The sequence below is a fragment of the Pinus tabuliformis genome, chromosome 7, assembly GCF_031772625.1.
Source record: "Pinus tabuliformis cultivar Carrire ecotype Pingquan chromosome 7, CPIR1, whole genome shotgun sequence".
NCBI classification, from domain to species: domain Eukaryota; kingdom Viridiplantae; phylum Streptophyta; class Pinopsida; order Pinales; family Pinaceae; genus Pinus; species Pinus tabuliformis.
In genome coordinates this window covers 473,100,024-473,388,381 of record NC_142293.1, presented here as the reverse complement: position 1 = coordinate 473,388,381, position 288,358 = coordinate 473,100,024, and the positions used below count along the sequence as shown (strand labels likewise).

The 288,358-nt window shown below is 39.2% G+C and overlaps 1 protein-coding gene across 2 annotated transcripts; it reads left to right on the top strand.

The window, feature by feature from the left end:
- Nucleotides 1-125,812: 125,812 nt before the first annotated feature.
- Nucleotides 125,813-266,119, top strand: LOC149248002 (protein LEAD-SENSITIVE 1-like). Of its 2 annotated transcripts, XM_089458329.1 has the most exons (3): nt 125,813-126,238; nt 126,433-126,543; nt 265,213-266,119. In XM_089458329.1, exon 3 carries the CDS (start codon nt 265,269-265,271, stop codon nt 265,896-265,898), a length of 630 nt encoding a protein of 209 aa, XP_089314455.1. In that variant the 5' UTR covers nt 125,813-126,238; nt 126,433-126,543; nt 265,213-265,268; the 3' UTR covers nt 265,899-266,119. The 2 variants fall into 2 exon arrangements, with proteins under 2 accessions (XP_089314455.1, XP_089314454.1); XM_089458328.1 differs by lacking the exon at nt 126,433-126,543 and having other exon boundaries at nt 125,817-126,238.
- Nucleotides 266,120-288,358: the final 22,239 nt, after the last annotated feature.

Below are 288,358 nucleotides of genomic sequence, written 5' to 3'. Positions count from 1 at the left end.
GAACCAATGGTGGGAGCTCTTGTGTTGGCGAGGAGCATTCATTAACGGCCACTAAGTCAACAACTTCTTGCTATGTTCGACACCGACACAATTATTCACATAGTAAGATTTGTGCCATCGAGCATTGAAGACTTGAAGGCCCATATTTTATAATAGATGAAGCAGACTTCCTTTCATTGTTTTTCCATTTGTCATGACTTCATGACAAGTCAATAAATAAGGCTGGGGGGATGTAACTTCTATGTTTTGTATACCTTCCAAGCCTTATATATTTTCAGCCATATTCAATAGACTCATCAGATTCACCAGAATATCCAGCCAGAAGATCCAACAGCAGATACAACAATACAGATCCATCTTTCATCCACAACTTGCAGAAGAAGCTTCAGACCAGAATTGCAACAGCTGAACATGCATGATTCATCCACTTCTTTAGGTAATTAAGGTATGATGTTTTCTAACCTTTAACCTTGAAATTCTTTTTAGATGCTAAAATGATGATATTTGGAAAATATTCCACTATTTCACTATTCCCTTCTCATTAAAAATTGCCAGAAACCATCAGTTGGGGGGGAATTGCACACTTCATTTCTTTCCCTCATTCATATTACATCTTAACCCACATAGTCTTCCCACAATAAAAACTACTACAAAATGATGAGCATATTAAATGACTTCTTAAAAATGATTGATCTCAACAAAGGAAATAATGATTGTAACACAAGAACCAATCATTAAAAAGAGATCTCAACGAAGGAAATAATGATTGTAACACAAGAACTAATCAAAGATGCAAATGCTTTCCAAAAATAAAAGTTATCAAAATATGTGCAAAGTTAAAATGAAGTCCATGATTGAAAGATGGTTGTTACACGAGAACCAAACATCTTCTAAAAGGAAGCTCATCTAAAATCAAATCAAATAAGTCATTGTAATAGCTTGCATGAGGACATGCAAGAGCTTCAGTTGGGAGGTATGTTGGGATTCAAAATGCCATAAAAATGTCACTCATTACTGTTAGCTACCTATACCAATAGGTTTCATATTTCATGATTGGCAAATAAAAGTTCCAAATATGCTCTGCTTTGGTGATTCAGAGATCCCATATTTCCATGAGAAGACAAGGTCTGTACATAAGCTTGATGTTGACTCAATTTTGGATGGATGGTCCAACAGCCTAATCTGGATCGTGCCATGTTTCAATTTTCTGTTGTAGAATAGAGAAAGAAGTCTGTCCAAACTGTTTAATCTTGGCAGACCACTAGTTAGGTAGAGAATTCAGGTTCCCAACTGCTTAATCTGGGACCTTGGAAGCAATAAGGGTAGTTCTAGATAGAAAATCAAAAGAAAAGAAAAAGGCACATAAGGGTCTGCAAGTCTAAGTGCACCCTCCATGAAGAAACAAAAAATGCTAGGCAAGTAGATGGGTAGGTAGATGGGGTTGCAGAAATGTCATTCATTTCAACTGAATCTTGCTGGTCTAACATGAAAGAAACATCAAGGCATAGAGAAGCTTCTCTTCTCCATCATGTTGCAGAAAAGCAAAGGAGCATGTCTAACTTCCTGTTTCCCCCCCTTCACATTCATTACTAACATCCCTTCACCAGTTGTGTTCATGAAAGAATTCAAGGTATTATGTTGGTTCTTATTCCTTTAAAAGCCACATTTCTTGTCTAAAATTCTTTTCATTTTGATCTACTCCCTAAGCTAAGTTGTTTTCATATAAACTTAGTGATATCACTCCTCATTCACCTTTTTCCACTCATATTAACCCCTAACTTCTTATTATCTAAATCCCCTATGTTCCCCCTTTCCCTACTATTATAAACACTATGGTGTATAAACCCCAAGCATTCCATAAATATCCCTTCCCCTTTGGCATTATAGCCATATGTGCACAGTCAGGGATTAAAATGACATCTGGTCAGTTTAAATAACCTAAACCCTGCCCCTCTGTCCCTTCAGAAATCATCTAAAACATTAACCCCTTCATTTGCAAAAAACCCTTGTAAAAACCCCATTATTACCCATAACCCGCTTTATTTGTAAAATACACCAAAATAACCCACTTCTCCGTTTTACCCAAAGTATTGGCGCAATACATATTTTCATAAAAATACATTGAAAAACCATACAAATTCGCCAAATTCAAAAGTCCCTGCCGGGTGCGTATTCCAAAGAAAATATTATTTTATTCCCCGCCCCCTTCCGTATTGTCCTGGCACCTTAGTGATCCGTCGACCGTCAAATCTGGCTCTTTTCATCGGACGGCCCACATGCATATCGGGTCGGGCCCGAAGTCTGTAGGTTAGCTTCCGAAATTTGTCAGAGGGTGACGTCAGGCCTCTGCCACGCGTCACCCCCAAATTGTATCGGGCTGCCCTCTGACAATCCCGCTTCCGTATAAAGAGCGGTGCGATATCATACCGCTTACCACTTCCAGTTTTCCGCTGACCGGTTATGCCAGTATCACGCCACCTCACCGCCGCGTCAGCACCCCCGTCCACTATCACTCTGACATGTCCGCCACCTATGCAGTCCCCGTGGACCACTCACAGGCCGCCACGTTAACCAATGACGTCATGCTGACGTCACCCGACCTTGACCCCACTTGATGACGTCATGCTGACGTCATCCAAAAAAGCGCTAAATAACCCAAAAGTCCATATTTTTGCCGAAAACGTCGTTTTTGTTACTTTTGCAAAAAAACGACTGTTGTTCTGCTCTGCATGCAATCACGACCATCCGGTGCCAACCTGCTGAAATCAACCAGGAGACCGTTGGCACCTTCAACCCACCTGCATTTCGAATCTTTGCCAAGCAAATTCACCAGGTATTTATCAAATTTACCTCCCCTGCGCTCGGTTGTGTCCATAATTGTCTGAAACAAAGTTAAAAGAGTGAGCAAGCTAATATTCACCAGCAAATCCCCGGTGGCCAGCGTTCATTTCCAAGGGTTGAATCGAAATTCACCTGCAGAGCCTTGTATACCCAAGTCTTCATCAAAACATACACTCTGTCCGCGCATTCGTGGAATTAAAACCCAAGTTGCTATAATTCACCGTGAAGAGAGTTTTTAAGGCCAAGCATTTGCTCTAGCAGTACTTTGTGCACTATTTCAATTGCTGCCACTGCCAATATACCCTCTGTTCTTTACAATTCACTTCTTTGTTGCAAAGATACCCCTCCGAGTTTGTCCTGCCTGCTGTAACCATTTCTAATACAAATTATAGTACTCCTTAACCATGGACGCACCAGTAGCACCTGTGGCCCTGAATATTGCTCCATTAAATGCCCCTCAGAGAGAGTTGGAGTGGAAAGCATTAGCAGACCTAGATTATCAAATATCAGAGGAAATGCTAATGCATAGCAAGTACCACATTCACTTGCTAAATGAATTGAAGATTAAGCATGAGAGTGGAATGGATGTATTGGGCATTTGGGACTCTTTCCTCCCTATCTTCAAGCTCCCTCAGGTCAACCAGTTTCCTGACCTAATCCACCGATGTGCTGACTGCTATGACCCCACTCAGAGGGCTGTGCTTGACCCTTCCGGTTCAGTTGTCTTTTATATCACCCCTGAAGCCATCAGAGAAATGCTGCACTTCAATACTGATAAGAAACTAGTTCCTTTATCACTGGTAGATCTGATAAAGCAAGGAGCTAAACTGACAGATGCTCAGGTCACCAAGTTGAATCAGTTGTAAATTGACTCTGACACCATGAAGTATCCTCCCATTTCTCATGTATACCTCAACCAATTGGGTAGAGACCTTGTAGACATGATTAGTCCCATATTGGGCTATAATTCAATTGAGTTTGTTGATGAAACTGTGCTGGTGATGATGCTCATGTTTTCCCCTAGCAAGTCCCCAATCTGTTATGACTATGCCACTTACATATCCGATAAAATACATGAGCAGTTGATGAACTTGTCAAGAGAAAGGGTGTTCAGATACACCTCCTATATCTACCACTTAATCTTATATTATCAACATGAGAAATTTCCTTTTGCTGTGAAAAGAGTGGATGCACAAGGCAATCCAAGGTCAGTAGTCTATTGGTCCTCTGCGTTCCACTGCAGATCTTGTTCTCCATACACTTATTGTGAGTTTATAGACCTTTTCATCCACCCAGCCATGTCTCTGCTTCTGAGCTCACCTCCTCCTAGACTAACTGATGAGATGCAGAGGATTCTTCAGCTGTCTAAGGTATACAGCATTGGGGATTGGTACTATTACCAAAACCACACAGTTATCAGAATATATGGGTGTGAGTTGCCCCCATACAAATTACCCAAATATGTGCCTATGAGATTGTTTGCCCTTGAATACTTCAGGCAATTTGGGAATGCTGATGTACTCCATTTTTCAGGCAAAGGCAAGAAAGAACAGCTCAAAGTCAGAAACCAATTAGGCCACTTCATTTACAATAAAAGGGAGGAAGGTTGGCAAGAGGCAGATAGCATGCTAGAAGCCCTTGGCTTACAGACTAGCTTCCTTTGGAAACCATACGACCCCAATCATTTCATAAGTTTAAGAAGGGTCAGATATAGGCTGGCCAGTTATGACCACATAAGGTTGCCTCACATAGAAAAATATGCAAATCAAATAAAGTGGAGGAAAGGCACCTTAGAGGAGGCTGCCACACAAGAAGAACTAAGTCAAAGAGCAGTAAAAAATCTCCAAAAGTTGGCTGACTTAGAGCTTTGTTCACAGGTATTTGCTCTTCCAGGCATTCAAGTGGGAGCAGCTGCCTCATCCTCTACAGCACAGCAGCAAGCAGCCAAAACTACTGATCAAGCTTCTGGCAAAGGCAAAGAGAAAGAGATGGAGCCAGAGCAGCCACCTCATGAGGAGGTACAGCAGCAGGAAGTGCAGCAACAGCAACAGGTACAACAGCAACAAGGGGGGCAGCAAGGAAAAGAGCAGCCAGTGCAACAAGAGCATACATCAGAGGCCCCAAAATCCACCAGGCAGCAGGCTCAGGACACTCTGCCTCCTAGGCAGGAGACAACAGTGGAGGCCTCAGTCCTCCAAACCCCACAAAAAGAAGACATAAATAGAAAGAGGGACAGAGAGCTGGAGACTCCCCTCACTACCTCCACAACTCAAGGGGAGAAAAGACAAAGGTTAAATCCCCTCTCAGAAGAAGAAATGCCTATAGGGCAATCTTTGGGCATGGGCCCACCAAGCATGGAAGCCTCGGCAAGTTCCTTCCAGCAGGAACAAGAAAGGACAGTGGGAGGAGAAGTCAGCTCCTCAAGCCAGCAAAGGGGAGGCGAAATAGGCATCAAACAACAGTTTATTGATATAAAGAAGAGGAATGAGCCAATAAGAATACAGATGTACAATCATTTGTTAAAGATGGCTCCCACTAACTAGCAGAGATTAATGTCTGCATATGATGTCCAGGAGGGCAAAATGATCATGAGCCACTTTATGCCAACCGCGTTGCAGCCACAGTCACCTGCAGACTACTTAAGGACCAATCTTGAGGTCCTTGCCAAGGACATCCACCCGATGGATCAGATTGAATTGCATAAGCAAACGGGTGAGATGGTGTATGCCTCCTTGGCAGATAAAACATTAGTGAACTACAGGCTGGAAAATAGCCTAAACAACACAACTGCCCAACTTGAGTTGGAGAGAGCATCCTCTCAAGCAAAGGACAACCGAATCAAAGCTTTAGAGGATATAATCATAGAACTTGGGCATGATCCCAAGGACATCAAGGTTGTACAAGCACTGTTGAAATTGAGGGATGCAGATATGGCAGCATTGAAGAACATGATTAAGATCCCAGCAACCATTCACCCACAAACTGAAGAAGTTGCCCAGCTGAGACATGACCAAGATGCAGCAGCTATGCTGGTAGCATTATACAAACAGCTGATCCAGACACAAGAAAAATTGGGAGAATCAGAGGCAGCATTGCAAGCAGCCCTACAACAGAAGGAAAGGGGCCAAACATCTCAGCCTCCTCCAGAGATAATTAACCTTGAGGAGCCTCCTCAAACTACTGCTCCTCCCACTGAACAGACAGAACAGGCAACACCATCTACATCAGCACCAGCACCAACAACAGAGCAGGCTCCAAGCCTGGATATGCAGAAACTCAAGAATGAAATTCAGGCCTTAGAGGCCCAAATGGCAGAGCTAAATGAGGCCAGGGAGAGTCTAGCTAAGCTCAATGAAAGATATGACAAATCCAAGCAGACTATAGCAGAAAAAGGAAGGGAAATAAAGGCCCTTAAGGAGAAGATAAAGGAGTTGGAACAGGAGCTCAGACTTGACAAAGTGATAGCTGAGCTTAAGACAGTTTTATGGGCCAAAATTGGCCAATCAATCACTGATCAATGGCAATACATTGAGACCATTCATGAGCAGATGGAGCTCATAGGGAAAGCACATAGGGAAATTCAGAGAGCAAGGGCATCTCTAGGCAATATGCCTGAGGTTGCCAATAGAATGATTAATGTGCTTAATAATAGAACAAGTGCTCAGCTGGCAAAAATGGGAATTCCAAACAGAACTGAAACCATCCAGCTTATAAAGAGGGTCCTTACACTAAGAAACCTGGTATAAACACTGGAAAGAAGAAGCCAGGACATGCAGACAGACGTAAATAAGTTCATGGACAAGTTTACAGTACTACAGGGCAAAGGTCTTCCTAGCTTACTGAACAGCGCAGGGAGACTACTTTCACATGAGAATTATGCCAAAAGGGTCAACACATTTGTTGCTAATCAGATCTCTGAAAGACCCAGTACTTCAGAAGAAACAGGGCCAGCATCTGGACAAAGTCTCTATAACAGGGTAGAGAACTTATTTTTCATTATGAATGAAATTAAACATTTGTTTGAAGTGCCTCCAAACTTCTACAAATACACAGAGGCAGATGAGACCTTAGAGGCAATTCTGAGACATCAATTGCCCACACAGGAATTTTGGACTAAAATGATACAGTTAATACTGTAAAAAAGAGCCTGTAATCAAGTTTTTTCATTAAAATACATAAGTTATCATACACAGGAAAATTTGATGAATTCAGCATCTATGGAGAAAAATGGGCTGAGCCAACTCAGCAAATCTACTCGGCCACTAAATCAGCACGGACAGTCACAGGTGACAGGGCCGAGAAGTCTACAGGATGACAGGGACATAAAGACACATCATTCAGCATTTATAACAGAACGTTCAACCAACTCAGTGGCCTCCAAAGGTCAAAAAGTCTTCTGACAGAATTAAAGAGCATTTATTTTGTATTCAAAGCTGTAATAACTTTCTTATCTGTTGTTCTGTAGTAGTCGGTGAACGTATTTATTTCTGAGATGACTCAACAGTTCAGATATTTTGTATGACCAATTGTATATATTCCCCCTCGCATAAGCTTGCGGGGGGGTTGATTTCTCTTCTAGAATTTCTTATGCTGTAAATTTCCAGAGTATTATATAAAATATGATGGAATTTCCAAAGCTCTGAGTTATCTGAGGCATTGTGGTGTGTTGCTGAATATTACAGGATTCCTGCGTACTTCATGGCACAATAAGTTATCCTAAAAAACTCTTCGTAATGTGTTTTCTTTATCTTTCATAGTTGATTCATGTTTCTGTGTTTCATAGTCAATGGCAAAGAAAAAGAATAGTTCCAGGATTTATTCACAGAATACCCTGAACTCAATCTATGATGTTATGAATGTTTTTCTTCAGTTATAGTCATAAGGTGTAATTCTTAACTGCTGCACCTCCAAACTATATCTTTCACAGTGATTGTTGTTTCAGGAATTCAAGTTTGCTCCTATGCAATATATCTCTTTCCTACACCCCAGCTTAGTGGAAAATTCTTAATTGCTTTTCACGGGTTAAACACACTTCATATTCACAATCTCAATTTTGTTTCATGATGTATTTAAATGGCCCTGCAGTTTCAGCAACTCAACTCAATATTCCAAACAACCTGTAGCCACAGACTCCATTGCCCAATGAACTAATACTGCCAGAAGACTTCCACCATAGGTACAGAGAGACATCCCTCAACCAAAACATAAAACCAAAACCCTGAACTCATAACTAGCCTAAAATCTTCACAAAACAGAGACAAACCTTAAAGAGAGAGCCCTCTCTGATTACAGTTTGGCTAGAAGCTGTAATCCAAAGCTTGGTTAGTGGTTACCCCGGCCGTATTCCCTTGGGAGTCAAAGGGAACAACCTGGGTGTTAACATAATTGGCGACTCCGCTGGGGACTTCCTCAGGATTTTCTAATTTCTGTATATTTATTAAAGCTGCTTCAGTCAATTTCATGCTAGCTTTAAGATATACACATTCACTCCAAAATCTTGTCTGGCCCTTGTAGACACAAAAATATTCCAAAAACATATTCAAAAAACAAGTTCAGAAGCTGGCTCCCAAGAAGAATCCGCGATATACAAGGTCAAATCCTGACCCCAATCCACCAACTGTTTTTGAAAATCCTAATACAATCCCTAAAATCATTAGGAAGCAGCAAGGACAGGAAACTCTTGCTGATTTAAGTCCTGAGACAGCTTATCCAAACCCTGTTCCAACTCCAATCAAGGTTCTATTTCGGTCTACCCTTGATTCCCCCAGTTCACCATCCACCTCTCAAAGCCCTCCTTTCACACCTCCATCCACTGCACATATTCCCTTGACCAACACTCTAGTTTCTACCGTTCCCACTACCCCTGTTGTACCAATCTTTCATGCTATCCCAGTTATCCCTGTCAATCCTATAAATCCTGCAAATATGGCTAATAGATATGCACCCCTGCAGTTGCCTGCTAATGCTGCAGCTCTACCTCAAGACTACCAATCCAAGATCTCATATTTTGACTCCACTGGCCCTTTCACAGCAATTCAGCATGCCAGAAGGATGCAAGACCATTTTGAGAACTATGAAATAGATGATGACAGTGTGAGAATGAGGATCTTTGTTCAGAGCCTGACAGGGGATGTAAGAACTTGGTTTAGATCACTGGCCGTAAATACCATCACAACTCCTGATGAGCTTTATCAAGCCTTTACTAACAGATGGGAGAAAAAGAAAGATCCCCTGCACATACTTGGTGAATATGATACAATCAAACGAAGTCCTCAAGAGACCGTTTTGGAGTATTGTGCAAGATTCAACAACGTATATAACGCAATACCACAGAATTTAAGACCTCCTCCTGATTTAGCCTTGTACAAATTTCCTGATGGTTTTGACCCTGATAAGGCATATCAGTTGAAGGAAAGAGCCCCTAAAACCCTTGAAGATGCCCAAAAGGTTGTTGTCACAGTAGAGGCTAACCTGATTACCAAAAGAAACAGGGCAAGATTGGAAAAGAGAACCACCTTCAAAGAAGAACCCTCAGCCTTTGATCAAAAACTGGATGCAATACTCACTGGTATGAAGAGATTGGGTGATAGAGTAGAATCAGTTGAGAGAAAGTCATCATGGGAAGCACCACAAAATAACCCTATCAGGAATCCCAATTTTAGGAGAAATCAAAACCCAAACGTTGGCAAGGCCGGTTCTGATCCAGACATAAGACCTCCTTTCCAGGAAAACTATACTGAGGCATCCACTTCGAATGAGCAAACAGATGACACCCACATTAACCTGATGGGCCTGAATGATGAGCAGCAAGTTTTTCTGAGTCAAGAAGATCATAAGGATGATGACATTCAGCAATTCCAAACCAGGTCAGGTGAGTCATTTGACTTTAAACAAGGATATGACACAGCTGTTTATGAAGTTCATAAGCAATACAAGCTAAGAAGCAGAACTATAAATGTAACACAGCCTGAAAAAACAAAGGATAGCCAGCAACCCAAAAGAGCCATAGTCACAGAGCCAAATGACACAACTGATTCAGTTACAAATGAAGTAACCGTTCAAGAAATCACTGAACCATTGCCCTCAAAACAACAGCCTATGGCTACATCACCCTTGCACCCTAATCCAAGTAACACTCCTCAAGAGATGAGTAAGAAGGACAAGCCTCAAGATCAAGAAAAGAATCAAGAAGAAGACTTAGTGAACAAGGAAAAGGCTGTCACCCACAACACCAAGATCCCATCTGAAAGACCCTTTGACTTAGAAGCTGAAATTGGCAAATTGAAGGTAGCTATTCCTCTTTCAGAACTAGCCAAGCATGGCATTTATAGACAACAAATCAAGAAGTCCCTTCAACTTACTCGTAATAAAGATAATGTCAATGTGTTGGATGACACCCCAGAATTTCTTTTTGGTCCAGAGGTTGATGGAAAGACAGCAGTTACAAGGATCTTACCTTTCTATGTCAGCCTGCATGTTCATGATAAGATACTACACAATGCAATGTTTGACTCAGGTGCCTCTCACAACTTGATGCCTAAATCAGTCATGGAAAGATTGAATCTAGATATTACAAGACCATATAAGGACCTATTCTCATTTGACTCCAGCCAAGTTAAGTGTTTAGGCTTAATAAAAGACTTATGTGTGTCCCTTGTTCAGTACCCAAACAAAACAATTCTAATGGATGTTGTAGTTGCTGATATCCCACCCAAGTATGGGATGCTGTTATCAAGATCATGGGGGGCTAAACTCCAAGGTTCCCTACAATTAGACATGTCATATGCCACCATCTCAGTCTTTGGTCAACCCAAGAGGCTATATAGAGAGTCACTTATGAAATACATGGTCAGCAGTGAAGAAAAACCGCAAAACTTTCCCATATATGTTGTCCATTCTGACATAGACTCATATATTCTCTTCAATGACAATACAGGTCTTACAAATAATGATGAAACCAAGACACTCAAACAAGATCAGGACATTAATGAACAAGCTGCTGCTCTAGAAATCAAGCTGATCCAATCAAGTGATGAGACTGTCCTAGAAGATAAACTTAGTGAAAAACCAGAACTTCAGCTTACAATTCCAGATTACAGAGAAGTTATTAAACCTCCCCTAAAACAAGAGGTCCTCTGGTTTCTTGAATTCGATGGGTCAGTCAACAAATTAGGGGCAGGAGCAGGGGTTTGGATACATAATAAACAAAACAGTCATGCAGAAGGCCGAGCCTATAGGTTAAACTTCAGGTGCACCAACAATATGGCAGAATACGAAGCTCTCTTACTAGGCCTCAAACTAGTAAAATCCTTACAAGCCATAAAAGTTTCAATACTGGGAGACTCAGACCTAGTTGTCCAACAAGTAAAGGGTAATTTTGTCACCAATGACAAAAGACTAAGATCTTATAGATCTGCTACTGCTGAACTACTAAAGTCCTTCACTGAATTTCAAATTACCAAAATTTCGAGAACCCATAACCTGCATGCTCATAGTTTGGCCACATTTGCAAGCACCTGTAAACTACCCTTTGAACCTAGCCATTGCTTCACAGCTGAGATAAAATACAAACCCTCTGTCCCAAACAATGTTAAAGACTGGCAAGTGTTTGAAGATGATACACAAATAAATAATTTCTTGACCTTGCAACAAGAATTTGCAGGACTAAACATTGACACTGAGGGAGCAAGTCAATCACAAATACTTAGTGAATAGAACCACAGGGCAATATCACCCAAAACAGCTAACCAAATGCTACATCCAACAATTTTAAACAAAGACAACATCCAAGAAATTCAACAACTCAGTTGTGAAGAAATAGCTGATACAGAGGTTGAAATCATAGAGCTGAAAGACAATTTTCTTCCAACAGGCCTAACTCCATTAGAGGACATTTTTGATTCAAATGATATCCCTAGAAAACCAAAAATGCAGCCCCTTAATGCTGCCATTGAAGAATGCAACATTGGAACTGTTGAAAGGCCCAAGATAATAAAATTATCTGCATCCTTACCTCCTGATCAAAAACCTAAATACATTGACCTCTTCAAAGAGTTTCAAGATGTCTTTGCGTGGGGTTATGAGGATTTAAAATCCTATGACACCTCTGTTATCCAACATATTATCCCTCTCAAGCCTAATCAAAAGCCATTTAAGCAGAAATTGAGAAGGATCAATCCCATGCTTCTCCCTTCAATCGAAAAAGAGCTGCAAAAAATGTTTAAAGCGGGTATCATAGCACCTATCAGGTTTTCAGATTGGATTTCAAATTTGGTGCCCACAAGAAAGAAAACTGGTGAGATAAGACTTTGCGTTGATCTAAGGAACTTGAATCAAGTGTCCTTGAAAGATAATTACCCCTTACCCAAGATGGATCACATCTTGCAAAGAGTAGTGGGGGCCTCAAGAATTTCTTTACTTGATGGATTCTCAGGTTTCAACTAGATCCTAGTTCACCCTGATGATCAGGACAAAACAGCATTTACAACCCCATGGGGAACCTTCAAATATGTCAAAATTCCTTTTGGGTTAAAAAATGCAGGGGTTACATTTCAAAGAGCAATGGATATTGCTTTTGCCAAAGAGATTCATGACTTCCTTGTCATTTATTTAGATGACCTCACACCATTCTCAAAATCTGACCAAGAACACTTGAGGCATTTGAGACAAATATTCATAACCTGTAGGAAATATGGCATTTCCTTAAATCCCAAAAAGTCTCTATTTGGCTTGGAAGAAGGTAAGCTGTTAGGTCACATCATTTCAAAGGATGGCATTAGAATTGACCCAGACAGGATACAAGCTATCTTACAAATGTCCCACCCTAGAAACATCAAATAATTGCAAGCCTTCTTAGGTAAGATTAACTTTTTAAGGAGGTTTATCCCAAACTTAGCAGAATTGATCAAATTACTAAATAACATGCTAAAGAAGGATTCAAAAGTGAAATGGACAGTAGAAGCAAATCAAGCTTTTGAAGGCATAAAGTTGGCCCTTACCCAAACACCAGTCTTAACAAATCCTCAATTTGACAGAGAATTTATCATTTTCTCCTTTGCCTCCCAGCATACCATTGCTGCTGTCTTACTACAGAAAGATGACCAAGGAAATGAAAAACCCATTGCTTTCTTTAGTAGAGCTCTTAGAGATGCACCTCTGAAATATCAAATCATGGAGAAACAAGCTTACGCTTTGGTCAAGGCCATTAAAGACTTTAGGATTTACATCCTGTACTCCCATGTTATAGCTTATGTGCCAAGTCCCATTGTGAAAGACATACTCACCCAAGAAAACCTAGAGGGCAGAAGAGGCAAATGGATTGCCAACATCTTGGAATTTGATATTGAAATAAAACCTACAAAACTGATAAAAGGGCAAGGTTTGGCCAAATTAATGACAGAGGCAAACTTTCAAGCTTTAGACATCAACCAACTAGACAGTGAACCGGAGCTGGCGACTCCAAAGATCAATGTAGCCTTTGAACAATCTCCCTGGTATTCCGACATCTGTTATATATTGCAAAACATGTGTGCTCCCCCAGGATTGTCCAGAACTAAATGTAGGTTCTTAAAAATGAAAGCTTCAAGATTTTGTGTCATGGATGGCAATTTACTTTGGAAAAACCATGAGGGAATATTGTTAAACTGCTTGATTGAGAATGAGACTAACAATGTTATGAAGGAATTTCATGCAGGTGACTGTGGTGGACACTTGTATTGGAAGTCCACGGTGGATAAGATACTGAGGGTTGGTTACTATTGGCCCACTGTTTTCTCTGATGTCAAGAAATTTACTACCTCATGTCATAAATGCCAAGTGTTTGAAGGAAAGAGAAAGTTACTGCCACTTCCTCTGAGGCCTATTGCTACAGAGAGACCTTTTCAACAATGGGGCTTGGATTTCATTGGGGAAATTCATCCCTCATCTTCAGGCCAACATAGATGGATCCTCACAGCCACAGACTACTTCACCAAATGGATTGAGGCCATCCCATGTAGACAAGCAAATGATTCCACTATCATTCAATTCCTTGAGACCAATATCCTTTCTAGATTTGGTTGTCCTGATAAGATAATAACAGACAATGCTGTTGCTTTCAGATCTAAGAAGATGGTGAATTTCTGCCACAAATTTCACATTACCTTGGGCCATTCTACTGCATACTATCCCCAAGGAAATGGCCTAGCTGAATCATCAAATAAAATCCTTGTGAACATTATAAAGAAGGTGTTGGAAGAAAATAAGAAGAATTGGCATAAGAAGCTTGTCAATGCCCTATGGGCAGATAGACTAACAACCAAGAGATCAATTGGGGTTAGCCCATATGAGTTAGTTTATGGATTAGAAGCCAAATTTCCTTCATCACTAGGGATCCCTGTCATGAAACTTCTTCAAGAAAGCCAGGCTGAACCAAATGATGTGCAAAGAAGGGTAAATCAAATTATATGTTTGCAACAAACTAGAGATCAAGTTTATCACAGAGTTCAAGTTTTACAAGAAAAGTTAAAGAAAGCTTTTGATAGAAGGACTAAGGCTGAAGATTTCAACATTGGTGATAAAGTCCTCAAGTGGGATTCAAGAAGGGAAGATAAAGGAAAACATGGAAAATTTGATTCCCTTTGGAGAGGACCATTTGTTGTTCAAGCAATGCAAGGAAATAATACTTACTTCCTTAGGAATCTTGATGAAACTGATTTGGATGAAGGTCCTGTGAATGGCAGGATGTTGAAGCACTATTTTGACTACTATCCATGAGTGTAGCCTAATTCTCTCTTGTACATACTCAGATGTATATATTACTTTCTTTCAGGTGTATATATTACTTTCTGTTAACATGTAAAAGAATGCAGTTTTTCGAGTTTTGTGAATTATTAGCAAAAGGCAAATAAGTTCAGAGATGCACCAAGAGGGGAAGAGCACAATTTTGAGATTTCAAAGAGAAGTACTCCAAGTTTGGTAAGAGAACTCGTGGACCAAGGCATTCTGACCTGCTGTTCTTGGTCTTTCAAATGGAAAAACCATCCCCATGTGGAGCCACTGTTAGCTACCTATACCAATAGGTTTCATATTTCATGATTGGCAAATAAAAGTTCCAAATATGCTCTGCTTTGGTGATTCAAAGATCCCATATTTCCATGAGAAGACAAGGTCTGTACATAAGCTTGATGTTGACTCAATTTTGGATGGATGGTCCAACAGCCTAATCTGGATCATGCCATGTTTCAATTTTCTGTTGTAGAATAGAGAAAGAAGTTTGTCCAAACTGTTTAATCTTGGCAGACCACTAGTTAGGTAGAGAATTAAGGTTCCCAACTGCTTAATCTGGGACCTTGGAAGCAATAAGGGTAGTTCTAGATAGAAAATCAAAAGAAAAAGCCAAAAGAAAAGAAAAAGGCACATAAGGGTCTGCAAGTCTAAGTGCACCCTCCATGAAGAAACAAAAAATGCTAGGAAAGTAGATGGGTAGGTAGATGGGGTTGCAGAAATGTCATTCATTTCAACTGAATCTTGCTGGTCTAACATGAAAGAAACATCAAGGCATAGAGAAGCTTCTCTTCTCCATCATGTTGCAGCAAAGCAAAGGAGCATGTCTAACTTCCTGTTTCCCCCCCTTCACATTCATTACTAACATCCCTTCACCAGTTGTGTTCATGAAAGAATTCAAGGTATTATGTTGGTTCTTATTCCTTTAAAAGCCACATTTCTTGTCTAAAATTCTTTTCATTTTGATCTACTCCCTAAGCTAAGTTGTTTTCATATAAACTTAGTGATATCACTCCTCATTCACCTTTTTCCACTCATATTAACCCCTAACTTCTTATTATCTAAATCCCCTATGTTCCCCTTTTCCCTACTATTATAAACACTATGGTGTATAAACCCCAAGCATTCTATAAATATCCCTTCCCCTTTGGCATTATAGCCATATGTGCACAGTCAGGGATTAAAGTGACATCTGGTCAGTTTAAATAACCTAAACCCTGCCCCTCTGTCCCTTCAGAAATCATCTAAACCATTAACCCCTTCATTTGCAAAAAACCCTTGTAAAAACCCCATTATTACCCATAACCCGCTTTATTTGTAAAATACACCAAAATAACCCACTTCTCCGTTTTACCCAAAGTATTGGCGCAATACATATTTTCATAAAAATACATTGAAAAACCATACAAATTCGCCAAATTCAAAAGTCCCCGCCGGGCGCGTATTCCAAAGAAAATATTATTTTATTCCCCGCCCCCTTCCGTATTGTCCTGGCACCTTGGCGATCCGTCGACCGTCAGATCTGGCTCTTTTCATCGGACGGCCCACATGCATATCGGGTCGGGCCCGACGTCCGTAGGTTAGCTTCCGAAATTTGTCAGAGGGTGACGTCAGGCCTCTGCCACGCGTCACCCCCAAATTGTATCGGGCCGCCCTCTGACAATCCCGCTTCCGTATAAAGAGCGGTGCGATATCATACCGCTTACCACTTCCGGTTTTCCGCTGACCGGTTATGCCAGCGTCACGCCACCTCACCGCCGCGTCAGCACCCCCGTCCGCTATCGCTCTGACATGTCCGCCACCTATGCAGTCCCCGTGGACCACTCACAGGCCGCCACGTTAACCAATGACGTCATGCTGACGTCACCCGACCTTGACCCCACCTGATGACGTCATGCTGACGTCATCCAAAAAAGCGCCAAATAACCCAAAAGTCCATATTTTTGCCGAAAACGTCGTTTTTGTTACTTTTGCAAAAAAACGACTGTTGTTCTGCTCTGCATGCAATCACGACCATCCGGCGCCAACCTACTGAAATCAACCAGGAGACCGTTGGCACCTTCAACCCACCTGCATTTCGAATCTTTGCCAAGCAAATTCACCAGGTATTTATCAAATTTACCTCCCCTGCGCTCGGTTGTGTCCATAATTGTCTGAAACAAAGTTAAAAGAGTGAGCAAGCTAATATTCACCAGCAAATCCCCGGTGGCCAGCCTTCATTTCCAAGGGTTGAATCGAAATTCACCTGCAGAGCCTTGTATACCCAAGTCTTCATCAAAACATACACTCTGTCCGCGCATTCGTGGACTTAAAACCCAAGTTGCTATAATTCACCGTGAAGAGAGTTTTTAAGGCCAAGCATTTGCTCTAGCAGTACTTTGTGCACTATTTCAATTGCTGCCACTGCCAATATACCCTCTGTTCTTTACAATTCACTTCTTTGTTGCAAAGATACCCCTCTGAGTTTGTCCTGCCCACTGTAACCATTTCTAATACAAATTATAGTACTCCTTAACCATGGACGCACCAGTAGCACCTGTGGCCCTGAATATTGCTCCATTAAATGCCCCTCAGAGAGAGTTGGAGTGGAAAGCATTAGCAGACCTAGATTATCAAATATCAGAGGAAATGCTAATGCATAGCAAGTACCACATTCACTTGCTAAATGAATTGAAGATTAAGCATGAGAGTGGAATGGATGTATTGGGCATTTGGGACTCTTTCCTCCCTATCTTCAAGCTCCCTCAGGTCAACCAGTTTCCTGACCTAATACACCGATGTGCTGACTGCTATGACCCCACTCAGAGGGCTCTGCTTGACCCTTCCGGTTCAGTTGTCTTTTATATCACCCCTGAAGCCATCAGAGAAATGTTGCACTTCAATACTGATAAGAAACTAGTTCCTTTATCACTGGTAGATCTGATAAAGCAAGGAGCTAAACTGACAGATGCTCAGGTCACCAAGTTGAATCAGTTGTACATTGACTCTGACACCGTGAAGTATCCTCCCATTTCTCATGTATACCTCAACCAATTGGGCAGAGACCTTGTAGACATGATTAGTCCCATATTGGTCTATAATTCAATTGAGTTTGTTAATGAAACTGTGCTGGTGATGATGCTCATGTTTTCCCCTAGCAAGTCCCCAATCTGTTATGACTATGCCACTTACATATCTAATAAAATACATGAGCAGTTGATGAACTTGTCAAGAGAAAGGGTGTTCAGATACACCTCCTATATCTACCACTTAATCTTATATTATCAACATGAGAAATTTCCTTTTGCTGTGAAAAGAGTGGATGCACAAGGCAATCAAAGGTCAGTAGTCTATTGGTCCTCTGCGTTCCACTGCAGATCTTGTTCTCCATACACTTATTGTGAGTTTATAGACCTTTTCATCCACCCAGCCATGTCTCTGCTTCTGAGCTTACCTCCTCCTAGACTAACTGATGAGATGCAGAGGATTCTTCAGCTGTCTAAGGTATACAGCATTGGGGATTGGTACTATTACCAAAACCACACAGTTATCAGAATATATGGGTGTGAGTTGCCCCCATACAGATTACCCAAATATGTGCCTATGAGATTGTTTGCCCTTGAATACTTCAGGCAATTTGGGAATGCTGATGTACTCCATTTTTTAGGCAAAGGCAAGAAAGCACAGCTCAAAGTCAGAAACCAATTAGGCCACTTCATTTACAATAAAAGGGAGGAAGGTTGGCAAGAGGCAGATAGCATGCTAGAAGCCCTTGGCTTACAGACCAGCTTCCTTTGGAAACCATACGACCCCAATCATTTCATAAGTTTAAGAAGGGTTAGATACAGGTTGGCCAGTTATGACCACATAAGGTTGCCTCACATAGAAAAATATGCAAATCAAATAAAGTGGAGGAAAGGCACCTTAGAGGAGGCTACCACACAAGAAGAACTAAGTCAAAGAGCAGTAAAAAATCTCCAAAAGTTGGCTGACTTAGAGCTTTGTTCACAGGTATTTGCTCTTCTAGGCATTCAAGTGGGAGCAGCTGCCTCATCCTCTACAGCACAGCAGCAAGCAGCCAAAACTACTGATCAAGCTTCCGGCAAAGGCAAAGAGAAAGAGATGGAGCCAGAGCAGCCACCTCATGAGGAGGTACAGCAGCAGGAAGTGCAGCAACAGCAACAGGTACAACAGCAACAAGGGGGGCAGCAAGGAAAAGAGCAGCCAGTGCAACAAGGGCATACATCAGAGGCCCCAAAATCCACCGGGCAGCAGGCTCAGGACACTCTGCCTCCTAGGCAGGAGACAACAGTGGAGGCCTCAGTCCTCCAAACCCCACAAAAAGAAGACGTAAATAGAAAGAGGGACAGAGAGCTGGAGACTCCCCTCACTACCTCCACAACTCAAGGGGAGAAAAGACAAAGGTTAAATCCCCTCTCAGAAGAAGAAATTCCTATAGGGCAATCTTTGGGCATGGGCCCACCAAGCATGGAAGCCTCGGCAAGTTCCTTCCAGTAGGAACAAGAAAGGACAGTGGGAGGAGAAGTCAGCTCCTCAAGCCAGCAAAGGGGAGGCGAAATAGGCATCAAACAACAGTTTATTGATATAAAGAAGAGGAATGAGCCAATAAGAATACAGCTGTACAATCATTTGTTAAAGATGGCTCCCACTAACCAGAAGAGATTAATGTCTGCATATGATGTCCAGGAGGGCAAAATGATCATGAGCCACTTTATGCCAACCCCGTTGCAGCCACAGTCACCTGCAGACTACTTAAGGACCAATCTTGAGGTCCTTGCCAAGGACATCCACCCGATGGATCAGATTGAATTGCATAAGCAAACGGGTGAGATGGTGTATGCCTCCTTGGCAGACAAAACATTAGTGAACTACAGGCTGGAAAATAGCCTAAACAACACAACTGCCCAACTTGAGTTGGAGAGAGCATCCTCTCAAGCAAAGGACAATCGAATCAAAGCTTTAGAGGATATAATCATAGAACTTGGGCATGATCCCAAGGACATCAAGGCTGTACAAGCACTGTTGAAATTGAGGGATGCAGATATGGCAGCATTGAAGAAGATGATTAAGATCCCAGCAACCATTCACCCACAAACTGAAGAAGTTGCCCAGCTGAGACATGACCAAGATGCAGCAGCTATGCTGGTAGCATTATACAAACAGCTGATCCAGACACAAGAAAAATTGGGAGAATCAGAGGCAGCATTGCAAGCAGCCCTACAATAGAAGGAAGGGGGCCAAACATCTCAGCCTCCTCCAGAGATAATTAACCTTGAGGAGCCTCCTCAAACTACTACTCCTCCCACTGAACAAACAGAATAGGCAGCACCATCTACATCAGCACCAGCACCAACAACAGAGCAGGCTCCAAGCCTGGATATGCAGAAGCTCAAGAATGAAATTCAGGCCTTAGAGGCCCAAATGGCAGAGCTAAATGAGGCCAGGGAGAGTCTAGCTAAGCTCAATGAAAGATATGACAAATCCAAGCAGACTGTAGCAGAAAAAGGAAGGGAAATAAAGGCCCTTAAGGAGAAGATAAAGGAGTTGGAGCAGGAGCTCAGACTTGACAAAGTGATAGCTGAGCTTAAGACAGTTTTATGGGCCAACATTGGCCAATCAATCACTGATCAATGGCAATACATTGAGACCATTCATGAGCAGATGGAGCTCATAGGGAAAGCACATAGGGAAATTCAGAGAGCAAGGGCATCTCTAGGCAATATGCCTGAGGTTGCCAATAGAATGATTAATGTGCTTAATAACAGAACAAGTGCTCAGCTGGCAGAAATGGGAATTCCAAACAGAACTGAAACCATCCAGCTTATAAAGAGGGTCCTTACACTAAGAAACCTGGTATAAACACTGGAAAGAAGAAGCCAGGACATGCAGACAGAGGTAAATAAGTTCATGGACAAGTTTACAGTACTACAGGGCAAAGGTCTTCCTAGCTTACTGAACAGCGCAGGGAGACTACTTTCACATGAGAATTATGCCAAAAGGGTCAACACATTTGTTGCTAATCAGATCTCTGAAAGACCCAGTACTTCAGAAGAAACAGGGCCAGCATCTAGACAAAGTCTCTATAACAGGGTAGAGAACTTATTTTTCATTATGAATGAAATTAAACATTTGTTTGAAGTGCCTCCAAACTTCTACAAATACACAGAGGCAGATGAGACCTTAGAGGCAATTCTGAGACATCAATTTCCCACACAGGAATTTTGGACTAAAATGATACAGTTAATACTGTAAACAAGAGCCTGTAATCAAGTTTTTTCATTAAAATACATAAGTTATCATACACAGGAAAATTTGATGAATTCAGTATCTATGGAGAAAAATGGGCTGAGCCAACTCAACAAATCTACTCGGCCACTAAAGCAGCACGGACAGTCACAGGTGACAGGGCCGAGAAGTCTACAGGATGACAGGGACATAAAGACACATCATTCAACATTTATAACAGAACGTTCAACCGACTCAGTGGCCTCCAAAGGTCAAAAAGTCTTCTGACAGAATTAAAGAGCATTTATTTTGTATTCAAAGCTGTAATAACTTTCTTATCTGTTGTTCTGTAGTAGTTGGTGAACGTATTTATTTCTGAGATGACTCAACAGTTCAGATATTTTGTATGACCAATTGTATATATTCCCCCTCGCATAAGCTTGCGGGGGGGGGTTGATTTCTCTTCTAGAATTTCTTATGTTGTAAATTTCCAGAGTATTAATATAAAAGATGATGTTATTTCCAAAGCTCTGAGTTATCTGAGGCATTGTGGTGTGTTGCTGAATATTACAGGATTCCTGCGTACTTCATGGCACAATAAGTTATCCTAAAAAACTCTTCGTAATGTGTTTTCTTTATCTTTCATAGCTGATTCATGTTTCTGTGTTTCATAGTCAATGGCAAAGAAAAAGAATAGTTCCAGGATTTATTCAAAGAATACCCTGAACTCAATCTATGATGTTATGAATGTTTTTCTTCAGTTATAGTCATAAGGTGTAATTCTTAACTGCTGCACCTCCAAACTATATCTTTCACAGTGATTGTTGTTTCAGGAATTCAAGTTTGCTCCTGTGCAATATATCTCTTTCCTACACCCCAGCTTAGTGGAAAATTTTTAATTGCTTTTCACGGGTTAAACACACTTCATATTCACAATCTCAATTTTGTTTCATGATGTATTTAAATGGCCCTGCAGTTTCAGCAACTCAACTCAATATTCCAGACAACCTGTAGCCATAGACTCCATTGCCCAATGAACTAATACTGCCAGAAGATTTCCACCATAGGTACAGAGAGACATCCCTCAACCAAAACATAAAACCAAAACCCTGAACTCATAACTAGCCTAAAATCTTCACAAAACAGAGACAAACCTTAAAGAGAGAGCCCTCTCTGATTACAGTTTGGCTAGAAGCTGTAATCCAAAGCTTGGTTAGTGGTTACCCCGGCCGTATTCCCTTGGGAGTCAAAGGGAACAACCTGGGTGTTAACAATTACCATACATTTTTCACCTATGCTTCCATTCTATCACTCATTATTCACTACCATGTCACTTCATTTTTCCTATTATTCATCATTAATGGGTCTCATTTATATCTTCCAAATATTATTTATTTTCAAGCATTTTTAAGAGAAATTCTTGATTAAATATTAGAAAATAATATATTTTACTTCATATATGGAAAGTGGATTGTTTTTGTGACATGTGTAGGTACAAAGGAAGCTTCCAAGACACCTTTATGTGGCCTTGAATGATCAAACTCGAATTTGATAAGATAAGCCTCATGGAGAAGATCATGATCTCATGGAGAAGATCAAGGACAAAAGTGGGTTATGTGTCTAGATGGTTGAGAGATGTATGGAACTAAAGGGAGATTAGTGGATCATCATTATGAGTTTGGTATCTCATCCCATTGTATAAATAGGAGTACAATCTCCTTCATTTGTAATCTTAGAATCTTCATTTGTAATCTTAGAGTTCCATTTGCAATCTTAAAGTTGGTTTGTACGTCATGATGGAGATTTTGAAATAAAGAATCATACTTTGATTTTGTTGCTTCTACATTTGAGTCTCCTTTTAAGTGGTGTGCTTGTGGAGTTATGGAGGGCCTCCATGGCCTCATTTGCATGCTTATTTTAGGTATAATTTAATTTATGTTTTTATTTCATTTTAGCTTTTAAGTTTTTGTTAGATGTTCTAATATAGGAGGAGATCCTAAAATTCATGTGTTTTTGTAAGAGAACCATACGATCTTGACGGATGTTAGATCTAGGTTTGTTTATTTGTTGGAAGAGATCTTGACGAATGTGTTCTTGTAAGAGAACCAATAGATCCCGAACAAATTAGGAATCTCTCTAGTTTTTTTAGTTGTTGGAAGAGATCTTGACGAAAGTATTCTTGTAAGAGAACCAATAGATTTCGGACAAATTAGAAATCTTTCTAGACCTATAGGTGGCACTTCTAAGTTTACCTTCCCGGGTTGACATTAATTAAACTCTAATTTGCATCCGCGTTTTAGACCAAATAGTAGTATACACACACAAAAATTCATTTAGGGGATCAAAGCAGCTCTGGAAGTTTAGGACCCGAAAAACTGCTAAAAATAGTAAAAGCTGTTATAATCAAGGAAACAAATGAAATCGACTGGAAGTATATGTGGAATAGGAGGGTGGACACCAATATCCACTTGGACCAAATCTAGTCAAATAAGGAACGTATTCAGCCTCCAGATTCACTATATATATGCTACACGACTTCCGCCTCTTGGGAAATTCATATTATCACATAATCAAGTATTTATTTGTTCATCTAGCGAAGGAGACAAGGAAGAAATAAGGTTTAATTTGACTAGAAGAAGATTGATCTCTATCTCTCTCTCCAATTCCCTTCGCATGTGTGGATCTGATCAGATTCTATGACCTTGTACGTGTGACATAAAAGATTCAATTTCTAAGCCATAACATAGGTGTAGTATTGAGATTTTTGGTGTAGAAGAAGGCTAAAATTTGGCCCTAGTAGAGTAGACTAGACCAAGTCTCTTGGGAAGATGTTTGACTTAGCTAGGAGGGAGTTGGGATGGGTTTTACCAAGTCTACTTTGTTGGTTAGTTTGACATTGTGATTTACTATAAGATATAGGTGTGTCTCTTATTGAACTGAATGATTTCTCTAAGGAAAAGGTAGTTGGAATTTTCCCCCGTGTGGGCTTTCCCTGGGTAAATGTTTGTTTTCTTATTTGGCTATCTCTTTATGATCCTACTGACATTTAGTTTCTATTGTTGAAATATTTTGTGTAATTTATTTATGATGAATATGAATGCAATAAAATAATAACTAAATAAATCATAAGAAGTAACTATCAGTTTAGAAGATCATATGAAAAATCAACAAGATGTTGGTTTAAAGAAGTACATACCTAAAATGGGATGAGACTGCCCATAATGAATGTGCCTTGGGAATCCAAAATGAATATGTGAATTAAATCCTAACACATGAAATGAAAAACCCCAAATCAAAGAATTTATGTAAACATTGACAACAAAGAAACACATTAATGATTAGAGCAGTGACTTGATGCACCTTTGAGGTTGAGAGACTCGAGGGAAGGGGTCCTAAGGTAGATTGAGGTGTGAGACCACCCTAAAGTGTAAGGAATGACATGTTGATTTTGATGGCGTAAATGGTTTGAAAAACAAAGCTACTAGGATTCTATATGGGCTCTAAGAAGGTTCAGAAGGGATGATATATATGGTATGGGCTCTACGATAACACCTCAGTTTTACTTGTGTTGAAGTGTCACTGGATTGACAAGGAGAAAATAAGAGATTTGAGTTATGTAAGCATGTTCATGAAACCTGAGTTCAATGTGATGAGAGTTAGGTGAGTGATCATGAATATTCCTATTTCATTTCTTTCTTTAGGGTAGGCTATATAGACCACAAGTGATCGTACAACCCATTTTTTGATGGGTCCACCAATTTCATGCAGAAGACATGGTAGAAGTCACATTGATCCACATGAGATAAATTGGACTAGCCACACAAATATTTGTGTGACTAAAAAGAGACTATTCATGTGGACACCCATGCAACTGAGTTGAGAACAACTATGTGGACATTTGTGCATTTGAATTATGATAGTCACATGGACATCTAGGTCACATGAATGTGAATAGTCACATGAGAATACATGTGAATGGAATGTGCATGAATAGACTAGGGACAATGGCGCAGACATATTGAGGTTGTGTTGACAGTGCTAGAATTTTCAACATTCAAGGGGGTCTCCCCGATATGCGGTTCCAATTAACCTACACCATTTGGAGTAGGGGCCTCATCCAGAACACAGCCCAACTACTGTCTACTTCAATATCTACCTCGGCTTTAGCTGTCAACAAGAGAGATAATCGCATATGTGACTTCGAAAAGCAAGCAAGTGTGCTTAGTGAATGTTCAGTTGCAGGTGCATCAAGATTATTCTACTATAGGGGGGGGAAGTGAGCCTCTAAGAGAGCGGTAATAGTACCACCCTAATAAAGACACACATAAATAGGAATGTTTTGTCTAACATCCAGCAGAATAGTCCACAAATACGTGATGATCGTTACAACCATTACAATATGTTCTCAATCGAATAACCACTAAAATAACAGAAATAGTTCAACTACCTTAGTACTAGTGAAAGAAAACATGAATCATAAACATTCACAGAATAGTCTTATAAACATTCATAATCCATGTATGAAAATTGTGTTGGCCATCAGGCTTCAATTATTAAGTACAACTCCCAAGATACATGAATACAACGAACATCACTTGCTCCAATAGTGGAGCGTTGGAACCACTAATTAGTCCCCAAAAGTAAAAACTTATCTCTCTTATGCCTTATGGGAGAAGCCAAGGTTAAAAGTCATTTACATGAGGAATGAGGATCTATTTATAACTTGAGGAGTGACCTTTCATATCCTCATGACTCTTAACTTTCTAACTTCTAGTGACCTTTGGACTTCTACAACCTTTGAAGTTCCAAATGACTTTTGGAATTACATATGACTTTTGGTATTACATGTCCTTTGGAATTCCATGACTCTTAAGTTCACACATGATTCTTGGACTTCTACTTGTTTGTATTTTACAATGATTACAATATTACATCTTGACTTCCACATCATCATATGATGAAACTAGACATGTCACTATCTTGGATGACTGGGATTGACAGTGACTGATGACATGGATCTACTCTAGTGGTGACATAGTTGCCACTGTGTCTATTCTTTGTTCATATTTTGATCATAGCGCTTACACCCTCCAAAGGGTCTTCAGTGTTGGAGCCTTTAGGGTGATTCAATCATCAACTTTCAGTTGTATTCTTGGTTCTTTTCGCGCTTCCTTTGTTTATCCTCTTTCCCCGATCTTCCTTATGTGTGCTTTCCATGAGGTCCCTAGAATAATTGTTTGTGCATCACTCATGAGGAGCAACTATCAGTCTAAAAATCTCCTACTCTATCATGTTTTATGTATATTTTCCTCTTAGTTCCTTTTTGGTGCACTTAAAATGGTTAAAGAAGCTTCAGGGAACATGGGCACACTGTGAAAGGTTTAAGGACTGGGATGAGGAGCTTTGAGGCTTCGGCATGCACTCATGTGCCCTAAGGAATAAAGCAATAAAGGTAGGGTGCATGTCGCATGTTTGAAGGATGAAGGGGAAGGCTTTAAATTTCCCGAGTGCATTATGCGCTCAAGGGAGAGAGGGAGGGCATAGGACACACTCCCAAAGGCTGAAGGTTGAGGATTCGTGCATTCGGGGTGCACTCATGCTCTCAATTGGCCTCAAGAAGGGAGCAAGGCACACCCTTGAAGGCTGAAGATGGGGACTTCGTGCCTTCATGGTGTGCCAGTGCGCTCAAGTATTCAGGAGGGCATAGGGTGCATAGAAGAAAGTTGAAGGATTGAGCTTTGAGTCTTCAGGGTGTGTCAGTGTTCTCAAGCAGTTTAGGAGGGCGCAGGGCACATAGGGGTGAAATATTGAGATTCAGGTATTCGGGGTGTGTTAGTGCGCTCAAGGATGGCACACTTCTTCAAGTCAAAGGAGTGTGCTCAAGGACATCACACTTCTTCAAGTTGAAGGAGTGCACTCAAGGAAGAGTTAATTAATTTGGAGGACATAGTTCAGAACAGGGAAGGGGATTCGTACTTTTGGAGTGCACCTAGCTCTCCAGTAGGGAATGGGTTGCACTTTTGAACAATGAAGGGTCTCCCATCAAGGATTCGAAGTGTGCTCATGCGCTCTTAGCCTTAATGGGCTCACTTTACAACTGAATTTTGTCTAACCCTAGATGATTAGTAAGTCAATGGTAACGAGGTGAGAAAGATGAGTTTTAGACATAAAACCATGGGAAACACATACTAAATCATTGAGAAAATTTACACAGGCTTGATCAACAATGAATATACATCAAAATGCAACTTTATACACATGCCCCAAGTACAAATAATGAAGTGTGTGCGATGACTGTCCTAAGATTCAAGCAATGAATATGATAACGTGAATGCATTGTCTTAATCTTTGATTTTACACCCATACTAGTTAATCGACATATGTACTATACAATTGCTTCATCAAATATATTCGGTTTGTCAAAGATTATGTCATGTAAATTCTGTCAATTCTACTCCATAAGCATGTTGTTGTTTCCTCTCCAAAAATGTTGAAAAGAACATCATTTTCCAAACACAACTAAATGGTTCTAAGAGATCTTGCATCTGGATCTTCACAATCCTCGTCAATCATATCCACAAGTTTATTTTTCTTGCCTCTCAATGCCTTGTGAAATCCTTGTTGCACCAAGAAATCATACATATTGGAGCTTCCATGGCACAACTTTATTCTTCTCGTTGAAATTCTCCACCTTGAACTTTGCATTTTTGAAAGTATTCACCATTGGAACAAATATCAAACTATAACATAGTCATCTTATTTTTTAGCTAAAAAATCATTGCACAACTCAAGGATCTACACATGACCTCACCAAATCATACATGTGTGTGTGTGTGTGTGTGTCATTTTTTCTCAACTTTCAATGATAAAAACAACACACACATATATAGAGAGAGAGGGACATAACCAACAATTTTGTATTAATATAACTCTGTGTTTGGGGCACAACAAGGAATCATGTCTACATCAAATTTTTCCTTTTGGATGAGTTCTTTTGATAGGGATAGAGGCTTATTTTTTATACAATATATCAGCGAAATTACTTCATAAGACTTGTTCTTGATTGTAAATACTATACAAAAAATACACAAAATTTGACAAGTTTTAACTTGCATAAGACTACTAGTAATGAGGATTGTTAACTTGAACTAGAGAAAAGGCAAATTAATCTTCTACATTTAAATAAAATAGAGCATATGGAGAGGAACTAATAGAGTGCATTGAAGAGGAGGATCACTAAGGCTCTTGAAGCATTAAGAACTTCAAATCTTCAATTTGGGTCTTGACAAAAATTATTTTCTCTTCCATTCTATGAAGTTGCTACCTTTAGTTAATGAGAATGTCCATTGCGCTGCCAATTGTGCATATTGTAATTAGATATGATTTATATTTTGTTTCAAATTAGATATTTCTTTTGAGTGACTTTGAGGGGTATCCTTTATTTCTATTTGGGAATGCTCTACCATTTTCCCTTGGTTATCCTCATGGTTCCTTTCCCACCAAGACAATCCCTAATCCTTGTGTTATTTTGGTCATGTCCACATTGAGGTAGAATGGAGGGGCAAGCTCAGAATCAAGGGCCAACAAAAGTTTAGACTGACTTCCTCCTTATTTACAGAGTGGTTTAGTAATACCGTTGAGCACAAAGTTGAGATATAGGACAAAACATATGAAATTTATGTCAATTGTGAAGGGAAACTATCTAATTTGTTCCCAATCCATGTTAAGAATATGCGTAGAAGAGTGACAATGCAAGGCAGAATTTATTCCTTAAAATGGGTTGATTTCTTGATGTCATAATGAAATGTTGTGACATGATCACCTAGATTGGAGAGAACCATTCTTGTGAGAGGTGGAGAAGTGTGCAAAGTGGATACAAAACTATGTACAAATTATTATGTAGATTAGTTTTGATCCATGCTTATATTGATGCTACCACAAATCATTTTAAACATGCCATCCAATACCAAGGTTAAGGAATTGGGGAGTATAGGTTCCTTTCATTTATTCTAAGGTTTCGCTCGCCACACTTTATGGAATTATTTTCTAGTTCATCTACCCTTCTATTGTTTTGTCTCAACACATGAAAGGAATGAAATTCCTATACGTGATTCAAAGTTAGAAAAAAAAAATTGAAGATTTTTTTGAGTATGAAATTTGAGGGAAGAGAGTTAAATAGAGATTCTGCGTTATAATAGTCAAGTCTCCAACAGCGATGAATTTTTTTATGCTTAGCACATAAGATTATTTGATTCCTTGGCATATTGCATAGGCCTTCACTTGGTTATTCGAGGATTTACCAAGACTCCATGAAAAAACTATTTATTCTTATATTTTGGGTTGCATTAGCACCCCCTGGCCCCGCACTTGCCACCCCTTTGATAAATTGAAGGAGATGGGAATGGGCTTTGATATACTTATATGTGCACGAACCACAAGATCATTTAATATAATCTCTCCAAGTGGATAAAAAAATAATATTAAAGCAAGTTAACTAACTCCTTTTTAGTTTTTGTTCTTTTTTTGAAAGATGGGATAGTAAAATTTTGAATTACAATCATCATCCAATACATTTATATGATATTATTTTTATAACTATTTTAAGTATATGATAAAAAAATTCCTCTCAACCATTCAAACTACACCCAATTAACACACACACACATTTGTGTGAATCAAGTATAATACATATAGTAAATTGAGTATATTGCTTTGTAAGCATTCAAATTGTACTTTTTGGTATGTTGTTTTTGTAGTTCCATTATTCATTGTGGCCTTGAATTAATAAATGAATAATATAATATTTATTTTAATATAGAGATAAATTTGATATTAAAATAAGATTTAAAACCCTACTTTCAATATTCTACACTGAACTTTGGATTATTCATCTAAGAGGCTTCCCAACAAACTGACATCAAGTCCCACCCATGACAGGTGGTTGGGATATTAACCTATATATAGATGTTTTCACATTGATATGACATGGGGATAATGATGGATCTTTACAAATATGCACCCAACCCTATTATTAGATTAATAAAGGATAATAAGTGATAACTATTAGAGTAATCAAGGGTGATCATAGATCAATACATGCGATTATTAAGACTCAAGCATCTTAAGTGAACTAAGGATGGAAATGCATAATGAAAATGGATGGATATTCATTCATAGACATATTATGGATAGATACTTTAAAGAGAATTGTGATATGCAAGTTTCACTAATTCATATAGAATATGGATGGCATAGTAAAAAGCTAATGAGTAGTTGACCATGTATTTTTGTTAATTGAGAAGGGATATTTAGAAATGTGAAGATGGGCACGTTTCTTATGCAACCATCTCTCAAAACAGAAGAAAAGATAGATCAACGACTTAAAAATTATCCTCTTCAAGGAGGAAACCTCCTTTACATCACATAATGAACAATTATTGGATGATTCAAATGATAAGACCTCCCTGGTATATATAGGAGTCTAAGGGGTCACAATATAATTAGAGCCTACATAACAATAATAATGTAAGGGAACAACAATAACAATAGTGGGCTTCTATAAGGCACAACAATAACAATAGGGGGCTACATTAACAATAAAAATAAGGGGGATACACTAGTATTATAGGGACCTAACATGCCCCTCTCCTTCAAAAAAGTGTTGTCCTCAACACTTAAGTAGTTTTGGATGTTTCTATATAAAATTATCATCCTCCCATGTGGAATATTCAACAGGTAAGTTCTTCCACTTAATGAGATACTCTGAAATTAACTGATTCCTAAGTTGTCGAGTTCTTGTTTCCTTGACTGCTTTAGGATCAAATATGATTTTTCCTTCTTCATCAAGTTCTGGTAACATTGTTTGAACTGGGAGCTTGTCACTGATAACCTTCTTTAATAATGAAACATGGAAAATTGGGTGTACTCAAGAAGATGCAAGCAGCTCCAATTTGTATGCCATAGTACCAATCTTTTGAAACACCTTGCAAGGACCATAGTACTTCGATGATAATTTATTATCCTTCTTAGCTTGCTTGAGGGACATTTGTTTGTATGGTTGTAGTTGTAAAAATACCCAGTTGCCTACATCAAAACTTCTTTCACTGTGATGTTAATATGCCTATTGTTTCATTCGATTCTGCGCCAGAGTGAGGTTATCCTTTAAGAGTTGGAGAACTTGTTGTTGATGCTCGATGTGATCTTCCACTACTTGAACCTTAGAATTTTCTCTTAAATATGATGTGATAGATGGTGGATGATATCCATAAAGTGCTATAAATGGGGTTATTTTTGTTGCAGTATGGAAGGAAATGTTATACCACCATTCAGCTAGAGGTAACCACTTGACCCATTGTGTTTGTTTATCAGATACAAAGCAACGAATATATCCTTCCAAACATTTGTTCACTATCTCAGTTTACCCATCAGATTGAGGATGACAAGATGAGTTATGAGCTAATTGAGTACGAAGATAAGAAAACAATTCCGCCCAAAAATTTCCATTGAAAATGGAATCTCTGTCACTTACAATAATCTTTGGGTTTCCATATAGCTTTTGAATTTTTTCCATAAATGTAGTAGCAACTATATTGGATTTAAAAGGATGAGATAATGCACAAAAGTGTGCATACTTAGTAAATCTATCAACTACCACCATGATGACACTCTTTCCTTCAGACTTGGGTAAACCTGTGATAAAATCCATTGAAGCCTCCTCCCAACGCTGGCTTGGAATGGCTAAAGGTTGTAACAGAGTTGGGGTCTTAATTGTCTCAACTTTATTTTTTTGGAAAACCAAACATTTTGCCACAAACTTCCGAATATCAGATTTAAGGCCGCCCCCAAAAAATTCCTTCTTTACCCTGTGGTAAGTTTTTAAAAATCCTGAGTGCCCTCTTAAGGGGAGGTGTGCAATTCCAAAAGAATATTTTGCTTGAGTTGGGAATTCTTACAAAGATATAAGTTATCTTTGTACCATAATGAATCATTTTTCCAACTAAATGTATCAAATGTACTGGGATCTTGCTGTAAATTTTGAATGACTGTCCACACCTATTTATCAATTTTCCATTCATCCCTTGCTTCAATTATCCAACCAAGTTGGATAATATAAATGGCACACAACAATGCTTCCACATCCTCATCCTTTCTTGATCGTGCATCTGCAACAACATTTTTCTTCCCTTTTTTGTAGATGATTTCAAAGTCATAACCCAACATCTTTGTGACCCATTTTTGTTGCTCTTCTGAAGATAATCTTTGTTCCAAAAATTATTTAAGACTATCATGATTTGTTTTTACCTTGAAGTGTCTTCCCATTAGGTAAGGTCGCCATTGCTTTAGTGCATGTAGTATTGCCATCATTTCCTTCTCATAAATAGCTTTGTGTAAATACTTTCCCTTGATTGGACTGCTTTCAAAAGCAATGGGTCTTCCTTCTTGCATTAAAACAACACCAATTCCATTTCCTAAGGCAACACATTCCATAATAAAGGTTTTTGTGAAGTCTGTCGTAGCTAAGACCAGTGCTTAGCACATTGCCTCTTTAAGATGTTCAAAGGCCTTAGTTGCTTCTGGAGTCCAAGAAAAGGAATATTTCTTTAGTAATATTGTTCGAGCTACTATTATTCTCCCATAATTCTATAACAAACTTGCAATAATACCTTATTAACCCAAGAAATCATCCAAGATGCTTTATGGATGTGGGGATTTTCCATTCCTTAATGGCTTTAATTTTGTTAGGGACTACCTTAACACCTTCATGAGATATAATATCACCTAAATATCCAAAGAAAAATTTGTAGATTTTTCATATAATTGTTTCTCCTCCAATAGTTTAAGCAACTTGTTAACATGTTGAACATGATCCTTCCAAGAATTTTTGTAGATTAATATATCATCAAAAAATACTAACACAAATTTTCTAAGGAAGGGTTTGAAAATGGAATTCATCAAACCTTGAAATGTGGAAGGTGCATTAGTAAGGCCAAAAGGCATGACCAAAAATTCATAATGACCCTCATGGGTTCTAAATGTTGTTTTCAGAATTTCTTCAGTCTTCATTCTAATTTGATGGTGTCCTGAACAAAGATCCATCTTGGTGAAGTAAATTGCTCCATGTAATTCATCCAAAAATTCATCAATGATAGGAATGGGAAATTTATCTTTAATAGTGATCTTGTTGAGCTCCCTATAATATGGACACATACACCATGATCCATCCTTCTTGTGCACCAATACTACTGGAGCAGAGAAAGAACTTTGACTAGGTTGAATTATACCGGCCTCTAGCATTTCTGACCTCATACGTTCAATTTCACTCTTTTGGGCATATGGATATCTGTAAGGTATGATGTTTGGAGGAACACTTCCTAAAATCAAATTAATAACATGATCATGATCACTAATAGGTGGGAAGCCTTTGGGAGTCTCAAATACCTTGGAATGGTTGTCCAACAATTTTTGGAGACCTGGAGAATTAGATGATTTCGATGTTTGAACTCTAGTAAGCATAATTATGAAATTACGCCCCATTGTTCTTTCTTCAAAAGCTTTTCATGCCATTAGAGTTGATTATATTTCTCAGTTTCCCTATGACACCCCTTAATTCAACTTCCTTTTCTTCCCACAAAAAATTCAAGAAAAGTTCTTGAAAATTAAAAGCTATCGTCCCCAAAGATTGTAACCATTGACTCTTAGTACAACATCAGCACCACCCATTGGAATATAAAGCATTGGACTATTCAATACATATTCCCCCATGGTTAGCTTGATATTATGGCACTTTCCTAAGAAATTTATAGTTCCTTTATTTGCAACCATCACTTGACACTCTAGTGTTGGATATAGGAAGAAATTCAATTCTTTGGCGATCTTACAATGAATAAAATTATGGGTACTACCTGAATCAATCAGCATTATTACCTTTTTATTCTTGATATATCCTTCTATCTTGAGAGTTTGAGGAGTGGTAATTCCTACCAATGCATTATAAGATATGGTCGGATTCATTTCTTCTTTCTCTTAGGTTGGTTCCTGTTGTATATCCTCCTGTTTTGATGTTTCTTGTTCCTTTTCTTCCTCCTCTTCACAATCTATGTAGAATAATTTCTTCTCAACACACTTATGACCTTTAGTGTACTTTCTATCACAACTGTAATAAAGCCCTTTTGCTCTTTTTTCCTCCAATTTTTGTGGTGTCAACCTTGTAAGTTGTGGAATTCTAGGAGTAGCAACAATTCCATCTTTATAGTTGTGAGCGGTAGACTTCCTTGTTCCCATAATTTTGCTTTCAACTTTTCTTGCCACCCTGAATGCCTTCTCTAATGAATTAGGTTCCTAAAAACGAAACTCATGTTGGATGTTATCCTTTAAATTCCCTATGAATACATCAACCCTATGCTCCTTTGGAATATCAGTTACCCTGATATTCAATTTTTGGAATTCCTCAATATGTTCTCTCATTAAACCCCTTTGTTTAAGATGTATCAATTGGCTAAAGAAGGTGTTGCTCTTTGTATCCTCATAACATGCTATCATTTCCTCTATAAAAAATGACCAAGTGACAAGTGGTTTACCAGAATAAAGACATTGATACCATAAAAAAAGATTAGGTTCTAAATATAAATATGCAATGTGTAACTTTTGTGTGTGTTGCACATCATGGAGCTAAAAAAAATTGTTCCATCTATAGTATCCATGTTACTAGATCCTTGCCATCAAACTTCCTCATACCAATCTTTGGAATGTGGTGGTTCTTAAACCCAACATATAGAGTATCTAAAATCATAATTCATATTCCTTTTGTCCTCGTCATTATTTTCATGGAATACCTTGTCACCACTGGGAATCCTTTCTTCTAACAACTTTGCCAAACCTTCCTTCAACCCTTCCATCTTGACATTCATCATTGTGTCCACATCTGCTTTTAAACCATTCTTCAAACTATTCATGTCCTTTTTTATTTCTACTTCTAAACCATCCATCTTAGCATTCATCGCTTCCAATTCATTTTTGGTTATTCTTTGCGAGAGCGAAATTTGTTGCACTTGGTCTCGTAATTTAGATATATCATGTTGCATTTCTTCCTCTTCTTCATGTGTCATAATAGAGATTTCTGGTTTCTTACTAAGTGTGTCCATTTTTTTGTTTCGAGGCATTTTGGAATCAAACAATGATATATATGCTTCACTGTGCCCTTTGAATCACTTCAAACAAATTTTTCAAACAAAAGTTATGCAAAATTTAAAAAAAAGTTCCACACATTTTTCTTCCTTTTTAGGAGCTCGGTTTTGAAACTCTTGTAATTTTGTAATTTTAGATCTCCAAGGTCTGAATTTCATTATGTGATATCCCTTTGATTCTTCTTTTCAACCCCAAAATTATGACCGAGATTGGATTCTTCAAGAAAGAGTTATGCCCAATTTCCCATGATGACCTGATTATGAGCGAAGTTGTACGGAGTGCCGTTTGTCACGTTTTCAACCTTCAATCCTAAAGATGATAAAATAAAAACTACAGTCTATTTTCTTTCAGTTAATTTTTACAAAATTCAAATTTGATGCTTTGAGAAAAAGTTATGACATTTTTCCCTAGGTCACATGTTGGAGATGGAATTTTGGAGCCTGCGAAAACCCTAACTTCATCAGATAATATGTACAAAAATATAGTGAACCAATATCTGAAATTTGTACACAAAGTTCAACAATATTTATGCTCCACGTGACTGCAATTTCAGCTTCAGAAGCCTCGTAGAAAAGTTATAGCGAAGATACCAAGATGGCCCGTTTAAAAAAGTGAAACCTGTTGTGGCCAGCAACAACCCCCCCTAATTCAGCCTAATATCAGTCATAATGATAGATTGAATAGGGGACCCTTAGTTAATTTCTGAAAAAAGAAAACAAAGACTTCTTTTGAAATTACAAGCATAAAACGTAGAAAAGGGTCCTTAGACGACTTAAGCCTAGACCTGTGATCATAAAAGCAAATCCTAAGATTGCTTCACAAAAAGAATCAAAGAAAGGCCTTCGTTTCACCTCTAAAAACCAATATGCACATTGCCTCGGTATTAATGAACAACATCGCATCGTAATACACTAGCATCCATAAAGAAGAGCTTCAAAGTCCGTCGCTCTGCGATGTTGCGATTGCGCGATCGCATATCGCAGAAATAAGGTTGGGCACGTTGGCAAATATTTGAATCATTGCGATCTGCGATATGGCGATCTGCGATGTTGCGATCACTGACCTTTTCGATTGCGCGACATGCGAGGATGCGTTGGCAAGTCATAAAAGCACCTTAGTACGACTCCTTCGCGCACGCCTCCCAAAGAAAATCCACTTACCATAAACTGACTTAGAAATTATGCGCTTTTAATGTTAGTAATGAATTAGTTGTCAGTTATTAAGTGGCATAAAGACGCGTGCCTTAATGCGGATTTGTTTCACATAAGGTGGCGTATCTAATCTATCTCTTGCATTTAAAACTCTCCCATCACCTTTTTGATCAATCTTTCCATTTTCGCTCGTAACCTGCAGGAGCAAAGTGCTAAGGCAAAACCGAACAGAAACGCTAAGCGAAGATGGGAAAGAAGAACAAAGCTCAGAGCTCAGAGACGAGGGAAAAGACCAAAGAGATGGCGCCCCTCTACATAGATACTGCATGCAATAAAGATGCAGGCATCTCAACTTGGGAAGGCATGTATAAGATATTGGAGGAAGAAAATCCGAGAATAATCAAGGTAACTGCTGCTGTCGCGGGTGCATCACGTTCTTCAGAGGCATCCCTGGAAGATCTAGCATGTTCTTTCCTCCATAGGATAGCAGCGAGGCCAAAGATCCTGCCATACACAGACATGATCAAATGGATACTAGATGATGCGGAGTTGCACCATAGACAGTTCAAGGTCCAGGGACATGGGCCCGTGGGATCGTTTGCAGCTCAAGACCTGAAACTCATGTATCATCTACCTGAGCCGCAAGCGACCTACAACGCAGAGTTTGTTGAGAAGTTCGCAGCAGAAAATCCGGACCTATCAGACACAACTAAGGAGTGGTCAAGAAGAGATGAGCCGTTAAAGAAAGATAAGAACGGTATGTATAGCACTGGTTCTCTTACTTCTCCATATTGCTTTGCTGCAGCCATGCTCTGTAGAATATTCGGCAAGCCAGATATCAATAAGTTTTCACCTGAATGGCTACCGCTGATTGATGTCGCGACTAGCTCTGAGATAGTCGATTGGGCCAAAATCCTTTCTGACACTCTGTACATGGCAGTCCTCCACTACCGTTCTAAGAGATCCTACTCCCAAAGGGTCTATCCGCCTTTTTATTTATCTGCCTATATAATGGATTCTGTTTGTCTTGTGTCGAAATTCCCTACTATGGGTTGGCAATGGACTACCCAGGACCCATTTCCTATTCACGTCTATCATAAAATCTTGTGGGATTCCCAATTCGCCCCCCATTTTTACCAGATTTGTCATGGACTTATGTTGCCCATACATAAGATAATATACGATAAAGACCCCCCAAGGTGCTCTCCCGAGGCACAGATTGATATCACCCACATCGCAAGATGGTTTGGGGAAGAGTGGTTTACATACATCCGAGTTTTTGGAAGCACAGTACCCCCACATGTCCTACCCTTGTACATCCCAGATAAATTGTTAGCCCGAGAGATCGCATATCAGACTTGTTCTGAAGGCGGTTTAACTAAGGACCTGAAGAACAAAAAGAAGGCCATTTGGCCTCAATTCCCAGTCACATGTGGGGCCTTCTCTTTATTTAATGTAGGACACGCTTTTGGCAAGGTGGAGAATGTGACGTGTCTCCAACTATTTAAATTCTCACCAAGGCCATTTGACCCAAATAAGGTGGCCCAGGAATTCACAACTAACGTCAGGATAAGTGTGTTCTCTGGGCAAAAAGATCCGTTTGACGATCTCTTTCAGGGCAAGAACTCGCTCGAAGAAGTTTTGCAGGAAGCTCAGTCGAGGCTGTCCCCGGACGACCTCCGAAAATTCAGGTTATATAGAGAAAGAAGGCTGGCTAATATTCCACTGGAAACACTGCGGATAGCTGCCAGAGAACCGACTCCAAGCGTCAGCCTCAGTGAACACTCCAGTGCCTCCAAATCTGATTCCAGCGCCGTGCAAGAAATATCTCCAGATCTTGAAGAGTCTGTCCGAAAAGAAGAAATAAACAAAGAAACAATCAAGGACACAGCTCAGTCAAGCTCGATGGCTCAGCAGCAAGTTACCGCCTCGCCACTAAAAGAAGTTCCTCCCCCCGTCACCGAAGCACCTCTTGTTACAGTAGAATTAGATAAAGAATGGGAGACCTTCAATGAACTGATTAATCTTGAAGGTCAGGTCCCGAAAACACCCGTGGACAACACGCAGGTAGCGCAAGAGGTCTTCTCAACCATAGTCAGTAGTACCACAGAGATGGAGCATCTTCCTATCGCTCCATCCTCAGAACTTCTACTTAGCGTAGAAGAGATCCCTCCACTGGACGTATTCTACAGCACAAGCCAGTTGTAAGGAGACAAAGAAACAAAAGAAAGCTTGCGGATGCGCTAGCTCAAGATGCTGAACACCTAGATGTCTTGTGGAAAGATCCGAATAGCAATCCAACCGAAAACCTCACCAAGTTGTCTCAGATTGCAGGAGCATATGCTTCTGCGACCATCGACAAGGCTTCCGAAGTTCAGAAACTTCTAAAAGAGCGCGAAAGTCAAATACAATTGCTGCAACAACAGTTGCAACAAGCCAATGAGAACGCTGAAGCCTCCAAGCAGCTTGAAGAGTTACAAGAAAGCTTTCGCCAGATGCAGGTGAGCCACCAAAGAAGCATTGAAGAAAAAGAAAAACAGCTGCAGACGGTGCAAGAAATGCACAAGGATGAACCCAAGCTAACAGAATTTATTTCAGAATCCATCAGCTTGAACGACCAACTGTCACAGCAACAGGAAGACATGGCACGTAGAATATCACAGTGGAGGCATTTTTGTGAGCTGAGCGACAAGATCACCAGCCAGGTAGTGGAACTACGGAATGATTATGACCAGGCCAACAAAAGAGTAACAGAATATCTGGCTTGGCAAAATGACGAGGAAGGGAAGAAAGCAGGGGCGCCTAAGATTAATGAAAATCACAAAGACTTGCTCTTCAACAAATGGGATGAGCAAATAACACAGGCGGAGCAGGCAGCAGAGTCAGCGGCAACACAGGCGACCATACTTATCGATTGTGTAAATGAAAATTTGCACAGAGCTAATTTGATTTCAGAGTCCACCCCGGGATACTTACCAAATGCGTTACAGTTGGGAGCAGAATGGAAGCAGAAAGCACAGGCAAACGGGAAGACAATTCAGGCATTGGCTAGGTTAAACTGGGAAAGTTACTGGACTTACTTAGTTAAGCCTCACAGCCAATGCATGACGGTAAGGTGCATCATGAACGCGGCCGAAAAAGTAGCGCCAACTCTTATGGACGTTGTTTTCGCAGCCCAACTAAGCACGGAAGTCGGTCAACCGACTCTTCTCAAGCCCATGCTTGATAACTGCAATTTCAGGGACCAAATTAGGAAGTAATTTCAATTTAGAAAGTTGTTTTTCTTTTTGTTTTACTGAATTAGAAAAAGGGCGGTCATTTGAGAGCCGTATCCTAAATTTTGTAATAATACTATTATTAGGATTAGATAGTAGTATTTCAACCCTTCTCATTGCATTGGAGAAGGGTCCAGAAATTTGTCAAAAACTTGTCCTCAGAACATGCACTTCTGCACCCTCAGAGGAGGTTTTGATGAATGGAAGGATCGTGATTTATTTATGTTTGCATTTTTATGTCTGCTACTGATGTTGCACTTCTGTACTCTTGGTAGACGTTAGAAGCAAGTAGAGGTAGATCGTTATTGTTTGAAGTCTATGAGTAAGGATTAGTCATTAATGGTACTTTTATCTCTTGATTAACTTTTGCTTGTATTCTTAAAGCGATATACAGCTGATATTGTTTGCATGCTAATGTATGAATATATAAGTTATCATTTGGCACTTTTGTACGATGGATTTATCTATTTATGCTTAATATGCGAATGATTTGATTATGCGATGTGTTGTTCACAACCGCTCTGCCTAACTTCTTATGCAGAATGGTTTATCTTTATTGATTTATATTCTGATATCAGTTGAATGATCTTTATTACCAGCTGATGTTAGAAATCTTTCTAGATCGCATAACAAAAGAAACATCCCGGGTTAATGTAAATTCTATGTGTTGTTTTTCATTTGATTATAGTAATTTAGATTCAAGTTTGCAAGATAGATTTACAGTAGTTTTAGAACGTTTCTTAGAAATAACCTAACCAAAATTCCACATACACACACATACACATCCCATGCATCGGGAAGCTGGTCCCGTCATCCCCAGTCGGACCCGCTACTCCAAACGGGCAAGGAGCCGCCAACCAGGTTCCGGACCGGGTGGGTATCCCCCTTGTTGTTGACCCGACTTCGGGGCCCTCAACATTTTTGGCGCTAGAAGGAGGGCCTGAGCCTATTGTCTGTTGGAATATTTTTAAAACTAAAAGAGGATGTCTACTCACAGAATTCCCATTTGGAGTTGCATCCATGTTCCTACATCTTCCAACACTCCACCGGATGTGGTAAGACTATTATCTCAGGTAAAATTTAATGGTGAGAATAATTCTTCTGCATTTCATCACGCCTTACAGTTCATCCATAGAGTCTCTAGTGCTGATATTCAGAAAATTGACGAAGGCGTTTTATGCAGGATTTTCACTCTCACATTCACAGCAGAAGCTAGGAAATGGTGCAAAAAACTCCCCGCTGCATCAGTCCACAGCTGGGACCAACTCGTTAGAGCTTTCATCTTGGAATTTGATTGCTATGAATACGACCAGGTATACGATGAAATCGACCATCTGCGGAAACAAGACGAGCCCGTAAGGGATTTCAATATACGATTTCATCTTAAATGTCTACAATATGATCTTGAAGATGAACTCACAGATGAAGAATCTTCGGATTATGATGAGTGTTTCCTACCTCCTGTACCTGATCAGACAGAATTTAGCCTAGGAGTTTTGCATGCTCTAACATCAGAAAACGCAGGCGAGAGTACTGAAAGGGAAGGTGCCCTGACATCAGAAAACGACTTTAATATAAAGTCAAACAACATCATTTCAAATCAACAACTCCTGGTGCCAAGGTTAGATCCACCTACTGTTTCTCTTTCGAAAAGTATCGACGCAAAAAGGTATGATCTAAAGCCCGATGCTTATTGTGAATCTGATGAACGAGATTTATTTGATGATTTTAAATACATTGTTCCAGATCCACATTTTTCTCTTTACCCCGATGTTTTTAGTAATGACGATCTTCTCCCTCATAGTATCAAGTCTATTCCAACAGAGGGCTACTCAAACGAGACATCACCGGGTTTCCAAAATAAAGAGACCACTATATCATAGTCTACGATTCATATCAAGCAAGAGCTGCCTCATCTCCCTTGTCTAAAAACATATAATGAAAAAGAGGAACCTAGGGAAAATTGTAAAATCTTTCATGATAGTTGCTTTGATATTTATGATGATATTGAATTGTCGCAAGTAACTCAACTAGGGTCTGGTTATAAGAAACATCTTAGATCAGAAACTGTTCTGTCTGACCCTCATCTCAAAGCAAAATCTCATTTGAATAATTTTACTGTCCGAGACGATGCTCCTATCTACGACTCATATCCAGAGGAGATCTCTATCCCTGATCGCAATCATGATTTAATTCATGATTCGGAGAACCCGGCCAGTTCTTGTGAAAAACACAGAGTTTCAAGTAACTCCCAGATGTGCGACACCACTGTATATATAGATACCCAATCATTTCTTTTTCACTCACTTTCATTTTGTACAAAATCGGACTTATTTTTAAATTTTCAAAACTTTGATAGATTAGATTCTGGCGATTTATATATAAAAACTCTCATTTCAAACGAAATCGCTAAAAACTCAAAGTTAACAATCAACGGGTTACAAGCCATCGGGATTAAACAACCTATTTCACAATTCGGCTTGTTATCCTTTCTATTGAAAGATCACCGATTTACAAAAGAGATTCATCCCAATTTTTGTGATCCAATAGTTACTCAGTTGGAAAAGACCTATCATGAGAAAACGAAATCAGAAAAGATGCCAACTAAGTTTATGGGTTCCTATTTCCTAGCCGACAATTTCTATCCAAGGGGAATTCAATTCTTTTTACTGATGCTTGGGAAACCCATACGGCTAGGAATAATAATGAATCGTTGGTTCCACTGGAAATACCATTTTTCTTAGATATTTCCTGTACATAATTAGAGTAGGAGTAGTGGTAATTTAGATAGGGTATTAGTTTGCTTCCAATAAAGATAGGCAAAGTCAGTTGTATTCTCTACATGACCCTAGATAACAATTGCCTATCCAAAATAAAGTTTGTTCTGGCTAAACAGTATTTGACAGTTACTGAAGAAACCTTGTCTCTGTTCAAGATTTTGGAATTTCGGCTCTTATGAACAGCTAATCCTGTGGGAATCTGACCTTTATTATCAATAGATCTTTAACCCAGAGATGATGTTAAAGTTCAAACCCAGAAAATTTTTAAAGAAAGTTATCTCGGTGAGGAATTTGTTTTTAGATCAGCACAATGAAAGGTATCAGTATTAGAATAAATATTCTCTGTAAAAGCAACCATTATCAAAAGCAACCCTATCATTGTCGTCCAGAACTTTCTTAAGGAAAGAGAATTTGACTTCCTCCCTGCTAAAGGAAAATGCAACGTTCAGAGAAATGACCCAGAAAGATGCTATATCTCGAAGAATAAGAGGTCTCATCACGAGCCGACTTATCATGATCACAGATGTTATAACTTGCTGACTTTGCCAAAACTGTCTACCAAAACAGGGCAACGACTCAAGATTATTGCGATCAAAAGACAAGGGGTCTCATCACGAGCCAGCTTGTTCAGCAAAAGTATAAATCGAGTGAATGACTATGTCATAATTTGGCCACCAAACCAAGACATTGTTCTTTAGAGAATAAAAAAAGGAAAAAGCATCAGCGAAGGTATATTTCTTTTGAAAAAGTTGTTAAAAAAGCCCGAAGCTGGATAAAGGATCATTCCTGGATAATAGGTAACCCTGTCGAGGCTATGGACGCCTGCTGGCAGCAGTGGCTCTACCTGCGACAAAAGGGCATTCTTAAAAAGGGGTTGATACATAAGAGAACTCTTTATTTCTATGTCTTAACAAGGCCAAGTAATAACTGATCTAAACTCGGAAAACAACCTGGGAATGCAAGTAATTGAAATAAGATGGGGATAAAACAAAACATCATTGATGCTTTGAAGTATTGTTTGTTGTTATCTTTTCATAATAAAGTTCGGATTCCCTAAAAAAAAAAAAAAAAAAAAAAAAAAAAAATCCGAAAGCATCAATAGAAAAAGAGCAGAGATAACTGGTTCTCCCAAGTGAATCGCCAATTGTTGTGGCCAGCAACAACCCCCCCTAATTCAGCCTAATATCAGTCATAATGATAGATTGAATAGGGGACCCTTAGTTAATTTCCGAAAAAAGAAAACAAAGACTTCTTTTGAAATTACAAGCATAAAACGTAGAAAAAGGTCCTTAGACGACTTAAGCCTAGACCTGTGATCATAAAAGCAAATCCTAAGATTGCTTCACAAAAAGAATCAAAGAGATGCCTTCGTTTCACCTCTAAAAACCAATATGCACATCGCCTCGGTATTAATGAACAACATCGCATCGCAATACACTAGCATCCATAAAGAAGAGCTTCAAAGTCCGCCGATCTGCGATGTTGCGATCGCGCGATCGCATATCGCAGAAATAAGGCTGGGCACGTTGGCAAATATTTGAATCATTGCGATCTGCGATATGGCGATCTGCGATGTTGCGATCACTGACCTTTGCGATCGCGCGACATGCGAGGATGCGTTGGCAAGTCATAAAAGCACCTTAGTACGACTCCTTCGCGCACGCCTCCCAAAGAAAATCCACTTACCATAAACTGACTTGGAAATTATGCGCTTTTAATGTTAGTAATGAATTAGTTGTCAGTTATTAAGTGGCATAAAGACGCGTGCCTTAATGCGGATTTGTTTCACGTAAGGTGGCGTATCTAATCTATCTCTTGCATTTAAAACTCTCCCATCACCTTTCTGATCAATCTTTCCATTTTCGCTCGTAACCTGCAGGAGCAAAGTGCGAAGGCAAAACCGAACAGAAACGCTAAGCGAAGATGGGAAAGAAGAACAAAGCTCAGAGCTCAGAGACGAGGGAAAAGACCAAAGAGATGGCGCCCCTCTACATAGATACTGCATGCAATAAAGATGCAGGCATCTCAACTTGGGAAGGCATGTATAAGATATTGGAGGAAGAAAATCCGAGAATAATCAAGGTAACTGCTGCTGTCGCGGGTGCATCACGTTCTTCAGAGGCATCCCTGGAAGATCTAGCATGTTCTTTCCTCCATAGGATAGCAGCGAGGCCAAAGATCCTGCCATACACAGACATGATCAAATGGATACTAGATGATGCGGAGTTGCACCATAGACAGTTCAAGGTCCAGGGACATGGGCCCGTGGGATCGTTTGCAGCTCAAGACCTGAAACTCATGTATCATCTACCTGAGCCGCAAGCGACCTACAACGCAGAGTTTGTTGAGAAGTTCGCAGCAAAAAATCCGGACCTATCAGACACAACTAAGGAGTGGTCAAGAAGAGATGAGCCATTAAAGAAAGATAAGAACGGTATGTATAGCACTGGTTCTCTTACTTCTCCATATTGCTTTGCTGCATCCATGCTCTGTAGAATATTCGGCAAGCCAGATATCAATAAGTTTTCACCTGAATGGCTACCGCTGATTGATGCCGCGACTAGCTCTGAGATAGTCGATTGGGCCAAAATCCTTTCTGACACTCTGTACATGGCAGTCCTCCACTACCGTTCTAAGAGATCCTACTCCCAAAGGGTCTATCCGCCTTTTTATTTATCTGCCTATATAATGGATTCTGTTTGTCTTGTGTCGAAATTCCCTACTATGGGTTGGCAATGGACTACCCAGGACCCATTGCCTATTCACGTCTATCATAAAATCTTGTGGGATTCCCAATTCGCCCCCCATTTTTACCAGATTTGTCATGGACTTATGTTGCCCATACATAAGATAATATACGATAAAGACCCCCAAGGTGCTCTCCCGAGGCACAGATTGATATCACCCACATCGCAAGATGGTTTGGGGAAGAGTGGTTTACATACATCCGAGTTTTTGGAAGCACAGTACCCCCACATGTCCTACCCTTGTACATCCCAGATAAATTGTTAGCCCGAGAGATCGCATATCAGACTTGTTCTGAAGGCGGTTTAACTAAGGACCTGAAGAACAAAAAGAAGGCCATTTGGCCTCAATTCCCAGTCACATGTGGGGCCTTCTCTTTATTTGATGTAGGACACGCTTTTGGCGAGGTGGAGAACGTGACGTGTCTCCAACTATTTAAATTCTCACCAAGGCCATTTGACCCAAATAAGGTGGCCCAGGAATTCACAACTAACGTCAGGATAAGTGTGTTCTCTGGGCAAAAAGATCCGTTTGACGATCTCTTTCAGGGCAAGAACTCGCTCGAAGAAGTTTTGCAGGAAGCTCAATCGAGGCTGTCCCCGGACGACCTCCAAAAATTCAGGTTATATAGAGAAAGAAGGCTGGCTAATATTCCACTGGAAACACTGCGGATAGCTGCCAGAGAACCGACTCCAAGCGTCAGCCTCAGTGAACACTCCAGTGCCTCCAAATCTGATTCCAGCGCCGTGCAAGAAATATCTCCAGATCTTGAAGAGTCTGTCCGCAAAGAAGAAATAAACGAAGAAACAATCAAGGACACAGCTCAGTCAAGCTCGATGGCTCAGCAGCAAGTTACCGCCTCGCCACTAAAAGAAGTTCCTCCCCCCGTCACCGAAGCACCTCTTGTTACAGTAGAATTAGATAAAGAATGGGAGACCTTCAATGAACTGATTAATCTTGAAGGTAAGGTCCCGAAAACACCCGTGGACAACACGCAAGTAGCGCAAGAGGTCTTCTCAACCATAGTCAGTAGTACCACAGAGATGGAGCATCTTCCTATCGCTCCATCCTCAGAACTTCTACTTAGCGTAGAAGAGATCCCTCCACTGGACGTATTCTACAGCCCACAGCACAAGGCAGTTGTAAGGAGACAAAGAAAGAAAAGAAATCTTGCGGATGCGCTAGCTCAAGATGCTGAACACCTAGATGTCTTGTGGAAAGATCCGAATAGCAATCCAACCGAAAACCTCACCAAGTTGTCTCAAATTGCAGGAGCATATGCTTCTGCGACCATCGACAAGGCTTCCGAAGTTCAGCAACTTCTAAAAGAGCGCGAAAGTCAAATACAATTGTTGCAACAACAGTTGCAACAAGCCAATGAGAACGCTGAAGCCTCCAAGCAGCTTGAAGAGTTACAAGAAAGCTTTCGCCAGATGCAGGTGAGCCACCAAAGAAGCATTGAAGAAAAAGAAAAACAGCTGCAGACGGTGCAAGAAATGCACAAGGATGAACCCAAGCTAACAGAATTTATTTCAGAATCCATCAGCTTGAACGACCAACTGTCACAGCAACAGGAAGACATGGCACGTAGAATATCACAGTGGAGGCATTTTTGTGAGCTGAGCGACAAGATCACCAGCCAGGTAGTGGAACTACGGAATGATTATGACCAGGCCAACAAAAGAGTAACAGAATATCTGGCTTGGCAAAATGACGAGGAAGGGAAGAAAGCAGGGGCGCCTAAGATTAATGAAAATCACAAAGACTTGCTCTTCAACAAATGGGATGAGCAAATAACACAGGCGGAGCAGGCAGCAGAGTCAGCGGCAACACAGGCGACCATACTTCTCGATTGTGTAAATGAAAATTTGCACAGAGCTAATTTGATTTCAGAGTACACCCCGGGATACTTACCAAATGCGTTACAGCTGGGAGCAGAATGGAAGCAGAAAGCACAGGCAAACGGGAAGACAATTCAGGCATTGGCTAGGTTAAACTGGGAAAGTTACTGGACTTACTTAGTTAAGCCTCACAGCCAATGCATGACGGTAAGGTGCATCATGAACGCGGCCGAAAAAGTAGCGCCAGCTCTTATGGACGCTGTTTTCGCAGCCCAACTAAGCACGGAAGTCGGTCAACCGACTCTTCTCAAGCCCATGCTTGATAACTGCAATTTCAGGGACCAAATTAGGAAGTAATTTCAATTTAGAAAGTTGTTTTTCTTTTTGTTTTACTGAATTAGAAAAAGGGCGGTCATTTGAGAGCCGTATCCTAAATTTTGTAATAATACTATTATAAGGATTAGATAGTAGTATTTCAACCCTTCTCATTACATTGGAGAAGGGTCCAGAAATTTGTCAAAAACTTGTCCTCAGAACATGCACTTCTGCACCCTTAGAGGAGGTTTTGATGAATGGAAGGATCGTGATTTATTTATGTTTGCATTTTTATGTCTGCTACTGATGTTGCACTTCTGTACTCTTGGTAGACGTTATAAGCAAGTAGAGGTAGATCATTATTGTTTGAAGTCTATGAGTAAGGATTAGTCATTAATGGTACTTTTATCTCTTGATTAACTTCTGCTTGTATTCTTAAAGCGATATACAGCTGATATTGTTTGCATGCTAATGTATGAATATATAAGTTATCATTTGGCACTTTTGTACGATGGATTTATCTATTTATGCTTAATATGCGAATGATTTGATTATGCGATGTGCTGTTCACAACCGCTCTACCTAACTTCTTATGCAGAATGGTTTATCTTTATTGATTTATATTCTGATATCAGTTGAATGATCTTTATTACCAGCTGATGTTAGAAATCTTTCTAGATCGCATAACAAAAGAAACATCCCGGGTTAATGTAAATTCTGTGTGTTGTTTTTCATTTGATTATAGTAATTTAGATTCAAGTTTGCAAGATAGATTTACAGTAGTTTTAGAACGTTTCTTAGAAATAACCTAACCAAAATTCCACATACACATCCCATGCATCGGGAAGCTGGTCCCGTCATCCCCAGTCGGACCCGCTACTCCAAACGGGCAAGGAGCCGCCAACCAGGTTCCGGACCGGGTGGGTATCCCCCTTGTTGTTGACCCGACTTCGGGGCCCTCAACAAAACCCTAGAATCCAAAGCTCTAATACCAAATGTTATGTAACAAGCTCCCAAAACAGAAGAAAATATAGACCAACGAATTTAAAATTATCCTCTTCGAGGGGGGAAACTCCTTTAAATCGCATTAATGAATAGTTATTGGATGATTAAATTGATAAGACCTCTTTGGTATCTATAGGAGTCTAAGGGGTCATAATATAATCAGAACCTACATAATAATAATAATGTAAGGGCACAAAAACAATAATAGTGGGCTTCTATGGGGAACAATAATAACCACATGGGGAATACATGGGCACAAGAACAACAATAGGGGGCTACACTAACAATAAAAATAAGGGGGATACTCTACTATTATAGGGACCTAACAATGTTTACCTATATTGAACAGCAACAATAAATACTTTTATAAAGAACATCAATCTTCCTAAGAAATTCCTAATGCATACATTTGATCCTTCAAAAAAAATAACTCCACAATGTCATCAAACATAACAAGTATGGCAGAGATAGGAAAATGTTGAGAAATCAATAGGGAAGCTAATTAGGGTTGATTTCTCTTACTTGATAATTGCTTGTGAATATATGTTGGCTTCTTATTACTTTTGTTATGTTTTCTTCATTAAACAATTACCAAAACATAAACCATGAAGATCACAAAAGACAATGAAGAAAAGATATAGGCCCCAAGCTAAGGCAAAATCCCACAAGGGGGAAAACCCAACCAATCTTCTCTTCTTATAGAATCACATCAAAGTGAGAAATCAAAGACCCAAAAACTAAGACGAAGACGTCCCACAAGACCCAAGTCAGTGCTCCTTCAAACCTTCCTCAACTAAGTCAAAACCAACCAAGTCAACAATGGTCAAAGATATACAAAGCTTGGTCAAACTCTGATTTTTGGACCTGCAACATTTCTGTAATTTTTCGGCCCCTGCAATAGATTTGAGCCTTCACACATGTGACAAAACTTAGGATAGAATCTTCGCACGTGTGGAAGAATTCTCTCGACCTTCACTCTCTCTACCTTGACTTTCACTCTTCTTCCTTGACTTTCTCATTGATTTCTCTCTATTCTTGGCACAAAAATTGAAGTTGATGATGATGATCCAAATGAGGTCTAGTTGCATTGTATTTATACACATCGAGGAGGTCAAATTGTCCCTTCCATGGCCGACTTGTCCAGGCAAAGCCGACTTGTTCTTATGGGTGATCAAATGACTCTTTTGACTTAAATAAAATTATTTTCTTCTTTATTTGAAAATTCCAAATGGGACTTGACTCAAGTACAATAAATTGACTCATGAGAAATATTCTTTTGACTCAATAAACCCTAGAAGCATGAAGAACATGCTTGACTAATGAAATAATAATAATAATAACAATAATAATTTATTTTTCTTCTTTTGCTTTTACATGGAATATACAATGATACAAGTACAATGATAATTATGAAGACCAAGCCTAGTTACATTTCCAACACTTCCTCTTAACTAGGGAGGTATTCATAATTACACAACTAGATACAAGGATACTCTCAAATTGAAATATTCTCATAAGAAGAGTTTAGATTGATAAGCATTTTCAAGCATCAACATCATAACCAACATTATCAATTTGAAAAAAAGCAAGGCCTTGACTAACAAGCTCTAACTCTCCAATAGATTAGAGCATAATGTTATGAGGCATACATTTGGACACCGCCACCACTGCCTCTCAAGGCATATACCCCATTTGGATGTTCACCAAGAATGTCCTTACAAGACCATTCTTATCTTAGATTCCCAGTCCTTAAAGAATATTGGTCCTCTTTGACTACTCTTATCTTGGATACGCTACCATATTCTCAAAGAGTATTGGTCCTCGAAACTGCTCCTATCTTGGATTCCAAATCCTCAATAAGTATCGGCCCCAGCTGCTTATCCAATCCTCCATTCTCCCTACTAGTGCCTTCGCTAGACTTATGGTTGTTAGTCCTGGCGTAGTGCATGACACATGGACAATATGATGTCCCTCATCACTCCCTTCTCAACTAGGGAGGTGATCCTTACTCCATCTCAACTAGGGAGACATAACCATAAGTTGTATCTTGTCTCAATTATTAGATACCTATTCTTCCATGGAGATCTAGTTGTAGCTGCAAGGATCCTATTCTGCATCATCATATCATACTGAGCTTCAACCTTCCTAGATGTCAATCATTTTATGGAGCCAAACTCTTTTCACAATCTATCTTCATGACATGCTTCTTTCCATCATCCTTTTATATCACTTTTCACTAGACATCAGTAGTATTATTTTCTTCAAAAGTATCTGTCAAACCAATCAATGTAGAGCCAAAAATAGCTCCCTCTATCCATCTGGGAAAAGTGAACTTCTTCTAGACAAATATCGAATCCTTAATACCATAAATGATCAACAAATTATCTCATGACTTCCTATATCAAATTGTTTCCTTTCCTTCCTTTATAATGTACACACTTCTACCATGTATTCTTCCTTGAAGTTATATCACATCCCAAACATATTTTCTCATCATCATAATTGCCAAAACAAATGTAGCTACTTCAAATTTTTAGACTGTAGGTTCCTTGAAGCCACTTCGTGCTTCTAGCTCCCTTTGAAGTTGTCATCACTATATTTCTTACATTCTTTAAGAAACCATATCAGATGTTGAGCAATATTACCATGTGTTTTTCCCATCTGCCATGCTACTGTATATTGAATAACCATATGGAAGAGTCTTGACTTTCCAGTTTAACCGAGACATACCATGCTTATGTTTCAAAGTACATTTTTTCATCCAGCTCTTCCTTCAGTAATCTTTGAAGACATGAATCTACTTTCTAATGAAGAGCCCTTTTCTAAAGATATGTATACCTCTTCCTTTCATATGGTCATCTAGTTAACTTTTTTTAACGAACTAATTTTTAACTTTCTTTGAAGATGATGTATAAGATGAGATTCCTTTCCTTAAGATGAGAAATGCTCCATTTATGCCTTCATGTTGCTTCTTGACTATTTTCATTCCTTCATTCTTATAGACTGCTTTTTGATGTTGTTTCCATAATCTTCTTGTGGAGTATACTCTTGCCATGTTACTATGATTCTTTCATACACCGAGGAACCTTCTTATAATAATGGTTATGTTACTGTAAAGAATCCTTTTGATCCTTTTCTTCTAGATAAACATGAAACAATGTAGTTGTTGCATGAACTATGAAGTGTTAGATGGTACAGATCCTTCTATCCTTTCCTTGCTAGATGTTCAGATGACTGCTTCCAATAAAAGGAAATTGATTATGAGGACTCCAATTCTTTCAATTGTTATATGCTTCTTTCCATCATGCCATATTTTGCAAAATCCAAGACTTCTTCTACAAATGTAACTGCATATGCTACTATAACTACCATCTCCTAATGAAGATAAAACAAATTGCTAATAGACCTAGTAGTGGTGGAGTTCTTCAATAAGAGAGATCCTTATGATCTTTAGTCTTTTATTTATTTTCATGTTATTCATTTTTTTCAGCAACGTGAGCTCCACTTCTTTCCTTCCTCTTATTGTTCTTCCTATTTTAAGGATCCTTGGGACAATCCCTTTTAAAGTGTCCATATTCATTGCATCCAAAGCATTGTACTTTGGACATGTCTTATCTCCCACGTGGCTTATTGTTATTATTGTTTTTGTATTTTCGGCGAGGTTCAAATCTTCCAAAATTTCCAAACTTCTCCTTTGATCTAACAGCAAAAGCAACAAAGGGGATAATATGATATTTTATGGACTCAATGAGAATTATTTAAGACCTCACTTCTCCTTTACTGTACTTGGCCAATTCTTGAGTATTATTCTTGTCTAGTTCTGTAGATTTTCCTAAAACATGATCCATGACTTCATTTGCAGTGAGAACCAAATCAATTCTCCTCTTCCATGCTTGGAAATTTGATGACCCACCGAGTTTGGTGCCTTCCTTACAAAATGATGCCATTTGATTTGAAGAATGAGAAATGGAAATTAAAATAATACTTACTTGTCAAAGGAGTGAAATGCTTGATGATGATGTCCTCAAGTATCTTGATGCTTCCAAGAAGTTTGATGATTCCAAGAGTCTTCAAATATGTCCTTGAAATATCACTTCTAGGATGGTTGGTACTATAGTATCTTCAATTTGACTAAATGATGAATGATGATACTTCAAAAAATGTAGATGATGTTCCTAAGAATCCTGATGATTCTTGAGTGATGACTTCTATAAAGATGTCTTCCAATATGAGTGATGATCAAATAGATTTCAAAAGAGAGATATTGTTGAGATGATGATCTTCTTCAATATCATTATGAGTAACCAAGAGCCTTCAATGATAGGGAGAGAGATGGATAGCTGATGTAGTAATATTTATTCAAGATGAATGATGGTCTTTGAGTCTTCCTCCTTGTGCACTTTGCAAATGATTTCTTCCAAAGTAGCTCGGATAATTGTTGTATAAATGTCTTCCACTTATTCCAACAAAAGTGATATTCAAGTTGCCTTCTCCTCACCTTAGTTCTTGTACCATGTTCATAAATCAATAGGGGAACTAATTAGGGTTGATTTCTCTTACTTGATAATTACTTGTGAATATATGTTGGCTTATTATTACTTTTATTATGTTCTCTTCATAAAAAAATTACCAAAACATAAACCACAAAGATCACAAAAGACAATGAACATAAGATATAGGCTCCAAGCCAGGGAAAAACCCCATAAGGGGGAAAACTCAACCAATCTTCTCTTCTTATAAAATCGGATCAAAGTGAGATATCCAAGACCTAGAAACCAAGACCAAGACCTCCCACAAGACCCAAGTCATCCCTCCTACAAACCCTCCTCAACCAACTCAAATCCAAACAAGTAAATAATGGTCAAAGCTCCTAAAATCTCAGTCAAACTCTGATTTTCAAACTTGCAACACTTCTGAAAATTTTTGGCCCTTGCAAAAGATTTGAACCTTCACAAATGCGACATAAATTAGGGTAGAATCTTCAGACATGTGGCTGAATTATCTCTCATTTGACCTCTGCTCTCTCTCCCCATACTTTCACTCTTCTTGCTTGACTTTCTTGTTGACTCCTCTCTCTTCTTAGCACATAAATCGAAGTTGATGATGATGATCCAAATGGGGTTGAGTTGCACTATATTTGTACACATCCATGAGATTTAATTATCCCTTCTAGGGACGACTTGTTGATCTAAAAATGTAAATTGGTTGTCTTCTGACACTTTGCAAGATAGATTTGGGTCTTTAAATGTTAACATAGATTGTGACTTTTCAAACTGTGAATAGTTAAATTTTCAATGAACTTAAATATGAAACAAAATAATATACAATCCAACATGGTAAAAATTAACAACCATGTGATAACGGCATTCACCCCTCTTGGGCTACATCTTCGGGCCCTTCGCCATGTTGAGATTTTCAACAAGAAATGCTAAAAATAGCACTGTTATAAATAGCCGGTCTATAAATAGCAGTTCAGCCATTGGAGATCTTAGCAACAATGGGTGAAAAGTGAAAGTGCTAAAAATAGATTTTCTAAAAATAGCATTTTAGGATCCCTTCTTATTTTAGTCAGTCCCTGGACTAAACATAGGAAGTAAAATTCGAATTTGATATTAACAGCAGTTTGGAAATTAATTAATTAATTCATCTTGAGTTAATTAGTTAAGGAAAATCAAACTTGAAGTCTATGTGAGGACATGCAACAGTTTCTCCTTTGATTGAGGAATTTAACGTTCAGTTAAAGAGATAAGGATGAGCTGTAATTAGTTGACTTAGTTTAACTTAGTCAAGTCCAGTTAGATTAATTTAACAGTTTGTTAAATTAATGAGAGTTCAGTTAGTTAATGCTTGCATGCATGTAACTACTGTAATTCAGATAACTAAAGATTCACTCATGGATAACTCATGCATGTCAGTTCAGTCAGAGACCCAGTTGAGATCAGATGGAGGGACAGTGTACTATCAGTTGCTAGGATATTCCTTGGTGAATATTCCTTGCATGCAGAAGGAATATTATTCCTTATGGATTGCGCAGTTGGACCTGAGGTTACAGTGAGTGTGATGAGGCCAATTCACACATGTGATATCATTGGACCCCAATCAAAATTGCGCAAGGAAATAGGATGCTTGGAGGGCTTGAGGAAGATATATTCTATGTCTATTGAGTCTGTGAGCTGGATTGTTTGATTGCAGAGAGAGCAAGGTAGCTTGAGAGCTGATTCTTTTTGTAACTTGAACAAGATTTCTACTTGTATGATAATACAGAGTTGGGGTTTTAGGCTAGTGCTTTCCCCAGTGATATATCTTCTGTGTTATGGTTGATTACTTTTCATTCTTAGTTATATCTGTTCATGCTTGATGTTGCTCACGTTTGATTAAGCTTCCGCTAAATTGTTTATAGAAGTAGATCAAGTGTTTTGCTTTAGTACATTGTGTTGAGGGACAAAGTCCCCTAGGGTCTTGGGTCAATACCCTAGCAAAGCGGGGGTTATCTACAATGAAAAACAAGCATTCCACATAGCCATGATACTAATATAAGCAAATTACGCGAAGAGAGGTGCACCTGGGGGTCCTTCGTTCAGGTAGATCCAGCTAGGGTCCAAACCCTCTTGGAGTTCCTTTCGATCCTTAAACCTACAAAACAATCAATTCAAAGAAGCATAGCAGTATATGGACCAAGCATCATAAATAAATAAACTTCATAGCATATTGAAAGTTAGTTAGTTACACAATTGAGACTACTATTCATATGCAAATCATAACATTAACATCATAAGCATGAAGAAGATTAATTTCGGGAACAAGACAAGTGTTTCTTTATTGCAGATAACTAAAATACAGTAAGGAATGATTTCACCCGAGTCTTCCTCTCGCTAGCTCCAAGCGGAACCGTCCTCCGGGTCCATCCAATCTCAAGCCTTCAACAAACTCCTTCCATGACTCATACCAAAGTATCTCAACTAGTGAAATAACATCAAAGCTCAAGGAAAAAAGGGTTTCCTATAATGGGGGAAGTGTTGGAAGCACAAGGATCTTTAGACCTGATCAGGGATAATCTCAGCAGAGTGATTTTTCTCTCTATTCTCTCCTCCATAGGCCTTCCCATTGAAGCCTTTTTATACTTCTCCCAAAGTAGTTTTTTAGTTGGGAATTCGTTGGGAACAGTTGGGCCACGGGCACTAATAGGTAATCAACAGGTAAAACCCGTGATCTCCGCCCGAAATTAAGGAGATTTAATTTTTTTAAGTGTTTTAAGACATATACGCGGGTTGGGTATACACAGACCCGCGTACACACACGTTTAGCTCATGGCAATGTCGTGTATAGGGAGTAAAATGTTGTTTTTTAAGTATTTGGACCAGGTCTGGAAGGAGGGGTTGCCCTAGGCCATGAGTGCAGCATCACAAACATCAAGAGTGATATTTGGAGATATAATATATGCCCCCTAATATATGAGGTCAGAAGGGGTACATGATGGCCGAAATGTATTAAGTAGGTGCATGGAAAGGAAACCTGTCAAAACTGAGAAGGACTTCACCAGAGTTCAGCCTGCCAGCCACAAAAGGAGATCAGAAAGAAACAATGACTGAGGCGGGCATACCCATGCTCAGAGAAAGTAAAGCATGTCCACATATCAAGTACAAGCGGATCCACTAAGTATACAAGTATAGAAGGCTGGAAAATACATCATGGATCATCTGATCACGATCGAACAAGTACATGTCTGAATATCACTTATAAGAATGTCAATGATGCTGAAGGATGAAGCTAATCACTGATATCAAAGATTGATCCCAAAAGTACCAAATGAACATGATGAGTAAGATGATACTAAACTGCAAAATCAGGTGCCAGCATATAAAATGTTGCCATAAATGACTGCAACATATAAGGTGGAGTGGTATCAACTAGCAGCAACAGGAGCAACTGTCAAGTGAACCAATGAATGTTGTTGCAACTCGAGGTCTTCATCGACCACCGTGGTACATTTCTACACCATGGGAATAAATGATCTGAAGTCAACCATGTGAGAAATCGTTTGATTATCGGTCATTGATGTATACCGTTAACAAATGCAAGACTACTCACCGATAATGATAATGAGCGTCAAGGTACCCAGTACAATCTAACAAGTGTGAATAGATGAGCTAGAGTCGAACACCTGTAAGAATCTATCAATCAGGAGACAATGATGGTTTCCCACTGTCGATAGCGAAGGATCTGCCACTAATGACTGCAAACCCCAAGGTACTGCCAAATGGACTCTAGACCTTTGCCCCAGAGCAATGAGTCATAGTCGATAGGAAAGATCTGCTAGTAGGAAGGCATTAAGGCATCCTTCATCAATCTAGCACGAGTGTAACCCGTAGGCCAATAATGTGGAAGGAATCGGACAAAAAAGATGTAGTAACCCGGCCGAAGCACGTTTCCGGCGTACACAAGATGTGGCTAGCACACGACAGAAACCCTTTGAACTAACCAATAATGAAAGTTGACACAAAGGCGAGGTATCCACCAATAGGGTCAAATGGAAACCGAGGTACTGCACGAATCCCAATGTGTGATAGTGTAAGCTAATGTCGAACACAAGGGAAACCACTCAGTCAAAGACCCATGATACTGATCAATGTTGAGCACAAGGTGACCTATCAATAATGAAAATAGGGCCAGGGTGCGGCTCTAGGCCTGTCCTCAGAGCAAGATGTCATCGTCGATAAGGAGAAGACCTGCCAGCAAGAAGTCAATGAAGACCTTCTCAAACCGGCACGAGTAAAGGACCAATATAACTGATGTGATGATAGACAAGACACTAATAACCAGGGATGGCCGATTGAAAAATGAGTCAAGAGACACCGCAGAGAGGCCGACTCAAGCTAACTTCCCTTGAACAAAAGCACGACTCAATGATGACTATGTGGCAACATATGATGACTATGTATAAGCTCGTCATGCAGGAGGCACGAACGAACCCTCCATATGATTGGAAGAGATAACCAATTGGGGGAGAACTGACTCAATAACAAGGTTAAGGCATACCTAAGTCAAACTAAATCCCACCCAAATGGAGGAGACTTTGTTTTGAGTGCTAAATCACACATGACTGACTCTAGCTGCCAACAATAAGTGGAAATATTGTCCCGTTCCCGCTCTTTTTTTGGAAGATATAATTTTTTTGTATTTTTCTTTAAGCTAGAAAAAGAATAAAAGAATGCTATAGTACAGTGGAAAGAAGGAGTGTCGGTGAAACAGATGATCTAGTTCCTGGGATTGGAACAATCCCATGCTCAATGCAGGGAGGCAAAAACTGGTCAAAGACACTCAAAGGTGTGTTCCTTCCGCGGGTCAGGGTGTGTCAAGTTGCAGAAGCTAAGGGATTGCAAATTTTGATTTTGCAGATGACATGGTCGAAAAGTGGCTTAAACACGAATCCAAGTGAAGCCGGCTCAAGGCCAAAAGGTGCAAACAATCAAAATGCAATGCAGTAGTACAACTCAACACGAAGGAGCCTCTAGGGTATAAGGCCAGAACGAAGTGAAGAAGCAAAGAGGAATGAGTCTTCAACGCATAAGTCATGGCGGGACTAAAGAGGACTCCCAAGCCTAGGAACAAAAAATCAACATGGGTGCCAAGTGATAACAAGGTACTATCTAGGGCACCCATGATAAGGTAGGCTCTACCACACAAGTCATGATACTTCTAAGAAATGAGAAGGTTCCGCACCATAACTTGGTGGGGTCGATCCTAAGGCCAAAATGGGAAAGGAAACTGATAAATGCACAATGCAGGTGAAAACCTAACCTATATGCCAGTTTCGAGAACCAATACCTGTCCGAACGGATCAACCATAACAAATTCCAAAGGAGAAATCTTCCAAGTTCTGTAAACATAAATAGGAACACTAGACAAGAAGTTAATACATCCCACATATAAACTTCCTATAAAATCTTGTGTTATAGAATGCAAAACTTGAAAATGCGTACCTTATATATACAATATGGTACAGGGAACCATGCAACCTTACGGCTTACACATAATAGTTCTTCTGGACAAACCCCTTGCAGGGCTCAAGCCAAGGACTCCTTTGGTAGTCAAAACTCATGGCTTCAAAGAGTTCCTCCTGTGAAGGCAAATCAAGTTCTGAGAAATCATGAGAACTACAAGGATCAAAAGAGGGAATTAAGGGGTCCCATGTCCCTATAGGAAGAATCTCTCGGTCAACTGTCGGGACCAAGTCCCAAGAAGGAAAATAATAGGTCAAAGGATCCTTCTCAGATGCGATTAAACATTGAGGATTCAACGCCACATAATTCACCCGTGGCGGGGTAAATTCTACTTGAACACTTGGAACAAACCAAGGGGTATTCTGCAGTAAAGTCGAATTAGGGTGGTGATTATCAGATGCAAGCTTATCAATAGTGACAATATTCCCTTTATGAGGAAAGCACATCACTCGAAAGAGTGAAGACACCACAACATTCATAGCATAGACATAATCACGCCCAAGTAGCATATTAAAGTCTAAAGGGCTATCAACCACCATCATCTCGATTAAGACAGTCTTCCCACCTAAAGTGATAGGCAACTAAGGAAGAACACCCATAGATTCACTAGGTCTTTTATCGTATGCTAACCACTGACTCTGAGCTGTCAACAAATTTGGGGAACCCAAAGCTTTCCAAGTCAAAGAGGATATAATACTTGCAGAGGATCCTTTATCCACCATACATCGATAAATGTTTGTGGAATTAACTCTGACCTTTATTTGGAAAGGTGCAGCGGAAGGAAGACGAGGCTCAACAAGACTATCCCAATCAAAGGAAACACTCCTAGAACTTGGAGGGGGAACATTCAAAGAAACTGGAATGCCCCCTATACTAGAAGACTTTGTACTAGAAATCAAACAAACTCTTTTGTTAGGCACTTCACCCCCCAAAAGAGGAGTGTAATCAACCAGCAATTACACTGGCTCAACCACATTATCAACCAATGGTTGATGGGATTGATGAGAAACCATATCAGATCTAGGAGTAAAAGTACTTTCAGACTCGGACCATATTCTTTGTACCTCTGGAATACCAGGTCATAAATGAGTAAGATGGTTTCCCTTACATATCTTACAAGGGAACTTAGGTTTAAAACTTCTACATCCAGGTTTCTTATCAACCTCCATTCCGCCAACATGACTAGCAGTGGTTTGCGGAGAGTCCTGAACATGACTTGCAGAGGTCGGTGACTCTTTGCTAGTATGACTCGCAGTGACTAGACTCGTGCCCCCAGCATGACTGGCAGCAGCTAAAGGCTCATCTTCAACATGACTAGTAGAGGTTGATGATGAATTGCTAGTATGACTCACAGTGACTAGACTTGTGCCCCCAGCATGACTTGCAGTGGCTAAAGGCTCATCTCCAACATGACTAGCAGAGGTTGAAGATGAAGGGATAGAATTATTCTTCTTCTTCGACTTCCTCTTTCTCCTCTTTTTAGATTTCTTATTACAAGAAGGAGGAGAAAAAGGAATCCTAGATTTCTCTTTGAAAGAAGATGAACAATTAGCACCCATGTGATGCCCCTGAAATAAAGCATTCATCTGAGAAGCTTCAAGAACATCAGGAATATTCGGAGTGGACCACAGCCAAACGGGTAGTCCCACATTCAATCCAGGAATATTCAAAGTGGCCATCAAGGGAGTACCAACATTTGCAAAGAAAGGAAAAGCACAAGAATCCCCTTTTGGGAGAGTACCTTGGTTGGTTTCCACAGAAATATGGGCCATATCTAACTGATTCGCATACCCTTCCCTTACAGGAATGTAAAAATGACTTTTCAAGGAAGATAAACACACAAGCAAGACCTTTGCCCTTGAAGAGGCAACTCCATAACTTCTGAAAGAACGACTAAAAGCCTTTCAAGATCGGTGGAGTGGTAAGTCAGTCACTTAGAATATAAAGTCCAAAAATGACTAGACAAAAATACCTAAAGCCAACTATATACAAGGAGCAAAGAGCACTCAACTATAAAGTCCCTAAAGATACAACCAATCAAGCAACTTCCAAGTATTTCCGCTCCGGGTGATTAGGACCGAACACCAAAATACAAGAAAGTGAAGTAAGGGACCTTCCGAAGATAGTCTGGGATAATGACGACCCAGGTTTACCAGCGAAGGTATCAAAGGAAGTTACGCTGACCTCCAAACAACAGCCTGTGCCGGTGCAAGCCCCCGAGCTTCGCAAGGGTGCCCTTCAAAAGTACTGCTAAGAGTGATGTAACATCAACCTCAAGTGCCATGGGATTCCCCTCTGCAACCACCTGTGTAGATCCCCAGGATAAGCAACTAAAGGTACCAACTCGTGTCAAAAGCCAAGCAGAACAGCCTTGAGGTAAGATCCGACAAGTAGGAGAGGGGGTATCTCTATTCCTTATCTTCAAAAACCCTCGTGCTTAACTCCTAGATCTGGAGCTTTCCTGGTCTCCCTAACACTATTGGATTTCACTCATTATTCAGACTTCTATGTTTGACAGTTTAGAGTGACCTTGGAGAGTTTACTTTCCTCTCGCCTAATCCAAGGCCCTTAATATCCTAAAACTTGTTGGTGTGTCTAAATCGACAATATAAAAATGTTCTAGTATATTTTATTTAGTGCTTGTTTTTAAATCGACTATTCTTAAGTCAAGGGATAAGCAGAAATGAAACTAATGATGTGTGTATGACTCAACCAAAATCAAAGAAAAAGTAACTACATGAATGCAATCATTTTTCTTTCGATGAAAAGCAACTTCTACTTGGGTTCTACGAAACTTTGATAGAGCAAAAACTTTTCTTTTTCTTTTACTCAAACTTCACACTCACAAAAATTAAGAAAACTATGGATGCCCTAAAAGATGCACAAATTTATCCTAATGCAATGAGTATATGCTGATGCGACACTTAAGACTACTTTAAATCAAAGAATGAAAGTAACTTGCTTATCAATTCTAATTAGCCACTTAAGATGTTTAGATAGAATATAAGTTGCTAATGCTCATTTTCGTCCAAACACTAAAAGCAAATCACAAGACAAACAAAAATGCACTTTCACTCGCAAAAAAGAAACTAAATCAAAACAAGGCCAAAGAAAGCAAAAACCAAGTTTTCAAGAAGTTTTCTTCAAAAGAAAACACAAAAATGACTTTTCAAAAGTGCTTCAAATACTATTGAAAACTTTGAGACCGAAGAATAAGCAACCAAAACACTTTGCAAGTTATCAAACCAAAATGGGTGAAAACTCAACAAAATAGGTGTTTCAAGATGCTCTCAACAACCAAAAAGCAACAAAAAGAGCTTGGTGACAATGATCAAAAGATCAAGAAAGACAACTCTCAAAATCGTCACTCAACAACTTTCAAAAAGAAAGAAAAGTAAATGGCCACAAGGTGCAGTTTTGACACAAAGCAAGAAGATCACAAAGATAAAGTTTGTCACAAAGATTGAAAACAATCTTTCTGCTCTGGAAGACTAGAACAACCAAGATTCTCAGAGAGAAATCTTGTGTGCTCAAACACAAATGATGACACTTGCAACAAAACAAAACAAGACCAAAACTTTCCACAAACTGGGAGAATTCGAAACTAGAAACTTGCTGTAAAAACAGAGACTGACAAACAAACTTGACTGCTCAGGTTGCACTCAAACCAGCAAACAAATTTACTGAACAAGAAAGATTTGCAAAAATCTTGGAAAATTAGGGTATACGCAACTGTGTCAATGCACAGCTGCGTGTATATGCTATTCAGCCCAAGGAAACCTGCGTATACGCGGGTTCATATGAGGAAACTTGCGTACATACGCCTCTGTAACCTGGCAAAACTACGTATATAACAGTTCACAAGAAAAAGAAAAAAAGGGGTCTGAAGAAAATGTTCAGAATTAAAGTCTGAGTTCTTATAGGAACAGACAACTCAGTCACACAAGAAAATCAAAGTTTGAGCGCTGATTGGCTTAAATTAACCTAAACTAGGAACAACAATACAGTTGTCCCCAGTGAAGTCGCCAATTCTGTTGAGGGACAAAGTCCCCTAGGGTCTTGGGTCAATACCCTAGCAGAGCAGGGGTTATCTACAATGAAAAACAAGCATTCCACACAGCCATGATACTAATATAAGCAAACTACGCGAAGAGAGGTGCACCTGGGGGTCCTTCGTTCGGGTAGATCTAGCCAGGGTCCAAACCCTCTTGGAGTTCCTTTCAATCCTTAAACCTACAAAACAATCAATTCAAAGAAGCATAGCAGTATATGGACCAAGCATCATAAAGAAATCAACTTCATAGCATATTGAAAGGTAGTTAGTTACACAATTGAAACAACTATTCATATGAAAATCATAACATTAACATCATAAGCATGAAGAAGATTAATTTCAGGAACAAGACAAGTGTTTCTTTATTGCAGATAACTAAAATACAGTAAGGAATGATTTCACCTGAGTCTTCCTCTCGCTGGCTCCAAGCGAAACCGTCCTCCGGGTCCGTCCAATCTCAAGCCTTCAACAAACTCCTTCCATGACTCATACCAAAGTATCTCAACTAGTGAAATAACATCAAAGCTCAAGGAAACAAGGGTTTCCTATAATGGGGGAAGTGTTGGAAGCACAAGGATCTTCAGACCTGATCAGGGATAATCTCAACAGAGTGATTTTTCTCTCTATTCTCTCCTCCATAAGCCTTCCCATTGAAGCCTTTTTATACTTCTCCCAAAGTAGTTTTTTAGTTGGGAATTTGTTGCAAACAGTTGAGCCACGAGCACTAATAGGTAATCAACAGGTAAAACTTGTGATCTCCGCCCGAAATTAAGGAGATTTAATTTTTTTAAGTGTTTTAAGACATATACGCGGGTTGGGTATACACAGACCCACGTACACACGCATTTAGCTCAAGGAAATTTCGCGTATAGGGAGTAAAATGTTGTTTTTTAAGTATTTGGACTAGGTCTGGAAGGAGGGGTTGCCCTAGGCCATGAGTGCAACATCACAAACATCAAGAGTGAGATTTGGAGTTATAACACATTGGATTACCAGGTGATCTACAGTGGGAATTTCTACATGGTATCTGAGCGAAGGTGATCAAAGAAGAACAGTATACAAGCAGGAGAAGTTCGAAGTTTGGTTTCTGAATATTGAATTGAGTTCTTATCACATCTATTTCATCAATGGCGTTTAGTGGTTTAAGACTCGAATATGCCCTTGATGGCAATTCGAATTATATAGCCTGGAAGGATCGCATGCAGGCAATATTAGAAGATAACGGCCTCAAGGACTTCATTGATCAAGAAGTCCAAAAGCTGATTGATGCTACTAAACTGGCAAAATGGAAAAGTGTGTGGCTAGAGCAAGGAGAATCCTCCTAGAGGGAGTTCGAGATCACATTGTCTCAAGCCTCCATGGGAAGGAGACTCTATTTTCGATGTGGAAAACATTGAAAGATATTTATCAAAATAGCAACGATCAGAGGAAGCTGGCGCTGAAAGATAAACTTCGAAAGATCAAGTGTGAAAAGGGCGACACAATCTCTACATTCCTAAACAAGCTCACCACCTGTAGGGATGAGCTTGTATTCGTAGGGGTCGTGACTACTGATGACGACATGGTGAGTCTAGCACCCCTCGGTCTTCCTAAGGGCTGGCATAGCTACTAGGACTCGGTTAATGGAAGAGGGAAACTGCCAGATTGGGAATGAATTTGGTCAGACCTAATGCAGGAGGAGATAAGGCGGAGCACCAGGGATGGATCTTCATCAAAACAAGATGATGAAGAAAATCTAGCTTTAGCGAGTAAAGCTAAGAAAGGGAAAGGGAAAGTGTCCCAATCCAAATCTTCTCATGGTGGGAATAAGGTTGACAAGTGGAAGGTGCAATGCTTTCATTGTCATGAAGTGGGCCATTATGCTATGAATTATCCACAGAAGAAATCCAAGAAGGGTTCCTCAAAGGGATCTAATGGTGATGCACTAGCTTCACAATTTGAGCTGGATTTCTTGCTTATCGCATGCATGGTTTCATCCATGGTGGGATTTTTTTGGTACCTGGACAGTGGAGCCTCTTTCCACATGTCAGGTGACAAGAATCTTTTCAGTACCTTGGAGGAGAAGGATCTCTAGATGCGGATCGAGGTGGGCGATGATGGAAAATATTGTGTCTCAGGTGAAGGTATAGTTGTGTTTTAGAGGGAGCGTGGTGCTCCTCTCACCCTATCTGCTGTTAAGTATGTACTAGGTTTGAAAAATAACTTTGTGTCTGTTGCTATGCTAGAAGATAAAGGCTATGATGTAGTCTTTAGTAAAGGAAAATTTTTCTTGAGGCATATCGGTACCGGACAGACCAAGCGAATTAGGATTCGAGTAAAGAATCTCTACAAGTTGGAGGTAGATGACTGTGCTGCATTGAGTTCCAAAGCAGAGGTGGTGAAAAGCTAATATGTTGGCTAGCTATGGCATAGAAGACTGGGCCACTTGCATCACGGGGCCTTGAATATCATGCAGCAAATTTCTACTGGCTTACCCAAGGGAAAATTGGAGCAAACAGACACATGCAAAGGATGCGCCCTGGGTAAGTATGCGAAATCTTCCTTTCAGGATCAGGATAGTAGAGCTGGAGAAATCTTGGAGCGAGTTCACTCAGATGTATGTGGACCATTCTCTATAGCCTCCACCGCTAAACAAAGGTACTATGTTATTTTTATTGATGATTTTTCTCGTAGATGCTGGATCTACTTTATGCAAAAGAAGGATCAAACCTTCTTGAGTTTTTGTGAGTTTAAAGCCTTAGCAGAGAAATAATTTGGGAAGAAAATAAAATCCTTGCATAGCGACAATGGTGGAGAGTACATTTTCCAGCAGTTTAAAGACTTCTGTGCAGCAGAAGGAATTAAACGGGAACTGACGACACCCATAACCCACGACAGAATGGGGTGGCCGAAAGGAAGAATAGATCTATTGTGGGAGCAGCTCGAGTGATGTTGCATGACCAAGGCCTACCACTTCATCTGTGGGCTGAGGCATGCAATACAGCAGTGTACATTGAGAACAAAAGTCCTCATCGTATTTTGGGGATGAAGACACCTATGGAGGCTTTTTCGGGGAAGCAACCAGATGTGAGTCACTTCCGCATCTTTGGGTCACCAGGTTTTTTTCATGTGACCAAAGATGCTCGGAAGAAGCTAGACCCAACAGCTGAGTTGGGGATACTTGTGGGGTACACAGATACACCCCACAACTATCATCTGTTTCTGCCTACTATTCAAAGGACCGTAGTGTGCAAGGATCTGAATTTCAACGAGCAGAGAGCCATGTGAGTGTCACTTGAGAGGGAGCTCAAGTTGCATGGTGATGAGGAACTTTTAGTTCCAAAGGAGGAGGAGCCTCCTGATGATGTGGATCAGCCACATGCAGAGGATCTAGTAGTGGAGACCACCACTCCTGGAGAGTCTTCCAGAGACGGGTGGAAACGCTCGCGGGAAGCTGACAGATTGATGCAGGATGCGAGAGAGAATGTGGGGCAACCATCCTCTCAGTGCAGACAGAGGAGATCTCCCAAGAGATACACTGGCTACATGGCCCTGGTTGGGGAGTGTGTAGCGACCGAACCTTCTTCTTTTCAGGAGGCAGTGCAGCAACCAATCTGGGTTGATGCAATGGTAGAAGAGTACGATTCTATCATGCGGAATAGTGTGTGGGATTTTGTCCCTAGACCTGCAGACAAGTCAGTGGTTAGTTCCTGATGACTTTACAAGGTAAAGTAGGCATCTGATGGCAGTGTTGAGAAACAAAAGGCAAGGTTTGTTTCCCGAGGTTTCTCACAGGTTGAGGGGATCGACTACGATGATACCTTTGCTCTCGTAGCAAGGTACTCATCTATCGGATCGATGCTAGCTCTATCAGCTCAGATGGGTTAGAAGATCCATCAAATGGATGTGAAGACAGCGTTCCTAATGGGAAGATTGAGGAAGAGGTATACATTGAGCAACCCGAAGGATTTGAGACCTTCGATCACGAGTCGCATGTTTGCCAACTCAAGCGAGCACTGTATGGGCTGACGCAAGCACCCCGTGCTTGGTATACCAGGATCAACAACTATTTCATCGGATTGGGCTTCACCAAGAGTGAAGCAGATGCAAACCTATACCACATCATGGTAGATGGTAAGCCATTGATTATTGTACTTTATGTCGATGATCTGATTTTGACAGGTGATGACCAGCTGATACAGTCTTGCAAGGAGGACCTTGCAAGAGAGTTCGAGATGAAGGACATGGGCCTCATGCACTACTTTCTAGGAATGGAAGTGTGGCAAAAAGATGGGGAAGTATTTGTGTCTCAAGGCAAGTATGCTAATGAGATACTCAGGCGCTTTCACATGGAGAAGTGCAAGCCCATGCAGACTCCTCTAGCTGGGAACTGGAGGAAGGAGGATGCTACTTCAGGTGAGGTAGTAGCTGCTACTATTTATCGGCAACTGGTGGGTTCACTTATGTATCTGGTGAACACACGACCCGACTTATGCTTTGCAGTGAACCAGCTGAGTCAAGCTATGGTTCAACCTACCAAGCTGTTTTGGAAGGCAGCGAAGCATGTACTGAGATATCTCAGAGGCACTACACAGTACAAATTATGGTATAGACGGATAGAGGGAGTGAAGCTACAAGGCTTCACAGATGCGGATTGGGCAGGTAGTCCATCAACCGAAAGAGCACTTCTAGAGGAATCTTCAACCTTGGTTCAACTGCAGTTTCTTGGTATAGAAGGAAACAGAGATCAGTTGCACTTAGCTCAGCAGAGGCTGAATACATGGCTGCCAGTCAAGCAGCATGCGAGGCCATTTAGATGCAGAAGATTCTAGTGGGAATGTTTGGTCAGATGATGGATCCTACGGTGATATATTGTGATAATCAGAGTTGCATAAAACTCTCTCAGAATCCAGTGTTTCATGATAGGTCCAAGCATATAGATATCTGTTACCATCATCTACGGGACTGTGTGGTCAAGAGGATCATGATGTTGCAGTATGTTTCGACCGAGGAGCAGGATGCAGATATTTTGACTAAGGCATTGTCAAAATGCAAGTTCGAGTTCCACAGAGACAAGATCAAGGTTAGTGATAATCCCTTTCTTGTTGAGAGGGAGTGTGTTTGCAACAAGAAATGCTAAAAATAGCACTGCTATAAATAGCAGTTCAACCATTGGAGATCTTAGCAACAATGGGTGAAAAGTGAAAGTGCTAAAAATAGCTTTTCTAAAAATAGCATTTCGGGATCCCTTCTTATTTTAGTCAATCCCTGGACTAAACATAGGAAGTAAAATTCGAATTTGATATTAATATTAGTTTGGAAATTAATTAATTAATTCATCTTGAGTTAATTAGTTAAGGAAAATCAAACTTGAAGTTTGTGAGGACATGCAACAGTTTCTCCTTTGATTGAGGAATTTAACCTTCAGTTAAAGAGATAAGGATGAGTTGTAATTAGTTGACTTAGTTTAACTTAGTCAAGTCCAGTTAGATTAATTTAACAGTTTGTTAAATTAATGAGAGTTCAGTTAGTTAATGCTTGCATGCATGTAACTACTGTAATTCAGATAACTGAATATTCACTCATGGATAACTCATGCATGTCAGTTCAGTCAGAGACCCAGTTGAGATCAAATGGAGGGACAGTGTACTATCAGTTGCTAGGATATTCCTTGGTGAATATTCCTTGCATGCAGAAGGAATATTATTCCTTATAGATTGGGCAGTTGGACCTGAGGTTACAGTGAGTGTGATGAGGTCAATTCACACATGTGATATCATTGGACCCCAATCAAAACTGCACAAGGAAATAGGAGGCTTGGAGGGCTTGAGGAAGATATGTTCTATTTCTATTGAGTCTGTGAGCTGGATTGTTTGATTGTAGAGAGAGCAGGATAGCTTGAGAGTTGATTCTTTTTGTAACTTGAACAAGATTTCTACTTGTATGATAATACAGAGTTAGGGTTTTAGGCTGGTGCTTTCCCCAGTGATATATCTTTTGTGTTGTGGTTGATTACTTCTCATTCTCAGTTATATTTTTTCATGCTTGATGTTGCTCATGTTCGATTAAGCTTCCACTAAATTGTTTGTAGAAGTAGATCAAGTGTTTTGCTTTAGTACATTGCATTACCAGGTGATCTACAGTGGGAATTTCTACACTCCAATGGCTAGGTCGCTTTATTGATCTCAACAACAAAAAGAGTACAATACAAATCTTTGAATCATAGAGTAAACCTCCTTATAGAGTGGCACTTGTTTCTCCTAAAAAGAAACATTCCCCTTCAGATAACTTTCCCTCAAAATTTGACTTCCTTTAGCAAATAAATGATAGAAACAAAATAAAAAGGACTCTCACACTGAATGTGGCAACAAGTCCTTGTACTCATTCTGAGATAAAAAAATAAAAATAAAAAAAAAAAAATAAAAAAGAAGAAGAATAAGAAGAACAAACAACTGTGTCATAATGAAGTGTTGAAATCATCTTTTCTCAACAACATACTGAGAATACATTGAAAATGGTTTCTCTAGTGAAGAAATAGCTACTACAGATTCGTCTGGAAGGTTGGAAAACCCTTGTTTAAGCTCCTTCCATGCTAAAAAAGGTCTCCATATGGCCTCAAAACAATCTCTATCTGCAACACAAAAAGACTTGGCTCTGCAAAAAGTCCAACATATAGTGATCAAATCACAAAAATGATGTTTCCAATGTGTTCTGAACACACATAATCCCCTATGTAGGCTCTTCTTGGGCTCAAAAACACTGAAAAATGACCAAGTTAGGCCTTGTGGAACATTTCTCTGCTATTTGTCTTGCAAAATGGAATAACTTGCTAATTGAGCAATGAATCGTGCCTTTTGGCTGACTGTCAAGTGATAAATTCGCTCGAGATCGATGTTTCTTCCATCGAAAATGGTGTAATTTTTTTCCTCTTTAAAATGACCACTTGCACCCAAAAAACCGCCCTCCAAAGATGGCCATATGGGGGGTCATGTGGCCAGGGCTAGGCACCATGGATCGACCCCCCAGCTCCTATCCCTCTGCTCAATTAGCCAGTGGTTACGAGCAGTTGTATGTGACAGATAGCAGGGCTTAACCACCTGCCCCTTTCGTCATAACTCTTGGGTGTGGTCATATCCATTGCCGAGAGGACCAGTGGTCAAGGCCCATCCGCCCACCCACTTCGTCATACCTTGCATTGTGGTCACATATGGAACCATGGAACCGAGGGTCGAGGCCTAATACCCAACCACTCCACTTTCTCCTCCCACCATTCTGCTATGGGTTATGTGGTAATGTATACAACCAGAGGCCACGGCCAATCGGGTGGGTATGTCGGCTTGTTCCCTCCCTCCAACATGCCAATGAGTTGTATTCAAATATAAATGGTGTACACCATATATTAAGAACCAAAGGCATGACATAACGGTAAAACATTGGACCTTTTTGCGGGAGGTCAAGGGGTCAAACCCTATCAAGGATTTCTTTCCCTTATAAATTTTTGGCACGAAAACTGAGGGCCATGTGGTGCCCTCCCGTTGGGCCATGTGGCGCCTCATCATTGGCCCACATCAAACCAAAAAACCAATAAAATTTCGACACTTCAACCTGTATGGTCCTACCACTTGTCGAGTCCAGATTGGTTCACATGTCTATTGTACATCCCATTCAGGATGACGTCACTATACGGCATGCCCAGTCAGCAGCCCAGTCAACCTTGCAAGTTGACTTTTTAGTTGTTTGCCAAAAACATCAAAACATGATAACTTTCGCATAGGGTGTCGGATTAAGGCGATTCAAACGTCATTGAAATTAAAATGATGAGATCTACTATTTAGAACCAGTTTCGAGTGATTCTGAGCACTTTTGATTTTTGAGCATATTTTGATCCCTAATCATACCTCCCCATTGGGAAGCTTTTGGACATCCAAAAGCTTGTTTTTACTCAGCAAATAAGTGAGAATACAACTTCCTCACTTTCCTGATCTCAATCCATCTTTCTTTACTTAGATTGGTGCCTTTGAGCCCCACTCGAAGATAATCCACATTACCTCTACATGAAGTCTTGATTTTCCTATCAAGAATTGAGTCTTCCTGCAACTCATCTAAAGATCCAAGAGAAAAATCTTGAATAGATGGAATCTGAACATTCTCTTCATGATCAACAATCATTGGAGACTCATGCAATCTTCACCTTGAAGTATTTCCTTGTTGATATATAACCTAACTTGACCATCCACTTGGAAATCATGATCAACTCGATGCTTGCCATGCCTTACTTTGTACTTGGCTTTGCTTTCCTCAATCTTCTCTTGTACTCCTTGATGCATTAACTACATTTAATCAATGAACTGCTTGGTTTTTTCCACATCACCATGACCATCTACTACAAAATGTTTACCAAAGACAAAATACAAAGGAGACTTTGGAAAAATAACCCAAACAAGCTTCAAATGGAAATACTTGTGTAGATGAATACTTGACACGATTGTGGCATGCTGAATGTAATGCAAATTCTCATCCCAAAGTTGAGGATGCTTACCACAATATCCCCGAATGAGATGCATCTTTTTACAGTATGTAATAAGTCTGATGCTCAAATTCCCATACAAATGACTCATCAACAAGCCAAAATAACATCAAATGCCAAAGAAAATATTGTTGCATATAAGTGATTTATTCACAACATCACTTTTACAAGATACCCAACTGTGGGGTTATGCAACATGTGAAATACAAAAGAAATGCAGTATTTAACTAGAAAAATAGTCCAACCATTTCTTACCCAACTAGGCTAGGGAGTTTTCTTCCTACATTTCGCTTTCTTTTGGATATGCTTTAGGGATGGTTATGGTGTGCCTCGCACGTTCTTTTGCCTTCTCTTTCTGGGGTGATTTCAAGACCTGTTTGTCCTTCTTTGGATGTATATGTGGATGTAACTTCCAACATTTCTCGATCCAATGCCCACTTATATTACAATGGGTACAAAATTTTTGGTGAGAATTTCTTGGTAAAAATGTCTTTGAATTTGGAAGAGGATTTTCCTTCTTGGTCTCACCTCCAATCGACATATTCATTTTCTTGACTAATGATTCCTTTTTTGGAACTTGGCTACACGATGGTTAGATGCATGACAAAAAGTTCAAGGAAACACATTCCACAAAATTTTATTCAAATCATCATGTTTTTTATAGTAATAGAAAGCCTTTGAATAATCAGGATGTTTATACCTTTCATGTTTTTCCTTTGGATTATGATTCTGGCAAGGAGAACTTGATTGATGAGGAGGACTTGACTTAGTTCTTCCTTTAAAGTGCTCATATCTCTTTGGAGCTATTTTTCCATCAACATCATCATCATGACATGACTCTCTTTCAACCTGCAAGGGTTCTTGCTTCACAGCTTTCACACTTGAATAATTCCTTGATTTTGTAATTTTGGAGCATTCTCCAACTTCTTCTTGAACATAGTCTAATACTTCATGCTGAGGTTTTGTTCTCACCTCAATAGGATTACCAATTCCATGACTATGAATTCCAAGACCCTTACCATTGTACCCCATTTTGGTTAACCATTTTATACCAATACCCTTGGTATGTTTCTTCAATGATGCAAAAGAAGCATGATCATTGTTAAGAGAATGAATTGAACAAGAAGTATCTTTTACCTCCTTTTTTGCTTAAGACTCTTAGTCCTCTTCCTGCATCTTAGCCATCTCCTCTTCCTTCTCTTTCGTAGACAAAGTGGTAGATGAGGATTCAAGAAAACCACTCTTGTGATTTAACATATAAGCAATGTTCTTCATTTGAAAAAGGGTAAAAACATCAGTCATCCCATGACCACAAACTTGTTGAGCCTTGGGGAAAGCTTCGGTAGCTTAACATTCCCCAGTTTTCTCTTTAATGACATTCTACAACATCATGCGCAACATCTTCTTTTCATCCTTTCTTGCTTCGAGCAATCTTCTCATTTCCATGTTCTCCACTTGGAGAGAGGAATTTATCTCTTCTAGTTCTAGGAGTCTTGCATAGTGCAAAATTTCACCCATACTTGCAATCTGGTTAGAACTTGCTCTAATACCACGTGATCTGAAAATGAAAATCGATCGTCCTCTGACACTTTTCAAGATAGATTTAGGTCTTTAAACGTTAACTTAGATTGTGACTTTTCCAAATGTGAATAGTTAAGTTTTCAATGGACTTAAAGATGAAACAAAATCATATGCAATCCAACATGGTAAAAATGAACAACCTTGTGATAACAGAGTTCATCCCTCTTGGGCTATGTCTCTGGGCCCTGCTCCAATGGCTAGGCCGCTTTATTGATTTCAACAACAAAAAGAGTACAATACAAATCTTTGAATCATAGAGTAAACCTCCTTTTAGAGTGGAACTTGTTTCTCCTACAAAGAAACATTCTCCTTCAGAGAACTCTCACTCACAATTTAACTCCCTTTAGCAAAGAAATGATAACAAAAAAATAAAAAGGACTCTCACACTTAATGTGGAAACAAGTCCTTGTACTCATTATGAGACCAAAAAGCACAAAAGTAATTGCTTCGTAGTTAAGTGTTTAAATGGTCTATTCTCACCAACACACTAAGACTAGACTGAAAATGGCTACTCTAATGAAGAAACAGCTACCGCAAACGTGTCTGGAAGGTTGGAAATCCCCTGTCTAGGATCTTTCCATGCTAGAAAAGGTCTCCATATGGCCTCAAAACAATCTCTATCTGCAACACAAAAGGACTTGGCTCTGCAAAAATTCTAGCGTAAAATGCTCAAATCACAAAATTGATGCTTCCATTATGTTCATAACACTCAAAAACCCCTATGTAGGCTCTTCTTGGGCTCAATAAGACTGAAAAATGGACCAAGTTAGACCTCTTTGGAACATTTCTCAGCTATTTGTCCTGCAAAATGGAAAAAATTTCTAACTAAGCAACGAATCACTCCTTTTGGCAAACCGCTGAGCAATAAATTTTCTTAGGATCAGCGCTGATTCCATTGAAAATAGTGCAACTTGTCTCCTCTTTAAAATGACCACTCGTGCCCAAAAAATTGACCTACAAACACGGTTGTATGGGGGGTCATGTGGCCAAGGCCAGGCACCACGCGCTGACCCCCCATCTCCTAGCCCTCCGCTCCACTAGTCAGCAGTTATGGGTAGTTATACATGACTGAGGGTGAGGATTAAGCTACCTCCCCTCTCATTGTAACTCATGGGGGTGGTCATAGCGATTGCCGAGAGGACCATGGGTCGGGGCCTATCCACCTGCCCCCTTGGCCATACCCTGTCCTGTGGCCACATATGGAACCATGAAACTTGGGGTCGGGGCCTAATCCCCTCCCCCTTTGCTTTTTCCACTGACCATTCCGTCGTGGGTCATGTGGTAATGTATACAACCAGGGGCCATGGCCGGTCGGGCGGGCTCATCGGCCCGACCCCTCCACCTAATGTTCCAACAAGTTGTATTTAAATATAAATGGATTGCACCATATATTAAGAACCAAAGGCATGGTGTAACAGTTAAATGTTGGATTGCTTTGCAATAGGTCGAGGGGTTGAACCCCACCGAGGCTTGTCAACCCTTATAAATTTTTGGTATGAAAACTGAGGGCCACGTGGCGCCTCATCATTGGCCCACATCAAACCAAATAACCAATAAAATTCCGACACCTCAACCTGTACGGTCCTGCGAATTATAGAGATTGGTTTGGTCCCCCTATCCACCGTACATCCTAGTCAACATGATGTCACTATACAACCTACCTAGTTAGCAGCCAAGTCAACCCTATAAGTTGACTTTTTAGATGTTTGCCAAAAACTTCAGAACGTGATAACTTTCGCATGCGGTGTCTGATTGAGGTGATTCAAGCGTCATTGGAATCATAACAATGAGATCTACAATTTAGCACTAGTTGTGAATGATTCCCAGTAATTTTTATTTGAGCATATTTTTATCCTTGATCACTTGTCCAAGTAGGGCCAACTTGGTCTTAGGATGACATAATGACTCTTTTAACTTAAATAAAATTATTTTTCTTATTTCTTTCAAAATTCCAAATGGGACTTGACTCATGTACAATATATTGAATCATGAAAAATATTCTTTTGACTCAATAAACCCTAGAAGCATGATGAACATGCTTGACTAATGAAATAATAATAATAAATTATTTTTCTTCTTTTGCTTTTACATGGAATAGACAAAGATACAAGTACAATGATAATTATGAAGATCGAACCTAGTTACATTTGCCAACAGAAAAGACATTTTTGTTGTAAAAAGCATAAACAACTAGGAAATTTTTTTTTCTTCCATCCATTAATGCTAAACTCCAATGACATCGAATGCACCTCAAGCAAAAGATACACAACAAAATATGGGAATCTTATGCACATGGCTCCCTGTCGATTGCAACTCCAATACCTTTTATGTTTTTCTAAGAAGAATTGGATTCTAATACTGGGAGTGATGTTGTCCTCTTGGTATTTCCTTCCTACTTGGTAGGTGAGAATCATTTCTTAGTTATATTTATAATTGGAAAAGCATATGCCTTCTATTAGTTGGGAGACTAATTAGGGGGTAGTTTAGCTATAAATTGGTGGTAGTTTACTTGAACTATTTCATTATTAACATGTATCATTGTATATGAGATTTGAGACCCCAAATTTATCTCAAGTTCGCTTGGTATGGCTTTACTTGAAATCATCTAATGGATAAAGATAGGTTTTGAAAGATTTACTCTACTTTTTAAATGAAGTTTTTGAAAGAAAATTATATCTTCTTAAAAAAATGAATTTTAAGAAATATAAAGAACCTTCCATCCACAAACGGGTAATCATTGCATGCACTCACTTTCCTCCTCACTATCACGGGGACACCTGCTTTTCAAGACATAATGATATATATATATATATATATATATATTTACAACAAATAAATCATGTAATGCCAATTTTCTCAAGCATGTCTCAAATAACATATCACTAACACAACCCATAATCACATCACAAAATTGGTCATTGTTGAGCATTCTTTCAAAACAAAACATCTCATTTGTTTTGACCAAATGAAAATTTTAGCCTCAACCCCAACTACTCTTCTCACGTGATTTACAAATCATTTGAAATTTGGAAGCACAAAAACAACTTAAATCATGAGATGGCTATAAACTAAGCTAATCTTCAAAGCCCCTCAGTTATAACCTTAACCATCCGATCCTCCCATGATCCTTTTATTTTCTCTTTTAGTCTCGTGATCTCCTTTAATTTATGTAACAACCCTTTTTATTACACCCCATGCAAATGTCACTATGTGAAATTATTAAGCAATTTATGTGAAAATTCAATTAATGACTGAATTGGAGGAGACAATATGGATTCAGAGATATGAGGAGGAGAGGTTGCTTATGATGTGTTAAAACTAGGCCACACCCAACTCGTTGACTTCCATTTACATATAACCCTGATGAATTTAATGTCATACACAAATAGGAAGTAAAGTTTTGGTGTGGGAAGCTTGAGAGGAGGATAGTGCCCATACTATCCCCTTCTCGGTGGGACATGATGGAGAGATGACGATTGTCTAGATGAAGAGGAATTCAACACGAAGGGGAGAAAAGAAAGTGAAACATGCAGAACATGGGGAAAATGTAATTCAAAGGGGATGTCGAGAGAACGAAATGCAACTGAAATAGAAGCACAGAAGGGGAAATGCTTGAGCAATTGCAGAGGAAAAAGAAACATCCTTGAGCCAGTCCTTTGTGCTTAGGGAAAGTGTTCCTTGTGATTATGTTGAGGCCTCTATCATGTGTTTGTGTTTGGTTGGCCAGTGGGAGATTCAGTGGAGAGTTGAATCACTTAGTGCTTGTTGAGTAAGTTGATAAAGCACTAAGTGCTTGCTCGATAAGCTGATAAACCACTTAGTGCTTGCTAAATGGGATAATAACCACTTGGGTGCTTGTTGGAAGGTTGATAAACCATTAGGAAGGTGTGATAGGACACTGGGGTGCTTGTTAAAAAGATTTTCTAAACCAATAAGTTCTTTTTGAGGAAGTTGATAAACCACTTAGCTCTTGCTAAGTAAGATGATAAACCACCAGGACAATAGGATATAGGCTCCTGCAATGCTTACCTAGAAAATCATGTTTATAAAGCACCTATGTAGTGTATTCAATCTCCTGGAATAAGCACAATTTCAATTGAGCCTCAGGTGAATCCCTGTGATTGATCTCAAAGAGGTAGAGAGTCACGATGGTGCTTACTGCCATAGAGAAATTGATAAACCACCTCGACAATGGACTCTTTCTCTTGTTTTTTTTACTGAATCTTGATGTGGAAATTCCCTTGAGAAAGTAACTCCGTAGACTCTAGATTCAAATCGAGGGTGGTCAGTTGCAAGAAATATTATAGTGTAGTTGTGTTATGGTTGGGTGGAGAGTTGAAGTCTCTCCTTCAGTTTCCAACCATTTCAAGTTAAAAAGATAAGTATAATTACTTGTATCAATTTGAACTATGGATGATGAAATTGTCTGAAATGTGATTTAGAAATTATGGTTTAGCACTACCCATGGAAGGTTGTTGATATTATTGCATGTTCATGGTGAATGAATTTCCTTATATGCCTTTATGGTTATGTTGAACTTCTGGATCTATGTGATTGTTATTATCTTCATGAATTGCAGAGTTATTTACATGAGTATGACTAGTTGTTTGAATTCTCTCAGTTAATTAGTTATTGCAACTGTTTTCATGAATTCCCTCAATTAATCAGTTATTGCAAGTATTTTATTTTATTTGATATGTTTATGGATCTGATGGCTCACTGCCTTGTTTAAGACTGTAGACTACCTCACATGATAAGGAGGTAATCCATGTGTTGTATGTTGAATAAAGATTCAGTTAGAGCTGATAGTCAGTTATTTTAAGAATAACATGAGGATTTTGAGGTTATGCACACTTGTATATTATAATGATGTATTGAGCTTCATAGAGTAACCATGGTCTGTGGTTTTCTTCTGACATCTAGCCTTTGGAGTCATTTCTCTCTTTTGCTTAAGATCTGATGTGAATCAGGCTCATTGGTGCCATTAAATCTCTTATGGTCATGGCATAATACTTTTGAAGGTTGATTCTCAAGACTTGGTTCTAGTCCTTAGAAATTGGTGTTCTGGGAAAATGTTATGCCTTAAGTAATTTTGATAAAATTCTTTGAATTTTCCTCCTTGCAAGGTTTGGTAGATATTTAAACTTTGTATTGGGGACCAAATGGTCTCTTGGTGGGCTTGGATCTAGGACCAAATGGTCACTTGGCGGACTTTATATTTGGCTTGGACACCTTTTTCATCTCCCAGGATATGGTTGCATTCGAATATGCGAACGGGTGGATATGAAATTGACTCACGGATGCATCCAGTAATCTGGGCATCCAACTGGTTAGGGCATGTACACATTAGAAAGGAACAAAATTTAGTTTGAGTCAAATTTCCATGAAAAACATAGTTTATGATCAGAGATTTGGGGTGGGCCCTGCTTGGGTGGAGTACCTGCACAATGCCATATTTTCCTGGAAGAAGATGATGCAACTAGAATCCAGATCATTCGATGGTGGTTGAGATGCATGCACACGAAAGGCCTTCAATTGGACTGGTGTGGAGTACTGAAGAAGGTATGTTTTTATTGATTATTTTGTCATCTTTTCTTTAGAACTCGTAACCTCTTTGCATCATGAACTAGGTAGATAATAAGAAATAATGACAAAATCTATAGGATTTATACGCAACGGGAAAACACTAATAATTGCTATTTCTTATGCAGGAAAAGGGAAAAACGAAAGATTGTCGTTCCAAAGAAAAAGACAGGGCCAAGTTAACTGTTGTCCCTTTGGCGGGGAACCATATGCAAACAAGGCGATCTAAATTAAAACATATCAGCCAAGGAAGGGAAAAGGAGATATCGACTCGGCGCAAAAAAACAAACGAATAACTGGGAATTAACAGTTTGGCGAATCCCTCAGGATCCTTTGATCCTAAGGGATCGCTGCCTTAACTATTTTTGCATCCTTGATATCTCCGCTTTAGCTGTTATAAAAAGGGGCATCACTATTAGCCCGGGCGACGATCTGCTGTTATTTTTTCTCTATATTTGAAACTTTGATCATCGACTCTCGTTGAAAAGTGATTCGCTGTAACTCTGTTTTAATGCTTTAATATAAATCTGGTTGTTGTTCCGTCTTTGATCCTGGAGTAATTTCAAGCGGTGTGTCCCTAGAGGCTAAGGGCCCGGCCCTGGTGGAACACTTGCTCCGATATCATTATCTTTAGTTCATGCGTGGTTTTCATTATTAGCTTTGTTCAGTAATCGGATGTGTTTTGTTATTTTACATCACGACTCTGTTATATTTGATTCATGTTCAACTAAGTAATATCGTTCTCTGTGACAAGAATGTTGGATTGTTCATTCTGACTCTCTAACGCATTGATGTTCCTTTAATCATTAATATAACATTGCCGGTCTTTACAGAATGTTATTGTTGTTCAATTACAGAGTACCCGTGTTGTAACAGTCATAAATTGGTATTACTGTATTCATCTATAAATTACATTTAATTGCAATTGCTGATTCAACTGATATTGTTGTTCCATTACGAATTACAATCGTTATTCTTTATAACTAAGATTGATATTTGTAGTACCGAAATCAGATTACTATTTTTCTCAATACTAAGGTGTGCCGTGTGTGTTATTTATCTTAGTTTATTGTGCATTTACATTTGGTTCCAAGTGTTGTTCTATATTTCATTACTAATCAGTTGTCGTTCTATTTCCGTGTGCTGTCCGATTTATTCCTAGAGTAAAGATTGCTATCTGATTTCTGTAGGATATGATTGTTGCACTTATTCCTGTAGATTAAAGTGTTGTTGTTTATAAGAATCAGTTGCTGTTACATTTTCTAGTTGTTGTTCCATTTCTTGTTATTTGCGTTCTCATTGCTTTGGTGTGCAGAATGATCTGAAACTGTAGTGGGCGTTGACATTTGTTGTCTAGTTCCCAGATTGATGATCTGTTCCTTGATTATCTTTAATTACATCAGTTTACAGAGGGATGAGTTACTGTTACTGGACCCTTGACTGATAAACCGCTTAGTTTTCCGAATGCATGATTTAGGCTTTAAAGTGCTTTGTTGTAAGTAGATCTTGTTTTAAGCATCCGTTTACTCTTGTATTCTGAGCACTATACTACTAGCATTACTCTGGCAAATGACAGCCTCAAACTGAGTACACTCTTTGAAATAACAAATCGTTCCTGGATTGACAAGTTAATGTGAGGTAATTAGAGGTGAAAAAGACCCTTTTTATGGCTCGACATTTTGGCGCCGTTGCTGGGGAAGAGTGTAGCCATTTGTCTCTTTTCAGAGTAGTGTAAGATCCTGTTAGGAAAGGATTGGGTTTTAAAAACGGAAGGTAAGAACCTACGTGTGGAGTATGTAATAGCCCTGCTCCCCTGCCCGCTTTCCTGCAGATTTGTTGCTATTTTGTTTGGGTAGAACCTAACAGTTGATTTGTGTGCATGACTAAGCAGAAAAAGCCTGAAAAGAACCCTAAACCTCTACCCAAGCCTGATAAAGCTAAGGGGTCAGTGACCCTTGGCCGATCGACCTTTATAGACGAAATCCTTAAGAAAGCAGAATCTCAGCCTTCAGTAGGACCTAGAAAAGTTACTTCTAGACAGCCTACTAGTTCCCTTCAGGCCACAGGATCACCATCTGTAGCCTTTGCTGAGGTGCATAGTCAAACCAAAGAGCAAGATTTTCAAGAAATTGAAAATTCTAGCCCAAAATCATTACAAGAAGGGAACCTTAGCAACCTCTGTGAAGGAAGAGGAGAAACCAGAGAGACTGAAGAACCAAGATCTCCCCTTGGGGTAATTCAGCCATTAAGCAGTCCAGATAAGGGAAGTGCTGCAAAAATCATTTATAATGAAATTCAAGAACCTGAATCCCCCCAGACGTTAGGCACTCTCATTATCCCAGATAAAGGAAGTGTTGTCAAGACCATTCCCGTTAGAGCCATTCCCCCTCGACAACCTAGGAATACCCTCCTAGATATCCCAGAAGGTTATTGGCATATATTTGACCAAATGGCCCAAAACCAGCCAAACACCCAAACCTCTACACTGCAATACCCCATTGTGGATACTGCAGCTAATGCACCTATGAAAACAATTCCTCTTCAGCACATCCCTACATTCCATGGCCTTACATCAGAAGATCGGATGCATTCCTGTTTGAATTTGATGTGCTGTGTAGAGGATATGACTATACCACTGATCCCCAGAAACTGAAATTATTTCACTCTACATTAAAAGGGGCTGCTTTAAGATGGTTTATGGGATTGGGTGGTGGTGTTATAAATAACTGGGATCAAATGAAAGAATCTTTTCTAAAAAAATATCAGGACTATTGCAGGTCTAGAGAGTTAAAAGATGAAATATTTCAGATGGTAGCTAGACCAAATGAAACATTAGAAGAGTATGTTGAACATTTCGAGTATAATCTTCAAAGATCTCCTTATGCATCATTACCCTTACCTGATAATGTGTTAAAAACAGTATTAATTAGGGGAATGAAGGAACAATGGATTAAAACACTGAATATTATGGGAAAAGGAGATATTTATCAGGAAAATTTTGCTGACATTATTAATCTATGTATCAGGAGCTCGAGAGGCAGCACAAGACTAAAACCAGCAGAACATGATCGGTTTGTAAGAGATAATAGAATTTTGGCAGAAGGAGTAACTCGTGCAGAAATTGGAAATTTATTAGAAAATTTTAAAACTGACATATTGGGGACACTGACAACACAACTTGATATTATGCAGGCCAAACAAAAGCAAGCAGAGGCAGAACAAAATTTGGCAATCTTCTGTCCCCAATGCAGAAAGAAACATAGCCATAAGGAGTGTCCATTAGATGCAGTCCAAGTTTGCGCCATCTGTACAAAAGACCATTCTACAGAGAGCTGCCCCTCACTTCCTGGATTGGAAGTAGTATACAAGGAAGCAGAAGAAGAACCAGAACCAGTGTATCTACTCAATCAGCGCCATCAATGGCAGCCACGACAATTAGGTATGTTTTCAGACCCAACTTCTTCTTTTCAGCCTCCACAATATCATGCTCAACAATATAATACAATGTGGCAAAATCAACCTCCCTTCCCGAATTGGTCACAGCAATCATTTCCTTCATCATCTCCATGGCCAAATCAAGCAAACCAACCCAATTGGCCAAATTTTCCCTATACCCCACCATATTGGCAAAACAACGTATATCCAGCACAATGGACCCCTCCTACCTCACAGAGTCAAGCCTGGCAGACAAACTGGCAAAGACCGATGAATCAGCTAGTAGGAACCATCCCGCTCCCTCAACCTACACTGCCAGCCTTACAACAAAACCCCCAATCTAATTTAAGACCACAACTCCCAGCCCAACCCAACCCTAATCCGAATAACAGACCGGTCCAATCTATTCAAATAGTGGAAACACCAGAAATAGGAACCGATCTAAGGGAGTGTAATGACCTTCAATTAAGATCTGGGCGTATCATCGAAACAAAGGGAGATAAAACAACTCAAGTTGAAAATCAGTTACCTACAGAACAACCGCTACAAGAAGAGGATGTGACCAGACAACAAATTCATGACCCAACAACCACATCCTCTCCCCCATTCCCAAAGCGATTAATTATACCTCGACCTATACAACACCCTAATTTTGATATTCTGGGAGAACTAAAAAATCTGTACATAAAAATCCCATTCCTCCAAGCCATTCAAGACATCCCCATATATGCAAGGACTATCAAAGAATTATGTATAAAGAAACCAAGGAGGAAAATAACAAATAACCCAAAATTCCAAGTAGTTGGCACTCTATTCGACTTATTATCAGGAAAAGAAACACCCGTTAAATACGAAGACCCAGGAAATCCAATAGTAACCGTACAAATCTATGGTCAAACCTTCTCAAATGCCTTAGTTGATCTAGGAGATGCAATTAATATCTTAACAACCACCACTTGCCAAAAACTGGGCATTACATCAGTAGAACCGACCTCTACTTTACTAGAATTGGCTGACCGATCTGTGGTTAGGCCAGAAGGCACACTACATGATGTCATGGTATCCGTTGACTCCTGGGAGTATCCGGTCGATTTTCTGATAATAAACCCCAAAAACCGACTTGATGGACATCCATTGATTTTAGGCAGACCTTGGCTTGCAACTGCCGATGCTTATATTGGCTGCCGACAAGGCAATATGACCATAACTAGAGGGGCAGATATCAAGAACCTAGCTTTATATCCTCCAGCGCAGCCAAGTGTCACAATAATAAAAACTAACAAGCATCCTGTATCATACCTCACCGAAAATATTAGATCTCCATTAACCATAGAAGAGGCCCTTGATTTCAAAGACCAAACAGAAGATGATGCCATTAATAATTTTATTAGCCAAGTTGAACCCAGATCCCACATACAATGTCACATGATAGAAGTAGCATTTGATAATGAATTAGAAGAAGATCCTCTTAAAGATACACACGATCAAACAATACCTACTACCTCTGTTTCAAATAGTAAAATTGTAGAAATTGAGCCAGGAAAGACTTTAAACATTAATGCCAACCTAACTTCCGAGCAAGAAAAGAAGCTCATCCAACTATTGAGGAAATATAAAGGAGCATTTGCATGGGACTACCCTGATATGAAAGGAATTGATCCCCAGTTATGTACACACCACATTTACATAGAAAGGGATGCAAGACCTGTTCGCCAACCACAAAGGAGACTTAATCCTCATCTAAAAGATGTTGTAAAAGCTGAACTTCAAAAACTTTTAGATGTCAACTTCATCTACCCTATCTCCGATAGTAAATGGGTCTCTCCACTTGTTGTGGTACCAAAGAAGAATGGAAAGTGGAGGATTTGTGTAGATTATAGAGAGCTAAATAAAGCAACACAAAAAGACAACTTTCCCATTCCAATCATTGACCAAGTATTAGACACTTTGGCAGGGAAGAAATTCTTTTCTTTCTTAGACAGCTTCAGTGGATACAATCAGATTCAGATTGCCCCTGAAGACCAAGACAAAACCACTTTTACTTGTCCTTGGGGAACATTTGCCTATAGAGTTCTACCTTTTGGCTTATGCAATGCTCCTGCCACATTTCAAAGGGCTATCCTCAACATCTTTTCAGACTTAATAAATGAAGGGCTCGAAGTATACATGGATGACTTTACACCATACGGAGATGATTTTGACCCAGCATTGGACACACTGGAAAAAGTCCTGCAGCGCTGCATTGCCACCAGGCTTTGTTTGAGCCATGAAAAATGCTATATGATGATGACTGAAGGACTTATTCTAGGCCATTATATCTCAGCAGCTGGCATACAGGTAGACCCAGCCAAAATTCAAATAATTTTGCTAATTCCCACTCCTACCACTCAAACAAAGGTACGCAGTTTTCTTGGATTTTTTGGTTATTATAGAAGGTCTATAGAACATTTTTCGCATATTGCTGCACCTATATATGCACTGACAGGTAATGTTGACTTTCCTTGGACAGAAAAATGTGACCGTGCTTTTCAGGATCTGAAGAAGCTTGTGCCCACAGCCCCAGTCCTTCGAGGACCAAATTGGGACTTGCCATTCCAAATTTCATCAGATGCCTCAGATACAGCTATTGGAGCAGTCCTTGGGCAGGAAGAAGATAAAAAACCATATGCAATTTATTATATTAGAAAGAATTTATCCCCTGCTGAATTGAATTATACTATTACTGAAAAGGAATTTCTAGCTTTAATACATGTTGTCAATAAGTTCAGGCGTTACATTACTAGATATCATGTTATATTGTATACAGATCACTCTGCCATAAAATATTTAGCAAATAAACCAATCACAAATGGTAGAATAACAAGATGGCTGATTTTATTGCAGGAATTTGATATTACAATCAAGGACAGAGCTGGAAAAGAAAATCTTGTAGCTGACTTTCTCTCGCGAATGCCAAAACCAGTGGATGCAGCAGCAATTGAAGATCAATTTCTGGATGAGCCTTTGTTTGTTGTCACTGTTAAAACACCCTGGTATGTTGATGTTGCGAATTACTTAGCAGTAGGTAAATTACCAAAACATCTGACCCCCAATGAACGAAAACAGATTGTCCAGCAAAGTGCTCAATTTTCTTGGATTGGGGGCTACCTGTTCCATACAGGGGTAGATATGCACATCAGGAGATGCGTCCGCGAGGATGAAATTTTTGACATTTTGAAAGCTTGTCATGACGGACCATGTGGCGGACATTTCGTCGATCGCAGAACTGGACATAAGGTCCTGCAAACAGGGTATTATTGGCCCACGATCTTCAAAGATGCAAAAAAGTTCGTTCAAGCCTGTGACAGTTGCCAGAGAGCAGGACGCCCTGGTCAGTCCGACGAAATGCCCCTGAACCCACAACTAGTTATTGAACCATTCGAGCAATGGGCCCTCGATTTCGTTGGATCAATTAACCCATCCTCAAACTAGAAAACATATATTTTAGTAGCAACAGAATATGTCACCAAATGGGTTGAAGCAGAGGCATTACCGAGAGCTACAGAGGATTCTGTCATACAGTTCCTATTCCATATATTCGTGCGATATGGGCTTCCAAGAGATATAATTACAGACGGTGGACCACATTTTGCTGGTAACAAGATTGCTGCAACACTCAAAAACTATTATATCCAGCACAAAATCACCACTCCATACCACCCACAGGAAAATGGTCAGTAGAAAGTAGCAATAAAATAATGGAAGCAATCTTAACAAAAACCATTGCGTCACATAGACGCAATTGGGCTGCAAGACTACCAGAAGCCTTGTGGGCTTACAGAACAACATGGAGAAGCACTACCAGCTATTCACCTTACCAATTGGTGTTTGGAAAGCAACCCATCTTTCCCATAGAATTCAAAATCCAAACACTTCGAACAACACAAGAAGTCGACTTAGATCTAAACGAGGCATAGATTAATAGATTACAGCATATCAATGAGCTGGATGAAATCAGGCTCTCTGCCCTCCAACACACTGCATTGATCCAACAGCAGCGAGCTAAATGGCATGACGCTCTCATTAAAAATAAAGTCTTTCGCGAGGGAGATTGGGCGCTCTTATACGATTCCAGGTTTCAAGATTTTCCCGGGAAGCTTCAGACTCGTTGGCTGGGGCCATATGAAATCCATAAGGTACATGATAATGGCACCCTTACTCTAGTCACTATTGATGGATCTGGACATACCTTTAAAGTAAATGGCCACCGAGTTCGATTATACCGCAAACCACTTACTCGGGAATCCTTCTACTAGCAACTCCGCGAAGATTCCGATATGCAAATTTTACAGGAGGAAGAGAAATCTTCCTCACTTGTGATTCATTAAGTGATTCACCTGTTTTTACACTTTGTACATAATTTCTTTGTTTTGTTAAATCATTCTCTGTACATATTTTTGTATTTGCACTTTGTTGTTCCTTTTCGAAGCAGCAGCAATTCCATCATTTTTGTTGTTCCTTTTTTTTTCAAAAGAACAACACTTGCATTTTTTTCTGTTGTTCCTTTTTCAGAGGAAACAACACTGTCATTTTTTCCTGTTCCTTTTCTGAAGGGACAGCATTTGTGTGCACTTTTGTTGTTTCTGTTGTTCCTTTTCCAAAGGGACAACATTTTTGTTTTGTTGTTCCTTTTTCAAAGGAACAACACCTTTTGTTTCAGCCGTTCCTTTTTCACTTTCATTTTGTTGTTCCTTTTCCAAAGGAACGGCACTTTTGATTTTTGTTGTTCCTTTTCCAAAGGAACGGCACTTTTGATTTTTTTTGTTCCTTTTCCAAAGGAACGACATTTGAGTTTTCTGTTGTTCCTTTTCCAAAGGAACAACACTTTTCATTTTTGTTGTTCCTTTTCCAAAGGAACGGAATTTGCGTTTTTGTTGTTCCTTTTCCAAAGGAACGACACTTTTAGCATTTGCGTTTTTGCTGTTCCTTTTCCAAAAAAACGGCATTTGCATTTTCTGTTGTTCCTTTCTCAAAGGAACAACACTTGTATTTTTTTTTCTCTTCCTTTTTCAAACGACAACATTCTCGTATTCCTGTTACTTATGCTTGTTCTCCTTGCTGTTCCAATTTAAAGATACCTGCCATTCCTCCTGTTTCAAGTCTTTTGGAGCACAGCTATACGCTTATGCAATGGATACAAAGCTAGAGCATACTGAAATCAGCAAATTATATAAAATCGCTATTTTTACAAGAAATTGCTATGAATTGATGGGAGGAAAGAGGAAAGGACACAATTATCCATCACTTTTGCTGTCATTATCCTACTAATACTGATATGATTGGTTATCTTTATCATGCTGGTTCTTTTTAAATTCCCATAATCTTCTTTGATCATTATTAAGGAATAAGAACAAAGGGTCTATATTTTTCTATTGGGATGTTAAGACTTCTTCCACCATTCCTACTCTTAAGGAGTGTTGAACCACCCTTTGTGTATAAATAGGAAAGTACTTTAGAAAAAAAAAAGGAGAAAAAATGTTTATATGAGTTGTCAAATGCAGGATAGGGGGTCTCATCAAGAGCCAGCCTACCATGATCATAAGGAAGAAGTGAAGTGGCATTCCCACTATGGCCACCACACCAGGGATATGATCCAAGAGGCACATCAGAAAAACAAAGAGCCCTTGGAACAGGAGGTCTCATTACGAGTCGGCCTGCCCACCTTTCACTCCTTCCTGGTGAATGGCATTATGGTTTAACTAGTTACCAAGCCAGCATAATGACCTCCATTTTGACATGGCACAGCACTTCCTAAGCATACACAAAGGATCATGGTTCCGTGGGTGAAACAAACAACTCTATCAAGGTTATGGACACCTGTCGGCAGCAACGCTCTGTTAATGGTATTGAAGTCACATTCTTTATACACCAATAGCAATCATTAACACCCTTCTCTGTCTTATACCTTTGTAATCTGTCAAATAAGATTATGTATATCACTTCCCCGAACCATTAAACACATGAAAAATCTATCATAACCAATCATGACGGAAAAGTCGATAATGACCGCATTAGACTGGTTGTGCATGTCAGCTGTCCTATCCTCCCAGCCTCGCATCATATCACAACATTCTCTTATTTGTTAAGCGATCCTATTATACACCTCAATTTCGGCAACCTGCTCCTTTTGTAAACATGGCATGTTCACATACGTTGTTCCTTTATGACTCTGTACCATGGCAGATCGGCACGCCGCTCCCTCATTTGACGGCCGAGGACGGCCTATCACATTGCGGGGAGAGGCTGACCTCATAATTTGTTGGCATACGTGTCAGACTATTATTCGGTAAACTTTTACTTTGGAATAGCAAGGCTTAACAGTATCTCATTTTTCAATTTGCATGCCTTGCTGTTCCTAAGCTATTTCCGTATTATACTCTGCAGCAATTAGTAAGATTTGAACGAGCCTTGTTGTTTCGTTATTTTCTCTGTGTTTCTAACAGTTTGAACAACGTTGTTCCATTGCCGTCTTTGTGTTTTTACAGTGAGCTAAAGCATGGGAGGAAGGTCAATTCGAAGAGAACCACAGGTATTGATAGTCTCTGATGCTGCACGAGAAATCCTGGCAAGGGCAGGATGGTTAGTCTATCTTAATCGTTTACAGGAATCCAACGAGACCGTAGCAATAGAATTCTTGCAGAACTTGCAAGAATATCACTCCACGGTAAGGGGAAGACACATAGCAATCACCGATGACATAATTGCAGAAGTCTCGGGACTGCCAGCCACTAGACCTGTGTGGACTCTAAAGAAGGAGAGACTGCGAAAGATTAATAAAATCTTCCGAGATGAAGGCCAGAACCTGACAGTCAAAAGAAAGGGAATTCTACCAGCAGCATTAGGAGAGCCGTGGGCAGAATTGGCGAAAGTCATCCAGAGCTACATCACCTGTGAAGGTAGGAAAGACGTGGTAAGACCACGACACCTTAAACTCTTAGCCGTATTAAAACAGAAATGCTCTGTGAACTTACCTGCATTTTTAAATTCATTATTTCATGATGTTGCCCGAAGCATGAAAAAGTCACAACATGTAGAATTGGTAGTAAGTCACCATGGGCTGATACGGCTGATAGTTAGCCACATTCTTGCTCAGCAACAGAGCAGCTAGGAAGAGCTAATTGCCATAATAGATGGGGGACTGACTCTGCCAGCCCCAAAACGCAAACATGCTACCAGTACACCAGATAGACCATCGAAATAGAGAAAATTAGTTAGATTGGCACGGATTAGAGGGAGGTTGGAAAATCTCCAAAGGAATACCAGCCAACTTGTGGATATAGATGATTTCGGGGATGAGCAACCCCCGCAATAGGAAGGAGGCGAGAATGAGAAAGAATTGGAAGGAAATGAGGAAGAAGAAACAGAGGAAGAGACCGAGCAGCCTGGGCAGGCGGAGGCGGAGATAGAACAACGCGAAGAAAGCCCATTGCAAAATCCATTGCAAGAGGACAAATTGGCCCAAATTCTGGCCAATATGGGCGAATATGCCCAACCTCTCAGCCCGCTAGGCCTCCATATTGAAGAAGAATCAAAGGAGCATTCTGCTCAGGACAAAAATGCACCCGAAGAATTGCGCGACGAGGAAGAAAACGAAGAGAATCATTCTGTTCATGATGTAAGTATGACAAGAGAGAAAAGTGATGAAGATACAGAAGAGGAACAATCTGTTCCCAGCCAGAGTGCACCAGAAGAATTTCATGGAGAAGGAGTGGAAAAAGAAGTTACCCAGGAAATAACAGAGCCAGCTAGGGTTTCTACTCCTGAGCAACCCGAACAGAACAACGAAGGAGCACCCCAAGAAGAAAACCAAGGAATTGGCCAAGATAACAGTCTAGGCCCGAGTAAACAGACAACTGTTCCTTCTAAGAAAACAGAAGAAATTAGAAGATTACGAAAAGAACAACAAAGATTACTGAATGTGATAGCTCGACTTCGACAACAAATTAGGGTTTTGAAAATGAGAAAGAGAGTAAAAAGGACTTTGGGGTAAGACATGCAACCACTCCGACAAGACCCCTCAAGAAAAAGGTAAGGAGGACTCAAGTCCAGCCTGCCGTTCAAAACCAAAAGGAACAGCATTCAATTGTTACCCATGTTGAAGTACAAATAGATGATATGTCAGCCTGTGACAAAGAAGTTCAGACAGAGGCACAACCCTCTGAAGAATTACGAACCATGAACACAAGACAATGCAATAAGAAGATTCAAGTGAATCTTCCGCTTACCACTACCATGTGGGACAGTGATCCGAGGACAGTAACCCTACGAGAGGGTTTGGTACAAGCTCAGCAAGCAGTAGAAAAACTCACAGAACAAACAGTTTCTCGAGAAAAGTATGAAGAATTACAACAACAACTAAGGAATGTCAATTTATCCGAAAGCCAGGCCTTTGAAGGATGGCGAAAGGAAGAAGAAAAAGTCACAAAGGTAACTCATAGGTTAGATGTAGTTATCAAGCAGATGGATACCTTATGCTCTTTGTACACTGACATCCTAGCATGTAGAGCCCCTGCTAAGAATTATGCCTTGTTTTTAATGGAACGATATTTGCAATTGAAAATTAAGGTTGTCAAAGCAGGAGCCCCTATACAAATTAATACTATTGATGATTTTATAAATTGTTGTAAGCACTATGGAGTAAAGGTTCAAAGATTATTGTGTGAATTCTATCTGCATAACCTTGTGTTAGATCAAGAGACAGAGCAGAACCCTGGCCCTTTCGTTGGGGATATCCAACTGCAGGAATTTATTTCGTTTGGGGTTAATCAAATTAAATGGCTTAAAGCCTATAATGCCTTCCAAAGACAAGAAAACGGATTAGATTTATGGGTAAGAGCTGAGCCTAGAAATCCAGTGCAGTTATGGAGGAAACATAGGAATCTCATGAGGACTCCAGGCGTGATTGAAGCATTAGGACCCATTCATACAGCAATCAATCAGCAAGGAATAGAATACTTTTTCACTATTAAAGACCTTGCCATTGATGCTGCTAAATTTCGATATCAGATTTCTAATCCGAATATTCAACTCAGGGAACCATTTAATTATGAGAACTTTAAATTAGCTGTCGATCGCTTGAACCTCTATGGTGAAATTATCTTGAGGGCAGGGCCATCTTGGTTAGGATATAGGTTTCGGAGTCCGATTATTTGGCACCCTGCACCTAGATACCAAGCCCTGTATGAGATGCCTGAGGGTCAGACAGGCCATCTTTTTGAACACCTAGTTAGGCATCATGGCTGTAGACCACCACATGAGATCCCATCTCCAGCCTACTCTCTCACTGCCTTACATGTCAACTACAATGTTTTCATGAGGGCATGAAAAAGGGTAAGCAGGGGGGTGTGTGGAGTACTGAAGAAGGTATGTTTTTATTGATTATTTTGTCATCTTTTCTTTAGAACTCGTAACCTCTTTGCATCATGAACTAGGTAGATAATAAGAAATCATGACAAAATCTATAGGATTTATACGCAACACGAAAATACTAATAATTGATATTTCTTATGCAGGAAAAGGGAAAAACGAAAGATTGTCGTTCCAAAGAAAAAGACAGGGCCAAGTTAACTGTTGTCCCTTTGGCGGGGAACCATATGCAAACAAGGCGATCTAAATTAAAACATATCAGCCAAGGAAAGGAAAAGGAGATATCGACTCGGCGCAAGAAAACAAACGGATAACTGGGAATTAACAGTTTGGCGAATCCCTCAGGATCCTTTGATCCTGAGGGATCGCTGCCTTAACTATTTTTGCATCCTTGATATCTCCGCTTTAGTTGTTATAAAAAGGGGCAACACTGCTAGCCCGGGCGACGATCTGCTGTTATTTTTTCTATGTAACTTTTCTCTGTATTTGAAACTTTGATCATCGACTCTCGTTGAGAAGTGATTCACTGTAACTCTATTTTAATGCTTTAATATAAATCTGGTTGTTGTTCCGTCTTTGATCCTGGAGTAATTTCAAGCGGTGTGTCCCTGGAGGCTAAGGGCCCGGCCCTGGTGGAACACTTGCTCCTGTATCATTATCTTTAGTTCGTGCGTGGTTTTCATTATCAGCTTTGTTCGGTAATATGATGTGTTTTGTTATTTTACATCACGACTCTGTTATATTTGATTCATGTTCGACTGAGTAATATCGTTCTCTGTGACAGGAATGTCGGATTGTTCATTCTGACTCTCTAACGCATTGTTGTTCCTTTAATCATTAATATAACATTGTCGGTCTTTACAGAATGCTATTGCTGTTCAATTACAGAGTACCCGTGTTGTAACAGTCATAAATTGGTATTACTGTATTCATCTATAGATTACATTTAATTGCGATTGTTGATTCAACTGATATTGTTGTTCCATTACGAATTACAATCGTTATTCTTTATAACTAAGATTGATATTTGTAGTACCGAAATCAGATTACTATTTTTCTCAATACTAAGGTGTGTCGTGTGTGTTATTTATCTTAGTTTATTGTGCATTTACATTTGGTTCCAAGTGTTGTTCTATATTTCATTACTAATCAGTTGTCGTTCTATTTCCGTGTGCTGTCCGATTTATTCCTAGAGTAAAGATTGATATCTGATTTCTGTAGGATACAATTGTTGCACTTATTCCTGTAGATTAAAGTGTTGTTGTTTATAAGAATCAGTTGTTGTTACATTTTCTAGTTGTTGTTCCATTTCTTAGTTGTTGTTCCATTTCCTAGTTGTTGTTCCATTTCCTGTTATTTGCGTTCTCATTGTTTGGGTGTGCAAAACTATCTGAAACTGTAGTGGGCGTTGACATTTGTTGTCTAGTTCCCATATTGATGATCTGTTACTTGATTATCTTTAATTACATCAGTTTACAGAGGGATGAGTTACTGTTACTGGACCCTTGACTGATAAACCGCTTAGTTTTCCGAATGCATGATTTAGGCTTTAAAGTGCTTTGTTGTAAGTAGATCTTGTTTTAAGCATCCGTTTACTCTTGTATTCTGAGCACTATACTACTAGCATTACTCTGGAAAATGACAACCTCAAACTGAGTACACTCTTTGAAATAACAAATCATTCCTGGATTGACAAGTTAATGTGAGGTAATTAGAGGTGAAAAAGACCCTTTTTACGGCTCGACAACTGGGACCAGATTTTCCATAAAACTTGCATATGATCTGGGGGAATTCAAGATCCAGGGTGTAAAGTGGTGCACACCCTGGTGAAGATTCAAATGTCCATTGAGCCAAATTTTCCATGACACAACTAAGTAATCTGGAGGTCTGAGGGTGTGTCAATAATGAATAATGCTTGACAACCCACTTTTACATGGAACTGGATATAACAAGAAATGGTCTGCACAACATGAAGGGCTCATGCCTAGTGGGACTCATGAGTTTGGGTTGAGGTGGCAAGCACCATGGAGACCTGGTAACGACCATGTGGATGCCATGTAGGGACCATGAGTAATGTGGGATTGTTTGGGGTGATGTGGTAGAGTCACATGGGTCACATGTGGAGGTTCCTTGTTGATGCGATGCAACATAATTGGTCAAACTTTGATTGGACATAACTTTTAATCTGGAAGTTGGATTGAGATAAAACTTAGTATTGTTTTTGAGTTTTGACGAAGTTAGAAAAGAGGAATTTAGTAACCTTGTCTTCATAATAGACCTTGGAGGTCAAGTTAAAGCAATAACTAACACTTCCCATAACTCAAAGCACTTGAAATGGGTGGGAGGGAGCGTTACATAGTTGTATTAGAGCCCAGTTTCAGCACTTAGACTGAATGGGCCTTAAATAAGATAAGATAGAAGCTTTGTTAAGAGTTACATAGTGGTATTTAATTTGATGGTTAATTAATATATACACATGCATATTGATTTTAGAATTATTACTGATATGATTGTTGGCATGACAAATTACTCATGTGATATTTTGTTTTCTAGCCTGCATAATAACTTGAGAATTAATTTTTTAGCCATTTTCACATTAGCATGCTTGTTGCAAACATACCAAGGTGATGAGTAAATATGTCTATTTGTGTTAGATTTAATTAATAGTCATGTGTGTGTAACAACACATAAGAAGACACCATGGTACACCAAGGAAACAAAGGAATGAGAAATAGAATGGTACATTGCAACACTGATAGATTCCAACATAATCCGGAGGAGGACTCAGTTGGGAAGAGGAAAGAGAAATACTCCCCTAATTGGATGGACACCCTTAAGAACTTAAGAGCTTAGTTGAGAAGTTGTAAGGTAGATAATGAAAGGATTGTCAGAGCTCAAGAGAAGCAATCTGAAGTAAATGTAGTGATTTTACAGAGCTTATCAGATCTACAAAGATAGAAGCAACATGAGCTGGGTGCCAACTATCTGGGCAAGCACAAATCCAAGAAAATCCCATCTGAGATAGGGAAGCATGGTTTGGAGACTAATTGGGAAGAAAGTAGCAAATCTAAGAAGAGACATAGGCAAGAAAGTGAAGACACAATGAGACGAGGAACTCCACTCAACACTCCAGAGAGAAGAACTAACAATCATGAACAATTATCAAGTGTTTCAACTAGGATACACCACCAACAAAGAAGGAATGAGAAAAACCTAATGCCAGAGGAATTCAAGAAAGAAAATCCCCCTACATTTCATGGATAATTTAAGAAGGCTAAAGAGGAAAAATCTCAGATATTAGGAATGAAGAATACTTTAGAGTGTGTGAAAACTGTGAAAACATGAAGGCTAGAGTGGCCACTTTAGCTTGAAGGGAATGGATAGTTGGAATACTTGAGAAATGTCAAGGGCATTAGAGAGAAATAGTTGTCTTGGAGAAGATTTGAGAGATATTTCCAAGATAAATACCTATCTGAGAGGTACTATGACAACAAAGTTAAAGAATTTTCATGAGCATAAATTGGGGCAACTTATTGTTGATGAGTACACTAATATATTTTTGGATCTGTGGAGGCACATGTCATATATCATAAATGAGAAAATGAAGATTCAAAGGTACCTCAATGGGATACTGAAAAATTACTGAGACAAGATTGGGTTTGATGAGCCAAGAACATTAGATGACACCATAAAAGGCTAATTACTACTATGAACAGTCCAAGCATAAAGCTAAGTTTTGAATTGATTGGAAAGCAAGAGGTAGGACTGACTTTAAGGGAAAAGGGAAAAATCCTCAAGACATCAGCCATGGGAAAGGAATGTGAAGTTCACCACTCCTACAAAGGGTGATTTAAAAAAAAATCTACTACTAACAGTAGAGATCGGTCTTCTAATCCGACAAGAGAAAAAGTCAAGGGATTTGGGAAAGGGCACATACAATGTTGGACATGTGGATAAAACCACTTACAGAAATATTGTTTTCAATAAATAGCAGAATGGCCAAAGGTTGTATAATATGCAAGAAGAAACAATGGTTAATGATGTGGCTCAGAACATGCCACGAATCTATGTTGCACTGGACGACAGGCAGGCCAACCATCAAGCTTCAATAATCAAGTTGAAAGGTATGGTCGTTAACCAACTTGTTTTCATTTTTATCGACCCATGTTCTAATTTCAACTATGTTAGCCTGAAGATCACAAATAAATGTGCTCTACATAAGATAACCTAGAGAAGTTATGGTTGGTTCAATTAGCCTTGGGAACCAAAAGGTGAGTGGAAAATGTGTTGAAATCGTGCCCAGTGATGCTAAGCAACATGTCCACGTCAAATGATCTCAACCTATCATCGTTGGGCTTGTATAATGTACTAGTTGGCATGGACTGGCTAGCAGCCCATAAGACCTAAATCAATTTCCGCAACAAATCACTGAAGTGTCTCTTTTATGAGGGAGAGAGTGATGCTACAGGGAAGAAAGAAGTCTATCAACGTCCGATAAATATCAGTGTTGCGAGTGTAAATATGCAACAAGAAAGGGTATGCCTTGTATGCGGTTATGGTGACCAGTGAATCAAAAGCTAATGGGGAATAATTGGAAGAAAACCCAGTGCTACGATAGTTCAATGATGTGTTTCTGAAGTAAATAATGGGATTACAACCTAGGAGAGAGATTGATGTTTCTATCAAATTATTACGAGAATACATGCCAGTCTCGAAAGCCCCTTATCACATGAGCACACAAGAGCTAATAGAAGTAAAGTTAAAACTGAAAGAAATTTTGGACAATGGGTATATCAGACGCAATGTGTCACCCTGGGGAGCCCCAACACTATTTGTCAAGAAGAAGGATGTCACATTGTGAATGTACATTGATTACTAGTAGCTAAATAAAGCCATAGTGAAGAACAAGTACCCACTGCCTAAAATTAATGACTTGTTTGATCAGTCAAGAGGGGTTGTGGTATTCTTGAAAATAAGTATGAGATCTAGTTACCATCAAGTTTGGATTAAGGATGAAGACAACCACAAGACATCCTTTAGAACCAGATATGAACACTATGAGTTTGTGGTGGTGCTATTTGGGCTCACAAATGTTCCAACCACATTTATGTGTCTGATGAACAATGTCCTTAGTCCATATTTGGATAAGTTTGTATTGGTCTTTGTATATGGCATCTTGGTCTACTCGAAAACAAGAGAAGAGCATGAAGAGAGTTGTAAAGTGCTATTGTAATTGTTGAGAGAGCACAAGCTCTATGCTAAGCTCAAAAAATGTGATTTCTTCCAATCACAAGTTCAGTACTTGGGACATATTGTTTCCAAGGAAGGAGTGGCAGTGGATCCTGAGAAGGTTTAGGCCATCATGGAGTGGCCTACTCCTCGAAATGTTAAAGCAGTAGATCTTTCATGGGGTTAGCCAGATATTACCAGAGGTTCATTCGAGGTTTTTTCAAAGATTGGACACCCATTCACAACCCTACAGAAGAAAGGAGTTAAATTCCTATGGACATTAGAGTGCACAAATAGCTTTGAACAACTCAAACACCTTCTCACACATGAGCCTATATTGAGAATAGATGATCCGAAGAAGGATTTTGTGGTTTGCACAAATTCTTAAAAGGAAGGGATAGGTGGATTCCTAATGCAAGAAGGACATGTGATTTGTTATGAATTGAGAAAATTAAATGAGCATGAGAGGAATTATGTCACTCGTGACTTGGAGCTTGCAGCAATAGTGCATGCATTAAAAATGTGGAGACATTACTTGCTTGGAAGAAAGTTTGTTTTAATGTCAGGTAATGGAGGGTTGAGATACTTGTTTGATCAGTCCAAGTTAAATGCAATACAAGATAGGTGGCTAGCCTTAATTAGTGAGTTTTACTTTGAAATAAAGTACATTGAGGGCGTAATGAGCAAAGTAGCAGATGCACTTTGTATAAGCATGCAAGTGGCTCATTTGGCAGCCATAAGTGCCTGTGACACTGATGTCAAAGAAAGGATCAAAGAGGTAATACTTCATGATGAGCATCTCTAGCATGCGAAGGAATACTTGTAGTAGGATCCAGAAGGCTAATTGAGCAAGAATTACTCACTCACTATGTTGAAGTTCAAGGATAGATGGTATGTTCCTTACATGGACCACTTGAGGAAGCTTATCATGGATGAGTTCCACAAAAGACCTTGCTCAAGTCACCCTAGTTATCAGAAAATGATAATGACAATGAAGAAAATGTGTTATTGGTCAGACATGAAAAAGGAAGTTCTTGATTACATTGACAGGTGCCTGGAATGTTAGCAAGTTAAAATGGAATGTAGACACATACCACGATTGTTGCATCCAATTCCAATCCCTGAGTGGAAGTGGGAAGTAATATCTATGAACTTCATCATAGGATTTCCAAAGACATTTAGGCAACATGATGCTATAATGGTGGTAGCAGACAAATTGGGTACGACAACTCACCTGTTAGTTGTCAATTCCACCCATAAGGCAATTGACATGGCCCAGATCTTCATGAAGGAGATATTTAGATTACATGGCATACACAAGATCATTTTGGATCGGGATGCCAGGTTCTATTCGAAATTTTGGAAGGCATTGTTTACTAGTTTTGGAACTTAGCTAGCATTTAACACAATGTGTCATTCCCAAACGAACGAAAAAACTGAGAGAGTAAATAGAGTTATAAAACACATGCTGAGGATGTATGTCATGCATTAGCCAAAGAAGTGGAAATAGCTCCTACCCTTAGTTGAATTTTCCTACAACAATGGGTATCATGAGTCACTAAAGATGAGTCCTTTTGAGGCTTTATATGGAAAAAAAAATGTAGCACTCCCATCAATTGGATAATCCAATGAATAGGGTGGTTCTTGTACCTAATATGTTGAAGGAAATGGAATAGGAAGTCATTAATATTATGCAGAAATTGAAGGCAGTCCAAGATATATAAAAGAGTTACGAGGATCAACAAAGAATGCACAAGGAATTCCATGTGGGAGAGCATGTATATCTCCACATCAGGCCAAGGAAGACTTCACTGAGAATAGGGTCTTGTGCTAAGTTGACACCAATATTTAGTAGACCATTTCAGATTTGGGAAAGAGTGGGGCTGATGGCTTACAGATTGGCCTTACCACCCACAGTGAAATCACATGATGTTTTTTCACATTTTTTACTTGAGAAGTATGTATGTGACACTAATAATGTTTTGGTATGGTCTGTGATATAGGTGGAAATCGAGGGATAATTTCAACCATAACCACAATGCATTCTAAACCAGAGGTAGGTTACTCTAGAATTCAATAATAGAGCAACTCAAGGTGCAATGGAAGCACTTTTGACCAAATGCAGCCACTTGGGAAATGGGAGATCAGATGAGGGTACTTTACTCATTTTTGTTCACTGTATAAATGAATGTAAGAGTTGTAAATATAAATCTCAATGCTATATTTTTGTGTTTAATCTGTAGAAAACCAAGGACGTTATTCCTTTAAGGGGGCAGGGTCTATGACAACCCTTTTTTCTACACCCCATGTAAATTTCACTATGTGAAATTGTTATGTAATTTATGTGAAAATTCAATTAATGACAAATTTGAAGGAGAGGACATAGATTCAAAGATCTGAGGAGGAGAGGTTGCTAGTGATGTGTTAAAACCGAGCCACACCTAGCTTGTTTACTTCCAATTACCTGTCACCCTGAAAAATTTAATGGCTTGTACAAATAGGGAATAAAGTTTTGGTGTGGGCATCTTGAGAGGAGGAAAGTGCCCATATTTCCCCCTTCCCCATGGAACGTGATGGAGAGAGGATGATTGTCTAGATGGAGAGGAAGTCAACACAAAAGGGAGAAAAGAAAGTGGAACATGCAGAACATGGAGAAAAGAGAATGCAAAGGGGATGCAAAGAGAACAAGGCACAACTGAAAGAGAACTGTGGAAGAGGAAACACTTGAGAAATTGCAAAGGAAGAAGAAACATCCTTGAGCTAGTGCTTTGTGATTGGGGAAAGTGTTACCTTTGATTGTGTCCAGGCCTAGATCATGTGCATGTGTTTAATTGGCTAATGGGAGGCTCAGTGGAGAGTTGAATGACTTAGTGCTTGTTGATTAAGCTAATAAACCACTAAGTGTTTGATGGATAACCTGATAAACTACTTAGTGCTTGTTGAATGGGTTGATAAACCACTTGGGTGCTTGTTGGAAGCCTAATAAAAGTCTAGGTAGGTGACTTGATTCATTGTGGTGTTTGTTGAAAAGAGCTAATAAACCAGGTAGTGCTTGCTAAGGAAGCTGATAAACCACTTAGTGCTTGCTAAGTAAGTTAATAAACCACTGGAAAATGTGTTATATAGTCTTGCGGTGCCTGCCTTGAAAATCTAGTTGATAAACCACCTATGTAGTGTATTCCATCTCCTGGAGTTGGGAAAAAGTTTAGCTGAGCCTTGGGTGAATGACTATGATTGATCTTAGAGAGGTAGAGATTCACTATGGTGCTTACCGCCAGAGAGCAGTTGATAAACCACTTGGACGATGGACTCATTCTCTTTATTGTTTAATTGAATCTTAGTGTGAAGATTCCCTTGGGCAATTAACTCCTTAGAATCTAAATTTGGCTTGGTTGTGGTCATCTACAAGAAAGATTGCAGTGTAGATAGCCTATGGTTGGGTGGAGAGTTGAAGTCCCTCCTTTAGTTTCCGACCATTTCAAGTTAAACAGATAAGTATAATGACTAGTATCCATTTGAACTATGAATTATCAAATTGTCTGATATGTACAATTTGTGAAATTATGGTTCAACAATACCCATGGAAGGTTGCTAATATTACTACATGTTCATGGTGAATGGATTTCCTTATATGCCTTGATGGTTATGTTGAACTTCTAGATCTATGTGATTGTTATTGTCTTCATGAACTAAAGATTTATTTACATGAAAATGACTAATTTCCTGAAGTCCCTCAGTTAATTGGTTATTGCAAGTGTTTTCATTTATTTTCTATGTTCATGGACCTGGTAAAGAGATAATCCATGTGCTATATGCTAAATAAGGATACAATTAGAGTTGATAGTCACTTATTTAAGAGAAATATGATGATTTTAATGTGGTGATATTATTGTGACGTCTTGAACTTCATAGAGTAAGCATGGTCTGTGGTTTTCTTATTAAATTTGACCTTTAGAACCTTCTCTCTTTTGCCTGGGATTTGATGTAAGTTAGGCTTGTTGGTGCCACTAAATCTCTTATGGTCATGGCATAATACTTTTGAAGGTAGATTCTCAGGACTTGGTTTTTTTCCTTAAAATTTGGTGTTATGGGAAAATGCTCTGCCTTAAGGAATTCTAATAAAATTCCCTAAATTTTCCTCCTTGTAAGTTTTGAAAAATATTCAAACTTTGTATCCAGGATCAGATGGTCTCTTTGTGGAATTGTATCCGGGACCGGATGGTCTCTTGTCATACTTTAAATCTGGGCCGAATACCTTTTTCATATCCCAAGAGTTGGTTGCATCTAAATACACAAGGGGACATAATATCTAGTTGATTCACAACTTCATCCAGTAATTCGAGCAACCTATTGGTCGATGCATGCACACATTATAAAGGGATCATATTTAGATCGGGTCGAATTTCTGTAAAAATCATAGTTTATGATCAAAACTCCAGGGTAGGCCTTGCTAAGGTGGAATACCTGCATGAGGCTATATTTTCGTGCAAGTGGATGATGTATCTGGAATCTGGTGCATCCGATGGTGTTTGAGATGTGAACACATGAAAGGTCTCAGATTGGACGAAGACCATATTTTCCACAGAACTTGCATATGATCCGAGGGAATCCGAGATCCAGGGTGGCAAGTGGTGCACACCCTAGTGGAGCCCCGAATGTCCATTAAGTCGGATTTTCCATTACACAACTAAGTAATCTGAAGGTTCGGCGGTGTGTCAACAATTGATAAATTTTAACACCTTAGATTGCCTTGGCACTGATATAATTAGAAATGGATGCACAACACGAAGGGTTCGGGCTTGATGGGACTAGTGAGTTTGGGTTCAGGTGGAAAGCACCACAAAGACGTGGTAATGGCCATGTGGATTCTATGTAGGGTCCATGAGTAATGTGGGATTGTTCAGGTTGACATTGCAGGGCCATGTGCGTCACACGTGAGTCCCACATGGAGGTCCCTTGTTGATTTGGTGTAAACTTTGAATGGGCATAAATTTTAATTTGGGAGTTGGATTGAGATAAAACTCGTATTGCCGAAAATCTCTTGATGAGTTGAACGTGATGGTACTATTGGTTTTGAGTTTCAACAAAGTTGGAAAGAGAGGAGTTTTGTAACCTCGTCTTCATAATAGACCTTGGAGGTTAGGTTACAGAAATAAGTAACACATCCCGCAGCTCAGAGCACTTGAAAGGGGTGGGAAAGAGCATTATAATTTCCCTGCTTCTTTTTTTTCCCTTGATTCCATTATTTATCTCACCCTTCTCCCTTTTTCACTTTTTTCATGTTAATTCAACCCCCTTCTTTTTATAATTTATTGATTTTCAATAATCTTATTAATTTGGTATATCAATCTTTCTTTGTATTCTCTCTAACCTCTTTATTATTCCTTCTCACCATTTTTATTAATGGTTTGATTTTTATATCAATTTCTCATTTTATTCTCTATAAACTTATTATTACTCCCTTTCTGCAATACCCTTTTTTATTAAGACTAATAATAACATTAACACTATTTTCAAATCCTTTTATGAATCTCTATTTCTAACATTTCATTATATATATTTCTCCAACGTCTATTTTTAATTTATTATCCTTTTTAATTATTTTATATCTTTTAATCTTTCTCATTTCAAAAAACTTTTGGTTTTATATATTTTCCCTTAATTTAAGGTGTTAGAAATTAATTAATGGAGCAATGAAATACCTTAAATATTGCAGAAACACAAATACAAAAACGCATAAAACAAGAGAGACACATATATTTGGGCTACATCCACGGAGAAACAACCAGTCCTTCCTTTTCTATTATCCATCAAAATGAAGAGATATAACCTACAACAGATCCGTTGTAATATCCTCTTCGCTCTCACACAACCTCCTCCTCTCTCTCTCTCTCTCTCTCTCTCCCTCTCGCTCTCGCTCTCTCTTAGAATAATAATACAAAGCCGCAATACAATTCCTTCATATAAACTGAGGGTTGAATTCTAAGGTAAAAAACCCTAAATTAACATAGCTTCTACCGTCAGATCACCCGCCTAATGAACGACTCAAATTGACTATGAAATTACAATATTTTAAAAGGCAACTTTTCATCTATTTTTAGCTTCGAGGGTGTTGCCCCCAAACTCCTGCCAAGGGGGGCTCATAAAATTCATCGTCGCCCCCCTTGACCACCTTGACGGCAATTAAACGAGCAGCGTTGCCGCCCCATTAGAAACATGGATCCAATGCAGATAAAAAAAAAAAAAAAAAAAAAAAAAAAAAAAAAAAAAAAAAAAAAAAAAAAAAAAACTCTGAACAATCATGAAGATAATCAGGCTCCACACCCAAAAATCTCCCACTTAGGACTGATTATATAAACTCCATCATTGTTTCGCTTGTTGGAAGTTGACTCCACTTGGACCTGGTTATTTCTCATCTTCACCATCATACTTGAAGACCAATTGAAACTGAGCAGAATCTCAGTTTCTCCCTGGTTACAACTTTCGTTAACATATCTACAGGATTCTAGCTAATGTGTATATTTTTCAGCTTCAACTATCCATCTTCCAACATTGACCATATGAAATGGTACTTGAGTTGTATATGTTTAGTCTTGGAATGAAATGTTGAGTTCTTTGCAAGATGAATGGCACTTTGGCTATCATTGTATAACCTTCCCATCTCTTGCTTCTTGCCCAATTCATTCATAAACCTTTGTAACCAAATCATTTCTTTACTAGCCTCTGTAGCAGCAACATACTCTACTTCTATTGTTGAAAGTGCAACAATGTTTTGCAATTTTGAAACCCAACTGAAAGTTGTTCCACCTGTAGTAAACACATACCATGTGGTGCTCCTTTTGTTATCTCTATTACCTGCCATATCTGCATCAACATATCCCTGTAGAGTAATGTTTGAACCACAAAATCATAATGCTTGATTTATGGTACCTCTCAAACACATGAGAATCCACTTTACTTCCATTCAATGTTCTTTTCCAAGATTGTTCATATACCTGCTTACAAATCCCACTGCATATGCAATATCAGGCCTTATGCAGACCATTGCATACATTAAGCTTCCAACTGCTCATGCATATGGAAATTTACACAAATAATCCATCTCTTCCTGAGTCTTGGGACACATCTCCTTACTTAGTTTGAAATGGCTAGCCAAAGGTGTACTAACTAGTTTTGCATTCTACATATTAAATCTTTCCAACACCTTTTCTATGTACTCACTCTAAGACAATGTTAATTTGTGATTTTTCCTATATCTAGTTATTCTCATATCAAGAATTTGTTTTGCAAAACCCAAAAGCTTCATTGCAAATAAAATTGCCAATTTTCCTTTGAGCACATTTATTTCTTGCATGTTATACCCTACAACACGCATGCCATCTACATACAATAACAATATAATATAGTTGCCATCATTTTGCTTTTTAAGATAAACACAATGGTCAGAGTGACATCAAGTATAACCTTGTTCATACATAAACCTATCAAATTTTAGATGTCAGTGCCTTGGATACCATTTTAAACCATACAAGATCTTATTCAATTTGCACACTAACTTTTCCTTCCCTTTGACCTCATACCCTTGTGGCTGCTACATATATATTTCTTCCTCCAAATCCCCATGTAGAAGGTTGTCTTTAAATCTCACTACTCGAGATGCAAATCTTCTGCTACCACTAGACTTAAAATAGTTCTGATTGAAGTCATTTTAACTACAGGAGAAAAAAATCATCAAAGTCTATACCTTTCTTTTGTGTAAACCCCTTTCCCACAAGTCTATCCTTATACCTTTGTTTACCTCCATCTTCTTCCTTCAACCTATAAACCCATTTATTTTGCAATGTTGTTTTACCTACAGGTAACTTGACTAAGTCCCAAGTCTATTTATGCATCAAGGATTCCATTTATTCTTCCATGGCTTGCTGCCACTTCTTCCTGGTTTCTATCTACATTTCTTCTTCATATATTTATGGTTCACCGAAATCAGTCAACAATACATAATATAATGAAGGAGGATATCGTTGAGGGAGTCTACTTATCCTAGTGGATCTTCTAACACCACTTTCAAGTGTTTGAGGTGCCTATTGCTATTATGGTTGTTGTTGTTGTGGCAGCTAACCATTATGATTTTTAGGTACCTTTACGTTTTATGTGATCTCATCAAGCATTGTGTATTCTTTGTTTTCTTTTTCCTGTTTCTTTCCTTGCATTTGATCCTTATACACAACCTTTTCATTGAATATGACATCTATGCTCCTAATATAAGCGATAACCAAATTCATTAACACCATGTCCAATAAAGGTACATGTCTTTGATTTTTCCTCAAGATTTGTTTTATTTTCTTTATTAATGCGAACAAAGGTTTGACAACCAAACATCTTTAAAAATGAGTAGTTTACCTTTTTACCTATCCATGTCTCCTCTGGAATACCACCATCCAAGGAACTTGAAGGTCCTTTGTTTATTAGATAAACATAAGTATCTACAACATCTTCCCAAAATTGTAAGGGCAATCTTACTTGCAATCTCAGGCACCTTGCACACTCAATGATTTTCTTGTTCATCCTTTCTGACATGCCATTTTCCTGTGGTGTTCCTGGAACTGTCTTCTCTCTAAGAATCCCATGCTTTGAACAGTAGTTATCAAACTCTTTGCTACAATATTCACCTCCATTTTCTGATCTAAGACACTTCAACTTCTTTCATGTCTCATTCTCAACCAAAGCTTTCCATTTCTTGAAAGTATCAAATACATCAGATTTATTTTGAATACAATAAATCCAAGTTTTCCTAGTTGCGTCATCAATAAAAGTAACATAATAACGAGATTCACTAAGAGATGATACCTGAGCAGGTCCCCATATATTTGTATGCACAAGCTCTAATTTTTTTATCTTCTTTTCCTTCCCAACTCCGATAAATCTGACTCTCTTTTGTTTTCCATAAACACAATTTTCACATAAATCCAAATCAACAGGCTTTAAACATGGCATTAAATTTCTCGAGTGAAGGATCTGCATCCCTTTCTCACTCATGTGCCTGAGCCTATGATGTCATGACGTCGTATCTTCTCCTTTGGAGGTCAAAACATTAACAGAATAAGAAATACCATTTCATAAATACAATGTACCAACCTTATCTCCTTTTGTTATTACTAGGGCTCCTTTAGTGACATTCCAGGTTTTGTCTGTGAATGTAGTTACACAACCTTCACCACTTACCTATTGAACTTAATTTTTTCTTCACAACTGGAACATGCCTTACCTCCTTCAATAGCCATTGGTTTCCATTTTGCTGCTTTATAAAAAACTCACCCATTTCAATGATTTTACAGGGTTTATCATCACCCCAAACGAACATGTCCAAAATCTTCTTGAACATAGTCATGAAAATGTTTCCTATTAGGTGTAGCATGGAATGAAGCCCCTGAATCAACCACCTAGGCGTCAATAATATATTCTAATGAAAGAATCAAAGCATCTTTCAACACATCACCTGTCACATTCGCTTCATGATTGTTCTCTTATTGTCCATCTCCTCCTTTTCCTTTCTGACATTTGCAATCTTTCTTCAGATATCCTTTATTCCCACATTTCCAGCACACTATCCCTGATCTTGATTTGGATCTTCCTTTTCTTAACTTACTGTGATTTCCTAGGCTCCTTTGTCTTTCCATTTTTATTCCCCTAGTCTCTGCAGTCAAAGCATTACCTAATGTCTCACCGGAGATTTTCAATCACATTTCATCACTAAGCATGGCACTAAAAACATCATCAAACTTTAAAGTACTAGATCCAGAGACAGAGTTACTAATAGCCATAACTAATTCATTCCAACTTTCTAGCAATGAGCATAGAAATAACAAAGCCCTAACTTAACCATCAAAATTTACCCCTACAGAACTTAACTTACTGGTAACCATGTTAAATTCATTTAAATGATCAGCAACAAATTCGCCTTATGACATCTTCATATTAAATAGATGCTTCATAAGAAATACCTTATTTGAGGTTGAGGTTTTTTCATATAGTTTGGCCAATGCCATCATTAAACCTTCTGTTGTCGTTTCCTTTGAAATTTTAAATGCCACCAACGTTGCCAGACATAGTTCTATTGTTCCTAGTGCCATTATGTCGAGAATCTCCCATTCCATGTCTGTCATACTCATCGACTTCTTTGATTTCATGCTCAATGGTAAGTACAGATCTTTCTGATACAAATAATCTTCCATCTGCATTTTCCACAACTAGTAGTTTTTGCCATTAAATTTCTCGACCCCAAACCTACCATCCTCTGCCATTGCTCCCACTCAAACCAGGAACCCTTCACTCCTGTGAGTTTGTCAGCCAAATAGACCTTTGACTCTGATACCAGTTGTTAGAAATTAATTAACGGAGCAATAGAATACATAAAATATTGCATAAACACAAATACAAAAACACATGAAATAAGAGAGACAAAAATATACGTGGTTCACCCAATTTGGGTTATGTGCACGGAGAAACAATCAACCCTTCCTTTTATATTATCCAACGAAATGAAGAGATACAACCTACAATAGATCCATTTTAATTTCCTCTTCACTCTAACACATCCTCCTCTCTCTCTCTCTCTCTCAGAATAATAATACACAACCACAATACAATTCCCTTATAAGAAACCAAAGGTTGCCTTATAGGGGAAAAACCCTAAATTAACATAACTTCTACTGTCAGATTATCTGCCTAATGAACGGCTTAGATTGACTATGAAAATATAATATTTTACAAGGAATTTTTTCATTTATTTTGAGCTTTAGGGGTGCCGCCCCTGAACCCTCGAGAGGGGTGGGGTTCATAAAATTCATCATCACCCCCCTCACGAAAATTAAATGGGCAACGTTTCCATCCCGTTAGGAACAGGGATCCAACGCGGTTGAAAATAAAAAAAATAAATAAAATAAATAAATAAATAAATAAAATAAAAAACAACAAAACAAAAACAAAACAAAACAAAAACTCCACTTGGACCTAGTTGTTTCTCATCTTCACCATCATACTTGAAGACCAATTGAAACTGAGCATAATCTCAGTTTCTCCCTGGTTACAAATTTCGTAAACATATCTGCAGGATTTTGGCTAATGTGTATCTTTTCCAGCTTCAACTATCCATCTTCCAACATTGACTGTATCAATTGGTACTTGAGTTTTATATGTTTATTCTTCGAATGAAATGTTAAGTTCTTTGCAAGATGAATGGCACTCTACCTGTCACTGTATAACATTCCCATCTTCTGCCTCTTGCCTAATTCATCCATAAATCTTTGTAAACAAATCATTTCTTTACTAGCCTCTGTAACATCAACATACTCTACTTCCATTGTTCAAAGTGCAACAATGTTTTTCAATTTTGAAAACCAACTGACAGATGTTCCACCTCCAATAAACACATACCTTGTGGTGCTCCTCATGTTTTCTCTATCACCTATCATATCTGCATCAACATATCCCCGTAGATCAATGTTTGAACCACCAAAGCATAATGCTTTATTTGTGGTACCTTTCAAATACCTAAGAATCCACTTTACTACCATCCAATGCTCTTTTCCTGGATTTTTCATATACATGATTACAACTCTCACTGCATTTGCAATATCAGGCCTTGTGCATACCATTGCATACATTAAGCTTCCAACTGTTGATTCATATGGAACTTTACGCATATAATCCATCTCTTCCTGAGTCTTGGGACACGTCTCCTTATTTAGTTTGAAATGGCTATCCAAAGGTGTACTAAATGTTTTTGCATTATGTATAGTAAATATTTACAACACCTTTTCTATGTACTCACTCTAAGACAATGTTAATTTGTGATTTTTCCTCTCTAGTTATTCTCATTTCAAGGATTTGTTTTGCGGCACCCAAATCCTTTATTGTAAATGAATTTTCCAATTTCCTTTGAGCACATTTATTTCCTGCATGTTAGACCCTGCAACAAGCATGTCATCCACATAAAATAACAATATAATATAGTTTCCATCATTTTGCTTTTTAAGATTAACACAATGGTCAGAGTGACATCCAGTATAACCTGGTCGGATTTTCACACTAAATCCTCCTTCCCTTTAACCTCATACCCTTGTGGCTATTGCATGTATATTTCTTCCTCCAAATCCCCATGGAGAAAGGTTGTCTTTACATCTAACTACTCAAGATGCAAATCTCTTGCTGCCAATAGGCTTAAAATAGTTTGGATTGAAGTCATTTTAACAACAAGAGATTTTTTTATCATCAAAGTCTATACCTTTATTTTGTGCAAACCCCTTCACCACAAGTCTAGCCTTATACCTTTGTTTACCTGCATCTTCTTCCTTCAACCTGTAAACCCATTTATTCTGCAATGTTTTTTTACTTGCAGGCAACTTGACTAAGTCCCAAGTCTAGTTATGCATCAAGGAGTCCATCTCCCTTCCACAGCTTGCTCCCACTTTTTACTGGTTTCTATCTGCATTGCTTCTTCATATCTTTCCAATTCACCAGAATCAGTCAACAATACATAATATATTGAAGGAGAGTATCGTTCTGGGGGTCTACTTGTCCTAGTAGATCTTTTAACACCACTTTCAGGTGTTTGAGGTGCCTGTTGTTGTTGTGGCTGTTGATCATTATGATTTTCAGGCACCTTTACTTTTTTTATGATCTCATCACGCACTATGTATTCTTTGTTTTCTTTTTCCTATTTCTTTCCCTGCATTTGATCCTTATATAAGGCCTTTTCATTGAATATGACATCTTTTAAGTTATGGTATGTTTTATGCTTATAACATTTTACTTATCTTTCTTATTATTGCCCACAGATTAGCAATCACATGTACATAAAGTAAAGTGCAGATAGAACATTAAATGATCGACAGAAAACAAGCCAAGACAAGAGACACAAGATCTGGTGGCTAGACAAGGACAAACCCCAATGTGGGGAAACCCTTTGATCAAATCTTCCTTTAATTCTGCAGAGAGAAATAGTACATAAATCTGATTTACATCAGCAGCAACAAACCCCAGATCAGCCAAACTAGGGCAAACAATATCTTGCAAACCGACCGTCGGATCGGATTGATTCCTTCACCAGAAAATGCGGCCTTCATAGGAGATCTAGATTCACCTACAGCGCAGTTCTGAGAGGCAGACTGATGGTCAACGTTGGTCAAACTTTGGTTCTGCAGTTGCAACCGTAAATTCTGCACATTCCTTCCACACGTGTGAGAGAATAGTCTCTTTCTGCGCAGTAGGAGAAGAGCCTCTTTTCTGCGCAGGAGAGAGATAAAGAGATGTAATGAGTTGAGTGAGTCCAAATGAGGAAAAGACCTCCTGTATTTATACACAACTGTTGATGATTGAATAGATGCGACTGTTCGGCTTTTGAGCCTACATGAGTTGTAGGTCGGCTTGATAATTATTCCATAATGAAAATAAATTCATATCTCCATAAATACTTATCGGAATCAGATGATCTTTAGATCAATCCTACACCTCTCAACGAGAGGAATCTAATAAAAATATTATCAGCCATGAATAAGATGAGCCACAAGGAGTTTGGACCTAGTTGCCAATTTTAACACTTCCTCTCAACTAGGGAGAACTCCATCTGCAATCTGTCTGTCGGTCGCTACTATTCATCCATCAAATGCACTGCCCTATACAGCTTGACCCCTGCTTTGCTCTACTCTATCTTGCCTGCTCTACTCTATTCTGTTCTGCCCTGTTCTTATATGCTCTGCTAAGCTCTGTTCTGCTCTGCTCTGCTTTGTTTGAATTATGAAGAGGAAGAAATGATCGAGGATGTATCATACTGACAAAGTCAGTCTCAGAGTGTGTACCACTGGTCCTAGACCAGTCTCAGCCGACCCGAAGTCAGTGTCATAGTGGGTACAACTCCTACCACTGGTCCTAGACCAGTATCATCCTCCACTGACTCAAAGTCAGTCTCAGAGTGTGTACCACTAGTTCCAGACCAGTCTCAACCAACCCGAAGTCAACGTCATAGTGGGTACAACTCCTACCACTGGTCCCAGACCAGTATCATCCTCCACTGACTCAAAGTCAGTCTCAGAGTGTGTACCACTGGTCCCAGACCAGTCTCAACCGACCCGAAGTCAACGTCATAGTGGGTACAACTCCTACCACTGGTCCCAGATCAATGAAGGTCAGCCTAGCATAGGGAGTATGGTAGATACAATGATGCATCCGTCGGTACTACTATGGTCCCTATCCTCATTTCCCTACTCATTGATCAGATTAGAGGTACTTCCCATGAGTCCCAGACTGCATGGGTAGGAATCCTTGATAGGAGAACTTAATCAATCTTGTCCTCACAAGAGAATTAATCATCTTGCTACATAAACGCCATGGAGAACACATCATCCAGGCCTCACAGGAGAACTAATCATCCTGCTACATAGTCGTCATGGAGAACACATCATCCAGACCTCACAGGAGAACCAATCATCCTGCTACATAGTCGCCACGAGGTGTACATGTATACCACCAGGGGATGGTGAATCACCCTGTGGTCATATGTCGCTCCAAGAAGTACCCCGCACCCCCTCGGAGCTCCCAGAGCTTAATGCATCATACAGGACCCTCATCAGAGGGTCTTTGAACAACACCAAGTTGTTCTCAGAAAGTCAGGAATTTGACTTTCCTTAGGGGCTTTGTCAGAATGTTGGCGACATGTTCATCTGTACCAATATGTTGGAGCCTTACTACTCCTCGCTGCACCATATCTCAAATATAGTGGTACTTGATATCGATATGCTTGGAGCGATCATGAAATAAGGGATTCTCTGACAAACGAATCCCACTCTGGTTGTCACATAAGATCGCGGTGGTATCCAATGTAAATCCAAACAGCTCACTGGAGATCTTTCATAACCAGACTGCCTCACAGGAGGCCATGCTAGCAGCAATATACTCTGCTTCGGTGGTGCTCAAAGCCACCGACTTTTGCTTCCTGCTCATCCAGGATATCGAAGCAGATCCCAAGGTGAAACAGCACCTAGAAGTGCTCTTACGGTCCACCACACTACCTGCCCAATTAGCATCAGTATATCCAAGTAGTCTCACATCTCTGGCAGTGTATCTTAACCCATAAGTGATTGTGCCACGAAGATATCTCAACAGATTCTTGGCACCAATCTAATGTATGTGGTGAGGTTCAACCATATGTTGACTCAATGTGTTGACTGCAAAGCATATGTCTGGACGGGAGTTCACTAAGAACATTAATGCTCCGACGAGTTGACGATACTCGGTGGCATTTCGCAAAACAGGTCCAGCAGCACTACCACTTAACTTTTTGAAGTCAAGCTCCATCGGGGTAGTTACGGGCTTGCAGTCCACCATACCGAATCTTTCCAGAATCTTCACCACATATTTTCCTTGAGATAGGAAAATTTCCCCTGGCTTCTACCAAACTTCGAGTCCTAGGAAATAGTGCATCAGTCCTAGGTCCTTCATTTCAAATTCAGAAGCCAACTCCCTCTTACATTTGTGAATGAGAAGGTCTGTGCCTGTTAGGAAGAAGTCATCCACATACAGCACTAGTATGAGAGGTTTGTCATCTTCAACCTTAAAGTAAAGGTTAGGATCGACTTCACTCCTGGTGAATCCTAGCTTCATCAAGTAGTTATCCATCCTCTCATACCATGCTCAGGGTGCTTGCTTCAGCCCATAGAGAGCTTTCTTTAACCTGCATACATGAGATTTTCGATCATAAATCTCAAATCCTTTAGGTTGCTCCACGTAGACCTCTTCTTTGATTGAACCATGCAAGAACACGGTCTTGACATCCATCTGATGTAGGTTCCATCCTTGTGAAGCCGCAAGGGCTATGATCGAGTGGATGGTGGTATATCTGGAAACAGGTGCAAATATCTCGTCATAGTCTATACCTTCCTTCTGGGAGAAACCACGAGAAACAAAATGAGCCTTAAACTTTTCCGTACTTCCATCTGCTGCATGCTTTATCTTGTAAAGCCATTTAGAAGTGACAATTGTCTTGTCCTAGGATGTAGGAAATACTTCCCATACATCATTCTTCATAATAGACTCATATTCTTTGGTCATAGCATCCTTCCATACTTGATGCTTGACGGCATCTGAGAATGATGAAGGCTCATTTTTTATGATCGTGCTCATGATGGTTAGGTATCCCTGATACCTGTTAGGTTTCTTACTTTCACGGAATGTTCCTCGGGGTGCAGCATGTCCTTCAGCATCATCAAGTAGCCCCCCAAGCCATGAAGGCCTCTTCCTAGAAGAGGAAGGCTCATGTGGAGGAGGATCAATCGAATCCATGGGTTCTTTCACATCAGGCATTGTTTCATCATCCTTTTCTTTTGGTTCCCTGGTGTCGACTTCTTGAGAGCTCCTCAAAGTTGGAAGATTGTCCACCTTGCTAAGAGCCATATCTTCGTCAAAGGTGAAATCATGACTAATCACGAATTCCCTTTGACCGACTACATAGATTCTATAGCCCTTAGTATTTTCACTATAGCCCAGGAAGATTCCTTTCTTTCCAGATGCACCCAATTTATTTCTTTTCTCTTTTGGCACATGAAAATATACATGGATTCCAAAAATTCTAAAATGAGATACGTCAGGTTTCTTACCGGTGAACATTTCTTCAGGAGTCATGGAACCCAATGCTTGATGACGGCATCAGTTTTGTACATATACGGTGGTGTTTACAGCTTCGGCTCATAGAAACTTCGGAAGTCTTTGATCATGAAGCATGGCACTGACAGCTTCCACAATCGTATGGTTCTTCCTTTCCGCCACACCATTCTGTTCAGGAGTATTTGGTGTAGTAGTCTCCCTCTTGATGCAAGCCTCTTTACAAAAGTCATGAAACTCATTAGATTCATATTCAGTCCCATTATGAGTCCTTAAGATTTTGATCTTCTTTTCGGTTTGATTCTCGATCAAGGCTTTGAAGTGTCGAAACCAAGAGAACACTTCATCCTTCTTTTTCAAGAAGTATATCCAAGTCTTTCGAGAATAGTCATCTGTAAAAGTAAGGTAATATGAATATCCTCCCAAGGAGTTCACAGGCATCATACCAGATATGTGTAAGTGAACCAGTTGTAATATATCGGAGGTCTTGCTTTGGCTTGAGGGGAATGGTCCCCTTTTGAGCTTTCCTTCGGCACATCCCGGACATACACCTTCTTTCTCTACTCGGAATTCGGGCATCCCTGTTACCATTTGTCTTACATCGGGTAGAGCTTTATAATGAAGGTGGGAAAACCTCTAATGCCAAAGTTCGGACTGAAGAGATGTGTCACAAGACATGACACCTAGCGGACTTCCACCAACCTGATATAATGAATCAACTCGAAACTTAAGAGTGAAGGCATCTTTAACATTATTTTTCCATATACGTACCTTGCCATTGCTTAAGGTTACCTTGTAGCCTTTGTCTTCCATTGCCGAGATGGACACCAGGTTCTTTTTGAGGTCAGGTACATATAATACATCCTGTAAGTGGATCGTATTACCTTGATTCAATTTAAGAGAGACATTGCCTACACCTTTCACGGGATATTTCATATTATCTCCAAGGAAAATTTCCAGGTTAGTTTCCTTCTCTATCAGATTATGGAGAACTTATTTGTAACTAGTGAAGTGCCTTGAGGCATCACTATCAATGAGCCAAATTCCCATTGAGTCCGAAGTAGCAGAGGTAGATAGAGAAGTTGGTAGATAATATTCATCCTGCTTATTTTCAACAATGTTGGATTCATACCTGGAATTTCTAGCCTTCTTGAATGGTTGTCCTCTTCCTTGATTTCCAGTACTCCTTTTACCTTTGCTATTGAATTTTCGATTCCTTTGATTGCCATGAGAGGGATTTTGATCATCGTCCTAGTGTGAGTCCTTTCTATCAGGGCACTCCCTTGCATAGTGACTTGCTTTATCACAAATGTAACATCATCATTTTCTTCCACCCTTAGGTCCGACCTTTATTTTTTATTTAGTCCCGAAATTATTTCTTTTCTTAGCATGAGAAGAAAAGGCAGCAGGAGGACCTTTAGGCATGGGCATTTCTTGCTCTTCTACCCTTGTTTCTTCTTGAATGCATCTAGCCATTAATTCCTTGAAACCAGGAATTACATTATTGTTTAGAAGAGTAGTCCTGAACATGTACCATTCAGATGGTAATCCTCCAAGAGTCATCAGTGCCATTTCCCTATCAGTAATAGTCTCCCCAATAGATAGGAGATCGTTCCTGATCTCGGTGATTCTTAAGAAGTATGCTTGCATACTCTCATCTTTTCCCTTCTTAATTTCCTTCAGCGTATTTCTAAGAAACAAGACTTGATTTGCATCATTAAATTTAAATAAACTCACCAGTCTATCGTAGATTTCCTTGGAGGTGTTCAGGTTGGAGATGTAGGCCACCAAGCACTTGTCAATAGAGTCCCGAATGATCTTCTTTGTTTTGACTTCGTCGGTTTTCCATTTGTTCCTAGCAGCAGCGGGTGCATTCGATGGAGGCTCAACAACATTGCCTCTCACATGGTCCAACACTCCTTGATCTTCTAAGGTTAGATCGATAAAAATCTTCCATCCATGATAGTCAGCTTTCTCACGGAGCTTGTCTTCGACAGGGAAGAGTGTTGAGGACCCCATAGTTCTTTTAGGATAGCCTTGCCAATCTTCTCTTCAGTGATTGCTCTTGCTCTTGCTCAGGCTTTGTCTTCACCTCAACTCTAATACCATGTTAAGTTATGGTATGTTCTATGCTTATAACAATTTTCTTATCTTTATTATTATTATCCACAAATTAGCAATCACATGTACATAAAGTAAAGTGCAGATATAACATTAAACGATCGACAGAAAACAAGCCAAGACAAGAGACACAAGATGTGGCAACTAGCCAGGGAAAAACCCCAATGTGGGGAAACCCTTTGATCAAATCTTCCTTTTCTTCAATAATTCAGCAGAGAGAAATAGTACATAAATCGGATTTACATCAGCAACAACAAACCTTAGATCAGCCAAACTAGGGAAAACAATATCTTGCAAATCGATCGTCAGATTGGCTTGATTCTTTCACCAAAAAATGCGGCCTTCAAAGGACATCCAAATTCACCTACAACGCAGTTCTGAGAGGCAGACTGATGGCCAACGATGGTCAAACTTTGGTTCTGCAGTTGCAGCCCTAAATTCTACACCTTCCTTCCACACGTGTGAGAGAAGAGTCTCTTTCTGCGCAGTAGGAGAAGAGCCTCTTTTCTGCGTAGGAGAGAGAGAGAGATGTGATGAGTTGAGTGATTCCAAATGAGGAAAAGACCTCCTGTATTTATACGCAACTGTTGATGATTGAATAGATGCGACTGTTGGGCTTTTGAGCCTACATGAGTTGTAGGTCGGTTTGATAATTATTCCATAATCAAAATAAATTCATATCTCCATAAATACTTATCAAATCGAATAATATTTAGATCAATCCTGCACCTCTCAACGAGAGGAATCTAATAAAAATATTATCATCCATGAATAAGATGACCCACATGGAGTTTGGCCCTAGTTGCCAATTTTAACAACATCTCTGCTCATGATTTTTTTATTTTCATAATCATATAAGCAATAACCAAAATTATTAATACCATATCCAATAAATGTACATTTCTTTGATTTTGCCTCAAGCTTTGTTATATTTTCTTTATTAATGTGAACAAAGGCTTCACAACCGAAAGTCTTTAGAAATTAGTAGTTTACCTTTTTACCTGTCTATGTCTCCTCTGTAATACCACCATCCAAGGAACTTGAAGGCCCTTTTTCTATTAGATAAACATTAGTATCTACAACCTCCGCCCAAAATTGTAAGGAGAATCCTGCATGCAATCTCATGCACCTTGTACACTCCACAATTGTCTTGTTCATCCTTTTTGATACACCATTTTCTCGTAGTGTTTCTAGAACTGCCTTCTCTCTATGAATCCCATGCTCTGAACATTAGTTATCAAACTCTGCCCCAGTATTCACCTCCATTGTCCTATCTAAGACACTTCAACTTCTTTCTTGTCTCATTCTCAACCAAAGTTTTCCATTTCTTGAAAGTATCAAATACATTAGATTTATTATGAAGACAATAAATCCAGGTTTTTTTAGTTGCATCATCAATAAAAGTAACATAATAACAAGAACCACCGAGAGATGATACATGAGCAGGGCCCCATACATATGTAGGCACAAGCTCTAATTTTTCGCTCTTATTTTCTTTCCCAACTCTGATAAATCTGACTCTCTTCTATTTTACGTAAATACAAATTTCACAAAAATCTAAATCAACATGCTTTAAACCTGGCAACAAATTTATTGAGTGAAGAATTTGCATCCCTTTCTCACTCATGTGCCCAAGCCTATGATGCCACAATGTCGTATCTGCTCCGGTGGAGGTCAAAGCATTAACATAATAAGAAACACCAATTCATAAATACAATGTACCAACCTTTTCTCCTTTTGTTATTATCAAGGCTCCTTTAGTGACCCTCTAGGTTTTGTCTGTGAATGTAGTTACATAAGCTTCACCACCTAACTGCCTTGTTGAAATTAGTTTTTTCTTCAGATCTAGAACATGCCTTACCTCCTTCAATAACCATTGGTTTCCATTTTGTTACTTTATAAAAACCTTACCCATTCCAATGATTTTATAGGCTTTATCACCACCCAAATGAACATGTCCATAATCTCCTTAAACATAGTCATGAAAATGTTTCCTATCAGGTTTAGCATGGAATGGAACCCCTAAATCAACCACCTAGGCATCAATAATATTTTCTAATGAAAGAATCAAAGCATCTTGCAACACATCACCTGTCACATTCGCTTCATGATTGTTCTCTTGTTGTTGATCTCCTTCTTTTCCTTTCTGAGATTTGCGGTCTTTCTTCAAGTGTCCTTTCTTCCCACATTTCTAGCACACTATCCATGATATAGATTTGGATCTACCTTTTCTTGACTTACTGTGATTTCTTGGGCTCCATCCTCTTTCTATTTTTCTTCCCCTGGTCTCTGCAGTTAAAGCATTACCTGATGTCTCACCAAGCTTTTTCCATTGCATTTCCTCGCTAAGGATGGCACCAACAACATCATCAAGCTTTAAAGTACCAAATCTAGAGACAAAGTTACTAATAGCCATAACTAAGCCATTCCAACTTTCTAGCAATGAGCATCGAAATAACAGAGCCCTAACTTCATCATCAAAATGTACCCCTACAGAACTTAACTGGTTGTTAATTGTGTTAAATTCATTTAAATGATCAACAACAAATCCGCCTTTTGACATCTTCACATTAAATAGACGCTTCATAATAAATACCTTATTTGAGGCCAAGGGTTTTTCATATAATTTGGCCAATGTTGTCATTAAACCTTTTGTTTTCGTTTCCTTTGAAATGTTAAATGCCACTTACGCTACCAGACACAACTGTATTGTTCCTAGTGCCTTTCTGTCGAGAATCTTCCATTCCGCGTCCATCATACTCATCAACTTCTTTGATTTTATGCTCAATGGTGGGTACATATCTTTCTAATACATATAATCTTCCATCTACATTTTCCAGAACTTGTAGTTTTGGCCATTCAATTTCTCGACCCTAAACCTACCATCTTCCACCATTGCTCCCACTCGAACCAAAAACCCTTCTCTCATGCGAGTTTATTAGTCAAATAGACCTTCAACTTTGATACTAGTTGTTATAGATTAATTAACGGAGCAATGAAATACATAAAATATTGCATAAACACAAATACAGAAATGCATAAAACAAGAAAGATACAAATATACATGGTTCACCCAATTTGGGCTATGTCAACAGAGAAACAACCAACCCTTTCTTTATATTATCCAACAAAATTAAGTGATACAACCTACAACAAATCTGTTGTAATTTCCTCTTCGCTCTCACACAACCTCCTCTCGCTCTCTCTCTCCCTCCCTCTCAGAATAATAATACACAATTGCAATAAAATTCCCTCATATAAAATGAGGTTTCCTTCTAGGTAAAAAAAACCCTAAATTAACATAACTTCTACCGTCAGATCATCCGCCCAATGAACGACTCATATTGATTATGAAATTACAATATTTTACAAGGCAACTTTTCATCTATTTTTAGCTTCGTGGACACTAGCCTCGAACCCCCGCTGGGGGGGGGCTCATAAAATTCGTCGCCCCCCCCCCCAAGACCCCCCTGACAAAAATTAAATGAGTGGTGTTTCCGCCCTATTAGGAACATAGATCCAACACAGTTGAAACAAAAAAAACCTTTGAACAATCATGAAGATAGTCAGGCTCCACACCCAACAATCTCCCACTTGGAGATTGATATATCAATTCCATCATTGCTTCACTTGCTGGACAATGACTCCACTTGGAACTACCTATTTCTCATCTTCACCATCATACTTGAAGACCAATTGAAACTAAGAAAAATCTCAGTTTCTCCCTGGTTACAACTTTCGTTAACATATTTGTAGGATTCTAGCTAGTGTGTATCTTTTCCAGCTTCAACTGTCCACCTTCCAGCATTGACCGTATCATAAATGGTACTTGAGTTGTATATGTTTAGCCTTGGAATGAAGTGTTGAGTTCTTTGGAGGATGAATGGCACTCTGGCTCTCACTGTATAACCTTCCCATCTCCTGCTTCTTGCCCAGTTCATCCATAAACCTTTGTAACCAGATCATTTCTTTACTAGGCTTTGTAGCAACAACATACTCTACTTTCGTTGTTGAAAGTGCAATAATGTTTTGCAATTTTGTAACCCAACTGATAGTTGTTCCACCTACAGTAAACACATACCTTATCGTGCTCCTCCTATTATCTCTATCATCTGCCATATCTGCATCAACATATCCCTATAGAGAAATGTTTGAACCACCAAAGCATAATGTTTGATTTGTGGTACCTCTCAAATACCTAAGAATCCACTTTATTGCTATCCAATGCTCTTTTCCTAGATTTTTCATATACCTGCTTACAAATCCCACTGCATGTGCAATATTAGGCCTTGTGCAAACCATCGCATACATTAAGCTTCCAATTGCCGACGCATATAAAACTTTACACATATAATCCATCACTTCCTGAGACTTGGGAGACATCTCCTTGCTTAGCTTGAAATGGTTAGCCAAAGGTGTATTAACTCAGTTTGCATTCTCCATATTAAATCTTCCCAACACCTTTTCTACATACTCACTCTGAGACAATGTTAATTTGCAATTTTTACTGTCTCTAGTTATTCTCGTATCAAGGATTTGTTTTGCAACACCCAAATCCTTCATTGCAAATGTATTTGCCAATTTTCCTTCGAGCACATGTATTTTCTACATGTTAGACCCTACAACAAGCTTGCCATCTACATACAATAACAATATAATATACCTGCCATCATTTTTCTTTTTAAGATAAACACAATGGTCAAAGTGACATCTACTATAACCTTGTTCAGACATAAACCTTTCAAAATTTAGATAACAATGCCTTGGAGCCTGTTTTAACCCATACAAGCTCTTCTTTAGTTTGCACACTAACTTCTCCTTCCCTTCGACCTCATACCCTTATAGCTGAATATATATTTCTTCCTCCAAATCCCCACGAAGAAAGGTTGTCTTTACATCTAACAACTCAGATTGACTACGAAATTACAATATTTTACAAGGCAACTTTTCATCTATTTTTAGCTTCGGGGGCACTGCCCCTGAACCCTCACCCGGGGGGGGGGCTCATAAAATTCGTCGTCACCCCCCCTTGATGACGATTAAATGAGCAACGTTGCCACCCTGTTAAGTACATAGATCCAACGCGACAAAAAAATAAAAAATAAAAAATAAATAAATTATATATATATATATATATATATATATATATATATATATATATATATATATATATATATATATATATATATATATATAATATCAGGGTCCACACCCCGGATGCGGGTGTATTTAACGAATGAACGGCAGGTGGCTTGTCACATGGGCAGCTGGCAGCCCGGACAAGCCACCATAAATCAACACGCCGAGGTAATAACTGCGAAGGAGGGTGAAGCCATAGGGAGGCTCAGTTTGGCTCAAGCGACATTCATTGCGGAGAGGATTTTTCTTGGGATGTCCATTCCGGTTCAGGCGCCAAAGGTTGAAGCCATGGGGAGGCTCAGTTCGGCTCAAGCGACATTCATTGCAGAGGGGATTTTTCTTGGGATGCCCATTCCGGTTCAGGAACCATTCAATGTGCAGCCACGGACAAGGCACATGGCGATCCATAAATTCGGAACCCATGCTGTATTCCTGCATTCTTCCAAGCGGCTTCAGCAACTTCTGGAAGCAACGGAACATACTCTGGCAGGGTGTAAGCTTTCCTCGAGGAATTTGGTTAAGGAAGGCCATTGCAGGATGCCAATTGAGAGACTTAGGATGGGAAGTCGACGCGGTGGAACAAGGGGTCGCCCTGCTACTCAGAGGCCCGCTACTTCTCCCTCCGCCTCTGTGGACAATCCTTCTGGGCAGAACAGAGGCCTGAGAGGCACCGTTAGCCATAGCATTGAACGAGATAGGGGTGAAATCTTGGACTGCGGTCACAGGGAGCATCCGACAGTCAGATATCGTATCCCCTGCACGCTGGAAAATAACACACTCATTGTTTCAGTCACTGTGGAGCACTGCAGCAACCTCCGGAGGCCTGGGGACAACCTGACAGTGCCAAGGGTGGATATGCAGGTTCCCAGAGTGGACATGAGGCGACCCACGCAAGCAGAAGAGGCTGGACCCAGTGAGCCAGCTCCGAAAATGTCGCACCAAGATGCAGAGGATGACAAGAAGCTCAAGGGCTTGGCAACGGATGAGCCTTACCTCACTGATGAGGATTAGTTCAGAAGCCTCTGTCTTCATGGCCAGAAATGCTACTCTCAGTCCATCTCCTTCTGTTTTCTTGGTATGTTTGTTTGTCATAGAGTCAATGTCCGCCGCGAAGGTTTGCGTGTCCACTGTGTTAGACTACGTGTCAACTGTGTCCAGTTATGGGTCCATCGTGTCAAGTCATATGTCCGCTGTGTTGGCTCAAAAGCCTGTTGTGTCGATTATATACTGGTTATGTTGGAGGAAAGATACAGGTCCCTTTTTGCCTGTTGCTTAGAATGGATAATCATGGGAAATTCTCTTCGGAGATGCGAGGCTTCGGCCTTTTGTAAATTTTGCTGTATTTTTGATTTTTGTAATATAAATTAGTGCAGTTTTACGGAGAAAAAAAAAATATCAGGGTCCACACCCAACATAAGGCATCTTATTCAACACTTATCTTTTTTTATCTCCTTTTACAATTATATTTCTACACTCAACTTTAAGTTTTTGTCCCTGATGATGGGTAGAGTGTCCACTATAACCATTGTGCATTTCAAAAACTTTGGACATTGTTATTTTCCAAATGATTATTCTTCAAATTTCTCTTACCAAGTGCACAAGTTGAATATCAATCTTTGTGATGTATGCACCTCTGCGTGGAGTCATGATCAACAATGCATGCACCTCTATGTAGAGTAACAATCTAATCACATTTAAACCAAAATAATTTAAGAAATTGATTGGTAAAGTAGATTTAAAGAACGATTTCCATATATCACATATGATGAATGTTGATATATTAACATATTGCTTGCTACATGTATGCACATCACTAAGAGAATAAGGTATTAGACATATCCTTTACAACATCGTGTGATTGTGTTTCAAAACAGTGCTAGTCCAACTTGTTTGTTAGCACGACGATTTGCATGATAAGAACTTATACATTCATGGGATTAATGATTGAGTCTAGTACATGTATACCTAAATTAGAACAACCAATAAGGGTCTGATTCCCATGTATGTACCTAAATTAGAACAACCAATAAGGGTCTGATTCCCATGTATGTAATATAGATTTCTAATTTTTTTATTCTCCATTTCTTTATTTTTCAAAAGGGTTATTAGATATTTCTAATCTAAGAAACTTAGATATTCAATAATTTCAAGTTTATGAGTATGCCTATTGTAATATCGAATAACATTAGGTTGCTTCATTTTTTTCTCATTGATTGTAACATGAAAGTAGAATCCCTAAGTTGTTGTACATAATGTTAGATTATCGTAATAGGATAAACTTATTGAACAACAACCTTAGGGGCATCACACCACCATGGTCGTGCGCTGGGTAAGAGTTTCCAACATTAATCCTTATATTCACTTTGATTATTGCTTCTCTTAAATATGTTTTACCTTTTTTATTTTCTATGAAGTTTCATTTCTTTTATGTGTATACGAGTGTTAATTTTTTTCTTCCACCATCTAATGAACAAGGTTTAAGAATAAATAAAAGTTTTACCTAAAATATATGGAGATTTATTTCTATGGATTATAACAACTAGAAAGGCGGGTTTTTTGATAGATATAAAGAAACAATAATAAAACTAGGCAGGTTTCCCATGAAATCCTTATAGGTATGTGAACTGTATTACATATGTAGGTTATGAATATCCCATTTATTCCACTCAATTAAGCTTTATCAAACCTTAAGTATTACTATGTTTTCTATGATGAGTTTTGTAAGTATGCCAATCTTGTTACACATATGCAAGTCATAGATTTCCATTAATTCAAACTCATTGTTGGGCTTTATCAAATCTTAAGCACCCAAGTTTCTTCACTACTTTTCTTTCTTGTTCAAAACAATTACTTTGATATTTTGTTTTAAGCAAACTCAAAATTACCATATTTTATCTTCTTGACTATTTTGTTGATATATTAAAAGCCTAACATAACGATAGTGATGGTTCATAACTTGGTAAAGCAAGGTAACTTACTTTGCTTTCCTTCTTTCTAACTAATGTACATTAGGTAAAAGCTTTAGTATGCAACCTTCACTTTGCACTTAAGAAACATTACAAAATCAATTATTTTACCTAGCATGGAAGCCTTTTCCCTTTAGAAAATGAAGAACAATGAGTTTTATTAATGCTACAATCACCATTGGACATCTAAAATGAATGTGCAACAAATAATAAGTTGAAAAGAAGAAATCCTTATTCTTTAGTACGCGATCCTTTATTTTATTTGTGATCCTCTCCCTATGTAACTACAACCTGAACCAACAAATTGCCACATGAAACATAACATCTACAATCTTCTTAAGATCCATGAAAGCTTGATCGTATCCTATGAAAAAATGAAAGTGAAACATACTCATTTTGCAACATTATGCCGTTCTTGTTGGGAATGTGTTATATTCTTTGCATGATTAGCCTCACACATTGTGTTGTGTTGGGGGTTTAGGGGTAAAGCCCTCAAGAAAAAAATGTGGCATATTTTTGGTCCATATTTGGCCCATTTTTTGGTGTTTTTAGTCCCATGGCAATATAATTATAGTTAGGGAATATAATCTAGGTTAACAAATTAGTGTTTTGGATGCCACATAATCATATATAATGTATTGTAAATAGCAAATTTAATACAATGAGAGTTGAAGGAGTGACTCTAAACATTTGTGGTTTTCTTGGTTGGAAATTTGTAGGGTAAATCTTTGAGTACTATGTGTGAATGCTATTGTTTCATTTCTATTTTTAACAAGAATATATACACATTATTATATTGTAAAGGGTTAAAGCTTACAAATGTGTGTCTTATCCATGGCATGGATTGTAAAGTTAGGTTGTATGGATTTGTAGCCTATCCATGTCGTGGATTCTAATGTCGAGGTTGGGGAATTCCACCATAACCTTGCATTATCACTTGTCTAGAATGATGTAAACTTTGTTCTTCTTTTTATTTATCTGTTCTTCTAATAATAAGAATATTGACATGGCCATTAATGAGATAATAATAAAATGAACTTGGACATTTTCAAGCAAATAATAGAAAAGAAATTTGAGCACAATGAATAGATGTAGTCCAAACATTTAAGAAATCATGTTGAATAAATTAAGAGAATCTACTTTAATAAGTGTACTAATATAAATTAGTTGCAAAGATTGTCTCTTTTATTTGAACATTCCCTTTATCGTTTGAAAAGAACATAATTTTATACTTGTAAAAGTATGCATTGATCAATTAAACATTATTACAATCTAAATATTCATTAAAACAAAAACTTTATCCTAAACAACTAAAATAACCACTGATTCTGTCCACGGGGTCTTGGATTGATGACGATTGGGTGCTCTGTTAAGGCATTGTTTGATGTGAAGTCACCGGCTCAATTCCCTGTCTTGATCGAGGTGATATTATTGACATGATGAAGATGCAGTCTTGCCAAGCTTACAAAAAAAATAACCACTAATTCTAAATTCTAAAACTTTTTTTCTAGTTATTTACAATAAACACAAATCTTTATAATATAATTTCACAATGTGTTTTATAGACAAGTCTCATTCATGAATTTTTCACATCTTTCATTCATAAATCATATAACATATCATAGTTTTTATAAATCATATAGCATATCATAGTTTTTAAATGATTTGGTTTTTAAATTATTATGATTTATCTGGGAAAAAATGATTATTAAAAAATAATTAAATATTTCTTAAAAAATTAAATGTGAACATTGGAAAATAATTAAATACCCCTTTAAAAAATTAATGTGACTCTAAGGATGTAATTGTAAAAAATGTTAAAAAAGAAGAAGAAGAAGAAATGATGTAATTGTAGATTATATTTAGAAAATTTTGTGTCATACTATTATCATGAACAAGTTCAAAATAAAAAGTTCGGTACCTTATGAGATAATGTTGAGTTAAACATGAACAACTACCATCAAAGCAATTGCTTTGGTGTGGCTCATAAGATATCTAAAAAGAATTGAGCAAATGAGAGTAGGTAGATGGCCTAATGTTATCTTCAATCAAGGCATGAGTGAAAGAAATAAAACATGGATGAGACAAAACTACACATGGATGCAAAAATGGAATATCTACCTCAATGCCCATCCCACAAATAGCAAAAAGCTAAAGAATTTTATTATGGAAAGTTTCGTACACAGATATGGGGAAAATATTTGGGTAGAAAGAAGAAGTACTATATTGAGGAATTCAACCCTACTTGTGATCTACAACAAAAAGAGTTCATTGGAGCTAGCATATTATGGAGGACAAAGGTTCTTATTGCTCAATTAAGAACCAACTCGCATCAACTTTAGTGTGAAACAGGACGGTGGAAAAGGCCTAGAGAAGCAGTTGGGTAGAAAGAAGAAGTACTACATTGAGGAATTCAACCCTACTTGTGATCTATAACAAAAAGAGTTCATTGGAGCTAGCATATTATGGAGGACAAAGGTTCTTATTGCTCAATTAAGAACCAACTCGCATCAACTTTTGTGTGAAACAGGACGGTGGAAAAGGCCTAAAGAAACTTGGGAAGAACGGTTTACAATAAAAAGAGTTCATTGGAGCTAGCATTCCATGGAAGACAAAGGTTCTTATTGTTCAATTAAGAACCAACTCGCATCAACTTCGGTGTGAAACAGAACGGTGGAAAAGGCCTAAAGAAGTTTGGGAAGAACAAACATGTACATTTTGCACGTCTGAGGTTGTGGAATCAGAAAAACATTTCATTTTGGAATGTGATGCATTCAAAGACATCACATAAAGTTATGGGAATATGTTAGCATCAGTTTATTGCCATTGTTTTTTAAGTGAGTAGATTGTTGAAAATTAAACTATCACATCACCAATTTAAATAAAAAAAATGAAACTAATAATCCGACTATTTTTAATTTCGTAAACATTAAAATATAATATCATATCATTTCATTTTATTAGAAATAAATTGACAGCAAAGTGATCGCTCTATGCCGTCTATGCGGGGACAACACTTTGGGAAAGCATGGCGATAGTGGCGAGGTTGGTAAAGCTAAAACAGGGCCACCATTTTCTTTATCACGAATCGCCGCCATTCCTTCGTCGGGAAGGGATGCATTTAAAACCAGTTTTCGTGGCCCACATGGAATGAAAAGTTGCTGTCACATTACTTGCAGTCATGGAATATAGTTAACACCAAAGCAATGGAAATGGGCAAAGCGGCATTTGTGATTTCTCTGCTCTCTATACTTTTCTGTGGCATTCCTAACAGTTTTGAGTAACAGACTTCACTGAATTCAGATTGTGTGAATATCATCTCATTCGTTCCTGATCATCAGCAGTCATGGGATTGCTCTCCAACAGGATTAGCAGAGAAGACCTTCGTCCCGGCGATCACATATATTCATGGAGGACAGCCTACACCTATGCTCATCACGGTGCTTCTCTCTTTTTCATTTGCATTTCTCTCCCTCTTCTTATTTATGTCTGCTATTGTTCCACTTTCACGAAGTGCCGTTTGTCTTTCTATTGGGGGTTGATCCCAAAGACCATAACTAGACAGACATTAAATTTTTGGTAGATAATTGGCTTGCACGTATCTTATCAAAATGGAAATGTGGAATTGGTTCAGCGATAAGGTCAATGGAGAGCTAAGCTATTCACGGAGGTTCGATTCTTGCTATGGTCAACCCCAGCCATATAAACTGAGTTTCAAATAGCTGAGGTCAGGTGTAAATCCCAGGTAATTTTGGCAGAATCCTTTCCAACCTGGCACATATGGAAACTATGGGCACATTTTTACATAAAATATAATTACGGTGACTCAAAGCCCCCAAACAATTTAATTAGCAAGGATTTAGCTAGTCTTTCCCTGGAAGTTCAAATGCGAGCAAGATAGTAGAAAATACAGATCCCAGGTTTTCCAATGGAGAAGTTCATGATCACTAAGAATGGTGATACTTGTCAGAGAAAAAGAAATTGAATGTAATGCCTAGTACAGAAGCATCTCCAAGGTAAATATAGGAAAGTCCGTAGGCATCATTGACCTTAAGCCTAGAAGCAATACCTACTGAAACGGTCATCCAGTGAAGTAGGCTTTTTAATAGTTGGGAGGGAGTCAAGTACAGATCATCTCAACTAGCTAGAACCTTTCCTTTGTAAACAGATTGGTTTCAATACTAAAATCTATCTTGAAGGGGGGAATCCCTCCAATAGTGAAAGTAATAGTAGGTCCATGGCCCGTCAACAGGGATCATTAACAGGGATCCTTTGCTGAAATAAAATTTGTTATAGCCTCTTCAATCGCCAATAGGCCGATTTCAACAATAGGCTGATTTCAAGCTTTAGTCCAACACCAGCTCTTCCACAATGATATAGTAGAGCTGTATGTTTAACATTCTAGCGAATATACAAGCATAACATCGATGAAATGACATGTACCAATCATCCAGCCAACCAAACAAATTGAGTGCTGTAGGAAACAGAACATAAGCTTGGGGTAGGCATATAAAGCATGGCCAGCATTATCGGTCAATGCCCAAGGCTCAACCAGTTGAATTGGAGGATTGTACTGCTGTAGCTTGCCTTTGCACAGCATTTAAAACATCATGGTTTAACAGTAAACCAGGAATTTAACAATTAATGTGCCAGTTAATTAACCATCAAACAGAGCACAATGACATTAACATCGATGAAATGACATGCACCAATCATCCAGCCAACCAAACAAATTGAGTGCTGTAGGAAACAGAACATAAGCTTGGGGTAGGCATATAAAGCATGGCCAGCATTGTGGGTCAATGCCCAAGGCTCAACCAGTTGAATTGGAGGATTGTACTGCTGTAGCTTGCCTTTGCACAGCATTTAAAACATCATGGTTTAACAGTAAACCAGGAATTTAACAATTAATGTGCCAGTTAATTAACCATCAAACAGAGCACAATGACATTGCTGTTATTAACTTATTAGTAGCTGTAACACTTCACCCACACAGTATTCATTCAAAGAGGATCGAACAAAAAAGTGGGAAAGGAAACGAAGTGTAGCTACTCAAGCAACGATTCCAGCATTTAATTAACATAACCAGAACAGCAAATAAAACATCCACAGTAGAGTGCTTAATCACACATCATAAACAGCATATTTTTTACCCTGGAAACCCAAATGGAAAAACCAGCATTCGGTAGGAATTTTGTTGGGCTGAGGAAATTGTTACAAAGTGGTGAGTTCTCCATCAGATTTCTAATGCAATTTTACTCACAGGCAACATTGCAGATGGTAAGGGCTTTGAGACAACCTTCGGTCTTTGAACAAACTTCTTCTTTTGAGTCCTTCATTTTCTGCTACTGTCCTTGTTCTTCATTTCCTCTCAAGCCCTCTTGCTCTCCTCTTCATCCAATGTCCTCCTTTTTCACAGCCTTGATATTTAATGGGCTTCTTTGGAAGACCAACTGTGACAATGGCTCGTTTCATCTCGCAAGTCAAAAGCATTTTTGGACTATTCAATCAAATTTGCCAAAGCTATTAAAACGCTAATAAGAAAGTTTACAGAAGAGATTTACTTAGGATCCAATTCAGATCACACCTCCCCATTTCTAAGCTTTGGTCTCGAAATGTTTCAACTCCCTTCGATCTTTTTTTTCTCTGCATTTATGTACCTACCTCCTCTAGTACCATCAAGCAATCTCCAGCAGATCTACATGTTGAAACTTGTGGTAGCTTCGGAAGGTCTTCTGCATAGGCTTGGTGTCTTAGCATGTAGAAGATGATTTATTGCCTCTTTAGGTGCTTGCTTGATGGAGTAAGTGATTTATGTCTTCTTTCCTAAGTCTAACTTAGGAAAAGTACAATAATTAAAGTGAATTAATTATTGTGGACTATTAAGTCAATTTCTAAGGATAAATAATGAAATTATTTAAGTGACTTAGAAATGATCTCAACTGTTTCTCTCCTAGATTGTCTAGAAGGGAGATTAGGGTTAGGGATTTGGGCTTGATGAATATTATAAATGAAAGCAGAAGGGAGAGGTGAAGACACAATAACAACAAGAGAGAGAGAGAGAGAACTACTGCATTTTTGGGAAAGTGATTTTCTCAAAGAGGGAGGGTGATTTCTCCAGAGCGAGAGGCTCATCTAGACTGAGGAGAAAGGGGATGATTGTAGGTTGATTCGGGAGCATTTCCAGGAGGCCAAATTGCTAGAGATTGTATGGCCGAATCACTGAAGTGAGGAGGTTGAATTGTTGGAGAGGTTGATTTGCTGGGGCCGAATTTCTTGAGGCGCAAACGCTGTTCAAGGGGAAGGCATAGGGTTGAGTTGCTGGTGAGAAGTGGGCTGAAATTCTCCAAGCCAAATTTCTTTAGAGGCTAATTTCTAGTGCGCCGAAATTCCTAGAGCTGAATTCTTCTTGTGGGGCCAAGTTGCAGGTTCTGGGCAATTCATATTTCCTTGTAATTTATTTATGGGTCGAAACCCTGATTTTCCTAAGATTAATTAATGAAGGAGAATTGTTTTGGGTGTTTATTGGTTGTAATTTGTGATTGATCTCTCTCTATTTTTGATTTCCGCAACATATACATTTCTGGAAGTTAAAATACCAATGATTTTATTTTTCAACAATTTAGAATTTATTTGGTTAATAAAATAAATTGTTGGGAATAAATAATTGTTGCGAGAAAATAAATCTAGGTTGGTATTAAGAGATTTAATATGGTATCAGAGCTCTAGAAAACTCTAAAAGAGAGATTCAAGATCACTAGCATTTGTAGCAGCAAATTTCTTCTTTTTACGACAACAATATTATTTTTTAATTTTGTAGGTATGGTTTTCTGGCCAAGTTAGTAGGTCAATTTGTGAGATGGAATCACTGAGTAGTTTGATATATGAAGACAGGTTGGATGGGGCCACTAACTCTAGTCCCTGGAGGGAACAAATCACCATAGTTTTAAAAATGAATGGTTTGTGAACACAGAGTTCCGGGTTCCTTTAGATTTAAACCAAGTAGCTAAGCACAACCAAAAGGATGTGAAAGCGATGGGTATAATTTCGGATGGTGTGATGGATCATATAATTTCTCACATAACAGGTAAGGATACAACACAACAGATGTGGGTAGTCCTAAGAAATCTTTATCAGAGCACAAACGAAAGTAGGAGGATGGTGCTGTAATGAAAATCAAACAATATGACGATGAACAAATCAGAGATTGTAATATCTTACCTCACAAGGATCTAGCAGGCTTGTGATGAGCTTTCAATTGTGGGAGAAGCTGTGAACAATTTGGAGCTAGTAAAAGTGGCTTTGAAAAGATGCACCAAGCATTGGACCACCTTTGTGGATGGGATCCTGGCTAGGCAACAACTTTATAATTGGAGCCAGTTGTGGGATGTTTTCATCCATAAGGAGATCTGGGAGAATTCATCAATTGAAGGACAACAAAGGAGATGTGAGGAGAAAGAGGAGCTTCCTCTTGCTGCACAAGCAAAAAAGAGCAAAGGGAAGGCCAAGCAAAACCAAATTGGAGGTGGATCTTCACAGGGTAAAAAGGAGAAAGACATGAGAAAAGTCAAGTGCTTTGCATGTCACAAGTTCAAACATTTTACTCGTCAATGTCCAAAGAGGAAGAAGGACAAGGAAAAATAGCCACGACAGTCATTGCACAAATGTACGAATTGGCTGAAAAGTTCAAGAAGAACTTTGCTTTGTTATCATGCCTTTCTAGAACTGTCACTATAGGTGTTTGGTTTGTGGATAGTGGAGCATCTTGTCACATGACGGGTTCTTGAGACATTTTCACCAACATGACCAAGGAACCTAAAGAAGTACATGTAGAGCTTGGCGATAATGCCAAGTATGCTGTAGAGGGCATTGGTAGCATTGAGTTTTAGATGGTCTCAAGAGGTATGATGGAGGTGAATGAAATGTTGTTTGTATTGGGTTTGGAGAAGAATCTCTTACAATTTCAGCCATGGAGGACAGAGGAGGTGAATGAAATGTTGTTTGTATCGGGTTTGGAGAAGAATCTCTTATCAATTTCAACCATGGAGGACAGAGGACTAGGGGTCAACTTCATGGGAGGTGAAGTGGCTATTGGGTTGAAAGGAACTAATCCTGGCAAGAGGCAAGTAATTGGGAGAAGGGAGAAGAATCTCTATTTTTTGAGAGGACAGTCGGTGAAGGCTCTCGTACATGAGAGTGATAGCCAGAGCAAGCTTTGCCACAGGAGGATGGGACACCTACACTACAGGGTTCTTCTTATGTTACGGAGAACGGTCACAAGTTTTCCAAAGATCAAGTTGGAGCAAGAGAGAGTGTGCAAGGGGGTGTGCACTTGGCAAGTAGGCCAAGGCTGCATTTCCTCATAGTGGGACCAGGTCCAAGGGTGTGTTGGACTTGGTGCATTTAGACATTTGTGGTCCTATGTCAGTGGAATCAATCACTTTGCGACATTCATAGATGATTTTTCCAAGAAGACTTGGATCTAATCCCTGAAGAACAAGGGTGAGGTCTTCGGTCGGTTTCAAGAGTTTAAAGCTCTTGTGGAGAACCAAATAGGGAAGAGGACTAAGGTGCCGAGATCAGATAATGGGGGTGTGTATACCTCCAATGAGTTCCAAGATTTTTGTTGGGTAGTGGGGATCAAGAAGGAGCTCACGATACCTTACAACCCTTAGCAGAATGGGTTGCTGAGAGGAAAAACAGGACCATAATGAAGGCAACGAGGGAAATGATTTATGACTAGGCATTGCCTATGTTTTTGTGGGTGAAGGCCTGTAATATAGTTGCGTATCTACATAATAGTAGTCCTCACAGAGTGTTGGATGATATGATTCCTGAGGAGATGTTCATAGGAGTGAAGCCAAAGGTAAGTCATTTGTGTATCTTTGGTAGTCCAATTTATGTTCACATTCCCACGGAGAAAAGGGGTAAGCTAGGGCCCTTGTCAAAAAGGGGGATGTTTATTGGCTACAACGATGTCTCAAAGGCTTATTGAGTCTACATTCCTAGATAGAGGAGAGTGATTGTCTGTTGGGATGTCAGATTTGAGGAGGGTAGGACCTTTAGGAGGTCTCATGATACAGAGTCAATATGGGTAGGGGATCAAGAGCGAGAGACGTTTAATGTTGAGCATGGACCAACAACACCAACAACACGAACAACAGGGACATAGCTTGTATATCTAGAGGAGGAGCGAGATGTTCCTTCGAGATCTATCAAGAGCAGGTTGAGATGGGCCGAGCAGAGCTTGAGGGATGTTGAAGAGCATGTGGAGGCTCATAGCAACACCTTTAGGCAGGGCAGGCGACCAACGAGATTTTCTAGTTACATGGCCTTGTCGAGCAACATTAGTGAGTTCGAGCCTCCTACTGTTGAGGAGGTTGTAGATGTGCAGGTCTGGAGGGATGCCATGGTGGAGGAGTATAGCTCCATCATGAAGAATGATGTGTGGAACATAGTGCTAAGGTTAGAGGGAAAATCAATGGCCACTTTTCGATGGATCTACAGGATTAAACATGCAGTTGATGGCAGTGCTGAAAAGTACAAAGTGAGGTTCGTTGTGAGAGGGTTCTCCCAACAAGGGGGAGTAGACTACGAGGAGACATTCACACCTGTCATCAGATATGCATCAATTAGAGTAGTCATGTCCATTGCTTCAAAGATGGGGTGGAGGATGCATCAGATGGATGTGAAAATTGCTTTCCTCAATGAGGTGATTGAGGAAGAGGTGTATATTGAGTAGCCTGAGGGCTTTGAGGTGCACGTGAGAGAGTCTCATGTATGCAGGTTGGAGAAGACCATTTATGGGTTGAAGCAGGTTCCACGTGCATGGTACATCGGGATCAATGGATATCTTCTTGGTTTGGGTTTCACAAAGAGTGAAGTGAACTCTAACTTGTACCATGTACTTGTTGAGGGTGAACTGCTTGTCTTGGTTCTTTATGTTGACAATCTTTTGTTAATAGGATCAGAGAAGCTCATAGGGATGTGCAAGGGGGATCTTGCTTCAGAGTTCGAGATGAAGGACATTGACCTAATGCATTACTTTTTGGGATTGGAGGTGTGGCAACAACTAGGAGAAATTTTCCTTGGGTAGGGTAGGTATGTAGTTGAGATCTTGCAATGATTCAAGATGGAGGATTGCAAGCAATTTCTACATCGATGATCACTAACTTGAAGAAGCTCAGTGCTTCTGAGGGCAAGTTGGTGGATCCAACACTATATGGGACGCTGATAGGTTCCTTGATGTATCTGGTCAACACTAGGCCAAATATCTATTTTGTGAACACACTCCGCTAGTTCATGGTGGAGTTGAGACAAGTTCATTGGGTGGCGGCAAAGCATTTGTTGAGATACCAATGAGGTACAATGGACTTTGGGTTAAGATATGTTGGAGTTGGTGGAGTAGAGTTACAAGGGTACACAAACTTTGATTGGGCTGAGAACACTATGGATAGAAAATCCACATCTAGATGTTGTTTAAGCTTGGGATCAATCGTGATCTCGTGGTACAACAAGAAGTAGCAGCCGGTGGCACTTAGTTCAGCATGGCAGCGCGTATGGTGAGTTGTGAGGCAGTATGGCTTTGCAAGATGCTTGCAGAATTATTTGGTTTAGAGATGGGGCCAACAATGATTCACTATGACAATCAGAGTTGCATTAAATTCTCTAAGAATCTTGTGTTTCATGATCAGTCCAAGCATATCGAGATCTTATATCACTTCATCAGAGATAGAGTCTAGAGAGGTGTTATGCGATTGTAGTATATTTCCATAAAGGACTAGAGGTCAAATATTCTCACTAAGCCTCTAGTGAAAGGGAAGTTTGTTAAGTTCAGAGACAAGCTGAGGGTAGTGGAGAATCCCTTCCTTGCTAGGAGTGAGTGTTGAATCTTGTGGTATCTTCAGAAGGTCTTTTGCATAGGCTTGGTGTCTTAGCATGTAGAAGATGATTATTCCTTCTTTAGGTGCTTGCTTGGTGGAGTAAGTGATTTATGTCTTTTTTCCTAGATCTAACTTAGAAAAATACAATAATTAAAGTGAATTAATTATTGTGGACTATTAAGTCAATTTCTAAGGATAAATAATGAAATTATTTAAGTGACTTAGAAATGATCTCAACCGTTGATCTCCTAGATCTTCTAGAAGGGAGATTAGGGTTAGGGATTTGGGCTTGATGAAGATTATAAATGAAAGCCTAAGGGAGAGGTGAAGGTGACAACCACAACAAGAGAGAGAGCTAGCAACAACATTTTTGGGAAAGCGATTTTCTGAAAGACGGAGAGTGTTTCTCTAGAGCGAGAGGCTCATTTAGATTGAGGAGAAAGAGGAAGATTACAACTTGATTCGAGAGCATTTTCAGGAGGCCGAATTGTTGGAGATTGCAGGGCGAATTACTGAAGCAAGGAGGTTGAATTGTTAGAGAGGTCGATTTTGCAAGGTCAAATTTACCAAGGCATAGAGGCTGTTTGCGGAGAAGGTGCAAGGTCGAGTTGCTGGTGAGGAGTGGACCAAAATTCTCCTGGCCGAATTTCTTCAGAGGCTAATTTCCAGTGGGCCGAAAATTCTAGGGTTGAATTCTTCCAGTGGGGCCAAGTTGCAGGTTCCAGTCAATGCATATTTTCTTGTAATTTCTTTATGGGTCAAAACCCAAATTTTCTTGAGAATAGTTAATGAAGGGGAACTGTTGTGGGTGTTTATCTGTTGTAATGTGTGATTGATCTCTCTGTTTTTTTATTTTCGCTGCATATAAATTTCTGGAAGTTAAAATACCAGTGATTTTATTTTTCAACAATTCAAAATTTATTTGGTTAATAAAATAAATTGTTGGGAATAAATAATTGTTGCGAGAAAATAAATATGGGCTGATATTAGGAGATTTAACATGGTATCAGAGCTCTATAAAACTCTAAAAGAGAGATTCGAGATCATTAGGGTTTGCAACAAGTTTCTTCTTTTTACGGTGGTAGAATTATTTTTTAATTTTGCAATTGGGTTGTTGTCACCAAGTTACTAGGTTGATTTGTGAGATATCATCACTGATTAGTTTGAGATATGAAGACAAGTTGGATGGGGCTGCTAACTTATTCCCTAGGAGCAGATCACCATAGTTTTAAAAATGAATGGTTTCTGGATTTTTGTGAACACAAAGATCCAGGTTCTTTCAGATCCAAACCAAGCAGCTGAGCACTATTAGAAGTATGTGAAAGTGATGGGTATAATTATGGATGGTGAGAGGGATCATATAATTCCTCACATAACAGGGAAGGATACAACACGACAAGTGTGGGTGGCCCTAAGCGGTCTTTATTAGAGCACAAATTAAAATAGGAAGATGGTGTTGTGGGAAAAATTAAAAAAGCATTAGGATGAATAAATCATAGACCATAACATCTTACCTCACAAGGATCCAACAGGGTCGTGATGAGCTTTCAGTTGTGGGAGACGTTGTGAATGATTTAGAGCTAGTAAAAGTGGCTTTGAAAGGATGCACCAAGCATTGGACCACCTTTGTGGATGGGATCCTGGCTAGGCAACAAATTCTTGATTGGATCCAATTGTGGGATGATTTCATTTAGAAGGAGATTTGGGAGAATTCATCAATCAGAGGAGAATGAAGGAGTGGTGAGGAGAAAGAGGAGCTTGCTCTTGTTGCATAAGTGAAAAAGAGCAAAGGGAAGGCCAAGCACAGCTAGAGTGGAGGTGGATGCTAGAGAAGGACATGGGGAAAGTCAAGTGCTTTGCATGTCACAAGTTCAGACATCTTGCCAGTCAGTGTCCAAATAGGAAGAAGGGCAAGGGAAAGGCAAGCATTGCATAGATGGACAAATTGGTTGAAAAGTTTGAGAAGAACTTTGCCTTGGCGTCATGCCTTTCTGGGATCGTCTCAAGAGGTGTTTGGTTTATGGACAGTGGAGCATCTTGTCACATGATGGGATCTTGAGACATTTTCGCCAACATGAACAAGGAGCCTAGAGATATACATGTAGAAATGCCAACATGGCCAAGGAGCTTAGAGATATATATATAGAGCTTGTTGATAATGTCAAGTATGTAGTAGAGGGCATTGGTAGCACTGAGTTTCAGATGGACTCTGGAGGTATCGTGGAGGTGAATGAAGTTTTTTCTGTACTGAATTTGGAGAGGTATCTCCTATTAGTTTTGACTATGGAGGACAAAGGACTAGAGGTCAGCGTCATGGGAGGTGAAGCGATTGTTGGGCCGAAAGGAACTGATCCTAGCAAGAGGTGAGTAATTGGGAGAAGGGAGAAGAATCTCTATCTGTTGAGAGGACAACTGGTGAAGGCTCTCATACATGAGAGTGATAGCCAGAGCAAGCTTTGGCACTGGAGGATGGGACACCTACTCTACAGGGCTCTTCTTATGTTACAGAGAATGGTCACATGTTTTTCAGAGATCACAGTGGAGCATGAGGGAGTGTTCAAGGGGTGAGCGCTTGGTAAACAAGCCAAGGCTGTGTTTCCTCATATTGGGACTAGGTCCAAGGATGTGTTGGACTTGGTGCATTCAAACGTTTGTGGTCCTATGTCAGTGGGATCAATCACATGGTCATTGTACTTTGCGACATTCATAAATAATTTTTTCAAGAAGATTTGGATCTACTTTTTGAAGACCAAGGGTGGGTTCTTCGGTTGGTTTTAGGAGTTTAAAGCTCTTGTGGAGAACTAGACCAAGAAGAGGATTAAGGTGCTAAGATCAGATAATGGGGGTGAGTATACCTCCAATGGTTTCTAGGATTTTTGAATGGCAATAGGGATCAAGAAGGAGCTCATGGTACCTGTTACCCACCACCAATGGGTGACCCCTATAGGAGAAATTTTCTCTTAGATTTGTCTTCAACTGACAGCCAACAGTGCCTTGCAGCCACTAGATAGCATGATGTGCCACCATTCTCTGCCCCCTAAGCTAGCCATTATGTGCCCTCGCCCATCTGTTATGATCGTATGTTTGAAGGTGGCCCTTCCAACCCCAAAGGTATGGCTTTTCTTGCCAAAGACTGGATACAGGAGAGTCAGGACATTCTCAAGGTACTCAAGGAAAACATATAGGTTGCTCAAAATCGGAAAAAGTTGTACACAAACCAGCATAGAACAGAGCACAATTTTGAGATAGGAGATCTTGTTTTCTTGCGATTGCAGCCCTATAGACAGTCTACTCTCAAGAAGAGTGGAGCGGAAAAATTGAAGCCGAGGTTTTATGGGCCTTACAAAGTTATCCATAGAGTGGGCGAGGTGGCATATGAGTTGGAGCTACCAAGTGACAACAGAATCCACAATGTATTCCATGTATCATGCCTCAAGAAGGTTGTGGGTCAACAGGTCACAACCTCTATCGAATTGTCGCCATTAGATGAAGAGGGTCAACTGGAACTAATTCCGGAAACGATCATGGTCGTGTGGGAAAAGAAGTTAAGGGGAAGAGTAATTATGGAATACGTCGTCAAATGGAAGAATTTATCAAAGGGAGATGGAAGGAGAACGGATTTTGCAGCACTTGAACTTGCAATTGCTTGAGGGCAAGCAATTTCGGGCAGGGGGGACTATAATGTCCTCAACGAAATGAGGACAAAATAGGACTCATTAACCTATCCTAATTCCTTCCCCATAGGCTATAGTCCACCTAAAACGGAAAAACAGCCAAAAATACCCATTGTTGGGTAAGTTCTGGGGCAGTTGGGGAAAAAACCCAGAATTGGGGTTTTGAGTAAGATTTACTCAACCATTTATGAATATGAAACCCCTTAAGGAAGCCTATAAATAAAGGAGGATTGGATTCATTTTGGATCATCAGGTGTGGATCATTTCATTCTATTTTTGAGCATTAGCTCTGAGGTTTTAAGACCCATGGGCCATTTCTCTTTATCAATTTCGGTGGTGAGAGATTCCACCCTAGTTGATACATTTTCCTTTTTTCTTCTCTTGTTCTGGCACAGGAAAAATCCCTAGAAGGCAGCTAGTTCTATGATAACCAATCTCTATTCTAGGAAACAAATTATGAAGTGACAGCCTCTGTTTTCTTTGGATAGTGAATTCTATAATGCCTTGATATTTCATTATGGCACAGAGGCACCATCGGTGAGGCAGCTAAATTCTTTATTTTTTTGGAGAGGAACGAATTCTCTATTGGATGACTCTTTTTTTCTAAGACAAGTCGAAATCCTTGTGATAGCGAACTCCTGAAGGCAATGTCTTTGGCTAAGATCAAACCCTTATTTGCCAATCGACGAGTTTGAATTGACGGCGTGATCAGTTCAGGCCCCAATTTTCGAAAGCAGAGTCATTTGAATTCTCAGCAAGGGAGGGATTTAGTTGCAATGGAAAATCAACCAAGTTTTGGGTAAGCGAAAGGTTCTAGAAGCATATTCATAACATTACGATCTTTTGTGCACATCGTAAAGACGACCGCAAACCCTGAATCGTGACATTTGGCGCCGAAGATTCCATAAGTCTAGTAATTCGAGACAGAACGTAAACTTGGGAAGCACTCGTGGCCGAGCAATGTGCGAGTACTGTGTTGTGGTCCTGAGGAAACAACAAAGATCCTAAATCACAATGGGCCCCAAAATTAGTGACGTGGTCAAAACAGTTCATATAACTGTGTGTAGTGTTTCAAAGAAATTATTTATGGTATTGTTGTTTAGGATATAAATCTAACATATTAAGTACTTGCAAATTAGATCACTGTGGTATTATTGTTACTTTTCTGGGATTAATATTAGTTATATTGGAGTTGAGGAACTTTGCTACATGGTTTATTTCATTGAGGACCAGTATTATCTATCGAAGGTTGTATTATTGTAATTGAGTTGAATTGTGGTACAAAAAGAAAATTGTTGAAAACCCTAGTATAAAAAAAACTAGGGAAAAATTATACTAGCGCATTACACCAAATGTGTCTAAGAAAAGCAAGCATCAACACCCAATTACAGGTGCTTTGCTGTCTCCAAAAATTTTGTTGATGAAGGATGGTGCATCATATCCATATAGAGCTTTGAAGGGACTCATCCCAATGGATAAGTGGTAGATGGTGTTGTAGCAGTGCTCCCCAAGGTACATCCACTTAATCCATGCCTTCTGTAGACTGGTCACATAGTTGCTTATGTACCTTCCAATCTACTTATTCACAATTTCTGTCTGACCATCAGTTTGAGGGTGATAGCTAGTGCCAGGGTTCAATTCATTTCCCACTAGCCTGAAAAGCTCCTGCCAAAATGCGGCCATGAATCTACTGTCTCGATTGCTGACTATATTCTTTGGTAGCCCATGTAGTCTAAAGACTTATTTGAAAAACAATTCTGCCACTTGTTTGGCCAAATAATCAACTGATATGGCAAAGAAGTGTGCGAATTTAGTCAGCCTATCTACCACCGTGTAGATGCAGTCCTTCCCTTGTGTTTTGGGTAACCTTGTGATGAAATCCATCGAGATGCTCTCCATATTTTTTTTCTGGGATTGGTAGGGGTTGGAGAAGACCTACAGGGTGTGTATGCTCAACGTTATTCTGTTGGCATGTCATGCATTCCCTGATATATTTCATCACATCTTCCTTGAGCCCTTTCCATAAGAATTGTTCTCGAATCTGTCGATGTCTTGAAAAATCCTTGATGCCCAGTCGAGGGAATATCATGTGTTGCCTTCAAAATCTTTTCCCTGGGTGTATATTTGGGAACCAAGTATATCCTGTCTTTATGATAAATGACTCCATCAATTATTTTGTACTTGTCATCTTGGATGGTCTTGTCGATTAGTGTGCATGCAAACTGGTTCTTGGCATATTCTGCTGTGAGGTGTGCCTTCGAATCTTCTGTCAGTTCCATGAGGGCACATGTTGTTGGTTTTCTGGAAAGTGCATTAGCCACAACATTCTTCTTTCCCTTTACATACTCAATATCAAAGTCATAAGCTTGTAGAAATCTCTGTTTTCCCACCCCGGTTTTCAGTTTCTCCTTATTTCTCCCATGTAGTTAAATGGCCATTCCCATAACCATACATTTAACAGACTGAAAAAATAAATATTGCTGAAAACACAAATTCTGGAAATTTTTCAGAATGCTGGAAATTGCAGAATTAAAAATCAGCAATCAAAAACAGCCATTAAAACACTGATATTTTTGGTCAACTTGACCCTGGAAAAACCCCCTACAACTTTTTGGGGAAAACCAGTTTGAGAGCTCTTCTTTATTTCTGAAAATTGCCTTTTTACAGTGAGAATTATTCAGCAAAAAATCAGCAAACAAATTTACAACTTATCTCCTTTCCCGTGCCTCACAGCAATCTGGAAATTACAGCAAACAGGACAGCAATAAATGCTGTACGGCCTCCGTTTTGTGTGCAGAAAAATCAGCAAACTGCTCCTCGATTTTTGTGCAAAAATCTGCCTTTCACTATGTGCTGAATCAGCGGTACAAATCTGCTCAACTGCTGCCTTGGAATGTGTGCCAAGCTGCTGTCTCCTTCTCCTCCCTGCTCAGAAATCTCTCTTGCTCTCTTGCTCTCCTTCTCCCAATCTGCTCATGAAAGAATGAATGACCTTTTCCTCCTTTTCCTCCTTTAATATAACTCCAAGTGACTTTTGGTGATCCAAGTGACTTTTGGGTGATCTCTAAATCCAATGGCTGAAATAGATTTAGATCAATGGTTGAGATTAAATGCTCATTTAAATCTCACTTTCTATTTTTTAATTCACCCCACTTTAATAAAGACCCACTTAGTCATTTATTTCCAAAGTCACTTTTCCTTTCTAATTTTTCATTTACTTTAAAATTAGACTTAGTAACTTTATCACTTAAAGTCACTTTTAAATTAGATTTAACTTTATAAAATTATAAAGTCACTTTAGGAGAAAAATTAAATTCTTTTGGACACTTTTCCCTAGGCCAAAGATCAAAACCTAAGGGAACCACCTGTCCTCCGGTACCAAATTTCAACACTCCCTCTTACCGAGGAAGGTGTTCCTCACCACACCCATCTTGTCTCTGAAGTAGACATGCTTGCCGCGTGGTAAGGCTTTGGTAAGAATATCTGCAACCTGCTCATCAGTGGAAATATACTCAAGTTTCACAACTCCCTTCTGAACATAGTCTCTGATGAAATGATATCTGATCCCGATATGCTTTGACCTGTCATGAAATACTGGATTCTCCGTGAGTTTAATGCAACTCTGATTATCACAGTAAATCACTGAAGGTCTCAACGGCTGACCAAATAAGCCAAACAACATCTTGCGAAGCCAGATGGCCTCACAACTAGCTAGACTGGCTGCCATATACTCTGCTTCCGCTGAACTCAGTGCTACTGACTGCTGCTTCCGGCTGAACCATGACACTACTGCTGAACCCAACCCAAAACAGCACCCTGAAGTGCTCTTCCTATCAGAAGCACAACCTGCCCAATCAGAATCAGTGTATCCTGCCAATCTCACTCCATCTCCCTGCCTGTAGTCCAGACCATAATCCACTGTCCCCTGCAAGTACCGCAAAATGTGTTTTGCAGCCACCCAGTGAACCTTCCTAGGCTCACACATAAACTGACTCATCGTGTTGACTGCAAAACAAATATCTGGTCTAGTGTTGACCAAATACATCAAGGAACCAATCAGCTGCCTGTACAATGTGGGATCCACCAACTCGGAATCCGAAGCATGAAGCTTCTTCCAATTGGTGATCATCGGTGTCGACATGGGTCTACAATCCTCCATGTGGAATCTGCTAAGGATGTCCACAATATACTTCCCCTGCCCCAGGAAGAAATGCCCCTCCTCCTGCCACACCTCCAAACCCAAAAAGTAATGCATCAAGCCGATGTCCTTCATCTCAAACTCCGCCGCAAGATCTCTCTTGCAGTGCTCTATGAGTCTCTCTGCACCTGTAATGATCAAGTCATCCACATACAGCACCAGAATGAGAGGCTCCTCACCAATCACAATAAGGTAAAGTTTCGGATCTGCCTCACTCTTTGTGAAACCCATCCCCTGCAAGTATGCATCTATCCTGGAGTACCAAGCTCTGGGAGCTTGCTTCAGGCCATAAAGGGCCTTCTTCAATCTGCACACATGGGACTCCTTCCCATGCACCTCAAAGCCCTGTGGCTGCTCAATGTACACCTCCTCCTGTATGAAGCCATTGAGAAATGCGGTCTTCACATCCATCTGGTGGATCTTCCAACCCATCTCTGCTGCTATCGATATAATGGAGCGGATCGAAGTATATCGAGCCACGGGAGCGAAGGTCTCCTCATAATCAACTCCCTCTACCTGGGAGAACCCTCTAGCCACAAACCTCGCTTTGAATTTCTCAATGCTGCCATCTGCAGCATGTTTTACCTTGTAAAGCCATGTGGAAGTAACCACGGATTTGCCCTCAGGCCTCGGCACCACCTCCCAAACATCATTCTTCATGATAGAAGAATACTCCTCCTGCATGGCCTCTCTCCAGACCTGCTGGCTAGCTGCCTACTCATAGCTAGAAGGCTCAGAGTCAAGGATGCTGGTAACCATCGCCATATAACTACAAAACCTCTCAGGTGGTCTACTCTCTCTGACCGGCCTCTTCGGCTCAGCAACAGATGTGGCATCTCTCAAGGTGTCCTGAAGCCACTTGGGCTTCCTCTTCCCTGAGCATGCTTCTCCCATAGGAGAATGAAACTCCTCCTCCTCATCACCATCAGTAGCCTGAACTCCTGACTGTCTGTCTGCTGTCCTCCTGCCTGCACCTGAACCTGTAGAAGCTGAGGTACCGTGTGAACTGTCCATCAGTGGACTCCCTAGTGAACTGCTCTGTGAACTGCTCTGCATGCTGCCCGGAGCACCACCCCTCTGGCTCGATGAGCCACTGCTCACTGACGGACCTGACATCCTCATAGATGTACCTTCTGATCCTCCTGATCCCTGCCCACTGGATCCCTGCGACTGACTCAACTGCTGCTGAGGGTCTGGCTGATCTAGATACTCTAACTCCCGTGACCTCCTAAAGGCCCTGTCCTCCTCGAACTTCACATCCCGTCTGACAACAACTCTCCTCTGTGCAGGAATGTAAATCCGAAAGGCCTTTGAGGTCTCACTGTAGCCCACAAAGATACCCTTCTCTGCGGTGGGCTCTAGTTTGGTCCTCTTCTCCTTGGGTATATAGGAGTATGTTATGCATCCAAAGATATGAAGATGACCAATATCAGGCTTCTTCCCAGAGAAAGCATCCTCCGGAGTCATGTGCCCCAAGGCACGATGCAGACTCCTGTTCTGCAAGTAAACAGCTGTGTTGCAGGCTTCTGCCCATAAGAACAATGGCAACCCCTGATCATGTAACATGGCTTTGGCAGCCCCTATGATGGATCTGTTCTTCCTCTCTGCAACTTCGTTTTGCTGGGGGTTGTAAGGAACAGTGAACTCCCTCCTAATGTCTGCCTCCGCACAATAGTCAACAAACTCTCCAAGGGTGTACTCTCCTCCATTGTCCGACCTCAAGGACTTGATCTTTCGACCTGTCTGAGTCTCCACAAGAGCTCTGAACTCCTGAAACCGCTTGAAGACCTCACTCTTGGTCTTCAAAAAATAAATCCAGGTCCTCCTGGAGTGATCATCAATGAATAACACATAGTACTCATATCCATTCAAGGAAACATGAGACATCCGACCGCTCACATCGGAATGAATCAAATCAAGTATCCCCGTCGCTCTGCTGTCACTGCTGGGAAAAGGGGATTTGGCAAACTTGCCCATCGCACAACCTCTGCAAGTATCAAAGTGATCAGTACTGAAATCTGGCACACCTGTAGTGATCTCCCGCAATGTCCTCAAGGCTCCATGATACATATGTCCCATCCTGCGGTGCCAAATCTCACACAGCTCAGAACTGCTAGCTCTGCTGTCGGTACTACTGCTCAATGCCAAAAGGGGCTGAAATGCAAACTTGTACACCTTTGCATGGCGTACACCTATCACTCTAGCTGAATCAGCTGGAGTGCCCCTGGGATACATCAACACCTGTCCTCTTCTGAACAGTACCTCATATCTTCTGTCCTCCAAAGCTGAGACGAATATGAGGTTCTTCCTCATCCCTGGCACATAAAGAACATCTGACACTTTCAAGGGAGGTCTGGACTCCCTCTGAAATGTTAGTGTACCCACCCCGACTGCTCTAACAACTCTGTCATCATCGAGTACTACCTCAATATCATTGCCACTCTCTGAAAGCTCTGAGAAGTACTCCTGGACTCCTGTCATGTGACGTGAAGCCCCACTGTCCACATACCAGATACTTGTAGATGCTCCGCTAATCGAGGGAAAAGCATGCTCCCTCTGAACCTGTGTAGCAGGTGATCCTGCACTAGAGGACTCACACGTAGTGAACGCAAACTCTCGGTCAAAACGACCAGCAAAGTCCTCAATCTCTGCTGAAACTGCCACGTCCTGGTTCTTTCCCTTCTTCTTCTTCTTCTCCGGACACACAACTGCATAGTGTCCCATCTTTTGACAATTCCAACACTTCACCTTGGAATAGTCCTTCTGTGTGTTCCCCTGTTTACCTTTACCTTTGCCTTTGCCCCCACCACTGCTTGTGGAAGTCTGCTTCTTCCCTTTGCCTTTCTTGCCTCCTGCCACCAGTGCTACGTCCTCATCCTGCTCAACTGGCTTGGCTGCCCCAAGCTGTCCTTTCCTGATCTCTGTCTGAATACAATCATCCCAAAACCTCTCCCATGTGGGAAGGGTCTCACGTGCACAAACCCCATCAGCAAAGTTCAACCATGAACGGGGGAGGCCATTCACTACAATACGCATCAACTCAGTGGATGGAATGGCCTCTCCAATCGCTGCCAACTCATCTCTCACATTGGTAATCTTTGTGAGATATCCAGCTGCACTATCATTCCCCATCTTAATGTTCTTCAGCTTCTCCTTCAGGACCATCTTCCGGTTCTCATTGGTACTCTGGTAGAGATTGGAAAATGCTGTCCATATCTCATGGGCATTGCTCTTTCCTCTCACATGAGGAATGCAATGGTCTTTGATTTCGTCTAGAATCAGCCTCTTACCCTTATTGTTCTTCTTTTTATACTCAGCCAACTGAGTAACATCAGTGGGCACAACAACAGGGTTCTGTGCGGTATGCACCATGATATCCCAGACTTCTGCCTCCTCAAAGATACTCTGCATTCTCTCCTTCCAAACACTGTAATTTGTATGCCCATCCAACATATCCTCCACCCTCAATCCCAATGACATCCTGCTGTCCTAAAACTGAAAAATAGCACTGCTGTAGTAAAGATAAAACTGCTGTTTATGAAAAATCAGCTTGCTGGAATTCTCTGAGTGAAAAATCAGCAACTGTAATTTTTCCTTTTGCTGTCCCAAACTGCCCTTCAGCACTCAAGCTCTGATACCATGTAGAAATTTCTGTTTTCCCACCCCGGTTTTCAGTTTCTCCTTATTTCTCCCATGTAGTTAAATGCCCATTCCCATAACCATACATTTAACAGACTGAAAAAATAAATATTGCTGAAAACACAAATTCTGGAAATTTTTCAGAATGCTGGAAATTGCAGAATTAAAAATCAGCAATCAAAACAGCCATTAAAATACTGATATTTTTGGTCAATTTGACCCTGGAAAAACCCCCTACAACTCTTGGGGAAAACCAGTTTGAGAGCTCTTCTTTATTTATGAAAATTGCCTTTTTACAGTGAGAATTATTCAGCAAAAAATCAACAAGCAAATTTACAACTTATCTCCTTTCCCGTGCCTCATAGCAATCTGGAAATTACAGCAAACAGGACAGCAATAAATGCTGTACGGCCTCCGTTTCGTGTGCAGAAAAATCAGCAAACTGCTCCTCGATTTTTGTGCAAAAATCTGCCTTTCACTATGTGCTGAATCAGCTATACAAATCTGCTCAACTGCTGCCTTGGAATGTGTGCCAAGCTGCTGTCTCCTTCTCCTCCCTGCTCAGAAATCTCTCTTGCTCTCCTTCTCCCAATCTGCTCATGAAAGAATGAATGACCTTTTCCTCCTTTTCCTCCTTTAATATAACTCCAAGTGACTTTTGGGTGATCCAAGTGACTTTTGGGTGATCTCTAAATCCAATGGCTGAAATAGATTTGGATCAATGGTTGAGATTAAATGCTCATTTAAATCTCACTTTCTATTTTTTAATTCACCCCACTTTAATAAAGACCCACTTAGTCATTTATTTCCAAAGTCACTTTTCCTTTCTAATTTTTCATTTACTTTAAAATTAGACTTAGTAACTTTATCACTTAAAGTCACTTTTAAATTAGATTTAACTTTATAAAATTATAAAGTCACTTTAGGAGAAAAATTAAATTCTTTTGGACACTTTTCCCTAGGCCAAAGATCAAAGCCTAAGGGAACCACCTGTCCTCCGGTACCAAATTTCAACAAAGCTGCGATCTTGCTTACCCACTTTTGTTGCCGCTTGTTAAGGTCCTTTTGCCCCAGGAAATGATGCAGGCTGTTGTGGTCTGTCCTGACTATGAACCTGTTTCCAACCAAATATTGTCTGAACTTTGCCAAAGCATGCATGATAGCCAACATCTCCTTGTCATATATGGAGTAAAGCTTCTCTGTGTCCTGAAGCTTCTGACTTTCAAATGCGATAGGGTGACCCTTTTGCATTAAGACAACCCCTATTCCTTCCCTCGACGCATCACATTCCAATATGAATGGTTGACCAAAGTCGGGAAGAGCCAAGACTAGACATGAGCTCATTATTTCTTTGAACTTGTTAAACGTCTTGTCAGATTCTTTTGTCCACCTGAATGCTCCCTTTTTGGTTAATATTGTCAAGGGTGCACTTAACTGAGAAAAACGCTTAACGAACTATTGGTAGTAATTGCAGATTCCAAGGAATCCATGTAATTCTGTTAGGGTTTTGGGTGTGGGCTAGTCCAATATTGCCTGAATTTTCTCTTGATGAACCTGTACTCCCTTTGTGCTGATTATGTGTCCTAAATAAAGAATCTTCGTCAACCCAAACTCGCATTTTGACACTTTGGCATAGAGAGACTACTGCATAATGCTCAAAATTGTATCCAAATGCTTCAGATGATCATCCCATGTTTTGCTGTAAATGAGAAGGTCGTCAAAGAACACTAATAAAAACTTCCTTAGCTGCTTGCTGAAGATATTGTTCATACAGGATTGGAAAGTAGCGGGGGCGTTGGGTAGCCCAAATAGCATGACCAAAAATTTGAAATGTCCATAATGACATTGAAATGCCGTTTTCGGCACGCCCTTCTCTCGAACTCGGATTTGATGGTACCTTGATCATAAATCAATTTTTGAAAAGTAAGTTGCCTCGTGAAGTTCGTCCAGTAATTCATCGATCCCGGGTACAGGGTACCTGTTTTTGATATTTTTTTATTGAGTGCTCGGTAATCAATGCACATTCTCCACGTGCCATCCTTCTTCTTTACCAAGACCACAAAGGAGGCAAATGGACTCGAGGTAGGTTTGATGTGGCTCATTTCTAACAGCTCTTGGATGGTCTTTTCTATTTCATCCTTGAATTTCTTTGGGTATTAGTAAGGGGTGGACTTAGCTCCCTCTTCCAGTTCTATAGTGTGCTCGAATCCTCTCTTAGGAGGCAATCTTGGAGGAATATCACTAAACAATGAAGCATGCTTGTCAATTATTTGTTGAATATTTGTGTTGTACTGCGGTTTATTGTTGCTGGCTACCTTTTGGCTCATGATTTTGCAGTTTGCAGCGTACGCGACATCACCATGCCTGAAGATAGTTCCATTCTTTTGGCTAAAACAACCTGTGGCCCATCAGTTGCCATACCTCTCAAAATTACCCTACTGCCATTTGGTGCTTTAAATTCCATCTCCAGTGCTTGGTAGCCCATTATGTGCTTGCCCAACGAATACAACCATTGAACCCCTAGTACCATATTGAGATCTGCAAAATCTATTACATAGAAATCACTAGCAAAAGTATAGTTACCGAGAGTTACGCTCAAACCTAAGATTATTCGGGTGCAATCCAAGTTGTATCCATCTGCAACTTTTACATCCAAGCTTTAGTGCCCAAACTTTTTACAATTAATCATATAAATTTTTTTAACCTAATTTTATCAAATTCAATGCCTAATTTTACAATTAATTGAAAATTTAACTAATACGAAAATTTAAATGCAGATACTTACTTGGAAATTCCGTTTGGGGTCAACTTCGGCTGTTACTGCTCCCATTTTGCTACCAGACCGACCGTTTCCTCCCAGCCTATCTGGGTTCCACCTGTCGGGTGCCTAGATCCATAAGACTTTGAATTAGAGGTCTTCTGACCCCCGTGCCCAAAGTTCTAAGAACAATTACTCGAGTCTCTCAAATTATAGTTCTGTTAGTATTCCCTTTCTCTTTGCTTCTCCTGAAAACCAAAAATGAATAAAATTTTTCTCCCCCTCATGCCTTCTGCATTCTCCTTATATTCCAAAACACCACCTTCTCCCAATCCTCCACTGCCTTGGAATTATGGTATGGTTTCTTGCCTTTGGTCAGTCACGTGGCATCTCACAGTGTCTAAAGAGGCAATCACACATTTTTTATGCGTTAAGAGTTGAAAGTCATCACTGAATATTTCGTTCAAGTGGCAACTAATCAAGTAATTCATTTCCCTTTTTTTCTTTATTAAAGAGATATTTAATACTATTTATTAAATTATACTTTTTTTTTAAAGTTTATTAATTTAGTTTAGAACTTATAAATTTATATAGTTAGTTCCTTTTCATTTGATTATATATATTATATTTTTTTTTCTTTTTTGTTAATATATAATATATATATATATTTTAGTAAGTAAAATCCTTTGTATTTATATATATATTTTAAATGTACTAGTTATATATTATGATGGCGGTCTATATAACAAGTACTCCACAATATATACTCATTAGATTCTGGTGTGTTAGGTATTTACTTATCACTTCAATAATTAATTCATTACCCTATATTTGGACATTTTCCATAATTAGTTAGTGCACATATTAGTGCAGTGCATGTGATGCATGCATATGTAGCTATCATATGTATGCCTCGTATGCATGCTAATATTCCTATGCTCCCTTTAATTAAAAATGGGTCACTACACACACCCCTCCTTCAAGGAACTTCGTCCCAAAGTTAGGGTTTATATAGTATATTAGTTATTATTTTAGCGATTAGTATAATTACGTAAGGATTGTGTCTTGTGACGGAATTTTCGTTTATGGTGAGGACATTTTAAAATTTGTGTTTTGAATATTTATAGGTTTATAACTTTAATAGTCATGTCCTGCCCCAGCCAGGCTCCCAAGCTATTCTAGAATTAACCTATCCTTGTTAATCTCTTCCACTCCCATCCTATCCATCATCTATTGGAATATGCCATGGCATCAACTATACTGACCTAACCATTCGTAAATCATAAGGGTGACTGCGTCGGCTACATTGACCCACTTTTCTAGTAGGCATCCGATAGTCATCATCACACATCTAGGGGAGCATGACGCGCACAATCCTTCCATGACTCCAGGTTTTGAGGGAAAAATGGTGGGCAACACCTCCACCCCTCCTAGTACTGACCTAACCATTCGTAAATCATAAGGGTGACTGCGTCGACTACATTGACCCACTTTTCTAGTAGACATCTGATAGTCATCATCACACATCTAGGGGAGCATGACACGCACAATCCTCCCATGACTCCAGGTTTTGAGGGATAAATGGTGGGCAACACCTCCACCCCTCCTAGTAGGACCAGGGTCAACACCCTATCATGGAGTCTCATTGAGCCTTAACTGTTTTTGGAGCTTTGTCATCACGTGGGTCAGTTTGGTAACGATATTATCGGCATTGTAAACACTTGTCCACACATTATAATATATGCATCAATATATTCAAAGCCAATTGTATTCAGATAATGGTTTTCGTGCATTCCTAATATGTTGCCATCTACGATATTGATCTTTGAGTTCATATAACGTATTTGGCTATGTCCAACCTATATATCTGTAAGTTAACTTTCATATTAAGTAGTCAAATGTAGTCATTCTTTTATTTCCATCTCATCATTCATGTTGATATGTAAAATAAAAATTATAGATATCACATCCATATTATATTCATAATTCATATTAGTATCATGTACCAACAATGTTAAGCAAATAATATACTTCATATTGGTATCCATGTACTAACAATGTTAAGCAAATAACATATTTCATATTGGTATCCATGTACCAACAATGTTAAGCAAATAATTTAAAATCATTCTTACATGTAACAATTCAAAATGATAGTCTTAAGTATCTAGCCAAAATAAAGTAAAGATATACAAAATAAGGTTTTAAGTGCTTCAAAATCAAAACAAGTTGGGGTATTTCTAGCATATGGCCTCCTTGTCTTCTCAGGTAGCAGATCCAGCACTATACTTGTCCCACGGGACCTTAACTTGGCCTACCAGGCGGTTCCTGAGTTGTCGAACCCTACATTCCAGTATACGTAATGGTTCGACCGAAATGTTTCTCTCATCTGATCCCTGCAATTCTTTCCATTGAAGGTTATGCAATTTGTCAGCTATATAATGCCTTAGTACAAATACATGAAAAACATTATGAATTTTATGCAAGTGGGGTGGCAGTGCAAGTCAATAGGCGACGGGTCCAACTTTTTCCAGAACTTTGAATGGCCCAATAAACCGGGGTGACAACTTTGGTCATTTTCCAAATTGGATGGTGCTTTTGTTTGGTCTGATGTAGATGAAAACTTGATCCCCTACTTCATAATTCCTATCTGTCCTGTGAGCATCAGCATAACTTTTCTGTCTATCTTGTGCCTCCTTTAACCGTTGTCTAATTTGTTTTACTTGTTCTTCCATCTCTTGAATTAATTCTAGCCCCACTATCACTTGGTCCTCTAACCTGTCCCAACTTAATGGTGTTCTACAAGGTCTGCCGTATAATGCTTCAAATGGAGGCATTCTAATTGAGCTGTGGTAGCTGTTATTGTATGCAAATTCAACTAAGGGCAAGTACTTTTCCCATTGTGTCTGCTGATCCATAACATACATCCTCAACATATCTTCTATTACTTGGTTCACCCTTTCTGTTTGTCTATCAGTCTCAGGATGATATGTTGTACTTAAATTTAGTTGAGTTCCCAAGGTTGACTACATACAAGTCTAGAATCTTGAAGTAAATTGTGAATCTCTATCTGATATGATCTTTTTAGGTACTCCATGAAACTTGATAATTTCATTTATAAATACCCAAGCTACATCAACCACTTCATAAGTGTCTTTTACGGGAATAAAGTGAGCACTTTTCGTTAGTTTATCCACTACTACCAGAATGGCATTGTGCCTTTGCGGAGTTTGAGGTATCTCGACGATAAAGTCCATAGATATCACCTCCCATTAAGTCAAAGGAATGTCGTGAGGTTGTAGGAGACTCGTTGGTTGTCGATGGTCAACTTTCACTTGTTGACATTCAAAACATTTTGCAACGAATTGGACAATATTGCGCTTCATGCCTGCCCAAAACAAGAGTTTCCTTGTGTCAGCATAAATTTTCTTTACACTAGGATGCGCACAATACAGTGCTCGGTGAGCTTCCTTAAGGATAGTGTTTCAGATATCCCCACTATTAGGGATATACATCCTTCCATGGAATCATAAGAACCCATCATCCTCTAGTTCATATCAATGTTACCAGACTCGGAATCGACAATAAATCGGCGAGGCAAAAGAGTGAAGAGTTTTAATCGGATCGGGAAAAAATCGGCAAAAAATCGTTGAATTCATTAAATAAAAATATACACATATATTGAATTAAAAAAACCGTTTTTCATTAATATTGGGTAAAGGCATGTCCACCAGGATTCGTTACGTTTTTCATTACGTTTACCTAAGTTACCAGGATTCAGATCCGGATATGGATACGGATTCGGATTCGGATACGGATTCACCAGTTTTTTGAAAAGCGAGGATCCGGATACGGCAAATACAAACAATGTAAAATATTTTATAATTTTTTAAAATTAAATTTATATGAAAATAAAAAATAAAATAAAAACGTATATTACTTTTTAAATATATAGTTTTTATATATAATATTTATAGAAATATTTGTTAGATAAATAATAGCATAATTAATATATTATTGATAAATATTAATTAAATTTATATAAAATAAAAAATTATATTTAAAATTTAAAATATAGAACTTTTATATGATACTTTTAAAATAATTATTAATTTAATAATATTAAAATTAATGTATCATAATATTCAAACATTAAGTACTATTATTATATTTGAAATAAATTACTATTATTTTATTTAAAATAAATGACCATTAAAGTTACTTTATATTTAAATTAAATGACCATTAACCATTATTATATTTAAATTAAATAATCATTAAAATTACTTTATATTTAAATTAAATGACCATTAAAGTTACTTTATGGAACTTACTTTTTGAATCTCACTTTTTTACACTTTAAATAAAAATAAAACTTAATTAGAATATGTAAATGGTCGTAGCTTATCATTTATAATATGGTCAATCAAAGAAAAAATTAATGAACTATCGCAGCCAAAATCTATTGAATTTAAAACTATCACTCAGTGAGGGCGTTGATCTGCCAAAGCGAACCCACGCAGTTCTGAAAAAATCTGTTGAATTTAAAACTATCGCTCATTAAGGTCTCTGATCTGCCAAAACGACTCCCCGCTGATTTAAAACCAATGCATTTGCTCGGATCAATCAATGATATATTAACATGCTCGTCTAATATTTTGGTTTAGATATGGATTACTACACCGAAGACCCAAGGCCACGTTTTCAGTTGCAGGCATCCTCCATACCCGCTACCCAACAATCTGCTTCAATCGACATAAAACACGCAACATTTTGCATAGCAACAGGAATCTTAATCTTCAGTTACGGTTGCCTTTTGCCCGGCATTTGGCAGATCTTACTGACATGGATCGGCTTGTCACTCACCATTGGACCGTTCGCCCCGATTTCCCTCACCGGTGGCGACATCAGAGTCGGCTGCGGCGAAATCCTTGAAGAACCACAGATCAAAACCCCAAAACCGGAACCCGAACGGAAAAATTATAGAGGAAAGGCCAAGCGGTCAGAGAACAGTAATCCCGAAATACCCATTTTAAATATCCCCAGATCAGACGAAATTCCGGAAGGAAACAAAAATGGAGAAGCAGGTGCTAAGGTTTCTGTGGTTTCTAGGGTTTCATGGCCGAGCCGACTCGCAAAGATTCAATTCAGATCGTTTCATGGCCGAGCCGAGTCCGAATCGCGATTTTGCCGATTAATCGCCGATTCCTGTTTCACTGGTTCATATCCCTCAAACTGAGGTTCTTTTGGACCTTTACTATCAAGCCTAGCTCTTACTTTTAAATACTAACTATCTTCTAAGAGATGTTCTAGCACTTGCTCCCTCAAATCTATTTTCATGAGTATAAGGGAAAAGATCCTTGCTCTTCTACTTAGAGCATCTGCCACTACATTCTCTTTCCCTTTAATGTATGAAATTCCAAAGTCACACTCTTAAGAATTCACTCCATCGTCTTTGCCTAGCATTTAAGTCCCTTTGGGTAAACAAATATTGCAAACTTTGGTGGTCGCTTTTGAGCACAAAGCTTCTCCCTATGAGGTAGTGTCTCCATATTTTTAAAGCTAGCACTACAATGACTAACTCTAAATCATGTGTCGCGTAGAATTATTCGTGAGGCTTTAACTTCCTGGAGGCATATGCTATTACTCCTATATCTTGCATTAATACTGCACCTAATCCTTGCTTGGATGCATCAATACTTTTTTTCATACAGTAAATTCGTTGTCCATGTCTGGTACTCGCAAGATTGGTGCATTGGTCAATAATCTTTTAAGTTCAGAGAATGCAATGTGACATTCCTTGGTCCACTCGTATTTAACCCGTTTATGCTGGAGGGTTGTGATAGTTTTGCAATTTTTGAGAACCCTTCTACAAACCTTCGATAGTTTCCGCTAAACCCATAAAACTGCATACTTCGTGCACATTTTTTGGTATTGGTCACCCATGATTGCTTTTACCTTTTCAGGATCTACTGAGATCCCTTCACCAAATATAATATGACCTAAGTAATGAATCTTCTTTTGAAAGCACACTTGTATAACTTTCCATATAATTGGTGTTCCTTGAGGTAAGATAACTCTATCTGCAAATGTTCTTCATGCTCCTTCTCATTTTTGGAGTAGATGAGAATATCATCTAAGAAGTCTTGTACAAAGTGGTTGAGGTCCTTGTGGAAAACACTATTCATAAGACTCATGAACACTGTTGGCGCATTGGTCAATCCAAGTGGTACAACCGTGAACTCATAATGACCGAAGCGTGTTCAGAATGCAGTCTTAGAAATATCACTGTTCTTAATTTTCAATTGATGATAACCCGATCATAGATCGATTTTTGAAAAGACCGAAGCCCCTTTCATTTGGTTGAAGAGGTCATTAATTTGAGGCATTGGATACCTATTCTTTATTGTAGCTTGATTTAAGTCTCGATAGTCTATGCATAACTGCAAGGAACCATCCTTCTTCTTGATAAAAATTACGGGTGCACCCCAAGGTGAAATACTGGGTCGGATGTGTCCTATGTCTAATAGTTCCTTCAACTGAATTTGTAACTCTTGAAGTTCCGGAACGGTCATTCTGTAGGGCGTTTTCGAGATTGATTTTGTACCAGGTCTTAATTATATTGTGAGGTCAAGCTCCCTTTCAGGAGGTAATCCTAGTAGTTCTTTTGGAAAACATCCGAAAATTTGGATAACGCCAAATATTGCTCTAGGGATGGCCCTTTTTTACTTTCTTACTTCCTTTACTGCATATACCTGACAACCTTTTCTAGGCAACGCTTCATTTGCATTGCTGAGGTGAAGCATAAAGATACCTTCCTCTTAATGCCCTAGATTTGGATCGTCTCTCCTTCATCATTTACACAGAGAATTCTTTTTCCATAACAATCAACCCAATCTTGATGAGCTTCTAACCAATCCTTCCCTATGACGAGATCATAAGTTCCTAGGGTTGTGACATATACTTTTAACTTAGTCGAACAAACCCCTAGATCAACTATGCATTCCTCAACACTTGATTCTATGGACTGAAGTTCTCTCGAAGCCATTTCTACCTGTCTAAAATCGTTTTGCTTGCATGCTGCCAACCCACATTTATCTAATGCATATGAAGAAATGAAACTATCAGTAGCACCAATATCAAATAAGATTTTGAGTCTTATGCCATTAATAGTACCTGAGGACTCCACTACAGTGGACTGATGTTCTGCCTGGTTGTTGTTGACTACTGCATGGATTCTATGATTGCCTTTGGTATTTAATGATGACTCTTTTCCTTCTCGCTGCATTACACTTGATGAAGCCTCTGGGAAATCACGTTGGAAATGAGGTCCTCCACATCCCCAACAATTAACCTGGGATGATCCCCTTGAGTCATACTATGAGTTTCTATAAAAGGAGCTTCGTCCTCTTGTGCTGCTTCCTCTCATGTTTCTTCCTCTATTATTAGTTCCTTGACAGTTTCACTGACTTATGTTAGATCTTGATTATTCTGCAGATATAGCATTAGTTGCTATGGGAGTCCTTTCTCCTACTCCTCTTAGAGTAAATCTATAAATATAAGGAGGTTGTCTCGAATTACTCCCCTTGAAGAAGTTTTGGGGAGTTTTCCCTGGAAATCCTGGCTGTGGGGGTCCTGTCGTCCTGACATCCCTTTTGATTCCTACATGCTTCTCCACATAGCGAGCACATTCAATTGCCTCTACCACTGATGATGGCCTCCACATTCTAACCATGGCCCTAATTCGAGGATTTAATCCATACACGAAACACTCAGCTTGACGTTCATCAGTATCTAGATAGGGAACGTATTTTACGAGTTCCATAAACCTCATCTCATATTCCTCCACTATTTTGTTACCTTGGACTAACATGTGAAAAGCTCCGACTTGCTTCTCTTGAAAGTAGGGTGGCAAGTACTTTGCGCAAAATTTTTCCTTGAACAACTCCTAGGGAATGTTGTCCGATGTGAGATGCAATTGCTTTTCTAGATTTCCCCACCAAATCAAAGCACTTTCCCTTAGTTAAATATAACGATCTTTGTCGTAGAGGTAGAAGAATATTCTCTTAGCGTGAAACACCTTGTCGTTCCTTCTAGCCATGCTTCAAAACATTCTCCGGCTCGCCCTCCTGGAAATTTTGGAAGCTTAATCATTTGTAGCTCCCTAGAAATATCCTCCCGCGATTGTCTATAATCTAAACTTTTGGACCCCTCTGGATTTCCTCCCTCAAGGTGAGGTCGCTCTTCCTTGGTACTGGCTGTCGGTGACCCTTTTAGTGTTTCCAAGATTGCTTCTAATGAGCGCATTATAATGGTTAGTTCAGGCGTCGAAGTGGTTGGTGTTGATGACAACGTTGGTGGTGGCGATGGCGATGGAGATGGTGACGCCGCTAGATGACGTCGTCGTCGATATGTCTTTACCATTGCAACTTTTCCCTGGTCGCAAAATATGGCTATAAGTATCTGAGGTACAATTTAGATTATTAATTACGACTTTGTAAATTCAAGCTCACATGCGGGTATAGGGGTTTTTTTTGCTATTATTACCTGTAAGCAAGTGTTACTAATATCGAGGTCAAGGAGGGTGGTATTGATACTTCCTTGTCCTAAATATAGGATAATCTATTTTGATACGTAATAATACTTATTACCATACATAGGTCTTCATAGTTCATAATATCACTTCGTAATACTCGCCTAACATTTTCTCGCCCTACCAAATTTGAACTTATTTCATTTTAGTATTCCCTTAGTTATTAATTTTGTCTATCAATGATGTACTTATTTCTTCAACTGAAATGAGAATATCATATTATTGGAGATATGACATAAAATAAAAATTAATCATATCATGGTTACAATTCAATTATGGTAGGGGAGGACAGTGCCATATATGGACATAAGGATGCAATATGTGGATATAAGTACAAGATGTTAGGCCCCTATACTGCTAGTGTAACCCCTTATTGTTATTAGTACAACCCACTTATTATATTGATGTACCCATGTAGTGCCCATATTGTTACTAATGTGCCCCATAGAAGCCCACTATTGTTATTATTGTGCCCTTACATTATTATTGTTATGTCGGCTCTGGTTATGTTATGACCCCTTAGACTCCTATATATAGAAAGGAGGTCTTTTCATTTGTATCATCCAAGAATTGTTCATTTATGTAATGTAAAGGAGGTTGCCCCCTCGAAGAGGCTGAATTCTAAGGCGTTGATCTATCTTTTCTATCTTTTCTTGAACTGGTTTCTTGAGCTGCTTCTTATATCCAGCACCAGAGTGTCAAGTGATGGTTGCAAATGGAGGAACAATAAATTGCTCGGGAAAGTGCCATAATATCAAGCTATCCATGGGAGAATATGTATTGACTAGCCCAATGCTTTCCATTACAATGGGAGGTGCTGATGTTGTACTAGGAGTCCAATGGCTACAATCCTTGGGTACAATAGCTTTTAATTTTCAAGAACTTTTCATGAAATTTTCTGTGGAAGGAAAGGAAGTTGAATTAAGGGTATTGCAGGGAAACCGGGAAAGATAATAAGCTCTAACGGTATGACAAAGCTTCAAGGTAAAAACGGATCATGATAGCCTTAAATACTTTTTAGAACAAAGATTATCCTCTGAAGAGCAACAAAAGTGGGTCACAAAGATGTTGGGTTATGACTTTGAAATCATCAAGAAAGAAGAAATGAATCTAACCATATCTTGTAATTCACTGGTCGGAATTACCACTCCTCAAAATCTAAAGATAGAAGGACATATCAAGAAGAAAAAGGTTCAAGCTGTGAAAGATCACACCGAGCATCAACAACAAGTTCTCCAACTTTTAAAGGATAGCGCCACTTCGGTGCAAAATCAAATGAAACAACAGGTAGATCAACATCATAGTGAAAAATGTTTTGATGTAGGCGATTGGGTATTTTTACTGCTACATCTAAAGCAAGCTATTTATGAAAAGGAAACGTTGGCAATACTACATGCACTTAAAAAATGGCGACCTTACCGAATGGGAAGACTCTTCCAGGATGAGGATGTGGAAGCATTGTTTTGTGCTATTCCTATTATCCAACCAGATTGGATAAATGAAGCAAGGGATGAATGGAAGAAGGAAAAAGAAGTATGGCCACTTATTCAAAACTTGCAAAAGATCCCAATTCAAACAATATTGCCAGATATTGAAAAGGAAGGAAAAATCATATTGGAACCTAGAGCAGTCACAGAAACAAGAACCCGACAGCTACGAAATCGATCAATTTCAGAGTATATCATCAAGTGGAAGAACTTACCCACTAAAGATTCCACATGGGAGGACAATAATTTTATACACAAGCATCAAGAACTACTCAAGCGTTGAGGACAACGCTTTTTGAAGGAGAGGGGCATGTTAGGCCCCTATACTGCTAGTGTAACCCATTATTGTTATTAGTACAACCCACTTATTATATTGATGTACCCATGTAGTGCCCATATTGTTACTAATGTGCCCCATAGAAGCCCACTATTGTTATTATTGTGCCCTTACATTATTATTGTTATGTCGGCTCTGGTTATGTTATGACCCCTTAGACTCCTATATATAGAAAGGAGGTCTTTTCATTTGTATCATCCAAGAATTATTCATTTATGTAATGTAAAGGAGGTTGCCCCCTCGAAGAGGCTGAATTCTAAGGCGTTGATCTATCTTTTCTATCTTTTCTTGAGCTGGTTTCATAACACAAGATCATAAAACAAAATTCATGCATGGGGTTATAATCATTGAGTTAATTGGACTAGATCGGATTTTAATGTTTAAATTTAATTATATTTTAATGATCACCCTTTTTTAATTTTTTTTAATCATTTTAAAAAGATTTTGGATAATAACAATCATCTTTTTTAATATATTTAATAAAGTTAACTTTGTTAATAATAATTAATGGATTTAATACCTGTGACGTTTTGAGATATATCTATATATATATATATATATAACTTAGATCATATTAACTATATAATATTGAAAGGAAATTTTTTTAATTAATTATCGATGGTGCTAATTAAATACCTAACTCTTTATGAATATAAGGAATATATGAAGTATGATGAATATGTTAAATTTATACCTATGTTTACTACCCTGGATATATACCGGTACTGCATAACACCAATATATTTATAACCCCAAATATATATATTTTTAAAGAATTACAGAAACTAATCCCAAATTATATTATTGAATGTTATATGTTACAAAAAATAAACATGATTTAAAACGTTATATTTAAATCATATTGTTAAATGCTATATGACTCTAGATTATTATATCAAATTAAAAATATGACTATACACAATTATATTAAATTACAAAATGACTATACACATTTATTAATTTTTTTTTTATAAAGGCGGTGAATGAATATGCAGAGGTGAAGGAACATTTGACAATCATTTCATTTCATCAGATTTGACAACAAACAAGACGGTTCCCAAATTTGTACATGCCAATGTATTGGAGCAGAGGACGAGTGGGCTCCACAATACAGATCTGCTGTAGTACAAGAATTTTCCGCATATTGTGCGTTGCAAGGGTTTGATCAACCCGCAAGAAGAGGCAAGTGTGCTTAATAGCGACTCGAATCAATTGTGAAGACCTCCACAGAAGACAGAGAAGGTGATGGGCAGTGTTTTGCTTGAGAGCGACAGTTAGAGGAGTTTAGCGGCGGTGCTCGACAGTTGCTGGTAATCCAGGGGATTCAGATTGTCCTTGATATAATCCATTGACAGGCATTATTTTGTTATATGCAACCTCGCACAAAAGAGGTAAAAGTCACACCAGAAGAGAAGAAAAAGATTAAAGAAAAAAGCGGAATCTCCGGTTCACTCTGACATTTTCAGAGAAAAATTGTCCACTGGTGTATCGGCGGTGGGCCAATTTTGAAGCTACTTTTTGGATTCAACTTTAAACAGTGGATTTTGAAATCCCAAAATGGAAAACAAATCAATAGTAAATGTTAAAAATGGCAAGGAAATCTTAGATTTTGTGGAAACAAATCATCTGGTCAAGTCAAAATTGCTTCAGCTGACAAAACATGAAAGTGGATTTGGGTAAATGCAAATCAATATTGGGGCATTTTAAAGCACATGCTTGCCCACTTTAAATGGGAACAAATAAAAAGAAAACAGTACCAGAGAAAGAAAATAAATAAGAGCAGCAAAAATAAAGAAGAGTCAACCATTTACAGTCCCACATATACACCTCTTACTTGGTCATCAGGTCTCTATGTCCAAGAACTGATGAAGGGCAGGGCAAAGATGGAAATTTTGGAAGCCAAAGAACAGGAAAGGGACCACAAATTTTCAGAGATCACACTTGCAAATCAATGTTTAATGGAAGGTAATAGAATTTTAAAAGAGTAGGTAACAATGTTACAAGATGCTTTGGAGGCAGGAAAACGAGAATGGGAAAACATGAAGGCAACATGGCAAACCAGGAATGAATCAATGGCAGCAAACAAGGATGTGATAATCTCTAAAACAACTCAGGTAGATACACAAATAGTTCAGCAAACAGTCCTTTCCGAAAAGAAGGCAAAAAAGAACAAGAGGACATACATTCCAAAAGAAATCAAAACTAGAGCTGAGGACACTAATGGTTACAGGATAGAGGAAAAAGAAGATGTAAGTTCTCATAGAGCACATGAAAGAGAACACAAAGAAAGAAAAGATAGGGAAACAAACTTTATTATTAGGGGAATAAGAGACTATGGAAAGAATGAAAGCACTTTCAATTTGACAAAGGACTTTTTAAAAGAGAAATTACAATGGAGAGAGCAAATTTTCCAAGCAAGGAGGGTGGGAAAGATATGTGAAGAGAGGCCTTGACCCATAAAAGTCATCATGGCAAGTGTGCAAGACAAACACCATCTCTTAAGCAAAAAAGAAACTCTTGAAAGACTCACACTTCTTCCTAGATGAAGATTTAACTAACAAACAACAAGAAAAGAGAAGAGAAGTGGAGAAAATTAGAGCAGCAAGAAATGAAGGGAAAAGAGCATGGTTGTACAATGGTAAAGCGATTATTGCAGTGTTTGGGCCTTGTGGAAAAACATGGCAGCACACTGGCAGTAAAGAAAAAACAGGGAATTCTATAGTAGGGAGGAAAACAATAGGATCAACATGGATGAAAAGGGGTGAAGACTCAAATTTGAGTCTTGTGTGCCAAACGCGTGGCAATCAAATCCTACCCAGGTCTACCTAAGTCTAGTTTTTTGGAATTGTAGAGGTTACCCTTGGAGGAGGGGACCTAGGATAGGGCCTATTGCAGAAGGTAGAGACATAATTTGTCTCACAGAAACTCATGAACATGATGGTTGCAAAACTCCTATGTTTGATGGTTATTTGAAGTTAGCAGTTTGGAACGAGGCAACAGAAAATGGCAAAGGGTACAGAGGAATACTGGTTTTAGTGAAAGAAAAAGAAGGTCGTCACATTTAGTTAGTGAAAGAAGATACAAATAAACAATATTTATGGTTCAAAATAACAGAGAATGAGAACCACATAAGAATTGCAGCATGCTATTTTGCGCCTCAAGTATCAAAAACTTACAAAAATAAGGGGTTGGACAACAAAGATCCGTATGCAGCTTTAAAGCAAGATATTGCCGCATATTCTCAATAGGGAGAAGTTCTTTTAGTGGGAGATTTCAATGCTAGAACAACAAATCAACAAGCTAGTATTCTTTGTTGCAAAGAGGATCACAATCCTATCTGGCTCATTGAAGAGGAGAATCCTCAATGGTTGAGATGTTCAGAAGATGACAAAGTTAGTAATCATTTTGGAGAGGAGTTGCTTACATTGTGTGGTGCTTTCAACTTAATTATCTGCAATGGTCTAGATAGATGGAAAAAGTCTAGGAACTTCACTTGCAACACATACAATGGGGCAAGTGTCGTTGACTATGTTATTTGTTCACAAAGCTTAATAGAAAGGATAGATGAAGTTAAGATTGGAGAGCATATTTGGGACTTAAAATCAGATCATAACCCAATTTATATAAAGCTATCTTGGTTAGAAGAAAGACAACATAGGAGGAAAACCCAATGTTCTCGACAATCGGCATCAAGGGGCAAAATTCTTCTAACACAAGAAAATTGCACTATCTTCAAAACAATGCTGGAGAGATCAATTCAGAAGGAGAAAACTGGTCCCCAAAGCCTCAACAATCATGAGTTAACAAATATAATTCAGGGTGCACTTGAGAAGTGCAAAAGAGCAAAAAATAGGAAATCAGAATCAAATTGTTTTCTTGTGAATGCTTGGTTCGATGAGGAATGCAAAATGGCAAGGAGAACCTTGAAAAAGGCAGGCGAGGAGAAGATGAATGTAAAGTTATATAAGCAGATTTTAAAAAGGAAAAAAGATGAGTTCATGCAAACAAGGCGAGAAGAGTTAATATATCTAGGCAAGAATAACCCAAAGCTTTTTTGGCAGGAACTTCAACCAAGGAAGAAGCAAATTGAAAATAATATTACAACCAATCAGTGGTTTGACTATGCAAGACAACTCTATGAAAAAGAATTAGAGGTTGAGCCTCCTCCCATGATTAACACAACTATAAAGCTTTTCACATTACAGTAGGTGGAGTTACAGTAGGGGGAGGCGGGAATTAAAAAGTTGAAAACAGGGAAGGCAAAGGACTTGGTTGAACTTAAAACAGAATATCTAAAGTGGGGAATGAACATTCTGGCACCACACATCATGGAAATATTCAACAACGTCATTCGACAAGGATTCCCAAGAGATTAGACAACTAGTCTAGCAATACCCCTTTTTAAAAGTGGAGACATTAATAATCCTTCCAACTATAGAACCATTATGATCAATCCTTTGTTTGCAAAGATTTTCAGCGGCATGGTAGAAAATAGAATTAGTAAGTGGGCAGAAGTAAAAGAAAAGAGGGCAAATGGGCAAGCGGGTTTTAGGCCAAAGCATTCTACAATGGATCATGGTATCATGCCGAGACACATTATTGAAAAGGTTTGGGGGGACAAATAAGAAGTATTTTGCTGCTTTGTTGACTTCAAAAAGGAATTTGACACGGTCCCTAGAGATAAGTTGTGGTGTAGAATGGAAGAACTTGAAATTCCTTTGCAATATAGAGCTGCTGTCCATAGGCTTTATGAAGAGGTGAAAGTCAAAATTAGAACTTCAATAGGCATTTCAGAAAGTTTTAGAAGTGACATCGGAGTCAAGCAAGGCTGCCCTTTATCCCCTACCCTTTTTGGTTTATATATTGACAAATTGGAAGAGTGGCTAAATCTGCAAGGTGGGGATGGTGTTCGGTTGGGGGAGTTTGTGATAAAGCTTCTTTTATATGCTGATGATCTTGTATTGATTGCTAAATCGACCCATGGATTGCAGATGCACCTATATGCCCTTGAGCATTTTTGTAAAGCAGTGGGGATGCAAGTCAATACTAGTAAGACCAAAATAATGATTTTCTCTAATAAAAGGAAGCAAAGCCAACATACGTTCTTCTTTGAAGGCAACATTCTTGAAGAAGTAAATGAATACAAGTACCTCGGGATTGATTTCAACAACAAGCTTAATTGGGAGGATTGCAGAAAGAAGAGAATTTTAGGAGGGTGGAAAGCATTATATGCACTTCAAAACAGATGTAGAGAGGCAGAGTTATGGGATTGGAAAACGATTAAAGTGCTTTTTGGACTCCTAGTTTGTCCAGTGATATTATATGGGTGTGAATTGTGGGCTAGCAGCATCCCTGTTTCAAAATGGAAACAAATTGAGAAAATCCAAAATGCTTGATCATGAGCAAGTTCAAAATAAAAAGTTCGGTTCCTTATGAGATAATGTTGAGTGAAACAGGAGCAACTCCCATCGAAGCAATTGCTATGGTGCGTCTTATAAGGTATCTAAAAAGAATTGAGCAAATGGGAGTAGGTAGATGGCCGAAAGTTATCTTCAATGAAGGCATGAGTGAAAGAAAGAAATCATGGATGAGAAAAAACAACAAATGGATGCAAAAATGGAATATTTACCTCAATGCATGTCCCACAAATAGCAAGGAGTTAAAGAATTTTGTTATGGAGAAGTTTTGTAAGCGTATATGGGGAAAAGAGTTGGGTAGAAAGAAGAAGTACTATGTTCAGGAATTCAACCCCACTTGTGATCTCCAACAAAAAGAGTACATTGGAGCTAACATTCTGTGGAGAGAAAAGATTCTTATTGCTCAATTAAGAACTAACTCACATCAACTTCGGTGTGAAACAGGACGGTGGAAGAGACCTAAAGAAGCTTGGGAAGAACGGGTGTGTACTTTTTGCACTTTTGGGGCAGTGGAATCGGAAAAGCATTTCATTTTGGAATGTGATGCTTTTAGAGACATCAGGGACAGTTATGGCAGTATGTTAGCATCAATTCCTTGGTAGTCTTTTCCTTGAGGGGATTGTTAGAAGGTTGGGTCAGCTCATCATCAATTTGAGTAAGAAAAGGATTGAATTGCAAAAGGCAAAAAACAGGGAGACTGGTAGTCCCATAGACTATTTTTAGTCTCGTGGACATTAAAATATCATTCATTCATTCAAATGATGTTGCAAAGAGATTTGGTGTTTGCTCCTTTCATAGATTATTACTTGCTGAAAATGCAGACTCGGTGAAATTTGGATTTCATGGGACAACAAATGCTTTTGGTCACCACGAAGCCTTAACAACAAGGCTGAAGCATATAGTTGGAATGCATGCTGATGGTCCTGGAATTTTATTTGAACTTGTACATAATGAAGATGACGCTGGAGCTTCAAAAGTTTGTTTTCTCTTGGGTAAAACCTAGTATGGGACTTCATCCCTTCTTTCTCCACAAATGGCAGATTGGCAAGGGCTTGCTTTATACTGTTGCAACCATTTTGTTTTTACAAATCAAGATCTCATGCATTGGGAAAGACAATAAACTTGAAAGGCCATTTTCTATTGGAAGGTTTGGACTGGGTTCAATTGTGTGTACCACTTCACAGATATTCCTGGGTTTGTTTATGGAGAAAACAAGGTCATGTTTGATCCTCATGCCTCTAACCTACTAGGGATCACACTGCCACATCTTGACCTGAGAAATTGGATTATGCACTGGAAAATATATAAATTTATATATCAGGAAGTGAAATTTTACACGAAGTTAAGATAGACCGTAGTTATTTTGTGTATCAGTAAATCATAAACATATATTGACTAGTCGTCATTTTGGCACATGTAATACATACATGGTCCAGTGGGTTGGGAGACTTTGTAATTACAGGTTTAGTTACCACGAACACCGTATTTTTGCTTTGATACTTTGGATAGGGTCCTATAAGGTCCGACAAAGTTTGAAACCAAGGCCCTGATACCAGATTTAGTGTCCAAACTTTTTACAATTAATTATATATATATTTAACCTAATTTTACCAAATTCAATGCCTAATTTTACAATTAACTGAAAATTTAACTGATACCAAAATTTAAATGCAGATACTTACTTGGAAATCCCGTTTGGGGTCAACTCTGGCTGTTACTGCTGCCGATTTGTTACCAAACCGACTGATTCCTCCCAACCTATCTGGGTTCCACCTGTTTGGTTCCCATATTCAGAAGACTTTGAATTAGAGGTCTTTTGGGCCCCGTGCCCAAAGTTCCAAGAACAATTACTCAAGTCTCTTAAATCATAGCTTTGTCAGTATTCTCTCTCTGTCTTTGCTTCTCCGGAAAACCAAAAATGAATAATTTTTTTTTCTCCCCCTTATGCCTCCTGCGTTCTCCTTAGATTCCAAAACACCATCGCCTACCAACCCTCCACCGTCTTAGCATTATGGTATGGTTTCTTGCCTTTTGTTAGTGACGTGGCATCTAACAGTGTCTAAATAGGCGGTCACACATTTTTTATGCGTTAAGAGTTGACAGTCATCACTTAATATTTTCCTTTTTTTCTTTATTAAAGAGATATTTAATACTATTTATTAAGTTATACTTTTTTTAAAAGTTTATTAATTTAGTTCAGAACTTATAAATTTATATAGTTAGTTTCTTTTTATTTGATTATCTATATATATATATATATTTTTTTTTTTTTTTGCTTTTTTCTTATTAGTTAATATACAATATATAATTTCTTTTAGTTAGTAAAATCCTTTGTATTTATATATATTTTTAAATGTACTAGTTATATATTAGGATGGTGGTCTATATAACAAGTACTCCACAATATATATTCATTAGATTCTAGTGTGTTAGGTATTTACTTAGCACTTTAATAATTAATTCATTACTCTATACTTGGACATTTTCATAATTAGTGAGTACGCATATTAGTGGAGTGCATGCGATGCATACATATGTAGCTATCATATGTATGCCTTGTATGCATACTAATATTCTTGTGCTCCCTTTAATTCAAAATGGGTCATTACATAGGCCTTCAAACTCTTCGGTGGGAAGCCCTCTCTTGGCCACCAGCGCTGCATCAATGAAATTATGTGTGGCTCCTCTCTCAATTAGTGCTGTGATGCGTTGTCCTTTGACAACTCCCCTAACCTTGAAGGTGTAATATTTGGGTGTACCTGAAAGGGTTGCAACCTTAACCTGTGGTCGTGTCTTCTTTTCTCCGTTGGACCTTTTCTCTTGTAGTGGTTCTTCCTTGGAGCTGTTGGCCTTCTCTTCTTCCTTTGCTTCCTTTTGCGATGGCTTTTCATCGGTATTTGGAGTGGCCTATTCTTCTTCTTCGTCGTCAGAGAACAATTCGATGTAGTGAATCTCCCCTTTTCCTAAACAACGATGACTGGGTTCCCATGGTTCCCTGCAAGTAAAACATAGCTTTTTCCTCCTCAGTTCGCTTCGAGTTTCCTCATCTAGTCTATTCTTTTGGGCCAATCACGTTGGAAAGACATCTTCTCTTTATCTTTTGGAGGAATGAAAGGCTTGGATGGAGCCTTAGCTTTAGCAACTGCATTTCCCATGTCTCGAGTCTTCTTGATGGCTTCTTGAAGAGTGGTGGGATTGAATACTTTGACCCATCCTTGTAGGGGCTCTACTAATGCTTTCGTGAAAAGCATAACTAATCGTTCTTCAAATATATTTGTTACCATGATAGCGATGCATTCAAATTTTGAAATGAATTCTTCATGCAAGCTTGTTTGCTTCAGAAGTGCCATTTCTCTAAAGTGGATGTTTGAGTTCTTTTGATCAAATATTTCTATTAGCCTTTGCATAAAATTTTCATAGGAAGTAATGTTGCCATGCCCCAATGTTACTAAACCATGATACCACCATTCATGCGCTTCCCCTACGAGATGCAATGTGGCAAATTGGATCATGTTTGCTTTTGGCATAGGGTTGAGATTGAAGTAGGTGTCCAATTTTTGCACCCAAGCTCTTGCTATACATTTAGATGATCCATCGAATGAGGAAAGGGAAAGTTTACTCACCTTGCGTATTAGATTGAAATTACGCTGTTCCTGGGCCTGTTTCTGAATTTGAAATTACTGTATTCATTGAAGGTCATAGCAGCTTCCGTGTTCTCTTCTAGTGCTACATATTCCTGAAAATAACCATCCAGAAGTCTATTTGGTTCAACGATTTATTGGTTTGTCGCAGCTTGATTATTCGTGAATTGAGGAAGCAACGGTCGGTTACTCCTTTTGTTGGTTTCCTCGGTGTTAGGAGGACTAGGGTTATGATTTCCACCCCCTACCATGTTAGTTTTGTTGTTGCAGGCAACATTTTCATTACCTATGAGATGAGTCATCAATTGAGTAAGTTGTTGCTGACCTTGGACCAAAGTGTGCATTATCTGTTGGCCTTGCTGCGTCCCCTTTAATATTAAATTTGAGATTTCTGTTTGTCCATGTATTAATACATGTAAGAGATCCTTGGTGTCTGGATCTCCTCGTTCCTTCTTACCCTCCATAGCTTCCTTGCGATTATCCTTATTCTTCCTGACTGTAACGTTACTCGTATCTCCCGAAAACATGCATCAAACTCACAGGCTGGCAGGATTCCAGCGCTCTGATACCACTGTAATGTGCTCGGGTAATTTTGCCCTATTTTTTTTTTAATACCAGGGTTTTCGACAATTTTCTTTTTGTACCACAATTCTACTCAATTACAATAATACAATCTTCAATAGACAAGACTGGTCCTAAATGAAATAAACTGTGTAGCAATGTTCATCAACTCCAATATAACTAATATTAATCCTGTTAATTTTTTATCAATTGTTCTATGCTGCAACTGTTACTTCAACAATATCCAATAACATCCAATTCAACAATTTCACTTCTTCAATTAACCAATGATAGTAGAGCAATAATAGATAGAACAATTATTCAAATGCACAATGAAAGACAACCAAGAGACAAGAGACACAATATTTGGTCAATGACAAGGGAAAACCCCACTAGGGGGAAAACCCTTTGGAATTCTTCTTTTATTATATTGTCTTCAAATGTCCAATAGAGAGAGTACAACATCCAAGAGTCAAAGTCAAACTTTGACTAGCCAATATCCAAAACCAATATCCAATGTTCAAGAATGCCAACCAAAGATCAAAATATCATCCAATAGTCAAATCTGGTCAAAGACAATAGCAGCAACAATAGTCAATGGTCAACTATCCTCCAATTGAGCTCGGTCAATAGTGAAAATGTAACGACCCATCTCTAAATACACATATTATATGCTCCAAAAAAAATATAGATATTAATAAAATGGAATAAAGATTAAGTATTAGTATTAATAATTAATTAATCTAAAGTTCTAAAAGTTTATATTAAAAACAAACATAAATAAAGTTTATATTAAAAACAAACAGAAATAAAATAAAAGTATACATGAATATCAAAAGGTCAAAAGACAAACATGATAAAGTACATATCAATGTTATAAAGTCATAAAAAAAGATACGTATATGGTTAATAGAGGTGTAATAATATTATAAATAACCATAACACTTTTATGAGGGTAAAACATTATAAAACCTGAATGCTTCATACGAACACCGGTAATGGAAGGATGACTCACGCCCTTGAGGAAGCTGTCACTGCGGGAGAAAGCGGTGGATTCGTTGGTGTACAGGGTGGCCACCGCTAAACCCAGCTATAAAACCGCGGATAATGGGCTGAGAACGGGGCGGGGAAAAGAAGGGAGCAGGAGAAAACCAGAAGCAGAAAATCAGCAGGAGAAAACCAGGAGGAAGAAAATTGACCATTGGAAGAGCTTTAAGCAGTCTGAGGTTCTGGGCACGGGGGACAGTGAGCTTCTGTTGAGAAGCTTTCTGGATTGAGCAGCCAGGCTCTGCTCAGTCTGGCTGGGTGGTATTGGTCTCCCGGAAATTGGATCAAAATAGCCACAACATCATCAACGACACCAGTTCAGTAGCAGTTAAGGTAAGTACAAATTTAAATTCTTTACGCTTCCTGTATTTCAGTTCTGGTTATTGCATATGGTTATTACAGAAAAGATGCAGCCTGATGAGCTGGTCAAAGTGCTTTGAAAACAGTCCCAAAATTCCTCCTCAATCTCGGTTAAAGTGAGTCAAAATTTGCTGCAAAACCCTAGTTGCATGTTTGAAGTCAATGCAGTCGAAGTCAACAAATTGCCACGGTTTGTGTGCCCAGAAACTCGGCTTGCCCAAACAAAAATTCTCCCAGAAAAGAGAACTCAAAATTGCCTAGAAAGTCAAAGTAATCGCAGGTCAATGCTTGGTCAAAGTGCAGAAAAATTGTAGATTTCGGCCTCTTGAAATTTGTCCTCCTTTCAAACCGCACGTGTGAAGAAGACCCTGTAATTTTGAGCTGTACGAACCAACCAAATGAGGAGAGAGAATGATATGTGATGAGATGACGAGGTGCCAAATGAGGAGAGAGAATGATATGTGATGAGATGATGAGGTGCCAAATGAGGAGGAATTGTCTTGTATTTATATGAGATGGAGGTCTTATTTGTTCTAATTGACCTTAAGCCGACCTTGATAAATTGTGCAAATGTGGGCTTGACCTCAAAAATCCACTTTCCCTTCTCTGAATTGAGTGCTTCAAAAGTCAATTTGGTCCTTTTGAAAAGAGGAATTCAATGCAATGGTTGGAATTTGTCACTGAGCTACAAAATTAACAAATCCAAGAAAAGTAACAATAATACCACAGGAATTCGATTTGAAAGTACTTAATACGTTAGATTTATATCCTAAACAATAATACCACAAATATTTTATTTGAAACACTACGCACGGTTATATGAATTGTCTTGACCACGTCACTAATTTCGGGGCCCACTGCGCTTTAGGATCTTTGTTGTTTCCTTAGGACCACAACACGATACTCACACACTGTTCGACCATAGATGCTTCCCAAGTTTATGTTCCGTCTCGAATTACCGGACTTGTGGAATCTTCGGCTCCAGATGACACGATTCAGGGTTTGTGGCCGTCTTTATGATATGCACAAAAGACCGTAATGCTACAAATATGCTTCCCAAACCTTTTTCTTACCCAGAACTTAGTTGATTTGCCACTGCGACTAAATCCCTCCCTTTGCTGAGAATTCAAACCACTCTGCTTTAGAAAACTGGGGCCCAAACTGATCACACCGTCAATTCAAACCCGTTGATAGGAAAATAAGGGTTTGATCTTAGCCAAAGACATTGCCTTCAGGAGTCTGCTATCACAAGGATTTCAACCTGTCCTAGAACAAGAGAGCAATCCAATAGAGAATTTCATTCCTCTCCAAAAATATAAAGAATTTAGCTGCCTTCCCGATGGTGCCTCTGTGCCAGAACGAAATATCAAGACATAGCGGAGATTGTCACTTCAAAACTTGTTTCCTAGAATAAAGACTAGTTATAATAGAACTCTCTGCCTTCTAGGGATTTTTCTTGTGCCAGAACGAGAGAAGAAAAAAGGAAAACACGTCAACTAGGGTGGAATCTCTCACCATCGAAATTGACAAGGAGAAATGTGTCTTAAAACCTCAGAGCTAATGCTAAAAAATATAATGAAATGATCCTCACTTGATGATCCAAAATGAATCCAATCCTCCTTTATTTATAGGTTTCCTTGAGGGGTTTCATCTTCATAAATGGTTGAGTAAATCTTACTCAAAACCCAAATTCTGCTTTTTTGCCCTAGAGTCCTATTTTCTCCTCAATTCATTGAGGAGATTACATTTGGACATGGATTAGTGGGGTGTGGTTAGTGGAAAGAATGGACTTGGATTGTACTCTTGTTCCCTTGTCCCAACTTGGTGGTTAATCTTGTATCTTATTCCTATGGGATCTCCTCTATTGGCTACTAGCTTTAGGAGTGGCACTACATGGGAAACCATGATTTTGGTTGCATGGTCCCACTTCTCGACATCATGTATCTCACCCCCTCCGCTCATTATAACCCCTTTTCACACTTTTCCCTTCGGGTCTGCATTTGTCCATTGAGTCCACAAGGAGTTAGGGTCCCCATCCCCTTGTCCACACTTTGGGTCAGGCCTGGAATGATGCCCCAAAGGTTATTGCAGCTAAAAAGAAAGTTAAAAGCATAATTTGGCCACTTACATTTGGAAATGTACCACAAATTACAAAAGATCGCTGGGACATGAAAATTTAACGTGTCAGCAAAAGCTAAACATGAGCTCCACCCCCTATTATTATGGCCATCACCCTGGTTCCTAGGGCCCCTATGAGTGTCCCTTGCATCATTAAGGAACCCATGATTGTCCCAATCCCTGGTGAGTGATGAGCTACCCTACCTTAATGGGATAATCACTGCGTTATCATTTACATCATGTTCTCAACCCCTGGAGCATTGAGCAGTTAAAAGAAAGAAAAATCAATAAAATGCAAAAAGGCATATGAAGAAGGGTGGAAAAACAAAGGCCGGGGTAACTCATGTACCACGATTGCTCCCTCCTACATTTATATACCCAATGTGTGGGCTTCCCTCATTATAGCTACCCTTGTAACATGGCATGTGGCTTCGAGCCTTCCTTGTTGCCCCACTCCGTTCCACCATCATTTCACTGACACTTGCCATTTTGACTGATGTACCATGGACCTGTTACTCCCTTAGAGGTTGAAACCACCTAATAGGGTCATTTATTAACCTCTCTTGTTGAGCTTGGTGGCACCTATACACTCTAAAGCCCATTTTGAACGGCATGTCACTATGAAGTGTCCACTTTTTCCCTTGGTTAGCAAGCTTATTTAATCAATTGCACTAATGAATTGTTATAACTAGAAGGTGAGGAGATGCATTGGATCTTATACAGGATTGCAGGTGGGTTTCCATTTAGACTTGGTCTCCTTCGGGGTCTAAGCCCTCCAGAGGGTCATAATGGCACTTGTAGGGTGAGCGTTGAGAGCCATGGGCCTCCACCACAACAGAGCATTGATTGCCACACCATGGGCTTCTTCAACACCACATATTGCTTCTTTGTGCACCAACTATACAAAGATGGTGATGCATTTGGACCATGTTGCCCAGCCGGCCACATACTTGCACTTGACACTTAACAGCTGATCCAGGGCCTAGATGAGGTGTTGTCTCGTCCAGAGAGACATGGGAGGGCTTATGTCATCATTCTAGCCCTTATTGATGGAGCATTGACATGTTTGATCCTGTTGGAGACCCTTGATTGTGCCCCACAACCACTTGGGTGAACCACAAATGTTTGCTTGGAAACCAAGGGGCCACCCCCTTGGTCATCATTTTAGGAGCCCTCCCCTTCATCATGGTACATGGAGGACTTATCTTGGCCTTCCAACGACCCTTTGCACCATTATTTTATCATTTCGGCCTCATTAAGAAGGTTTATTTTTTACTTTTGAGCTATTTGGTGGGCTTGTCACCAAAGGTATTGTTATTTTGCACATTAGACTATTATTAGGGGCTTAATTAGTCCAGTTAGGCTAATTCGAACTTCTAAAGGCTCATATAAATTAAAGAGAGCCTCATTTGTATTGGATCACCACACTTGGGATTTTCAACCTATCTATTAGAGAATTTTGGCCTGCACTTTGTGGAGTGATTTGGATGATTAAATGTATTTTGATGTATGGTAACTTTTCGCTCTCTTGGAGCTTCTTGTTGGCAAGATTGTGGATGGATATATTCTTCTTTGTCTTGTAAGTGCAATATAATGCCATATTTATGTTTTAATGGATGTCTGATGCATGGAATTATTTTCTTATGGTGAAATAATGTGCCCTAATTAATGCGAATTAGTGGAATCATTGAAACTATTGGATATTTTTGCATGTGATACTCATTGGACAAAGAATGAATGAATTTTTCTAAGGGATAATTTGCATTTGCATCCTTGAAACTCCATAATAATTGCCATCGAAGTGTAAAAGTCTAAAGTTGTCGTGTAGCTGCATCCATAGATAGTGAAGCTACTTCTTTAGGCCTCCTTGAAGAGCGAAGTTTGCCAAGTCGAGATCATTTTGACTCAAATCCTCCCAATTGCTAGGTACTGGTCCTAGATCCTTGGTGATCACATTAACTCAATGAAATATCATTCTTTCACCTCTATTCTTCCTCTTTTCTTCATCCCTCTAAGGATAAGGAGATTTTCTAGGGCTTGGTGCAAAATTTTAGGGAGGAGGAATTTTGGGATTCCGTCCAGACAAATTTCTTCATTTATGTCTCCTCTAGGCATCCTCTAGTTTTGAACAAATTTCGACAGTGGAATTTCAAATAAATTGATGCCCTAGCTATCACACCAAGTGGGAACCCTTGAAGTTGCTTTTGACTTGGGGATTTCTTGAAGGTTTGCACTTTGTAGTTCATCATTCAAAACCTTTTCTCTTAACTATAGTTGACCATTGGATGAGCCTTTACCTCGGTATATCTCTCAACCCTAGGTCTCTTATAGTATTTCTCTTAAGGGGTTTTTCGTGGAAAGTCATCCTAGATTTTACTAAAGCTTGCACTTTGATTGAATCTTTCCATTCAATGAGCCATCCTTGCATCACTTTGGACCCTCGTACAGGCATATTAATCACAAGTGAGGAATATTGGACGTCTTGATCTTAGGCACTCATCATTATTGAACATTCCTGGGCTTGAGGTCTAGTCATCCTTTATAGGTCTTTCTTGGGGAGTCATTCAACTTCCTTTGAAGCATTTGAACCATTAATTGAACCTCTCCTTGAATGGACCTTGGAAATCATTTCATATCTCGTCATTGATCCTATCATTCTAATTGATTTTCTCCATATTGGCACTCCTCTCGTCGGTGAAAATCCGAGAAGAGAAGGGGACTCAGGTTGTGGTGACAATGGGCCTCTGTCCCAAGGTGTTGTTGTGCCCTCTAGCTTTAGCCTATATACTAGGCCTGCTAGTTTGTGCAACAACATTTTTGGCGCCGTTGGCGTGGACATGAGACGTGTGTCTTGTTCCCATACAAGGTCATTGATATATCCTTTTGGCGATTCCATTGGAAGAATGAAGCCCTATTTCTTCATTGAACTTTAAGGTCAATGCCTCTAGGGTGAAGCATGCATCTCTCTAAGCATCTCTAAATTCACCCTAGCGACTCCTACATAATTTACTTGTGTATCCTAATAGGATGTCTTTCTTCAATGATTTCCTGCATCGCTAGCATCCTTGGGTACCCTAATCATGTCACCTGGAATGCTATACGTGGGGTGCCTAAGTTTGAAGGTGATCCACTTTTTGCAATTGATCATGTGGCAATATTTTCCATACATGCATCAAAGACCGCTGAAGTAGTTCACCACAATATCCTCATAATGCTATTCACGAGATCCCTCCATGGTCACAATTCATGGTTACATACTTGCAAGCCTAGGAGCATCTCATCTATTAAAGCTTTCTTTGATGGCTTTCTTAAACATTTTCAAGTATGCCAATCATCAAATATTCAAGAGGAAACCTTCATTGAGCATCAAGAAAATCTTAAAAAAAAATGATCCCGCTACCCCTATCTAAGACACCAATAATGATGATATCAATAGGACCCTTGTCTTTCCTCACGATCCTAGGGATGTAGTTGAGTTGCATGTGGACCCTTTTCTCAACCCTTTTTACACTATCGCTAATAATGAGGAGTCTTCTCTTTTGTTAGGTCCCTATAATACTAGTGATTCCCCCATTACTATTTTCATTGTAGCCCTTATTGTTATTGTTGTGCCCCTATTGTCTCCATATTGTTATTATTGTGCCCCATAAAAGCCCCCTATTGTTATTTTTGTGCCCTTATATTATTATTGTTATGTCGACTTTGATTATATTGTAACCCCTTAGACTCCTATATGTAGAAAGGAGGTTTTGTCATTTGTATCATCCAAGAATTGTTCATTTGTGTAATGTAAAAAAGGTTTCCCCCTCGAAGAGGCTGATTTCTAAGTCGTTGATCTATCTTTTCTATCTTTTTGTGAGCTGGTTTCATAACATTTGGTATCAGAGCTTTGGATTCTAGGGTTTCGCTGCTCCAAAATAGGTCATTGTGACATTTTTGCTATAACTTTTTTCTGCAACATTTCAGAAGCTAAAAAAAAAATCCTTTGAGCCGAAATCTCGATGATCCTCGGGTCCAAATTTCAGATCTTGTCTCGCTATATTTTCAGAGATATGATCCAAGGAAGTTAGGGTTTTTGTAGGCTCCCGAATTACATCCCAAACAGGTGACCTTGGGAAAATCGTCATAACTTTCTCTCTGAGTATCAGATTGAAATTTCGTAAGAAGTTACAGAAAGAGGACAGATTGTAGTTTTTGTGCATTGTTTTCAGGTTCGAAGGTTGAAACAGTGACACGTGGCACTTCGTACAAGTTCGCTCTACTGAAAAAGTGTATAATCAGGTCATCTTGGGAGATTGGGCATAACGCTTTCTTGGAGAATCCAATTTCGATTAGACTTGTGGCGTTGGAAAGAGGACTCAGAGGGCTACCACAGTTTGTAATTTCAGACCTTGGAGATCTGAAATTTCAGAGATACATCAGATACAATATCGAGCTCCTACAAAGTGAAAAAAGGTGTGTAGTTTTTTTTTAAATTTTGCATAAGTTTGGTTTGAAAAATTAGTTTGAAGGAATTCAAAGGGCATAGTGAAGCATAATTATCATTAATTGATGCCCCGAAGAAAGAAAATGGAAACACCTAGTAAGCAACTTGAAAGCTCTAGCATGACTCATGAAGAAGAGGAATAAATGCAACATGATATATCAAAATTACGAGACCAAGTGCAACAAAATTCACTCTCACAAAAAGTAACAGAAGCTAAGATGGATGGTTTAAAGAAAGACGTAGAAACTAAGATGGATGGCGTGGAAGCTAAGATGGATGGTTTAAAAAAGGGCATGGAAGCTAAGATGGATGGTTTAAAGAAAGACGTAGAAACTAAGATGAATGACGTGGAAGCTAAGATGGATGGTTTAAAGAAAGGTGTAGAAGCTAAGATGAATGACGTGGAAGTTAAGATGAATGACATGGAAGCTAAGATGGATGGCATGGAAGCTAAGATGGATGGTTTAAAGAAAGATGTGGAAGCTAAGATAGAAGATTTGAAGACAGATTTGACAAAGTTTCTACAAGAAATGCTTACTAATGGTGAAAGGGTAGTAAAGGAAACTCATGATGAGAACAAAATAAATGTTAATCATGATTTCATGGACTCTAACGTTGGATCAAAGACTCACCATGTTCCAAAGATTGATATGAGGAAGTTTGATGGCAAGGAGCCCATAACATGGATACTACAGATGGAGCAATATTTCGATCTCCATAATGTGCGAAACACACAAAAGGTACGCATTACAACGTTATATTTGGAACCAAATCAGTTTGTATGGTATGGATGGTTTTTCTCTCGTAAGCAAATTGTCACTTGGGCAATTTTTACGGATGAAATGATAGCACATTATGAGGATGCAAAAAGAAACACTTTTTTTAGCCAATTGATAAATCTCAAACAAAAGGGTTCAATGATGGAGCACATTGAGGACTTCCAAAAATTGAATAGAAGGGTAAAAGATATTCCAAAGGAGCATAGGATTGATGTGTTCATAGGGACTTTAAATGATAACATCCAACATGAGGTTCGCCTTTGGGAACCTGATTCATTGGAGAAGGCATTCAGGTTGGCAAGAAAAATGGAAGGCAAAATTATGGCAACAAGGAAGCTACCACTCATAATTATAAAGATGCAAGTGTTGTTGCCCCTAGCCTTCCACAACCTACAAGGTTGACACCATAACAATTGGAAGAAAATTGAGCAAAAGGGCTTTGTTACAGTTGTGATAGCAAATACACTAAAGGTCATAAGTGTGTTGTGAAGAAATTATTTTACATAGATTGTGAAGAGGAGGAAGAAAAGGAACAAGAAACGTCAAAAGAAGAGGATATACACCAGGAACAAACCCTAGAGAAAGAAGAAATGAATCCGACCATATCTTGTAATGCATTGGTTGGAATTACCACTCCTCAAACTATCAAGATAGAAGGACATATCAAGAAGAAAAAGGTAATAATGTTGATTGATTCGGGCAGTGCCCATAATTTTATTCATTGTAAGATAGCCAAGGAATTGAATTACTTCCTATATCCAGCACCAGAGTGTCAAGTGATGGTTGCAAGTGAAGGAACCATAAATTGCTCTAGAAAGTTCCATAATATTAAGTGATCCATGGGAGAATATGTATTGAATAGCCCAATGCTTTCTATTCCAATGGGTGGTGCTGGTGTTGTATGAGGAGTCCAATGGCTAAAATCCTTGGGTACAATAGCTTTTAATTTTCAAGAACTTTTCATGAAATTTTTCTTCAGAAGGAAAGGAAGTTGAATTAAGGGGTATCGTAGGGAAACCGGGAAAGATAATCAACTCTAACGGAATGACAAAGTTCCTAAAGAAAGAATAACGAGGCGTAATTGCACAATTATGTTCACTAGAGGTTCCCACATCGGAATCATCTATTTCTCTAGATCTTCAAAAAGTCTTGGACAATCATTCCAAGGTATTTGAGACTCCCAAAGGCCTCCCACCTATTCCTGATCATGATCATGCTATTCATTTGATTCTAGGAAGTGTTCCTCCAAACATCAGGCCTTACAGATATCCATATGCTCAAAAGAGTGAAATTGAATGTATGGTTGCAGAAATGCTAGAGGCTGGTATAATTCAACCTAGTCAAAGTTCTTTCTCTGCTAAAGTAGTATTGGTTCACAAGAAGGATGGATCATGGCGCATGTGTCCAGATTATAGGGAGCTCAACAAACTCACTATTAAAGATAGATTTCCCATTCCTGTGATTGATGAATTATTGGATGAATTGCATGGATCAATTTACTTCACTAAGTTGGATCTTCGTTCAGGATATCATCAAATCAGAATGAAGACTTAAGAGATTCCGAAAACAACATTTAAAACTCATGAGGGTCATTATGAATTTTTGGTCATGCCTTTTGGCCTTACCAATGCACCTTCTACATTTCTGCGATGATTTTTCGGGTTGACAGGGTATTATCGCAAGTTTGTTAAGAGTTATGGGAGAATAGCAGCACCTTTAACAACATTATTGAAGAAAGATGCATTTTCATGGACTCCAGAAGCAACGAAGGCCTTTGAACATCTTAAAGAGGCAATGTGCAAAGCACCAGTCTTAGCTACGCCGGACTTCACAAAAACCTTTATTGTGGAATGTGATGCCTCAGGAAATGGAATTGGTGCTGTTTTAATGCAAAGGAAAGACCCATTGCTTTCGAAAGTCATCCAATCAAAGGAATGTATTTACACAAAGCTATTTATGAGAAGGAAATGTTGGCGATACCACATGCACTTAAGAAATGGCGACCCTACCTAATGGGAAGACACTTCAAGGTAAAAACGGATCATGATAGTCTTAATTACTTTTTAGAACAAAGATTATCTTCAGAAGAGCAACAAAAATGGGTCACAAAGATGTTGGGTTATGACTTTGAAATCATCTACGAAAAAGGGAAGCAAAATGTTGTGGTAGATGCACTCTCAAGAAAGGATGAGGATGTGGAAGCATTTCTTTGCGCCATTTCTATTATCCAACTAGATTGGATAAATGAAGCAAGGGATGAATGGAAGAATGACGAAGAAGTGTGGGCACTCATTCAAAAGTTACAACAAGATCTCAGTACATCTGATACATTTAGCTGGAAAAATGATTCATTATGGTACAAAGATCGGTTATACCTATGTAAGAATTCCCAACTAAAACAAAAGATTTTTATGGAATTGAACACCTCTCCTTTAGGAGGGCACTTGGGATTTCTACCATAGGGTTAAGAAGGAATTTTTTTGGGATGGCTTTAAATCGGATATTCAAAAGTTTGTGGTGGAATGTTTGGTTTGCCAACAAAATAAAGTTGAAACAATTAAGACCCCAGGTCTATTACAAACTTTATCCATTCCAAGCCAACGTTGGGAGGAGGTTTCAATGGATTTTATCACAGGTTTACCCAAGTCCGAAGGAAAGAGTGTTATCATGGTGGTAGTTGACAGACTTACCAAGTATGCACACTTTTGTGCATTATCTCATCCATTTAAAGCGAGTATAGTTTCGACTGCATTTATGGAAACAAATCAAAAGCTACATGGAAACCCAAAGATTATTGTAAGCGACAGAGATCCCATTTTCACTGGAAATTTTTGGACAAAATTATTTTCTTGTCTTGGTACTTAGTTAACTCACAGCTCATCTTATCATCCTCAATCTGATGGGCAAACTGAGATAGTAAACAAATGTTTGGAAGGATATCTTCATTGCTTTGTATCTGATAAACAAACATAATGGGTCAAATGGTTGCCTTTGACTGAATGGTGGTATAACACTTCCTTCCATACTGCAGCAAAAATTACCCCATTTATGGAACTTTATGGATATCATCCACCGTCCATCACATCATATTTAAGAGAAAATTCTAAGGTTCAAGCAATGGAAGATCACATCGAGCATCAACAACAAGTTCTCCAACTCTTAAAGATAACCTCTTTTTGGCGCATAATAGAATGAAACAACAGGAAAATCAACATCGCAGCGAAATAAGTTTTGATGTAGGTGATTGGGTATTCCTACAGCTACAACCATATAAACAAATGTCCCTCAAGCAAGCTAAGAAGGATAATAATTTATAAATTATCACCAAAGTATTATGGTTTGTACAAGGTGTTGCAAAAGATAGGTACTATGGCATACAAATTGAAGCTCACCCAGTTTTCCATGTTTTATGCTTAAAGAAGGTTTTAGGTGACAAGCTCCCAATTCAAACAATATTGTCAGAACTTGACGAGGAAGGAAAAATCATATTGGAACCTGAAGCAGTCACAGAAACAACAACTCGACAACTATGAAATCGCGCAATTTCAGAGTATCTCATCAAGTGGAAGAACTTACCCACTGAAGATTCCACATGGGAGGATGAGAATTTTATACAGAAGCATCCAAAACTACTCAAGCGTTGAGGACAACACTTTTTTGAAGGACATGGGCATGTTAGGTCCCTATAATACTAGTGATTCCCCCATTACTATTGTCATTGTAGCCCTTATTGTTATTGTTGTGCCCCTATTGTCTCCATATTGTTATTATTGTGCCCCATAGAAGCCCACTATTGTTATTTTTGTGCCCTTGTATTATTATTGTTATGTTGACTTTGATTATATTGTGACCCCTTAGACTCTTATATATAGAAATGAGGTTTTTTTATTTGTATCATCCAAGAATTGTTTCATTTGTGTAATGTAAAGAAGGTTGCCCCCTTGAAGAGGCTGATTTCTAAGTCGTTGATCTATCTTTTCTATCTTTTTGTGAGCTGGTTTCATAACATCTCTCTCCTAGGTATGATCATCATGAGCAACTTGCCCCTTGTATCTCTCCATGTCATCAGTCTCCCTTTCCTTCCGATCATGACCTTATAGTGGCCATGAAGCACGATGTAAATGATATGGACCATGATGAGAATGATATGCTTGAGGTTGCCATTCATCGAAGATTTATGAGCTTAATTGGTTGTATCTCTACCTTTTGGTTGAAAGAGAGGATCCTATGGAGTAGGTTGCATCCCTTTATTCCCTCTTCACCCATGATCCTCCATATGTGGTCGTTTTATTTTCCCACCTCCCTCCCTTGTAACCTTCCATATGGCGATTCCCGCCCTTGCCTTTGAATCTATTGCATGAGTAAGCAGACAAGCAGGTGTTCTCATATTGATTGGATGATATGTTGGTTGCATTGGGTCTATGATTACACTTGGTACTTGCATGATGTAATATGCATGTTAGGGGAGGATGCATTACATATTGATTTTTGTATTAAAATCATATTATGTTATCATGCTAGATTAGGTGAATTTATATTAAATTTGCATTCTAAATATATTTGATTTCATGTTGATTTTTGATAACTAACAATAGCATGGGCGATCAAAGGACACCATCAATAACATGCTACCCCGTTTGCTTTGTCTTTGATGTGCAGTTCATAGGTCTACATCTCAAGAGATTGCCAGTGTTCTCATGACCTCCTCGTTCGAGTACATGGTTCATGCACTCTACTGATAGCTCATGTCCCAGTTGGAGCCAGATGTTATCCACCACGAGTGGGTGACCCCTATAGGAGAAATTTTATCCTAGATATGTCTTCAACCGATAACCATCTTCCCCTTGCAGCCACCAGATAGCTCGATGTACAACCATTCTCCGCCACCCGAGCCAACCGTTATTTGTTGGAAAATGGATGAAGGCAACATGTTTCATTTAGCATTTTCCTTCCTTGACATTTAATTGTGATTATTAATATCTTCTTGTTATTATTATGTTTATGTTCTTCATCATTAAATAAATGCCAAACGAAAGAGATCACATGAACACAAGATATAGGCTCCATGCTTGGGCAAAATCCCCTCCAATAGGGGAAAAGCCACAATAACTTCTCTTCTTATCAACTTCAGAGGAGACTTCCAAGACCTATACAAGACTCTTTGCTTTTGTCAAGGCACAGGTCAACCAACCAGACAAACTTCCATTTCTCAATCTTCAAGGATAATCTTTTATCAGCTTCTTGCAGTCTCAGATCAGAGAAACATTTGGATACTTTTCATAGTTCAGACCTCTATAGATTCCCTCCTTCGTATGGCTCTTCTAGCTCCTTTGTATAGCTCCTCTAGCCTTCAAAAGACCTTCGCATGGCTCTCTAAACCACAAACCTATCTTTTTGATACACGAGCTTCACACACCCAAATGGAGGACGAGTTCCTTCTTTTATATAGTCTTTCAAGGGCTCTTTAAACCTATTGTGAGGCCGACTTCATCTAGCTGACTAACTTGTTCTTGGTAGCACTATTAACATTTTTGCAAAAATACAAATTCATTTTTTTTATACATGTGCCCAAATGGGTCTTTATATAATAATAGTGACCTTTTTGACTCAAGACAATCCTAAAGTCATGTGATGGATCCTTGACCTATTGACCAATAACACAAGCATGAAACCCATTCTTCATAAACACACTTCTTTTTACAATATTCTTTCTTATTTTGATCAATACATAATGACATAACAAAATGACGATTATGAAGACCGAAACAAGTTACAATTTCCAACACTCCCTCTTAACTAGGGAAGTATTCATAATTGTCCAACCGGTACAAGGACAATGCTCCATTTGAAAAGTTCTAAGAAGAATACAACAACATACGCAAACATATGCAATGCAGGGATACCCTCACTGCCAAGGTATCCAACACAACAAAGATCCAAGTGTCAGTGACACTTTTTCAAGGATCCATCAAATTAAGAATCCGTATCCAACACATCAGAGATCCAAGTGTCAATGGCACTTTTTCAAGGATCCATCAAATTAAGAATCCAAGTGTCATTTCAAAGACACTAATACAAGGATTTAAGAAACTGTCAGGGACTAAGGTGTCATCAAGGCAACATGCCACTATAGGTACCATCAGGCTACAACCTTGGTATCAATATAGATACCATCCAGGCCCCCATGCCTTGACACCAACCCTCAAGGATCCATGTATCTCAACAAGGTCAACACAACAACGAAGCTCCACATGACCAAGATACCCTCCCACAACTGAGATCTCAATATCATCAAGACCAAACAACAACTGAGATCTCAATATCAACCAGGCCAAGATGTCCTCCCAAGTACCATCATATAGGCAGTTTTATGGTACTTCATCTCTCCCTCTCAATCATCAATCCAAGCATGCTTGTCAAATATTCAAAACTTCTCAAGGAGAGATCCACACATCAACGACATGTTCAACTTATTAGAACATTTAGGAGCTTCACAATCCCAACTAGTATCGAACTTTCAATATATATGTTCTTATAAGCTAGCACAAAACTCGAGGTTCTTCAACTATTCTGATGCTGCTTAGGTCATCACAATATCCAAACACATCTTGATGGAAGCTTCCTTCTTCAACTTCTCTAGCAGCACCAAACTCAACCTCAGCACTTTCCAAAACATCCAATTCTAGTTCACGACTTCATCAATCACGAATAGCCATTTGTAGTGCTTTATCCTTTCTCCGATCTTATTCTTTCTTCAATGTCTTTACTATAGCTGTCACAATATGCCCTCCCTCTTAATTGGAGAGATATACACTTTCTTTATCCAAGCTTTTTCTCTACTAGGGGACAAATCTAACGACAACTCAGCCACATAGACTCTTTATTTCGCATTATCATATCATCGAAGAAATTGAACCTTCAGATCATCATTATTTTTAATTTTACATGGCAACAAGGTCATCTATTAATCAATAATATAAACTTCAATGTCATCAAGATTCTTACAACTCCCTCTTTCCATCATGCTCATCATCATCATTAAGTTATTATCAAATATGAGGTAGGTAAGCATCTTCAAAATCTTGAAGACTATGTACCTATAAATCTTCAACAACAAGTACAACCAAGCACAAATATATATGTACAGGACCATGAAGCCATTTTTATCAATCAAGGGATATCATTTCATCACAAGGAGAGCATCTAGGGTTATTAACACTTCAATAATGAATTAAACCATAGATATCCAAAATCCAAACCTTGTTAGGGTTTCAATCATAGTAGAATCATTTATACCTATGGTTTCACTTTCATGCCCTAAGCTCTTACGTCAACCTTTACTAGGGTTTTGTCATAAACCCTAGATATTATCATCAAACCCTAAAAAGCTAGGGTTTTACCAAAGTGAACAAGTAGTAAAAGATAATACTATAAGGGTTGATTTTAATCTAGAAATCAAACACCCTAACAATATAAGAATCTTTATGATTCTATAGCAAAACCCTAGACATGAGAGAGTCATTAACATAAAGAAATTTAAAAAGTGATCGTACCTTTATATCTTGATGGAGAACTGCTACAAATTTTACAATTTAAACATACCTTGAGTGGCTCCTTTTACAAACCTTGAAGACCTCCCTTAACAAAGCTTCTTTCAGGACTCAAAACTTCCTTTGGAGGCTCCCTCTGAATCTAGCCACAATCCTTTCTTCAAGGGAAGACTCGAAAGAAAGGGTTATAATCAAGTACAAAAATGAAGCTAGATACATAGAGGAAATCATTAACAATGTAATGAAAGAAATAGAGAATTAAATACTTATCTTTTGTAAAGAGTAGAGGCTCCCTCTTTCCAACGTATATTATTATGTCATGAAGCCATCTTCTTCCTTCAATCTTCAAGTTAGCATCAACATGAGTCTTCCTTCAAGTATCAAAGTGCCCAAGGATTGAACTTGATTACCAAGTTATAATTTTTCCTTCGGAGATTTTAATCGTCCATTATAGTCAAACAACAAGGATTGTTATGTTGAAGAAAATGTAACTAGGTTCGGTCTTCATAATGACATGATCTTTGTAAATGATGAAATGAAAGAAATAAAATTATTTTTATATGCCTTGCTGCATGGGTTTCATGAGCAAGAGGTTTATTTGGTAGTGGCTCCCATTGAGAGCCTTAGGATTTATTAATAAGTCAAAGAGTCAATGTCATGTATGAAGAAGCTCTTCTTGAGCCTATGTTTAAGATATACAAGTCTATAGGAAAGTCTAGAAGCCCTCCAAAGACAAGCACAATCCCTCTTGAAGAAGTCGGCCAACAAATCGAATTAAATACACTCATGTCGGCTCACTTGAAATGACACATCTCTTCATGAACACAAGTCGGCTTATTATGGAGACGAAACCACTATAAATACCCAGCTAGGGTCTGCGCAAAAGGACAAAACAAAACTCGGATTATCTGTGATTTTCGGATGGGTACAAGAAGTACAAAATTTCGGATGAGTACAGGGGTACAGTTCTTCGGATGGGTACAGACCAGCATCTCTATAATTTTCGGATGATTACAGTGAGTACAGTCTAAAGACCTCACAAATCTCAGAAGATCTTTGTTCTTCGGATGGGTACTATGAGGATGAGGATCTCGGTGCAGGGAGAGAATACACTCTGTCTCGGCATACTAGACAGTTGCAGCATATCTATGATGACGAAGATCTCAATGCAGGGAGAAAGCATAGTCATGGTGTCGGTATATTTGTGATGAGAAGATCTCAGAGTGACACACTATGTCTCGGCATAGTTCTAGATGCAGTCATGATCTCAACATAGTTTCAATTATGATCTCGGTATATATATAGTCATGTTCCTGATGGAGACATAGGTGAAGATCTCAGTGAAGATGTGGCAATGGCGCAACAGTAATGATCTCGTTGTTATGATGAATATCTCAATGAAGGTTCAGTAATGATGACCTCGGTGAAGCAACAATGATGATGATGATCTTAGCAATGACGAAGAAGAGGATTGGTGTCTTGGTCTTGGAGTGGCTACTAGGTCAAGGGTCTTGGTCTTGGTCTTGGTATTCGTCAATTGGAATCTCTATAAGAAGAATTTGTGCGGGTTTTCCTCTCAAAGAGTGAGAGGTTTTGGCGCTGGTAAAGAGCCAACATCTTGTGTTCTTGTCTCTTGTTTTTGGTAACTATTTGATGAAGTAAGTATACACACTCTAATAATAACAAGAGAAGATTGTGCTAATAAGAAAAGGTAAAAAGTACCTCACAAGTAGTTATCATCACGAGAATAATCTTATTAACATAATTTCCCTAGATTCTTCAACATGGTATCAGAGCTGAGGTGCTGAAGTCAAAGGAAGGGCATAAAAGAGACACTCAAGTTTCAAGAAGGGCAACAAGGCAAGTTGAAGGTTATTAAGAGAAAAGGATCAAGATCTACAAGAATTAGTCTATAACAACAGTCTACAACTACCACATTAATCTCAACCTTGGATTAAATCCTTTCTATAAAAATTACAGTCTTGACAACTCAGATTCCCTTAACCTAATGGCAACGAATCATCTGCAACATAATACTCAGAAATAAGTCTCGCTATACCACAGTCCTAGTTTGTATGGATAGTGCTCAATGTGGAATGAAGCTGTCCGTTGATGCAGTCACAGTAATACTAAGTGATAGTTCTCGGTACTATAAGGAGATGATCATAGCAAGTGACCTCCATGCTCTATGGTTCTACATAATGCTGCAACTTCAATAGAATGCTACAAAGGTTCAATTGTGTGATAGCAATAACAATGTCGTCTTAAGTTTATCAACAGTTTGTTAATCATAAGGATTAGATGTATAACTTGAAGTAACTTGAAGGCAAGAAGGCAAGCTTCCTATCATTACATCAAGGATCTCACCTGGAGGAAGCATCAATGCATATGCTTCAACCACTTTCAACATGATCAAGGTGAATATTTTATCTTCACATGACAAGTAAGTATTTTCATTAATCAATTTGGTAAAATGACTTCATGATTGCAAGGAGATCTATAGGTTGGATGCGTCATCAAGGGTCCTTGCATGGAATAAGGAGGATTGTCATAATCCTCATCAGATAAGAGAAGTCAGTGAACATATCAAGGAAAAAGGTCTCCTTTGAATTCATGGGAGGGAACTCTTAAGGTCCTCTCATCCCTATGTAGCAAGAAAGGAGACATAAAAGAGATAAATGAAATGCTAGGAGATATACTGTTTGAAATGCAGTGAAGAAGGTCATATTACTTAGCCTTGATTGAAGGTATCAAATAATGAAGGGATATCTTCATAAGATCTCAATTGGGAGATCTGGGAGAGATGATAAGAAGATAATCATCATTGTTCTAACTGATAAGCAAGGTAACAAATGTCCATGAACAAGAAGGTTACCTCATTCGACAACTTGTGGTCTCTATGCTAGATAGAAAAAGACAAGTTGAGGGCAAAAGTGTTGAAGGTTAAAGGACTCAAACATGTGTAGAAAGGAAAGGGAAGTTTGGTCCTCAAACAAGACAGAATAGTATAGCTAAGATTCAATGCTATGGAAAGATTATGGAAAGAAGCTCATATCATCGGAAAGATGGAGGAAGTTGAAGAAAAGGGCCAAGGAAAGAGGGAGTAACAGATCTCTACTATGATTGAGATGGTATCCCTCACAAAAGGGTCTTATCATAAACTCCTCAATCGTTTGATATGACCATGATAATAAGATGCATCGTGGCATCATGAAAGCATTAGAAACAAGAGCTTGTGACATCACCATGGGAATCATGAAGGACAAAATCCAGGGTAGTCAAACATGAAAGAATATAGCTCTTGAGAACCTCATTGGACATTTAAGGAAAGGAAGAAGTCATCCAGGATAGGGCTCATCATACATCAAGTCAAAGAGGAAACATCTGCCAGTTGAGAATATGCAAGATCCTCAAAATTCTCTGATGGAATCTTCATCGGAGGGTTCACTAATCTAGAGAGGAAGCAAGTGTTTCATCAAGAACTCCAACTTATGGAATTCATGAGATGATGGTATGATGACATGAGAGATGAAGCAGATCAAGGGGTTGAAGATCTTTTCAATCAAGGAAGCTGCTGGAAGAAGCCTAGATGACCTAAAGGTAAAATGAGGTATGTATGCTTGTATTTAATATTATAATGTCATGTCACATAATTGCAGTAACATGGATCACTACTTCTATCTTGAGAAACATGATCAAAGGAAAAGGATCTCCTCCTCTCGAGTGCCCAGTCCATGCATATACCATTAAACTATTGAAATTAGCAGAAGGTGATGCCATGAAATAGGAATGTGATACTAATGATTTCAATGCAAAACCGAGAGTGATTATAATGAAATTATATGTAAGGTCATAATTCCTGTAGGAAACCCTATAACATGTGCGAGTGTAGTTTTTCTAGTTCTGAGTGTGGAAGTCCTCAGACCATTTTTTTGAGACCGATGAAGTAGGGTGAGCGAGCTGGGCATTACGAATCATAGAATAATAATAGTGAATAAATAATCAAACCTCAGTTGTGCCACAAAGAGCATGTGAATCGTCATACGAATTGCTTGCCACCAAGATACTGGAACAGAGATCGAGCTACAATTAATAATATGTGCATGCTACTTTAGCGAATTATTATTAGCCTCTGTGATTCTGTAGATCCATTTGATTGCCTCTACGCCACTTTATATGAACGAGACCTTGCCTCTGTGTAGCGAGTCTAATGTCACTATAATAAACACATAGTATAGATATGAACCATAGACGAAGTGCTACAGAGAATTGATACCACAAATTTTGTAGACTTTAGATGATGATGTCAACAATAATGTGATCTTCAGGCCTCCATTTCCAGGCCCTAGCTCAGATACCATGTTGGAAAGTGGACGAAGGCAACATCTTTCATTTAGTATTTTCTGTCCTTGACATTTACTTCTTGTTATTATTGCCTTCTTGTTATTATTATGTTTATGTTCTTCATCATCAAATAAATGCCAAACAAAAGAGATCACATGAACACAAAATATAAGCTCCATGCCTGGGAAAAAACCCCTCCAACAGGGGAAAACCCATAAGAACTTTTCTTCTTACCAACTTCAGAGGAAACTTCCAAGACCTTTACAAGACTCTTTGCTTCCATCAAGACATGGGTCAACCAGCTAGACAAACTTCCATTTCTCAATCTTCAAGGATAATCTTTTATTAGCTTCATGCAGTCTCAGATCAGAGAAACATTTGGATACTTCGCATAATTCAGACATCCATAGACTCCCTCCTTCATATGGCTCTTCTAACTCCTTTGTATAGCTCCTCTAGCCTTCAAAAGACCTTCGCATGGCTCTCTAAACCAAAAACTTATCTTTTTGATACATGAGCTTCACATACCCAAATGGAGGACAAGTTCCTTCTTTTATATAGTGTTTCAAGGGCTCTTTAAACCTATTGTGAGGCTGACTTCATCTAGTTGGCTGACTTGTTCTTGGGAGCACTGTTAACATTTTTCCAAAAATACAAATTGATTTTTTTATACAAGTGCCCAAATGGGTCTTTATATAACAATAATGACCTTTTTGACTGAAGACAATCCTAAAGGCATGCAATGGATCCCTGACCTATTGATCAATAACACAAACATGAAACCCATGCTTCATAAACACTTTTCTTTTTACAATATTCTTTCTTCTTTTGATCAATACATAATGACATAAAAAAATGACAATTATGAAGATCGAAACTAGTTACAATTTCCAACATTATGTGCCCTCGCCCATCTGTTATGATCGTATGTTTGAAGATGGGCCTTCCAACCCCAATATTATGGATTTTCATTATGTAATTGGGTGTTTATGCTTGCTTTTCTTGGACACATTTGGAAATGGATTAGTGGGGGGGTTCAGTGGAATGAATGGGCTTGGATTGTACTCTTGTTCCCTTGTCCCAACTTGGTGTTTAATCTTGTATCCTAGTCCCGTGGGATCACCTCTGTTGGCTACTAGCTTTAGAAGTGGCACTACATCGGAAACCTTGATTTTGGTTGCGTGGTCCCGCTTCCTAACACCATATATCTCACCCCCCTCCGCTCATTATAAGCCCTTTTCACTTTTTTTCCATCCAGGTCCACATTTGTCCATTGGGTCCACAAGGAGTTAGCCTACCTCTCCCCCACACTTTGGGTCGGGCCTGGAACGATGCACTGGAGGTTGATGCAACTAAAAAGAATGTTAAAAGCATAAATTGGCCATTTACAACAGGAAATGTACCACAAAATGTAAAAGATGGCCGAGACATGAAAATTTAGGGCATGGGAAAAAGCCAAACATGAGCTCTACCCCCTATTATTATGGCCATCACCTTGGTTCCTAGGGCTCCTATGAGTGCCCCTTGCAATATTAAGGAACCCATGATTGTCCCAATCCCTAGTGGGCAATGAGCTATCCTACCTTAAGGGGGTAATCTTTATCATACACATCATGCTCTCATCCCTTGGAGCCTCGAGTAGTTAAAAGAAAGAAAAACAATAAAAGGCAAAAAGGCATATGAAGAAGGGTGGAAAAACAAAGGCCGGGGTAACTCATGTACCATGATTGCTTCCTCCTACATTTATATACCCAATGTGTAGGCTTCCCTCTTTATAGCTACCCTTGTACCACAACATGTGGCTTGGAGCCTTCCTTGTTGCCCCACTTCGTTCCACCATCATTTCACATGATACTTGCCATTTTATGGAGGTACCATGTATCTGTTACCCCTTAGAGGTTGAAACCACCTAATATGGTCATTTATTAACCTCTTTTGTTGAGCTTGGTGACACCTGTATACTGTAAAGCCCATTTTGAACAACATGCCATTATGAAGTGTCCACTTTTCCCATGGTTAGCAAGCTTATTTAATCAATTTCACTAATGGATTTTTGTAACTAGAAGGCGAGGAGATGCATTAGATCTTATACAGGATTGCAGGTGGGTTTCCATATGGACTTGGTCTCCCTATACAGGGTCTAAGCCCTCCAGAGGGTCATAATGGCACTTGTAGGGTGAGCATTGGGAGCCACGGGCCTCCACCACAACAGAGCATTGATTTCCATGCCATGGGCTTCTTCAGCACCACATATTGCTTGTTCGTGCCCCATCTATACAGGGATGATGATGCACTTGGACCACGTTGCCTAGTTGACCATGTTACCCACCACCTATGGGTGATATCCATAGGGGAAATTTTTTTCTCCTAGATGGTCCTCAACCGGCAACCAACAACCCCTTGTAGCCATCAGAGAAATCGATGTGCTACTATCTCTCTTGCCCGAGCCAGTCATATGCTCCCTCGCCCATCTGTTATGATCATATGTTTGAAGGTGGGCCTTCCAACCCTGAAGGTATGACTTTTCATTGTGTAGTTGGGTATTTTTGTTTACTTATCATGGACACTTTTGGGCATGGATTAGTGGGGGGATTCAACAGAAAGAGTGGGCTTGGTTTGTACTCTTGTCTCCTCTGTCCAATTTGATGGTTAACCTTGTATCCTAGTCCCGTGGGATCTCCTTTATTGGCTACTAGCTTTAGGGGTGGCACTACATGGGAAACCCTGATTTTGGTTGTATGGTCCCGCTTCTTGACACCATATACATCACTCCCCTCTGCTCATTATAACCCCATTCACCATATTTCCCATTCAGGTCCACATTTGTCCATTAGGTCCACAAGGAGTTAGCCTCCCCCTCCCCTTGTCCACACCTTGGGTCGGGCCTGAAACGATGCCCCAGAGGTTGATGCAGCTAAGAAGAAAGGAAAAAGCATATTTTGGCCACTCTCAACAAGAAATGTACCATAAAATGCAAAAGATGGTCGGGACATACAAATTTAGCATGTGGGCAAAAACCAACATGAGCTCTACCCCTATCATTATGGCCATCACCCTGGTTCCTAGGGACCCTTATATCGACCCCTTTCATCATTAAGGAACCCATGATTGCCCCAACCCCTGGTGGGCAATGAACTGCCCCACCTTAACCGGGTATTCACTGCTATATCTCAGACATCATGCTCTTGTCCCCTGGAGCCCTGAGCAGTTATAGAAGGAAAAATCAATAAAATGTAAAAGACATATGAAGAAGGGTGGACAAATAAAGGTTGGGGTAACTCATGTACCATGATTGATCCCTCCATTTTTATACCCAAGTGTGGGCTTCCCCTATCATAGCTACCCCTGTATTGTGGCATGTGGCTTGTAGCCTTCCCCTGATGCCCACTCCGTTCCATCATTATATCTCATGTCATCTGCCATTTGATGGATGTACCATGGGCATGCCACTCTCCTTAAATGCCGAAACCACCCAATAGGGTCCTTGGTTAACCTTCTTCTTGAACTTGGAGACACTTGTACGTTCTAAAGCCCACTATGGAAGGGCATGCCACTATGAAGTGTCCACTTGGCCCCATGATTTGTAAGCTCATTTACTCAATTGCATTGATGTTTGATTGTACTGGAAGGTGAGGGGACGCATTGGATCTTATACAGGATTGCAAGTGGGTCTTCATCTTGGGTTTGGTCTCCCTATACGGGGTCCAAGCCCTCTAGAGGGTCATATTGGCATTTGTAGGGTGAGCGTTGAGAGCCATGGGCCTCCACCATAACAGAGAACAAATTTCCACATCATCGGATCCTTCAGTTAAACTCATTGCTTGCTCGTGTTCCATTTATTTGACGATGATGATGCACCTGGACCACCTTGCCTAGTCGGCTACACTCTTGCACCACACACTTGGCAGCTGATCCAGGGCCCAAATGAGGATGTGTCTCACCATGGGAGACAAAGGGAGGGCTTGCATCATTCTTCCAACCCTTACAGATGGGATATAGGCTTGTTCGATCCATTTGGAGACCCATGAGGATGTTTTGTGCCCCCATAGCCACTTGGAGGCACCACAGGTCATTTGCTTGGATATCAAGGGGCCACCCCCTTTATCACTATGTTTGGAGCCCATCCATTCATTTTGGCACACATTGGACTCCACTAGGCCTCTTCAATGGCCCTTCGACCTATTGTATCTATCATTTTGCCCTCTTGAGAGGCTTATTTTTGTATTATGGAGCTATCTTGGTGGGCTTGTCACCAAGTAATGTTTTTTTGCACATTATTTTATTAGTTGGGGCATCATTAGGCCTAATTAGGCAAATCGAACCCCTTAGAGGAGGATATATATTGATGTGATGATCATTTCATTTGATCATCACTTGGATTTGGATCATTGTTTCTTTTGGGATTTTTGCTATAGCTATTGGAGGACAAATTGGAGATCTTTGATGCATTTTGATGTTTGGAAATCTTGTCTTGGTCTTGGAGCTTCGATTTTTGTCTCTCTTGATGATTGGATATATTTTCTATGCTTGTAAGTGCCTTTTTCACGATCTATCTTTTATTTATGTCACATGCATAAGGTATGAAAATTTTCACTTATGAAGCTGGAGTTGCTGCCCTAACGAAATGCAAATTTGTTGAATCTTGACTTTGTGAGGATTTTCCATATGTTTTATGCTTGGTATAGTGAATGAAAGTTCTTAGGGGTATATGATCATCATAATGTAGAAATTCCTTGTAGATTCAAACTGCTAATTGTAATTTACTAAAACAATAGACTTGAATCTACTCTACCAACTGCGGAAGCAATTAACGATCGTGAAATCACGAAGCATACAAGAGAGAGAATTCAACCAACACATTACATTATGATTTCCTGGGGAAAACCACAACCAAAATCCCTTGCTATCTGTATATTGCATTAGTAAAAAAATATGAGAAGAAATACAGTGCTTGTTCAAGCATGAACAATCTTTGCACAAGTATAATCTATCTCACTACCTCACAAGTTGACTCTAGCCAATACTTAGCCGATTCTGCTGCCTTCCAAGCACCTATTCCCTTGCGTTGTTCAATAAGGAATTAGCCCCTATTAAATTGGAATTTTCCTCCATTGGATTGCGTAGTTTCTTTAGGTCAATTCTCTGATTGCATGCACCATCTGTACAACTTGAACTAGTTTACAACTGATAGTACACTGCCCTTGAACTCCAATCTCAATTGGGTAACTTGAATTTCATGCATGCATGAGTTCATTATGTTTGATTTATCAATTAACTGGTTGAACACATGAAGCTGCACCCCATTGCTAGACCTCCTACTAGTTCCTCCAATAGTTGGAACTAGTTTAACTGACTTTAACTCAGTTTAACTGAATTAAATTATTACAACTCAAATTAAACTTAACCTAGGCTCCTAAAATTAGGAACCACTCTAGTTGACTGAAATTAGGCCCTCATCTCAAATTAACTGAGTCAACTAAGTGAAATTAACTTAGTTAAGTCATTCTTGTTGTCTTGTGATATGGAATTACAATTTTCTCCTAATTAATTCGAGGGAAAATTAAATCAGGATTTTCTTCTTGCATTTTCATCACTCCCTCTCAACAAGAAAGCGATTCACATCTACCCCGATCCAGCACCTTTGGAATGTATTGCATGCAACACTTCTCATTGTTGCTAGTTCTACTGCAACATCTGCAACTAAAAAGCATAAAAAAAATAAAAAAAAAATAATCACTGAATCAATCTACAACTATCTACTTGGAAAGCTGTGCTCCTGCTGACTCTGCTACTGAGCCTCTTGCTCTGCTGTCAACACTACTCTGCACTCCTCAGTATCTAACTAACATTGATCCTCCTGCTACTGAATACTATGGGCCCCTATAGCAAGGTAATGATCCATGAGACAAAAACACCTCAATGGATCCTGCCCAAATTTATGCAACTCTTGGGACTATTGCTTCACATCGCCCCACCTCACACCTGGAGGTATGGCTGCATGTGCTCCCTTTGCCCACTTAGCTTGAAATTCCCCCCTACTAGAGGTCTCTGCTTGAGTGGATGTTTCCACTCTGTCTCCTCTCTGCTTCTCCAATTGTGGCTGCTCCACAACTTGCTGAGGTTGCTTCTGAGGCTCCATTTTGAGAGGTAAATTATGCTCCCTCTCAACCACCAAGTCTCTAACCTTTGCCTTGCTCCTCAAGGCTTTGCATGCATCTTTGACCTCAAGTGCATACAGGTTCTTGACTCGCACACCGATTTGCTTCACTTGTCCCGTGGCGATGTGTCTAAGGAAAACCTTTCCTTTGCTAAATATCATAGCGTAGCCACGGTCTTCCAATACCGCGATGAAAACAAGATTCTTCTTTAGACCCGAAACAAACATCACATCCTTGAGTTTGAGAGGGGAGCCAGACTCCCTTTGAAAAGTAATTGTACTGATACCGGTCGCGCTATACCTCCCGTCATCTCCAAACTCAATGTTCTGCTTGAGGTCTTTCTCCTCCAAGTCACTGAAGAGATCTCTATTCCCCGTCATATGGAACGAGGCACCGCTATCGAGATACCACATGCTTCCCATTACTGTGCTTGCCATGCATGCAATGAGAGTAAAATCAAGCTCAAATTGTGAAGCTAGAGCTTCACCTGCTGCTGCTACTGCAGGCTCCTTCTTGCTTGCCTTCTTTTGTGGACATTTCGTGGCATAGTGCCCGAATTCATGACAGTGAAAGCACTTGATGTTGGACAAGTCTTTCTTCTTGCCCTCCTTGCCTTGGGACTTCTTTCCCTTGGCTTTCTTTCCTTTGCTGACTAATGCAAGGTCCTCTTCCTATTCTAGTGTTGTGGGGGAGCCCCCCCCCTTCGATCTCGCTCCCAATCCGCGCTCCGGGCGGGAGCGACTCGGGAGCGCAATCCCGAAATCACTCCCGAAAAAGGGAGCGATTTCAGGAGTGCGCTCCCTAAATTTTTTTTCGCTCCCTGCCTTTTCGGGAGCATTTTGCCTTTTTTGCAATTTTTTTTGTTGTTGTAATGTTCGAAATGCAATTTTTTTTGAAAGAAACAAATAATTTTTGAGTGGGGCAGCTTAATGATCAAGTCTATGGCCCTAGTATTGATATGCTATTTATGGTAATGTTAAATTCTTAAAGTAAAAGTGACATTCTCCTTAATCTTCATTTTCATCCTTTTACTTAAATTTTTAACATTACCATGAAATGACTCAGGATGTTTGAGAGTGGTTCCGGCTTCATTGGATTTCATATGGAGAAAGTAGAATTTTAGATTTCATTCAAAATCTAGGAGACTTATCAGTTTTTCAGGATTTCAGGATTGGGGGATTGCAATGTTTCCATTGAATTTTGTCATGTATTAGGGTATGGAACTCGTATTTAATCTAGAGCACCAATCTCTCTATGTACCTTGATGTTAGTGACATTGGTTGTCGAACTCCTCTATCATGACCCTCCTAAAAACGTACGCATCACTCAAATAAAATCTTGACTTGACATGCTATGCTTTTTCTATCTTATGTTAATGCTTAGAGGGTGATATTAATGACAAAGATCCCTATATAGATACAGAGGTAATGACAAAGATACCTCTAGATATTAATGCTTAGAGGGTGATATTAATGACAAAGATCCTGATTTTCCAACAGGACTAAAAAATTAGACATTTCTCGTGGTGGCAAGAGGCCCAAGCATAAGAAATAGATAATAGATTTACCTCTCTTTTCTAGTTTCTAGTAGTTTTTATAACTATTGACTCTTTCATATTTATTATGATATTTTTTTAAACAATATATGACAATTTAAGTTTGAAGTTGGCAATTATAACTCATTAGTAATGAATTATGAATATGATGCTTCATGAAAGTTGAAAGTTGTTTCATTTCATTTCATGTTAGATATTATTTGTTGTAATGGTTACACTTAGCTTACAAGTACAACTTTGTTGATCAATGATGATAAATGTTATATACTGAATTTTGGAAGCTTGAAACTTTAAGATTGATGAATCATGAGACTCAATATATTGTATGTTACTATGTTACTAACTTGTGGACGTGGTTGATGAAGATTATAACTTCTATATGATTGTTGTTATATGGTTCAATCTATGTTTTTTTTATGTTTTTTATATCTAATTCATTATTCTACACGTTTTTGTTGACATATATGTATCAAAATATATAAAATATATATTATATAAAAAACGCTCCAGGATTCGCTCCCAAATCGGGAGCTTCTGAAAATGTCGCTCCCGCTCCCCGCTTTCGCTCCTGCTCCCAAGTAACACTGTCCTATTCTTTGGATGAGGTCTCATCTCGGTTGTCCCGCCTTATTTCTTCATGCACTAGATAAGACCATAACTGCATCTAACTCGGTAGTTTATCTCTACCATTCATGGAAACCTGATAACTGTGCTAGCTCTTGGGAAGACCCAACAAAGCTAGAGCTACCAGATCTTCTTCAAGGACAGTCACACCGACCCCGCCAAGTTCATCACGACATTGTGTAAACTTTGCTCATGTACTACGGAATTGTGTCATTCTTTTGCATCTTGATGCCACGAAGTTTGTTCTTCAGTGCTAGCATCCCGTGGTTACTGTTGTTCTCAAACAAGTCGGTCAGTGTTTTCCACATAGGGAATGGAGCTTCTTTCCATGGAGATTCGAGACAATATGATCTCAAACTCCCTCCAATATTATTCTCCTCGCTTTAGCTACATCCTTCTTCCACTGAGCAAGATCCTAGGCATCAACTGTTGGGGGTTTTACTACATCTATCTTGATGTAATCTAGTAGCCCGTTATGATCTAACACCGCCTCCATATGGATCTTCCATGCCACAAAATTTGTGGTTCCTTCTAGAGCATACTCAAGCTTGAGGCCGTGGAAGTCGTCTTATCAGTCCTGGAGAAAACTATAAAAACTCCTAAACTTGGAATCCCTACTGTAGCAAACTGATGTTACTTCTCTTACTTGTTAATCGATACAAGTTATTTACTGTGTTCTACGGTAAATATTGAAGTAAATACAACTGCAACCTTCACTATTTAAAATAATATGCGGAAACAAGAAACTGAACAAGAAAGAAATACAACACATCTACACAGTTATTTTTGGACAAATGTCCCCGGAAAAACCCAATTCGGGAAAACCGATGCAACGGCTATGAGGGTTTTATTATTATGTAGTAGTAATTTCTAAATACAATCTCTGGATGCCTTCCTGGTAATCCAGTTACAGAGAATATCATTGACAAAAAGATAAGTGAGGTTACCTCACACTATCACTCGAAATCCTGGCTGATCCAGCCACTGAATGAGTTGCCCCTGGTTGCCTCTGTGAAGTCACTACGTCAGCCCAACGTCACTCCTTCAGCTGATCAATCTGTTGCTCAGGAAATTCGATTTTCACCTCCCAGACTTACACCTTGGCTTCTGGCTTCTGCAATCGATTCCTTCAGCTGATTTTCAGATTCCCTCTTGGCTTCTGTGTTGCCTCTGCGTGGCCATGTGCCAGCCTCTCAAGCTCTGCACTGCCACTGCTGGATCTTTCTCTGCCTTCTCTGCTGAGTATTCTCCGACCTGGAAAGATCTCTCTTTGGATACTATCCCTGCCCCTCTCTGCAAAAGCTATCGAAAATGTCTCCGGCAACTACTCTGCTTTAGAAAATCGAACTTCTGATCTCCCCTCTGTGTTTCTCCAAGTGCCCCTCAAGCCTCTTCTTATATCTTTTTGTTGGACAACCAACAAACCAGACTAACTTCTAATCAATGGCTTAGATCATTTTGGCTTGATCCTCATCTTCTTCTAGAAGTTACACCCACAATTTAGATTAATACCCATTAATTATTTTATTTCCTAGGTTTAGACTTAGGGTCCCATTAAAAATAATTAATTATTTTGCTAAAACTGTCTCCAGGTGGAATTTCCCAAAACGGTTTCTGGGTATTGGAGAATGCATGTGTCTAAACCTCCCTGCAAATTTTGAGACTTAGAGCACATAGATGCTACCAGAAATCAACACTCCCTCTTAGCGAGGAATGTGCTCTAGCAATGCAACTTGTTGAAGCATTACTCTGATTTTGAACCATCTCCCTCTGCGCTGTTGATGTTTGACATCTTGTCCACCAACTACTGTGCAAATGCTGCATCTGTACTACTACTGACCTTGCCACTATCAACACTGCATCCTTACTGCAACTTCCTCTGAAATTCTGCATCTGTGCTGCTGCTAGCACTACCACTGCCAATTACTGCATCTGCACTGCAACTTTCTCCAACTGCTGCTGCTATTGCATCAGTAATGGAAAAACATCCCAAATTACTGAACTGGTGTTCAGTATGATGCATCTTGTTGCTGGAGTTTTGACTGCCGCTAGTCTCTACGCTGACCCTCTGAAGCCTTTGCGCTACTGCTGGCCTTTGCTCTGTGCCAGATGCACTGTTGTCAACTCTGCTTTGCGCTGCTCAGTCTCTGGCGCTCCTAGCCACTGCAACTGTCACTCAGACACTCCTCTACACCAACTAACACTGGTCCATCCCGCTACTTCCGATCTGGGCTCTCGTAGCAAGGAATTGATCCGAGAGGTGGACTCCTCGAGGATCCTGCCCATTTGTAGTCCTTTCAAACTACAACTCTAGATCGCCCCATCTCCCTCCTGGAGATGCCTGGGCTGTCATGGCGAACTTCTCCTCCTCGTTCTTCATGGCTGCAACCTTCAGATCATGCTTCTCATCTTTGTCCTTCTTCCTGAGAGGACACCGTGTTGTGTAGTGACCGAATTCACCACACCTAAAGCATTTGATCTTTGAAACATCTTTCTTCTTCTTCCGTTGCTCCTGCTGCCCCTTGGATGCGAGGGCTGCATTTTGTTCCTGCTCCTTGTGTTGTGACCCACTGTTGCTGCTTCTGTCAAGTTTACACTTGACCAAGTCCCTCCTCAACTCCTCTTGCTTAAGAGCTGCCCACATTTCATCCTAGTTAGGCAAAGTCGCCCTGACCAAGGTGCTCTGGACAAAGACTTGCCACTCCTCAGATACTGAATTTAGGGCCAGTCTTACCATCTCGGAACCTTGAGATGCCTACCCCACAGTTGCCAGCTCATCTTGGGTCTCGTGAAGCTTAGAGAGGAACGGATCAATGCGTTCCCCCTTCTGCATTTGCATAGATCTCATCTTCTGCTCCAAGTACATCTTTCGTTGCTCGAAAGATCCTTGATACAATGTCGACAATGCATCCCACATCTCCTTGGCAGTGTCTCTGCTAGCGATGTGACAGACTATATGATCCTTTACTCCATCCAGGATCATTCACTTTGTCTTCGCCATCTCTCCCTTGTACTTCTTGAGCGGATCTGGATCTGCGGGCAGAGTTACCATGCTATTGACGTAGACTTTGAGAAAATGCTCATCCAGAAGGCATGACATCCTTGCCTTTCAGATCACATAGTTGGATGCCCCATCCAAGTTATCTTGATCTCTCAGTCCACTGGTTGCCATCTCTGCCAATCGAAAAAGTCGAATGACCTCCTCTCTCCTGCTGCTGCTCAATAAATGAGAATTCAAATTCCCTGGCTAGGAATTCTCTGAGGAAGAAATTCCCTCAAGTGTCTCTCTTCTTCGTTCTGACGCCTTTCTGCCTAGCAACTGCCTGCAGAAAATTGTGTCACACTAAGAAATCCTCTTCGCTGATGCTATTGCTGCGCTGCTCCCTCTGCCGTTGACAAATTTCGATTTGGAAATCCTACCTCTCTGTCGATTCTCTCAAAGAGAGATTTACCATGAAAATCTAGCCCTCCTGGCCTGAACTGCACAGTCCCTCTGGGGATTCAATTTGTTACGTATGCAGCACTTCGACTTCCCTTCTTCCTTCAACGCTGGGCTCTTCCAACACTGCTCTTTTGTTCCACTTGCAGCTCTGATACCATGTGAAAATTGCTAAACCCGGAATCCCTACTGCAACAAACTGATGTTACTTCTCCTACTTGTTAATCGATACAAGTTATTTACTGTGTTCTATGGTAAATATTGAAGTAAGTACAATTGTAGCCTTCAATATTTAAAATAATATGTGGAAACAAGAAACTGAACAAGAAAGAAATACAACACATCTACACAGTTATTTTTGGACAAATGCCCCTAGAAAAACCAATGCAGGAAAACTGGTGCAACAACTCTGAGGGTTATTATTATGTAGTAGTAATTTCTAAATACAATCTCTGGATGCCTTCCCGATAATCTAGTTACAGAGAATATCACTGACAAAAAGATAAGTGAGGTTACCTCACGCTATCACTCGAAATCCTGGCTGATCCAGCCACTGAATGAATTGCCCCTGGTTGCCTCTACGCAGTCACTGCATCAGCCCAATGTCACACCCTCTGAGTCAACCCAACGTCACTCCTTCAACTGATCAATCTGTTGCTCAGGAAATTCGATTTTCACCTCCCAGACTCACCTTGGCTTCTGGCTTCTGCAATCGATTCCTTCTGCTGATTTTCGGATTCCCTCTTGGCTTCTGCGCTGCCTCTGTGTGGCCCTGCGTTAGCCTCTCTAGCTCTGCGCTGCCATTGTTGGATCTCTCTCTACTTTCTCTGCTGAGTATTCTCCCACTGGGAAAGATCTCCCTTCGGATACTATCCCTGCCCCTCTTTGCAAAAGATCACTATCGAAAATCTCTCTGACAGCTGCTTTGCTTCAGAAAATCGAACTTCTGATCTCCCCTCTGTGTGTTCTCCAAGTGCCCTTCAAGCCTCTTCTTATATCTTTCTGTTGGACAACTAACGACCCAGATTAACTTCTAATCAATGGCTTAGATCTTTTGGCTTGATCTTCGTCTTCTTCTAGAAGTGACATGCATAGTTTAGATAAATATCGATTAATTATTTTAATTTCCTAAGTTTAGACTTAGGATCCTGTTAAAAATAATTAATTATTTTAATAAAATTGTCTCCGAGTGGAATTTCCCAAAACGATCTCTGGGTATTGGAGAATGCATGTGTCTAAGCCTCCCTGCAAATTTTGAGACTTAGATCACATCCGATGCTACCAGAAATAAAAAAAACCTGCAACACTAATCTTGTAATTCGAACCTCCTGCACAAACTTTGAATTCTCTTGTCTATTGTGATTCTAGCTTTGATACCATGTAGAAATTCCTTGTAGATCCAAACTGCTAATTGTAATTTTCTAAAACAATAGACTTGAATCTACTCTACCAACTGCGGAAACAATTAATGATCGTGAAATCATTAAGCATACAAGAGAAAGAATTCAATCAACACATTTCACAATGATTTCCTGGGGAAAGCCACAACTAAAATCCCCTACTATTTATATATTGCATTAGTCAGAAAATATGAGAAGAATACAATGCTTGTTCAAGCATGAACAATCTCTACGCAAGTATAATCTATCTCACTACCTCACAAGCTGACTTTGGCCAATACTTAGCCAATTTTGTTGCCTGCCAAGCTCCTATTTCCTTGCCCTGTTCAATAAGGAATTAGCCCCTATTAAATAGGATTTTTCCTCCATTGGATTATGTAGTTTCTTTAGGTCAATTCTTTGACTGCATGCACGATCTGTATAACTTGAATTAGTTTACAACTGATAGTACATTGCCCTTGAACTACAATCTCAACTAGGTAACTCGAATTTCATGCATTCATGAGTTAATTATGGCTGATTTATCAGTTAACTGGTTGAACACATGAAGCTTCACCTCACTGCTAGACCTCCTACTAGTTCTTCCAACAATTGGAACTAGTTAAATTGACTTTAACTCAGTTTAATTGAATTAAATTATTACAACTCAATTAAACTCAACTTAGGCTCCTAAAATTTAGGAACCACTCTACATCACTGAACTTAGGCCCTCAACTTGAATTAATTGAGTCAACTAAGTGAAATTAACTTAGTTAACTCATTCTTGTTGTCTTGTGATGTGGAATAACAATTTTCTCCTAATTTAATTCAAGGGAAAATTAAATCATGATTTTCTTGTTGCATTTTGAACACATAATTACCTTAATAAGTCATCAATTGCAACATCAAAGAAGTATAAATTTTCTTAGTGACCTAATTTATGTGAAGTTGTTGGGGAACTCCTTGATCGGGTAAAAGAAGCTCTAAACATCAAAATCTCATTGACTCCATTCTCCCAATAGACTAGGCACTGGTCTAATCCTTGGTGATCACCTAAACGAAAATCTTTTCACCTCCCTCCTTCTCTTTTTGTAAGCCCTAACCCTAGTATCTCCTAGGGCATCACACGAAATCAATTGTAGCCATCCAAAATTGGTGAAATTTGGTCTAGAATTGCGCTGGTGTGTCCTTGAGAGGTCCTCCAATTTTGAAGCCATTCCAACGGTGGAATCTCAAGTTTTTCCAAGCCCTAGCTCAAGAACCATTCTCCCTAGTTTTCCTTTGGTTAGTGGCTTCATTAAGGGTCATTGCATTAAAGTCTCAAGTCAAATCCAATTTCTTTGATCCTTTTCTTCTCCCTCACTTGGTCAGGACCCTCTGTTTGAAGTTTCACCTGAAATCCTTGACCTCATTTGGCTCAACTAGGGTTTCTTTGTGGTCTCGCAGCCTTGTCATTCTAATTTCACAAGGATTACTTAGAAAACCTTATTCTCTTAGGATTCTTAGGCCTAGGGCACTTCATATCAAGAAATACTCCTCAACCCTAGGTCTAGGTCTCCCTCTAGCCCTTCTTGGAGAGCCACACATCTTGCTTCTAAAGTAAGCAAGCCCTATCATTAGAGTCTCTCCTTTGAATAAGCTCTTGAAATCACTGCCTCCACACCATTGATACATTATTCTTAGTGATTTCCCTAATACCGAGACTCCTCCCATCAATGAAAGTCTGTAAAGAGCAGGGAGCTTTAGCTGAGGTGACAGTGGGCTATTGCTCCATTGTTGCCACTAGAACTAGTAGTTGCTTTGTAGGAACCCCTCCTAGGATCCCTACTAGATTGAGTGGTAACATGACACATACTTGCACTTGACACTTGGCAGTTGATCCAAGGCCCAACTGAGGTGTTGTTTCATCCGGTGAGACTTGGAAGGGCTTATGTCATCATTTTAGCCCTATTGAAATTTGATGGAGCATTGACATGTTTAGTCTAGTTGGAGACCCATGAGACCCTTGATTGTGCCCCTCAACCACTTGGGTGCACCACAAATGTTTTGCTTGGAAACCAAGGGGCCACCCCCTTGGTCATCATTTTGGGATCCCTCCCCTTCATCATGGCATATGGAGGACTTATCTTGGCCTTCCAACGACCCTTTGCACCATTAATTTATCATTTTGGCCTCATTAGTAAGGTTTATTTTATACTTTTGAGCTATTTGGTGGGCTTGTCACCAAAGTTATTGTTATTTTGCACATTAGAATATTATTAGCTTAATTTGTCCAATTAGGCTAATTCAAACTTCTAAAGGCTCATATAACTTAAAGAGAGTCTCATTTGTATTGGATCATCACACTTGGGATTTTCGACCTCTCTATTAGAGAATTTCGGCCTGCACTTTGTGGAGTGATTTGGATGATTAAATGCATTTTGATGTATGGAAAATTTTCGCTCTCTTGGAGCTTCTTGTTGGCAAGATTGTGGATGGATATATTCTTCTTTGTCTTGTAAGTGCAATATAATGCTATATTTATGTTTTAATGGATGTCTAATGCATGGAATTATTTTCTTATGGTGAAATAATGTGCCCTAATTAATGCAAATTAGTGGAATCATTGAAACTATTGGAGATTTTGCATGTGTTACTCATTGGACAAAGAATGAATGAATGTTCCTAGGGGATAATTTGCATTTTCATCCTTGAAACTCCATAATAATTGCCATCGAAGTGTAAAAGTCTAAAGTTGTCGTGTAGTTGCATCCATAGATAGTGAAGTTGCTTCTTTAGGCCTCCTTGAAGAGCGAAGTTTGCCAAATCGAGATCATTTTGAATCCAATCCTCCCAATTGCTAGGCACTAGTCCTAGATCCTTGGTGATCACATTACTCAAAGAAATATCATTCTTTCACCTCTTTTCTTCATCTCTCTAAGGATAATGAGATTTTCTAGGGCTTGGTCTGAAATTTTCGGGAGGAGGAATTTTGGGATTCCATCTGGAGAAATTTCTTCATTTATGTCTCCTCTAGGCATCCTCTAGAGTTTTGAACAAATTCCTACTGTGGAATTTCAAATAAATTGATGCCCTAACTATCACACCAAGTGGGAACCCTTGAAGCTGCTTTTGACTTGGGGATTTCTTGAAGGTTTGCACTTTGTAGTTCATCATTCAAAACCTTTTCTCTTAACTATAGTTGACCATTGGATGAGACTTTACCTCGATATATCTCTCAACCCTAGGTCTCTTACAGTATTTTTCTCAAGGGGTTTTTCGTGGAAAGTCATCCTCGCTTTTCCCAAAGCTCGCACTTTGATTGAATCTTTCCATTCAAAGAGCCATCCTTGGCTTGCTTTGGACCTTGGTATAGACATATTAATCACAAGTGAGGAATATTGGACGTCTTGATCTTAGGTAGTCATCATTATTGAACATTCCTGGGCCCGAGGTGTAGTCATCCTTCATAGGTCTTTCTTGGGGAGCGATTCAACTTCCTTTGAAGCATTTGAACCATTAATTGAGCCTTTCCTTGAATGGACCTTGGAAATCAATTTATATTTCGTCATTGATCCTATCATCCTAAGTGATTTCCTCCATACTGGGACTCCTCCCATCAGTAAAAATCCGAGAAGAGAAGGGGACTTACACTGTGGTGACAGTGGGCCTCTGTCCCAAGGTGTTGTGTCCTCCAACTTTAGCCTATATACTAGGCCTATTAGTTTATGCAGCAACGGTACCTTACAACCCTCAGTAGAATGGAGTTGCCGAGAGGAAAAATAAGGCCATAATGGAGGCAAAGAGGGCGATGATTTTTGAGCAAGAATTTCCTATGTTTTTGTGGGTGGAGGCTTGCAATACAACTGTGTATCTACTATCTATAGACTAGGAGTCCTCAGTGAGTGTTGGAGGATATGAGTCCTGAGGAGATGTTCACATGAGTGAAGCCAAAAGTAATTCATCTGCATATTTTTTGTAGTGTAGTTTATGTTCATGCTCCTACGAAGAAAAGGATTAAGCTAGAGCCCTTGATAGAAAGGGGCATATTTGTTGGTTACAACGAGGTCTCAAAGGCCTACCGAGTCTACATTTAAAGATAGAGGAGAGTTATCATTAGTTAGGATGTCAAATTTGAGGAGGGAAGGACCTTTAAGAGGTCTCATGATATGGAACTAGCGGGGGTAGAGGATTAGGAGCAAGAGGCTCCTAAGTTTGAACATGGACTAGTAGTAGGGACACAACTTGTAGATATGGAAGAGGAGTGTGTAATGTCCCTAGTCATATGAGCATAGAGGTATTACTCTCGCTTGCCTAACTATCTCTTTTAGGATAACAAGAGGGAAAAATTTCTAAGGAGACTAGGAAGTTTTGCCAAACTGGGCAAAATCATTATTATTAAAAGGGGGGATAAAAGTGACTTCATCATTTAAAATTAAAAAGGGGAGTTCTAGAAGCTTGAAGAAGATTCAATGAAGCCTTATAAAAGAAGATCGATGGCCATTCATCATTCATTCTAATCTAGGTAATCATTCTTGTGTTTGGATTTTGGCTCAAGGGAGTCAAGTTCGAGTGTTTCAGGCGAGATCCTGACATTGGTTTCAGTGGACAACATTGCCACCCTAGATGGTTCATAGTCAATTTCGGTGGTCCTCCACAACCACCCTAGTTGGCCATTGGGAAGATCACTTCAGATCTTCTAGTTGTGCATATTGTAGGTACCGACACAAGGATTTTCTGAAGACAATTCTTTAGACAAATAGGGCAAAGTTCAAGAGAGTATTAAGACCAAATTTCTTCTATTAGGGCCAAGATCTATCTATCCTTGGAGGCCGATTTCCTAACAGTCGGTTGAGTGCCACTTACCCTTGCAGGCCAGAACAAAGGGCTGAATACAATCTCATCTTGGAGATTAGTGTCATCATCTTTAGAAGTTCGAATTCTTGTTTGGTGACTGAGTTTGGAGGCTACTTGCAGGCTAAAATAACTGGAGGCCGAGTTCTTCTGACAACAAGGAGGCCAAATTTCAAATTGATTTGGGGCTGAGAGATATTAATCAAGAGGGGTCGAGAGCACCATTTCTTAGAGGAAGAGAGTTTGTTTAATATAGAGGTCATGTTGCTTTAGACTCACCATTTCCACAGGCCAAATTTCTTGTCAAATCTAAGGGTTGAATTGCATCTATTAAAGGCTGAGGCAACATATCTTTAGGAGGCCGAGTTAAAGGCCGAATTCTATTTGGTTGGGTTGCTGTGATCTGTCATCATCAAAGAGGGCCGAATTATCAGTCAATAAAGCTGAATTTGTTTTGAACCTTTAGGAGGATTTTATCATTGTGGGAGAGGCCAATTTCATTTCTTCTTGCAAATTGAAATTAATAGGCCAAATCTATCATCTTCAACCATTCAAGTGTCGAGTTTGCTTTAGAAATCAAAGGCTCCTGAGGCCATTTTCTTCTTCCTTGGTAGGCCAAGATTAATTTATTTGTGAGGGACGAGAGCCTCTTTCATTGCACACTGAGAGCCCCACCTTTATAAACCATTATAAATCGAGACCACCTTGTATTGAGACCGAAGGTATTGTAAGTAGAGGCTGAATTTTATTGTTATGAGGCCAGAGTTCCAGAATTTCCTTGGATCGCGTTAGCTTGCAATTGGAGGCCGAATTTCTCATTTAAATTGGTAGATGGAAGTCTTGTTTTGAAGGGGGGCAAATTTCCTTGTTTTCTTGTGGCCAAATTATTGTTGTGAACTGAGCTACAAAGGCCAAGTTGCAATGACTATAGGCTTGGGATTCTTTGCAAATTTGGGGGAAATGAATTAGCTAAACTCTGTGCAAGATTAGCTACTGTTTAGAAGGAGCGAGCAAACAATTTATCACTGAGAATTGTGGCCAATATCCACCAGGTCGAGTCTTCCTTGAGGCTGAGATATTTCTTAAGATTATACAGAGGATTCTTGATAACACAAGGTTCAGATTAATTCCATTTCTAGTAGCTGATCATAGTTGTAGTAGAGGCCGAGCTTTCTTTGAGGGATGTCCTGTTGTCTCCAGTGGCCTGAGCTAGCTTGGACCCCGGTTCCAATTGATGTGAATTCTCCCCATGAATTAATAGAATTAAGAATTGACCTCTTCATCTTTGATTGTGTGTGTATCATTGATAATTGTTGTTGTGTTTGACAAAAGTTGAAGGAGTTTGTTTGTGAATTGTTTGTTGAAAGTCATCAAAGAATAATTTTGTTGGTTATTTTAGCCTTGGTACATTACAGTGGTATAAAAGCATGATCTTGGCCAACTGTGGACCTAAAGCCAAGTGATGACGAGAAGAAGAATTCCAGTTCCAGAATAAGAAGCTTAAGAAATCATGGGCGCTGGAGAAAGGTTAATATCAAACAACATGGAAGTCACCATGAATGAGGTAATCAGGGTGCAACAAATGATGATTGATGTGATGGAGTACCTGATTCATGCCATAATTGGGAATCAGGACCATTCTCAGTCGTACGACAAACCCAGCGGTGGGCTTAAAGCCAAGTGACAATGAGAAGAAGAATTCTAGGACCAAAATAAGAAGCTTAAGAAATCATGGGACTCGAAGAAAGGTTAAAATCAAACAACATGACAATCACCATGAATGAGGTGATCAAGATGCAACAAATGATGATTGATGTGATGGAGCAACTGATTCATGCCACAATTGGGAATCAGGACCATTCTCAATGATATGACAAACCCACCAATGCCCAAAATTATGGACGATGCATCAAAATGGCAAGGTGTGATTACAACTGAGGTGGAGTTATTGGCAGCAAATTGGAAGGTATACCAATCATTGAGACGTGATATTTAGGCATCCCTCTCTTTTTGGGAGTTCTGTCAACTAAGAGACAGGCACAAATTGGTGGGAATTCAGTGGAATTATGCAGGGATGATGAAGTGGATCAAAGCAGAAGGTGAAAAAGTAGTTGAAGGGGCCATGGTTCGCAAGGAGACACATGAGGCGTGTTACTCCGGCCGCCTACACCTACCTATAGGTTAGTGAGAAAAGCCTTCAATCTCATAAGGTATGGTTGGTGGCAAGGAACTCAGAGAAGGGACTGTCACACTAATCCCGACTCTCTCCATTTAAGCTATCTCCTAGGTTAGCTAAGGGGGTGGTCCTTAAAGGAAAACTAAGTTAAAGATGTGAGTTTCTAGGAGAGTGTTATAGTGTTATGGATTACTCTTAGAGATTTATAAACAAATGTGATATGAGCAATATGACATCAAATAATTATGACAACCATCAATACATGAGCATTCAACCAGTGCCTTTAAATAAATTGCTCTAAAGAAATGAAATTGTATTTGCTTAAAATGAAGTGAAATGCTTTCAAATGGAAAGCCAAAGTAATCCTGAAAAGTGAAACAATAAACTGTTAGCACAAGATATTATAAATGCTTTTAAGATGAACAAGTTTACAAATCAAAGCATCGAAACTATCTTGCTAAAAAATGATACAATTAGAAATCTACTTGTGAGAATGAGATGATAAAAAGAACTCAAATGTTAGACCAAGATGACAACATGCAATTAAGTTTGCAACAAAATAAGAGTACTTGAAAGTGAGATCAATGACCATCAAAATGACAATATGTAATTAAGCTTCAAGGGTAAACCAATTTCCAAGCACAAGAAAGTTAAACTAAACTTGTTGCAGAATTAAGAGATTACAATGCTTGCATCCAAAATGCTTCTTGACATAAGATTTGCATGTGAGACGTTTAACCATCAAGATAGCAAGAAATTTAAGAACTTTGCAGGTAAAGTAAATGTGATGAAATGATGCTCTTGGTTTATTTTATTAACTAGCGCTAAAAGAAAGTTACAATTGAATTCTAGTCCTTAGACCTCATCCTCGCCCAAAGATTTTGATCTCACAATGAGTCAATAGAGATAGAGGGTCCCTAAAAGTTTATTCAACCAACTTAAGTGGAGGTAAGTTTTAGTGATGCTTGAGGCATGTAAGTAAATTAACCAAACAATGAAAATTAAGTCCAACTTGAAATGTACTTGCTTGACATGAAATAGAATGTTACTTTATGGAGAAAATTTGCCCAAATACATGATGCATGTAAGATGTGTTTAATGGTGAAGCATAAGTAAAGTTGGAACTATGTTCAAGCCAAATAAAATCAAGTATAAAACATTTGCATGAAAAAAATCTGAATTTGTTATGGACTTAAAACATGTAGTAAATTAAATTAAAGTGCATGCAAAATGAGTGTGATGCATGATTGTGTTAATTCCCCAATTAAATGAGATGTATGCAAATGAAATAAATCAAAGATCAAGCTGCTAGGCCTCTCCAAAAGGTGGAGAGATATGGATACCAATGGGTAAAACCCACGCTCCCATAATTAGAAATTTTATTAGTTATTACAAAAAGGAAAAGACAATGAAGTCTTCTCTAAAATCCAAGGAAACTCTTAACAATTTGGCTTCAAACCCTAGATCTTTCCAAGTTGAAAATTTCTGCAGTTTGAGGCTCACAAAGGCTCAACAAAATGTAGATTTTTGAAGAAGGAGAAGAGAGGATAAGCCTCCTCTATGGCCACTACCAAGAGAGAGAAAGAGATGGCCAAAAGAAAACGGCCTTGTCCAAGAAGAACTCAGCCTTGTCCAAGAATAACTTGGCTTAAAGGTGGAAGTAGTCGCTAAATTCGAGCTCCAAGGTCCTACATGCAAACTTGTAAGTAGTTTTTTTTTTTTATGATGAATCCCGCAAGTAGCTGCAAAAGAACAAGTTAGAAATGGTTACAACAACACAAAAAATATTAGCTTAGAAAAACTATAAAATATGTTACAAAAATAATCTACAAGAGGCAAGACCAAAGAGTATGAGCAAGCTCTCCTCTTTGACTAGCCATGACTTAGTTCTTTGAAATAGACAGATATTGATAAATGAAGTGCAATATGTAAAAATAAAATTATTTTAAGTTTGATATTTTGATGCAAGAAATAAGAGCTTTAAGAAATTTAAAAGAATCCATGCAAGACAAAAATAAGATATAGATGAGACTTTGAAGTTCAACACATGCGGGTTCTCCTTGAATATTTTTCAAGAATGGGTTGATTCCTCTGAGAATTTCCCCTCATGCTTGAAAAAGCTTGACCAAAGAACGATTCCTTTACAAAACTTTACCACAAATCATTAAAATCCACATGAAATTAAATAAGTGTAGTGGAAAGAGTTCTTAGAGATACATCTACCATCCACTAGAAGATATATTTTCCTAAAGTAAATAAGTAATTCTTATGCTAATATGAGATAGTTGTATACTAACATAACTTGAAACAAGCTTGAAAGAAACAATGATATGAGAAAATAAGTAGAAGCATAACAACAAGTCAAGAATTTATCACATATGCAAGGAGAAGAACACCATCATGATTTACCCCAAAGACTATTGTATTATATTGCAAGTAGTGAATACAATTCCGCAGCGTCTCCTCAAGCACAATAGCTCGTATTACATAATACAATATGAGAGCCAAAGCTCATTTAAATAGGCAAATGGGAGCCAATCCCAATGGAGAAACCAGTGATAAGTGTAGCTTGATGACAATCCCAAAGACCAAGTCAAGTTTCAAGTGGGAAAGGAACTTATGTAGCATGTTGTGAAGTGGCAGCAGCATATTTCTTGATTGAGAATCAACGTATCCTCTTGCTGGCCATGTGTAGAAATAACTACAAACAAAGGGGGACGAGTCTCTTAAATAACTTATGTAAATTCCCAGTCAACATGCCAACACACTAATGAGTAAACCATCCTCTGCGTATCCTCCAAATGAGGCCTACATGGACTGTGGTTGATTGCTCTTAATTGGCTGTGTCGATTTCTCATGACTACTCTGTAAACTGCGTGTGGCTGGCAACATTCTTAGAATCTCGACAACTGTGTGCCAATGGTGAAGGAAAGTTAGTGAATGATTGGAGTTAACTCCATGAAATCTATTGTATATCCTCCATGAAATCTGTTGTATATCCTCAGGGTGTTGCTTGGATTATTCTCTATCTTGCATGGAGCTGCGTTGAAACATTTGACTGCTGTGTGCAATTTGGGCATATGCATGTGAAAATTCCTAGATCTAACAATCTCAGGAATCCTACTGCAACCAACTGAATCTACTTCACCTAGATTGTAAATTACATTACAAGCTTATTTCAGATTTCTTCTTGAAACATTGAAGTAAATAAATGAAGAAGCCTACACCAAATTAAATATGATTCTGAAACATAGAAACTGAGCAAGGAAAATAGAAACACATAAGACAGTTATTTTTGGACAATAGTCCCTAGACAAACCCAATGCGAGAAAACCGGTGCAGCAGCTCTGAGTGTTTATTATTATTAAGCAGTAGCAAATTCTGAATACATCGCTGAATACCTCATAGGGTTATTCAATTACAGAGAGAAATAGTGGCAAAAGCTTTGTGAGTTTACCTCACACAATCACTGAGAAAAGTCCCCACTGTTCCGGTTCCTGGATGAGGTGCCCCTAGCAGACTCTACGCTCTCACTGCGTTGCCTCTACGCTGTCCCAACATCAACCCTCTCAGGCACAACATCACCCAATTGGGGAATCAACCAGTAGCCCAAAGTCATTGCTCTCAGCGTCCCAGTCTCACACCTCGGCTTGCGGCTGTTGAAACTGACCCTCTGCTCTGACTTTCGACTTTCTCTCTCTCCCTTTGCGCTGCTTCTGCGTGGCCCTTCTGGCCCCGCGTCAGCCTCTGCGTCAAGGCTACTTAATCTCTTGCTGCCTCTCTCTGCTGATGATTCTCTGACTAAAATCTCTCTCTCCGGAAGCTGCTATCCATGCCCCTCTGCTGTAAGAAATCTCCTCAATTGATTTTCCTCCTAAGAACTTCTCACTTCAGAAATCGATTTCCTCAGTCTCTCTCTGTGTTTTCCAAATGACCCTCAAGCCTCTTCTTATATCTTTCTATTGGACAACCAACAACCTAGATCAAATCATAATCAAAGGCTTAGACCGTTTTGGCTTGATCTGTGTCTTTTTTTTAGAAGTTTCACCCCTGATTAGATTAATACCCATTAATATTTTAATTTTCCTAAGTTTAGACTTAGGAACCCCATTAAAAATATTAATTATTTTAATAAGATCACTTATGGGTGGAATTTCCCAAAGCTCTTTCTGGGTTCTTTGGAATGCATGTGCCCAAGCCTCCCTGCAAAATTTGAGGCTTAGAGCACATTCGATGCTACTCCAAATCAACAGTGCGTAGGTGATAACTAGCTATGTGGAACTTGATGAGTCGAGTTGAATAAACAAATTCCATGAAATCTTCTGCCTAACTAAACCTTGGATCTAATCCACATAGAGTCGAGTTGAATAAGCAAATTCCATGAAATCTTCTGCCTAACTAAACCTTGGATCGAACCTTCCAAATCTGTGTTGATCTTTTGCTTTTGCGTTGAATTCCTTTTTAGCATGTGCGTTTTATGCTCAAGTGGTTGTTGTACGTAGACTGTGGGGAGCTGAGGTGGGGTCCATTCCCCACTCACCTTACTTTATACTTTAAATTCATCATAACATTTGATTAAATCAAAACTTGAACTTTTCTCATACGTATGTCCCATGAACTTCAACGTGGAACAATTTCACTGCCTTTGACCTGTTTTTTGACCACCCTTTGACTTGCCACTTGGAACTTCGAATTTGACTTGAGTCTTGTTTGGTGGGGCCCACATGATTTCCACATCACCTTTGACCTTCACTTTAATTTCCATGTCACTTGTTTGACTTTCTTTGGCTGTGGAAAAATTTATAATTTTTTCCAATTATTGAATTTTTTGAATTTTTTTTCTCATTTATGCTATTGACATTAGAAAAATCGGCTTTTGAGGGACTAGAAGTAATTTTTTGACCCTCAAAGTGGGTCCTAGGATAATGCTAAGTCTCTGAGGATGAATTTCGAGTAGTCACACGCCCCAGACATTTTCCAAGGCCACTTATTTACACCATTACATAGAAAATAATTAAAAAATCTTGTTTTGCGGGAAATTTTTACTTATTAAAAAATCCTACTTAGACCTAGCCAAATTCCACGAAATTTTTTGTGTGACCTAGTATGGTAACATACATCGACTCTAGACACTAAGATGTGTTAGGGGCTCAACCTTCAAATCGTCACGCTGACTTTGGGGTTAAAAGTGAGTGAAATAACCTAGAAAATTATCCGCCTCTAAAAAAGAAGGGATAATTAACCAGATAAAAAAAGCACTCCAAGGTGTACTCGTTTGCTGATCGAGTCTCGAAATCCTAGGCTTGTTATAGACTCAAAACTCATCGTTACTAGTATCACTTAATAAAATTCCTCGCAGGGTGTGGAATTTGGGTACAAGAAAGATGATGAGAAATAGAAGCAGAGTTTAAAAACTCTGTTGATTGATGATATCTGATGGTACAAGTGTCCTTTGGTACATCCTTGGGCATGGAGTCTTCATATAATCATCAAATGCCACTCCGGTGGTCAACAAGGCGCACACTAACTTGCATGATCATGAGGAGAATCATAGCTTGGAACTACACCATGAGAATTACAAGCTTCCACCTTTGGAGAGCCCTTTGAAGGCTTAAGAGATAAAGGTCGTTAAGATGGGTGAGCATTCATCCTTGGGACTAGCAATTGATGAAGTGCAAGTAGGTGCTGAAACATCTAGTGTGCGTCTAGGGCTTTCGGATGAGAGCCACCAGAGGAGATTTGAGCACTTAATGGAAGATCTTCAAGCATTGAAGAAGAAGACCTAAGCACTTCGAGGAACTGTTTTGTAGCAATCAATGAACTAGAAGGCCTCAGAGCATTATGGGTTGAGTCAACAGCCAAGATATCTAGCATTGAGGAATGATTAAAGTCCTTAACGAAGCGCAAAGGAGAACATATGTTGGGACTTCAACATAGTTCACTTCAGAGGCACATCAATGGGGCTTACAACATTATTAACCCACCTCTATGCATGGGATAGAGAGACATATCTTACGGGATGACCAGGTCAGCGAGACAAAGCGACATGAGCTGAGTAATACGCAACATCAATAGAGAAGGCTTGTCCCATGTACAAGTGTCTGTGCATTTGATCATCTTTAGGGATTGGATGGCGAGAGATCTGGTGCCTAGTGGAGTGGACTAGACTTATGGAGATGGTTGTAGTTCGAGGTACAACCTAACGTGAACCTTCAAACATCGAGGATATTGGATGCCCATGTTGGCATTGGGATCCAAGTGGGGCTTTCCATCATTTACTAGGTGTGCAGATGACTATGGCGTTGATATGATGATTGACCCAGTGACCAAGCACTCACATTCCTTCACACTTCCTTTAGAGTTCTGGCCAACACTAGTGGCAAGTTGGGTTGATAGAGGAGTGTGTAGATTTCAGGAGATGACTTGGCACATCGTTCATGCATGGGGTGGCAGGGTGGTCAGCATGCCTTGCCAGGGGTTATTCAGATGGGTTGGTATGCTACTAGACAAAGTATTGTATGGAGACAATGTTCTCCCATTGATGTATTGCGCTGAGGATCAGTACAACAATGACATTTTCACTGGCATGTGAGGAGCTATGCCACTCAGATTTACTGTGGAAGATTAGGAGTGATCCACATCATAGTAGATTCACTAGTGGAATGACGAGTACATTGGCACATATAGGATACCAGTCGATATAGGGTGGTACAACAGCAAGCGGTGATACACAGTTGTATACAAGAATATGAAATAGTGTGCAGAGGTTTGCAAAGGAGTATGGGGACACATTGTTGCATGAAATGATGTATGGTACTTCATAGAAAGATCTTGGGTTTTGCTCACTCAAGATCGACGAGGGGACGGATGAGCATCTCTTTATCTTACCCTCAGGGAATCACACACCTATCTCTCTTCCATCACAAAGGATTTGGTTGTTGTCCCTTGATGCTCTCATCATAAGCAGCAGGACGTGAGAGGCCCACCTGAGATAGTTGGATGCGACACAGAGCATTATGGAAAGGAGAGAGACTTTCCAGTTGAACGTACGTCGTATGGTCGGTGCACAAGTTGGCGGGTACAGGCTTAGGGATGGCATGGTTTACTGCAATATGATTTCCAGTTTGTGAGTTTGCAGAGGCAGAGGGAGTGACGCAGAGACTCAGCGTAGTGCTTGAAGGGCATAGTTTCTGCCAAGGTAGAAATACGTTGGAAAAGAATGAAGACACGTAGAAGGGGAATTTTCTCCTCAGAGAACTTTTCGCCAAAAAGTTCGAATTTCTCACTTGCTGAGCAGCTGAGCAGTGCTAAGCAGTGACATCACATGGGTGAGATGGCATCACATGGGCTTAGAGATCAGGACAGGTTGGAAGGAGTCTCCAACTATGTCATATGGAAGACCAGAATCTTAGCTGTTCTGGAGGAATATGATCTTGAGGCCTATGTCAATAGTTGTCGTTGTTCCTGCTGACAACGATCAAAAGAAGTACAAGGCCGAGCAAGGGAAGGCAAAGAGGCTCATTCTCAATGGAGTTTGAGATCATGTGGTCTCACACTTGCATGGCAAGGATACAGCCCAAGAGATGTGGGAAGACTTGTCTTCTCTATATGAAGGCTCTTCCAAACAACAAAAGATGTATTTGGCGCAGAAGTTGTAGTGGACTTTGATGCAGAAAGGAGAAGGGGTGAACCTCTATCTTCAGCATCTTCAGGACACTAGAGACCAGCTTGCTGCAGTGGGTCCACTCCTCGGCCAACCGTGATGGTGAGGATAACCCTGAATGGAGTCTCGGATGAATGGCAAGTTTTCGTCCAAAGCATATTGGGCAAAGAAAAACTACCTTCATGGGAGGAGATGTGAGCGACTCTTCAACAAGAGGAGTTAAGGAGGGACCTAGTGAAGGTCAACCTCAGTGGTAGCAGTGGGAGTGGCACAAAGACGAAGGAGGAGGAGGAGAACGTAGCTCTAACATCGAAGGGACAACAAAAGCCGAAGCGAAAGAAGGACATTTCAAAGGTGAAATGTTTCAGTTCCAGTGAGATGGGCCACTATGCATCCTAGTGTCCTTTGAAAAAAAAGGACAAGGATGAGAAACATGATCCTAAGGCTGCTTCAGCAAAGATTGACGAGGATGAGTTTGCCATGAGTGTCCATGCATCTCCAGGTGGGAGATGGGGCAATATTGAGTTGTAGTCGAGAGGACTACATGTGGGCAGGATCCCTGAAGAGTCCAACTCTTGGATTGATTCCTTGCTACGAGAGCCCAAGATTCAACAGTAGCGAGATGGACTTAGTTTTAGATAATGCATTGGAGTGTTTGGAGGACAGATGCAGTAGCTGGGGACCAAAGACTGATCAGCGCAGAGCAAAGGTTGGCCGCAGTGCAGTTAACACAGTGCAGGAGTCAGCAGCAGGGCAAAAGATTCAGAGGGTCAGAATTAGCAGTAGTTAGATCCCAACATTCATTGTATTATGTTGAACACAGTTAAGTTCAACTAATTTTGGATGTTTTTCAGTTGCTTCTCTTAGCAACTGAGTTGCAGTACGGATGCAGATGCAGCATTTGAGAGGGAGTTGTAGTACAGATGCAACAGTGGTAGTGGCAGTGTCATGGGCAACAATACAGTGGCAACAACAACACAATGTTGGTGGCAGCAACAGTGCATAAAGGAGGTGCTTCAGAAACAGAGCAACATGCAGGTGGACATTGTTGCTAGAGCACTTTCCTCGCTAAGAGGGAGTGTTAGTTTTTGGTAGCATCGAAAGTGCTTTACCCTTGAAAATTGGTGGAGAGGCTAAGGCACATGAGTTCTAAAGAACCCAAAAACCGTTTGGTGAAAGAAATTCCACCTGGATTATATTTTATAAAAATAATTAATATTTTTAATGGAGTTCCTAAGTCTAAACTTAGGGAAATTAAAATATTAATGGGTATTAATCAAAATATGGGTGAGAATGATCTAGAAGGCAGATCAAGCCATGTTTTAATCTTAGTCGTTGATTAGAGACTTAATCTCGACCGTTGAAGATGCAACAGGAAAAGTATAAAATGGAGGCTTGGGGTTCATTTGGAAACACACACAGAGAGGTTGAGGAAATCGATTTTCTGAGGTGAGAAGTTCTCAGGAGGAAAATCAATTGGGGAGATCTTGCAGCAGAGGGGTAGAGAGAATCCGGGAGAAGGACTTTCTGGAGAATACTAATAGAGAGGCGGAGAGAGCTTGCAGAAAGGCAGTGCAGTAGCCAGGAGAGCTGACGCTTGGCGAGTCTAAGCCCACGCAGTCTTGACGTAAAGGCAAAAGGGCCAGCGCAGAGCAGAAAAGCTGCCTATCACGCAAAATCCAAAACTGTTGGAACAACCATAACAACTGGAACTGCCAGGAACTGTCGGAATTGCTGGGAATTGCTAGAACAGTCGGGGGAGCTGACGCAGAGGGCAGAGAAGGTGACGCAGGGTTGATGCAGAGCCAACGCAGAATGCAGAATCCAGAACTGCCGGAACTACCGGAACAACTGGGAGAGCTGACGCAGAGGGTAGATAAAGTGATGTAGGGTTGACGCAGAGCCAACACAAAAGTAGCCGGGGTTAGCCAGTCTTGTGCCGGATCAGGCGGAATTCTGCTGGGTGAAGTGAGGTAAAACTCACTCAGATTTTCCGCCAGTATTTTCTTTGTAAAGGATTGCTAGATGAGCATCCTAGAGTTGTATTCAGATATTTCCCCTGCATAATAATAAACCCTCAGAACTACGGCACCGATTTTCTCGCATTGAGTTTTTCAGGGGACTATTGTGTCAAAAAATAAGTGTCCTATGTATCTTGTTCTTTGCTATATTTTCTGTTTCATGAGATCAAATATTTAATTAGTGTAGGCTGCAAAAGTAATTTGCTTCAGTATTCAGAAGAATAACTTGGTTAATGTATATTAAAAATCAAGTAGGTGAAGTAGATTCAGATTTGCTGCAGTAAGGTTTCCTTTGGGTATAGGAATTTTCACATGCATTGGATCTTATGTAGGATTGCAGGTGGGTCTCCATTTGGGGCTTGGTCTCCCTATACAGGATCAAAGCCCTCCAGAGGGCCACATTGGCACTTGTAGGGTGAGCGTTGAGAGCCATGAGCCTCCACCATGTCAGAGAGTACTTCATGGATCCCCAACACCGTTCATTGATTACTCGTGTTCCACCTTTTGGATGAGGATGATGCACCTGGTTTACCGTGCCCAACTGACTCCACACTTGCAGCATACACTTGGCAAATGTTCTGGGGTCCAGATGAGGATGTGTCTCACTACAAGAGACAATGGGAGGGCTTATGTCATCATCCTGGTCCTTACAGATGGTTTATAGGCATTATCGATCCACTTGGAGACCCATGAGGATGTCTTTGTGCTCCCACACCCACTTGGGAGCATCATAACGACTTGCTTGGTAAACAAGGGGCCAAACCTTGCCCACTATGTTTGGAGTCCATTCTCTCACCATGGCACACTTTGGACTTCATTAGGCCTTCTCAATGGCCCAATGACTCATTATGCTGATTACTCTGGAGTCTGCCCTCTTGAGAGGCTTATTTTTATGTTAGTGGCTATCTTGGTGGGCTTGTCATCAAGGGACGTTGCTATTGCACATTATTTTATTATTTAGGGCTCAATTAGGCCAAATAGTCAAATTGAAATCATTAGAGATGTTATAAGTTAATGAGAGGTGATTCCTTTCTCTCATAACCACTTTGATTTGGAATTAGTAGCTACTTGAGAATTTCACATTCCTTTTTGGAGGACGAGTTTGGTTTCATAGATGAATTTTGATGTTTAAATTCTATCTTCTTGGTCTTGGAGCTTCATTATTAGCAAAATGTGATGATTGTATATACTAATTGTATATGTAAGTGATATTTTTCATGTTTTTTCTTGTTAATTTATTTTGTCACATTAATGTTGTTGGGATTTTCGCTATATAGGTCTGAAATTTACTGCTACTTTATGCGAAATTGTGGAAATTTTGGTTTTTGAAGCATTGCATACATTGCATGTGTCATGTATGAATGGGTGAATGTTCCTAGAGGTTATCTTTGTTGAAAACACCTTGAGAAGTCATCAATTTTTGTATATCGAAGTATAAAATCTTCTGGCAGCGACTGTCATGCCCTAATTGCCATGCGAAGTTGTCTAGTGGTCTCCATGATTGGGTATAGTCTCTCCAATTCACGAATTCTCCTTGACTCCATCTCTTCCAAAGTTAAGGCACTGATCCAACCATTGGTGGTCACTTAAAAGAATATCTTTCTCGCCTTCTCCTTCTCTTTCTAGGCCTAGCCCTAATAGGTCACCTAGGGCATCCAACGAATTTTATTGTAGCCATCCAAACACCTCAATTTTTGGTCCACTACTGCGCTGGGGTTATCTATAGAGGCTTTCCAAATTTGTATGAAAATTTCAAATCTGAAATCCTATTGCAACAACTAGACATTACTTTTCTAATTGTTAATTAATTTAACAATTTATTTGCTATGGAAAATACCAAATAATTCACACTGCAACCTTTACAAATAAACTACGGAAGAAAATAGCGTTGGAAACTGAGAAAATTTAGCGCACACACAAAATTTACACAGTTATTTTTGGACAAATGTCTTGGGAAAATCCAAATTTGGGAAACCGGTGCAGCATTTGAGGGTTTTATTATTATGAGCAGTGAAATTCTGAGTACAATCTGGATGCCGAAAACTGGCAATCTTGCAGAGAAAATACTGGAAAAAATATCTTGAGGGAAATTATCCTCACTTAGAGCAATTCGGAACTAAACGACCTCTGAAAAGCAAGTTGTCCAACTGCGTCGGCGCAGGCCTTGCGTCAACTTGAAGTTGCCTACTGCAACTGTTGCTTGAATCGTCTGCTAATCAAACCGCCTTTCCTGCTGCTGGCTGGGAAAATTCTTCTTCGGTACTCTAGGACTCCTTTCCGGCCTATGGAAATGAAGACGCCTTCCCCTCTCAGCAAATTGAACTGCCTTTTGAGGCTTCTACGCTAGGAACGCGCAACCTTATGGAGAAACTTCGACCTCTCTGCAAATGCACTTGCTAGATCTTGAAAACTTCCTTCAGCCTCACTGTCCTTGCCTCTTATTGTCTCTGCTTCGATCTTTGACTCTTCGACAACTGTTGCTGCTCTTTGGAAATCGAACTGCCAAGGAAATCAAACTTCTCAAGTGTCTCAAGTGTATTCTCCATCTACCCATCGACCCCTTATAATTCTCTGTTGGTGCTCCAATGACCAAGATTAGAACTTAATCTAGGGCTATGATCATATCGAAGTCGATCTGTGTGAGTTTCTAGAGAAATCTCAGCTTGACTTAATTAATTTTAATTAATTAACGAGTTTTCCTAAGTTTAGACTTAGGAAACATAAAAAAATAGGTTAATAATCTAATTAAGTCATCTCTAAGTGGAATTTCCAGAAACTATTTCTGGGTTATGGTGATCTCATGTTTTCTAGCCTCTCCACCAAGTTTCATGATTAGAACACATTCGATGCTACAAAACTAGCAATCCCTCTTAGTGAGGACTGTGTTCTAGTGCTGCACGCCTTGCCACAACACCCTGTCTCTCTACCATCTTTCTGTTACGCTCCTGATGCCTGATAGGAAACTCTGCTGGAAATCAATGCACTGCTCCCTCAGTCACAGTGCTACTCCAATAGTCACAGTACTGCTTCCTCAGTCATTGCATTGTTCCCTCAATCGCTATGCTGTTCCCTTAGTCACTGCACTGTTTCTTCAATCACTGTCCATCAACCACTTTGCAACTCTGATGCTGCATTTGTGCTGCTGCTGACACTGCTATATTACTGCCAACTCTGCATTTGCACTGCAACTCCCTCTCATCTGTCGCTACTGCAACTGCAACCCTTGCAACTGAGAAGCATCCAAAACACTGAATCAACTATGTTCAGTATGATGCATCTATCTCCTGAGCATCTCATTGCTACAAGCCATTGCACTGTCTGCCAAGGAATCTGCACTGCTTCTGACTCTACATTGTGCCACTCTGCGCTGCTGCCAACTCTGCACTGCACTCCCCAGTACCTGACTACAACTATTCAACAACTGTCACTCTGGAATCTGATTGAATCTTTGACACTGATCCATTCTACTATTGAATACTATGGGCCCTCTTAGCTAGGTGATGATCCATGAGGTGTGTTGTCGCACAAAGTGTCTAGGCACTGCGGCAATGCTCAGAGTAAGGGTTGTCACTCTAATCCTTACTCACTCCGTTTAGACTCTCTCCTAAACAAGTCAAGGGGGGTAGTCCCTAAGGTGAATGAATGAGAATAGCCTGTAAAACACAGGCTCTATGAGACTTAAAGATGGACAACTCGATTAATTTAGAACAAGTCTTGGTCAACTGAGATGGATAGATTAAACAATTAATACGAATAAGACACAATCACAAGAAAGAAATGATTTTAGACCAGTGCCTTTGTATTCAATTAACCATAAACTAAACAGAAACAAGTTATTCCGAGCAATTTATAAATGTGGCAAAGCGATGATTATGAACAATTAAATGTCAATACCCAAAACTTTATCATGCAAGAGTTTATAGCAATTAAATCCCAGATCTTAGAAGAATTTATCTTTCTCCTATAGTCAATATGATTTTTAAAACATTAATCGCATTTGACAATAGAGAAATCACTACCATTAAAATTTTACACTTAACACCAAAGACACCAAGGAACTTTAAATTTGAATTTAATTATCCCTTAGGTAATGCTAAGCTTATGAAGCAAGGTTTAATGTGGCAAATGAATTTTTTAATGTGACCAAAAAATCAAATCAAAAGACCTTAATCAAATTAAAAAAAAATTATGGGTCGTAGGCCATATAAAAAAATTAAAAATTTTCAAATATGAAAGCTTAAGTTCTTCTTTTGATTTATTTCATTAGTAATCAAAGTCACCAAAATTTAAAATTTTTAGATTTTTTAATGTTTTTTAAATTTTTTAGATTTTTAATTTATAAAAATAAATCATTAAAATTTTGAGATTTTTTAATGTTTTTAATTTTTTTTTTTAGACTTTTAATTAAAAAAAAAGTCAAAACATAAAAAACCAAAGTCATAAAAAAAATAAAAAAAAAATAAAAAGGAAAAGGAGAAACCAGAAACAAAACGAAAAAAATCGAATTTAAAATAAAAAAGTGAATCTAGAAGCTGACCAAAGTTAAAAAATAAAAAAAAATCAAATTAAAACAAAACCGAAAAGAAACTAATCGATATATCTAACTAAACTAATCTAACGTAAATAAAAAATAAAAAAAGTGAAACCTAAACCTAACGCATACAAATGAAGTAATGAAAAGAAAAAATCGAAATGTTTGGGTTTGTGTATCAGGTTTTGACGGCGGCGGATAGAGCTCGAGCTCGAGTGAGGAGGAACGCTGCGGATAAAGAGCTGTGATAGAGGGACGAGGGAGGAAATGACGCGTTTTTGCGGGTCTGCGGGAAGGAGATGAGGGCAACAACGGAAGGGAGGGAAGCGGAAGGGAAAAGCTTGAGGTAAGGATGCAGGACTGAGTAGAGAGAAAGGAAGACGCAACATGTTTGCAGGAAAAGGCAGGACTGCGAGTAGAGGAGGAAGGTTATGCAGCGGAGTTTGACGGCGTTTGCAAGAAGGAAACCGCGGAGAAGAATGTGACTGTAGCTAAAGGAGACGCGAACAAGCAGTGATGGGGTGGCAGGCAAGAAGGGACAACACACGGAGCCAAATATGCACGTTAGGGTAGACGGGGACGCTGCAGGGAGCTGGGAAGACAGAAAAAACGGGTAGCCGACAGAGGGAGAAATACGAAGAGCAGAAATGCAGGAGCTGAGGGTGGCAAGGGAAAATTTTTCAAAATTTGCAGTGAGAGGGTAGTAAAAACACAACAGAAAAGAGGGCTCGACAAGGCAACAGATAGAAAAAATATGGTAGCCCAAGAAACCCTTAAAAAAAAATTCAGAAATTTATGTTAAACCAATATACTTCTGCTTCAGATTTCCTTTCAGGAAAAAACTCATGAAATCACCAGATCTAAATTTTTTAAACCCTCAGAATGTGAATAACTTTGAGTAATGTCCCTGCAAAATAATTTTGAGGCCAGATCTTACCCTCTAGGGCCTAGATTTGGCTCCAAATTAAACTTCTCTTTCAGATTTGCAGCTGCACGGCAACAAAGAAACACCCAAACGATATATACAATGATAAAAACTAAAATCCATATAAACCCACGTTAGAAAAATAATTACAAAATTTACAAACTACAAGCTCTAATAAGCTAGATCTACCATTATGCCACATAAATTAAAGGATTTTTTAAATTTTAAAGTAGGTGCTAACTCGAAACCATTCGTGTATCACCAATAAAATCTTATGATAAGCCCGGAGCTAATTTAGCTGGGCTCTTCATAAAACACGGATCGAGAGTTGGCTGGTCCAACTGAAAACTTCCCCTAATGCTCGAGGATCTAAAATCAAGATTTCCATGCAAAACTCAACCCAGCCATAAAAAATAGAGCGAGAAAATAATAATAAGATTCAGACAAATAGAGATACCTGCTATTACGTTCAAAATTTAAATTATTATTCAAACCCCTGTGACTAAGTAAGATACCTGTACTCAAATCACTCTTAAGAAGCTATCATTAATGGCTTTAGAAAAAATTATGCATGAAAATAACACATCTTACAATATTCCCATGAAGAGTAACACCAGCAGAATTTAACCCCAAAGTCTTTCTTTATTATCTAGAAAAAAAGATTACACCAGAGCTTCTTGTTAAGCACACGACTCAAAGGTTGGATCCATCAACTGACAGATGATTTCCTATTTAAGGAAAAATCCTCCAACGGCTAGTTCGAGTGATCCTTGTCAAAGCAATATTGACCGTTGATGAAAATTAAAATTCTTTTTAATCTCATCCGTTGAAATATTTAATTCTTGAGGAAATTCGGATTTTTCAATTAAATGCATTTTAATTAATTCAAAAAGAAAAATTTTGAGTCAATTTCCCCAAAATTTTGACTTTGACTTAACCCCCAGGGATCAAAGGTTTAAAATTTATCAAAATAATTAATTTACCTTAGTCCCGGGACTTTTTAAAATTTAATTTTTGAGGACCGACGAATTTTGCCTTTGGAGAATTTAAATTCACCTAGGACCTAGAATTAATTAAATTTCTGGCTTAGGATTTAAATTAATTTTTGGCCAGAAAATTTAACTAATTAATCTATGAGGGGATAAATTACTTTTCCAACTCTCAAGACACTTTATATCATGATTTTCATATTTTTTACATCATAAGGGGGAAAACCCATTTGTAATAGACCCTCATAGACTACCCATTTCTGCGACACAAATATAATCCAACAGATCAAGCAATTTGTAATAAAATAAACTAACCAAATAGTTAGGATTATTCCCAAATCACTTTTACATAGACTCGATTTAGAACACTAGGACTCGCCTAAGATCCTAGTGACAAAATCTATTCTAGCTTTGGGGTAAGACTGGAGAGAAAAACTTTGTTGATTATTCGAAAATGAATTGGTGAGACAAAAAACCTCCTAGAATGGAGATCGTCACTAGAAAGGTAGGTTTACCCAGTTCGTTACATACATGACACGGGTCTGCTGGGATTATTTACATTATACACATGTAGAATGGGTTTACATAACATATTGGAAGTCAGGCTGATGATGATAGTTGTACGACACAAACACATCGATCAGGTGCTATCCCTTTCGCGAAAAAGGGGGGTGTACTGCTATGGGCCATTAACGCGTAGTGGTTAACACCTAGCTGTACTTGGCGAGACGTTGCTGCACTGGAGGAATGTGAGAATCCAGAATCTGCATCCACGCAACACACAAGATAACATAAGTAGCATCCATCCAAAAATCATCATATAACGTTAAGCACAAGAAAGATATAAGCTCTTCATTTATTAACTATCCTAATAACATGAAAAACATCTACCTACAAAAATAAAATACTGAAATAAAAGGGTGTAGGTTAGGAATACAATACAAAGGATGCCCCATGGCATCAGATGCATTCAATGTAGTGCATGTTGAGCATTTGCCTGCTTTCAGGCAAATTTGTTGGCTGTTTCTCAAATGTGCCATGTCCAATCCTGCATACGGTAGGACTTTTTCCTATCCAAAAGTCAAGTTGCTTGCGGCCATCAAATGGATCAAACCGCTTTCTCATTCTCTTTCTCTTACGTTTTTTCTTTGTGCCAGATGTGATTTTGATGATGATGTGGTCAGCGCACAACTTCCTTCTTGCTCCAAAAAACGGTCATATGGAAAATTTGGAATGTTCAAGACTTCTGTGACCTGCACTTTTTTATGAACCTGATCTGTTATGATTGGTGGATCAGCCATGTAAGCATCAACCTGATTCTTATCAATTTCCATTTTATCTGGGTCACCTTCAATTAGCCACTTTTCAATGGAACAAATGACCTCCTCATAATAAGATGGAGCTTACTGCAGCAGACAGAGAGGCTTATGATCTGTTGATGTTTCCTTGTTTCTTTCATCCTTTGGCCGATGCTGAAAATTCTGTACCTGAATCTTTTTCATTGTTATGACATCCATTTGGTTAGAGTGTTCAACCTTCATAGCACTGACTTCCTTGGCATGGTTTTCCTCCATGGTCAATAACCTATTCTAAAGACATATCTGACCAACTTCCATACCCTTTATAATTTTATCATTCTTTGCTTTCATGCCCATGAAGAAGCTTTGCATATAGTTTATCTCTTTCTTATGATTTGCTTGCATGGTAGCTAGCTGATTATTATAATTGAATCTCATGATGGTAATTTCTTCGTCCATAGTTGACAATCTGTTCTGAATCGAACTTATTTCTTCTTGATAACTTGCTTCCATGGCAGCCACTTGATTTGAATGATTGAATTCCATGATCACCATCTTTTCCTCTAGGGCTAATAGCTTGCTTTGCATAGAATTAATTTCCTTGGCATGATCAGCTGTTAATCTTGCTTGATTAAGTTCCATATCTTTAATAAGTTGAGCTTGATTAACTTCTGCATTCTTGATTACTTGAGCCTGATTTAACTGTATGTCTTTAACCATTTGAATTAACTCCTTGAAATTATTTTCAACTTCTATAGTTTCTTTTACTTCAACGCTCACTTTGACTTTTTCTTTATCTCCATATCTATCTTCAAATGCATCAATGATTGATTGTAGAGAATCAAAAGTGTTATCAGGGAACTTAACAAACCAATCTAAAGCATCTCTAGATAAGGTGAGAACGAAAATCTTCATCTTCACATCTTCATATTTAGAATATGGGCGACACTTGCTTATACAGAGGCCGACATTCTGAAGGTGAGTTTCGGCAGTAAAAACATTGTTGCCTTGAAAAGGAGGAAATTCATCGATGGTTTCACCCAAAACATAAGAATAACCATGCGAAGCTCCCTGAATGTAAGTAAAATCACAATGAGCAAACAAGTCAAAATCCATGATGATCTGCTTAACGGAAAAAGATGGGCCAAATGGATATCAGAGAGAGAGAGATCCCTGCTCAAGAAAATCAAAACATCTACAAGAAGCGAGCTTCTAGCAGAAATTCTTGTAAGAAATGGAAGAAGTGGAGTCGCCACTTGAGCATGAATCTCTCACAAAGTTTCCAAAGGCGAAACCGAAAAGTTAGTGGATGGAGGCAGATGGATATTCAGGGAGGGCTCCTTGTCTGGGATTAAATGAATGAATAAGTGGAGTCGCCACCCAAACAAGAAACCAACCGGAATGTCCAGGTGCAGAAAGTGAAGATGAAAGGATTAGATGAGAGAGATGACGAGAGTTAGGATGGTGAGAAATGAAGAGACGAAATGACGCTAGAAAAATGAGATGAAATGCCATAAAGCCAAGGTCCAATAAATTGGTCCTTGGTGGCAATGCCAAGAAGTGTTGGCTTTGTCGGCTCGAATGAGAGATGAGAAATGAGAAGAATGATGAGGAAATGTCGTTGAAACGTTGAGAATAAAATATCCCCAACAACGATGCCAAAAAATGTTGTCGCACAAAGTGTCTAGGCACTGTGGCAACGCTCAGAGTAAGGGCTGTCACTCTAATCCTTACTCACGCCGTTTAGACTCTCTCCTAGACAAGTCAAGTGGGGTAGTCCCTAAGGTGAATGAATGAGAATAGTCTGTAAAACATAAGCTCTAGGAGACTTAAAGATGGACAACTCGATTAATTTAGAACAAGTCTTGGTCAACTGAGATGGATAGATTAAAAAATTAATACAAATAAGACACAATCACAAGAAAAAAATGATTTTAGATCAGTGCCTTTGTATTCAATTAATCATAGACTAAACAGAAACAAGTTATCCCGAGCAATTTATAAATGTGGCAAAGCGACGATCATGAACAATTAAATGTCAACGCCCAAAACTTTATCATGCAAGAGTTTCTAGCAATTAAATCCCAGATCATAGAAGAATTTATCTTTCTCCTATAGTCAATATGATTTTTAAAACATTAATCACATTTGACAATAGAGAAATCACTACCATTAAAATTTTACACGTAACACCAAAGACACCAAGAAACTCTAAATTTGAATTTAATTATTCCTTAGGTAATGCTAAGCTTATGAAACAAGGTTTAATGTGGCAAATAATTTTTTTAATGTGACTACAAAATCAAATCAAAAGACCTTAATCAAATTTGAAATCTACGGCCACATAAAAGAATTAAAAATTTTCAAATATGAAAGCTCAAGTTCTGCTTTTGATTTATTTCATTAGCAATCATAGTCACCAAAATTTAAAATTTTTAGATTTTTTAATGTTATTTTTTAGATTTTTAATTTAAAAAAAAAATCATTAACATTTTTAGATTTTTTAATGTTTTTTAAATTTTTTAGATTTTTAATGTTTTTTCAAATTTTTTATTTTTTAAGATTTTTTAATGTTTTTAAATTTTTTAGATTTTTATTTAAAAAAAAAAAATAAAAAAATCAAAACATTAAAAAAAAATCAAAACAAAATAAAAAGGAAAAGGAGAAACCAGAAACGAAACGAAAAAAATCGAATTTTAAATTAAAAAGTGAATCTAGAAGCTAAACAAAGTTAAAAAAAAAAATCAATTTAAAACAAAATCGAAAAGAAACTAATTGATATATCTAACTAAACTAACCTAACATAAAAAAAAAGTGAAACCTAAACCTAACACATACAAATGAAGTAATGAAAAGAAAAAATTGAAATGTTTGGGTTTGTGTATTCAAGTTTTGACGGCGGTGTATAGAGCGGCGGTGGATAGAGCTCAAGCTCGAGCGAGGAGGAAGGCTGCGGATAAAGAGCTGTGATAGAGGGACGAGGGAGGAAATGACACATTTTTGCAGGTCCGTGGGAAGGAAATGAGGGTAGCGATGAAAGGGAAGAGTTTGAGGTAAGGACGCAGGACTGAGCAGAGAGAAAGGAAGACGCAACAAGTTTGTAGGGAAAGGCAGGACTATGAGCAAAAGAGGAAGGTTATGCAATGGAGTTTGATGGCGTTTGCATGAAGGAAACCGCGGAGAAGAATGTGGTGCAGCTAAAGGAGACGCAGACAAGCAACAATGGAGTGGCGGGCAAGAAGGGACAGCTCAGGGAGCCAAATCTGCAAGTTAGGGTAGACAGGGATGCTGCAGGGAGCTGGGAAGACAGAAAAAACGGGCAGCCGATAGAGGGAGAAATACGAAGAGCAGAAAATGTAGGAGCTGAGGGTGGCAAGGGAAAATTTTTCGAAATTTGCAGTGAGAGGGTAGAAAAATGCAATAGAAAAGAGGGCTCGACAAGGCAATAGACAGAAAAAATATGGTAGCCCAAGAAACCCTTAAAAAAAAATTTAGAAATTTATGTTAAACCAATATACTTCTGCTTCAGATTTCCTTTCATGAAAAAACTCATGAAATCCCCATATCTAAAATTTTAAAACCCTCACACTGTGAAAAACTTTGAATAATGTCAATGCAAAATAATTTTGAGGCCAGATCTTACCCTCCAGGGCCTAGATCTGGCCCCAAAGTAAATTTCTCTTTCAAATCTGCAGCTGCACGGCAATAAGAAAACACCCAAACGATAGATACAATGATAAAAACGAAAACCCAAAAAAACCCATGTTAGAAAAATAATTACAAAATTTACAAACGGCAAGCTCTAATCAGCCAGTTCTACCATTATGCCACACAAAAATTAAATGTTTTTTTAAATTTTAAAGGAGGTGCTAACTCGAAACCTTTCGTGTATCACCAATAAAATCTTATGATAAGCCCGGAGCTAATTTAGCTGGGCTCTTCAGAAAACACGGAGCGGGAGTTGGCTGGTGCAACTGAAAACTTCCCCTAACGCCCGAGGATCTAAAATCAAGATTCCCTGCAAAACTCAATCTAGCCATCAAAGATAGAGCAAGAAAATAATAATAAAATTTAGACAAATAGAGATACCTGCTATTATGTTCAAAATTTAAATAATTATTCAAACCCTAGTGACTGAGCAAGATACCTGTACTCAAATCACTCTTCAGAAGCTATCATTAATGGCTTTAGAAAAAATTATGCATGAAAATAACACATCTTACAATATTCCCATGAAGAGTAACACTAACAGAATTTAATTCCAAAGTCTTTCTTTATTATCCAGAAAAAAAGATTACACCAGAGCTTCTTGTTAAGCACACGACTCAAAGGTCGAATCCATCAACTAACAAATGACTTCCTATTTAAAGATAAATCCTCCAACGGCTAGTTCGAATGATCCTTGTCAAAGCAATCTCGACCGTTGATGAAAATTAAAATTTCTTTTAATCTCATCCGTCGAAATATTTAATTCTCGAGGAAATTCGAATTTTTCAATTAAATGCATTTTAATTAACTCAAAAATTAAATTTTTGAGTTAATTTCCCCAAAATTTTGACTTTGACTTAACCCTCAGGGATCAAAGGTTTAAAATTTATCAAAATAATTAATTTATCTTAGTCCTGAGACCTTTTAAAATTTAATTTTTAAGGACTGACGAATTTTGCCTTTAGAGAATTTAAATTCACCTAGGACCTAGAATTAATTAAATTTATAGCTTAGGATTTAAATTAATTTTTGGCCAGAAAATTTAACTAATTAACCTATGAGGGGATAAATTATTTTTCCAACCTTCAAGACACTTTACATCATGATTTTCATATTTTTTACATCATAAGGGGGAAAACCCATTTGTAATAGACCCTCACAGACTACCCATTTCTGCGACACAAATATAATCCAGCAGGCGCAACAGTTTGTAATAAAATAATCTAACCTAATAGTTAGGATTATTCCCAAATCACTTTTACATAGACTCGATCTAGAACACTAGGATTCGCCTAGGATCCTAGCGACAAAATCCATTCCAATTTTGGGGTAAAACTGGAGGGAAAAACTTTGCTGATTATTCGAAAATGAATCGGTGAGACGAAAAACCTCCTAGAATGACTAGAAAGGTAGGTTTACCTAGGTCGTTACATACATGACACGGGTCTGCGGGGATTATTTACATTATACATATGCAGAATGGGTTTACATAACGTATTTGAAGTCAAGTTGATGATGATAATTGTACGACACAAACACATCTATCATGAGCTATTCCTTTTGTGAAAAAGGGGGTGTACTGCTATGGGTCATTGACATGTAGTGGTCAACAAGGTGGACTCCTCAGTGGACCCTGCCCTATCTCTGCAACTCTAGGACTATAACTCCATATCGCCCCACGTCTCTCTTGGAGGTATAGTTGCAAACATAGCAAAATCTGATCTACTCATACTACTGTTGCTACTGCTCCACAGATGCTTATGCATTGCCGCTACAACAACTGTAATAATGAGTATGATCTCCCCAGATCCTGAAGCACCAACTTCCATAGGGCTGCTCTCTCTGAAGCTAGACTCCCTTTGAGTCTCGATCTCCCAATGGGAAATCTCTCTGCTCCCTCCCGACAATTCTCATTGTCCTCCTACACTAGAAACTAGACTGCAGAGCTCTGCGCTGTGAATCTCCTGGCTGGAACTGCACCTATGTACTGTAACTGGGCAATTCACACTACCTGTGTCACTGCAACTAGTTCTGCAACTTTCTCCCAAGTATTGACTGCAACTAGCTTTGTAACTGTCTAATGACAAATTGCGTCTGCTGACATTGAACCTGCTATTATGATACTGTGGGCTCTTGTATCAAAGGTGATGAACCTGCTTCAACAATTGGAACTAATCTAACTGATCTCCTTGTTGCTTCTGCATTGGACCCTGTCCCATTTGACACATTGGAGTCTCATACTCCTCTTGGATTTGGTGCCTAACTATCTTCATTTAAGCCTAGTCCCTAGTTGGGAGCCTTCACTTTGCAACTTGCATTGGATAACTCATACTTCCCATGACACCTATCTCCGACCACTAGAAGTTGATTTGCTACCTAGATCTATATTCTGGCTAACTCGCACGGACTGCTCTGGCAATCTCATACATCTATCTTTGGAAAGCTGCACAATCTGCGAAACTCAAAAATTGGGAATTAAATAGGAATCTCCTTCTTCTCCTGCTCGACTACCTGCTCTGTAATTCTCACTCCTTTCTAGAATTCGCAGTCCTACCTACTAGTTCCACCTCTACAACTGGAGGTTTTAGATTTCCTTCAATACTAAAATTGGAAATGCTTTGAGAGAAGTTTCCTTTGTGTGTTCTTTTCTCTTCCACTTGACACTGATTTTGCTGCTGCAAAACCCTCTGCGAAATTTGCTCAGCGAAAATCTGAGCTGCAGTTGCTCCCTCTAATTACTGGAATCACCGTCTTGGGAAAATTGAATTTTTCTGCCAACCTATACTGAAAAATCGGCCTCCTGCCCCAACAATTCGTACTTCCTGTCTAGGTATTGCGCAACCTTTGAGAATTTTGGCCTGTTGCTCCCTCTAAACAGCGAAATTCCCTTCTGTGCTTCTAAGCTTCCTGGTTAATCACTCATACTCTGATACCATGTGAAAATTTCAAATCTGAAATCCTATTGCAGCAACTCGAAATAATTTTTCTATTTGTTAATTAATTTAACAATTTATCTACTACGAAAATTACCAAATAATTCACACTGCAACGTTCACAAATAAACTGTGGAAGAAAATAGTGCTGGAAACTGAGAAAATCTAGCACATGCACACACATAAAATTTACACAGTTATTTTTGGACAAATGTCCTTGGAAAAACTCAATTTGGGAAAACTGGTGCGGCAACTGAGGGTTTTATTATTATGCAACAGTGAGAAATTATTAGTACAATTTGGATGCTAAAAACTAGCAATCTTGCAGAGAAAATACTAGAAAAAATATCTTGAGGAAAATTACCCACTCCGGGCAATTCTGGTACTGAACTGCCTCTGAAAAGCAAATCGTCCAACTCGGTCTGTGGAGGCCCTACGTCAACTTGAAGGTGCCTGCTGCAACTGTTGCCCGAATTGTTTGCTAATCAAGCCGTCTTGCCTGCTGCTAGTTGGGAAAATTCTTCTCCGGTACTCCTTCCCAACCTTTGGAACTGAAGACGTCTTCCCATCTCAGTAAATCGAACTGCCTTTTGAGGCTTCTGCGCTAGGACTGTGCAGCCTCCTGGAGAAACTTCGATCTCTCTGCAAATGCACTTGCTGGATTTGGAAAACTTCCTCCAACCTCACTGTCCTTGCCCCTCACTATCTCTTCTTCGATCTCTGGCTCTCCGACAACTGCTGCTTCTTTCTAGAAATCGAATTGCTAAGAAAACGAACTTCTCAAGTGTCTCAAGTGTATTCTGCATCTAACCATCGACTTATTCTTATAATCCTTTGTTGGGGCTCCAATGGCCAAGTTTAAAACTTAATCAAGGGCTAAGATCATATCGGAGTTGATCTGTGTGAGTTTCTAGATAATTCTCACCTTGACTTAATTAATTTTGATTAATTAACCAGTTTTCCTAAGTTTAGACTTAGGAAACATTAAAAAATAGGTTAATAATCTAATTAAGTCATCTTTAAGTGGAATTTCTAGAAACAATTTCTGGGTTATGGAGATCTCATGTATTCTAGCCTCTCCACCAAGTTTCATGACTAGAAGACATTCGATGCTACAAAAACTAACAATTTGAAGCAATTTCGACGGTGGGATACCAAGATATAGAAAGCCCTACTTCAGAGACCGTTTCGTGCCCTAGGTTTCCCTTGGCTAGTGTCTTCATTTGGATTATTATTTTCAATTCTCAAAAGAAAATTTGTCCTTTGATCCTCTTCTCTTCCCTAATTAGGTCAAGCCCCTCTTTGGTTGATCAACTCCATACCCTTGACCTAATTTTGGGTCCACTTGGTCATGTGTGGTCCCACAACTTTACAACTCTAATTTCAAAAAGATCACATAAAGCCTAAAGGACAATTCTCCATAAGGATTTTTCGGATATAGGAATCCCCTTGGCAAGATATATTCCCAAACCCTAGCCTCAAGAATCCTCTTAGCCCTTCCTAGAGAGCCTATCACCTTGCTTTTCAAGCTAGAAAACCATATAATTGAGTCTCTCTTATGAAAAGGCCTTGGGAATCACCCTTCATCCTTTCATTAACATATTGATTCTTGTGATTCCCTTATACCGGGTCTTCTCCCATCGGTGAAAGTCCGTAAAGAGCAGGGAGCTTTAGCTGAGGTGACAGTGGGCTATCACTCTGTTGTTGCCCCTTGACCTTGTTGAAAAGTGTAACTAGGTTTATTCTTCATAATGACAAGTGTAATCTTGATTTTATGTAATTGATGTAAAGAAGAAAAATAAAATTATTTTTGTAATGCTTGAATCATGGGTTTCATGATTAAGGAATTTTATTTTTAGAATCTCCCATTGTGAGCTATTAGGTTTGGTCATCAAGTCATAAAGTCTAGTAAAGCGAATATCAAGGATTGAAGACCCATTTGGGCATGTAATTCAGTGTAAAAGAAATTTTGTTAACCCTCCAAGACCATATCACAACCTCTCCTTAAAGTCGGCCTAAGGAGGATTTTAGTAGGACATGTTGACCTAGGCACTAGTTCAAGTCGGCTTATTTTGATGGGAAAAACACTATATATAGGATAGCTCATCCTCCATTTGAGAATAGAAGAAGAGAAGGTGCAAGAAACCTAGGAGAAGGAGCCTCACATCAAGCGAGGAGAAGAAAGTCAAGGAGCCGAAGTATATTGATTTGTTTTTGGGCTTGGTTTGGTTGATTCCTCCCACACGTGCGAAGAAGAGAAGTTCTGTCTACTGTTCAAGGAAGCCGAATTATTACAACTGTCCTAAAGGATCGAATCAAGGAAGAATAATAAGTCTTTCATCAAGCTGAGTTAAAGGAGAAAGTCATACTGTCCAAGTGATGGAGTTTAAGGGATCAAATCACCATCCATCTCTCACACGTGCTGCGACTAGGGTTTCTGAAGAGGCCGAGGGTTGCAAAAAGTCAAAATTTGAAGGATAGTTGAGGAGGGAGAAGCAAGCAGTTTGACCATCATTGACTCAAGGAAGAAGAGTTCAAACTAAGAAGCCTTGTGACTTGGTCTTAGAGAGGTTAAATAGGTCAAGGGTCTTGGTCTTGGTATTTGTCAATTGAAGTCTCTATAAGAAAAAAAATTCTTTTGGGTATTCCTCTGAAGTTGGAGAGGTTTTGGCCTTGGTTGATCGCCTATATTCTGTGTCTCTTGTCTCTTTATTGTTTATGCTTTGGTAGTTGTTTGATGAAGAAGAACACTATAATAATCTAACCAAAGAGAAGATCCTAATCTAAAGAAGTAAAAAGCATTCACAAGCAGTTATCATCAAAGAGAAATCTCCTAATCCTAATGTCCTAGATTTCTCAACAGACCTTGTAGTTGCTCTATAGGATCCCCTCCTAGGACCCCTGCTAGTTTGAGCAGTAACATTTTGGCGCCGTTGCCGGGGACACAAGACGTGCGCCTTGTTTCCCTTACGATATCATTGACATATCATTCTTGGCAACTCCATTAGAAGAACGAAGCCCTAGTTCTTCATTGAACTTCAAAGTTAATGCTTGTAGGGTGAAGAAAGCATCTATCAAGGCATTTCAATTCACCCTGGCGACTCCATTTTAATCCTAATATGAAAAATCATACATGGAACATTGCCAAGAAGAAAATACCTTTGGTTCTACATTTGCAAAACTCAATGATAGAGACCTTCAAGATATGTGGACCAATATGCTGAGCTTTATGAAGATTTTTTGGAGAACATGGATAAAGAATGCATGTTCAGGTTTCATGGGACTACACAAAAACAACTCTACATAATAATGTGTGCCTATGAGAAGGATCCTAGTCGTCTCTTTGAATTTGCTAGACGAACCTTTGCTTTTAACATTTTGACTGATCTTATCAATGAAAAATATTATAATCAATCATAAAGCCCCATAGAATGTAATCAGTTGGATGATCAGGTTGACCTTGAAGAGAATTCAAATGTGGAAGACGATCATGAAAGTGAGGAATATATGGAAGAATGAATCCATCTAAAGAAGATCGTGATCACCATAATACCGTAGAGCGCCTTCAGGATGCAAATTTAAGGATTGAGAATGTGCATGGCATGAGTGAGAATCCCATTGAAGTCCATGAGGATCAACACGATGAAGTGGGGACTTTCATTCAAGAAAGGGTGCTTGAGGATATGGATATTGTAGCTCCTTGTGAAGATGACATTTATGATTTCTTATGCATTAATGAGGGAAAATGGGATATGGGCAACCATCATTTTGACAGTGACCCTATTTATGATACTGACACGGAAAATGAGGTTGAAATTGACTCTCCTTTTCTCCAAGATATCACTCATAATGATATGACTACTCACACCATTGAAAAGGAGGATCATTGTTTTCCCATGCATGAAGAAGGTTTTTTGGAAATAGCAGGCCCCATTTATGACATCAATGATGACACTAACAAAGGCCTTGCTTTCCCATACCTTCTACAGGGTCCCAATAGCATAACTACATTATCCATAAGCCCTCGCCTTGGCCATTCTCGCATTATAACAATTATTGATGATTCCTTTTCCTCTCCTGGGTATGATGCTAGGCAAGAACTATCCATTAGATGCATCCCTCCTTCCCCCTCATACCCTGAGGATTGTGAATATGAGTGCCATGAGCAACCTGCTGGTTGTATCTCCCCTTGTCATCGGTCTCCCTTTCCTCCTAGTCATGACCCTATGGTGGTCATTAGGCATGATGGGAACCATAATGGGGATGATGTTCTTGAGGTTACTATCCATCGAAGATTTATGAGCTTAATTGTTGATATCTCTACCTTTGGTTGGAAGAAAGGATTCTGTGGAATAGATTGTATCCCTTGACTCCCTCTTCCCTCGTAGTACTCCATGTGTGGTCATTTCATTTTCCCGCCTCCCGCCCTTGTGACCTTCCATGTTGTCATTTCTACCCTTGCCTTTGGATCTGTTGCATGGTAAGCAGAAGGGCAATTGCTTTCATATTGACTGGATGATATGTTGGTTGCACTGGGTCTATGATTACACTTAGTATTTGGGTGATGTAACATGCATGTTAGGGTAGGACACATTGCATGTTGATTTTCTCATTAGAGCAAACATCATATGATATTAATATGCTAGATTAGCTGCATTTAGATTAAGATTGCATTTGAAATTTTGTTTAAATTTTATTTACTAGTTGATTTTTAGTGGCCTAATATAAGCATGTGCGACCATGAGACACCGTGAAAGCACGCTGCCCCGTGTGTTTGATTTGTGATATGTGCAGGTGACTGGTTTGCAGTACCAAGAGATTGCTGGTGTTCTTGTGACCTCACGTTCGAGTAGCTTTGCACACCTTTCGGGGAGCTCATGTCCTAGTTGGAGCAAGATGTTAACCACTCCCTGTGGGTAGTATACATAGGAGAAATTTTCTCTCCTAGATGGTCCTCAGCCGACATCCAGTAGCCCCTTTCATCCACCAAATAGCTCGATGTGCCATTATCTCGCCACCTGAGCCAGCCATGTGGTCCCTCGCCCATCTGTTATAATCGTATGTTTGAAGGTGGGCCTCTTGACTTTGAAGGTATGGTTGTTCATTGGTATAGTTGAGTAATTATCCTTATTTATCACGGAAAAATTTGGGCATGGATTGGTAGGGGCATTTGGCGGAAAGAGTGGGCTAGGTCTATACTCTTGTCTCCTCCGCTTGATTGTGTGGTTACCCTTAGATCCTAGTCCCATGGGATCTCCTTTTCTGGCCATTAGCTTTAGGGTTGGGTCCTGATTCCCCACGACCTATACATCACTCCCTCCTGTTCATTCTAACCCCATTCATCATTTTTCCCATCTGGGTCCACATGTGTCCACTGGGTCCACATAGGGTTAGCCTTCCCCTCTCCTTGTCCACATCCTGGGTCAGGTCTGGAATGACGCCCCACATGTTGATGCAGCTAAAAGGAAAAGAAAAAAGCACAATTTGGCCACTCTCAACAGGAAATGTATCACAGAACGCAAAAGATGGCTGAGACATACAAATTTAGCATGTGGGCAAAAGCCAAACATGAGCTCTACCCCTTATCCATGACCATCGCACTGGTTCCTGTGGGCCCTAGATGAGCCCCCTCCATCATTAAGGAACCCATGATTGTCCCAACCCTTGGTGGGCAATGAAATGCCACACCTCAAAAGGGGTACCTACTTCTTCATCCTACACATCATGCTTTCATCCCTTGGAGCCCCAAGCAGTTATGAAAAAAATCAATCAAAGGAAAAAGGCATATGAAGAAGGGTGGAAAAACAACGGCCGAGGTAACTCATGTACCACAATTTGCTCCCTCCTACACTCATATACATAGGTGTGGGCTTCTCTTATTATAGCTACCCTTGTACCATGGGATGTGGCTTGGAGCATTCCCCTGACCCCCACTCCATTCCGTCACTATATCATTTTCTACCTACCACCTGATGGATGTACCATGGACATGTCACCCCCTTTAAAGGTTGAGACCACCTAATAGGGTCATTCTATCACTATATCATTTTCCACCTACGACCTGATGGATGTACCATGGACATGTCACCCCCTTTAAAGGTTGAGACCACCTAATAGGGTCCTTGATTAACCCCCTTACTGAGCTTGGAGACACTTGTACATGCCAAAGCCCACTATGGAACGACATGCCACCATGAAGTGTCCCATTGGTTCCATGACTTGTAAGCTCTTTTACTTGATTATTCTGATGATTTGTTGTATTGGATGGCAAGGGGATGCATTTGATTTTATGCAGGATTGCAAGTGGGTCTCTATTTGGGGCTTGGTCTCTCGCTATACAGGGCCCAAGCCCTCCAGAGCGCCACATGGACACTTGTAGGGTGAGCATTGAGAGCCCTGGGCCTCCACCATATCAGAGAGTACTTCATGGATCCCCAACACCGCTCATTGATTGCTCGTATTCCACCTTTTGGATGAGGATGATGCACCTCGTTCACTGTGCCTAACAGGCTCCACACTTACACCATACACTTGGCAGATGTTCTAGGGTCCAGATGAGGATGTGTCTCACTACAGGAGACAAGGGGAGGGCTTATGTCATCATCATGGCCCTTATAGATGGTTTACAGGAATTATCGGTCCACTTGGAGACCCATGAGGATATCCTTGTGTCCCCACACCCAGTTGGGAGCACCACAGTGACTTGCTTGGAAAACAAGGGGCCAAACCCTTGTCCACTATGTGTGGAGTCCATTCTCTCACCATGGCACATTTTGGACTTCATTAGGCCTTCTCAATGGCCCAACGATTCATTATGTTGATTACTCTGCCCTCTTGAGAGGCTTATTTTTATGTTAGTGGCTATCTTGGTGGGCTTGTCACCAAGGGATGTTGTTATTGCACATTATTTTATTATTTAGGGCTTAATTAGGCCAAATAGGCAAATCGAACTCATTAGAGATGGTATAAATTGATGAGAGGTGATTCATTTCTCTCATAACCACTTGGATTTGGAATTAGTAGCTACTTGAGAATTTGACATTCCCTTTTGGAGGACAAGTTCGGTTTCATGGATGAATTTTGATGTTTGGATTCTGTCTTCTTGGTCTTGGAGCTTCATTATTGGCATAATTTTATGATTGGATATACTCATTGTACATGTAAGTGATCTTTTTCATGTTTATTCCTGTTATTTACTTTGCCACATGAATGTTGCTGGGATTTTCGCTATTAGGTATGAAATTTACTGCTACTTTATGCGAAATGCTGGAAATTTTGGTCTTTGAAGTGTTGCATACATTGCATGTGTCATGTATGAATGGGTGAATGTTCCTAGAGGTTATCTTTGTTGAAAACACCTTGAGAAGTCATCAATTTTCGTATATCAAAGTATAAAATCTTTTGGTAGCTACTGTCATGTCCTAATTGCCATGCAAAGTTGTGTAGAGGTCTCCTTGATTGAGTATAGTCTCTCCAAATCACAAATTCACCTTGACTTCATCTCTCCCAAAGGCAAGGCACTGATCCAACCATTGGTGATCACTTAAAAGAATATCTTTCTCACCTTCTCTTTCTAGGCCTAGACCTAACAGGTCACCTAGGGCATCCAACAAATTTTATTGAGCCATCCAAACACTTCAATTTTTGGTCCACTACTGCGCTAGGGTTATCTCTAGGGGCCCTCCAAATTTGAAGCAATTCCGACAGTGGGATCCTGAGATATAACAAGCCATATCTCAGAGACTGTTTCTTGCCCTAGGTTTCCCTTGGCTAGTGTCCTCATTTGGATCATTGTATTCAATCCTCAAAAGAAAATTTGTCCTTTGATCCTTTTCTCTTCCCTAATTAGGTCAAGCCTCTCCTTGGTTGATCAACTCCATATGCTTGACCTAATTTTGGGTCCACTTGGTTGTGTAGTCCCGCAACTTTACAACTCTAATTTCACAAAGATCACATAAAGGCCAATTCTCCATAAGGTTTTTTGATTATAGGAACCCCCTTGGCAAGATATATTCCCAAACCCTAGCCTCAAGAATCCTCTTAGCCTTTCCTAGAGAGCCTATCACCTTGCTTTTCAAGCAATAAATCCATATAATTGAGTCTCTCTTATGATTAGGCCTTGGGAATCACCCTTCATCCTTTCATTAACATATTCGTTTTTGTGATTCCCTTATACCGGGTCTCCTCCCATTGGTGAAAGTCTATAAAGAGCAAGGAGCTTTCGCTGAGGTGACAGTGGGCTATCGCTCAGTGGTTGCCTCTTGACCTAGTAGTTGCTCTATAGGATCCCCTCCTAGGACCCCTGCTAGTTTGAGCGGTAACAATACCATTTTGTTAGGCCAGGAGGGTAACTCCACAAATTAACTTGTTTATTGCATTACTCAGTTCATGAATATATACATGAGTGGAGAGACTCTTGGGATTCCAATTCCAAGGTCTCTTGGTTTTCTCTAATGCATAACTAGAACTATTTACAATATTTACAATAATCCCAATCCTTTCGGATTAGGTGTCAACATTCCCCCCCTTAATCTGAAGGGATGTTGGTGAGTCCAAGCATCATTATGAATCTTTCAAACTTTTCCCTTCCAAGTGCTTTGGTGAAGATGTCTGCAATCTGCTCATTTGTGGAACAATGTCGTAGGTGGATTGTCTTGGCCTCAACATGATGTCAAATCAGATGATATTTTGTATTTATGTGCTTGGTTCGATCATGGAACTTTGGGTTCTTGGCCAACTTTATTGCAGAAGTGTTATCAATCAAAAGAGGAGTTGAATGCACTTGTTTCTCCTACAAATCCTCTAGAATTTTCCTGAGCCACACAATTTCCTTCGTTGCTTCAGCTGCTGCCACATATTCTGCCTTAGTTGTGGAATCTGTTGGAATTGATTGTTTGCGTGACCTCCAGGAGACAGCTCTTGATCCAAGACTCATAACATAACTTGAAGTAGATACTCTAGTTTCTTTATCTCCATCGAAATCTGAATCAGAGTATCCAATCAAGCTGAAGTCACCTACCTGTGTATACTTGAGTCAAAGTCTTGAGTTCCCTTCAAGTACTTTAGAACTCTTTGTAGTTGACCAATGACCCTCACAAGGCTTTTGCATAAACCTGGAGAGGATTCCAACAACAAATGAAATGTCTGGTCTAGTAGTAGTCAGGTAGTTGAGACTTCCTACGAGTTTTCTATACTTTGTTGCATCCTCAAATTCTTTTCCTTCAGTGGATGTGAGCTTTAAGTTCTGTTCCATTGGAGTATTCAAAGGATTGCACTCAACCATGCCAAACCTGTTCAACAGATTTCCAATGTACTTCTGAGAGAGGAATATAAACTTCAGATGTTGAGTTACTTCAATACCAAGATAGTAGTGAACATAGCCCAAATCTGTCATTTCAAAACCTTTCCTCAGTTCTTTCTTTATGGATGCAATGTAGCTCTCATTATTCTCTCTCATCAAAATATCATCTACATATACCACAAGATATACAACTGTTTTGCCAACTTTCTTGACAAACAAAGTTGCATCATCAAGATCATAATGTTTGAAATTGAGTTTCAGAAGATGCTCAGTTAACTTCTCGTACCAGGCTCGCGGTTCTTGCTTCAGGCCATACAAGGATTTTACAAGCTTGCATACTTTATGTTCATGACCCTTCACAATGAATCCTTTTGGTTGGAACATAAAAACATTCTCTTTCAGATCTCCATTTAGAAAAACAATTTTTACATCCATTTGATGGACCTTCCAGCCGTTCTGAGCTGCCAAGGCAAAGTGTGTCCGGATGGTAGCCCATTATGCCGTGGGGGCAACAGTCTCCTCATAGTCGACCCCTTCCTTTTGTGCAAAACCTTCTGCCACAAGCTTGATTTTGTGCTTGTCAAGTGAGCCATCTTCTTTCTACTTGTTTTTGAAGACCCACTTGCAGCCAATTGGTTTGGTTCCCAATGGAGGATCATCCAGCGTCTGCTATTCTTTATCAAGGGATCATATTCTTTCTACATCGCTTTTTTCCATTCATCATGGGAAGCGACTTCTTTGAAGGAAGTTGGTTCGAAATCTGTAGACAAATTTAGTTCACAATCATAAGAAACATTCATATGAACAGGTGAATCAGAATCTTCTACATCACCTCCATTCTGTCTGGTTGAGCTTGTTGCTCCCGTCTTTCCAACCTCACAAGGACGTACACTTTCAAGTGTCTTTGTCAGCCATTTTGGAGAACCTTTCTGAGATGGCCCAGTCTGCTCAGTTGACTGAGCTGGGGCTGAATCAAGATTTAGTCTCCCAATTCTGTCAATCACATCACTCAAAGTGTCATCAATGGCTGGAGCTTCATGCAGGGGAGGGAGTGCTTCAAAACAAGATTCCATAGATTGATCCAGTAGGAATACCCCCTTCAAGATGTGGAATCTCATTATCAAATTCTTGACAAAACTTTGCATGTCCGAATCTATACAAGCGATCAAGTTTCCGCTCAACAACACTGTCAGTCTTGGAAGATTCAAGAAAGATCACATCTCTAGATATTATAAACTTCTTGTTCACTTCATCATAGAGCCGATATGCTTTGGAGGCATTTGAGTACCCCAAGAAGATACATTTGCAACTCTTTGCACCGAGTTTGTTTCTCTGTTCCTTGGGTATCAAGGCATAGCAGGTGGAACTAGAAACCTTGAGATGCCTCACTGAAGGAATGTGGCCATAGCACATTCCATAGGAAGTCTTGTTTTTGATAGCATTAGATGGACACCTATTCTTTATATACACAACACAGAACTGCATCAACCCAAAACATCAATTTAACATTCTTGAAAACCATCATGGAACGTACCATATTTAAGATTGTCCGGTTCATTCTTTTAGCCACTCCGTTCTGTTGGGAATTATAAGGCACAGTTGTTTGATGTTTGATCCCATAATGGCGAAGATAGTTTTCAAATTCATTTGATGTATATTCTTTTCCATTATCAATACAAATAGATCCAATATGAGATTGTGCATAATTTTCAATCCATGCATGAAAGTTCTTGAATGTTTCAAAAGCTTCGGATTTGTAATTCAATAAATAAACCCAACACATTCTGGTATAGTCGTTAATAAATGTCATCATATATTCATTACCATTTGCAAAAGGAACAGGAATTGGGCCACACGAATCAGATTGAATGAGTTAAAGTTTTCTATGTGCCTTGGAATGAGAATCATGAAAAAACTGTTTCCTATGCTTTCCTAAGATACAAAAATCACATTGCTTAAGTTGCCTAGGAATAGTAGGCAAACTAGTAACACTATTTTTCTTCAACAAACAGAGGTTGACATAGTTCAAGTGTCCAAATCTAGCATGCCATAAAAGACTTGATGGAAATATACCTTCATCATAGCGAGAACTGTATGAAAAGTTCTGTGCACGAGCAGAGGTTCCTTGTAGCTTCAAAAGTCTTTCTTCTTCTATCCTTGTCATGACAAGTGAGTGATCTGATGCTTTTTTGACCTCAACCTTGCCATCAAATATGTGAATGGAGTGTCCTTGCTGGCGGATGTGAACCAAAGACAACAAGTTTCTCCTCAACTCTGGGAGGTATAGAACATCATGTAGAAGAAAGTCTGGAAGACCAGGCAGTTTGAGCCTGATGGTGCCAAGCCCTGATGGCTTGAGTTTTGACTTGTCTGCAAAGTATATTGCTCCATCAACATTATTAGTGAATTCTTCAAAGAAATCTCTCCTGAAAGTCATGTGGCAAGTTGCTCCTAAATCAAGCAACCAAGCATCTTTCCATGAAGCAATTGAAGCATTGAATAAGTCTTCAGTTACTTCAATGTTGCAATGTGTCACAACATAATGAGCGGACTCAGTTGTTTTTCCTTCCCTTTTTTAGGTGTTTTACCTTTTCCTTCATTTCTTTCTTGCTCAATTCTGTCCCAAGGCAACTTACATGTGGAAGCATCATGTCCATCTTTATTGCATTGTATGCAATGAAGATCAAACCTTTCTCCTTGGAAATGTCTGCCCCCCCTGCCTCTAAAATTCTTCCTTCCTCTTCCTCTTCGGCCACCTCTTCCTCTAGAAGAATCTTGTGCATGATTCTTCTCTTTTTGTGCAAGACACACAACCTTTTTAGAAGACTGAGGAGTTGTATTCTTCCCAAAATCCTTCTCTCTTTCAACAAACTTTTTCTCAAGGGAGTCAAAGGTAATCTCCTTAAGGTTTCCACTTGCTTGCAATGACTCAAGATAATGTGAATAAGTGGGATATAGTGCCTTGACATAAGCTATGAGAGGAATATCTATTTCAACACCAGTGGCTTTTATGTCATGCATAATGGATCTTACTTCTGATGCTAAGGCAAGAGGGTCATCATTTTTCAACTCAAGATTGAACAACTTTATCATCAATTGAACTACTTCAAGTTCAGATTGTGAATCATACAATTCCTTCAACTTCTCTAAAGCTTCAAAGGCATTTGAAAATGGAAAAATATGACGACTCACCTCTTCATTTACTGACGTTGCAATCAAGGTATATGCCTTGCTGTTCTTGTTTTCCCAAGTAACAAGCTCCTTATCTAAAGTGGGATTTTCAGGTGCATTGTCTCCTTCTCCTTCACAAATTCCTTTCCAAAGCTCATTGAAAATGAGGGTGTGTTTTATCTTCCTAGACCACTCATGGTAGTTCTCTTTGCCAATGAGAACTACTCCCACTATGGATATGAGTGAATGCATCATATGATTTGATTTGGGCTCAATATAATTATAATACTTGCAGGGCTTTGTAGTAATAATAATTGACTGTCTTCAAAAGTATTCAACTAAAATATAGGCTCTCAATAGACCTTCATTCCATAATGCTCACATACCCTACTACATATCACATATAGTCTTCATAAAGTAAAGGGGCACGTGAATATGATGTATGGTTAATATATTATATATACAATATATGCCATATTCTTCATTAAAACACCAATCTCTTTTAAAAACTTTTATATTCCATAAAAAACTTTTATATACCATACGACCCTCATAAAAATACTCATTATATCATTTAACACCATACGACCCTTTTAATCATTTCACCATTTAAAATAAACACCAATCCGTCTTCACAAAATATCAACACATCAATCAATTTTCCAATCATAACATACTACTCAGATTAGGCTAGGTTTTGGGACGCAGAGTCCTTCATCAACAAGAATTCAAAGAGTAGCCCTTTTAATGCAGCGGTTCACAATTCTTTGACAAGAGCCTTGCAAAAATCTGAGAATTATATTCACCAACGGAGAATTAAATTCACCAAAGGATTGACCTTCAACAATAATCATTCACGGGACTGACCTTCATCGTAGAGAATAGAGTGGCTTTCAACATACAACGCAGAGAATGAATGTGGCTTCAATTAGTGATTCAACACATAGTCACTTAGCACAGTGTGTATCATCTGAAAGAGGGCCACGATCAACATTTATGGTGCATAAAAAGACTGTAGCATAAAGGACCACGGTGTAATGTCCCAACGCAACGAAGATATCCTTCCAAACATTTGTTTACTATCTCAGTTTGCCCATCAGATTGAGGATGATAAGATGAGCTATGAGCTAACTGAGTACCAATACAAGAAAATAATTCTGTCCAAAAATTTCCAGTGAAAATGGGATCTCTGTCACTTACAATAATCTTTGGGTTTCCATGTAGCTTTTGAATTGTTTCCATAAATGCAGTAGATACTGTACTGGCTTTAAATGGATGTGATAATGCACAAAAGTGTGCATACTTGGTAAGTCTGTCAACTACCACCATGATGACACTCTTTCCCTCAGACTTGGGTAAACCTGTGATAAAATCCATTGAAACCTCCTCCCGACGTTGGCTTGGAATGGATAAAGGTTGTAATAGACCCGGGGTCTTAATTGTTTCAACTTTATTTTGTTGGCAAACCAAACATTCCGCCACAAACTTTTGAATATGTGATTTCAGGCTATCCCAAAAAAATTCCTTTTTAACCTTGTGGTAAGTTTTTAAAAATCCTGAGTGCCCTCCTAAGGGAGAAGTGTGCAATTCCATAAGAATCTTTTGTTTTAGTTGGGAATTCTTACAGAGGTATAAGCGATCTTTGTACCATAAAGAATCATTTTGCCAGCTAAATGTATCAGATGTACTGGAATCTTGTTGTAACTTTCGAATAAGTGCCCACACTTCTTCGTCATTCTTCCATTCCTCCCTTGCTTCGTTTATCCAATCTGGTTGGATAATAGAAATGGCGCACAACAATGCTTCCACGTCCTCATCCTTTCTTGAGAGTGCATCTGCCACCACATTTTGCTTCCCTTTTTTGTAGATGATTTCAAAGTCATAACCCAACATCTTTGTGACCCACTTTTGTTGCTCTTCAGAGGATAATCTTTGTTCTAAAAAGTATTTAAGGCTATCATGATCTGTTTTTACCTTGAAGTGTCTTCCCATTAGGTAGGGTCGCCATTTCTTAAGTGCATGGAGTATTGCCAACATTTCCTTCTCATAAATAGCTTTGTGTAAAAACTTTCCCTTGATTGGACGACTTTCAAAAGAAATGGGTCTTTCATCTTGCATTAAAACAACACCAATTCCATTTCCTGAAGCATCGCATTCCACAATAAAGGTTTTTGTGAAGTCTGGTGTAGCTAAGACCGGTGCTTGGCACATTGCCTCTTTAAGATGTTCGAAGGCCTTTGTTGCTTCTGGAGTCCATGAAAATGCATCTTTCTTCAATAATGTTGTTAGAGGTGCTGCTATTCTCCCATAATTCTTAACAAACTTGCGATAATACCCTGTCAACTCGAGAAATCCTCACAGATGCTTTATGGATGTGGGGATTTTCCATTCCTTAATGGCTTTAATTTTGCTAGGGTCTACCTTAACTCCTTCATGAGATACAATATGACCCAGATATTCCACCTCTTGTACTCCAAAGAAACATTTGGATCTTTTTGCATATAATTGTTTCTCCTCCAATAGTTGTAGCACCCTGTCAACATGTTCAACATGATCCTTCCAAGACTTGCTGTAGATTAGTATATCATCAAAAAATACTAACACAAATTTTCTAAGGAATGGTTTGAAAATGGAATTCATCAAACCTTGAAATGTTGAAGGTGCATTGGTAAGGCCAAAAGGCATGACCAAAAATTCATAATGACCCTCATGAGTTCTAAATGCTGTTTTCGGAATGTCTTCAATCTTCATTCTGATTTGATGATATCCTGAACGAAGATCCAACTTGGTGAAGTAAATTTATCCATGCAATTCATCCAGTAATTCATAAATGACAGGAATGGGAAACTTATCTTTAATAGTGAGCTTGTTGAGCTCCCTATAATCCGGACACATGCGCCATGATCCATCCTTCTTGTGCACTAATACTACTGGGGCAGAGAAAGAACTTTGACTCGGTTGAATTATATCAGCCTCTAGCATTTCTGCAACCATACGTTCAATTTCACTCTTTTGGGCATAGGGATATCTATACGACCTGATGTTTGGAGGAACACTTCCTGGAATCAGTTGAATAGCATGATCATGATCACGAATAGGTGGGAGACCTTTGGGAGTCTCAAATACCTTGGAATGATTGTTCAAGACTTCTTGGAGATCTGTAGAAATAGATGATTCCAATGTGGAAACATCTAGCGAACATAATTGTGCAATTACACCCCTTTGGTTCCTTTTTTAGAAGCTTTGTCATACCGTTAGAGCTGATTATCTTTCCTGTTTTCCCTACAATACCCCTTAATTCAACTTCCTTTCCTTCCACAGAAAATTTCATGAAAAGTTCTTGAAAATTAAAAGCTATTGTACCCAAGGATTGTAGCCATTGGACTCCTAGTACAACATCAGCACCTCCCATTGGAATGGAGAGCATTGGGCTAGTCAATACATATTCTTCCATCGATAGCTTGATATTATGGCACTTTCCAAAGCAATTTATTGTTCCTCCATTTGCAACCATCACTTGACACTCTGGTGCTGGATATAAGAAGCAATTCAATTCTTTTGCTACCTTACAATCAATAAAATTGTGGGTACTTCCTGAATCAATCAACACTATTACCTTTTTCTTCTTGATTTGTCCTTCTATCTTGATGGTTTGAGGAGTGGTAATTCCAGCCAATGCATTACAAGATATGGTCGGATTCATTTCTTCTTTATCTAGACTTTGTTCCTGGAGTATATCCTCTTCTTGCTCCTTTTCTTCTTCCTCTTCGCAATCTATGTAGAATAATTTCTTCTCAGCACACTTATGACCTTTAGTGTATTTGCTATCACAACTGTAACAAAGCCCTTTCGCTATTTTTTCTTCCAATTGTTGTGGTGTCAACCTTATAGGTTGTGGAAGACTAGGGGCAACAACACTTCCATCTTTATAGTTGTGAGTGGTGTGCTTCCTGGTTGCCATAATTTTGCTTTCCATTTTTCTTGCTAACCTGAATGCCTTCTCTAATGAATTAGGTTCCCAAAGCCGAACATCATGTTGGATATTATCCTTTAAAGACCCTATGAACACATCAATTCTATGCTCCTCTGGAATATTTTTTACCCTTATGTTCAATTTTTGGAACTCCTCAATGTGCTCCATTATTGAACCCTTTTGTTTGAGACTTATCAATTGGCTAAAAAAAGTGTTGCTTTTTGTATCCTCATGATGTGCTGTCAATTCTTCCGTAAAAATTGCCCAAGTGATAATTTTTTACGAGAGCTAAGCCATTGATACCATACAAACTGATTTGGTTCCAAATATAAAGTTGCAATACGTACCTTTTGTGTGTTTTGCACATTATTGAGATCGAAAAATTGCTGCATCTGTAATATCCATGTTGCGGGATCCTTGCCATCAAACTTCCTCATATCGATTTTTGGAATATGGTGGGTCTTCGATCCCACATTAGAGTCTATGAAATCATGATTGACATTTCTTTTGTTCGCATCATGAGTTTCCTTTACAACCTTTTCACCATTAGTAAGTATTTCTTGTAGAAAATTTCTCAAATCCGTCTTCAAATCTGCCATGTTTGTCTTCAAATCTGTCTTCAATTCTGCCATGTCTCTCTTCAAATCTGTCTTCAAATCTATCTTCAAATCATCCATCTTAGCTTCCATGCCCTTTATCTTAGATTCCACGCCATTTATCTTAGCTTCGGTTAGCTTTTGTGAGCGTGACATTTGTTGCACTTGTTCTTGTAATTTTGATATATCATGTAGCATTTCTTCCTCTTCTTCATGAGTCATGCTAGATCTTTCAGGTTCCTTACTAGGTGTTTGCATTTTCTTTCCTCGGGGCATCAGTTACCGATAATAATTCTCAACTATGCCCTTTGAATTCCTTCAAAATAAATTTTCAAACCAATCTTAAGCAAAAGTTTAAAAGAATCTACACACCTTTTTTCACTTTGTAGGAGCTCGATATTGCCTCTGATGTATCTTTGTACTTTCGGATCATCTAGTTCTAAAATTGCAACCTGTAGTAGCCCTCTGTGTCCTCTTTCCAATGCGATCAGTCTGATCCAAATTGGATTCTCCAAGGAAGAGTTATGCAAAGTCTCCCACAGTGACCTGCTTATAGACTAGTTCAGTAGAGCGAACTTGTACGATGTGCCACGAGTCACTGTTTCAACCTTTGGCTCTAAAAAAATACATACAAGCAACTACAGTCCGTCCTCTTTCTGTACCTTCTTACGAAATTTCAATCCGATGCTTAGAGAGAAAGTTATGACGATTTTCCCCAGGTCACCTGTTTGGAATGTAATTCAGGAGTCTGCATGAAGACCAACTTCCTCAGATCATATCTCCGCAAATATAGCGCGAAAAGATCTGAAATTCAGACTTGAGATTCAGTGCGATTTCTTCTCAAATGGGTTTTTTTTTAGCTTCTGAAACGTCGCAGAAAAAAGTTATAGCGAAAATGGCACGATGACCTGTTTGGAGCAGCGAAACCCTAGAATCCAAAGCTCTGAAACCAAATGTTATGAAACCAGCTCAAGAAAAAGATAGAAAAGATAGATCCACGCCTTAGAATTCAGCCTATTCGAGGGGGCAACCTCCTTTACATTACATAAATGAACAATTCTTCGATGATTCAAATGACAAAACCTCCTTTGTCTAAGGAGTCACAATATAACCCAGCCGACCTAACAATAATAATATAAAGCCACAAAAATAACAATAGAGGGATTCTATGGGGCACAGTAATAACAATATGGGGATAATAGGGGCACAACAATATTAATAAGGGATGCAACTACAATATTAATGGGGTAATCACTAATATTATAGGGACCCAACAATCTCACAACACAATGAATAAGAAAACTCTCAGCTTTATTATATTAGATAACTAGGTTTTTACATGCACAGACAACCCATATAGTTGAGATAATCTGGCCTCAAACATATCTACAACAATGCCACAAATAGGCCTCCAAAACAAATTGAAAAACAATACATCGCAACCTATGAACCCTGAATGGATTCACCAAGGCAAGAGATAGGAGCTCACCCACTCTCACTGAATCACTTGAGGGTTTCCGTCCTGGGGCTACTGCTGGAGTAGAGAACCGGGTTCTCAACCTCTCATACAAAAACGATACACAAATCCAAGATGCTTCCAAATGATCTTCTCTTGATCTTTTATAGATCTGATGGATAGATCTCCAAGCCTTTAGAAGCATCTTATTTTATTATTATTCTAGAAGCTCCTCAATTGACTTTATCAAGTGACCCTTTAATTTTATTTTATTTCACTTAAGTCACTTTTGGCACTTTTTCTCCAATTAATTATTTTTCCTTAATTAAATAACTAATTAAAGTCATTTTTAACTAAGGAAAATGGAAAATCGCCCACCATACTCTCTTCGGCCATTGGAAGTCTCTTCTCAGCATTCCATCCTGTAGATCTTCTCGTTCCGATTCCAACGAGCTATTACACTGAGGTGTTCCATCAAATAATCTCCTCGGAATGCCACTTCGAGCATAATTAATTAAGTTATGCTCAATAATAACGTTGATTTGTGAAAGTTGTCGGAATGCGACGAAACGAAAGGCAAACTATGTGAATGATGGAATATGCCCCATAAAAGACCCTCAAAACTCCATCGGGACCCTTGATGACATAAACTCGCTCCACTGACTTGGCTATCCCCTTCCTTGGAAATCCACGCTGCCTGTACTATGAAGAAGAATAAAAATGGGGACATGAAATCCTCCCGCCCCAAGATTGCTTGCCCTCAAGCAATCCAAATCTGTGGACCATTCTAGTGGCCCAACGCAACTGAGACCCAATGCCCGGATCCCATACAAACCACTAGGTGATGCTCTGTTCCTGTGTCAACCCATCTTGAACGGACCCCTCAATACTCGGATCCCAGACCAATCTTTGACTAAACATGTTGTCAACAAATCCTCCTGGACCCCAATGCCACCAAGAACAAATATCAAGGCTCCATGTCTCCTGCTCTACTATAACTCCAACTAGGAATGTTGCTCCATCCACTGCGTACCAACTCATCACCTCCCTCCAGTCCAACCCATGACTCAATCTAATGCTAATCCTGCTCTTCTGATGTCGGGAAGGAATGCTGAAGAACTGTCGACCTGTATCCCACTACCAACTAGAGCATGTAGCCTCTGACATGTATGGAGGTCTCCACTCTACTACGCCCCTGACTAAGGATATCACACCCTTAATAGGATACCAACTCACGTTCTCTCGTCAATCCAACCCGTGGGAAGGATCGGATGCATAGGCATTTGTATAGGTGATAAGTCCCATATGCTGCACCGCGCCCCACTCATGCAACCTTGTCTAGTCAGTCAACAGTATCCATCGAGAAAGCCCTGCCTCTCTCCCTATAATGGGTTCAAGTGGCCAAACTGTGCTGCATGCCCTATCTATGTACTCCTGGAGAGGGCTGCTCCCTAAAAGTCTTGCAGCTCTACCAGCTACCTGTGCATCTACCCGCACCTAACCAATGGGTCGGCCCAAAGATGGTTGCACCGCCATCTCCAACAACTCTTACCGTCTACTAACCTCCTGCAAGACTACCCTGTCAATCTCCAACATCTCCTAAGGACAATTGTCTGCAAGTACTACTTCCCTAGAGGCTGCTTGCACATCTGTCTGCTCCACTCCAATGGTTGGCTCCAAGGGTGTCTGCTCATCCTCCATCATAGGCTCAACATGAGCCACTAGATGACTCTCCAATGCTGACCGATCCTGCACACTGTGTATGTTGTCTGTCTCATGCTCCTCTATGTGCTCTCTATGTTGAATCATCAATTTCTCATCTACTCCTGGATCTCCTTCCCTCATGGGAACAATCAACTGCTCACCATACTCTACCACACATGGGTGCACATCTGGGCTATGGTCATCAACTTCACATGACTGCTCATGCTCCTCAAAGGTATCATCGTATGAACCCATGGACTCGTCCAAGGAAGAATCCTCACCCTGAAAGTCAGAAGGAATCTTCTCCTGCTCTACCTCTGTCACCTCCTCAGTGTCACCCAAACATGAGTGGTCAGGTCCCCAAGGTCCCTTCCTCCTCAGCTCATTCTTGCTGCATGATCCACCAAACCTGAGCAACTCCTCCCTGGTTAACTGTCTCCTAAACAACCCAATGTTCTGCTCAACCAACCTCTTCGCTAATTCATAAGCAACAGGTGAGACCAACTGTTCTCTCCTCCAAACGGACATCAATCAAGACTGTAACTCCCGGCAAATGGCATCACAACCTCTCATACATGATGACAAGATGGACTGCATGTGTGTTATGACTGTGTTAGGATGATGTTTCCTAATGCTGAAGAAGAATTGGAACATCTGCATGATCAAACCATCACACTCTAGATCTAACATGATTTCATATGTCCTAGTCATGGCCATAATTTTTAGAACCTGAAGCTTCTTCCCAAATGTAGGACCCATGGATTTATCTAAGTCTTGTAAGGTGTCTGCCATCAACTTGAAGGCTCTCCTCGTAACATCATCATTGTAGGGAGCTATAGGTGCGGTCAACCTCATAATATTATTGTGACATGATGCAACTGGAAGTTTGACTCCTTCACAATGTTCCTCCAAGAACTTATGTTGAATGAGAGCAAGCATAGTTGGTTTTAGAGCCCAAATTAGTTTTTTCCCCTCTAACTGGCTCACCTTGGAAACTAGGGAATCTAGTTCATCAATTTTGAAGAGAACCTTCCATGTGACCCTCATGTGCTTCAAATTTGCCCCAAGAGCATAAATCTTGTGTCCTATTTCCTGCCCCTTCTACACATCCTTTGGTTGTTCTCTCTGAAGAATGGCATAGACCCCCTTTGAGAAGGGTTTGTTGTTTGTTGCTACTGGTTTATTAAGGGAGTTTATAAGAGTCTCGTCCATGTTTTTCTTTAATGATGGCAAATACATTAGGTTGCTTTAAACATGAATTGACTGACATAATTTTCCAACTCACAACACAACTGCTAGCATTCAGACTCTAATCTCCACTAAGTCAGCCTAGTACTCACCAGACTCTGACATGTAAGACAACAATGCAATGATTATGGATACAAGTTCTCTGCTCAGCAGATTATCACATACTCTTAACCTACTACCTCTTCTTCATACATTCGGTAGCCAAACCCCATACATGCATTCTAACCAACATGGAAACTCAACAATAGCATACAATGATTCTCAAGACATCAATATTATCTACACCCTCATACAACAATGTCGAGCTCACAACGACTCAAAACCTTACTCCCAGCCTCAGGCAGTAATATAATGATATAATGGCTGGAAATTTCTCTTACACATAAATGGACAGTACAACAGACTAACATACCAGATCTCTAAAGACTCCGTCATACAATGAACTATGTTAACAAAAATGAGGGCAAAGAGAATAATGAGTGTTTTCTTGAGAGGAAAAATGATAAGTTAGAAACTTGGAGTTTATGTCAGCCTTCAAATTTTGAGGATGATACTTTGTCTTTGCTATTTGCTAGTAATACTTGAACAACCATGATCAGAAGCCCATCTTTGTACGTACCAAACTGTACATAAGCCCACGTATTGCCTATGTGCACATGCACATAAATTACTCAGCCGTTGCAGGTTACACGTAATTCAATTCTTACACAATGATAGGTCCGTTTGTCATGGAAGCGACACCATTTCTTCCATCGAATCCTTTCCCATCCGCCGCGAAATATCTATGCCTCTTGACGCCACAAACATTGCTCCTCCTCCTGTCGTATGGACTTAGCTCAGATCTGCTACTATAACAACTCAATCTACTTGGTTCTCTGCCCTTGAGATGAAGGCGGCTACCTAATTAATCGCTAGAACTCAGATGAGCTCAGCAAGAACCCCACCCGAAATATAAATTTTGGCTTCTGTGCTTCGGTCTCTAAAAAAAATGTACATGCTCAAGCGATGAAGATGGCCAAATTCCAACGACCTCAGAGAGACGCCTTCAATATAGCAGCTTGTCTAGCAAATACGCTTTTGGAAAAAAAACTTTAACGTCTCCAACAATGGTTTCGTTCTTGGCACCTAGAAGGAATTCGACGTCACCATGAAATAATTTGACGGCTACATAAAGAAGATAGTCGGCTCACTAATCAACCTTTCACTCGTAGAATATATTCTCATCCAATTCGACTTGCAGACACCCCAAATCTGCACAGATTCCCAATGGATTTATCACTCTGCCCCGTGGATCCCTACGTATGCTTCTCAACTCTGCTAAGAATCGAAAATGGAGGCTTGGTAACTTCTGGGTGCACGCAGATCTCCCTCTGCTTGCACGGCACGTATCCCTCGCTACAACTATTTGATTTATGTCCAACAACCTGATAATGTCGGTGAGCTTGATTAATTCTCGGCCTTCGATTAATTCCTTTAGAAGTTTATTTGATGATGCGTCCAATAACTTTTCATCAGATACATTCGACACCCTTCGATAATTTGATGGACAATCTTTGGTCATAAGAAGTCCGCCTTTTACATGTTTCCACGACCCCACTTAAAATTGCCACGGTTTCATAAAATTTAAAAAAAAATTGTCCCTTACTACACATTGGTCAGGTGATCTCGACTTATTCAAAAGCGTGACCACTCTAATGCCCCACCTTCACTACAGTCAAACGACGAACCCATATTCTACTCTTTCAAAGCTGCCCCTTTGCTGAGAAGAAATGGACATTGAGACTCCTCAAACTGGGGACTGCCATGATTTCCTCAGACTGCCATGGTCTTCGTTGCAACGGTCTTCAAAAACATCCATGTATGCAACATTAAAACAACTACACTTGGACCATCACTTCTATAGGCAAAGCCATATGAGAAAATGGGAACTTCACACGGGCCTGCACACGCTTTCAAGGCATTATGATCCACTCATTTTGCGTCACCTTTCAATGATCAAATTGATCCACCAAAAGATATCTCGGCCCAACAAAATTCCTCCAAGCTCCGGTTTCAACTACGATACGACCCTCCCCATTGGTCGTGCCAATAAGACTTCGTTAAACTGGCTAAATAGATTCCACGTGCTCTCAGCAATTGATGTAAAGTCAGGCAGCATGACAATCTGCGTAGAAATTCCCAAAAAAGAAGCACGCCATCAGCGACTTGGCTTTGTGGCCATTCACGGTTTGCTTTCGATATAATCCGGTACTAGAGATTTGATAGCTCGACTAAATTTCATTCAACCTCTACAAGGAATAGCTCTTGGCCCAATGCATAAATTTTGATCACAACTTTCTTAGCGAGATAACCTCGAACTTCAGTAATTTGGAAGGTGATGAGAACCCTGAGATGATTAAAATAATTTGGCCTTCTAGAAATAGCAAGCAATTTGGCTCAAAACAATATGCAATAAAAACCCTTGATTTTATTTGAGGTTTTTCTGCAATAAACCCTCAGGCTGGAAGAATGCACAACTCTGATACCACTGTAATGTCCCAAATGAAGAAAATTTGGAACAAGCACTTCACATAAAAATTTTGATTCACAAACAGAAGATTGCCATGTAAAAATAAACAAATAGAGCACTATAATCTCACAATACAATGAATAAGAAAACTCTCAGCTTTACTATATTAGATAACTGAGGTTTTACATGCATAGACAACCCATACAACTGAGATAATCTGGCCTCAAACAGATCTACAACAATGCTGCAAATCGGCCTCCAAAACAAACTAAAAACAATACATTGCAACCTGTGAACCCTGAATGGATTCACCAAGGGAAGAGATGGGTGCTCGCCCAGTGTCACTGAATCATCTGAGGGTTTCCGTCCTGGGGCTACTGTTGGAGTAGAGAACTGGGTTCTCAACCTCTCATACAAAAACAATACACAATCCAAGATGTTTCCAAATGATCTTCTCCTCCTCTTTTATAGATCTCATGGATAGATCTCCAAGCCTCTAGAAGCATCTTATTTAATTATTATTCTAGAAGCTCCTCAATTGACTTAATCAATTGACTTTTTAATTTTATTTTATTTCACTTAAGTCACTTTTGGCCCTTTTTCTCCAATTAATTATTTTTCCTTAATTAAATGGCTAATTAAAGTCATTTTTAACTAAGGAAAATGGAAAATCGCCCACCATACTCTCTTCAACCATTGGAAGTCTCTTCTCAGCATCCCATCCTGTAGATCTTCTCGTCCTGGTTCCAACGAGCTATTACACCGATCCAGGTGGATATTGGTGGCCACCCGCCTATTCCACTTGGACCCCCCACCATTATTTCTTTCAGTTTTTCAGTTTTCTTATTTGTAGCGCATTTTAATATTTTTGGCAGTTTTTCGGGTCTTGAACTTCCGGAGTTGTTTTGAGGCCCTAAACGACGTTTTTTGGCAATATTCTTTTGGGCGATTTCATTGAAATCGCATTTTTAGTTGTAGTCCTTGGAGAGATCTTTCCAACGAGGTATCATGCACATCAAACAGAGATAATATGACCAAGTTACGACCTTGGAAAGTTGGCTGCCCAACTAACCCCAACGGGGCCCATAAACTCTTGGTGTTACATCTCCTCGGGTTAGGGTTTTGGTTGTTTAGGGTTTTCCTCTTATTGTTCAATAATAAAAAGGCCCTTGAGCCTCATTATAGTTCAGTTCAGAGGCATGTAGCCGCACATCTCTTCTCAGAGATAAGCTACCATCGCCCGAGCTAGTCTCATTTCCATTCGGTTTGTAAGCATATTTCATTATTTGATATTAATGAAAGGAAGTGTTATTTTTGCTGCATCTTTGTATTTATGGTTATATCTGTAATTTGATGCGTTCCTGTTTAAATTCAAATCAGTGGTATCTGAGCAGTCTGCTCTTTCTCTGTTTTTCTTTGCATGTCCCCAACGAGGTCGGGTTATAAGGAGTTAGGACTCGAATTGGTCGAACCTTTGCTAGACCAGCCTCGTAAATCCCGACGGCCTCCTATGGGGGAAGAAAAGAAAGATGTGGGAGCAGGAGATCCTATCAAAATATTGCTCAAGGAGGCCCTCGAGAAACAAAGGAACGCGATGATGGATAACTTTGCCCAGATCCTTCAACGGTTGCCCATCGGCGGCGCATCCACATCCAACAACCACTCTGGAGGCTCCACACCTTTTAAGGTACAAGTAAACTTTGACATTCCCATATTTGAGGGCCAAATAGATGCATACGTCGTAGATAAATGGTTGAATCTGCTAGAAGGATATTTTTTTGTTCATGATTTTTCCAATCGAGAAAAGATTACTTTTGCTCTTCTCAAAGCTGCCCCCCACATCAAGGATTGGTGGGAAACCTATTGTGAGCAGAAGGATGAAAGTATGACCTCACTGTTTTCAGCCACTCCCACTTGGAATTCATTCCGGGACGCCATCAAGGAGCAGTACTACCCTATCGGGAGCTACGAGGACAAATACATAAAGTGGACCACGCTGTGGCAGGGAAGGGACCAAGATGTGTTAGAGTTTACCAATGTTTTTCATACCCTTCGCACGAAGTTGGGTATCAAGGATTTTGAGAAACATTTGGTACTCAAGTACTGCGACTTCCTACATAGATACATCCAGGATGAGATGGAGTTCTTGGACATCTCCTCGCTCGACACGCCGTCAAGATTGAGCAGAAGTTTAAACAGAACAAGCGAGGCTTTGGATCTGCGAATTCGAAGCAAGGGAAAGGTGCCCCCAAACCGTAGAACAAAGGACAAAGCCAAGGCGGGACGACCCAGGACAACTTGCCAAGGCCATAAGCAAAGGACAACATTGCGAAGCCGAAGAAGGACACGGGAAAGTGGTGTGAGTTCCATAAGAGCTCCACCCACAACACAAGTGAGTGTTGGGCCAAGCAGTCAATAGTGGCCGAGCTGAAGGCTTAAGAATCAAATGCATGTTCCGACTCTGAGTCAAAACCCAACAAGGGGAATGACAAAGGGAAGCATATTATTGATGTAGAGCCCAACGCCACCGTCGCCACCACAAAGATCCAGAAGGAGGAACCCGAAGATCTAGAGGAGGAGGAGCGTCTCTTCCACTCCCATATGTGGGTAAAGGGTTCCCCGCTACAGTTCATTGTCGATAGCAGGAGCCAAAAGAACCTCATTGCAGCAGAGGTCGTGAAGTGGTTGGGCTTACCGACCACAACACACCCACAACCGTACACCATCGGGTGGCTTCACCAAGGACGAGATCTGTGCGTGAGCCAACAATGTTGCCTTCCATACAACATCAAACCCTTCACGGATGAGGTATTATGTGACGTTTCTCCCCTTGATGTTTGTGATGTATTATTAGGCCAACCATACTTGTGGAAGCGACATGCTGTGTATGAGTCAAGGCCTCACGCTGTTATTGTTACATTGGGAAATAAGTTGTACAGGATACCGGAGGTAGCACCGCCTACCGCCATCTCTCTGGTTACTGCAAAACAATGCAATAAGCTCATTTCAAAAACTGGGAAATTTGTTTTTTCTGATGATACGCCATCAAGGAAAGAAGAAGACGGTGGCCACGACCTCCAGATAGGGCCCCTCTGCACGACAACAACAGATAGACAAGGTCGTGGAGGAGTACGAGGACATTTTCACCTCCCCCGCAGGGGTACCTCTGCATTGTCAGGTCAAGCACTCCATCGATCTGATCCCAGGCGCGCCGTTACCCAATGGACCAATCTATTAGCGCGCAGTTCTGTAGAAGGATGAAATCAAGAGGCAAATTCATGAGCTGCTGCAGAACGGTCACATTCGGCCGAGTTCATCACCCTATGGGAGCACGATCGTGTTGATACAGAAGAAGGATGGGACTTGGAGACTTTGTATTGACTATTGGGCGTTGAACAAGATCATTGTCCGGAATAGGTACCCGATCCCACGGATTGATGACCTTCTGGACCAACTCAAGGGGGCAAAATATTTCAACAAGATTGACTTGAAGTCCGGATATCACCAGGTACCAATCAAACCCTCCGATGTGTGGAAGATTGCCTTCAAAGCCAAGGAGGGCCTTTTCGAATGGTTGGTTATGCCTTTGGGTTGACGAATGCTCCTGCAACCTTCATGAGGTTGATGGATGATATCTTGCGGCCATTCACCAACTCATTTGTAGTGGTATACTTGGATGACATCTTGATCTTCAGCCAGAGTTGGGAAGAGCACCTCCACCACATCCGACAGGTTCTCCAAACACTGCGGCAACACAAGTTGTGTGCCAATTTGGAGAAATGCACTTTTGGCATGACCCAGGTTCAGTATCTGGGATACATTATTGATGAACGGGGGGTGCATGTGGATCCAGCCAAGATCCAAGTCATTTGGGATTGGCCAGCCCCAACTACTTTGACAAAGCTCCGCAGCTTTCTGGGTCTTGCCAATTTCTATCGCAGGTTCGTGTCGGGGTTCTCTCGTATCACTTGGCCCTTGAGTCAGGTCACCAATGGAGGAGTGAAAGCAAAATTCTTTTGGTCTGAATCTCAACAGAAGGCATTCACAGAGTTGAAACATCGCCTCTGCTCTGCACCAGTGCTCACATTACTAGACTTGCAACAACCATTTGAGATCGAGACAGATGCCTCTGACTATGCTATTGGGGCAGTCCTTACTCAACGGGGGCATCCAGTGGCATATCACAGTGAAACACTTTTAGACACAGTCCAAAAGTATCCCACTTATGACAAAGAGATGTATTCCATTGTGCAGGCCTGCCGATAATGGAATCATTACATTTTAGGGAAGCGCACTACAGTTCATACAGACGCAAGGGAAGTCACAGAATGATCACCATTAGAAGTGGTCCACATACCTGCAACAGTTCCATTTGAATATCAAGTACAAGAAGGGCAGCACAAATAATGTTGCAGACTGCCTTAGCCGACCACCGATCATGGCGTTAACCACCGTGCTCAACTCTTGTGGGCACGAGACTTCTGATTGGCCACTTCTCTACAAAAGTGACCTAGAATTCAGCCACACATACCATACGCTCTTGGAGGGTCAACAAGTTCCAGATTTTCACCTCCAAGATGCTCTGTTATGCCACCTGGGATACCTTTGTGTTCCTTCAAGCGAGCATGCGAAGATGATTTGGGAAGCGCACTACAGTCGGGTTGTTGGGCATTTCGGGGTCAAGAAAATGGTGACAATATTGCAGAAGTATTTCTATTGGCCGAATCTTCGACAGGATGTCGGGAAGTACATCAGATCCTGCACTGCCTGCGCCATTGCCAAACTGACCATCAAGAAGCAAGGTCTCTATACTCCGCTGCCTACCCCTAGTCGACCTTGGGAATCCATCTCCATGGATTACATGTCAGGCCTTCCTTCTACTAAGCATGGCAATGACTGTGTTTTGTGGTCGTCGACAGATTCTCGAAGATGGCCATTATGGCGACCTGCAAGAAGAGTATCACAACAAAAGCCACTGCTAAACTCTTCTTTGAACGAGTGTGGGTACACTTTGGGATCCCAAAGTCTATTATCTCAGATCGGTCGAGTCTCTGGTCGATGTTGGACACCAAGCTTACTAAGTCCACAGCTTTCCATCCCCAAACTGATGGCCAGACATAGGTCGTCAACATGATGATCATACACATTTTGCGCATGTACAACTCAAAGCATCCACGCACATGGGATGAGAGCCTCCCCTATGTCCAACACAACTACAACTAGGCTCTCCACAACTCGACTGGCCACAACCCTTTTCAGGTGGGCTTGGGATTCCAACCACTATGTCCCATTGATGTGGCCATACCATTTGCAGCGACTCAGGTAGATTCGGCTCATGTCCAGTCCGAAGCCGACAAGGCAAATAGCTTCATTGAGCACATTCAACACATCCACCAACAGGTCCATGACATATTGGACAAAGCCAATGCTAAGTACAAGCAGTGACATGATCAGCATCAGGTGCCACACAAGTTCCAGGTGGGCGACAAAGTTTGGCTACATTTGCAGAAGGAGCGCCTCGCTGGGCCCCACTGCAAGATTCGCCCGCTTCAATATGGGCCATACACCATCACCAAGGCTGTGGGAGATAATGCTTTTGAGCTCAACATTCCCCCATTCCTTGGCCTGCACCCAGTGTTCAATGTGGATCGCCTTCGGCCATACTTTCCACCATTATTAGACACATCCGACATTGCATAACAAATCACACCAACAGAGTTAAATCCAAACTGCATGGAACAAAGTGCAACTGATCGGATCATGGACATGCAGATCAAGAACACTCGCCAAAAGAAGATCCAACTATATCGAGTGGTCAAAGTTGGCCAACTCCTGCACCAAGGAAAATGGCTCACTAGGGACCAAGTTTAGCATAAGTTTCCTCATCTCATGGAGGAACTCAACGCATTGGAGACCATTGCTTCATAAGGGGGGAGGAATGATCCAGGTGGATATTGGTGGCCACCTGCCTATTCCACTTGGACCCCCACCATTGTTTCTTTCAGTTTTTCAATTTCCTTAATTATAGCACAATTTACTATTTTTGGCAGTTTTTCGGGTCTTGAACTTCGGAGCCGTTTTGAGGCCCTACACAACGTTTTTTTGGCAATATTTTGTCTAGGCGATTTCATTGAAATCACGTTTTCAGTTGTAGTCCTCGGAGAGATCTTTCCAACGAGGTATCATGCACGTCAAATGAAGATAATATGACCAAGTTATGACCCCAAGAAGTTGGTTGCCCAACTAACCCCAACGGGGCCCATAAACTCTTGGTGTTACATCTCCTCGGGTTAGGGTTTTGGTTGTTTAGGGTTTTCTCTTATTATTCAATAATAAAAAGGCCCTTGAGCCTCATTTTAACTTAGTTCAGAGGTATGTAGCCGCCACATCTCTTCTCAGAGATAAGCTACCATCGCCCGAGCTAGTCTCATTTCCATTCGGTTTGTAAGCATATTTCATGATTTGATATTAATGAAAAGAAGTGTTATTTCTGCTGCATCTCTGTATTTATGGTTATATCTGTAATTTGTTGCGTTCTTGTTTAAATTTGGATCATATACTGAGGTGTTCCATCAATTAATCTCCCCGGAATGCCACTTCGAGCATAATTAATTAAGTTATGCCCAATAATAACGTTGATTTGTGAAAGTTGTCGGAATGCAACGAAATGAAAGGCAAACTGTGCGGATGATGGAATATGCCAAGTGAATGCCATCAAATCCCATAAAAACTCCTCAAAACTCTATCGAGACCCTTGATGACATAAACCTGCTCCATTGACCTAGCCATTCCTTGCTTTGGAAATCCACCATGGTTGTACTATGAAGAAGAATAAAAATGGGGACATGACACACGGGCTCGATGCCTTTCTCGGATTGCTTTTGCGACTATCAATAGTCCTCAACACAGAGAACAAGAACAATGAAGAGATAGAGCAAGTGTTCAGATAGGAGACAAAGAATATGTCAGAGAAGAGCAGGAAAATTAGCTCTAAAACAGGGGTTACAAGTCTAAAATGGCACTTGTGTTCTGATACCATGTCAGGCCAGGAGGGTAACTCCACGAATTAACTTGTTTATTGCATTACTAAGATCATGAATATATACATGAGTGGAGAGACTCTTGGGATTCCAATTCCAAGATCTCTTGGTTTTCTCTAATGCATAACTGAAGCTATTTACAATATTTACAATAATCCTAATCCTTTTGGATTAGGTGTCAACACATTCAATGAGGTTTTGTTTAGGTTTTGTTTATCCTCTTTTCAAATTTATAGCCATTCACCATTATTAAAGTCTATGGACAAACATAAAGTTTATGCATCATATAATATAATGTTCATTCAGTTTCTTCTCTTAACTGACCTGGACATGGAAGCTCATGTGGAATTATTATGTTGCACCAATAAATTTTTGGGTTTACAACCCATGTTTTGTTTAGATGCCTAAGGTCTAATAACAATACGTGCATGAAATTTTCTTATTTCATGTGTATTCACTGTGTGGAGGAGACAAACAGCTGAACTAATGTGAGGGCAATTCACTCTTCTTTGTGGATGAATACCAAGTTATTTTTACAGGCAAGTTGTCCTTTGCAATCTGACCTTCCACTCCAGACAAAAATACTTGTTAATCTCTTTTTATGGTGAGAAGAATGATGTAAAGAAAAAATCTTTCAAAAATAGTGGCATGCCATAGGTTACATAAACCACAATATCAAATGTCATGTAAAAATCTAAGGAATGTTAAAAGAAGTTTCTGGATATAACAACTCACCATCATCTTTTGTTTTTTAACATAGAAAGGCTGATTCAAGGATGTCATAAAGATTCTTACCTGCATCCTCTTAAGTAATGAAAAATTAGGGCATCTGGTTGTTCAAATTTCAAATCAAATGGTGGATGCCATTCTTGAGAAAAATTGGGGAGGTTTTGGAGGCTTTTTCCACCTTATGTATAAGATGCAGGTTAGAAAAGAAATGAAATTTTGCAAAAGAGATATTTGACTATTTTCTATTTTCTATTATTTTGTTAACTCTGTTCAGTAGACTGGGCTGTTGTTGATTATTAGGTAATTTGATGCTTCTACATGTTAATTTTCTGTGACATATGAGTTTGTTGTGTATGAGGCGCAATTGAATAAAATATCATTGTTGTCACTCGTTATTTTGTTTCATCATTTATTTCCATTATATGATTAAAGAGTGCATAATTCTATTTTTGGGTCAATGGCTTCATGTCCTGGAATTATGTTTCCATAACAAGCTTTAATTAGTTTGTTTAGTCAGCCTTTTTCATGTGAAAAATTTAAGATGTTTTTTTCTTCATACTTCAAAATTTTCAATACCTTGCAGGCATCTATGTTGAAAACAGTAAGGTCACTCACTTTACTCGAGGAAGCGATGAAAATATGGAAACTGGCACTTTCCTGGGTTTAGGTTCATCAAGCACGGTGCGTTCTAACAGTACTCGTGCATGTGAGATATGCGGCTATCAACAAGACAAAAATGGAGTAATCTGTTCTTGCCTTGATTGTTTCCTTGATGGAGGAGCGCTGTACCGTTTTGAATATTCTGTCAATCCTGCCTTCTTTCTTGCAAAAGTTCGAGGTGGAACTTGCACACTCGCTGATGAAGACCCAGCTGAGACTGTGGTGCATAGAGCGACATACTTACTTCAGAAAGGATTTGGGTTGTACAATGTCTTTAAGAACAACTGTGAAGATTTTGCTATCTACTGTAAGACTGGCTTGCTTGTGATTGAGGGAATTAATGTTGGTCGAAGTGGTCAAGCAGCATCAATCCTTAGTGTGCTTGTTGCAATATGTTCTTCACCTCTTCGATTCCTGACCACCAGTATACCTGGTGTGACTGCGGTTGCAGGTGGATTGTATTGTATTAGTAGGGTTGTAGCTGATATTGGTGTCCGCAGGGATGTGGAAAAAATTCCAGTAGAGAACTTAACAGAGCGACTGGGTTTAGACGAATCAGAAGTCTTGTTATCTAATGGTGCAGAGCCAGTATTGCAAATGCAATTCTAATTGATTTATTTGTGGTAATCATATAAATTGTATAAAGTGATCGCTTCAAAGATTGAATAGAATCTCGAGCTATTGGATTGACGGCTTGCATAATGCATTTGATGGATTTTAACTTGGGTGTGGTATCACAACTTATATAATACATAAATGTTTCCCATATTAGGCTGCAGTTTTAATGACTGGCAGTGTTTCCAATTATTGAAACAATATTTTGTACTGTCCATGCATGTGTAACAGGGGTTGTAGTGCATGATGGATGCAGCCTATTTTTTTACTAATGCTCGTCTTTGTCAACTACCATTTTTGAACATTGAAGGTTATTAACTTGAATAGTTTGGTGCTTGGTTTTCCTCCTAGTGTTGGAAGTGTACACTAGCATAAAAAAGGACACTGCCAGGACAGCAAAGTTTTCTGCCTAATCTTGCGTCTGATACCTAGCTTGCTTGCTTGAAAGATGATGGCCCTCACTGCTCAGAGATTTAGTGCAGAGGCCTAAACATGATGGAAATTCCCCATAGGCATGTGACTTTGAACTGTTATGTGTGTCCTTTTGATTAAACTTGTCTTGCTGTGAGAATTCCATGGGATGAGGAATTTGGAAGGAATGTTTCAAGTTGTATATACGTGGGAGTGCTTTCTATGTTTAACCTTGAACTTTAGCAATCAAAAAATGGAAAGATGGATGAACTAGAGACTTCAGACATTGTACATGTGACCAGGATAAGTGTCAAGCTCAAGAGAAAATACAAAACAACTTCGGGAGTCCAGACTAGTTCCTCACCTCACCTTTTGAATCTCCTCTCTTTTGAAATATGAGATTACATTAACATCTTTTTGTTTCAGTTCATTTTATGGAAATAACAACCAGGCAGCTGCAAGGATCATATCATTGTGGGTGGACAACACAGATTTAGCTTGCGCAGCTTAGACTGCATAAAAGATAAAATTATAAGGTCTTGTGAATATCTCCTAAGGTTTGGAGCCCATTTTTGTGAAACCAGGATAGGGAGTTGGAATGAACTTTTCCAAGTGTATGCTTCTGACAGTACCTTCAATAATTGCCCCTATATTTAAAAAATGGAAATCAGGATTAACGAGATAGCTCAGATATCATTTAAGTGTGAGTGGTTTTAAGATTCCAGAAGATTAGAAGAAAATGTAGAAATCAATGATGGATTCTACAGAGCTTCAAGGACGGTCCCATAATTCATCTCCATCTCAGAATCATAGAAAACTGTCCTTTTTGTAAAGCAATGTTTAATGATAGGTTTTCTCCTTAGCAATTAACAGCATAATTTTATTAAGGTACAGCCTTTAGTATCAAATCACCAGGCGTTTAACTATTCTTACAATTGTCTATGCATTTTGCATTAGAGTTCAAACTCAGTCTTGTCAACTTGGAGAACAGTTAGCCTGTGATCCACTCTTTAAAGAGGCCTTTATATTTGATCTGAGCTAGATGAGGAGCTTAATTGCAAAGAGTAAACCACATTTTATTATTTGACTATTACTCAAACATAATATATCTTTCTTAACCACGAAATCATCAAGGAGTTGCACTAAAGAAGAGAGTACTCAGCTAAATTGCACTAGAAAAAGACAAAAGTGGTCTTTTTGTTGAATTTTTGTAGCTATGGTCAGTCTTCATAATTTATATTTTAGCCTTTGAAATGTACATAATGAAAAATGTAAGACATGTTCTTCATGTCACTGTCAAAAAAAATATTAAGATGTGTTCTTCATGTTGGTTACAAAAGAGAAAATTTTGAATTTCTAAAAGGTTGAATTTTTGGCTCCAAATGACAAGTTGGCCTTCCAATAGATGAAGTCGGCCCCAGTGAAGGGACATGCCCATTTGGACTCTTGAAATGCCTATAAATAGGCCATTTGTCCTCCTCCACAAGACAAGAATTCAAATCATCTCTGAGGTAGAGTTTAGACCATCTGAGGCAGAGAAAAAGGACGAATCTAAGGTAGAGAGAAAGGACAAAGCTGAGGCAGAGAATGAACGAATCTGTGGCAGAGTTTCTGGGCTTATCTGGGCAGCAAAATCAAGTTTTCTTGGGTGAAGAAGAAGGCTGAAATTCGGCCCTACCAGAACAGACTAGGCTGAATTTGTTGGGCAGCAGGGTGACTTGTCTAGTGGACAGTTTGATCAGGTGTGACCAGGGCTATCAATTTGACTTTATGTTTGACTTAGATGTATCTCTATTGACTTGAATAATTTCTCCAAGGAAAAGGTTGTTGGGTTTTTCCCCCAAGTGGGTTTTGCCACAGTAAATACTTGTGTTTCTTGTTTGGCTCTCTTTATGATCATATTGTCAATTTTGTTCTACTGTTGAGGATCTTCGGTGTTGTGTTATGATGAATTTGAATGCAAGAAAAGATTAACGTAAGAAATTATAAGAAGTAATTATCAGTTAGACGATCCTATGAAAAATCAACATGGTTTCAGAGCATGAGTGAAAGAAGATCCTAACTAAGTCAAGCTTGCTTTGAAGGAAAAATAACCTCTGTAAGAAGTCTGCCCTAGAAGTATCCAAGCCACTTTAAATATGAGTTTATCCCTTCACTGAAAACCCTAAGAACCAAAATTCTCAGAAGGCTAAAAGGCCTCAGTGCAAATTTTAGGAAGGCTGAAAAGGTCTCAGAATCTCGTTGTAGGGGGCTAAGAAGGCCTCTTGACTATTGCAAGTAGCCAAAATTCCTCATATAAAAGATACAAAGGCCGGAAATGTCTCAGTCCTATCACAAGTAAGCCGAGAAACATTAGGAAGGCCGAGAAGCTTCAGGAATAGGCCATAGGCCTAGTAGAATCTGAATCAAGAGCCTCAGTCAATGGCAAAATCAGAGAAGGTGTTATTAACTCAAGTTTGTTTGCATTGGAATCCTTAGATTGAAAGGACTGACATCAACAAAGCATAGATGCATAAGCACATCACAGTGATAAGATGACAAGTATGAACCCTGAAAATACAAATCTACGAAGAGACCAAGGAAGCTATAAGTTTGCGGTTAATACTTGGACTAAAAGGTATGTATCATCACTCAATTTACTAACAATCTTGAAGACTATGCCTATCAACATATCTGTCAATAAGGACCAAGCATAGGTCTAGTTAAATGTCTGTAGTAAGACTTGTATCAAAGCTTCCTTGATCTCTAGTTCAATGAAGTAAAGTTGATCTCAATATGCCTTGAAGGATGAAAATTCATTATAAATTGCTCCCTAATCAGAGGATTTTGTCAATGTTATGAAATTGTTGCATTATATGAAGTTATTAAAGGATCCTTGAAGAAACCATCAAGGGCAATTATGTATAAAGAATTCCTTCACCTACTTGTACAAAACAATTTCAGTGATGAGATTCACAATCAACAATTCCTTCACCTACTTGTACAAAACAATTTCAGTGATGAGATTCACAATCAACAATACTTGTACAACTACAAGAAAAATGTGAGATACATCTATTGATGTGTAAGCCATTTTGGTGTATTCAAGTATGATATGGGTTGAATTCAACAACCCGTGTGAGTTTAATAAAGAGATTCCTAGAAGGTGCAAAGCCTGTAATGCCATATACTAAAGTGATATGTCTTGCATTGCACTATTGTAAGTACAATTGTATTGAATGAGATATGGTGCAATGCTAGATGATTATGGAATTGTAGCTTGATAAGTTTTGAAGGAAGCCTTCTATCAAAATGTATCTTGGGTAACTACACAGTTATTTTACTAATATAAGGAATCAACCTTGCTAGGATATTTGACAATCTGAAGGGACATATATTAAAGTTTTGGGGTCCTGTGTTTTCTTTGAAAATATTGCATCATATTTCTGAATATGATTTAGAAGCAGGGCATTGTTACAAAGTTTGGACACCTTGCATTGTTAAAGTCCTAGAAGATGCATTGCATATGGTGATGCTAAGGTATGACCTAGGTTGTAAATATCCCGCACATCAGGGCAATAAGGAAAAGATCCCCGATATGAAGAAAGCACACCTTGATGGAGGAAGTTCATTGGATACGACAATCTTACAATAGGCCGAGTCCTTTTTCAAATTTGAGACCAAAGGTCTTCTCAAGAAAGATGAGTGATTTGCAGAGCTTGATGTGTCCTTATGATGAAGTATAAGCTTGGAATCAGTGTCTAGCTAAGAAAACATGATTGCTAGAATATCATTGCTAGTAATGCTGAAGTAGTAGCCAAGTATGTTGTGATGAAGACATCTCATTGGAAGATCCCTGATCTTGACACGTCTGCTTAGTCTAATATCAAGATGGAATATCCTTAATTGTTTGTTGAAGCATTGAGACTCTATGGTTTTTGGACATTTGAATATGGAAAGGAGAATTTTCACATTACAAAGTCTGTTGGACGGACTTACAGAATAGGATCTTGCAGGAAAGTCCACAGGATGTCAGGTATTTGGAGATTATGCACAGGTTGCAGCATAGTATAGGTGCAGGTGCATAGGATGTGGACTATTGCCTTATAGCAGATGGATTGGTTAGGTTCAGAGATGGGATATATGTGCCAGATAGCAATGAGATCAAGAAGGTGATCTTGAGGGAGTTTCATGCGAAACCATATTCAAGTCACCCAGGGTATCATAATACATTGACTGCAGTGAAGAGATTTTACTATTGGCCAAACCTAAAGAGAGATGTAGCAAAGTTTGTGGCTAGGTGTTTTGATTGTCAGCGTGTGAAGGAAAAATGTAAACATCTAGGTGGACTGCTACAACTGATTGCAATTCCAGAATGGAAATGGGAGGTCATTTCCATGGAATTCATCATAGGTTTGTCGAGGACAGTGAGACATCATGATTCCATCATGGTTATTGTGGACAGGTTGACAAAGGTTGCACACTTCATTCGGTGAAGTCTACATTCTCATCTAGCGATGTAGCATAGGTGTTCATCAGAGATGTGGTCATATTGCATGGAGTTCCGAAGAAGATTGTGTCAGATAGGGATGCGAAGTTCACTTCCAAGTTTTGGAAGGAGTTATTTGCAGGTTTGGGCATAGAGTTGGCCTTCAGTACAACTTATCATCCGCGGACAGATGGACAGACAGAGAGGGTCAATAGGATATTGGAAGACATGTTGAGGATGTATGGATTAGTAGAGAAAGTGGGAAGAGTATCTTCCATTGGTAGAGTTCGCTTATAACAATGGGTATCAAGAATCTTTGAAGATGAGTCTATTTGAGGCATTGTATGGGCGGAGTTGCAATACCCCTATCAGTTGGAGTGGTTCAGTTAACATGGTGTTGATTGGACTAGACATGCTGGGGGACATGGAGCAGGAGATGCAGGTTATAAGGAAGAATCTAAAGGAAGCACAGGCTAGGCAGAAGCTCTATGCAGATCGGAATAGGTTGTTTAAGGAGTTCTAGGTTGGGGAACATGTGTACTTGCGCGTCAAATCGAAGAAGTGCTCCTTACAAATTAGATCATGTGCCAAGCTGACGCCACGGTTTTGTGGACCCTTCAGTATCATTGAGAGGATTTGGCGAGTAGAATATCGACTTGCACTGCCTCTGACAGTGAATGTCCATGATGTTTTCCATGTGTCATTGCTTAAGAAGTATGTAAGAGATGTTGATCATGTGATTGACTGGTTTGTATTGCAGGTGGAATTAGATGGAGAATTCTAGCGGGAGCCTCAATATATATTGCATAAAAAGGTGTTAATTCTCCGGAACCAAGCAATTGAGCAAGTTATGGTGCAATGGAAGCACTTTGGACCCGATGAAGCTACATGGGAGATGGAAGATCAGATGCAGGTTATGTATCCTTCCTTGTTTTCTAGTTGCGACAAAGCAGTTTTGGTATATTTCTTGGTATATGTTTTGGTGGTGTTTATATATGTACATATGTATATGGATGTAAATACCACCAAGAGCTATGTTATAAAGCTCCAATAAGTGGTATGGGTGTTATGTCATTATGATGTTATGTTGTTATGGTTTCATGTTGGTTTGCTTCTCAGCAGGTTGATCATTGTAAATATTGCAATGAGCTAAGTTATAAAGCTCCATCGACAATATACTTTTCTTAAAACGATTTTGTGGTTATAGGTGTTTTTGAACACCAAGGACTGTGTTCCCCCAAGGGGGAGGGTTTTGTAACAACCTTGGTGAAAATTTCATGTAATAAACATTAATAAAGGAAAAATAATAACCACAGTTGATGGGACACTTATTCCAAGATGAATGTTGGGAAAAATCCTAGTGATGGGGATCACTTGTGATTGTTTAATGGCTAAGGAAATTGACAAAGGCAATGGCTAAGGCTTTGGAAAGGAAAAATGGCACTTTTGGCACATTTATTTATGAAAATTATGGAAATTAAGAGAAAAGGGAGGTGAAAGGTCACAGGTTGCATGTGAGGAGGAAAATGAAAGAAAATAATGGAAATGAAGAAAATAGAGGCCTCATTCATAAAAAGGCTTTTGAGGATCAGTTGGTAACCTTTTGTCAGCTCATTTTTGGAGCTCTCTCATTAGTCTGCCCAGAACATTCCGTTGCCCAAACTTCACACTTCCAGAAGAATTTGCTATCCAGACTTCACACTTCCCAGAAGATTATTCGTTGTCCCCAGTAGATGATGTCCCAGAAGAATTTTCGTCCTTCCCTTTTGTTGCTCCTTCTCCGTCCTTCTTCTAGCCCTCTTTCTTCTGCCTTTTTCCAGTGAAATCTTGTTTGAATTGTGCGTCTCCAAATGACGCTGAGTAGGGCTATATATACCCTTCTTCGCTGCCCTTTAGGCCGACTTGACAGCTGGAGTTTAGGCCGATTTCATCTTGCAGCTTCCTCATAGTTTGTAGGCTGAGTTGAAGGGGTTTGGTGACAAGTTCTTGGAGGATAATTTACATAGACAATATTGACCTTTTGCCAAGTGTAACATGGCTTCATTTACATGACAATGACTCTTTTATGACTAGATGAATAAACCCTAAATACTCTCAATGGGAGTCTTGACTCAAAAACAAAATTCCTTTTTCATGAAACCTATGAAGCAAGTCAATATAATAATTTTATTTTTCTTATTTACATCTCTTTACTTAAAATCATAATTACATGTCATTATGAATACCAAACCTAGTTACACTTTTTCAACACTCGCTCTTAACTAGGGAGGTATTCATAATGGTACCTTGGACTTTCTCAATCAAAAGAATTTCTCTTAAGAAGAATTCAAATTTGTAACTCATTGGTATAACATCATACCAACTAGCATTTATAGCAAGGCCTTGACTAACAACTCTATCCATAGGGAAAAATGCTAGTGAGACAAATGATTTATAGACATCCTCATCATTGTCACTCTCAGAACATACCCCACCCGGGTTCTCTCAGGATATGCTCCATGGGTACTATTCCTTGCTTGGAATCCCCAGTCCCAAAAAGAATATTAGTCCTCCATGACTACTCTTCCATGGGATTCCCTAATTCATACCACCAGAGCATCGGATGCCAAATGATTACACAATCCTTCATTTTGTCTTCTCAGGGGAAGCACAAAATAACATGTTTATCGCTCCTTCTTATACCAGGAGATTTTATTCCTTTGATGTACCCATTCCTATCACAGAGGAATGTACCTAAGCTTACGGCTTAGAAATTTCTGAGTCTCTTCCAAGTAAGAAACTTCTTCTCATGCTCCCTCTTAACTAGGGACCTATAGAACACTTTGCTGCATGAAGAGCTTCTTTCTTCGATGTCATGAATTTCTTATAACGAGTCATCAACTTTTGGGAAATTCTATATATAGGGCACAGATCATCCATCATTTTTTTCCATGAGTTAGTCATGTTCCTAACTCATCAGAAAGTGATCCATCAGATTTTCCATTTGGCTTTACTTTATGTCATTCTTCTTTCATGTCATATTTATGGAAGAACATTACGTCCTTCCATATGGTCTGATTGGAAGTTATTTACATATCTTCCCTTTTTACAGTTCTGCATAAGCCCAACCAGATGTTAGTTTAAAAATAATCAATGTGTATTTCAAATTAGAATTACCTTTGTGATGATATTTCACCATGACGTCTTCCTGTAAGTATCGGCATCCTGTATACAGATTGACACATCTTCCATAGATATTCAGTGTTAGGGGTCTCTATCTTTTTCTAACTTCTTCCGGGAGATATTCTATTCAAATCTTCTTGGACTTTGAGTGCCTTCTATCATCACTGTATATTATCACGATCTCTTCCTTCCTTTTCACAAAATTCAATCCTAGAAGCCTCCAATCTTGATTATAGTTATATTCCTTATGTTGCATATATTATGTTGATTTCATCTAGTGTGACTTATGCTCTTCTGCAATACCTAGGAGGAGGAGATCCTTTCTTATCTAGATCATATTGTAACCATATTATTTTCATAATAATCCATGTGAACATACCTCATTTTTCTTTTGGTCATCCAGACTTCCTGTTGTAGCTTTATTCGAAAGGACTTTATCATTCGGACCTACTTTCCTTGTTGTGTCATCATATTATTCCTTGAATCCCACACGTTTGAATTCCTTAATGAAAAACTTTTGCTTCCTTTCTCTATTGGTGATTCCTTCAGAGAATCTTAAGGATATTTTATGTCTTCATCCAACAGATGTTTTCTTCTATGATAATCCTAGTCGACGATTATATTTTTCTTCTTATAAATATTCATGAGGTTTCCTAAGAGCTTCCTAATTAGTAGGATTTGGACCAGACATACTTTCTTCCCATGTCACGAGCTCTTACTTCTAATGATTTTATCACGATGCATCTTATCTACTTTACATTACTTCCTACCTATAACTTACAAGTGAAAGAAACCTTTTAATGAAGAAGATTACCTTAGTCATATTTTAGCTTCTTCCTTCTTACACTTCTTTGTCTCAGGTTCTTTTACTTCCTTAATAGAGTAGTTTTCTTCCTTGCCCCTCTTGCAATTAGGAAAGTCTTTTCTGTAGTGTCCAAAGTTGTGACAACCATAGCATCTAACTTTAGCCATGTTCTTCCTTTTCTTCCCAAACCTTTCAAATCTTTGTTTTCGTTTTGACACTAATTTTTTGTTGAAGAAAGTGTAACTAGGTTCGGTCTTCATAAATGTCATTTTCATCTTTGTAATTGTAAAAGAAAAGAATTATTATTTTTGTCATTATCAAGAATGGATTTCTTGTCCATTTGATAGTTCAAGCACATGTTGAAGTGCTTCTAGGAAAGTCAAAGATTCAATGTAATTATTGAAGACCTTTGTGGGCATGTTATACTATGTAAATCTATGTATTAGAGTCAAAGAAATATGTCAAAAGATATCCTCCAAAGCAAAGAAAAAACTCCTCTTCAAGCTGGCTCAAAGAAATGTATTTTTGGTGCACTTAAGGTCAAGTCGGCCTACAGGGCCATTCGATCTCATCAAAGGGACAAGAAAGCTATCTCTGAAGTCAGCGAAGAAGAGGATCCAGAAAAAGGTGCGAAGAAGAGAAAAATGTTTCTTCTAGGCCAGCGAAAAAGAGAAGAAAGAAATCCAAAGTTTTGGGATTGTTTTAGGGCTCCTCTCTGTCACACTTGCGAAGGAAAAGGAGGACATTTTGCTACTGCAACAAGTCATAAATTGCAGCCCTCCAAGAAGTTTTGATTGGACTAAAAAGAGGTCTCAAATAGGCTTCCATATCAAGTGAAGTGGGTCCCACCTCAAGCAAAGAAAGGGAGCAAGCTAGAAGGGAAATATTGTGCCATAATCAGCCACACGTGCGAGGAAAAATCAGATCTGCAGTAGGGTTAGAGGATTCGCCTCTAAATCAGGAACATACCTCAAGAAGAACCTCATTCTCTAGGACAAGTATCAATAAGAATTTAGATTACCAAGTGAGGTAGAGAAGGAAAGGAAGATACCTAAGAAGAGGTCTCTAAGGAGACCTAGGGTTTCTGTAGTTTCTAAAAAAAGAGCGAAGGAAAGTGCTATCAATTGCCAAAAGAAGTGTGACGGAAGAGACCAAGGTGCAATCTAGAAGAAGGAATTGATTGAAGGACAAAAAGGAAGTTGTAAAAGAGAGACTGTGTCTTGTGCTTGGAGGATATATCGGTTAAGGGTCTAGGGTTTGGCATTTGTCAATTGAAGCTTCAATAAGAGAAATTTGCAGAAGGGTTTTCCTCTCTAGGAGAGAGAGGTTTTGCCCTAGCTGAGGGCCAACATCTTGTGTTATTGTCTCTTTTGTTTTGGTAACTTTTTTTATGAAGAAAGAGATCGCACACTAATAATAATAAGCGAAGATTGTGTTAATAAGAAAAGTAAAAAGTGCTTCACAAATAGTTATTACCGTCAGAAGAATCTCACTATAACCCAAATGCCCTAGATTCTTCAATATGATATTAGAGCTAAGGCGACACATCAAGGAAAGGCATCTCAAGAACATGTAGAAGATCGAAGCATCAAGATCAAGAAGCAAGGGTTCTAGATCCATCAAAGACAAGGAGGATTACTATCTCCTCTCCTAGATCCATCAAGAAGGACTACCATCCTGGGAACGAAGAAAGAAGAGAGCCTTCCATCTAAAAGAATCTATAAGAAGGTTCATCCAAGAGGGTTTACATCAAAGATTCATTGTCTTCAAAGAAAAGGTACTTAGATCCAGGACCATCATTAAAGATCTCCATATCTACACAGTGAGAAGTGCTCATTACTAAGCAAGTCTCTCATAAGGCACCTTGAAGGAAGCATCTTGAAGAACTCCAAAGAAGTCAAGTCATCAAATCTTTAAGGATGCTACAAGATCTCTTCATAAAAACTCTCTCAAGTAAGTATTTTTATGTCTTCTTTTGATCATATCAAAATATCTTTTTGCAAGGAAAAAAACAAATTGGTTGGGGCTGCTAATTTCCTTGCATGGAAAAAGAGGACTGATTTACTTCTCAAAGAAAATGAACTTCTAGACTACATCAAAGGGGATGTCATTGTTCCTACAAAGGAGCAAACTCAAGACCTAGAAAAGTATAATAAAGATGAAACAAGGTCTCAAATGATTATGATAGAAACCATCAAGGACCCTCTCATTCCTTATGTTTCCAAACTTGGAACATCTAAAGAAATCTATGACAAGCTCGTGAGTCTATTCTCAGTGAGTACAACTGGAGAAGTGACATCGTTGCGTAATGAACTATATAAAATGGAGATATCCAAGGAAGAAGGAATAACTCCCTACTTCATGAAGGTCTCTGAGATGAGAGACCAGCTACAAGAACTAGGAGAAGTTATGTCAAACAGAGAGATGACAATTGTGGTGCTTAATGCATTACCTGAGGAATGGGGAAAATTCACATCAAGTATATATGCCAAGAAGGAAGCTACCTCGCTGAACGAACTTTGGTCTTTATGCAAAATTGAGGAGACTAGACTTAAAGACAAATATGATGTGGGATCGAAGGAGTAGTCATTTGCTGCTATGGCCAGGAGAAAATGGAAATTTGGCAAGTTTGGTCCACAAAGAAAGGGTAAAAGAGATATGTCCAAAGTCCAATGCTTTGGCTTCCAAGAGTATGGAAACTATAAGAGGGATTTTCCTAAGTTCAAGAAGGACAACAATAAGAGGAAATGAGAAGAAGCCCACATTACCCAAGAAGTGAAAGAAGAAGAAAAGAAGTAGAAGAAGGAGGACCCTCCAGATCTCTACCATGATTGAGATCAACTTCTTCACGTAAGTGTTCTTTAAAAAGTTTTGGGTATCATAGGAACATATAACAGTTGGATAGAATGCATGATTTATGAGATTGCCATCTTCAGGAATATAGGAACATTATGTAGAGATAACTCAGATAAGGATATTCATGTAGAAAGGATGAAGCCATTAGATGACCTCATCAATGCATAAAGGAATGATCATGATCAAGAAGAATCATCTGAGAAGGCCACTATCATCAACAAAAAGGAGCATTTGCAGAATGAGGACTATAAGGATCCTCCTGTGGAATCTTCAATAGAAGGTTCATGACTTTCAGGAAAAGAAGATGTCTCGATAGGAATTCCACTTATGGGGATTCAATAAAGGATGATATGTAAGCAAGGAAATATAACAAAGCAAAGGGGATTGAGGTAATACCAATCTAGGAAGCTATCAAAGGAAGTTGAGATGATCAATGAAAGAACTAAGAGGTATGTATGCATCTATGTTTTCAGTTAAGAGTCATGTCATCATTTGTATCAATGAGGATGGAGAATTTCTTTGGTAGCATGGTCAAGGACAGGTTAGATCTCTTTCATTGAAGAAAATGCACGAAGGCATGGTTCACTCATTGATAAAAGTCAACATGAGAAATGACCTCATATAGAGTATGAGGTGGTTAACTAGGAAACCTATAAAGAAGCATATAAGAGAAAGAGATCTGGGATGAAGGGACACCATGGACACTAGGAACCAACATCTGACAGACTTGTTGAAGGAATCTCCAGAAAGAAGGCACGAGAATTCTGACAAAGGAATGAAAATATCAAAGGACCCTTGACACTTGAAAAGGCCCTGGAGATGTGGAACATGCAGGATGCTGATGATTCAAAGCCAACAAATATGTCATGATGGAAATCCATCTCGTAAGGTACTATTTGATTTAATTTTATGCTTTGATTTCTTGAATAATATCTGGATCGGTTCATGCAGGGCTAATGGAACAAGGGTTGTAAGTTCAAGTACAACTAACATTCATGTGATGAATGGAAATTCCCGAAAGAAACATGATGAGGAAGAATTAGCCATATGGCAAAGGTTCCAAATATGTATCAAGAAGGTCACTTTCCATGAAGAAATGACTGGCATGATGAACCAAGAAGGAAAATGATCGATGGTTGATGCCCTACAAAGAAGAAACTCGACTAAATTTCATGACATCAAGGAAAGTAATTGATCAAGCAGCTAAAGGACCCATAAGAAGAAGTTGTTGATGAAAAAGAGAGTCCCTGGTTGAGAGGGAGCTCTAACAAGTCCCTGATTAAGAGGGAGCTTGGGCAAGTCCTTGGTCAGAGGGAGCTTGGGTACATTCCTTTACAGGAATGGGCATATCTTCCCTAGTTGAGAGGGGGAGATAGACACAACATTCTTGTCTTCACTTTGGAAGGAAGAATGGAGGATTGGGTAATCATATGGCATCCGATGCTCTTTGAGGATGTGTAGGTCATCCAAGAGAGAAGTAGGCAAGAGGACCAATATTCTTTGAGCGCTGGATAGTCCTAGAAGGTCATACTCAGTGAACAACTGGGTGGGTATGTACCTTGAGAGACAATGATGAAGGTGTCTATAGTCATTGGTCTTGCCAACATTGTGCTTTGATCTGATGAGAGATAGAGTTTTCAGTCAAGGCCTTGCTATGGAAACAATGTTGGTTACTATGATGCTAGAACATATGGATTGCCAATCTGATTTATCTTATGTGAATTCTTCAAATTGAAAATGGTCAAACACCTTCTAAAGTGATTTATGAATACCTCCCTAGTTAAGAGGGAGTGTTGAAGAAAGTGTAACTAGGTTTGGTCTTCATAAATGTAATTTTGATATTTGTACTTGTAAAAGAAAAGAAATATTATTTGTGTCATTATCAAGAATGGATTTCTTGTCCATTTGATAGGTCAAGCACTTGTTGAAGTGCTTCTAGGAAAGTCAAAGAGTCAATGTAATTATTGAAGACCCTTATGGGTATGTTACATTATGTAAATCTATGTATTAGAGTCAAAGAAATGTGTCAAAGGAGATCCTGCAAAGCAAAGACAAGTCTCCTCTTCAAGTTAGCTCAAAGAAATGTATTTTTGGTGCACTTAAGGTCAAATCGGCCTCACTGGCTCAAGTTGGCCCAATAGGAGGGACAAACTCCTATATATAGGGCCATTTGACCTCGTCAAAGGGACAAGCAAGCTATATATGAAGTCAACGAAGAAGAGGGTCAAGAAAGAGGTGCGAAGAAGAGAAAAAGGTTGCTTCTAGGTCAACAAAGAAGATAAGAAAGAAATCCAAAGTTTTGGGACAGTCTTAGGGCTCCTCTTTGTCACACGTGTGAAGGAAAAGGAGGACATTCTGATGTTGCAACAAGTTAGAAATTGCAGCCCTCCAAGAAGTTTCGATTGGACTAAAAATAGGTCTCAAATATACCTCCATATCAAGTGAATTGGTTCCCACTCAAGCGAAGGAAGGGAGCAAGCTAGAAGGGTAATCTTGTGCCATAATCAGCCACACATGAGAGGAAAAATCAGATCTGTAGTAGGGTTAGAGGATCAGCCTCTAACTTAGGAATATACCTCAAGAAGAACCTCATTCTCTAACACAAGTATCAAGAAGAAGGAAGATTACCAAGCGAGGTAGAGAAGGAAAGGAAGACACCTAAGAAGAGGTCTCTAAGGAGACCTAGGGTTTTTGCAGTTGCCAGAAAAAGAGCGAAGGAAAGTGCTATCAGTTGCCAGAAGAAGTGTGAAGGAAGAGACCAAGGTGCAATCTAGAAGAAGGCATTGATTGAAGGACAAAAAGGAAGTTGCAAAAGAGAGACTATGTCTTGTGCTTGGAGGATCTATCGGTTAGGGGTCTAGAGTTTGGCATTTTTCAATTAAAGCTTCAGTAAGAGAAATTTGTAGAAGGGTTTTCCTCTCTAGGAGACAAGGTTTTTCCCTGGGTGAGAGCCAACATCTTGTGTTCTTGTCTCTTTTGTTTTTGGTAACCATTTGATGAAGAAAGAGATCACACAATATTAATAATAAGTGAATATTGTGTTAATAAGAAAAAGTAAAAGGTGCTTCACAAAGAGTTATCGTTAGAAGAATCTCACTATAACGAAAGTACCCTAGATTCTTGAAAAAATGTTTCCTTCTTTCTGGTCTTTCTTTACTTTTATTCTCCATTTTGTCTCCTTTTGCCTTGACGAGATACCATAACATGATGTATGGGATAGATTCCTCTTCTCTAGAGGAAATGAGGTTACCTTGTTTATCAGTTAATGCAATTAGAATACCTGAGATTATTTCATTATCTGATACTCTGTCTCCTAAATCATTCATTTTTTCTTTTATTTGTGATGCCTTAGAGAGGCATGATGATATCCCTTCATCTATGTTCAACTTATGAAGTTAAGATCTAAGAGTTAAGATCTTTTCTACCGTGCTTCTAGAGAAAAGTTCTTCCAAGTTATCACATATTTCTTTAGATGTTTCTAGCTTTGCTACATAGGAAATAAGTGATTCTTTGATGGATTCCTTGATTATCTTTTGAGCCTTACGATCATTTTTCATGTATTTCGATAATGCTTGTTCTTCAGATGGCTTGGAGACTTTCCCATGAACATGATTAATGACTTCATTTACTTTAAGGACAATGTCTATCCTATTTTTGCAAGAAAGGAAATTTGATGCCCCAACCAGCTTTTGATCTTCCTTAAAACATGAAGTCATTTTCCTAGATTGTATTATAATAAGAGGTACTTACTTGAAAAGATCAAATCTTCAACTTTGATGACGAACTTGTTGATTCTTGCTTCAAGTATTTTGGAGAGGGAGGACTGCCTTCTATGATATCTTTGCTTCAAGAGAGAGAGGATTGACGTTTAATTCAATCTTTCTTAGAGCCTTCACTTCCTTTGATGATGTGATGATATTGGAGATGCTTCTAGGGGTTTTTCTTCCTTCTTGAAGATGATTTCAGGATTCTCTCTTTCGATCTAGGGTTTTGATTTGATGAGAATCTAGATTTCCTTCTTGATATCCTTTGAATTACTTTGATTACTCCTTTGAAGATTGATTCTTGTGTGGCATCTTGTTTTGTCTGCCCGTTCTTGTCTTGAACACCTTAGCTCTGATACCATGTTGAGAAATCTAGGGCATTCAATGTTAACAATTTATCTACTTGATAATTGCTTGTGATATGCTTGTTCTTCTTTGACTTATGATCTTTCACTTTGTTAGCTTATTAGAGTTTTCTTTTTCATCAAGAAAATTATCAAAATAAAGACAAGTGACACAAAATATAGGCTTCTCTACCTAGGGCCAAAACCTCTCGCCTCTAGAGAGGAAAACCCGATAAAATTCTTCTTCTAGATATTCAATTGATAAGTACCAAGACCATGACACTGAACCCTCGACTATAATGTCCTTCCAAGACAATTTTCACCCACCTTGATCTACACCTCCCTTCTTAGTATTTTCTCCTAGAGAAACTTAGTCGCTATCTCGTTGTACTGCACCTCCATAGCTTCCCTAGAGAATCTCGGTCTCTAGTTCTGCTAGAGAGAACCTCGACCTCTCTTGCTGCCCTAGAAGAATCTTCTGCCCAAAATTCACACTGCCTAGAATATTTTGTTGCCCAAACTTCGCACTTCCAGAAGAATCTGCTGCCTAGACTTCGAACTTCCCAGAAGAATCTTCGTTTTCCCTAGTAGATGATGTCCCAGAAGAATCTTCGTCCTTCCCTTTTGTTGCTCCTTCTTCGTCCTTCTTCTAACCCTCTTTCTTCTGCCTTCTTCTTCGTACTTTTCCAATGAAATATTGTTCGAATTGTGTGTCTCAAAATGAGTTCGAGTAGGGATATATATACCCTTCTTCGTTCCCCTTTAGGACAACTTGACAATTGGAGTTTGGACCGTCTTCATCTTGCATCTTCCTCATAGTTTGTAGTCCGACTTGAAGGGGTTTGGTGAAAATTTCTTGGAGGATACTTTACATAGACAATATTTACCTTTTGTCAAGTGTAACATGACTTCATTTACATGACAATGACTCTTTTATGACTAGATGAATAAACCTAAAGACTCTTAATGGGGTCTTGACTCAAAAATAAAATTCCTTGCTCATGAAGCCCATGAAGAAAGTCAATATAATAATTTTATTTTCTTATTTACATCTCTTTACATAAAATAATAATTACATGTCATTATGAAGACCGAACTAAGTTACACTTTTTCAACATCCTGGAGCCTTGGTTGGACAAACTCTCTGGAGCTCGGTGGCAATTATGGGTTGAGTTACTATTCCTAGAGCCTTGGTTGGAACAAACACTGTAGAGACCTGAATGGTTGGGATAAAGACCAATCTGATGATGGTTTTGTGATGTTCGATCGTGAGGTGGAATCACTCTTTGATGGGTTGAGGTGGATGGCCTCTAGAAGCCCTGGATGGTTTTGGATTGATGTGTTTTATGAAATCCCACATTCAGGCTTGGAATATGGCATAGGGGTGAATGGATGAAGAGAGATTTGGTTTAGTGATTCTACGGTCGGGTGGAACGTGGAAGTCCCATCCTAGGTTTTGGATTTTGCATCATCAATATGAGGTTATTTCTCCTTGTATTTCTATGACTAGTATACTAGATTATACGTGGTTTATATGGTTGTTATTTCATTAGTATAATTATGAAATCAATAAAATGAAACTAAGAATTTCATCATATCGAAAAATAAAATTTGATAAAATTGGAGGATTGGAGCTACCTAAACTTAATTTAGAAGGCATTTTTGAAAAATACTGCCTTTTACCCTCCCAATCTATCAAGCTTATACTTTTGCATGTACCATATTCATGCACATACTATTAATTCAAATCTAGAAAACTGTTAGGTCCTTATATTACTAGTGTAACCCCTTATTATTATTAGTGAAACCCCCTTATTATATTTTTGTGCCCATGTAGTACCCATATTGTTATTATTGTGCTCCATAGAAGCCCACTATTGTTATTGTTGTGTCCTTACATTATTATTGTTATGTCAACTCTGATTATATTATGACCCTTTAGACTCCTATATATAGAAAGGAGGTCTTGTCATTTGTATCATCCAAGAATTGTTCATTTGTGTAATGCAAAAGAGGTTTCCCCCTTGAAGAGGCTTATTTTGAAGGCGTTGATCTCTCTTTTCTATCTTTTTGTGAGCTGGTTTCATAACATTTGGTATCAGAGCTTTGGATTCTAGGGTTTCGCTGCTCCAAACAGGTCATCGTGGAATTTTCACTATAACTTTTTTTTTTTTTTTTTTTTCTGCGACGTTTCAGAAGCTAAAACAAAAACCCAATTGAGAAGAAATATCGCTGAACCCCGGGTCTGAATTTCAGATCTTTTCTCGCTATATTTTTGGAGATATGATCCAAGGAAGTTAGGGTTTTTGCAAGCTCCAGAATTTCATCTAAAATAGGCCATCGTGGAATTTTCGCTATAACTATTTCGCTACAAAGTTTCAGAAGCTCAAAACAAAACCCATTTTAGAAGAAATCGGTTTGAACCTTGGGTTCGAATTTCAGATCGTGTCTCGCTATATTTTCGGATATATGATCTGCAGAAATTATTGTTTTTGCAGACTCCCGAATTACATCCTAAATAGGTGACCTTGGGAAAATCGTCATAACTTTCTCTTTGAGTATCAGATTGAAATTTCGTAAGAAGTTACAGAAAGAGGACGAAGTTTATTTTGTTTGGGTATAATTTTCATAACCTAAGGTTGAAACAGTGACACGCGGCATGTCGTACAAGTTCACTCTACTGAACTTGTCTATAATTGGGTCATCGCGGAAGATTGGGGATAAATCTTTCTTCGGGAATCCAATTGCGATCAGACTTGCGGAGTTAGAAAGAGGACCCAAAGGGATATTATATGCCAAAATTTCAGAACATAAAGATCCGAAATTATAGAGTTACAGTCATTTCAAGATCGAGCTCTTAAAATCAAGAAAAAGCGAGATGAGGAAGTTTGATGGCAAGGATCCGGTAAATTGGATACTACAGATGGATAAATATTTTGATCTACATGGTGTACCACTGTTACAAAAGATACGTATTGCATCTAATTATTTAGAACCGAATAAATTTTTATGGTATAAAAGGCTTTGTTCTCGTAAACCACTTGTCACGTGGTCCATTTTCATGGAGGAAATGATAGCACATTATGAGGATACAAAGAGAAACACCTTCTTTAGCCAATTGATAAATCTCAAACAAAAGGGTTCAATGGCAGAGCACATTGAGGACTTTCAAAAATTGAATATAAGGGTAAATGATATTCTAGAGAAGCAAAAGATAAATAGTTTTATCTATGCCATGGAAGTATGGTATGAAAGCATATTGGAAGAAAGGCATGGAAGCTTTGAAGAAAGACATGGAAGGTTTGAAGGAAGGTGGGACAAAGATGCTACAAGAAAGGCCTCCTAATGACGAAAAGGATCAAGAAACGTCAAAAGAAGAGGATATACACCGGGAACCAACCCTAGAGAAAGAACAAATGAATCCGACCATATCTTGTATTGCAATGGCAGGAATTACCACTCCTCAAACTCTCAAGATAGAAGGACATATCAAGAAGAAGAAGGTTCAAGCAGTGAAATATCAGGAAGAAAAGTATCAAGAAACATCAAAAGAAAAGGATACTCACCAGGAACCAACCCTAGAGAAAGAAGAAATGAATCCGACCATATCTTGTAATGCATTGGTCGGAATTACCACTCCTCAAACTATAAAGATAGAAGGACATATCAAGAAGAAAAAGGTAATAATGTTGATTGATTCGGGTAGTACCCATAATTTTATTCATTGTAAGATAGCCAAGGAATTGAATTGCTTCCTATATCCAACACCAGAGTGTCAAGTGACGGTTGTAAGTGGAGGAACCATAAATTGCTTTGGAAAGTGCCATAATATCAAGCTATCCATGGGAGAATATGTATTGAATAGCCCACTTCTTTTCATTCCAATGGGTGGTGCTGATGTTGTACTAGGAGTCCAATGGCTACAATCCTTGGGTACAATAGCTTTTAATTTTCAAGAACTTTTCATGAAATTTTCTTCGGAAGGAAAGGAAGTTGAATTAAGGGGTATCACAGGGAAACTAGGAAAGATAATCAGCTCTAACGGAATGACAAAGCTTCTAAAGAAAGAACAACGAGGCGTAATTGCACAATTATGTTCGCTAATGGTTCCCACATCGAAATCATCTATTTCTCCAGATCTCCAAAAAGTCTTGGACAATCATTCCAAGGTATTTGAGACTCCCAAAGGTCTCCCACGTATTTGTGATCATGATCATGCTATTCATTTGATTCCAAGAAGTGTTCCTCCAAACATTAGGCCTTATAGATATCCATATTCCCAAAGGAGTGAAATTGAACATATGGTTGCAGAAATGGTAGAGGTTGGTATAATTATCCAACCAAATTTGATAAACAAAGAAAGGGATGAATGGAAGAATGGCGAAGCAGGGTGGGAACTCATTCAAAAGTTGTCGAAGATCCCAGTTCCAACAATATTGCCAAAACTTGACAAGGAAGGAAAAATCATATTGGAACCTGAAGCATTCACAGAACTGAGAAGTTGACGGTTACGAAATCGATCAATTTCAGAGTATCTCATCAAGTGGAAGAACTTACCTGCTAAAGATTCCACATGGAAGAATGATAATTTTATACAAAAGCATCCAAAACTACTCAAGTGTTGAGGACAACACTTTTTGAAGGAGAGGGGCATGTTAGGTCCCTATACTACTACTGTAACCCCTTATTATTATTAATGCAACCCCCTTATTATATTGTTGTGCCCATGTAGTACTCATATTGTTATTATTGTGCCCTTACATTATTATTGTCATGTCGACTTTGATTATATTGTGACCCCTTAGACTCCTATATATAGAAAGGAGGTTTTGTCATTTGTATCATCCAAGAATTGTTCATTTGTGTAATGCAAAGGAGGTTGCCCCCTCAAAGAGGCTTATTTTGAAGGCGTTGATCTCTCTTTTCTATCTTTTTGTGAGTTGGTTTCATAACAAAAACTTAGACTCTATATGTTGTGGGTCGCTCCATGAAGAGAAGAATGACACTTTGAGATTTAAAGTATCAAAGCTATCAAATTAAATGACATCACAACAAGACTAAACTATTGATTTCCATGCTATCGTTTATATGTCAAAATAATTATAGAATTGAAGGATTATACAAAATCTATATCTTAGATACAAACCAAATTTTTACTAAGCAAACATGAATTTTTTTGTCAATAACTCTCCAAATGTAGCCATAGCACGACTCTTTCAAAACTCAAATAGTTGTAATGCACACTTCAATATGCTAGGATTATATGGGATTTACTATAGTGCCTTCTACACCAATTCCCTAATTCTTGTACATGTACTTGAGAGAACCCAGTTATTGATGCGATAAATGGAGCTTGACCTACATACTTTATATCATGATATGTTCCCCGATTTATTTCCCTCATTACAATAAGAAGACGGGAGTGATGTAATGATATGCTCACATATTCATGGCCTCCTCCTGACACCATAGAATTTCTACATATGTAGAGTCATCCCCATAGATAGATGATTCAGTGTTAAAAACAAAGTCCAACTGAGATTTAGAGACTTGCACCTTTACATTCTATGTGAAAGTAAGCAAATGATTCAGCAAATTATCTAGCATTCACATACATTTCTTCTAAATGTGCACGATTTAAAAAACTTACATGGATATCACTTTATGTCTCTTTGGACTAGCTCGCATGGGAGTGGAGTTGTTCCACACGATAGATAGCAACACCCTTTCCATTCCTCTTTCTCTTTCTTCAACAAGGTCATAATATGCTTGTTGTACAAAATTGCATGAACTAAATGCCAATAATTATGCCAGAATCTTGATAAGAAACGAGCCTATAAAGGATGTTCCCAAGAACACAATATGAAACGTTTATGGGTTATTGTACAAAGAAATTAATTTAACCATTCTGAAAAAATAATTTTTGTTGTTTGTAATTCTAAAGACAATATAAAATTTGAACCTTTGCTTCCAAACTTCCCAAAAAATGCGACATGCAAACAACATAAACCATTAAAATTCAAATAAGAGTGTTCACAATTACTACTTTTCTAGAGAAAAGTATTAGACGCTAAATTCCCTCCCGATCAGAGTGATCGTTCTGATCCTTAATGGCACATTTGACTTAAGTTCCCTATTTGTCAAATTCGGGATGGCCTTGTACATCATCAAATTCAGAAAGATTTGACTTACAGACCTGAAAATAAAGAAGATTCGTTGGAGCCATCAAAATTAAAGGTTTACAAAAAACACGATGTATCTGAAAAAAGAGGGGAAACCAAAAAATTGTGAATAGACGATATGTGGTCTAAACCAAACGAAGAAAAGAGTACAAACTATTACGAGAATTCTGCAAGGATAAGCACCAAAAATTATGCCACGATGTAGATTATGGGACACGTTGTGATAAAGGACAATGACACATATTACAGGAAATTCACAAACATAATGCATGCATTAAAAATTCACGTAAGAAAGGACCAAAACCATACAACAGATGACAGGACAAATCAAACATATATTCTTAAAAGTTGAAGTCTGGTTGTTCTATGTGTTGGTCTTCTATATTGAAGTCTAAGATCACTATGTGTCATTGCTTGAAATTCATTTTTGAATGTATAAATGGATCCATAATTATAAAAAAC

What these genes read in the sequence shown, in the direction of transcription:
- LOC149248002 (XM_089458328.1), top strand. Translation starts at nt 126,145, where the DNA reads ATGGGATTGCTCTCCAACAGGATTAGCAGAGAAGACCTTCGTCCCGGC. An exon ending in CTACACCTATGCTCATCACG is followed by an intron (nt 126,239 to 265,212) that starts GTGCTTCTCTCT and finishes AATACCTTGCAG; the next exon opens with GCATCTATGTTGAAAACAGT.